The sequence below is a fragment of the Haliotis asinina genome, chromosome 3 (genome assembly GCF_037392515.1).
Source record: "Haliotis asinina isolate JCU_RB_2024 chromosome 3, JCU_Hal_asi_v2, whole genome shotgun sequence".
Classification (NCBI taxonomy): domain Eukaryota; kingdom Metazoa; phylum Mollusca; class Gastropoda; order Lepetellida; family Haliotidae; genus Haliotis; species Haliotis asinina.
In genome coordinates this window covers 46,700,075-46,985,532 of record NC_090282.1, presented here as the reverse complement: position 1 = coordinate 46,985,532, position 285,458 = coordinate 46,700,075, and the positions used below count along the sequence as shown (strand labels likewise).

Genomic DNA, 285,458 nt, shown 5'->3' with positions numbered 1-285,458 from the left:
GCAATGAATGTCAACCTCTTCTTAATGAAGAACATGTTTCAGAGTATGTCCTTTGTCAGGTGAATTGCTTGTCTCACTGTCCCTGAACCACATTATTTTCCCAACTGCTAAGTCGTCTCTGCAATGCTAAAGTCCTAATGAGGCAAGTCTAGAAATCTGTAGGATCTCAGATTTCCATGGGAACTCTGATCTCCCAAGACCCCTTTTCAGTTTATATATGTTTGTTTGTTACTATCAAAATTATTTATTTTCAGAGCCTAAGCGTTGGTCTTGTGAATTTACTACTTCTAAAAATAGCACTGCATCTCACTCATCAAATTCACTCTCTCTCTCTCTCTCTCTCTGAGTCGATTGAAAACTTCCAACCAATTTGTCTTAGCTTTATTTTAAGAAAACAAAATGATGCACATTCAAGAGATGATGTCAATAATAAATGTTTTGAAACCTGGATGTTGATATTGTAAAACTTTCTCAAATAGGACAATCAATATTTGCAGTCGTCTTTGCATAGTGAATATTGAATTGAAAAATCATCATCTGGGTCCAGGCCACAGATTTGAGTACACTTAAAGAAGAAAGTTTCATTTCATTTATAACTAAGGTGGGATATCTGGCAATAGGGAGTCCATATAAATGGGGTTCGACTGTATATCCTTTTGACTCCTGAAACAGTCAGCAAAGGTGTAGCTGTACAAAACGCCTTGCCAGTGATATGTCATCTCTTAGTGATATGTCATCTCTTATCTTGTTATTACAATAACATTTCCATTTATGTTTATATGACCGACTTGATTCTGTGTGAAACTGTCAGTATCTCTTGAATCAAACTATTATTTTATTGTCTCAGAGAGCAAAACAGTCAACCAGCATACATGGTTTCTGTACCTTGAAAATGAACTTAGAGACAAAATTTGTTTGAATGATGTACCACTGTGGGTGGATACACACCACGAATACACACCACGAATACACACCATCAGATGATGGCCACTTGTATAGTGTTGAACTCCATGCCACTGGGACCATAAAACATGATGGACATTTTTATCCAGGATAACCCAGTGCTAACAGGTTTGTAATCATACGACTTATCCCACTAAATACCTGTTTTCTGCTGGATGAACAGAAGAAGTCTTTAGCAACCTCACTTGTCTAAGGTGTGACCACATAGGTGCTTTGTTGTGGGGCAGGGCACAAGTCCTAGAAACTCTCCCTGGTCAAGCTGCCAAACACAGTCACCCATCCAATGACTCTCCGTGACCAATGTTGCTTAACTTCCCCTGATCTGTGACCTGTGCTCTACACATAAAACCACACATCACCATACAGACAAATGTATACTTCACAGTTGAATACACAGGTTTAGATGAATGCTTCATAGTTAAATGTACACACTTTCGGATGGATGCTTCACAGACAACTCCACTGGTCAGATAGATATTCCACTGATGCTCACTAGTGTCATCTATCTAGCAGATACATAACTATAGTAGGCACATAAAGAAACTGTGCATACAAAAATTTAAAATCTAAATATATCTAACCTGTGTAAAGACATATGGATTTGTATTTGGAGATCAGTGACCTGTATCCAACATGCATGCACGTGCCATGTCCCGGGACGTCAATTGGTTTTGTCCTTGAGACATGTAATACGTTGTTGCATGTGCATGCAGGGAAAGAGAAACTGAGCAAATGAATGCCACACAATACTGTCACTTTGGAAAACTCAACCTGTTATTTGCGATCTTTCAAAACAGCTATTGTAACGCATAGCATGCCAAGGCTAACATCTGCACAATGCCTGCACAACGCCTGTACAACGCCTGCACAACGTCATGAGACCACCAGGATGGTCCGTGGGGTAATGTCTCAATGACAAGTGGCTGCACATTTCCACTGCCACCGGAACACCATTTCTGCACTGTTGAGACACTACCAGATCACAAACGATGTCATCGAGCGGCCACATTGTGGACGTCCACATGTGACAACGCCAAGACAGGACAGATGGATAAGAGTGACCCATCCTCACCACAGCTTTCAGACTGCAGTGATGACTGCCTGGACCATCCCAGGAATTTGCCATATTCACCCCAACACAGTTCGACGTTTCAGTCATCATGGGATCAGACCACAACGTCACTCTATATGACCTATCCTGACACAACGTCAGCGACAAGCTCCCTGAAGGTGGTGCGGAAATCATGTCTGCAGAGCCTTGTTTTGGTGGAGAAATGTTCTTTTTACAGATGAGTCAAGGTTTAACATTTCCCATAGTGATGGACGACAACATGCCTACGCACAGACCTATGTCTTGGAGAGGAATCACTTTGATGGTGGTGGCTCCGTGATGATTTGGGATGGAAAAGCACGCCATGAACTCCTTTGGTGATTGTTCAGGGCAACTGAACTGGTGTCGTCTACATGGATCAGATTCTTCGACCTGTGGCAATTCCTGGGTTAACATGGCCCTGGGTTAACATTCCAACAGGACATTGCCCTCCCTCACACAGCAAGGGTTGCTAAGGATTTTTTGCAATACCACAACATTGACTTACTGCGTTCATCAGATCTCTCCCCAATAAAGCATGTTTGGGACGAAATGGATCAACGTCTACGATGTCTTCCTCATCCACCAGATAATGTCCTTGATCTTGCAACAGAACTGAAGAGAATCTGGCACGACGTCCCACAAGCCTTTCTTGCACATTTGATAAGCTCTATGCGTCGTCGAGGCACTGCTGTTCTCAATGCCGATGGCAGACATACCCGTTACTGAGCTTGTGACAAGGTCATTTGACCCCTGTCACGCTTGTGGACTCATAACGCTATTGTAATTGACTTTTCAGTTGTAATTCTCCCAGCTTGTTATGGTCTCATGAATCCACCACTAAAGTTTATGTGTACCTTTGACATTGTTATCATACTTATCAACTGGGATAACATTTTGACAATACACAGTTTTTTTATGTGGCTAGTATATTTCTTCTTCATAACCATTTCTTCATCAGATGTAGTTTTTATGACCATAGCAATCTACATAAAGACTTCCCAGGGTTTCATCTATTTATTCTTTGAATACAACATGTCAGGGCTTGTTCTGGCCCCATCATCAGGTAAAACAAAAGATGGGGCCAGAACAAGCCAGGAAACATTATATTCTAAGAATAAACAGAAGATGAAATCTAGGAAATTCTCTATCTTCATCAAACAGCATCTTCTAAACTGCCAATCAAGCATCTAATATAGCAGTGTACATAATAGCAGAAAAAAACAAATGGTGTTCCTTCTAAACTGTGGAACAAGAGGAAGAATGTTTCACATCCATTCCTGTAAAAGTAAACGTTAGACTAGTGATATGCAGTTGAACTTGATCAAGCATCCATCTTTCATCGTTGATATCACAGCCTGTTTTGGGAGTTCATCTGATAGTGTGTAAAGGCTTATGCAGCACCTTGCCAAGTGAATCACTCTTTGAACTTCCACTCCTGTCTACACATGGGACATAGCTGATGCACTTGTTGGGAGTTGAGCCACTTGACTATACAATGTATGTGGAAGCAATGAGAACATTGTCCCCATACTGAAACAGAAAACAATCTCTAATGTACAGCAGACCATCTGCTAGTTGTGGTGCAGAATATTCATATTTGGTAGTAGAAGTTCTCATATCAACAATGAATGAAGAATTCAGGTACACCAGGTCTTATTTTTTGTTGTTAAACAAAAAACATATAACCTATAATGGAATCAGGGAGCATCAAATGATTATTACTTGCACATTCATTTTCCTTCAGATATGTATGTGACATTCATGGCTGCATGTGATCGCTTACCCAGTGGACAGTCATCTCCAGGGAGCTTGCAGTCCGGGCAGCAGCCATCAAAGGCCATCCTACAGATGCCACAGTTTTCATCATTTGCAACCCAGCGCCATGTTGCCACTGCAGTCCAGCTGAAAACAGCATAGGCAGCATCACGTATTTAGCAATGTACAAGAAACAGAAATATCTCTCAGTACATGATTAATCAATAATAAAAGACCAAGGCCACAGTAAAACTCTCTAACAATCTGCTATTGGGTGAGTGAGGTCAAATTTAATGCCACATAGGCATTATCTCAGCCATAGAGTGACAGAGATGGGTTCTATGCTGCTTTTAGCAAAATTACAGCAATATCACCGAAAGGAACACCAAAAATGGGCTTCACACATTGTGCTCATGAATGGAAATGAACCTAGGCCTTTGACATGAGAACAAACCCATTCTGTTAAATGAAATACCAGGAAGTAAATGCAGTTAGATCACTGAAGACAGTTTAAGGGAAATATTGTATTGCGGTTATACTTACAATCAATACCTTAAAGTTTCAACACAGTTTCAACTTATGCACCCTTCCAAGATGATGGGAAATCACACATAAGGACAGCGATTGGTTCCGAGACCAATAAAACTGGGTGAACCACTGAGTCATCTCTAAGCACACTAGCGGATGTTAATGCACTTGCACACAACAACTTAAGCAGTGTAAAGTTAGTAAGATGGTCATGTGCCAGAAGGTGACAGACCAGACTAACTGCATCTGTTATGCAAGAAGCAGTTGCATGGGAGTAAAGGTGCGTTCTCAAAATGCAACTCTGTGTAACAACTTGTAGCATATGACTTGTAGTAACAATGCCTTTGCAGTTACAGCTCCCTTGAGTTCCTGTACAGGGTGCCAAGGAATACCATCTGTAACTTTGTTCCTTGTGTCTGTAAAGTCACCTGTGATGTACTTTAAAAAGTCTACTTGCAGGTATCATATTCTTCACAAATAAATAAAACACACAAACATCAATTTTAAATAAATTACTTTAAAACTTCTTGAACAATTTTATTTATCATTAAATCTACATACCTTGAAAATCAGTGCTTAAGAATTTGTCAGGGATGACTATAAGTTTGAAACTGGTTTTAGCTACATCAAAATAAGCTTCGACATAATGTCAAAGTGGACGTGAAAGCAATTTGACTGGTCGAGAGCTTGCGGCTCATAGTAGAAATTAGGACAAATCCTATGTCTTACAACTTGGTTGCAACTAGTCGTATGCGATTTCAAGTCGTTACAAGTCACTCGGTGAGAGTGGGCCTGAAGACTCTGCCTTCCTATGGTAGCATACAACACATGATTGTGTATACTTCACCAGATTATCATCCAGACTCTCTTTCCTCTCAGATACAACAAAAGCCTCATCTGACAAAGCCTCAGAAACAGGAGACTCAAAATTAACCACCAAGAATCACAACTGTACACATAATCAGATAATACACTATGACTGATGACCAGAAATTTTATGCAGTTTGATAAAAACATAATCAAACTGCATAAAAATTTTTAATTCAAAACAAAATTTGTACATAGGCCCCTACCAAGAGAGTATTCTCAAAGCATTTTCTGTGTCTGATGTAAAGAGACTTGAAATAAGCTCTGCAAACACATGATGTTGAGAGGAACTGAAGGAAGGCAAACCTGATTTGTAACCTGATAAAGATGCATGTTTGGATTCCATGATATAGAAGCAAAGAAAAAGGAACTTGAAGTGGGTTGTTTCTGAAAAGCTATACTTATATACTAAATATTCCAACTTTAGGAAAATGTTAATACAACAGTAATAAATCAACCACATGGTGTACAGAGCTGAAACTTGGTAATGGTATCATGGAAACTTTTTATGTGATGGTTAAATGTTATAGTAGGATTTGCTAATCATCATATAATTCTCATGTTTTCTTGAATAAAAATTACCACCTCCATTATCTTGAATTTTTTCAGGGATATAAAATGCATGAGGTTACTAATGGACACACAAACAGGCAACAAATGATACGTAACTTCTACTTGATTTCAGGTGAAGCTAGGGCCACTCTCATTATTCAAGGAAAAGTGAATAGCATTAAGGCAAGTTTAAACAACACAAAATATTCCCATGCTTTGAACAGTAAATGAGTGAGTGAGTTAGTTTTACACCACAATATTCTAAGCAATATTCCAGCATTATCATGACGGTGACACAAGAAATGGACTTCACCCATGCAGGGAACTGAAACCAGGTCTTGGGCATGGCAATCTAACACTTTAACCACCCATTTGCAGAATGAATAATTGCTAAAAAAACAAATGATTTATGTTTGTGATTTGTCGACATCTTTGCATTTTTTTAAATTGATAGGTTTCAACAAGAAAAATCAAACATAAACACAATAAACATTACATTTTGAGCAGAAACTTGATGTTATTCCCGACCACAGCCATACACTCCAATCTACCAATTATCTGACAGTGATATCAGGTCAAACTTATTAAGAACCATAATTTACACTGAGTTATCAACATAATCCTTCATTTGATTTCAATGTTCAGGCTCAATTTCAGGAAACTAAACCTACTTGTACCTGGTACAACCATCAGCAACAACCAAACACACACAGGTTGCCCATACTATACAATATAAAATACTCATAAAGGTGGAGTTTTGATGTGGATGATATGTAACATCATTACAACAAAATTATTCTACTTCTCTTAGGGTCTTTCTATCTTATAAAGTAAATTTTCTATAGACTGACAGCCTAATATTTGATTGTTTTATCATGGTACAGAAAACTTCTTTGTGTGGCATTTTAGAATTTGGGAAGTGCAATACATGGATAACAAGAAAATAAAGAAGTTGTTTCATTATGGTAAGTTTAAATATAGTTAATTTACAGATGCAAGACAAACTCCTGCAACATAAATGACGACACTAAACGACAAACTTATCTCAGAATGATTTTGCCTAACCTTCATCATGCCCTTTCCATTAACTGCCTTGACTCGATATGTCAGTGAGGTATGTCTTCTCACAACACAAAATTGCTAATACCCAATGTGAATGAGAGGGTAGATAATCACTGACTCAAAGTAACATCTAAAGACCGATATATTGTCTGAAAAAATGTGTCCAGTTTACAGACAAACAACATACACTCACTTCCCATGAGCTATGCTAGAAATCATGGCCTATAATTTAAGAGAGGAGTTGAACAGTACTTACCCTGTTTATAACACCAAATTGGAAGAGACCATTGAGGAGGGGCATATGAAAGAAAAGGACATAATTAGACAAACCATATAGGCAGCAGTTCAGCAGGTTCAATCACTCTTCTCACTTGTATATATGAAATATTTCCATTGTCATTTGCAGTGTTAATGAATGGTGTTTCACAGTAACAGGACATTGGGTCCTGTAAGTTCAGATGTCTCTCTGACCCACTGAAAATTCACAGGACCCACAGAATAAAATTAAACACACATTCCAGATTTAACATTTCTCATTATTGGCTTTGAAATTATTAACATTATATGATGACAAACATTATAAACATAAATTTAGAAACAGTGAACAAGTGTCACATGCTACAAATAACAACTTCAGACAAGGTTATTTTGACATACTCAGTCAGACACTGGGGCCAGCAGGTTGGGGACATCTGTCTGACCATTGGCAAATCTACCGGATTTGTCAGAGGGTCAGACACTATTCGTGAACACTGTGTCAATACTCACAACAGAATCAACCTGAAACAAGCCTAAATCCATCCTGGCCATATTTTTTTTAGCATAATGAATATACAGAGTGAAAAAGTACAAATTAATATGCTTGTAATGACTTAACTGAACATGAAATGACTACTGAGTGATTGATTGATCATGTACCTGACTGTTAATAATAACCATAACAGTTTCACATTTCATCTCTAAAGCAGATAACAAAAGTGTAACCACAACATCTAAATTTTAATTGAAGCCATATTAAAAAGCAACTGTCATGGTCAGACCCAGCTTCTGTTAAAGAAAAATGTGAGTGGTCTTTGCTTGCAAAAGGTAAAATTCACACTTCTCAAAATCGACTGCTGACAACAGAATTTCAACATTAAGTATTTTGTGAAGTAAACCAAACACACTGCATCCCTTGAAGTGAATAAACAGATGATACCAGACTTGGAAAAAGCAAATGTGACATTTGCACAACAAGTTTACAAAAGATATCATCATTTCCCTCTGCTCATGTTTGTTTCACAGTATGACTACGGGAATTTTCTGAAAACAAGCCCTCTCGTTTAGAAAAATGGTAGCTTCCCCATTCTACAATACAAACTGTCCATGTTATTTCCTCCTATATTTGACAGGACAAACATATCTGTTTACACTGTTGAGTGGTGTCGACTGTGATGATCCTTTGTGCAATGGATTGTCTCAGTTGAACCCCATTGTTCTCATGACCGATTTTTAAAACTTTCAAAGTTTTCAAGAGCTACAGTAGAGTTTGTATGCGTTCCATATGGTTGCATAGTCATCGTAATATTTGTGAAAGTAATATTAAGAACATTTCCTCAAATTACTGCTTTAAGACTTTTTATTTCATATGATTGTCACTTCCCGAATAAAAGCCCATGTTTCTGAATATAAGCCCAGGCTTCTATCTGGTGTCCAAGTTCATCCTCTTTTATAGAAGCCCTGGGCCTGCTTTTGGAAAACTCTGGTATAACTGTCTTGTCAAAAGTGACACTCTTTACAGGCATGGTTACCAGTTTCAGTTGTTGTTCAACTGTTTGTCTTGTATCACATTCTGAGTCATGTGTATTTCACACCTGATTAAAATGTTAGTCTTGTTTAGATTACTCACAACAGTAATTATCCCCAGTGACTGCTAAAACCTCTTGTAATCATTAAAACATTATATTAACAGCTGTATGACTGACCACAGTCATAAAATGAACACTTAACCACTTGGAGATATTTATCATTAGAACTACCTCAACATGTAATGAGTTTCTTCCAGTCTTACTACTTTCTAACAGTTTGACCCTTTTGACTTCCGAGTTTTGGCCCTTTGTTCCCGACATTTATATAACTTTGGGACTTGATGCTATTTGAAACAGAACCAAATTAACTTGAACCCTGAATGTTGTACATCTCGGCTACAGTGTGTACAGATAACGTTAGAATATACTATTTTTAAAACAAGTGTTGTTCTGTCAGCAGGCGTTCAGCTTACAGACAGGCCCGATCGGGTAACACCACCATATTCTTATGTGTCTTCCTTAGTCAAAAGCACAATCCTATAAAGTTGGTATCGATCCAAAATACTTTATTATCCACAGAAAAAAATAATTTGTAACTATACATACTCTTAATTTTCACTTTCATCTTCGAACGCTTGCTTTGCCGTAACACTCTTTAGGGGTGTTCCAATTTTAATAAAGTTATGCTAAAAAATACTTTGATGAGGTGTTCCCATTTGACAAATTGTATTGTAAATGGGGATAAAAAGTAAGTTTTATGATGTGTAAATATTTATTAATGCAAAAGAGACCTGAATGGGAATTCTGTAGTGACGTCTTATTCTTGTCCATATATTACAAATGTATTCTCCCCGCATTATGGGGAGAAATCCATGTTGTACGAGGCACAATCAATAACAAAGCATATTTCGGAACCACAATATTACATCATTGATGAAATTAGTTTTAGAAATGAACAAGTTTTAAAATATAAATTTTACTGAAGCATTTTGAGGGGGCTAAGATAAGCGAAAATCGTAATGAAAATAGCAATAATTAGCCACTCTCAAAATGTCTGGAAATCGGTAGAAATGTTGCAGACGTAATGACCCTGTGCAAATGGTACTCGTTACCTACCTCTCCAACAAAACATCGCTTAGAATATTGAGAACAGGTAAAGAAATGTCGGCGTGCACGTCGTTTTCATTTTCAAGGCAAATGAAATTAAACGTGATGATAGTGTTACATTAGCTTAATAAGAATCAGGGGATCAGTAACCGTCAGCTGATCAAACTCTAGAAAGTATAGAACTTTAGTGACAGAGTAGTGACAAGAACACAAAAATCATGACGCCAGTTCTTAAGAATTTTGTTTGGAAAACTGCGACAGGGTTCTCAAAGAGTTCACTGAAAAAACAGCTAGATATCAATAGCGATCAGTTACATTTAAAAATAGTTCGCAGGATAGGGAGATCCAGCCGTGGAGATGATCACCCCGCAGACCCGGCGCCCTCATAGCGAAGTTCTTGTATACACAAGAGAGAAATCTCGTCAAATCGGCAGGGAAAATGTTAAGGAACACACCATATTTCCTTTTATGAACAATTCCCGGACGAAATAAGCCAATACAATTGCGATGTCTTGACTCCTGCCCTGAAGGAGGCGAAGAGACAAGACTAAAGTGTGTTTATAAATATTGACAAACTGTACATTGACAACGAACTTCAAATGTCAGTGCCCCCACACCCCTTATCGCCCCACCACTGACATACTGGGTGCTTGCTATGGGTGTGGTGGTGGTCAATAGAATGATGCATGTGACGATGCCAAAGGATATCCTGAATCTTACAGTACTTACTCCCTAAACATCCCTGAAATTAACAGTGACCATGTTCCTAAGAATGCTGTTTGTGACCCTAACAACCAGACTGTAATGACATCTCAATCTTTGATAACTCCACCTGATATATCTAAAAGTGATTATGTCAGTAGAGATAATGGTGGATCTTTGAGCACTAAATCTATACCTAGTAATACAAAATATGAATATAATGCCTGCAACAATACTGATACAAGTAATATAGGTGATTCTGCAAGTTACCTGAACAATTCAATATGCGCTAGTGCTACTAGTGGCGACTGCTTAACAAATACTGCTTATGTTAATGACAGATCTGGAAGAGTCAATGCCCATGGTGTTGTAAGAAGCAGCAGCACTATTAATAACTGTGTTGTTACTGTCACTGTCATTCTTGCTGACGGTGTTGTGAGTAACACAACACTGCAGATAATAGTGATGTTACTATTAGTGATATAGATGTTGAAAGTGTTATAAGCAACACTAACGCTACTGATACCGGTGATACTACTGTCACTAACAGAAATGTTAATGGTGTTGTAACTAACACTACCACTGTTGATAACAGTGATGTCAGTGATGTACATGTCATTGGTGTCGCTAACAATGTTGAAGGAAATGAAAGGATGTTGATAATGTTAAAGACAATTATGGTGACAAAGAAGTTGTGAATGCTGATGTTGGTACAACTGTTCTAAATTGTCTCTCTGTAAATGTATGTTAATGCCACAATTCCTGAGACAGATATCCAGATAAATACAATACAGACAGGATTCCATTTGAAAGTAGAAAACCGAAAAAGTATGACACTGATTTATCCTCCACATTCAATAACAATATCAATCAAGGCAAGGTGTGTGACCTGATTGTGCACGCACATGCAGCATGTGAATCACAGGTAAATGAACAGGTGATAAACAGCGTGACTTGTGCTATCGAGAATGTTCTTATTGACGCTGCCTGTGCAACATTTGGAGAAAAGAAATATATAAAATTAAACACCACTCATTCAAGAAATACAGATAAGATCTGGTTTGACAAAGATTGCCAGAACAGTAGAAAATTATCCCCAAAAGCTAAATTTAGAGTTAAAAATCAAATTCAGCTATCGATAGAGCACATTTTCAACAAATGTCCAAGAACTATCAAAAATGTTTAGATAAACATATATGAAACTATCAATATCAAATCAATAATCTATTCCGGAAGCATAAGAAAAGCTCATCTAGAGAATATTGGAAAATGCTGAACAAAGCGCATGGTAAACAAATTGAAAATAACCCTGATGTTGACACTTTTTATAATTATTTTGTTGGAATATGTGAGGAAATCGAAGCAAACGAGGCTGATTTGGACGAGAAATTGACTGAGACATATACTTTCAATACTGAAACCCTTAACAGCGATATTTCACAAGAAGAAATAAAATTTGCAGTAGAACAATTAAAAAGGAATAAAGCAACAGGCATTGATTTAATCGAATATGATTTTCTGATTGACTTAATCGATCTACTTCTGCCTCTATTTATAGAATATTTCAACCTTGTATTATCATTGGGTATTCTACCAGACTTGTGGCTTACCAGTGTTGTTAAGCCAATCTATAAAGGTAAAGGATGTAAACTTGATCCCAACTCATAATAACAATCTTAAGTTGTCTTGGTAAGAGTGTTATATAACAGACTGAATACATTCTTAGATACCAACAATATACTAAAGCCAACACAGGCAGGCTTCAGACAAGGGTTTTCCACATAAGATAACATTTTTGTTATGCAAATGATGATCAAAATACTAAAACTCCCTAACAAGAAAAATATATACAGTATAACTGTATTTGTACATTTCACTAAAGCATTTGGTAAAGTCTGGAGAATTGGGTTGTGGCATAAACTAACAAAAACTGGGATGGATATTAGATTTTTCACACTCAAAAAAAATATGTATCATAACATAAAATCTCGAGTAATGATTGGAAATGCTATATCAGATGAAATCCTGTGTTACGAGGGTGTGTGACAAGGTGAAAACCTGTCGCCCCTTTTGTTTTCTTTATACCTGAACAATCTTGAGCAACATCTCTTTGACAGTAGTTGTAATGGTTTTGAATATGAAATGCAAGCAAGCAGTATTGACCTCTTATACCATTTTGTTATACTGTTATACGCAGATGATGCCATTATGTGCAGTGAAAATCCAAATGAGTTAAAAAAATCCCTGAATGTCTCCTTTCATTACTGTAAGAAATGGAAACGTAAAGTAAACCTATGCAAAACGAAAGTTATTATCTTTGGAAGGGGTCCTGCGAAATCTTCGAAATTTCACTTTACCTTTGGAACTGAAGTTGTAAGTATTGTAGAATAAATTTCTGAAATTAGCGTCTGGTTTGAGAAACAGCAGCCCAAATTATATGCTTTACGGTGAATTTAAAAGAGAGCTCTTGAGTATAAAAATCTGTAAGAGATATATTTCATTCTGGCATAAACTAGCCTCCAAGAACATACATTGGAAACCATCCCAGATTATATATAACTGTGTTAACCACATTTGTGATAATGCAAGTAAAATTCCTTGGTTTCAATTTGTGAAACATATCCTCGATAACTGCGGTCTATCCTACGTGTTCCTAAATCCGTCTGTATGCAGACTGTCTGGCTTGTCTCAGTGGTCGAAATCACCTACAGAGCGCAAGTCTTTTAAGATTGGAAGTTGATTCAAGTTCTAACGAGGACTACAATAAATATTTTAAAACCCAGCCAATCTTAGAAAAATATCTTCTTCTGCCAAAAACTATATACTACCCTGTTTTGAAGTTTAGAACATCTAACTATAAATTACCAATTGAGACTGGCTGATGGTTAGGTATGCCACATGAAGACAAACAATGTCCGCTTTGTGTATCAAACTCTGTTGGAGATGAGTTTCACTATTCACTATTTCAATATTCAGTCTCTGAACACGAAATACCTAGCATTCCCATTTTTGTTAATCCTTAAAAAGCTCTTGTCTACTACCAGCATAAGCGACCTTAAGGGTGTTTCTCAATTACCGAATAACATATTTAACGCATTTAAAAAAATGAAACATTATCGCTATCTTACATCTTACAACTATGTAAGCTGCTGTCTTGTATGTTATGTAAATATATGTACGTTTATCTCATGTACCGCCGTTGGCGGTTTCTGGAGAATAAAGAGTTCTTAGTTCGGAGACTTTCCACTGACGTGAGAATCAGCTTTAAAATTCTATGTGCGGTGTACAAATGTCAAAATATGGCACCACCATATCTTTCTAATGTGCTAGTAGACTACACCCCTTTATACAGACTCTTCGATCTCAAAATATCAATCTTCAGTAGACACTAAAGTATAATCTTACCAGTATGCACAGAAGTCCTTCAGTCATGCAGCTCCTCAACTATGGAACAAACTGTCTTTGGACATCAAACTTCCATCATCATCATTTATTGCTTTCAAATCAAAACTCAGGACATTGCTGTTTTCAGTCTATTATTCGTAGACTCTATATCACCCTATTACTCATCAACTATAATTCACAGACATTTCCTCCTGCTATTATTCATAGGTTTTATTTCAGACTATCATCCATAGGTTTTATTTCATACTATTACTTCACTAGGTGTATCTTTTTCTCTCATTTTATTTGCTTTTAGAATGCACCTTGTGGATGGATACAACACTTTATAAATACTCATAATCATTATGTTTTACAGATTAAAGTTGAAAACAGCAGAGAGGGTTTGGGTGATCCTGGCACAGTCAGGCTGGTAAGGCTCATCATCAGCTCAGGGCCCTCACCCCCTCTACACGCAGCCCAGACAGTGAATGGGACTTCTCCCAGGAAACACTGCCTAGTCGAACCCATCAAAAACTTTCCGAAGAATATGAAGGCTCCCCAACACTGCAGCCTTCTGCATTACCCAGATTGTCAGAAGAGCTGTGCTCCCAGTGGAGAACCCGGGCACTCTCCTGATCTGCGCCAAGAGATCAGGAGGTACCAAACCAAGGACACCAAGAACAATGGGGAGTCTGACGACTGTGTACTTGGGATGCAAGCTGGGATGTAAAATTCATCATCAGCTCAGGACCCTTGCCACCTCTACATGCAGCCAAGACAGCGAATGGGACTTCTCACAGGAAACACTGCCTAGTCACCAAGAACTTTCCAGGGAATATGAAGGCTCCCCAACACTACAGTCTTCTGCATTACCCACATTGTCAGAAGGGCCATGCTCCCAGTCGTACTCTCCTGATCAGTCTACTGTCAAAACTTTATCTCCAAGAAGTTGTCTCACAAGCGCCAACTCCTGTAGAGCACAATTGTGGATGATGACAAGTAGTGACTGCCTCAGTCAGATATGGGTGTCTCAGGATGATAACTGGCACGATATGAAAATTGAAGTCTAATAATCTTTTATCAATTGATACCTGCCTAAATTAAGATTAATTTCAGTCACATGGTTTTTTGTTGTTTATTTTGTTTTTCTTTGTACAAATACACGTTTATAAAAAAATAACTTATTCAAACAACAAGGACTAGTATTCCTCCATTCTGTGAATTTAATAAAACTCTGAAAACATACAAATACACAGGGTAAACATGTTTTGATATGTACAACTATCAGAAGTATGCTTTTGTTAGTTCATATCAGTTCATCTCCGGAGTCACATTCCATATTTGGACGCCTTATGCATTTCTATTTCCTGTTGCAGCCATGAACTACATAAGCATGTAACGGAGCATGAAAACTAGTGCTGATGAAGAAGTCCCAGGGTGTTGTCTGTTGCACAGACATACCTGATTGAATTATACAATACCTTTGTCATCAACAGAGATCAATAAATCCACTTCAGAAGGAACAGTAACAGAAACACCAGCAGGAGCAGACTTAGCATCGGTCAGCTGATAGTCCGCAGTGTTGTGAAGTCATTTCTTTGACATCATTCTATTCATTAACATTTTGTGACATCGTGTACAAAATTGACAGGGAAGATATCAATATCTTCCCTCCTCTTAGCAGCCAAGATATCAGTATCCTGCTCGGGGCCAGATATGACCATGCCAAACCTGCCCATATCAGGATGGCAAATAAAGTCCATACTAGAGACAATATCCCTATACTAAGTGAGAAGTCATCATATTGGGTTTAATTTCACACTGATGGAAACAATTTATGTACATGTTGAAAATGAAGTAAACTTTACTCATAATGAAAAATCTAGCATTGAGGATGAACATTTATGAATGTCAGCTTCTGTAATATGAGGGACACAACATTTTTTAATCAAGAACCTGATTAGGAGTAAAAATACTCTCTGAAACATCTTGTCCTCAAAATTACAGAAATTTATATCCCTAAATTTTCACCCTTTTTGTTGATCATTTCTAAATACCATTCAAAGACCCTTTGGACAGTATTTGTTAGGTACACATACAGAACCCAGAATACCTACCAGCCATATTGTTTAGTGTCACATGCACTTCAGTTATAGGGAAGAACAAATTCGAAAAAAATAAGAGAGCAGCAATGTAAGAAATAACCAATAAAAGATTATTTGGGATGACTTCTGGTTAGTAAAATAAACTGTCAATTTTGAAAATGACAGGATAGTTATCACTAATAGAAAAATTTTCTGCCTTTGGAAAAAGGAAGGCTTGGAATTCTGGGTGTTGGAACAAGGGGAACATTACCTAACTTAAACTTAATCATATTTATTAAACTTACCCTAAAGAAGATAGCAACGGATATCCAAGGGCTGAAAAAGTAAGTCCACTAAGATAGTGAAGTACGAGAGCTAAAAACTTGAGTTGCGCACATTTTTTGTGCAGTTCTAAAGTTTCCAAAAATGGTGGAAGGTATCCTGTATTCTGTAGTCTTTCCTGTTTTCAGAAAACAGTGTTCACTCATGCCATGTTAAGAGGTATGGGAAAACACAATCATTGGAGCTACTCAGATGATGGCATGTATTTAGGATAAAGATATCTTAAATGCACAATTGTGGTGGATGAAAGTGGCTTGAGTGAAACTCCCAGTATAGTTTCCAGTAGCTAAAATGTTTGACAATAAGCCATATGATCCTGTTCCACACAATTTTCTGAGAAAAATCTAATAGATGCAACTTAAAAATAAAAGACAATACCTGAAAAAGGCTTGGGCTCCATCCATGAGGCCCCTTAAATCCCCAGCATGTTGTTCCGGTCATTGTCATCACAAACACTAGAGCCTAAAACTTTAATTCATTCAGAGCAAAAGAGGTGTTTTTGGATGTGTCCAGCTCCAATATATTATTATAACCCCTAGCATGTAATGCATGGGGGATATAGTCGTCTTGTCTGTCTGTCCATCCATTCACAGTCATTTTGTTTCCGCAGCATAACTCAAAAAACGTTCAATATTTTTAGACTAGAATTCATAGATATAATAACCTGAACCTATTGCTATTTACAGATTTTTGGCATTTTTATTATTTTTTTTGGTTTTATTTTTGTTTATCCATAAAACATTTTGGTCTTAGTCTAATGGTGGGGTGGGCTTTGTTTCCGGAGCATAACTCAAAAATTGTTCAATATTTTTCTGCAAAACTTGGTAGATATGTGTGACAGACTTAAAGTGGTGCCTCTTATTATTTACTGGTTTTTGTGATTTCTTATTTTCGCGGTTTCCATGGAAACAATTCAGATTTAGTCTCAATAGTGAGAGGTGTGTTTTGTTGCTGGAGCACAACTCGAAATCTTTTTAATATCTGTCAGTAAAACTTGGTAGATATGTGTTGCAGACCCCAGAGTGGTGCCTTTTGCTATTTACAGATTTTGGTGACTTAACCTTTTCCCATTTTCCAAGGCAACAATTCTGTCTTCGTCTCAAAATGGAAGAATAGGCTTCGTCTCAGGAGCAGAACTAAAAACTTTCTTAATATCTTTCAGCAAAACTTGCCAGGTATGTGCGACAGACCTTAATGTCATGCCTTTTGCTATTTACAGATTTTTGTGTTTTATCATTTTCCCATTTTCCATGGCGACGATGCTGTCCAGTCTCAAAATGGAGGGATGGACTTCATTTCCTGAGCACAACTTAAAAACTGTTTAATATCTTTCAGCAAAACTTGGCAAATATTTGAGGCAGACCCCAAAGTGGTGCCTATTGCCATTTACAAAATTTGGTGTTTTTGTTTTTCGCGATTTTGATGGAAACAATTTGGACTTAGTCTCAAAAGGGAGTAATGGACTTCACGTCAAGACCCCAACTCAAAAACCGTTTGATATCTTTCAACAGATCTTGGCATATGTATGAGACAGATCTTGAAGTGTTGCCTTTAGCTATTTACAGATATATGGCATTTATATTTTTCATGATTTCCATGGAAACGATTCAAACTTAGTCTAAAAAAAGTCAAGTAACTGTCAGATGATTTGTCTTTGAATTGCATTTAGAAGTGATACACTTAAAGTCTATTCCAGGCCTAATTAGTGTTATAAATCAGTGATTATGGGACTTGTCAATTTAGTCATAACTTACAAGTCACTTCAGGTTCTATCTGATCAAGAAATCAACCCTGTGCAAGAACCAAGACTGGCAATAGATTATGGAGATTGATAATTATTAACTATATATTGACCAGTTGTCAGTAAAACTTAATGAGGTAACTTTGAGCAAAAACTGCAAATGAACATATTTCATATCACTGGAGAGTGGTGACATGTCTCAGTGGATTTCTATGAAAATGGTGCCCCTCAACATAATTTAGAAGCAGCTCATGAATAAATGCCTAAATTTGGTTGTTGTGAGAGTAAAATAAAACTTTATTCTGTCATAAAATTACTTATTTATTACGAATTAATAATTATCAATGATATTATTGAGCACACAATTTTTAATATCACCAAACAGTAATGTTATTTGCTATTGACGACATATTATAGTCAGCCCTGCATGAACATGATCTATGCATTAGAGAGACTGGAGATGCATTGTACATCATACCGCAGTTACTTACAAGCGGATACTTGTCTTGGTTAGGTTACATAGTGGCCTATATTGAGCGAAAGATACTTTTCAAAATTTTCCACTAGACCTCAGGACCAGTGAATGGACAGTAATTAATAGTTCTATCTGTACTTCATTGGTCCAAAATAACATTCAAAGGTGAACTATAAATACAAAATATACTGGCCACCAGGACCACTCCAAACATCATTTTTATGATTACACGATGCCATTTAGAAAGTGGTCAAATGCAACATATGTCATAAGAAAGTGAAATCCCAAATATGACATATGTTGCAAACATCATTTTGTGGTCCCGATGACTGTTTACTAGCCAAGGAACACAGGACCAACGTAAATTTTGCAAACTTTTTGCTCACTTTGATTAGGTTACTTAGTGGCTTATACTCATGTTGGTTAGGTTACATAGGCTTTGTAATTGAATAAATGTGTTTTTGTTATAGAATAAATTGTTTATTGATTAACATACCTACTAAGAATAATTACATCTTACAACTAATCTATAGGTGCATTCACCCTATACTTGTTAGTGTTTTGATGTATAGTGAGTCCAAGTCCCAGCTGTAACTGCCACCAAGAGGTATAGAAGTATTGACTTGAACATTATAAATAGGAATAACATCTGGTACAGCAGACTTCAAGTTGCTTCATGAAAGTATCATTGATTGAACAGACACAAAGAGTGACACATGGACAAATGTTACGATATAGTGATATAGTCTCTTAATATGTTGTAAGTCCCCGTAGCGCAGGGGATAGCGCGCTGGACTTCTAATCCAGAGGCCGCGGGTTCGAATCCCGTCGGGGATGTATGTTTTCTTTTTGTGAACTTGCATTATCTCATATCTTTTAACTGTCCATTAAACCTTTTTATACTACTCATCCAGGGAGCTATCTGATATGTTGGTTCATTTTTGGATTATTAGCTTGACATTTGCTTAAACATATTAAACAATTAACTAAAGGACCTGTTAAGGATTAATTTTTGACGGCAGAATTTGCATGTTTTTAAGATACCAGTAAACATTGTGATTCAGTATCATAGTATTTGAATGTGTTTGTATCGATGAGACTTCTTCTTTTCAACAATCACATATTCTAGATTTATAACAATGTATGAGTTTAAATGCACTGATAAATAACCTTTGACCCCAAGGTCCATCCATGGTACGACCCTAAACATGTCCAGGACGTCCTGGAAAATTATACTTTCAAACTTCTCTGGAATAGGCCAATATACAGACTGAGACGAATTCCAGCCAACAAACCTGATCTTGTCCTTTTTGATAAAGCCAATGAAATTATTTATATCATTGAATTTTCTGTGCCTTTTGACAGCAATGTGATTGGCAAGATTCAGGAAAAGCATGATAAATATGCGGACCATGCCTTTGAAATGTCTGGCTTGCATCCCAAGTACACTGTTGTCAGGCTCCCCATTGTTCTCGGTGCCCTTGGTTTGGTACTTCCTGATCTCTTGGCGCAGATCAGGAGAATGCCTGGGTTCTCCTCTGGGAGCACAGCTCTTCTGACAATCTGGGTAATGCAGAAGGCTGCAATGTTGGGGAGCCTTCATATTCTTCAGAAAGTTCTTGGTGGGTTCGACTAGGCAGTGTTTCCTGGGAGAAGTCCCATTCACTGTCTGGGCTGCGTGTAGAGGGGGCGAGGGCCCTGAGCTGATGATAAGGCTTACCAGGCAGACTGTGCCAGGATCACCCGAACCCTCTCTGCTGCATATCTATCTTAATCTGTAAAACATAACAAATATGTTTTTGTTGTTGAGTATTGTCATGCAGGGCCCCTCCATGGATCCTCTTCTTCCTTTCCTTCAGCATTTTTACAATAGTTGTCCATTCATTATTTCTGTTTTTCATGACTTCTTTCAAGTTGCTGATGGAGCCAAAATTGTGTATGGTTGAAAGTTCTTGGCAGTCAAAGAGGATGTGTTCTATAGTTTCTGGGTCTTGATTGCATAATGGACACATATCACTGTCTGTCAAATGAAGTTTGAACAGATGGCTTTGACAAGGGTAGTGGCCAAATTTGATTCTGGATATGAGAACTTCATCTTGCCTGGAGAGAGATTTGTAGCACAGTGGATTTCGGTGGTCTTGTAACTTCTAGTATGAACGACCTTTCACTTCATTTGCCCAGTAATTCTTCCACAGGTGTTTGGTGCTGTGGTTAAGTTTGTTTTTTAGGGAAGAAACCGTGGGTATGTGCTTGTTGACTAGACAACTCATTGATGCAGTTTGGGCTATTTCATCTGCTATTTCATTTCCTTGAATGGCTGTATGCCCGGGGATCCACTGAAGAGTGATGCTGTCCTGTATATCAGAGATGAGGTCAGTAATTGCCTAGGTCTGATGATAATACTCTGATGGTCAGTAATTGCCTAGGTTTGATGATAATACTCTGATGGAGTGTAAGAGGACAGGATGAACTGATGATTTGGAGTCTGACAGGATGACATATTTTTTTCTAGGTGAATCATTTCTTGATTGAACAAACTGGATCTTGTGTAGCGCTCTTTCAATTGCAGAAAGTTCAGCAGAGAGTATGGAGCATGGTGGAAGTGGAATGTTGATTTTGCTTGAAGTGTACTGTAGATAGACTCCAGCCCCTGCATTTCCAGTTGATGGATCTAGTGAACCGTCGGTGAAAATCTTGAAATGGTCTTCATAGCGTTCATGTATGGCTTCCAGCAAGAGCTGAGTAAGTAAGCTGGAATTTCAGCCTTTGTGGCATTACCAGGCAGACAGTCAGTGATGGAGGGTGGACTCCAATCCAAGGGAGGTGTTTTGTTGATGACTGCAGTTTTGATTGGTCTTATATGAGATTTCTTTGGAAGTTTGATCTATCTCCATTTGTAGGAGTGTAGATGACCTCTAGTAGAAGCTTTTTGGTCCTTTATATCCACCTTGACATGACATGGTGAACCAGCTGACATGAAATGTTGCTTAATTCGTTTGATCCCAATTATTGTTTCTGCATAAAGATCGAGAGGAAAAATGTCAGCCTCAATCTCCATTCCAGGAACTGATGTTGATTTCATGGCTCCTGTTATCAATCTCAGAGCCACATTCTGTATTTTGCAGAGCCTATTCAGTTGGGTTTTTTAGCAAGAGGACCAAATCTCCATGGATTATGCCATTTTGCTCGGGATGTAAGCGAGGTAAAAAGTTCTTAATGTTGTGAAATAAGCTCCCCATTCCATCGCCACTATTATTTTCAATAGGTTGATCCCCTTGGTGCAGGATTCAACAAGATTGTCAATATGGGGCTTCCAGCACAGTGTCTAATCCAGTGTAAGACCCCAAAGTGATAACAGAGTACTCTGTTTCCTCTTTGGATAGCTTGAGTTTCCACTTGATAGCCCATTGATGAATTTGTTCAAGGCTTTTGTTGAGTCTGTTGGCATCACATTTAGGTCCTTATGGGTTAATAATATTGAACCATCATCAGCATATGTCACTTGAAGGCATGGATCATGGACTATGGATGGCAGACCATACATCATTATATTGAAAATTGTTGGGCATAACAAATATAATGCATGCTTGAAACACCCTTACATTCTGATTATTATTACTCCAGATAACCCCAGATACCTCTTAGGTGATAGAGGGTTATAGTCACATCACTTTATCCCACTAGGTACCTATTTACTGCTGGTTGAACAGAGGCAAACTCTCTTGCCTAAGGTGATACTACATGTATCACACATGCTTTGTTGTGTGGCAGAACTGAAGTCCTGGAAACTTTAAGGGGTCAAGCTGCCAAACACGGTCACCCATCCTTCTCCGCACCCAGTACTGCTTAAATCCACCTGATTTGTGACCTGAGCTCTGTACACAGGACCAGGAGCCACCAATATAGGGTTCAGATATTTCATCGAGGTATAACCTTTGTCTTGGCTACTGGTGATGTCACATAGATATCAAGTAACAATCTATTATCATGTTTTCATATGACTTAAGAATGGTGTCCATCAGATAAGTAGACAATACATTTTAATTGTTTCCCAAGCCAACAACATGTTGAAACTGATAATTATTATCATGATCATCTTTTGTCATTTAGCATTTGTTTTCACATTTTTTTTCCAGAAATAATTATTTCAGGTTCATCCAACAGATGAGTTACATTAAATTATGTACTTTTACACAATATTTGAAAGAGCAGTTGTCCTGGAAAATAGAGTTTGGGCAGTTATACTCAAATGCTCATTATACTCTTGAAAATGTGTTAAAGTCAATATTATTGTTTCAGTTTGGGCCTGATGAATGACTGTGTTTTCGAGTTATGGATATCCCCTTCACCTTTTTCCCATCCGTCTATCAACACCACAGCAGTCAACACACACACAGGGATTACTTCCTGGACTATGGGAATCACATGAACATAGACATAGAAGCACACCAGCTACTGACCAAGGGGACACTTGAAACCATCTGTCAGAAAAGTCACCAGGGCCAGGAGGAGAACCTGAACTTGTCACCCATTTTCCCTGCACTGCCACTAGCACCACATCCAGCTGATGGCAAGACCACATCTTATTCAACATCAATAAATATGTGATCCTAATGTTAACAGTATACTTCATCATCAACCTTCTTTTTCATGTACCCTTGAAGATCCAGGTTAGAATATTGATCTTCAGTAACCCATGTTTGTCGTAAGAATCAACTTACGAGATCGAGTGGTCTGGCTCACTGACATGGTTCACACATGTCACCGATTCTCAGTTGCTCAGGTCGATGCTCATGCTGTTGATCACTGGATTGTTTGGGCTAGACTCGATTATTTACAGACTGACGCCATATAGCTGGAATATTACTGACTGTGGCATACAACTGAAGTCACTCACACTATTTTCATGCTTTATGTATCATTTAAAAATCGTCCAGCAGTCTCCAAAGTTTCATAAGCCCATCATGCATGTATTATATAGTAATATAGATGTATGTAGTACAGATATTTGTTGTGTTGAAAATCAAGTGCTAACCTTTCTTTGCCCAATTTTAATCTTTGTATTTCTGTAGGATCTAATGCAATATTCATTTTGATTTTATTATTTAATGTATTGTTTTATGATTGATTTTATGAGCCTTTAAATCATATTACTATGTTATAATTGTATATTGGGTGATTCTGATGAGCTGTAAGGCCTGGGACTGCACACCCACAGGACTCATGTCATGGTCTTTTAGTCCACTGTCTTTTGCTGTCACTTCTATTGTAAGTCAGCAGGTATTGATTTGAAACTGCAGAACTCATGAGGTTGAAATTTTATTGGTCTACATCAGCATCTATATATACCTGACCCGTAAAGGTCCCAGGGTAGAATAGGCCTTCAGCAACCCAGGCTTGCCATAAAAGGCCACTATCCTAGTTGTAAGAGGCAACTAACAGGATCGGTGGGTCAGCCTCACTGACTTGGTTGAGACATTTCATAGGTTCCCGAATGCGCAGATTGATGCTTATGTTGTTGATCACTGAATTGTCTGGTCTAGACTCAGTTATTTACAGACCGCCTCCATATAGCTGGAATTTTGCTGAGTGTGGCGTAAAACTAAATTCACTCACTCACTCACTAAATCCGCCTACCACTTACACTGAACTCTGTGCTACCCTCACTCATGAGTGGAGCGATGAGACATTTTTGACTCATCAAAAGCATGACTCAAAGAATTGTGAATATCAAGTCCAAAGAAGTGTTTTAAGAGAGTATTGTAAACTTGACCCAATTCTTTTAAACATCTAGTGAGCCAGTATTTCGTCATACCTTCCATTAGAACCCATTTAATGCATTACATCTGATTGTTTGAACTTTTGCTCTTAGTTAGGAATGTATATGTTGTGTAATCTTTAGTTGTACTGTTATCTTTTCAGAAATGGAATCTCAGTGAGCACATACTCTGTTTATAAACTATATTAACATTTACATTACATCATAGATTTGAATTAAAAAGGAAACTGCCTTCCTTGAAATTTGATAGGAATTTAAATTGTTGGAGAGTATCATGATGATTGAACTCATTGTGTATGTAATTCTTGTAGTCTCCACCACCTGCATTCAGCCTTATGACAACCAGCTGATGTGTGGAAATTTTTAACGAGAATACTGTGACTAGATTATAGTTTGTAGATGACTTTGTGCTGAGATGATCTTTCTCTTACACCAAGGGAAAAACACTTTCTGTTAACAGCAACATACTCATTGCTTCATGATAACCAAAGATTTCACCACTGATCACAGTCATTTCACTTTAAAAGTATCTAATGAGATTTTTGGTCTATGCTTGAGATATCTGAAAATCTGACTAAATGTTTTGATAAACATCTTCCTTACACTCCAGTGACCTTTCCATTTCCTGATGGAATCACAGATCCAGTTCGAGACTATCAAGAGAAGACACATTTCTTTATTGCCAAGGTCAGACACAATCAAGGACGTCTTCGCCTCAATTCAGTAAGGAGACACAGTATATTTCCAAAATCCTTACTGGTTTTGATGAATTTGTCATGAACATGGCAAGAGAAATTGTATTGTAACCTCACTTTATGCAAATATTTATGCTTTAATGATATATTCTTATGTAGTGAAATATAACTTCATTTTTGTATTTATTCCTACACAACATTCAAGACCTGTCAGATCCCATTTAGATTTGAACACCGTAAGACAGTGTAGATCATTGCCACCAACACATGCCAATTACATTGTACCCACCATGCTATTTTTTTCAGTCACTGGCCCATCTGCATGCATAAATCTGTCACTGAGAAAATTGTTGTTGTCTTTTACGTGGCACAGTTAAGTGTTGTTTTCTGTCAGTGCCTACAACTTAATGCTTTTTTCATGTCTGTTTTACTCTTTATGTCTTGTAAGTGTCATGGAACATGCAACAGTTTCATGATTGACTAAATATCTGATTATTTTTGCTTAGCTCTGGGGTGACACTGTGATGAAAGTCTGTTTTGCCACTTATCTTAGTGTACTGGTACATATCTGTCCATGAGTAGTATACACAATGATGGAACAGGACCAAATCCTTCCAAGGGGCCCATATCCCATTCCATCATTGTGTACACTACTTAATGAGGTTCATGCAAAATTTGATGAAAATATGTGGAATAGTTTCCAGGATATGTGCTTTGAAGTGAGCATAGGGTCGCTCATGTTAAAAAAAGGTCTCTGGCTGCCTTGGAGGAGGTTGCTCCTCCGAGCGCTGTGTGTTAACAAGTCACAGTGTCTTTGTGTCTGTCGGCTCGGTGTATGGGTGGCTGGCTGGCTACTTTAAGCAGATGAAAATCATGACGTGAAACTATCCTCACATGGTGGATGATGTGTAAGGAACCATGTTGTAAGGTACGATCATCAACTCCTCTTTCAAGTAGTACAAGTTGGGTTCGCTGTCTTTGCTGCTGACCAGGTCGATGTTGTACATTTTCATGGACCATATCAGATCGATGGCACATTTTCTCCTTCATATTTGCTCGGCTGGTATAAGTACCTAACGCTGACCTGGTCTGGTAATGGTTTCTCTTCTGTTTCATCGCGTCATGCCGCTGCCAGTGATGATTCATTTTGGTGGCTTTGATAGGTCTCTTGCCCAGGAGTCTGGTGACTTCATGGTTGATGGCATCCACCACTCGTGACAAGCATATGACCCATTCCGTGTTTCCGGGATCGATTAAATCCCATGAGTACTGATGCGAGAACATCTGATCTACGAGGGTGCGATTGAGTCTCTTGACAATTGTCAAGCTACTGTGAGCTCCCGCTATGCCTCATCTCATCTGGACGTCAGGCTTGGCTAGCAGTGAGGCGCCAGCAGGTAGACTTGCCAGATGGTTTGGTTTGTGGAGCCATATTTTGGCTTTCTTTTCCAAGACTCGTACGGCTTTGGGATGGCGACCGAGCTTTTCCAGTACCCATGCGAGCTGTAATAAATTTTCTCTATTGATGTATGTATGCATGCACATGAGCGTTCAATTAATTATTGAGATGTGTCCGTATGCGTGGTGACCCCATTGATGGCAATCCAACGTTTCATGTTCTTGGGAGACAGCGAGGTCCTGTTGATCATGTTTATTTGGTGTATGAACGTTTTGTTCTTGAACAGGGCTTCCTAGAATTTTGCATGCTTGAAGTGCTTTTTCAGCACATGTTTTTTCACGCCTTTTGCTTTCCTGATTTCGTTGTCGGCTTTGTAGATGAAGTACATCTTGGGTCTCGAGACGATATACTCTGCAATCAGCGTGCCAGGGCATTCATCCTTCATCTTGTCGAGCACTTTCTTGTCGACAGTGTCCTCGCACATATCCTCGGTGCGAATTTCTATGAGCAGGGAATCCGTGTCCATGTACAGCACTTTGCATCTGTTGCCGTACTGCTTCTTGAGTTCATTGTAGTAGAAATCATACAACAAGTGATTGGATAAGTTAAGGATGCTCATCCACATGTAAATGGGCCTGTTGAATTTGATGTGTCCTTTATTCATGTACAATGCAGCCAAGCCATCGTTGAATAGCTTGCTCCGGTTGAACGTTGAGCTAACAACTAGTTTCCTGAGTTTCTCCTCCTAGGTGTATCTGACAAGCTTGACGTTTACGTGTTTTGTCAAATTCTCCATGGTTTTGCCAAACACAGTGTTGTTCATGAGCTTGTAAACGTTTTCTCAAAATTGTCGGAGGTCAGCTTTTGCAAGTCCATCAAAGGACTTTGATCAAACTCGAGCACCCTGTGTATTTTCATGAGTTTCATGGCCAGCAACAGGTACAGCTGCCGGTTGTGATTTTGAATGACATATTTCATTTTGTTCCTCAGGTTCAGCACCAGTTTTTCGAGTCTATAGCCTGTTGTTCAAATCCGGCGGGGCGCTATTCATATCGATCATCTCAGACAAGGAGACCCATTCAAATCCTCCACTGGGGAGTGCTCCCAGCTCCCAGCTCATGGTCAAACCATACAGGCTGTTGGCATTGAGGTAGAGGGAGTGTTTGGTCAGTTTGGTCGTCACCATTCACATACACGTTGGCCAATAGCAGCATGTCTGTTTTCAAGTACAGGTCATGGTAATCACCCAGGGTCTTGCAGCCCAGTTTATTCCACACATTAATCAAGTAATCATAAGTAAGTGCGAGTAATCATCCAACATGATGGTCGAGTCAGTGAAGTTCCTGTAAAAGCGATCAATGGGAGGCAGTTGGGTTTCGTCAAACTTGGACCAGTCGTTCATGTATTCGTAAGGGTAGACGCCCTTTCAAGTCGAGTCTTGACATTGATGTGTCAACTGGTAATGTTGAAATCATCAGAGTTGTTGCCTTTCACCAGACTGTATTTTTTTATCTGAACCATCGTTATGGCCTGCATAATCAAGTGGCAATTGTATCTGGGAATGTTGTGAAACGCGAAGGGGATTTTTTATGGTGTTGGGATCAATTCTGAGCTTCAGATTGCAAGCATTGTGAGTGTCGCCTCTGTGCTTTCCGGTGATACGGTATGGTTACATACATGGCAATTCTTAGTGAGTTTATCCTTCGGTGTCATGTGCATGGAAGCAGGGTCTGACAACTCTTCCCTGATTTTTCTCTCTTCACTTTGTAAGGACGTTAGAAATATTTCAGCTGCATCAGGACCTCAGTAGATGAAAGGAGCCTTTGTTCGTTCGTTGCATCGGACAACCACGTAACCAAACTTGTAATCTTTGTGTTCCAGCATTTTCTGCATGAAACTTTAGTTCGAGGAAGGAACGGCAGTATCAGTGTTTTTGGTTAGGGCTTCAAAGTCTGCGTAGATGATGTGAGGCATGTACGTTTGATACTTGTGGTTGATGAATATCAAGACGTCATTTTCAGTTGGCATGTCGATGCGGACAGTCAGTCAGCTCACGCCTCAGCAGGTCGGCTCACGTGATGCCGTGCAGGCACCTTTCACAAAAGTGTTTCTTACACTCATGCTTCGATTTGTTCATACAACAGTCTTCTGAAATCTTTTATAGTGATACTTGTCGACTCACTGGATCATGAATATATTGATCATCTTGTGTCCATGCTCATTCATGAGGAAGCTGAGCCTGTGCATGATCGTTTTGTTCCATTGGTGTCCGAAGACGTTGATGGCTATCGTTGTTTTTCCATTTTGGGTATTCAATTATCGTCAATATCGTCCCAGTCATCTTCGATGTAGCTGGAAAGTCTGTCCGATTGCGAGTTGGTCAGAAACATTGCACATCAAATCGCTAACCTCAGGCTGTCATCGCCTCTTTTTTTTAAGTTGACCATGGTTCGCTTTTTTCTTGTAGTACGGTGACAGGTCCCGGTACTATCCTCCTTTGAAAGGTTCATACTAGGCTATCTGCAGATCGACATAATCGACCGTGTCCATGGTGAAACCTGAACCCTTGAGCATCCAGCATTCCAGGGTTTGTTGTATTTATGCAAACAAGGTGTCAATGGACATTTTGATGGTTTTGGGGTGAGTCACAACTTCTTGTTTGCCTCAGAATTGAGACTGGACGTACTCGGTGATACTGTCCATCTGCTGCTTTTGCAGCAACATATTCACCATCATTCAGTTCCTTGCCGACTTTGGCAGCCATCAGGGGTTTGAAGTCATCCATGTTTTTGTTAATGACCATCTTCCAGCTTTTCAGATATTTGGGCTTCTTCGTCTGCACAAACCAAAGTTTGACGGGTTTGTGTTCCTCTAGCGGTTCAAGGAGCTCAGCTTCCCTCGCGAATGAATAACCTCTGAGCCCACACTCCTTGTCTAGGAGCTTGCGTTGTTTCACCTTGGGAGGTGGTTCTCAATGGGGAATGTCGAGCAACTTCAACAGCTGAGGTTTTCTCAAAAGGGAGTGACCGATCACTCAGCGTTCCTTGGCAAGCTTTTTCAGTTCTTGGACAGTGGGCATTGTTGCTATGTTCAGATGCAAAGTCAAATTTCTAATAGGGTTTTGAGTTTCGCTATGTTCAGAAGTGAAATCAAACCTCAAATAGGGTTTTTCACAAATTTCTAGTTGATTGTTGGAGTGCAAAGTATGTCTCACTGTTAAGTGTTAGCAAACCCACCAATACATTGGATAGTTAAACTCTGTTCTCAGCAGTCTGTTGCGTTCATTGAGGTAGTCTCTTTCGTCAAGTAGATGAGAGGACCTCAGACCATGTCTGCCCTGTGGACCTTGGGAGGGCGATAATGGCATTTCATGCCTTTGCCGAACACTTCGCACGTGTAGTTGACCTTTTCGAATGGACATCATGTACATGCTGCAGTATTCGGTGGTGCCTTTTTTGTTACAGGTCTCGGTTTTGCCAAGAAACACTTACTTGCAGTTAAAAGGTGCTCATCGTCCTATGATTATATGTGCACTTAAATATGTTCTAGTGTAATTGTTTGGCAGTGAGCACTGTCACGGCATGTGCTGTGCCTTGGAATGCGCGTAATACTAAGATAGCGTGGGTGCATATGGTCGTTTGCAGGTAGTATTCTCGCCTGGCATCATCGACATTCACGTTTTCACGATGAAATCGATTCTCTGCACATCTTTTTCGGCATATTCAGGTTGTTTTCCGTTCAGCTTCCACTTCAGCTGCGTTTGGTGTGTGATCGCCACTGCCCAAGTACTGTTTGGCTTTGCCGCCAACCAAGAGTGCCACCAGTCTCTCTCACTTGGTGTCATTGCTGCTTTTAGCAGTATTATCTTCCATCTTCTGCAGCATGCAAAACACAGCAAGATGAAATCACTTTTTAACATTTTGCTGGAATTTTCCTGAAGGTTTCTTAGGATTTTGCTTAAGCTAGCAGGCTTGTATGCTATGAGTTGGTCAGTTTCGTTTCAGGGAGCTGGCTCTCACACTCATGTCTTGGATTGCTTGGAATCTTGCTGTTTTCTCACAAGCATTCTCATAGTCAGGCAGAGAATGACAATGTGGTCGAACACATATTGATAGTAACCTTCCAGTAGGTCCAGCGTGAAGGCCATTGTCTGTGTTCAATTGCACGTCCATAATCACGTACAAGTATAAATTCAGTTGACTCTCAGCTTTAGCCTTCTTTGTGATTTGGGCATTGATCTCCCTCGCTGCCAGGTAACACAGTGATGAGATCAAGATCCTTGACCACCGCGTTGGTTTCGCCAGCAGTTTTTGAATCTCGTCCCACTCCTGGTGAGCCCTCATGCCTTGGCTGAACAGTTGGTTGGGCATACGCTCGATGGTCACTTCATGATCTCAGGGTTGAAAAACTCTTTGCTGTCTCTTTCAAATGGTTTGTTATCGTCCACAGGAATGATCAAGATGCCTCATTGATTGTGGCTTCACTTTCAGATTGATAATACAGTGTCATAGTTGTTGAGATGAGTTTGCATTCTAGCCTGTTGCCCAGCACAGCCTGGTAAAATGGTGCATGTCCCACGAGCTCAAAGTTGAGCAGCATGCAAAATCGGTTACCGTACGTCTCGGTGATGGCCCGTTTGGCCACCATGATCTTGGGAAGTTGATCCAGCAAGAAATCATACACCACAGTTATTTTGGTACTGTTGTTGATGCCCTGGTACACATTGTCCACGTGTTCTTTCTCCATTCTCCAAACATCTGTGTGGCAGTAAAACTCATCATTGTTGTAGGTGCTCAGCACCTCGTTTCTGGTGGTTTTGATGGGGGTTTTCTTGATAATGATGTGACCAAGGTTCCGCACGACTTTTGGGCTTGCTACTCTAGGAAATCAAAGCAATGTTGAACCCCAGGGCCAGGGATGATAATGTCACAATAGTAACAACAGCAGGGGAATTGCATGAGCAGCATATGGTTTTCATCGAACGTGCTCAGATTATTGGTGACGGTCACTGACTGATGCACAGCCTCACACTGAGGTACTCTCAGTTTTCGGAATGGATTGAGCTGTCGTCCATACATTGTTCATTTTTCCCACATACAACTTGAACAAACTGAAATGCTGAAATGTAAGTGTAACTTTACTGTTTCCTCCTAGATGAGCCAATTTCATCAAAACATAATCCAAGTTGGACATAGTGTGTCCACAATGGACCCCACAGACTCCCGCCGAATTGACAAGATTTGCAGCTCTGTTCCTCGCCTTGCTGTTATGTTGAGGGACTACCAGCACCTCATCAAATACAACAAGTACTTGGTGAGTACAACCATCTTGTTGCATATTATACAGGTATGCACTTGTGTAAGTTGATCAAGTAGTCTACATGTCTCAACAGCTGATGACAATTTTGTTGCACAGTGTTTTGATCTATATTCCTGTAACTTTACTGTTGATCCACAATCAGAATTTCTTGAATTTAGAGGGATTTTCCATTTTTAGCTCACTTGATAGTCACATAGGTTGAAGTATGTGCTAGCCTGATTGTTGGGATCACCTCTAGTGAACAGTGGATAGAGTGTTAACCCTGAAAACCACACCTGTTAAGTGCCAAAAGATGTTGTGACTTATGGCCCTGCTTGGTGCATGGCATTAAGGAAATAGAATAAGGTAAGAGTTAGTATACTGTGTGTTGGTAATCTTTAATCAGAGTTTAACCCGTCTTGACCTCACCTCACCTGCTTTTGTGGCATCTGGCATAATCAGTGGTGGTGATGACATCTGAGGACACTATATGCTGAACATTACATGCTTCATAAAACAATGATACAGAGAGCTTTATTGGCAACATGGCAAAACATCTTGCTGGCTAGTTCACATTGACAAACAACTCTGCACATCACGTCTGTCATCTATGTAGGTGTTCATGCATCAGTGTCATGCTCTTGTACAGCATGTGTCCAGTATGCCTCAGTGCTAATTTTGAACTGTTTGAAGCATGGGTATCGGATCGCACACTTCAGCCAAACTGTACATGTGTGAATCAAATGAATTGAATCTTGCATCTTGCTGTTGTTTACTGTAGGTATTGTCTTAGTAAAGTCGCCGTGTTTGAAATTCCCTTCTTAATATTCACAGGGACTATATTTGAATGTTTTGTCAAGATTTATTTATTAGACAGAGAGTTAAATCTTTTCGTAGCTGTTGCTAGATTTTGCAAATGACACAAGAAAACTATATTTAGAGTTATCTCGCTTTTATCGATTTCCATTCACAAAACACCAGTAATTTCCCTGTATCATGCGTCTTGTAATGTTATTCGAGATAAAGAAAGAAACCACCACGAAGTACCGAATGAGTTGCTATTGGCAGCAGGGTTTATTGCAATTTACCATGCTTGTAAGCGGGGTTCATTGAAAATAACACAAGAGCCCCAAGCCAATCAGAGAGTTTGTGTGTGAGATAAGATAATATAAAATGTTCACTGGTCACAAGGAGGGCATGGATTGATGACCCTCGATGTTTATGTTCCCTGAGCCCGAAAGGCGAGGGGAACATTAACAAACATCAAGTGTACATCAACCCATGGGCCCTGAAAAACCGATGAACAAGATATTTATCTTACCAAACACCTCAATATTAATTTTGAACAGTTTGAAGCGTGGGTATCAAAACGTACACTTCAACCAACTTGTGTGAATCAAACAATTCAAATTTAGCATCTTGCTGTTTTCCCTGCAGGTTTTAGTCACTGTGGTTTAATTCCCCTTCTTAATATTCACAGGGACCACATTTGAATGTTTTGTCAAAATGTATTTATTTGAATGTGAGGCAGATCATTTCATAGCCTTGCTAGATTTTGCAGACAACACAAGAAAAACAGATTTAGAGTTATCTCCCTTCCATTGATTTGCATTTGCAAAACATTGGTAATTTCCGTGCATCATGTGTGATTCACTGTTATTGAAGATAAAGAAGTACTACCACGAAGTACCAGATGAGTCTCCATTTTCATCAGAGTATATTGAAATGTACTTCACATGCAATTGAGGTTCATTGAAAATAATAGGAGAGCACTTAGCCAATCAGAAAACAACATTTACGTGTGAGGTAAGACAATTAGTGTTATTTATCATCCCCCCAGAAACACCACGCATCTCTGAAATTGAAAGATGATTAATCTCACCAATGATGACATCTTGTTTTGTTTTTGGAGAGCCTCAGATCTGATTTTCTGTATTGCCACCCTTAGGAGACCCTATGAAAAACAAATGTTAATTTTTCAGTTTCAGTGGAAATGTAATTAAATATGGTAAAATGTGCTAATGTGTGATATTATGACTTTGAATTATGCTTACATTTTCACTATGCACGTTAATTTTCCCAATGTACTCTGCGAATAAGCAGCTTTTCCTCAGAAATGACAGCATTGATTTCTGTTGGACAAATGTGATTTGTTGAAGAAGTCTGAGGCAGTGTTTGTAAACATGCAACAGCATACTCTGCTTCCTTATTTTGAGAGAGAAGTTTTGATTTGAATTACCACAAATGAAAAGGACATAAATAGACTAAATGAGATGTGACAATGTCATTGGTAATCTTAGCTTTGATTGAAAAAAGACTAGCTTATAATCTCGGCAAGTTGGAATTACTGTTTTGGAACCATCCATTCAAAAACACAAATTGTCTCTGTTCAATTTGCCTTCAAGAAAATATGTCATTGAAACTGCTTCTGTTCAGCACTTTCATTAGCAGCTTTGCTGTGAGGAACCCTGTTCTTTAGGTTTGAGTTTGGTTTGAGAACCGACTCAAACTAAGCTAAAGGTTTGATATCACACTGAGAAATGTTTTATGCATGAAAGTACACATGACCATCGACACGCTGTGCCTTTGAATCAGATTTGCAATATGGCAAACACAACAACTATTTCGAAAAACTCCAGCTATATATGACATATTTCATATCTTACTTTCCTATGTCTCTCAAAATGATTTTATGTTCTTTCAAACCATATCCTCCTCTGTAAGTGCCACACAGAAGAAGCTGAACTTTGTATGTATGTTTCCTCTAAACTTCTTATGTTTACTTCAAATCATTTGAATTATAGTCTGTATTTTGTGAAAATGACCTCAAAAGGCTCAGAGTTGACACTTTATCAAGGACAAGGTCAAACAAAAATGTACTTCCCAGATTTCATTTCACTAGACTGAAAGTCCCTTGTATTCTGGTAGATGTCACTGTACATGTCCCTTTTGTTGCGGTAGATGTCACTGTACATGTCCCTTTTGTTGCGGTAGATGTCACTGTACATGTCCCTGGCGTTGTGGTAGATGTCACTGTACATGTCCGAGTTGTTGTGATAGATGTCAGTGTATATGTCCGAGTTGTTGTCGTAGATGTCAGTGTACATGTCCCTGGCCTTGTGGTAGATGTCACTGTACATGTCCCTGGCCTTGTGATAGGTGTTACTGTATATGTCACTGGCCTTATGGTAGATGTCACTGTACATGTCCGAGTTGTTGTGGTAGATGTCACTGTACATGTCCCAGTTGTTGAGGTAGATGTCACTGTACGTGTCCCTGGCCTTGTGGTAGATGTCACTGTCCATGTGGCAGTTCTTGCGGTAGATGTCGGTGTACATGTCCCTGGCCTTATGGTGTCACTGTCCATGTCCCAGTTGTCGTAGATGTCAGTGTACATGTCCCTGGTGTTGTGATAGATGTCAGTGTACATGTCCCTGGCCTTGTGGTAGATGTCACTGTACATGTCCCTGACCTTGTGGTAGATGTCACTGTACATGTCCGAGTTGTTGTGGTTGATGTCACTGTACATGTCCCTGGCCTTGTGGTAGGTGTCACTGTACATGTCCCAGTTGTTGTGGTAGATGTGAGTGTACATGTGCCAGTTCTTGTGATAGATGTCACGGTACGTGTCTCAGTTGTTGAGGTAGATGTCAATGTATGGGTTCCTCTGTTTCAGCGAGTCAACTCCACCTACACAGGGGGCTCCTTGTGCCTCATGCCGCTGTCCGACAACACATACCTGCTGCACCCTACAGGGGAACACTTCGACAGGATCAGTATCCTACATCCGCCAGGGCTTGACAAAACTAGACTTCAGTGTCAGAGTTGCCAGGAGCATCAGAAAATCATTTGAAATATCCCTCATCTGAAGCTCGTTGGTTGTAATATGGCAGGATGGTGCCAACAACCCTGCATATGATCACTTAATATATCTTGGCATCTTTTCTCAAGTCACTGTACACAGCTGGTGCAAGTAAATTGGTCTGGGAGTTGTACATAGAGGGCAACATAATGTGTGGATGCAAGGACGCAAAACCAATACTCACATTAGCATTGCATACTATGTAGGGACTTTTGGCATTACGGTTAATACAGTTACTTTGTTCTGATGAGGAATTGATATAGATTTGACAAGTTGAGGTTTTGGCTTGTGAGCCTTGACGTTGTAGAAATGCACTAAGAATATAATATTTTCAAATATCTACTAAGTAAACATTTCAAGGAATTGAAGTCTTTTCCATGACTTGATAGCACAGAAGTACAAAGTCAAGCAGTACAGTGGATGTGTCAGAATAAGTGTAAACTCAATAACTTGAATATTTTTAATTAGAAATTGATGATCTCTCGGGTGAGGTGACTTCCAAGCTGTTCACAATTAGATCATAAATTTGACTGAAACTTTATGAGATTTATGAGATAACTTTGTGATTTTTTCACTGTAAGTCCTTACAAATTTCCAGTCATCCTAATATGACTTTCACTGTGTGAAAACAGATACCCAGTGCAGTACAACTTTACAAAATAGTGCCATGGGATTTGTAATGCCACTGAAGTGTTATGAACCAAATCTAATATATAATATACCAAACTTCAGCTTCCTCAATTGGTCAGTTTCAGAGTGGTTTGCAGAGTGTTTAAGAACATTTAAGGTTATGGTCAGAAAAAAAGACAAAATAACTGCCAAAGGAACCATACTGAAAATCAGATATATCACCCATATTAAACTTATGCTGTCATCGATGGTGGAACAGGTATGTGTTGCTGCAGCTTGTACTGGTTGAGTCATTTATGTGGAAAAGATGTGGAACTTGTATTTCCATCAAAGAAAATAAAGGCAAAAAGCCAAGATGACCTGATGGATAGTCTGGATGTACATTGTTAGAAAAAAAACATTTCCTCATGAAATGCATCAAGTTATTTTAGTGCCTTGATAAAAAACATGGAAAGATTTAGAAAACACCTGTCTGGCTTTTAAAAGAAGACATCTTCTAGTTGCTAAGATGATGTCATGGAGAAGAAGGAAGAAGAATAAGTGTGGTTTGTTATTATGTTACCTTGAGACATTTCTATTAGGATATAGATTGTTCACAAGAAGTGTATTACAATATCAATATTCCAACCACTGATTGAGTTGATTATATATGATGTAGTTCACAATATTGTTTTCTATTATGGAGAGATCCAGGCATGTCATAGCACACTTGCTGAAAAAGTATACAGGTGTAACAATGTTGGCCAAATATTCAATATAACTCTATAACAATGTACTTCCAGCTGTTACATAACAATATATGAGGTGACAAAGGTAGACATGTACAACATCCAAGTTGAAAGAGTGATATATGTATGCACTATATGAACTTAAAATAATCTTTATTTGAACATTGGTATGAATGAATTTTGAAGGATACATTGTACCAATTCCGTAATGGTTTCTTTTCTGCCAGTGTACATTTTCTTTTAAATGCCTTGACAATTATGAAGATGTGTCCGAGGTTTTGGATGCTGGTCATCAAGGATTCAAGCTGGGAAACACAGTATTGTATGAAGAACAAACTGCTTCCAAGGTGCTGGAAATGAGAACTTCTTATGTGAATAACATAGGTAAAATGTGCATGCAGTAAAAGCGTGTGAGTGAATGTTGTTTTACACTGTGATCAACTGTATTCCAGATTTAGTCAAGTCTGAACTAGGCACTTTTTTTACATTGCAGTTAGCTGTATTCCAGATTTACTCAAGTTTGGACCAGGCAGTGTTTTACGTTGCAGTCAACAGTATTCCGGATTTAGTCAAGTTTGGACCAGGCAGTGTTTTACATTGCAGTTTACTGTATTCGAGATTTAGTCAAGTCTTGACCAAGCAGTGTTTTGTGCCATAAAAGGCGACTATGCCTGTCGTGAGAGGCCACTAACGGGATCGGGTGGTCAGGCTCGCCGACTTGCTTGACACATGTCATCGGTTCCCAATTGCGCAGATTGATGCTCATATTGTTGATCACTGGATTGTTTTCCAGATTCAATTATTTACAGACCGCCGCCATATAGCTAGAATATTGCTGAGTGCAGCATAAAACTAAACTCACTCTCACTCACTCACTCACTCACTCACTCACTCACTCTCATGACAAAAATAGGGTTCTGGCTCTGTGCCGTTATTTTTCATGTACATCTGGAAATATCTAAAATCAATAAAACCTTCTACATGAAATGACTTTGTGTTTACCATGTGTAATGTCTGACTGTTACAGGTTTGTGCTGCATGCGTGGAGACACTGACTACACTGTGTACCGTGTGGCAGAGGCTGAGACTATTGTGGAACCTGTGCTGTTGGAAAATAGACATCTGTTTGGTCAAACACCAACATCTGTCTGTCTCAGGTAGTGTGTAGGAGTTGACTATGAAGACTGATAAACTAGGGTACATGTCATGGAGGCTCAACATCGGCCTGACTCAGATACTGTACAGAAGTAGACTGTGGAACAAAGGCACATGTCAGGGAGGCACAACATATGCCTGACTCAGATACTGTACAGAAGTAGACTGTGGAACTAGGGCACATGTCAGGGAGGCACAACATCTGCCTGTTTCAGATACTGTACAGAAGTAGACTGTGGAACTAGGGCACATGTCAGGGAGGCCCAACATCTGCCAGACTCAGATACTGTACAGAAGTAGACTGTGGAACTAGGGCACATGTCAGGGAGGCACAACATCTGCCTGACTCAGATACTGTACAGAAGCAGACTGTGGAACTAGGGCACATGTCAGGGAGGCACAACATCTGCCTGTTTCAGATACTGTACAGAAGTAGACTGTGGAACTAGGGCACATGTCAGGGAGGCCCAACATCTGCCAGACTCAGATACTGTACAGAAGTAGACTGTGGAACTAGGGCACATGTCAGGGAGGCACAACATCTGCCTGACTCAGATACTGTACAGAAGTAGACTGTGGAACTAGGGCACATGTCAGGGAGGCACAACATCTGCCTGTTTCAGATACTGTACAGGAGTAGACTGTGGAACTAGGGCACATGTCAATGGAGGCCCAACATCTGCCTGTTCTAGGTAGTGTGCAGTAGGAGACTAGGGATCATGCTGCTCACTGTGTTGGGGTCGAATCTGTACACATGAAGTTGATTATTCATTTGTTGTTAGTCACAGCATGACATCTGACCTTTGTCCTATGTCATTATTCAGCGATTGAGTAGTTCAAATCAAAAGGTATTCTGAAAACATTATTGTACCATGATTATAACCCCCCAATGTGCTATTATTTTATTGTGTTGTTTTCTATCATACAATTTGCTGTATCACTAAGTGGTATATTTGACAGTGCCATTTACACTTACAATATGTCCTTTTAAGGCTTCTTTCAGAGTGATTATGAGTTGACAGAAGCTACCGTGAAGCAGTACTGCCATACTTATGTCAAGTTTAATTCATAATAAAAACATGATGAAAACATAGAATTTAAAATGTTCATAGTATGATCCCAAAGTTGATGTAAAACCTAACTTGTGTGTTATAGCCCTTTCATCTGTGGTGAGGTTCTTGTTTCAACTGACAGTGGCTGTGTTTATCTCTCAGTTCCTGGATGCAGGTAAACGTTCCTATATACAGGTACCTCACTTTAACTCGGCATATGCTTGACTCCACGAACTTGAACTTAGTGTGTCTTATCCCAGCAGTGATGTCTCTAAACTGATTGAGTGATCTCTGTGTTTCTGTGTAAAATGTTTCTGCCCTTGCATCCCTCTATGACATGAGAAGGAAACATGACAGAACGGCTCAAATATGAGCACAGTACATATCGGGGTAGAGTAGGGTACATCTGGGGTAGAATTGGTCTTTGGCAACCCATGCATGCCACAAGAGGTGACTATGCTTGTCATAAGAAGTGACAATCAGGAGCGGATAGTCAGACTTAGTTGATACATGACATCGGTTCCCAATTTCACAGATCATAGCTCCTGTTGTTGATCACTGGATTTTCTGGTCCAGACTTGATTCTTTGACCGCTGCCATATAGCTTAAATATTGCTCAGTGTGGCATAAAACTGAACTCATACTCTTACCAGATATTGTTTTTATTGTTCATGCTTGAAAGCCTCTCATGATGAAAACCTTTACCTTTGGCTAGCAGTTCAGACTATGCTGATAGTATTCAACAAATTCCAGATGGCACACAGTAAAGTACAGTATAGGATTTCCATATAGTTGTGTTTAAATTTTGGGGAGGCTGTAGTAATTTAGGTATTTCTTGTGAAAATACTGATACCTGTCTTTGGGAATATAGTTTGCAGGTTCTAGTATCCAAGCAACCCCTCCGATTCCAATCCACTGACCAATGGCGTCAGTGTCACTGGGGGGCACATCCACGTCAGGTCATATTAGCAGACCGGACAAGTGTGCAGCTGTTTGACAGCAGGGTAAGGAACTTGAAGATGTTTTGTCACTTATTGGTAAATTGTGGTTTGAAGCCACAGGGTTAATATTACACAGGATAAATGAAACATAGACATATGAGGGAGTAATATATGAGTCGGTATGTTCAGCTTAAGAATTAAGTAAGGCATTAATTTTTCCTTATCCTGATTCAATCTTAGTATGCTTGTCTTCTTCTTCTGTATAAATGATAGCAGAACACTTGAATCCCTTGTAGTACCCGATGAAAAGGATGTAAAAGTACACACACCCATGAGTTGCCTCTCTTGCATATTTTCCCACCAAAATCAGTCACATGAGTTAGTCACTCTCCCCATCATCACCCTGGTGGATGGTTGTGGGAGTCCCTTTGATTTTGATCCCTATATCAATATCTTTGGTGTGTATGGTTTTGGTCTGTATTTCCACTGATTTTATATTGAAATTTTGTGATGTTTTTCATCCTCCAAATTTGTGCCTGAAGTTACAGTCACCAGCAAAGCGTTGCAGTGCCCCTCGAGGGTGAGATCGACATCTCAAGGGACTTTATCAGTGTCTTAGCTGAATGGAGACTTTATTGCAAAAAATCTGTTACCTTGTCATCCAGACAGACAGTTCCTAGTTCCAGGGCTATCAGTGATCCTCGACCCGCAGAATTTGCAAGATTTATCTTTGTGTCCACTTAGAGCATGAAAGATTTACTTTACTAAAACAAGGAGACAAAAATCCAATCCTATTCATCCGCTCTACAGAGGAACCTTCAGAAGTCTCAAGTCTCATCGATTTGAATGAGAGGCATCATACTAAGGGCCTAACAAGCAGAAGGACTAGATCCTCCATGTGCATCCAACCCACACAATGTTAGAGATCTGTCCTCTACACTCACTCTGCATGGAAACTGCTGGATTAAAGTGATAATGCAGGGCTTCTTTTGGAAATCAGATACAGTGTTTGGCACTTCAGAGACATCACCACTGAAGACATCTCCGGCATTCACCAGTTTGGGCCACTTGTTGTAGCAGAGCAACTAACAGTTCCTCAAAGACACCAGTCTTTGTAAACTTAGTCTCTTTATTATTTGTTACTCTCTTCTACCGAGTCTTACAAACCTTAGGAGGAAGTCATGTCAGGTAACCTTTCAGATTGACCAATCAGAACACATCTTATCAAATATTGCTAATGTGGACATTTGCACATACCTTTTGAACACATCCTCAACATTATGCAGAAGTTCAGCCTGCCATCTAAAGCTTTACCTGCTGTGGTAGTCAGTGAGATCAAATGTTTGCGACAGAACCTGTTTGAGAGAGCAAGTTTACAACCTTTATTTCTACATAGGGGCATCTCCCCAAGAATGAGGGGCGCATTTCAACGATGAAGTCAGTGCAGGCACATGGCCGACAGAAGAGAGGAGCCTCCATATCAACCAGTTAAAACTGAAAGCAGTATTAGAACCAGTAATAGAAGCATTTCTACACTGGAAAGTGCAACTAAAGAATCAATCCCTGATGATACACATGGACAACTTGATGGTGACCTGCAAGGGTCCACCAGATCAGCGCCCCTACCAATGTTCTAGGTATTTGACATCATGGAAAATATCAACTTGAGGGCCGGGGCTTGCCACATACATTTGGCAAAGAACGTCCCAGCCGATGCCTTATCTGGACAGGTGTGTCCGTCACCCACAGAGCAGATGAAGAAGCCTTCCAGTTGATAATAGAAACAGTCAGCTGTCCTCTCATCGATCTGTTTGCAACCCAGTTCAACAACAGCAGGTGATGATGTTCATCTCACTAGTGCCCAATCCACTAGCATAGGCTGTTGACACCCTAGCCATACCTTGGGAGGGTCTGAACTCTTATGTGTTCCCTCCACCGATCATGTTACCAGAAGTACTATGCAAGATCAACCAGATGAAGATCCTGCAACTGATTTTGGTTGCACCTTACTGGCCGGTGAGATCCTGGTGTCCAGACTGCTTAGAGATACACAACAAATACATGTTGCGTCTCCTAGATTGGCCGAAACTCATCCATCCGCACACCAGGCATTGGAACTCCCATCCTGATGTCTCTTCAATGGTTGCCTATTGACGCTCACATTGACTATAAGATCCTTAACCTTACTTATCAGTCTATTCATGGTATTGCACCTGTGTATATTCACGAACTCCTCACTCCTTACATGCCTTCAAAAACTCTCCGTTCATCTTTAGCTAATCTGCTCTGTGTACCAAAGTGGAACCTTAAATCGTTTGGCTACAAGTCCCACCAGAACATGGCATCTGTTGAACGGAATTACCTTCCTAATGAGCTTAAGCAGTCTTCATCCCTTGAAAACTTCAAGCATCATCTCAAAACTTTTCTCTTCAAAAAATTCTACATAAATGGACTTCAATAATGCATTATTATTATTGGCAATATCAGCATACCTGGTGTGGTTTGGCGCTATATACATGGACACATTATTATTGCTGTTGTTATAACCCAGAAGTGTTCCGCTTACACATATTGAACATTTTAAGTCCTGTTTACAGAGTAGATAAACACTGTCAACTTATCGAGCAGCAATCAGCTCAGTCATCACTATGTAAACAGGAGTGAAATTGACGATGGTTCCAGAATTAGTTGCTTTATTGAGATCCTTTGTGAGCCTCTGACGCAGACACCTTTGAGTTGCTCACCCAGAAAATGATATTTCTGCTTGCCTTAGCAACTGCAGCCAGAATGTCTGGAATCCACGCCTTTTAGCCGTAAAAGATTTGAAGCTGGCAGCCACACTGCTGTCCACCAATCAACTGTCGGGACAACCAGATCTTCAGTTTATGTTCTGGCTCTGTGGAATATCCACACAAGACGTGTCCTTGAATCCAGTAAGAGCTTTGAAGATCTACTTACAGAGAATTGCTGCAAGAAGAATTGCTCACAGACGACTGTCTCCTTTTCGATCAGAGCAGTGATCCTAAGAGCATATAAAGCAGACGGGTTAGAGCCTCCAAGAGCTTCGAACCCCCATGAAGTAAGAGCATTGACCTCGACACTCGCCCTCCATGGAAACTGCTCAATCTTAAACATTATGGAAGGCTGCTTTTCAGTCTTCACTAACCACTACCTACGAGGTAAGGCCATGGAAGACGTATCCGGTAGACACTAGTCACGCAGACTCGTTGACGCCAGGCAACTGATCCATTGCCACCATCAGAGAGTCCATGTTCCCCTGTCTTATATTGAACTAAGACTCAGTTTTGGTGAAGTCCTTACCTTAACATATTGTTCGCGACACCAGTTTTGGTAATAGTCCTTACCTCAACAAATGGGTCGTTCCAGGTATCTAGACAATGAGGCATCTAGTGTATCTAAATCCACATAATCTATAAAGATTACCTCTCATACCTAGTGTGAGAAGGTGGTGCCCCGTCAGATGTCAGGCAGAAATACAGTATGCAGCTGTGAGAAGAATTCTCAGGGGTTGTTTAAAAGCAAACACAGATGTGAGTACAATCTAACAGGTAATCCTGGAGGTGGAATCCCGGACCTGCCACCTTTTCCGTTGGATTCGGTAAGCAAGAAAGCATGAGTCAGGATCAGGAAAAACATGTAATTTTTATGAGAAAATTAATATTTTATGCTTATCCTGACTCGTGAGATGAAGCCCTCCCAACCATTCACTCTCACCTCACCACTCTGGCTTCCCTGTAAGCCTGTGTGGAGGCATTTTGTTGGAGAGAGTGAGGTTGGACATATGTGCAGTCACGTGGGCACTATTGGAGGGAAAAGGGAGGTGGCTCAAGCAATAAAGCATAAGTCAAGTTAAGTATAAAATATCATAAAAATTACATTTTTATACTTATCCTGACTGATGATGGCAAGCCCTGCCAACCTCATCACTAGAAGGCACTTTGGATTTCACAGCAGGTTTAAGTTCGGGCATATCACGGAGAGAGGAATTGAGGCAGGAATTGTGGGTCAGTGTACTTTTGCATCCCCTTCAAAAGGTCTACAAGGGATTCAAGTGTTCCAATATTATTCGCATATAGGAGGAATAATAAGCATAATAAGTCAGCATATATATAAAATATCAATTTTATCTAGCAAATGACATTAATCTGAATTTTGCATACCTCTCAAGAATAAGGTTAGTCAATAAAACCAGCTTCAAAGATTAAGTAAGGCAGTATATGAAACTACTGCATACCACTAAATTAAGTTAATATGTCCAACTTGAAGAATATGGAGAGTGAATATATCCATCTTCTTCATGCCACTCAAAAACAATATGAATCCATGCTTCAAGTTCATATACAGTCATATTCCTACATGGTGAATGTTTTGCAGACCCAGTACAGTGAGGGACTTGACCTGCTAGCTCAGCCCACCAAGCTGCTGCACCAACAGGAGAGGGTCATGGTGACCCAACCCCATCCACACTGCCCATACTACCACTTCATAGCCACAGATTTCTCCTTGCTGATGATAGACCAGCGTCTTCCCAACTTCCCTGTAAGACTTTCTACACACTTTCATTGCAGTCAGTTGTACATTCACTCCATTGTAGGTTAGTATCATTGCTGACGATAGACCAGCATCTTCCCAACTTCTCTTTACACTCTTTAATTTCAGTCAATTGGTATAACTGTTGAAGTTACCAATATACTATATAGTGTGATGCATGTTATTATCCAAGATTTTCGGCAGTGATGTACTGAGGGTAATATCATGTTATGTCAGAAAAGGAGGCCAGTCATCGTGTCTTTCTGATTCTCTTTTGTTCTTCCAACATTATCTCAGTATTCAGAGGGTGAAGTTCTGTATTGAGTTAGGCGATATATTTTACACAATATTACATGGTATATCATATATTATGCAATATGTCGTTTGATATGTGTGGTCTGGATAAACCTCACTCCTGCCATGGATGTGAGTGTGTGTATTGGTTTCCTTATGCTCCTATGTTGCAGGTGATGGTTTGGCCTCACACTCTACCCAGTGCCCCCCAGTATGTAGCTGTAGCCAACATAACTTCCAGTGACTCATTGGTGCTGGCAGCGAGCCAGTCCCCACCAGAAACTCACTGCTTCCATATGAATTACGGTGAATCCAAACCAGTCCGCTCCCAGTCCCAGCCATGGAGGCTATCTACCATCAGGTCACCTTCCTTATCAAAACTTTTGTCATGCATTCTTCCTCACAAATCTGCTGTGTAACTGATGTAAGCATTTGACAAAATCAAATAAGCACCTTCATTTGATGCTGTAGATATTGCGTTGAAGCTGGTAATAATGAGGTTTTCAGACTGTCTCCATCACCACAAGCACTGTAATGCGAGTCCCTAGTCACACATTGAAACGAAAGTCTGTAGGTGATGGAGGCTCTGTTTTATTTCAGTGCTGTGATGACAAGAGAGTGTAAGAGAAGCCTGATGGGACAAGTGATTCAACGCCGACTTGATGCCTCACTAGCTGGAATAGCTGCCACACATACTGGGAGCAGTGTACACATGTACCAGGTAAACCTCACTAAATACTCTGTGTGCACTTCCTGTCCTTTCAACCTTCATTACAGTTAGTGGCACCAAAGTGAAATTGCTGTCATAGGCAATGAAAATGAAAGTAAATACTAAACATATTATAATGCCTTATCTGTTGACCTCATAGGCTGTTAAATCCAAGCTGGTTACTTATAAAACCTGTAGCCCAGAAGCCTTTTGGAGATGTGATAAAAGGTGTATGGAATGTAATTTCTCAAGATAGGAAAGACGTCCATGATTGTCTTCCTCCTCAAAGAGTGCGAGGTTGGCGTCAAAGACCACACCAGCTGCCACTGCACAGACAACACAGTCCATGTGGATCACGTGGTCTGTAGGAGGCCAGCTGATCCTACTGGAGGACATAGTAGAGACAATGGGATCGAACATAACCATAGGGGTACACAAATTATGCATTCTAGACTACCAGTTGTTCGATTTCCATTTTTGTGGAAGTTGTGATGGGTGAGTGGGCTAGGGGACTGACTTTGTGTGTTGGCGATTAGGTGCCTGATTCTGAGGGTTCAGGTTCGAATCCCGGATGAGACTCAACCAAAGAAATACTAGAAATTGTAGTTTACTACGAAAGTGTAATCCCAAATATGACATGTGATACATTTGACCACTTTCTAAATGCCATTGTGTAATGATAACAGTGCAGGGAGCTGAGGCCATATTGACTGCAGATACAGTTTTCATAACAATACAGTCATCGGCACCATGGACTGCACATGCGGTACATTCCAGATACGACAAGATCTACATTTGTTACATTCTATAGGCTTCTCGTAGTTATTAGGAACATTTTACAGGTTTGGAGGATCCAGAATTTGCATATATTGAATCAAAAACCGAATCCTAAGACCACATTTCAGCCAGATACACATTTGTGGACAAGCTGGCTGCACTATATGTCCTGTTACCAGAATCAGTAAATCACATCTACCTGATCAAGAGAGCTTAGAAAACCAGGGGCCAGAGCCTCCGTTCTTCCACACATGAGCTAAGCAGATGTTACCCAAGTCATCCTTCCAGTGTAAGATCATCAAGGACTTTAATGAGGGATTGCCTTCACTTTTTCTCTTCAGGGAAACAATTCTTATCTGACTGATAACAGTGTGTTACCAGTCAAATCACATTCATTTTAGATGGATTTGCACTTAAAATACCTGAAGATTTATCCATCAAGGAAGGGAAAATCAGGGATTTTGATGAAAGAGTCTGGCTCATAAGCAATATTCAAAGACTAAACTGTCGGTGTATCAAGAATTTGGAAGATGCTGCATTCGAATGTTATGATCCATCATAACCATGGTGACTGCATGAAACAATATTCAGATAATCCACAGCCATCTATAGTTTGGCATGAAATGCATGTGGAGCTGGGTTTTTTGTAAATAACTCTTCATCCAATGATGTCCACAAAATAAACAGCAGAATGCTAACTGCTTGCCGAGGGAGGGGTCAGTGACCTGTAACTGCGGCAGTGTTGGGTCAGGAAGGTCAGCGTTTGTCAAAGTAGGTCAGCTGTGCACATGACAGGTATGTAGGGGTGTCACAGGTCGCGAATAGGGTAAGGTTTGTTTCTCTGAAACCCACTAGTGAAAATTGTCTCTCAGGTTAATATCTTTAAATTTGTAATGTTAATGTCATATTTTGTTTATGCAGTACCTAAGTGGAAATGCATTTAAAGAACACAGAAAGTATATTTACACTAAATCATTAATTGGACCACCTATGGTTTGAACTGGATACTATTATTATCTGTAATTATTAAATTAAGAATTAAACTTCATCAAGCTCACTCCAGTCTTCCACAGAGAAGTCATCAGTGTCCAGACAAATGACAAGTGGATAAACTGTTTTCTCCTTCAAGCCATCTTTGAGCCAGTACTCTTTCTCCACCTTCTTGACATGTTCAACACATGCATGCCAGCGGGCAATGTCATTGTCACATATAGCATTGTTGACGATGTGCTTGACATCATTCAACTTGAAAGATTGATTTTTGCAGGCCACTGTACTTTTCAGGTCTCCCCAGATAAGTTCAGTTGGGTTGAGATGACAGTGGTATGGTGGTAATCTCAAGACCTTATGGCCGTGTTGGTGTAGCATGTTGTCAATGATATATGTGGGTGGATTTTTGTTAGTTTTAATCAAAGAGTACAACTGTGGTTTAGTGGCCTTAACTGAAAATTGTATATTGTTATTTGTTAGCCATTGCTGCATATCTGATTCCTTTATTGGAAGTTGGGCACCTATTGTTTGGATCTGGAACACTGTGATAGGTAGCATTGTCCATGAAAACAAGACTTTTGTCAGGTAGAGCTGGCCACAATTGTTCCTCAACATACTGAGTGAAAACCGTACTTTTGTACTTGTATCCAGAATTGAGCAGTAGTTTGCTTAGCATAAACGTAGAAACATTAATGTCGTTATCCTCTGCAATCATTTGCTTGTGTTTTCAATTGCTTGTGGACAGGTGTACAGTTCTAGCAAATAGCCAGCAAATGACATCTCTGATGATCCAAATGTCAAAAGAATCTAACTTTGCATGCCTACGTTTTTGTACAAGGTTTTATTTATTGGTTGTCAGTTTATTTCTCACAATTTTTAGCACGATGTTCTTTTTCATGCAAAGAGTAAAAGTTGTATGTTTCATGTAATCTGACACCTTATAAATCGGTTGGCTACGTTTGCTCTCTTTTTTAAAAAACTTAAACACCTTTCTGATTAAATGTTTAGGGTGATTTGAATAAGCTTTCATGATGCCAGCTAGAAGTTATCAATGTGAATGATCCAAACAGTCTATCACTGTGTAGTGAACAGGTAACTATCAAGAACTGTACATGCATTTACCTTCCTGACCCAACACTGCCACTGTTACAGGTCATTGGCTCCCTCCCTCTGCAAGCAGCCTTCATTCTGCTGTTTATTTTGTTGACAGTTACATAGACAGATTACTTAGTACAAATGCATATAATCGTTGATTTACAAGGTGATTAGGTTGTCTGACTAAACATTCACTTGCAAAGTTTGAGATCAATTGGATCATTGGATGAAGAGTTATTTACAAAAAACAGCCCAAAATGCATTTCATGCCAAACCATAGACATTGTGGCAAAGGGCCAAAATTGACATGACTCACCTCACACTTCTCAGACGAAAAAAGTAGCATAAACCTTGACCTTGGCTATACACAGCAATCATGCAAGGACGATGCCTATATTTCCTAAGAAAGAATTTCTGGATCCAGGGGCAGACATTTGTCACTTTTTACTGAAACTGGAAGATTATAACGACAGATCAGTGAATTACTTAAGGTCGACATCGCCTGCAATTCTCCAAGAGGCTTCCTTGATGACACACAGTAGGATATTGGTATCAGTTCTGGGAACCAACCCATGTTTTCAGTGACAGCCATGGACAAGTTCTAGAACAAGACGAATTTCATCAAGTTGGATTTGTTATAGCCCAGAACAGGAATTCTTGTCCCATGTATTTCCATAGACCTGCAGGATGCATATCTATATGTTCACTCAATCCATCCATACTCACAGAGATACCAACACTTTGCTGTCAACAGAAGACCCTTCCAGTTCAGGGTTCTACGTGTTCGCAATATTAGTCACCTCGAGGCTTTTTCACTATCATCACAATGCAAGCTCAAGTGTATCTACATTTTCAGTGTCTGTCAGTGTGATTGCCTATTTAGAGGACTGACAGTATGTGCTGCCTTTCATCAGGAATATGGAGTTCTTTGTTCATTTCTTCAAAAGTCAGAGCTTCAACCCAAGAAACTGCATTATGCTCTACGAACACTTAGCAGGCTTGCACTGGGCTCGACCAATGCAGGACCAATACAACAATTTATAATCTGCATAACAGCGCACACAGTATATTTTGTTAATGCCCAAAACTGTCATGCATACTTGGCTATACTGTGCGCATACGTGCTTACATATATACTCTTCAAAACAAGTAGTCGATCTTCATTTTTTACAATTGAAAATATTTAGGAGATTTGTCGAAGTCAATCAATGTTGATATGATATTATTGAATGTTTTGAGAGTGCATCGCCATTTGCACTTCCTTACAACAATAGTTATTTGGAATGTAGTTGCTTTTGAATGATGATTGGTGTATGGCATGTAATTTGCATGTATACAATTTTCATTTTAAAACAAACAACTAGAAACAAACCCTAACAAATGTATGATGCAAGATAAGTGTCAAAATTGAAGTGATTTCTCGACCTTCTTGAAAAAAGTCAAAATCAAAATGGGACCCCATGCACATGTATGGGGCTACTGCGTTGTGCATGCATATCATGCATTGTGTTTAGGGGTGGTAAGAGAGGGAAATGGTGGTGCGTTCATAAGATGTCTGTCCTTGAAACATTTGTTAACGTTTACATGTCCTATCCAAATTGAAAGTTCATTATCCCCTACTTTTTGGGAAGAGTATATAACTTTCACAAACCAACTGAGGTGCATATTGTGCCTACGACTGCGTATGAAAGACATTTCAATGCTCAATTCCTAAGCAATTAGGATAGGCTGAAGTTTGACAGGGCCCTAAGTTTCATTAGGAAAAAATTGATGAGGTTTCCTAGTCTTCTGTTAGGGGAGATAACTCCTGTCAAGGACCACTAGGAAGGAAAACATCTCAAAAGCAAGGTAATGGTTTCAGAAACAAGTTTCAGGAAATCAGCATTCAAGTGTTAGAGGTAGTATTCTGAGAATTATTATCATATTGATTATGTTCCAATTTTTACAAAGGTTAGACCTTAAGCTTGTTCTGAAGAACTGCCTTCACACCAGGCTCAAACATTTTGTTACAGTAATGACCATAAAAAGATTACAGAAAATTCCTCAATTCACCACAAATATTTGTATGAAAATAAAGTGTCATCAAATTATGTCTTCATGTCAAGTAAGCTTTGGAGCCTTATGACTCAATTTTTAGGCTAGCACCAGTTAATATGAAAATATTAGGGAAATGGAGAAACTTGCCTGTCAGAATTTGAGCAATCTTTCTTGTAGTGGGCTTATGTTACATTAAAAGTCAGAGTCAATATTTGGTTGTGTTAGTAGCTTTAGAAAGACATCATTTACCGGGGGATGAAGTCTTATTGTGAATTGTTGTATACAATAGATACTATAAACAGCCAAATTTTCACGACCGTTTAATTTTCGCGAACTTCGCGTCAGACTTCATGATGCGAGAATAAAAACACGCGATAATATAGATATATTATACATTCTATTCAGGTAAGTGAACAACACAAAAACAATACAGGTGTCATTGCTCAATCACATGTCACCGTTGGGCTAACCTGGATTAACACCGCTCAATCAGGTTCTACTTTCATTGGTCTAACACCTAATTAAAAAGGATTAATTCTGATTAATTACATTAATTTGTTGTTAGATCACTTCACAAATCTGTTTATTTTATAACAGCTGAATGGTCATGCACCTGCGTGTCGTGTAAAAACATTCAGAGATGCCCCTGTAACAAGATCACCTCACAAAAATAAGAAGGCGCGAAAAGATTTAGTGACCATCACTCGCGAAAATTTAAAGGCACGGAAATAAGACAGTTTACAGTATTGTATACAGTTAGTTGTGTTAATATCTTTAGAAAGGCATCATATAGTTGGGGATGAAATCGTATTGTTAATTGTTGTATACAATATTTATTCTATACAGTTAGTTGTGTTAATATCTTTAGAAAGGCATCATATAGTTGGGGATGAAATCGTATTGTTAATTGTTGTATACAATATATATTCTATACAGTTAGTTGTGTTAATATCTTTAGAAAGGCATCATATACCGGGGGATGAAGTCGTATTGTTAATTGTTGTATACAATATTTATTCTATACAGTTAGTTGTGTTAATATCTTTAGAAAGGCATCATATAGTTGGGGATGAAATCGTATTGTTAATTGTTGTATACAGTATATATTCTATACAGTTAGTTGTGTTAATATCTTTAGAAAGGCATCATATACCGGGGGATGAAGTCGTATTGTTAATTGTTGTATACAATATTTATTCTATACAGTTAGTTGTGTTAATTTCTTTAGAAAGGCATCATATAGTTGGGGATGAAATCGTATTGTTAATTGTTGTATACAAGTGATTTTCTATACAGTTAGTTGTGTTAGTAGCGTTAGAAAGGCATCATATAGCTGGGGATGAAGTCTAATTGTGAATTGTTGTATACAATAGATATTCTATACAGTTAGTTGTGTAGGTAGCTTTAGAAAGGCATCATATAGCTGGGGATGAAGTCTTATTGTGAATTGTTGTATACAATATTTATTTTATACAGTTAGTTGTGTTGGTATCTTTAAATACACAACGTAAAGCTAGGGGAGAAATTTGATTGCTAACTGCTGTCTTGTGAGCAGCTTGTGATATTTCATCTGCCAACTGATGAGGTAGAATTTTGATACATGTGTTTCTAAATTCAGCTAACCATCCATGGGGAGGTGTTCTATCAGGTATACAGTGAGAGAGGACACTCCTCAGACAAAACCTGCAGTTATGCTCACAGGAGCCAAGAGGTCTCAGCAGTAGTGAAGGAGGTAACTGGGAAGTGGCTTGCTGGCTTGCAGACTCAGCTGGACAGAGTGAAAACACCGGAGGACCAGTACTTTACTTCAGATGTCTCCCATTTTCTCACTGGTAAGTTGAAAAAGAATCGAAGATGAATTGTCTGTTTCCAAGCTTACTTGCCAGAAGATACAGCTGGACTTTACTGACACTCTAGATGTTGTTTCATCATTTTTGTCAAAAAGTCAAAAAGTACTGCTCAGCTGCACAATTGTCACATGTTGGTTCGGCTTGCAGCATAGATTTTGAACTATCTATTTGTCTTCCTGTGCCATCATCAACTGGACTCGCTGCTGTTTTAACAACTTTTGAAATTGATTGGCGTTCATATCTTGCTCAGGGTGCAGTTATACAAAACAATCTTAGCACTAAGGTGACTGTAGCTTTCTTATCATATAGACTTAAGGCAGTCTCTGTGCTATGGTACCCTGAGGCAGCAGCAGCCACCACTGTCCCACCTTGTTTTTGAGGCATCAGCATCCAACCACTCTCCCCACCTTGTGTTTGAGGCAGCACGCCAGCACCACCATCCCCACCTTGTTTTTGAGGCAGCAACACCACTATCCCCACCTTTTCTGTGAGGCAGTAGCACCCAACCACTATCTCCACCTAGTCTGCAGCCACCATCATCCCCACCTGTTTCTGAGGCAGCAGCAGCCACCACCATCATCACCTTGTTTTTGAGACAGCAGCCAACACCACCATCCCCATCTTGTCTTTGAGGCAGCAGCCAACACCATCCCCACCTTGTTTTTGAGGTAGCAGCCAATACCACCATCCCCACCTTGTTTTGAGGCAGCAGCAGCCACCACTATCCCCACCTAGTTTCTGAGTCACCTGTCACCTCTATCCCTACCTAGTTTGTGAGGAAGCAGCCATCACCACCATCCCCACCTTGTTTTTCAGGCAGGAGCTACCATCATCCTCACCTTGTTTCTGAGACAGCAGCCAACACCACCATCCCCACCTTGTTCCTGAGGCAGCAGCCAACACCACCATCCCCACCTTGTTTTTGAGGCAGCAGCTACCATCATCCCTACCTTGTTTCTGAGGCAGCAGCCAACACCATCATCCCCATCTTGTTTTTGAGGCAGCAGCAGCCACCACTATCCCCACGTAGTTTCTGAGACACCTGTCACCACTATCCCTATCTAGTTTGTGAGGAACTTTGTTTTTGAGGCAGCAGCTGCCACCACTATCCCACTTAGTTTCTGAGTCATCAGTAGCAATCACCATCCCCACCTTGTTCCTGAGGCAGCAGCCAACACCATCATTCCCATCTTGTTTTTGAGGCAGTAGGCAACACCACCATCCCCACCTTGTTTCTGAGGCAGCAGCCAACACCACCATCCCCACCTTGTTATGAGGCAGCAGCCAACACCACCATCCCCACCTTGTTATGAGGCAGCAGCCAACACCACCATCCCCACCTTGTTTCTGAGGCAGCAGCCAATACCACCATCCCCACCTTGTTTTGAGGCAGCAGCAGCCACCACTATCCCTACCTAGTTTCTGAGACACCTGTCACCTCTATCCCTACCTAGTTTGTGAGGCAGCAGCCACCACCACCATCCCCACCTTGTTTCTGAAGCAGCAGCCAATACCACCATCCCCACCTTGTTTTGAGGAAGCAGCTGCCACCACTATCCCTACTTAGTTTCTGAGACACCTGTCACCTCTATCCCTACCTAGTTTGTGAGGCAGCAGCCAACACCACCATCCCCACCTTGTTTTTGAGGCAGCAGCTACCATCATCCCTAACTTGTTTCTGAGGCAGCAGCCAACACCATCATCCCCAAATTGTTTTTGAGGCAGCAGCCAACACCATCATCCCCATCTTGTTTTTGAGGCAGCAGCAGCCACCACTATCCCCACGTAGTTTCTGAGACACCTGTCACCTCTATCCCTACCTAGTTTGTGAGGAAGCAGCCACCACCACCATCCCCACCTTGTTTTTCAGGCAGGAGCTGCCATCATCCCTACCTTGTTTCTGAGGCAGCAGCCAACACCACCATCCCCACCTTGTTCCTGAGGCAGCAGCCAACACCACCATCCCCACCTTGTTTTTGAGGCAGCAGCTACCATCATCCCTACCTTGTTTCTTAGGCAGCAGCCAACACCATCATCCCCACCTTGTTTTTGAGGCAAAAGCCAACACCACCATCTGCACCTTGTTTTTGAGACAGCAGCCAACACCATCATCCCCACTTTCTTTTTGAGGCAACAGCTACCATCGTCCCTACCTAGTTTTTGAGGCAGTAGCCAACACCACCATACCCACCTTGTTTCTGAGGCAGCAGCCAATACCATCATCCATACCTTGTTTTTGAGGCAGCAGCAGCCACCACTATCCCCACCTAGTTTCTGAGACAGCTGCTACCTCTGTCACTACCTAGTTTGTGAGGAAGCAGCCACCATCACCATCCCCACCTTGTTTGTGAGGCAGCAGCAACCACCACTATCCCTACCTAGTCTGTGTAGCTGCCACCACCACTATCCCCACCCTGTTTTTGAGGCAGCAGCAGCAACCACCACTCCATGCCTAGTTTCTGAGGCATCATCAGCAACCACTATCCCCACCTAGTCTGTGAGGCAGCAGCAGTCACCACTATCCCTATGTAGTTTTTGATTTGAAGTCTTCCTATGTTCCAGAAGGGCCTGCTGTGATGCCTCATGTCCTGTGTCCTCTGTGTATGCCGACCACAAGCTCCCTGGTATGCTCCAGTGTGGACAGTGACAGCACCAACAAGGCTAGCGCCTGCAGCAGCTGTGGTCATGACCTGGAAAATGCTCACAGTATAATACAGGTCTTAGGAAAGGTGGGTATGCTGTAGTGACTAAACACTGTTCTTGCTGCTGCTGATCAATTATCCCCTACTTTCTTTTAGCAGAATAATACACATCTTAAAGTTCCCTGATATGTTTATCTTGTTTTCTAAATACTGATGCCACAGTAATTCTGTGTATTTGCTGCCCACACATTGTCAAAAGTTAAGAACAGAGAAGACTGTTGTTAAGTCACGAAGCAAAGAATCTACGTAACCATTACTGGTAGTCTAAATTTTTGTGTCAACAAGATAGCAAGCAAAAGGAATCAGGATTTTCCAACACAACAAGTGTTGGATCACAAAAGAGACCTTGTGTCTTTATTAAATGAAAAGAAACAAGCTTACATGACGAAAGATAGACTAAAACTCAAATGCATACAGAAGGACATTAGTCTGAAAAATTTGAAAGAAATTTCAGCAAAGCAGTCTGCAACAAGCCTGGCAAGGCGTGAACACGATGACTGGCAAAGCAAGCGATGACAAACATTCAACGAAGAGGACCATAACACCTTCGTTGAGGACCTCAACACTTTCTACAGCCACTTTGTCAGATTTTACCAATGAGAGAGCTCAAGTTAGTGAAGCTGTACAGGTTAGTGAAAGTCCTATCCATATATCAGAAGGTGAGGTCATTCAAAGCTTCTGCAGAATTAACATCTGAAAAGCAAAAGGACCTGACAACGTAGATGGCATTGTGGTGAAGGAGTTCCTAAAAATACACAACCTGAAGAACATTACAACTGCACATCTATTGCAGTGAAGTTGCTGGAACACAGCTTGCTTGGACAGCTCTGACTGGAAGTTGCTGGCAATAAGCCCACCCCTAGGCTAAATGCGCCCAGGACAAAAAGCCCATGCAAATTTCCACACATAGGATAATAGTCTCTGTGTTTATTTTGAGTTGACAGGTTATAGCATGGTGTTTTCTGAGCAATTCCTCCCACTGGTGACAGTTGTTACTGGCTTCTCAGTTATGATGTTATTTTAACTTCCCAAGCCTGGGAAGGTACTTGCACATGCTCTACATTCAGCATCAGAAAAGATAAAGTAAAAGCAGAAGTTGATCAACTTGGCAGTCTGAAGAGAAATATCCATCACAAGTCTGCGTCTTATCCTCCAGGGCTCACTTGCACAAAGCGATCATAGTGCTGCAATGATTGTAACTTCCATTCTCCAACATAGGCTAAGATAGTCATAGTGCTAAGATTGCTTTGTGCAAGTGGGCCCATAACCCCAATCGCTGTCAGACCTGAAGTTTGAAGAGCCTTGGAATACCACAGGTAGCAATGCTCCCAGACCCTTCATGATCCACCATTGCTGAATCTGGACACCAGAGAATCACTGTCTTCACTACCCCAAAAACACTAAGAGCTCTTGCTGCAACATCAACATGTCATGTGGATGGTTACTTCTGCTTATCGCTCATGTTTTACAGTCAGATTTACGTCATACAAGCTGAAGTGTCCAACACACCTGTCACCTGTACCTATGCCCTCCTCTTTAACAAGACACAAAACGTGTATGAACAGTTGTTCCAGATGATAGGGAGCAAGTGTGAGGAATTTGGATATAGTGAAGATCCCATGAAAGTGCTCATGGATTTTGAAATAGGTCCTATGAAAGCACTGAGATCTGTGTTTGGTGCCCATGTGCCTATCTAAGGATGTTTTTTTTTTCCCATTCAACTTGGTGGAAGATTCAGGAACCTGGCTTTATGACAGAATACAAGAACAACCCAACAGTGAAGCACTTCTGTGATATACTCAGTTGACTGGCCTCCTTACCTGTATAGGAGGTGACTCATGGCATGTCATTCCTGAAGGAGTGTATTCCGGATGGTGTAGATGAACTTGTGAGTTACTTTGATGCCAACTACATGTCAGGAAGCTTCAGAAGAAGCCAGATGCCAGCTACCGGTGACAGCGTTGCCAGCATTTTATTTCGACACACACACAAGCAAGAAAAACTGGTCAAGGAGATAAGTTGTTGATGCTATAATGTCACTCCTTAATAATGTCTATAAACATCTAGAGACACCCAAGTCATACAGCATGATCATTTTCATTGACTTTTCATCTGCTTTGAACACCATCCTGCCACATATGATACAGAAACTGTTAGATATGAACCTCCAAAAGCCCATTTCCCTCAGTTGTCCCACATCAAAGTTACCTACAAGTTCTACCTGGCATTGAGTGCACTCTTTTAGCTCTAGTACACATAGATGATCAGGACCTTCAAGCGCTACCTGAAAACAAAGATCTTAATCAGTCTACCAGATATCAGGGTGTGATTTTTAGTGGCATTGTACATTAAACTGCAATCAGCTGCATACTATAAGACTCTTTCTTCTCAGGTAACAGATTAGATCATTAATATTGACAAGAAAGAGACGCAATGAGAGCACTTGTTTTTGTCTGACACATGTACCATGCTCCAAGGGTAAACTGTTTTTTCACCTAGTATCAAGAGATTTACAGTGGGGGATACAGCTTTTTGAGAAAAGGGGTTGAACACTCTTGTGAAAGGAGCTTTGCACACTTGCACACTTCACTCGTTTCACCATTGTAGGTGACTTATGCTCTATACGCACATTGATAATGGCACAGTGGTCGGTTTAGTCAGAATTGTAGAAGAATAGGGTGGACTTTAATCTTGCGCCATTCTTTTTATCTCTATATAATTACTTTATCCATCAGTTAAATTGCAATTTGTAAGACTAAATCTATGAAAAAAAAGAAAATTTGAAATTCATGATTTTCACAGTTTGGAAAGAGTTCTGCCCCCTCGTTTTACACAGAAAATTTCCTCTAGGGGGCAGTGTAATTTTCCAACACATTCACTGATTTCTTTCTATAGCTGTTCTAGTTTACTGAATGTATATATAGGGAGAAGTATGCATGTCAAATCTGTTTTTCTATGGGTGTGGAAGTATGGGGCATTTCTTACCGACATTTTTATCATTTTCTCTGTAGTGAAGTAACCTCAAACAATTTCAGAGCAACATGTTATGGGAAAGTAACCTTAAAGAAAATGTCTTCAATGCCAGTGTCCCTCAGTTGGAGGATATGCCACAAGCCAGCAGCAACACACAGCTCCTTATGAAGATGTGGCTAGGAGTGGAATTAGGCATAGAGGAATGTGTTCAGAGGCGGGTAAGGCAAAACATATTACACACTGTAAATGGAATTACACATAGCAACACATATTATACATTGTTGATGGAATTACACATGGCAATAAATACTATAAACTGTCAATGGAATTACACATGGCACCAAACACATATTATACATTGTAAACGGAATTTCACATGACAACACATATTATACATCCTTAGTCTAATAACACATGGCAACACATGCTATACATTGTCAGAGGAATTACGCATGGCACCAAACACAAATTATACATTGTAAATAGAATTTCAAATGACAAGACATATTATACATTGTCAGTGGAATTACACGACACCAAACACATATTATACATCTTTAATGGAATTACATATGGCAACACATACTATACATTGTCAATGGAATTACACATGACAACACATACAATATATTATCAATGGAATTACACATGACAACACATACAATACATTGTCAATGGAATTACACATGACAGCACATACAATACATTGTCAATGGAATTACACATGACAACACATACAATACATTGTCAATGGAATTACACATGACAACACATACAATACATTGTCAATGGAATTACACATGACAACACATACAATACATTGTCAATGGAATTACACATGACAACACATACAATACATTGTCAGACATACATACATACAGACAAGAGAGGTAGCACACATGACAAGAGAGTGTTACATATAGACAAGAGAGGTAAACGAGATGTTATTCATACATGGTAAGAAGCTTACTGTAACACACAGTGTCTGTACATTGCAGGAGCAGGAAAGACAAGAACTTGAACAGAAGCAACGGGAGATGAGAGTCGCCTTGCGAGCATCTTCAAAACCTAAGAAGATGGAAACAAGCATTGTGGATCAAATTCTGTCAGCAAGTCAGCCAAAGATACGAAGTGAGGAGTACTATGGGCTTGGTGACTTGTCATCAGAAATAACCTCAGATATGGAAACAGAGAGTGATGAGAACTTGCATATTGAGACTAGCATGGAGAATGTGAAAATATCTCAGGGATTGGAAACACATGTTGGTGAGTCAAAGGATAAAGATGAATCAGTTGTTCGTAATGTGAAACATGAGAAAAATAGCAGCCAAACTCTGATATCATCATTCTCAGTGACAGACAGATTATCACCATCTACAAGGGACAGAAGCAGTAGCTCTAAGCTCACTCATGTCACTTCCCTCCCAGGTTTCTCAAGCACCCCTTCCAACTTCCGTTCAGCTGACCCAAACACAAAACTATGTACCCCAACAACCAGCACTAATGGTACTCTTAACAAAGGTCATCATCTTGATGATGATGATAATGCTGCTGATGAGGATGATGGAGATGAATTTTTCTCTCAAGAGATACAACAAAGTCTGGAGATGTTTGCCCCAAGCACCTCTTCTTACTGTCCCACCACAGAGAGACAGACACATCCTGATGCTCCCAGGCCTGTGCCAAACACCACCAAGGTACTCTCCAGAACAAGAGGTAACTCACATAGCCCTTCACCCACCAAGAAACAGAAGAATGTTCCAGGATTTTAAGCTCTTTTTGATAATAACAATGCAAGTGAACTGGTCGGATGATTCTGCTAAAGCATGTTTACAATTGTTGCACTGTTGTCACCACTGTATGGCATGTACATGTTCTGTGTTACACATGACATTACAATAGATATATCTCAACAAACCATTCATCAGTAGCTGCTAAATGTCAAGAAATACTGTGAAACTGTGAGTGTTCTAGATCCAAATACATGTATTCATATGTATCCAAAGACTTTTTTAATTAAATTTCAGTCATTTGGTCCCTACAATAGGGACTTTGATGCTGTCTCAAATGAACATCCATTTCTACTGTGACTAACTTGGTAAATGTTCTTAGACTTGGAGCATTTTATTATTATTTGTTAATACATATTAAAACAATCACACACCCTGTTTCCACTTTCACAAATACTGCCAGAAATTTGGATGGCTCTATCACAGTCTTGTTGGTCACACATGGGAGGCAGGCAGGTTATTGGAGGCCTGGATTGCTGTATCACAGACAGTCCTTCCTGGTCGCACAGTGTCCTCTCATTCTACATACAGCTATAAACAAAACAAGTCACAGTCAGTTGGTCACAACATTATAGGCAGAATGAGAATGTGCCAGATAATAGTAGACCCTACATCCCACAACAAAAATATGGTAGAACTTGATTTTTTTTGTTTGGGGCTTGTTCTAGCCCCATCATCAGGTTGAACTGAACAGAAAGGCTTAACTGTTAACTCTGCCCATGACATCACAATGCTTAATGACAATATAATATAATCGGAAGTGAATGGTTATAGCCAACAGGGGTAATAGAATTACACTTTCTATGTATTTATTTGTGAAAAGGGTACATGTAGGCCATCGGAGATTACTGTAAGCACTGCATACAAGAAGAAAATGAAATTCATTTTTGACATTACCATTATTACAGAGTTTACAAACCCTTTGATTTCTTGGGATATTATTATACCTTCCAGTTTGGGTGTTTAAGGAGTGAGAACAACATTGGAAACAACACTTTCTAAGTAAAGTACAAATTCTAGTACCATCCGGGACTCGAACCCACATCCTCAGAGTCAGGCACCTAATCACCAGCACCCACAGTCAGTACCCCTCTAATAAGTGTAAACTGGCAATGTTATGATTACACAATGCCAATTTACACTTATCAGAGGGGTATACAAAGAACACATTCTGACTACCAGTTATCCGATTTCCATTTTTGTGGAAGTCGTGGTAGGTGCATGGGCAATGCAGCTGACTTAATGCTGGCAATTAGGAGCCTGACTTAGGGTGAGGGTTCAAATCCCGAATGGGACTCACCTTAAAGGAACTAGAGTCTGTAATTTACTTAGAAAATGTAATCCCAAATATGACATAACTTACACTTGACCACTTTCTACATGGCATTGTGTAACCAGGGCTAATAGAATGAGTATGTTATTATGAATATATAAAATATGGTTGGATTTACATAGAAATGTACTCATCCTTATTATACTAACTTTATGACTGATTTAGATGTTTACCGAGACTTTTTTATAAATGTATAGAATGTTGTTTATACATGAGTGTCCTTGTCAGTTTTTAGAGTGAGTTTTTACAAAGAAGACAAGGGTATGTTATATAGCATAGTGGTTGAGAGTCTATAATTTTTTGGTGATGCACCAGGTGCTAAGGATTTAAACCCCTTGATCTCTGTTAATATTGGGCACTAATCTTCTTATGTTGATTTACTTGAGAGGTTTTCTTTTATGCCAATTACTGATGCTGGAAGCAAGGATTTGACTGAGTGTGCTGCCAGTTGATGGAGTGATTTGGAATTTTGACAATGTGTTCTGAGTGCAGATTTGAAATCAGATTTTTCAACTAAAATTTTATGCTCATTTAGTTTTATGTTGAAGGGCTGGCAACTTTCTCCCACATAACCGCTTTCACAATCACAACTAATTTTGTAGACACATCCTCTGGGTTTGGGTTCAGTATGGAGCCTGCCATCTCTTCCATTCAGTCTGAGAATGTTTTTCAAAGTTTTATCAGAATGAAATGTCACATCAACACTGGCAGTTCTTCTGAGACTGATGGCTAAGCTTGATCAGGAATGTGAATCCGGATGGGAGCTGGTTCAGGTTTAGGTGAATGGTCATTTCATTAATGGAGGATGGTGGCTATGGTCTGCTCTACAAGTTGTTTGGGATATCCGTTGAGGGTGATGAAAGTTGCCCTTCCTTGATGTGCCCCTCAGCAATTCATCCAACAAGATCACTCCCTCTGTCTATAGAAAACACACACTGACCAGTATATTCATTATATATCCAACCATCATCCACAAATAAAACAAGCCATTGTTTGAACCCTAACCAGACATGCCTAGGCTATCTGCAACCCAGCCCAACTCCAAGATGAAATCGACCACCTCAAAACAACTTTCATCACCCTCAACCAGGGATACTCTACAACAGGGATAGGTCACTCGCTTGCTTTCTTTACCATTTGTACTAACTAACCTGTGCCTCGTCATGCTCCAACACACACACAGTGACTTGGCTCGTTCCCAGTGCAACTTCAGTTGTGTTTAACCAGGGAGACTATATAGAGTATATACGTTTTAGATTATCCCTGGTTAAACAGAACTTCAGCTAGTTTATTGTATCAGTCGGAATTTTACAATGAATGAATGAATTATAGTAAGAATTAAGAGCAAGAATTATGTGAATGAATGAACGAAATAAAGAAAAAGAATAAAAGAAAGAAGTACATATGTGAATGAATGCAAGAATACATGATACACCGCGGTCTTCCCTCCCAGAATATGTTAAAGAACGCAAAAGTATCGCGAGAACACGTGTTAACATCAACTGTCCTTTTAAAAAATATACTTTGAAACATTTCTGTTTACATTAATAATTAATTCAGGTATTGCATGTGGGGAATGGAATGGACATGAACAAAATGTTAACTGACACTGTCACACTGCCCTCAAAAATAAAGTGTAAAACTCTCACAAAAGGTTCTAAAACACCTTTCCAGTTTTGTCAAATAATAAGATCAACAAGAAAGAAAGAAGTTATGGAACTATAACCCTCAAGCATCAATGGCGAATCAGATCAGATAGGCAATATGTCATATTTTTCACACACCTCAAATACACCCTAACATTTTATTTTAGATCATGGAACTATCACTATTACTTGCAAACATATTTCACCTGATAGTGTCTACCTCTCGTATGAATTAAAGGTGTATGTGAAAGATACTTTTGAGGAAATAACTAGGAATTCTCAAGCAACGGTGTATAGCATTTCAATGGCGAAATGTCGTATTTTTCACACACTTCAATTACACCCTAACAATTTTTTAAGTCGTACAACTGTCACTATTACTTGCAAATACCATTCAACTAAAGGTATGTTCTCCTTCTAAAAATTAAACGAATGTGTGAAAGAAGTTTTTATCGGCACAGTTTAGTCTATCTTCGCGGTGAATCGAGAATGGAAGCCAGTGAGCTATAACTTATCGACTTGAAACTTTACTACAAATCTGTCCTAATACGGACACTAATAACAATTATTTGACTTAAACTGAAGTGACAGAATAGTTAACCTATCTTCTACATGTTGGATTTCACTTGTTACAACACTCAGCGAACTTAATCAGCTGTTGAAAATAAACCGGTCTCAATCTTAAAGGTCACATGCAACCAAAAAATCAAACATAATTAAAACACATTTATCACTTATTCATGACATATAATATACATTGCTGCTTTTTAAAAAACAAATAAAGACAATTATGAGCGTACAATCGCGATTCAAAAGTGCAATATTTTGTACCTGGGCTTACTTCCCCCGAAACGAAGCCCTCGGGAGACCGAACCCAGTCATAGCGGGTGGATATGCACTCAAGTGGAACGACGGGTTCCGATTGGCTGTTTCATTTGCTGATATGCTGAGGGTTCATTGTGTGTACAGAAAGATGATCTGTTTGATGGGCATTTCAGAAGTATAGCCAGTCACAAGAAAGTAAGATTCTTTATGGATAACAACTTCTTTTTGTGAACTTAATGCGTCGTTTCAGTATGGATTCATATACCGTTGTCAAACAAAATCATATACACTAAAAGAAGTCGTTATCCATGAAGAATGTATATAGAGATGTTGGGTTTTAAAAATGCATGTTCTCTGAATTTGCGCTCGATCCAATCAAAAATCATGTCAGTAGAGATGGTAAACTACTGCGTGGCTGGATTCTGTCATTCGTCCAAGTACAAAGCAGGACTTAAAACTGACAAGAGTTTCCACCAGTGTCCGTCAGATCCAGTCATCCGAAAAAAATGAATGTAGTTTGTTTGCAACCCACAGACATAAAAACATGTCGTGTGTATCACACGTGCCTAATTACATAATGTGGCAGAGACGGGACTCGGGTGCACGAGTCAGAAATCAACTTATTTTCTTTATGTCGTATAGTCTGATAGGTGTTAAGTTCAAATTGGTCAATGACTGAAGCTGTGTATTGCATGTTGTCTTTAGCAGACGGGCAGGCAGACATATAGGTGTGAATAAACCAGACACTGAGCTTTCTCTGTGACAGAGACTGCTTACTACAATCAACAAGTTTTTTTGACGTAACGAGTACATTATTTACTTGTTTGTGTACACAACCAACATTAGACTACTGCTCACAACCTCAGACGCTGGGCATGCATACTGTTTCAAGCTCCGCGAACCTATTGGACGCAGCGCAGCACAGCTGTTGAAACCAATTTAGTGAAACGTTTGAACTCCGATTTCGCGGGCTTTTTTTTCATCGCGATTTTTCAACTTTATAGGTTGAATTGGCATTTTTTATGATTTGTTTCGGTAAGTGCATACCGAAAGGTACTAGAATCTGCAAAGTTGTGTTTTACGTTGCATGTGACCTTTAAATACTACGCTGCCACCATATTGGCTACGCTGGTTACGTAACGACCCGAGACATACGTTCAGCGACTTTTCGAGGAGTTTCTTCTACCCCTCTACATAGGCTCCCTGCCCTCAACAGAAATCCCAACAACTTGTAGAGAAGACCTAAAAGGTCACATGCAACCAAAAATCAAACATAATTAAAATAAAATTATCAGTTATTCATGACATATAATATACACTGCTGTTTCTAAAAAAAAATAAATAAATAAAATTATCAACGTACAATCGCGAGCGTACTTGGGTTTACTTCCCTCGAAACGAAGCCTTCTGGAGACCGAACCCAGTCATAGCGGGTGGGGGTGCACTCGAGTGTAACGACGGCTTCCGATTGGCTGGTTCATTTGCTGATACCCTGAGGGCTCATTGTGTGTACAGAAAGATGATCTGTTTGATGGGCATTTCAGAAATATAGTGAATCACAAGAAAGTAAGATTCTTTAACAACAAAATAACAACATCTTTTATTGTACTTGATGCTTCGTTTCAGTTCAAAAGGTATGTGCGAATGTCCACTTTCGCGATTTGATAAGCTGTGTTCTGATCTGTCAATCTCAAAGGTTACCTGACGCGACCTCCGATAAGGTTTTGTCAGACTCAGTAGTGGAGTATAACGAAAAGTACTGAAGATATGTTTATTTAGACTGCTTTGCCCCCAGCGGTGGGGGAAATTTAGTGATTCGCTTGAACTCCGATTTCGCGGGGTTTTTTTTCATCGAGGCTCTTTTTCAACGTTATAGGTTGAATTGGCATTTTTGATGATCTGTTTCGGTAAGGTGTCAGAATCTGCAAAGTTGTATTTTACGTTGCATGTGACCGGTAAATTGATGCCAAACAGGTGCGCGTTTTAGCCACTGTAAGATACGCAGTTAAACCACCCAATTGTTGTTATATTCAGGACACTATTTCAGTAGTAAAACCATTAATTTCATGTTTTGTTAAAAGAGTGTTGAAATCTGTCATAGCAGCTAGGATCTTTTATATAATTAGTGGAAATTAGGTGAGATATATACTGCTCAGCAAAACAATGTCATCCTTTTTTTTCTTTTGCACATAACATACCATGTAAAACAATCTGCTTAAACACCCACTTCTCACTGAAAACTATGTACTGAGGACCAGGGTGGCTTTACGCCAAATCAACTTTAGACCATGTTTTACATTTGGAACAAGACGTTAAAGTTCCGTAGTACAAAGGCAGTACACCATGACTTGTGACAATGATAACTGACTTTAGTAAAAGGTCACATGCAACCCAAAAATTAAACATAATTGAAACACAATGCTGCTTGTAAAATAGGAAATAAACAAAATTATAAGCGTACAATCGCTATTCAAGTACATGTACTTGGGCTGACTTCCCACGGGAGACCGAACCCAGTCATAGCGAGTGGGTGTGCACTCAAATATAACGACGGCTTCCAATTGGCTGGTTCATTTGCAGATACGATGAGGGCTCAATATGTGCACAGAAAGATGATCTGTTTGATGGGTATTTTAGAAGTATAGCGAGTCACAAGAAAGTAAGATTCTTTATTTAAGATACTACAGAAGAAATTGTTATCCATATAGAATGTATATAGAGATGTTGGGTTTTGTAAATACATGTTCTCTGAATTTGCGTACGATCCAATCATAAATTATCTCAGCAGAGATGGTGAACTACTGTGTGGCTGGAAACTGTCATTCGTCCAAGTGCTAAGCAGGACTTCAAACTGACATGAGTTTGCACCAGTTTCCATCCGATCCAGTCATCCGAGAAAAATGGATGAAGTTTGTGTGCAACCCACAGACATTAAAACATGTTATGTGTACAAGTATCACACCAGCCTAATTACATGTGGCAGATACAGGGCTACAGTACACGAGTCGTAAATCAATTTGTTTTGTTTAAGGCGTATAGCCTGATATGTGGTCAATGATTGAAGCTGTGTATTGCATATCGTGTTCAGCAGACAGGCAGGCAGACATATAGGTGTCAATAAACCAGACATTGAGCTTCCTCTGTGACAGAGGCTGCTTACTAGCTGGTTACGGCATTGCTACATAAATTCGAAATATATGTAGAAATGTTAATGTATGCAGATTGTTGTATGGAAGTCAAACTATTCCAAGAATTATCATCAAATAGTCAAAGCATTTTTTAATTGAACCTTCAAAGGTTCAGTACAATTCATCAAAATGAAATCAAAAGTTAACTGAGAATAGTGTGAAATTCCTTATTGGAACTCTCTTGAAAGAGTTTTTGGTAAAACATTGAGGCAAGGAACATGTATCCACATAGCCAATGATTCTGCTTCCCTACTCTATGTTTCTCTCTGCATGTAAAACTGTTTCTGCTCCAGATGGAAAAATCCAAGCACTTGCATCATACCGAGGAGCTTAGCTTAAACCTTTGTATTATAATATCTTTCTATCTTTCTGTGAAATGACTGATTCCTCAGTAATCAAGAAACAATAGCAACAAGCGATTCTGCAGCTTTAGTTTCATGTTTGGGTCCATCCATAAGGGTACAGAGTGCAAAAAACACTCCATAGCACTTGAGCCCAAGAGGGTAAACTTCCAAATAGCTGACCTTCCCTTTATGTCAAGCATTATTCCAGAAATTTCAGCCTTTGATTTTAGTCTGTCATACAGATCCTGAAACAAATATATCCAAAAAAGCCATGAAGGTTTCGGGACCACTTTTCATTATATATAGCTTTTGTTATGAAATATGTCTTCCTTAATTCAGTCACAGACGCACTCTTCACAAAATACAGAACACTGAACCAATCAAAAACAATAACAGGAATGGTATATCAAAACTGTTTTAAGTACAGTAGATGTTGACGGTTTTGGTGTAATCCCTGTCTACTTACTTACATTATAGACATGAAATCATTTTCAGTTTTGGCTGGGACACATCACAATATGTCCTCAAAAACTCTCACAACAATTTGAATGTCTTACATATCATAACTATTGTGTTATTTGTAGAAATATCGCATACTTATAGGTAAGTAAAAATAATGCAGGAGGTAAATGTTTATATGTGTATTTGGGGAAATGTGAATTTGAATAGCCAGGTATGAGTTCATCTCTGTACCCAGTGTTAAAGGTCACATGCAACGTAAAACACAACTTTGCAGATTCTGGTACCTTTCGGTGTGCACTTACCGAAACAAATCATAAAAAATGCCAATTCAACCTATAAAGTTGAAAAAAACGCAATGAGAAAAAAGCCCGCGAAATCGGAGTTCAAACGTTTCACTAAATTCCCCCCAGCGCTGGGGGGAAAACTGGTTTCAACAGCTGTGCTGCGCTGCGTCCATAACGCATGCGCAGTGAATAGTTTCGCGGAGCTTGGAACAGTATGCATGCCCAGGGTCTAAGGTCGTGAGCAGTAGTCTAATCTTGGTTGTGTACACAAACAAGTAAATAATCTACTCGTTACGCAAAACAGCTTGTTGATTGTGGTAAGCAGTCTCTGTCACAGAGAAAGCTCAGTGTCTGGTTTATTTACACCTATATGTCTATCTGCCTGTCTGCTAAAGACAACATGCAATACACAGCTTCAATCATTGACCACGTGCAATTTGAACTTAACACCTATCAGACTATACGACATAAAGAAAATGAGTTGATTTATGACTCGTGCACCCGAGTCCCGTGTCTGCCACATTATGTAATTAGGCACGTGTGATACACACGACATGTTTTTATGTCTGTGGGTTGCAAACAAACTACATGTACATTCATTTTTTTCGGATGACTGGATCTGACGGAAACTGGTGCAAACTCTTGTCAGTTTCAAGTCCTGCTTTGTACTTGACGAATGACAGATTCCAGCCATGCAGTAGTTTACCATTTCTACTGACATGTTTTTTTATTGGATCGAGCGCAAATTCAGAGAACATGTATTTTCCAAACCCAACATCTCTATATACATTCTTCATGGATAACGACTTCTTTTCGTGTATATGATTTTGTTTGACAACAGTATATGAATCCATACTGAAACGACGCATCAAGTACACAAAAAGAAGTTGTTATCTGCAAAGGTTCTTACTTTCTTGTGACTGGCTATACTTCTAAAATGCCCATCAAACAGATCATCTTTCTGTACACACAATGAACCCTCAGCATATCAGCAAATGAAACAGCCAATCGGAACCCGTCGTTACACTTGAGTGCATATCCACCCGCTATGACTGGGTTCGGTCTCCCGAGGGCTTCGTTTCGGGGGAAGTAAGCCCAAGTACAAGATATTGCACTTTTGAATCGCGATTGTACGCTTATAATTTTGTTTATTTGTTTTTTAAAAAGCAGCAATGTATATTATATGTCATGAATAAGTGATAATTGTGTTTTAATTATGTTTGATTTTTTGGTTGCATGTGACCTTTAACGAATGGGGTTTAATAGTAACAGGACGGCATCATCCCGCTAGTCCGCTCCCGCTAGACCGCGATTGATTATGTGTGCCGGTAGTCCGCGATGTGGCTGTTCCAGTCTCATTACTCCCTCCCTACTCTAATCTCATTACTCTGCAATGCTTTGATAGACGGTAAGTAGAGTGTGTTTTCTTAGGTAAGATCAGTCTCAGCAATGTTATAATAGATACCCTATCATGGAATTTACGGCGGGTGGTATGTTATTTTTATGATTTCCGGTAAAGATGAGTATGTTTTGTTACGTACATTTCATTTTCATTACTCTGCAATGTTTTGTTAGAAATCATGGAGAGGGTTTAAAAAGCTGCAATGTTCGGATATTGTCGCCTTGAAAGATTAGGACTTGAGTACATGCTATGTGAGCGTAGCCTGGCTTCGTACTTGGGTGCTATTGGACACATGATGGACAGTGTGTACCGAAGATGAGATTGAAACGTCAATAAAAGCTTATGTAAAAGGAGTTAAGTGGTCATGTGAAAATGTGAAATAAATGGTGATATAATACAGACTAGTTTTTTTTGTTTTTTTTTGTTCCTTTTAATTTAGTTTTCCTTATCCGAGGTGTTGTCTGCATTAATCAGTTGTAGCGGTAACAGAGGGAGTAAATTATTAGAACAGCACAGCAGCTTAGCGGGCTAGCGGTACTGAATTACGTCATTTACCCGTCGCGGACTAGCGGGTAGCGGCCTAGCGGGGTGGAGTCAACAGGACTTTGGGTCCTGTAAGTTTCAGATGTCTGTCTGACCCACTGAAAATTCACAGGACCCACAGAATAAAATTAAACACATTTCAGATTTAACATTTCTCATTAATGGCATTGAAATTATTAACATTATATAATGACAGCATTATAAACATAAATTTATAAACAGTAAACAAGTATCACATGCCACAAATAACAACTTCAGACAAAGTTTTTGTGATATATTCAGTCGGACACTGGGGTCAGCAGGTTGGGGACTTCTGTCTGACCGTTGGCAAATCTGCTGGATTTGTCAGAGGGTAAGACACTATTTGTGAACACTGTTTACTCTGGACTATTTTGAATGTATAGTGGTAAAATACTGGTATCTTCTAGGCCAGAATCATAACTGATCTCACACAGACATGTATGTACGGCTGAACACCCTTGTGTCGACCTCTGATAAGTCGTTATCTCAGTTGTCTCGATATAATTTCCCGGTCCCGGCAAAATTCCTCATTATTTAAACCCGCTAACTCGACACGGCTGTCTCGATATTTCGGATATCTCTATGATAGTCATCTCTATGATACCCTGATTACCCTTTTGACTCAATATTTGCATTAAAGTCGATATACACCTACACTTCTTGGACATGGACATCCACCTGAACTGTGCCTGTCTCCAGCTGCAGGTGTGGACATCCACCTGAACTGTGCCTGTCTCCAGCTGCAGGTGTGGACATCCACCTGAACTGTGCCTGTCTCCAGCTGCAGGTGTGGACATCCACCTGAACTGTGCCTGTCTCCAGCTGCAGGTGTGGACATCCACCTGAACTGTGCCTGTCTCCAGCTGCAGGTGTGGACATCCACCTGAACTGTGCCTGTCTCCAGCTGCAGGTGTGGACATCCACCTGAACTGTGCCTGTCTCCAGCTGCAGGTGTGGACATCCACCTGAACTCTGCCTGTCTCCAGCTGCAGGTGTGGACATCCACCTGAACTGTGCCTGTCTCCAGCTGCAGGTGTGGACATCCACCTGAACTGTGCCTGTCTCCAGCTGCAGGTGTGGACATCCACCTGAACTGTGCCTGTCTCCAGCTGCAGGTGTGGACATCCACCTGAACTCTGCCTGTCTCCAGCTGCAGGTGTGGACATCCACCTGAACTGTGCCTGTCTCCAGCTGCAGGTGTGGACATCCACCTGAACTGTGCCTGTCTCCAGCTGCAGGTGTGGACATCCACCTGAACTGTGCCTGTCTCCAGCTGCAGGTGTGGACATCCACCTGAACTGTGCCTGTCTCCAGCTGCAGGTGTGGACATCCACCTGAACTGTGCCTGTCTCCAGCTGCAGGTGTGGACATCCACCTGAACTGTGCCTGTCTCCAGCTGCAGGTGTGGACATCCACCTGAACTGTGCCTGTCTCCAGCTGCAGGTGTGGACATCCACCTGAACTGTGCCTGTCTCCAGCTGCAGGTGTGGACATCCACCTGAACTGTGCCTGTCTCCAGCTGCAGGTGTGGACATCCACCTGAACTCTGCCTGTCTCCAGCTGCAGGTGTGGACATCCACCTGAACTGTGCCTGTCTCCAGCTGCAGGTGTGGACATCCACCTGAACTGTGCCTGTCTCCAGCTGCAGGTGTGGACATCCACCTGAACTGTGCCTGTCTCCAGCTGCAGGTGTGGACATCCACCTGAACTGTGCCTGTCTCCAGCTGCAGGTGTGGACATCCACCTGAACTGTGCCTGTCTCCAGCTGCAGGTGTGGACATCCACCTGAACTGTGCCTGTCTCCAGCTGCAGGTGTTTACACATTAACTGCTGCAGCATGAATCCAAGGTAGCGGTAGTGTAAGCTAATTGAGGCTAAATTAGTTGTAGGTGTCACTTGTTTATCTAGTTAGGATGTACTCCCAATTTCAACTTAACACTCCTGATAACGGATTATAGCATCGAATAAAAAAATGAGAATCTAATCAGGGACTTGTATCATCACGCCATGATATCCTTATCTTAGATGTGTCGATATTCGGATAAGTCAAATTTTTTTCCCGGTCCCGTAAATATCGAGACAACGGTGTTGGAATGTGTGCATTACAAACTCAGGCCTCATAAGAACTGTGTGCTATATAGCAGTAGCTGTAAAGGTTATAGCTTTTGTAAATCATTGTGACCCACATGAGATCTCATCAAGATCACATATTTTGAAATATGATCATTGAAGATGAATTCAGCTTTGATCAGTTGCCTACACTTACTCCATAGTTATCTCATATGGGCTCAGATAGGAACAAACAGGTTATATCTCATACGAGAAATATTTTTGTAGGATGGTTAACCACACTCTAGGGTTTCTGCCATTTCTTAAGAAAATGGCTTGCAATATATTTCTGCTGTCATTTCACTGATTATTTATCCATTTGCCAATTGTTTGGCTATATTTGTTTTAATCCTGTTTTACCAGCCTTATTAAGACGTTTACCATTTGTTTGTCGTCATATCCCAGGTTAAACAAACTTATTAGCAATGAAACAACACATCTATTACTCTTGACCCTGGACACTCGAGTGTCTAGTGAAGCCATCACTCCATTAGTCTTGACCCTGGATAACTAATTCCAGTGTCTAGCGAAGCCATCACTCTATTAGGCTTCACCCTGTATAAGTAACTGCAGTACCAGTGAAGCCATCACTCTATTAGTGGTCCAGTGCCAGTGAAGCCTTTACTCCATCAGGTCGGACCCCGGACATCTAATTGTAGTTTCTAGTGAAGTGAACATTGTGGTCCTCGGCAAAGTAAGTACTTATCGAAGGGACACCTATCCCGATAGGGTTTTCAGTGTTTCTTACAGGCTTGGGTTTCTAGTCAAGAATGAAAGATTTATAAACTTTCGTCATACGGAAGGGACGTTGGTCAGGATACTGTGACACGGATCCGTTCTACCGTGGTTCTAGGGAAATGACATGAGGGGAGTCCGACGTGTTCCTTATATATGGTTCTAGGGAAATGGCATGAGGGGAGTCCGATGTGTTCCACATATACGGTTTTAGGTAAATGACTTGGAGGGAGTCCGATGTGTTCCTTATATATGAATTTATGGAAATGGCATGAGGGGAGTCCGTTGTGTTCCCTATGTATGGTTCTAGGGAAATGGCATGAGGGGAGTCCGATGTGTTCCCTATGTATGGTTCTAGGGAAATGGCAATTCATGCTGTCGTGTTGTTATAGGATGTTGCACATGGCTCCTTCCCAACTTCAGCTGTGTTTACCACAGTAACAGCACTGTAGCCTGTTTGTTGTATCAGTCGGAATTTTACAATGAATCAATGAATTATAGTAAGAATCGAGAGCAAGAATTATAAGTGAATGAATGAAAGAAAGAAACAAACGAAATACATGTGTGAATAAATGAAAGAATAAATTACACACCACGGCCATCCCTCCTAAAACATGTTTAAGAACGCAAAAGTATCTCTAGAACACATGTGTTAACATCATTTCACCTGATAGTATATTCCCCTCATAAGAATTAAAGGTGTATGTGAAAGATGTTTTTGAAGTAATAACTAGAAACACTCAAACAACGTCGTGTAGTATTTCAATGGCGGATCAGAGCAGATCGGCGATATGTCACATTTTTCACACACCTTAAATACACCGTAACCATTCTTTTAAGTCGCAAAACTATCACTATTACTTGCAAATACCTTGCAGCTAAAGGTATGTTTCCCTTCTAAAAATTAAATGAATGTGTGAAAGAAGTTTTTATCGACTTAATTTAGTCTATCTTCGCGGTGAATCGAGAATGGAAGCCCGTGAGCTATAACATACCGACTTGAAACTTAAAGGTCACATGCAACGTAAAACTTTCCAGATTCTGGTACCTTTAGGTATGCACTTACCGAAACAAATCATAAAAAATGCCAATTCAACCCATAAAGTTGAAAAAAAAAAACGCGATGAAAAAAAGCCCGCGAAATCGGAGTTCAAACGTTTCACTAAATTCCCCCCAGCGCTGGGGGAAAACTGGTTTCAACAGCTGTGCTGCGCTGCGTCCATAACGCATGCGCAGTGAATGGGTTCACGGAGCTTGAAACGGTATGCATGCCCAGCGTCTGAGGTCGTGAGCAGTAGTCTAATCTTGGTTGTGTACACAAACAAGTAAATAATCTACTCGTTACGTAAAACAACTTGTTGATTGTAGTAAGCAGTTTCTGTCACAGAGAAAGCTCAGTGTCTGGTTTATTCTCACCTATATGTCTGTCTGCTAAAGACAACATGCAATACACAGCTTCAACCATTGACCATGTGCAATTTGAACTTAACACTTATCAGACTATACGACGTAAAGAAAATAAGTTGATTTATGACTCGTGCATCCGAGTCCTGTCTCTGCCACATTATGTAATTAGGCACGTGTGATACACACGACATGTTTTTATGTCTGTGGGTTGCAAACAAACTACAGTCATTTTTTTCGGATGACTGGATCTGACGGAAACTGATGCAAACTCTTGTCACTTTCAAGTCCTGCTTTGTACTTGGACGAATGACAGATTCCAGTCACGCAGTAGTTTACTATCTCTACTGACATGATTTTATTGGATCGAGCGCAAATTAAGAGAACATGTATTTTCCAAAACCAGCATCTCTATATACATTCTTCATGGATAACGACTTCTTTTAGTGTATATGATTTTGTTTGACAACAGTATATGAATCCATACTGAAACGACGCATCAAGTACACAAAAAGAAGTTGTTATCCATAAAGAATCTTACTTTCTTGTGACTGGCTATACTTCTAAAATGCCCACCAAACAGATCATCTTTCTGTACACACAATGAACTCTCAGCATGTCAGCAAATGAAACAGCCAATTGGAAGCCGTCGTTACACTTGAGTGCATATCCACCCGCGATGACTGGGTTCGGTCTCCCGAGTGCGTCGTTTCGGGGGAAGTAAGCCCAAGTACAAAATATTGCACTTTTGAATCGCGATTGTACGCTTATAATTGTGTTTATTTGGGTTTTTTTAAGCATCAATGTATATTAAATGTCATGAATAAGTGATAAATGTGTTTTAATTATGTTTGATTTTTTGGTTACATGTGACCTTTAACTACAAATCCACTGTCCCAATTCTGACAGTAATAACAATTATTTGACCTAATCTGAAGTGACAAAATAGTTAACTTATCTTCTACATATAGGTGTTCAGTTGTCACAGCACTCAGCGATTGTAATCAGCTTTTGAAAATAAACTGGACTCAATCTTAAATACTAAGCTGCCGCCACATTGTCTACACTGGTCACGTGACGAGGCGAGACATACGTTCAGCGGCATTTCGAGGAGTTTCTTCTTTAGGCTCCCTGCTCCACCACAGCTACTCTTGTGTAGGCGGGACGGTTACTGACCGGAGATTTGGTGATCTCAGCCATGTACTTTGTACCTGCCAGGATTCCTCCTTTAACACTACCAGGAAACTGTGTTAAACATTCTGAAAGTTGATGGACAGAGATTCCATATACTGACAGAGAGAAAGGACGGAACGGTTACTAAATGAAGCATGCTACACATGCTGTATACCAGCTGCATTGTCCGTGTTCAGCGTCATGTACCCATTTCTCGGGAAATCAGTCTGGTTTCCTCAGCTCCTTTGCAGCGATGTGTGTCTGGTTTAGTCTAACTATATATTCATACCTGTTAGAAAGGGCATTGAAGTTGGTTTACCTCTTGCATACCAAGATACAGGCCACGTGTTACATCTGAGGTGAATATGGCGATATATCTGTCTAATAAATGAATAGAAGAGTGCCAAGTATCTTATGTAACTTGAAATTAGGAACCCTGCTGCAGCGTCTAAGTATACAACCGAGGCCAAATCTTGAATCGATCTTTTTCAGGTCGCGATGTACTCTAGTCGCGATCCTGTCGCGCTCACGTTTCAGTGTTTCTGAGTCAGTGGCGATCGTGAGGCAATGAACTGCCACACAACAGAACATTGCATGTAGGTGATATCCTGCCACGTAACAGAGCACTGCATGTCAGTGATATCTTGCCTCACAACAGAACAGTGCATGTAGGTGATATCTTGCCACAACAGAACAATGCATGTCAGTGATATCTTGCCACACAACAGTACAATGCATGTAGCGGATATCCTGCCACACAGCTGAACAATGCATGTAGCTGATATCCTATTCCACAACAGAACAATACATGTAGCTGATATCCTATTCCACAACAGTACGATGCATGTAGCTGATGTCCTATTCCACAACAGAACAATGCACGTAGGTGACATCCTGTCACACTTCAGGAAACAATGCAGGTACTTCAAAACTACCACGCAAATTGAAGAAAGCTTATGTAAACTCCTATGTGTAACGACACAGTGAATGGAACCGAAATTATGATAACCTTCTCACGATGTGCTGGCTTGTCATTCAATATGTTAGATACACCTTATCATGATATGCTAGCTTGTCCCCCAGTATGTTAGATGCGCCTTATGGTGTGCCTGCTTGCCCAGTAATATAGTTTATTAACCTTCTCACGATGTGCTGGCTTCTCCTTCAATGTGTTACATCCACCTTATCATGATGTCTTGGTTGTTCTTCAATATTTTAGATACACCTCACCATGATGTGCTTGCTTGTTCGTCAATATGTCACATACACCTTATCACGATGTGCTTGCTTGTTCGTCACTTTGTTAGATGCGCCTTATCACAATGTGCTGGCTTGTCCCTCAACATATTTTCCCGAAAGGATTTATTTGACTACTATACGAAGAGAGCCAGGTTTGTAACAAAAGGCTACACTCCAATCTGAAGCACCGTAGACACACGGGCATGTGCTTGTTGTCATTATTATTCGACCGTTGAAGATACTCCAGTGTAATACCGCTTGACGTATGACGTCAAAATCTATCAAAGTTGTGACGTCATAATGCCAATGTCACTGTCGCAATTTTACTAGACCTTGCTTGACTCGCAGAAAGCTGAGAGTCCTCACACTGTAAGCAATTTCGCCGCGGTTTCTGTCAATTTATGCTGGCGAGTAATAAACAGAATACTAAACTCGCTTCCGCGAAACTGAACCTTACCATTGATAACGCTGTTATTTATCTAAATCCATGTCGCCCTTGTGAGTGTCACACGGAATCATACAGTGCTGTCACATTAGCTGCATGCATGCAGTGCCTGTTGGAGACCCCGTACTTTATGCAACAGACACTTGTAATACTTGTTGTTACCATCATCCAATAATATCTTATCACTATTGTTAACTTCGTTCCAAAATATTCTTATCTCCCTTGTTTACCCCAAGCAGTATGTAGCCACTGATATGAACTACAAAGAACATGCAATCTGCGATGTCGGCTTCTTACAAGATCATACGGTATCTGTGGTCAACGCCTTACAAGATCATACGATATCTGTTAACGCCATACGAGATCATACGATGTCTGTTGTCAACGTCTTACAAAATCATACAATATCTGTTGTCAACGTTTTAAAAGAACACACGATATCTGTTGTCAGCCTCCTACAAGATCATACGATATCTGTTTACATGAACATACGATATCTGTTGCCATCCTCTTATAGGGCAAACCTTATATACTGTTAACGTCTTACAAGAAAATGCGATATCTGTTGTCAACCCCACTCAGTTCCTGCTGTCAAACTCAAACAACACGAATGCTGTGTTGTTAACCGTATTCAAAAACATGCAATCACTGGTGTAACCCTCATGCAGTTCATGTTATCACAGACACCTTACCTTATTTCAGTACCACATAATCGTAACCTTGACGTCTTATCATCTGTAAATGCAGTCACCCCCGAGTACCCATTCAACAACTGTTGATCAGTCTACGTAGGTAGATACCTGTAGTTAGAGGTAATCTGGCACACTTGGCAAATACGTTAACGGAAAATATATTGCAGTTGCATTTTGTGCGACCTGGGTGAGTAATGGGAAACAATGCTGTACAGTTACCTCCCTTACAACTGCTCCCCAGCAACGTTATCGTGATTCGCATGAAGCACCAGTAAACCAATTAAAGACAATCACCCGCCATCTCTCGACTCAACAGACTGGCCAGGCTAGAGGATCTTGGGAATCTGCCGACACAAATTGTTTATTTGAGATTCAAGAATAGAGAACGGATATGGACATACTCTCTCCCTGTGTTTGATGTATCTGGGAGGAAGAGGCAAGTGTAGAGATGGATGCCCGCCAGACACCCCCGAATGATGGTGAGTATGTAGCAACTGAGTATTAACCAGTATCTATGTTTTCACTTCTATCCATTTAAACAGTGCTCGCTGATTCAGATAGGCAGTCGGTATGAGACGATCAATGAAAGCATTGGAGAGAGGTTCTGGCAATGCTCTGGCTTATCCCTCACTTAGCATCTGGGCAGACTTGTTCAAGGCGGCCATCCGACCAGTTATGTTATGATCCATACTCATGAGATCGGTTGATTTCAATAAAAGTTCAACATTAATTTTGGTTATACTTACACCATTAGGCTGTGATGCTACTAGTGCCCACCCTGTCTCACAAACAGGTATGGGTTGAACGTTTAGCATAAATGTACACAGTATATTACAGACTTCACACATAAATGTGGACAATCAGTTCATGGTGGCACATGCGAAAAATCTGCTTGTACGAGGGATTAGGGCAAGACAGCAAATTAACACACCACAGCACATTTTGATTCTTTCGGATTTTGTCATGCGCCTCAAACAAAATATAAACCGCTGAACAAGAATGGGCACAGATATAGTCAGGTCAATTATTCATAAGCAGCTGTGAGTGTCAGTGCGATCTCCTCATTGTGTTGGACGGTCTTCCGACATGATGATAACGTAATCGACAGTTCCCTCTCAGCGTTCACGATGTTACATGGCCTTCGATAGCATTACCGATAACTAACAAACACGCCCGTCCTATATATTAAACATCCAACCGTCCTGTATCCTACACACCTCACAATTCTGTATCCTACACACCTCACAATCCTGTATCCTACACACCTCACAATCCTGTATCCTACACACCTCACACCTCACAATCCTGTATCCTTCAATCCCACCGTCCGTCCTGTATCCTACACACCTCATACTCCTGTATCCTACACACCTCACAATCCTGTATCCTACACACCTCACAATCCTGTATCCTACACACCTCACACTCCTGTATCCTACACACCTCACAATCCTGTATCCTACACACCTCACAATCCTGTATCCTACACACCTCACAATCCCGTATCCTACACACCTCACAGTCCTGTGTCCTACACACATCACAATCCTGTATCCTACACACCTCACAATCCTGTATCCTTCAATCCCACCGTCCATCCTGTATCCTACACACCTCACAATCCTATATCCCACACACCCCACCGTCCTATATCCCAAATATCTCACAATCCTGTACCCTTCAACCCCACCGTCCTGTATCCTACACATCTCACAGTCCTGTGTCCTACACACATCACAATCCTGTATCCTACACACCTCACAATCCTGTATTCTACACACCCCACCGTACTGTACCCTTCAACCCCACCGTCCTGTATCCTACGCATCTCACAATCCTGTATCCTACACACCTCACAATCCTGTATCCTACACACCTCACAATCCTGTACCCTTCAAGCCCACCGCCCTGAATGCTACACACCTCACAATCCTGTACCCTTTACACCCCACCGTCCCGTACCCTACACACCCCACCGTCCTGTATCCTACACACCCCACCGTCTTGTACACTACACACCTCACCGTCCTGTATCCTACACACCTCACAAACCCGTATGCTACACACCTCACAATCCTGTATCCTACACACCTCACAATCCTGTACCCTACACACCCCACCGTCTTGTACCCTACAACCCCCTCCGTCCTGAACCCTACACACCCCTCCGTCCTGTATCCTACACACCCCGCCGCCCAGTCACACTCATATGATGCAGGATGGATGGATGGATTGTGTAGGCACAATCACATGACGCAAGACAGATACCTGTGTGGGTAGGCACAATCACATGACGCAAGACAGATACCTATGTGGGTAGGCACACTTGCACGATGCAGGGCAAATATGTGTAGTCACATATACATGACGCTGTAAACATGCCCAAATGTGAGTAGTCACATTTTCACATCTCTTTGTGAATTGCGAGTTTTCGCATGTATGGCTAAACTAAGGCGTTGGCGATGTACAGTTATTTATTCTAACCTTCGAACAACGCATCAAAGATATAGCCTACCAGACTTGGCATAATGATGTTTGCAGCTCAACATTTCTAAAACACTATTCACAATTCAAATATAACCTTCACTTGGAACCGTATATCACTGAATTGAAAAACATTAGCCTTAGAATCAATCCTCAACTCAAGGAACAGTCAGGTAATTTATTGTACTGCCGTATTTTTGCATAATATATTCCAAGCAAGATCTGCACCCAGTTGACCACTGTACATCGGTTAAATAACTGCATAACTGTATTATAGGCCACAAGGCCGACATTACGCAAATAAACTATCTATGTCTATGGAATATTGGACACAATATTTACATTAAAAGACTCACATGAACTGGAAATTCCCGACAACGCGTGAGTAAGTTTGGATCCTGAAAGCTTCGAAGGTTTTGGTCTGGTTTTGAAATTGATTGTACTGAAATTGTTTACTTAACTAACATTTAATATGTTAAATGTGTTTAGTGTGTGAAACATAAATTATGACTCATTAATAACTATCAATACATAACAAAAGCCAACCTTTCGTAATACATATACAATTTATTCTGGTTTTCAGTTACCATTGTCATTTTTAATATGGACTAAGACCTCCCGGTGCTGCATCCCACTGTTAACTGGTTCCATACTCTCATTCCAACCTATCACTGGTCTGAGTTCTTTCTTTTGCCTGTGAAAGTTCTATGTTACTAGACACGACTTGACAACTTCATCAGAGCGATGTTCGTGCTTCGATTTTGATCAGCCAGAATCCACCATCGGCAAACATTCACATGAGTTGTCCAGTTTTTGATTGTTTGTATCCCTCACTAAGTGTGACGTCAGCTCTGTAATCGTGTACAGGGGAGTGAGGTCTGTACATTGAGTGAGGACGAATCTCATGTATCACGATACTGTGGAAACCCACCCTGTGTACAAAGTCAATGACTAGGCAGAACTAGGTAGCAGTCAAACACAATATGACGAGGTTATAACCCTTCCACGTACGGGACAATATCAAATGAATGTATGACTGTCGTCACACATATTGTATGGCAATAACAACCAATACCACGACTGAACATTCCTAAGTCAGTGATCGTAAACAGACACATATCTCTTTCAGTCAGCCTTTGTCCTAGACCTGCCAGGGATTATCTGCTTATATACATAGAGAGCTAGGCCTGTGCCATGTGTAATGAACGCCAACACAGCAACGGTGGTCATTTCCCACAACCTACATATATCTACATGCCCTGGAATAATGTTCAATACACTGTAACACTCAACTACTCATTTCATAATGTCGGTGCTATTGTTGAGAACAGTTTGTTACTTTTGATACGATGCATGTTGCCTTGGAGTTGCCAGTGTGAAACAAACCGGGACATAATAGCCCCACCGTTATGCGAATACTGTAGTGTATAGTTGTCGTCAACGGTGACAACACACATCATCCTAATGCATTGGACGACACCGACTTCACGTGCAATTTAAGCATTCAGACAAGTGACGTACACCTTAGATCGGCGGACGTTAATATCAGTATATTAAAGGGTGAATCGGGAGGAGGCCAGAAGGTCGCCCTCTACGCACTCACAATGAAGCGTTAGTCGTGGGGTAGCGGCGGGCAGAAATTGTCTCTCCGTGTCTAAGCTTCAGGAATCCCGTGCGCACTTGATTGTGACGAAAGGTAGTTGATATAACGGTGTATATATGAAACCAGTGGCCTGTAGGACCATGGAACAAAGGACTTGTCAATTTTGGGGCCTATGCTTACATATCGCTACACCTTATACTCCGAACGGAATGCAATGAGAGTAGTGTTATTGAGATGTAAGAATATATGAAGTGTGCTCCGATCAGTCACTGCATAAACCAGACTTTCATGTAAGGTAAGGATTCCCCGATCATATCGATACACTTTTTACAATAACTTCCTAGCTATTGTATACTCACACGTTGGCTTTACAGAGACTGCCAGTTGGACTGTATTAGCCACCATAATGCTTAAACGGGGTTTAAGGTTTCGGTCAACACTATTGTCAAGTGCGTGCGTATGTTTGTGGGCGCGAACTAATCCGGACTACTGTTTTACTGTGTTAGCCATGAGATCATTCAGTCTGGAAAGCCTGTCATACACATTATACCGCCTTCTACTAGTCTTATCCCCTAATTCCAAACACCAGTGAATGAAACAAATGTCATCTTTCACCGTGTTTGGGCAGACGGGACGGAAGCATTGACATTCCTCTCCACCAGACAGATGCACAACCCACTAGACCAGGGAGATTGGGTAGTTTTATGTACAACTTCAAGGCTCTCATGTGAAACTGTATCAACCCAGTTTCTTTAGAGTGCGTTTGTATCATGAACTTGTCCTGTTGCGTTGACATTAATGTGGATGTATCATATTGCAGTTCACTAAAGTGCTTGGGAAATACGTCTTCATAGACTTTGACGAGTCATTCCTAAGAATATTGCATACTTATACCGCATTAACGACGACAATATTTACTTACTTATATGTATAACTTGAGCTCCTCTACGTTCAGTAGTAAGGTGTAGCCGTGCTTTGTTCGACATGATGGAAATGCTTGTTACTGCAAACAGCAATATGATATTTTGCTATTCTACTGATCAATTTTTTATCATTGCAAATTGTTTGACTTTGAGTTTGTTTTCGTCCCGCTAGCATATTTAAGCAATAGGCTATATGCTGTTTGTTTACATCGCGTATAACAATCAAGTTTGAAATCAACTAAACTACAGTGATGACATAGTGCCATTTAGAAAGTAGCCAACTGTAACATGGCATATTTGGGATTACACTTTCTTAGTAAAGTACAGATTCATCCGAGATTCGAACCGACACCCTCAGAGTCAGGCCAGCACACAAAGTCAGCCGTCTAGCCCACTCAGCTATCGCGTACTAAGGAGGAGTAATCCCCGTTATAATATATGGCCGATTCAAACGCAAAGTGTACACAGCATGTTTGGGCTCATAACATTTTATCATTACTATCTTCACTTATTTCGGGGTGCCCACCACATCGGCACAAGTGAGACGATTCGGGCCATATATACTACAAACAAAAATATGGGAACACCCTAAATTTTATAGTCATATATAAACTTAATCATGTTGCGGTCATTCATTCTCTAAGGTAAATGTAACTTTGTGTGTGTTTACTGGACACTTTAAACGACAAGCTAGAACATGCAGTGAAGCAAGTGATTCTGTATTCGTTGAGTTTAATGAAACATTGGCAAGAACAGCGAAAAACAAGGATATTCAAACTCCCAAACACAACAGCCTAGTGCATGTGAAATGATTTTGTCTAGGGCTTAGTTCGTAAATGAGGTAATTTGTTTTAAGCGGTATTGATCGGCAGTACCTACGAATACAGTTTTCAATGACTGTGTAACCGAAACACAAGGTTATGTTTTGCATTGCATTTTACAGCACTAATACGTAAAGTAGTCAAATAGAATAATGTTATATAATATTTCTTACAAGTAATAATCAGAAAAGAAATGTTAGAAATTCAAAGTCTGAATTGGTAAATACATTCACGTTACCTGCAACTATCATTACAGACGTCGTCGTTTCTACAGACGAACACATTACTGAATGATATCCTAAGCTCACGTACAAAAGGGCCACACGATATACGTGTGCCACACTGGACATTTTCTTTGCTGTTTTCGCAGGTAAATTTTGACTCCCAAATGTTATTTTCAAGTACCAACAACTGATGACATTCATATAGATTGGTGGATGACAACACGTGCTACAACTACAGATTGGCATGAAATGCATGTGGACCTGGTTTTATTTGTAAATTTGTAAATAACTGTTCATCCAATGATCCAATCGATCTCAAACTTTGCAAGTGGATCTTTTGTCAGACAACCTAATCGCACTGTAAATCACCGATTTACTGTCTATGTAACTGCCAATAACATAAACAACAGAACGCTGACTGCTTGCAGAGGGAGGGATCCAAAGACCTGTAACTGCGGCAGTGTTGCTGACAGGTACATAGACAGGTTCTTTCATACAAATGCGTAAATTCGATGACGAAAATGTACGAGATTTGCACATGCTTTTCAACAAACTGAAACATGCCCCTCCTGCAATTCATCTGCATAAGCTTTGCAGTTGGTTCCCCCAAGTTAGTGGAGAAATTAATCTTCGATGTGACTACACACAGACACACACACACAGAGAGACACACAGACACACAGACACACACACAGACACACACACACACACACACACACACACACACACATGTACATTCATAGATATACATGTATGTGTGTGTATATATATGCGCGCGTGTGTGTGTTTAGTGAATGTTCTATATATAGTGAGTGTTCTAATGTGATTCTAAACTTTTTATGAGAAGTACATGTTTATTTTCATCAGTTAAAATGACATTGCTACTTTGCGCCATACACCGAGACAAAACAAGAAGAAAGCCTGAAACTGGTTGTAAACAATCTATATTCACATGTCCAATGCATTTAGATAAAAAAATTCCAACCTGTTCGAAGTTTTAATAAACCAGCTACGATTTAGTTTAACTTTTATAAACATTTATGAAATACCAGGAATTATGTGATATTTGTTACATACTAGTACATTTTTATTTATCTTCCTCCCAAAGTTAAGTTATTGATGTATTTTCAAATTTGTTGTACTTAGCGAAAGTTCCACCCGTTGTCACTCAGATGAATAAGATAGATATGTAATAATGATTTGTTTGTGTGAAAATAGTAAGTGGATCTATCTCACATACATCAAACAAAGGTACTAAAGTGGTAGTATTTTCGTAAACCTTGAGGTTAAAAACATGAAAGAAACCATGCTATGTCTATATCTCTTTGTAGAGTTTCTATAGTCATGAACATATTGTGCATGCAGAACAACAGTGGTTTTGCACTGATTATATGTTAGGCAACATATAATCCATCTAGTCACAGAATACACAAGGTATGATGTTGGTATTCAGCTTCACTAATCCACTACCTTGTCATCTTAGAGGTTAGTGATGTCAACTATGTTGACTTTACATTGGTAAAAAGAATTAGAAGGTGCAAGCAATTCTATGTTGACGCCCTGTACCGAGCTGTGCACACTTTCGTTGGAATCGACCATATGTTAAATACATACAGTGACTGGGGGATCACTGTAGGATCTCCAGGATTATCAGACAGAGGCATGCAGTCATGGGCATTGTGTGCATATGACGCATATATGATATTGTACAACACTGTGCAGAGGAGGGTGGTGGGATGTGATATTATATAACAGTGTGTTGAACAGGGTGGTGTGGTGTGATATGATACAACGACTGAATGACTGAGTTTGGTTTTGCGTCTCTTTTAGCCACATCACGGCGGGGGACACCAGATATGATATGATGCACAGTGTTGAGGAATATGGCATGGCAGCATAGGATGGTGTGATATCATACAACGTGTTGAGCAGGGTGATATGACTGCATATGATGGTGTGATATGATGCTACAGTGTGTTGAGGAGGGTGGTATGACTGCATTTGGTGATGTGATATGATACAACAGTGTGTTGAGGAGAGTGGTATGACTGCATGTGATAGTGTGATACAATACAACACTGTGTTGAGGAGAGTGGTATGACTGCGTGTGATAGTGTGATACAATACAACACTGTGTTGAGGAGGGTGGTATGACTGCATGTGATAGTGTGATATGATACAACAGTGTGTTGAGGAGGGTGGTATGACTGCGTGTGATAGTGTGATACAATACAACACTGTGTTGAGGAGGGTGGTATGACTGCATGTGATAGTGTGATATGATACAACATAGTGTTGAGGAGGGTGGTATGACTGCGTGTGATAGTGTGATATGATACAACAGTGTGTTGAGGAGGGTGGTATGACTGCATGTGATAGTGTGATATGATACAACACTGTGTTGAGGAGGGTGGTATGACTGCATGTGATAGTGTGGTATGATACAACATTGTGATGAGGAGGGTGGTATGACTGTATGTGATAGTGTGATATGATAAAACATAGTGTTGAGGAGGGTGGTATGACTGCATGTGATAGTGTGGTATGATACAACATAGTGTTGAGGAGGGTGGTATGACTGCATGTGATAGTGTGATATGATACAACATTGTGATGAGGAGGGTGGTATGACTGCATGTGATAGTGTGATATGATACAACATTGTGTTGAGGAGGGTGGTATGACTGCATGTGATAGTGTGATATGATACAACATTGTGTTGAGGAGGGTGGTATGACTGCATGTGATAGTGTGATATGATACAACATTGTGTTGAGGAGGGTGGTATGACTGCATGTGATAGTGTGATATGATACAACATTGTGATGAGGAGGGTGGTATGACTGCATGTGATAGTGTGATATGATACAACATTGTGTTGAGGAGGGTGGTATGACTGCATGTGATAGTGTGATATGATACAACATTGTGATGAGGAGGGTGGTATGACTGCATGTGATAGTGTGATATGATACAACATTGTGTTGAGGAGGGTGGTATGACTGCGTGTGATAGTGTGATATGATACAACATTGTGTTGAGGAGGGTGGTATGACTGCATGTGATAGTGTGATATGATACAACATTGTGATGAGGAGGGTGGAATGACTGTATGTGATAGTGTGATATGATTCAACAGTGTGTTTAGGGCCGTAGGACTGCATATGGCACGTACGGAGCAGGGAGTAGTGTGATGAAGAGGATAGTTACGGTGTAATGTGTTTAAAGCATACACAAGAGATAAAACCTCTCTTATACCTTAGTATGTAGTGACCGTGCCGCTAAACTGAGAGACTCTGTGATAGTGTTCTTGACACTGTCCGCTGATGGAGTGCCACGGAGCTGTACTTCCTCTTGTCATTTCCCCTCAATTGTGAGCTTGCTGACATTACTATATTCGTTGACACAGTGTGAATTTATTGCAGCACGCAAGTACTACACGTGAGAGCAACTGGCTGACTCGTGTTGTAAATACAGCTATGTAAAGCCCTGATGCCATCAAAGTATGCATTAGTATATCTTTGTCTACCTTCGTGTATTCCTCTGTAAATCATCATTGAATGTTGACATGGATAAGGAATGCAGGGACAAAGGACCATCGCAACAAGAGGTGGCAAAGAGGCATGAGGAACACTGAGGCTGAGGGATAATTGGTAGCAAACAAACGTATAGCGACATTGCAACACACTGGTAACGTGTAAGGTCACAGAGCATAACAACATGGCAACATACTGGTAACGTGTATGGTCACAGAGCATAGCAACATGGCAACACACTGGTAACGTGTAAGGTCACAGAGCATAGCAACATGGCAACACACTGGTAACGTGTAAGGTCACAGAGCATAACAACATGGCAACATACTGGTAACGTGTAAGGTCACAGAGCATAGCAGCATGGCAACACACTGGTAACGTGTAAGGTCACAGAGCATAACAACATGGCAACACACTGGTAACGTGTAAGGTCACAGAGCATAGCAACATGGCAACACACTGGTAACGTGTAAGGTCACAGAGCATAACAACATGGCAACATACTGGTAACGTGTAAGGTCACAGAGCATAGCAGCATGGCAACACACTGGTAACGTGTAAGGTCACAGAGCATAACAACATGGCAACACACTGGTAACGTGTAAGGTCACAGAGCATAGCAACATGGCAACACACTGGTAACGTGTAAGGTCACAGAGCATAGCAACATGGCAACACACTGGTAACGTGTAAGGTCACAGAGCATAACAACATGGCAACATACTGGTAACGTGTAAGGTCACAGAGCATAGCAGCATGGCAACACACTGGTAACGTGTAAGGTCACAGAGCATAACAACATGGCAACACACTGGTAACGTGTAAGGTCACAGAGCATAGCAACATGGCAACACACTGGTAACGTGTAAGGTCACAGAGCATAACAACATGGCAACATACTGGTAACGTGTAAGGTCACAGAGCATAGCAGCATGGCAACACACTGGTAACGTGTAAGGTCACAGAGCATAACAACATGGCAACACACTGGTAACGTGTAAGGTCACAGAGCATAGCAACATGGCAACACACTGGTAACGTGTAAGGTCACAGAGCATAGCAACATGGCAACACACTGGTAACGTGTAAGGTCACAGAGCATAGCAACATGGCAACACACTGGTAACGTGTAAGGTCACAGAGCATAGCAACATGGCAACACACTGGTAACGTGTAAGGTCACAGAGCATAGCAACATGGCAACACACTGGTAACGTGTTAGGTCACAGAGCATAGCAACATGGCAACACACTGGTAACGTGTTAGGTCACAGAGCATAGCAACATGGCAACACACTGGTAACGTGTAAGGTCACAGAGCATAGCAACATGGCAACACACTGGTAACGTGTAAGGTCACAGAGCATAGCAACATGGCAACATACTGGTAACGTGTAAGGTCACAGAGCATAACAACATGGCAACACACTGGTAACGTGTTAGGTCACAGAGCATAGCAACATGGCAACTCACAGGTAACCTGTAAGGTCACAGAGCATAGCACACACACACACGCACGCAGGCACACACCTTCGATATTGATTTTGCTGTGGCAACATAACAGATTCTGATTGTAAGTCTTAATTCTCATCTGAGAGTTGCATTTGATGTGTGCTGGTGTGTAGTCGAGTGTTATCGTCTTTCATTCTCAACATTCACAAGTCGTGGGTTCACCCGGGCAACCGCAGATCGGTTTTAAAGTGAATAGTTACCTGAGTCTCGTTAAGGTCATGGTTTTGGACTCATTAATGTCGGACATTCACAGAACAGCAACAGACCGTATATAACGTGATGTTGTGAGAACGATAGTAATATGATGGCGGCCATCGTGACGTGAAGTTGTGTAGTTTGGACAGACTTTAACAGATTAAGCAGTCACTGACATGTACGTGACGATATTTTGTTTGACACATAATCACACATACTTTAGCTGAGAACAGGTGACGTCACGCATAAACAGAAAAAATGTAGGAAATTGTTACCTACAGTTCTACGTGGTAAATTAAAGGACGTCCCAAGGTGAGAATGAGGGTGCCTATATAGCCTAACTTCCCTCTGCCTCTAACATTACTGAAAACCTGAATTAAATTTGAATGACGAAAAGGCCACGCTATCACTACGGGAATGCATGAATATCCCTGTGACCGGATGTCGGGTCACCAATCTGAATAGAGGACACAATGTCATCTCTTCACTCCTACATTGTGTAAAAGACGCTCAATGGGAAAGTACTTGGGAAGTTTCAGTTCTTAGATGTGAATCAGTCTGGCAGAGAGCGAGCCGATTGCGATTCAAGGTAGGCTTATCAATAAGTTATACCTACATTTGTCGGCGAAAACGCACAGTGTGTAGAAAACACAGGTTAGCAATGAACATGCTCTTAGGCATCGTAGTTGTAAGGGGTGCCTGGGTAAAATGTCACCCCTATGTTTACCAGACACCACATTACAGACTTTCATGGTCTGGTCATCCGATATGCATCAACCAGCCCTAGTGCTACACAGGTCTACAGATACGGTCACGTCATGCTGTCGGAAATGTTTGTATGCCGATCGTTTATCATCTTTTAAAAGAATCAGCACCTGCACAACAGGAAGGGAAAATGTGGGGGTGCACAGTATATCTCCACTCGTCTTAACGAGTTTCAATGGTCATTTAATAAAATATCAGGACAAAAATTCCCCTGGAACCGCCTATGACAAATAACGTAAACACCGCTCAGTGAGTTTACTGAAATTGATATGCCATTATAACCTTTTTCATCATTAAATCTAAAATACCTCAACAAAGGAAATATATTCCGTTAAATATATGGAATAACGATTGTCGAAAACTGACGGCACCTCAATCGTGTTCTTGTTAAAGGTAGAGCAGGTGGTATCTGGAGTTAGGGAAAAACAGCGATGGGAAATGCAGACCCATGCCTCTGTTCTCCACACAGGCCCATCCTGTATCGCGTGTGCAATTCCGTTGTTTCTGGACTTGGCCCCTAGGGGCAGATTTTTGGGTAAACTATATCTTGAAGTGCATCGCAGAAACGGGTAATTATTGTTGGGAAGCGTCTTTATACGGAACTAATTAGACAGCTGTATGTAGGTTCTAGCACACTGGCTCAAGACTCATTTCACTAATAGTAAAGTCGTTATAATAATATGTTTGTCTTTCTACAAACTGACTTTTGAAGAATGACAAGGTTTGCAGTAAAGTTCAGCTGGCAAGTTAAACAACACGTTTGCGCGAAGTCCAGCTGAGATTACAGTAAACCTGAGGAGATGTGGTCAGTGGCTGGGGAGGTGGGATATAATTATGTGGAATAGGATGGGCTTTCATTACCTTATGTTTAATCACGTTGCTCCTGCTTGCTAATGTCATTTGATTAAATCTAGAAGGTACAAGGTACGTCAGTCTAGTGCCGCATTAATATTTACTCATACAATTAGAACAATTCAGCAGATGTGACGTTTATAAATGTCTTCAGGTTCTTGAAGGTTCACCGTGTAGTGTGACTGTACATATCTTAGGTAACGTTCTCAAGTAGTGACGTCATATTAACGCCCAATGGAATATATAGCCTTGTTTTTGTGGTCAAGGATGCATATAAGTGTATGGGATTGTAAGAAATCATATGTTGCTTTCAAAGGTGAGGCATTTTGACGGTCTGGTCAGATTATGGTAAGTGGGGTCTAGGGAGGTGATGCATTGATTACAGGTGGGTTTGTATATTGACCTGGAATTATGGCGTTGGACGTATTGGTAGATCGTGGTCACTTCTCGTACAAAACGTTTCAAGCGAATATGTGGTGCTTTGGTTAATGTGGTGTGGCGCTCAGTTGATACTTTTTGATATCATGGTATATTATTATGAGGTTATATGTTACAAACCAACCATCCGTGAATATGCAAGTGAGTCATATGTGAATACATTAAAATACATAGGCCCTGTTCTGGTGTGTATTGTTCTCTTGCTCTATACAAGGCCAGTCACCTCCCTCAAAACACTTTTGCGTATGTTATGACACGACTTGGACCGTGGGTCCATTCCGCGAGCGGCTATTTTGCCATACAGACGATATTGGTTCTATTCAAAACAGACCGGCGTGTAGATTGCCCCAAACCCAAATGCTCTGATTGTCTTCAACCTACAATGCCATGCTAATTAATGGTGCCACTGTGGCAAAGGGCTCGCCTGTGTTTCAGGTCAGGTTATGCACTGAGTAAATTCCCTAATCTCTTTACAATAGGCAAATGCTTTGGTGACCCTGTGTGACTAACATAGATAGATAGAATTCCAATCTGAACTTCCAAGAGACCCGCTCATCAGAACAGCTGGGTGACAAACCTCTTGACATAGCAAACGCTTACCAAGCTACATAATTTGTAGACTAGCACAATCGCTCATAGCGTCCACATGCGGTCTAGCTTCATGAAAAGGGTTCCCAGAGATGAAGTTCAATTTCGACTGTATGGAGCTATAGAGGCATCCAGTGAAACCGTTTCACCTTCCCTACAGCCTCCCCTAAAACACTGTAGAGGAAATATGGGTACTTTTAGCAAGGCTTTTTTGTATATCTGAAATAATTTTCAGGCTTTGTGTGGTTGATATTGTGGTTTGACGTAAATTAGCTATGAGCTATCGACAATGTCTGTTACAATGGCTGCATGGCGTGGAAGCCTATCAATATAACAGGGTGGTCTTGCGCTGTCGCCAACACATAGAGCGTATCGTCGCTTGTGCAGTTATCCTAATATTTTCAGGTCCGAAATCAATTACTAGTATGTTTTCCTTTAATGTCGGGTGTCACTAAACTCCAATGCCTTACTTAAATATTGTGTTCACGCTGAATGTTACATAATCTCATGTTCCTCTGCCATTTCTCAATGTAACACTTAATATACACTTTGATTTTTCAAAATGAACTTTTAGTCTTGTGAACGCGTTTAGTATTTTGGCAATTCCACATAACCAGTGAACATGGCTGTATCAAGTTAGGAGCCACGTGACCAGGTATGTAATCCGAAATAATTGTATTGCTTTACTTCATGGTTGATGTAGAAATCGAGTTTTCTATAAATCTCTAACTTGCACTAGTTTAGTGCATATTTTCGAAAAGCGGAATCAGAAATCCATTCCATTTTAGTAGCGTCTATTATGTTTTCCTGGAATTTAGCGAAAGGAAGAAGGGTTTCCTAGAATCGGTTCAGTACAATCCCTGTGAGAACCCACACGCTCTTGTGAACGCTGACTAGGCAGGGGCACTTCTGAACAAGTCTGGCACTCACGCCGATTGAACCCACGTCCATCCTTCTGTCCGTCTGTGTATAAAAAAACTGTTTCCGGAACATTACTCAAAAGCCGTTCTGTTTGAAACTCTGCATGTGTAGTACCCAAGTACTGAAGTGGTGCCTTTTGATATTTTCAGACTTCTGAATACAATGCTTTTCTGCTTCGATGGAAATGAGTTGGATTTGCATTCAGTACAGAAATGGGCGAATTTCTAGATCCTGCCCTCATATTCCTAAGCCTGATTTCACTTATACCTTTATCAAAACCAATGTATGGATGTGGGCACATAACACAATCACTTTCATCCCATAAGGTAAATCCAACAAGACAACAGCTATGAAGATGATTGTGCATACTTAGATATATTTCAGCATTTTATACATGAAGCAACAATACTAGTAGATTATACTGCATGCGTTGATCTAGATGAGTTTGTATACTTTGATATATCATATTTTAACGCTTGAAAATCATTGCAGTTTACGTAAATAGCCAAAGGCATCCAGATACTATATCACAGATCTTCTGCCAGTGGGAAGCAGCAGCTTCAGAATCTCAATACAGGCATCACGGTTTCTGTCCCCACGAGCACGATGCTTGTGGCACAGTCAAGACCTTTTGGGTCGTGTGTCAGCTGTCTCGATCTTCTTCAGTTCTTCCACAAACTGATAGATGTTAAGGTGAGCCCTAGGCATTGTCTTGATACCGCTGTGGACGCTTTCAATATAGTTGTTATAGTGTGGACTTGTGTTCTCATACTGACTCAATACGACTCGTGGGAAGCTGACATCAAATCTGCACATGTCCTGGTGACGTAGTCATGGAAGCCGACTGTCTGCTACATGTGTGGTCCATGCTCCATTACCTCTGTCCAGGCATGTTGGTGGTCAGTGTAGAGTAGAGTCTACACTGCTGGCATGGGTTTTTGGTGGTGCCGCTGACATGACCCGTCAACAACTTACCTCCACAAAGCCAGGGGGAGTGAAAAAAAAAACGTGCGAGAAGACGTCGCCAATGGCGCTGATGGAACTTATAGAAAGAATGGGTGATGATTTAGGCGATGTGAGGAAAGGCTAGTGAATCACATCGTTAATGGGTTAGTGGACACTTCCATTCTACATAACAGTATTTTTGGGTAATTAGTGTAAGCCAAATGGGGTTTAGGCGAAATGAGGTGTAGGCGGTATATTGGCAAATCCTTTGAAGGGGTAGGATTCACATGACTTTTGCAAAAAATAAGCGAGGCCCGGGGTGATTTGACATGTTTTGATGACTATTTACCATCCACCATAAATAAATACGACCATGTTTCCTCATCCGTCATAAGTACTAGTCACATTTCCTGACAAGGTTAGACATGACACAGATCTCTGATATGAAATGTCATGTACTGGAGATGAGATTATGGTATTTGCAATGCAAGTACCGATCTCTAATAGAAACACGTCCCTTACAGACGGAAGTATGGTCATCATGTTGCTCTTGAAATCAGCTTCACACCCCAAATCATCGCATGTCCTTCTAACTAAATTTCTTCATTTACTCCGCAGCATCCAGCGTTGGTTTTTGAAGGATTTTCTTGTTGAACTACTTGCGTTGATAATAGTCACACGTGAAATTCATTATACTTCATAGGATATGTTGATAGTATTTGCATGTGAAATGTCATTATACCTCATGGGCTTATGTTGATAATATTTGCACGTGAAATGTCATTATACCTCATGGGCTTATGTTGATAATATTTGCACGTGAAATGTCATTATACCTCATGGGCTTATGTTGATAATATTTGCACGTGAAATGTCATTATACCTCATGGGCTTATGTTGATAGTATTCGCACGTGAAATGTCATTATACCTCATGGGCTTATGTTGATAATATTTGCATGTGAAATGTCATTATACCTCATGGGCTTATGTTGATAGTATTCGCACGTGAAATGTCATCATACTTCAAGTTGATAATTTTCACAGAATAGGTAGAACGATAGGTAGTTTTGCTGAATATGTCTTGACCTATACTTGTTACGTGGCAGATAGGTAGAAGATAATTTTACTGAATGTGATTTGATCTATACTTGTTAGCTGATAAGCAGTTATTAAAAAGACTATATTTGTGTACTATCTGAAACACGTTCTGCAGTAGTTATAGAGAGGACTATGGTTCAGAATGTGTCTTGCCCTGTACATTTCTATAGTAGATATGTAGAAGGGGTCATATTGTCTGATTGGACTGTTTAAGATGCCAAATGTTTCTTTTAGCACGTACCTTATGAGAACGGCTGATTAGGTGTAAGGACGGCCGGGTGTGTGTAACAATAACCACCTCAAACAATCCAGGGGTAAACAGGCATATGTGTGTGTGTGTCTAGTGTTGACACGCAAAGATAAACAAGAATAGACTATGATAGGCATCAGTACATGCCGTGTGATCAAGATAAAAATAACCACAAGAAAACACACCCCAACATACAGGTAAACCACAGTGTAACTAATACAGGTAAACCACAGTGCAACTAATACAGGTAAACATCAGTGCAACTAATACAGGTAAACCGCAGTTCAACTAAAATACAGGTAAACCGCAGCACTACATTAAAACCAAAGCACCACTATATATATATATATATATATATGTATGTATATATGTGTGTGTGTGTGTGTGTGTGTGTGTGTGTGTGTGTGTGTGTGTACACACACACACACCACAACACATGCAGGTAATTTATGGCAAATGTTATACTGAAATATTTTTCAGCAACTGAATATGAAATTGATATATTTGGTTGATTGTGATCAATTTTAGCTTGATATAGGTGGTGTACTCACTGACCAGACCTTGTGAATTAAATAAGGCGTGTGATGAAAGATAACTCGTACGTCCGGAATAGGTATCTATTTAATATTTAGTAACATGATCTAGTGTTGGAGAGTATCCGTTAATCAATGTCGCGTGTCCGGGCCTGTGGTTATCATCAGTCGGTACAGAATATCAGCCTTCTACACAAGGAGCGCTGACGTGTACATTGACATGGGTATATTTTTGTCTGGATGCCCGGTATCAGTATCATATATCAGTACCTACGTCAGTAATCAAACATAAGTGAGTGAAAGCTACTCCCATCTGACAAGGCAACACACCCGTATTAGCACCGTAAGTATTCATCCATTTCATGCGATTGTAATTTCATAATTGTTCTCCCATTCATCTGAACGTTTTTTTTCTTGCGTGCGTTTTACTTTCGCCTTTGGCTCACGTGTATGCAGTCACATTAATGCTCTGATATGCGTTTACCATACACCAACACGCAACCCAGATGTACTGACACGTCTCCCCCGTTATACTACGTTATGTATCCTCCAGTGAGATATTGTATCACATATTGTATCAGTATACACCATAAGAAAAGGATTTATTTCATTTTCATCCTATTGTAAGGCATGGTATATGATAGATATTTACATGCTGTCACAATAAATGAATACTTCAAATACAATCTCATCCAGATATAAGACGTACATACGTAGATGACATCTAGTTTATCCGCACGACGGGTACTGTCGCTACAGGGACTGACACGGATGTACTGTAACGCGTACTGTCGCTACAGGGACTGACACGGATGTACTGTAACGGGTACTGTCGCTACAAGTACTAACACGGATGTACTGTACCGGGTACTGAACTCCGCCCCTGATTGTTCATTGCCATCATGTCCACCTGTCGTCATAGCCTCCTAACGTTTCAGTTGAATTATTGCTACCGTCATGTTAGACATGATCCTTGTATCAGATATTAAACAAACAGTTGGAACGTTTCCTACCACCATGCTACTTTGCCCTTACACCAAGGTGACTCAAGCTTAAAAGCTGTGCAAAGTGGCCTTATCATTGACGTTTTATAGATTTGGTCAACACTTATCTGTCGTTTCCAGTGAGTGAGATTTGTTTTGTTTCAAACTTTTTAGACTGGACTACTTGAGTAGATTTAGTGCAACCTATTTATCCACTGAGAGTGATGCGTCAATCTGACACACTTTCCGACTTCCACTATCTCTACCTGTTAACTAGTTTCTGTTTCCGGGAGGAGCGATGTCACCCACTCGCGTCGTGATACATATTTCACCTACCACAGCATCAGTGACGGTTTTATCCCTCGACTGTTTAATGGTGATTAGCACAAGTATTATGAGAGCAGAGGTATATTCATTGATAACGGGTATTTTTTGCAGGCCAAAGGCAATATTTATACGAATTTATCTCGATAGAATTAACGTTATGACAACAAGGTGGCTTCAGCTCATTGTTTACCCGAAGCTGGGTACAGCAAGCACATGTAGCAGATACGATATAAGTAGTTGGATGTATTACAGTCGTGAGGACTTTAGCAGCCCCTAATGTCTACATTACGACGACATGGAGTTGCTTCACGTATTGCTATGGCCAGGGCAGTCAAGAATAGGGGGTCATAAATGGAGGTAAGTCAAACCACATCGCTGTGGAGATTATCTGTTAAGTAGGTGTTAACCTTGTAAAATGTACACAATGGTTAAAAAATAAAATATAGACGGCAGTGCAAGTTCAACATACTCACGCAGCAAATTGTTAGACATGTTTAGATGAACAGTCCTTCGTATCGTCCACGGTGCCTTCAAAAAGGGAAAAACATGTTGCATTACGTATATGAAACAAAGTAAGGAAATAGCGCTAATATGGCAAGTCGTTTTCACATGTTTTGTGCCATTACGGATATCTTCAACCCTTATGAATATATCAGTATTATTTTCAAAGATATCAATAATATTTTAAGTCACCAATATTTAATTGAAGTTATCTTTAACTGAATGTCTTATTTTAAAAAACAAACATCAAAAACAATAACTGACACTTCACAATTATCGTGGCATCAAAAATATTTCAGGATGTCTAAACGCCATTTGATTGTCTAAAATATCATCAAAACAATGACCTCAATAGAACATAATCAGATTAGAAATAAACTGAAGATATCTAAATTCATCTTAGGATATCTGGGAAAACTGTTGGTAATTCTCAGCACTCCACAAAACATTTCACAGACGGACGTAGCGGAAGTTTTGAATAATTTCTCTAATTCAAGATAACGGTCATTGATTAATGAAATATGTATTTTATTGCAGGAAATCAGAAATTAAATTACTGATGCATTTAACACATACTGGCCCTAGTTCTAACACTCAGGTCCGTGCCTCTGAAACATTGGCCCGTTTATTAAACGCGACCTTCTGTGTCCCAATACACAGTCTCATGTATCTGACACCCAACCCTGTGTCTGTAACACTCAGTCTCGTATCTCTAACACCCAACCCCATGTCCAAGTACACATTATCATGTCTGTAACGCCCAGTCCTGTGTCTGTAACACAGTCTCGTGTCTGTAACACCCAGCCCTGTGTCCTAATACACACTATCATGTCTGTAACACCCAGCCCCCTGTCTTAACACCCTGTCATGTGCCTATAATACACCGTGTATCCTACACTCAGCTCTGTGTTTGTAATACCCAGTCACATGTCAGTAACACACACGCCCGTGTCCCTGGCAGGTCCGTTATCATGTACTACACAGATGGGCCTACACAGCACTGGGCAGACACTGTTATCTTGAACTACATAGATGGGCCATCACAACACTGGGGAGACATTGTTATCTTGTACTACACAGATGGGCCTACACAACACTGGGCGGACACAGTTATCTTGTACTACACAGATGGGCCTACACAACACGTGGTAGACATTGTTATCCTGTACTACATAGATGAGACTACACAACACTGGAGAGGATCTCTTATCTTGTACTACACATGGAGATTGTCCAGTACAACACTGAAGAGGGTCTCTTATCTTGTACTACACATGCCGATTGGCCAATACAACACTCGAGAGGGTCTCCTATCTTGTACTATACATGCCGATTGGCCAATACAACACTGGGGAGGGTCTCTTATCTTGTACTACACATGCAGATTGGCCAGTACAACACTGGGGAGGGTCTCTTTTCTTGTACTACACATGCCGATTGGCCAATACAACACTCGAGAGGGTCTCCTATCTTGTACTATACATGCAGATTGGCCAATACAACACTGGGGAGGGTCTCGTATCTTGTACTACACATGCAGATTGTCCAGTACAACACTGGGGAGGGTCTCTTATCTTGTACTACACATGCCGATTGGCCAATACAACACTCGAGAGGGTCTCCTATCTTGTACTATACATGCAGATTGGCCAGTACAACACTGGGGAGGGTCTCGTATCTTGTACTACACATGCCGATTGGCCAATACAACACTCTAGAGGGTCTCCTATTTTGTACTATACATGCAGATTGGCCAGTACAACACTGGGAGGGTCTCTTATCTTGTACTACACATGCCGATTGGCCAATACAACACTGGAGAGGGTCTCTTATCTTGTACTACACGTGCAGATTGGCCAGTACAACAGTGGAGAGGGTCTCTTATCGTGTACTACACATGCAGATTGGCCAGTACAACACTCGAGAGAGTCTATTATTTTGTACTAGACAGATTGGCCAATACAACACTCGAGAGGGTCTCCTACCTTGTACTATACATGCAGATTGGCCAATACAACACTCGAGAGGGTCTCGTATCTTGTACTACACATGCAGATTGGCCAGTACAACACTGGGGAGGGTCTCGTATCTTGTACTACACATGCCGATTGGCCAATACAACACTCGAGAGGGTCTCCTATCTTGTACTATACATGCAGATTGGCGGGTACAACACTGGGGAGGGTCTCTTGTCTTGTACTACACATGCAGATTGGCCAGTACAACACTGGGGAGGGTCTCTTATCTTGTACTACACATGCCGATTGGCCAATACAACACTCGAGAGGGTCTCCTATCTTGTACTATACATGCAGATTGGCCAGTACAACACTGGGGAGGGTCTCTTATCTTGTACTACACATGCAGATTGGCGGGTACAACACTGGGGAGGGTCTCGTATCTTGTACTACACATGCAGATTGTCCAGTACAACACTGGGGAGGGTCTCTTATCTTGTACTACACATGCCGATTGGCCAATACAACACTCGAGAGGGTCTCCTATCTTGTACTATACATGCAGATTGGCCAGTACAACACTGGGGAGGGTCTCGTATCTTGTACTACACATGCCGATTGGCCAATACAACACTCTAGAGGGTCTCCTATTTTGTACTATACATGCAGATTGGCCAGTACAACACTGGGAGGGTCTCTTATCTTGTACTACACATGCCGATTGGCCAATACAACACTGGAGAGGGTCTCTTATCTTGTACTACACGTGCAGATTGGCCAGTACAACAGTGGAGAGGGTCTCTTATCGTGTACTACACATGCAGATTGGCCAGTACAACACTCGAGAGAGTCTATTATTTTGTACTAGACAGATTGGCCAATACAACACTCGAGAGGGTCTCCTACCTTGTACTATACATGCAGATTGGCCAATACAACACTCGAGAGGGTCTCGTATCTTGTACTACACATGCAGATTGGCCAGTACAACACTGGGGAGGGTCTCGTATCTTGTACTACACATGCCGATTGGCCAATACAACACTCGAGAGGGTCTCCTATCTTGTACTATACATGCAGATTGGCGGGTACAACACTGGGGAGGGTCTCTTGTCTTGTACTACACATGCAGATTGGCCAGTACAACACTGGGGAGGGTCTCTTATCTTGTACTACACATGCCGATTGGCCAATACAACACTCGAGAGGGTCTCCTATCTTGTACTATACATGCAGATTGGCCAGTACAACACTGGGGAGGGTCTCTTATCTTGTACTACACATGCAGATTGGCGGGTACAACACTGGAGAGGGTCTCTTATCTTGTACTACACGTGCAGATTGGCCAGTACAACAGTGGAGGGGGTCTCTTATCGTGTACTACACATGCAGATTGGCCAGTACAACACTCGAGAGAGTCTATTATTTTGTACTAGACAGATGGGCCTACACAACACTGGAGAGAGTCCGTTATCTTGTCTTGTACTACACAGATCGCCTACACAACACTAGAGAGTCTGTTATCGTGTACTACACATGCAGATGGGTCTGTACAACACTGGAGTGAGAGAGAGAGAAAGAGAGAGGGAGAGAGAGAGAGAAAGAGAGAGAGAGAGGGAGAGGGACATACTGAGAGATGTTTACACTTCACTAACGCTTAGGCTTAACGGATGGGTCGGCCTATGTTTTCCGTGCTTGACACTTTCTACTATCAGCAAACATTATGTCTATTGTACTGACCTATCTACGTATAGGATGCCCCTGTATCTTGCCTAGCTCATACGTCGGCTGCCAAGACAGGGCCATGTGCCACACCTTGGTTTCGTCGTGCACGCTGACCAGTCCCCATAACAAACAACGCAGCCTCAGACACGAGCTATCCCTCGGCTACTTAGATAGCTGGGTTATGGTGCTTCAGTGAGTGTGAAATTAGTTATCTACATCTAAAATCCTCCACAATTACAGATTCACTAAGTGACCTTTACCGTAACACGACATGCAGTGCAATATTGAACACATCCTCCATATGCCGCCCCAGTAGTTAAAATATAGACTAGATAATATCAGGGTGAATCTAAGTCTTCTATTCTCACTGATAATATTAAATATGCACAAGCAAAAGCATACAAACGTTTCGCGAGGCAGTTAGCAATCTGATTTGGTGGCTATGGTGAAATAAGCGATAAAGGTTGATATAAAAAAATATATATACTGCAATATACTCTGTCTGTGTGTGTGTGTGTGTGCGCGCGCGCACATGCATATATAATCATCTGCAAAGCACGTATAGTGGTAACAAGATGGGCTGCCGCCTGAACGCCCACCTCATTTCGGAGAGGCACCGGCTGAACTCCTTTTCTTAAAAATACATAAATCTTGGTTCCATCAGACACCATATCGTATGGTATATGGCCTCTGGTTCCATCCGCCTCTATTAACGTCAGATATTTGTAGTTTCATAAAAGCTGATTTACGAAAACAGAATGTTGAATTACTACCTATGTACACGTATGTCCAGATCTCTTTCCAGCTTGAATCTACACGTACGTTGCCCTGTGGTCAGAATAAAACTTTGTGAGCAGACGGTACCTCAGTAGGTCATTATAAACACGGGCTAGGAACCTACTCCTTCGTCTTTGAGCTTCATTGAGTCCATGCTGAAAGAAAGCGAGACGAATCTGTGCTAGAGATACTAATATGAAATCTTGTCTCGTTGTTACAAAAGTATAAACACGAAATCGCACAAAAAGCGCAACGTTCAGGGAAAATCGAACCATGACACTGCCTCGCGATCGATTGACGTCATCGGCAGTGCCAAAGAATTGTACGGAAACCTGTTTGCGGCAGTATTTTTGAAATTGAATGAAGGCTACGTAGAACGGACATTGCCATGAAATAACGCATATTATGTATTTATTTCCAAGCTATTTCCAATTAAGTCTTACAATTATCATAAACACAGACATGCAGTCAATTTCCGTAAAATAAACATTCAGGGATACCGAACGTGTTTGGATGTGTGTAACAATCTCAGGAACGTCATCACAAAATATCTGATAGAAATTGGAATCCACCTAAAGAAATGTCGCATCTCGGTGATCAGCCGTGTGCACAGACTGACCGGAATCTATGCTATGCCTATAACACCTATGAAAACATTAAGACAGATATTTTTCTTGACATAAGTTACGTAAAATGCTTTCAGATTAGCCATAGGAAAAATAACAGTCATGTTTATAGCAGAGAAAATACGACACGTAGTTTCAAGTACAAATTACTGTGACATATTTTCAAACGGTTTTGCCATAGAAGGCGACTCAGCTTGTCGTAAGAGGCGACTAACGGGATCGGGTGGTCAGGCGATGGTTGACACATGTCATCGGTTCCCAATTGCGCAGATCGATGCTCATGTTGTTGATTACTGGATTGTCTGGTCCAGACTCGATTATTTACAGACCGCCGCCATATAGCTGGAATATTGCTGAGTGCGGCGTTAAACTCAACTCACTCACTCACTCACTCAAACGGTTTTGATTTGATAACCCATTGCTTAACGTCGAGAATTATATCCCGAGCGGAACACCATACAAGGGCTTGAGAGAACGAGGGACAGAGGTGGAAACCGCGCGGCGTAAGTTAGCCTTTTGACTTCGTAGGCCAGGCGGAGCCAGTCAATGGGAAATAATTATTAAGCTTATACAGTCGAGTAGTTTCTAGTTGCCATGCACCTAAGACGGACTATGTATTCTGTTTATGGGTTACTGGAAACGATTTCTCGAGTGTGATGGTGCTTATTCGACGGCTGCCAGCAGACGAAAAGTTTCTTGAATCATGAATGTTGTTGAATGTTCATGTTACAGGCAGCATCATGGCGAGGCTCGGTGTTTTGTCTTAATTCATAAGTTTATACAGGTAAGAATTGAAATAGTATATGAAGTGCCCTAAGGCGTTTAAAACGATTGATGCATGTAGCCGCAATATATGCGCCTTTTAGGCGAGATAGGCCTGACTGTTTACGGAAATTTGCCAAGATACTGGCGATGCGCTTGTCTAGCGAAGCATCTTCATATTGAGCTGACAGTTCGGAGTCAGCAGAACTGACTGCCTCTCTGGCATATCAGTTTCATTGTGACTACCAACCCACTTCGGTTTTTTCAGGGTCAGGGTTTATGTGCTTCAAGTAACAATATGATTTGTCAGTTCAAACTTTGTGAACATTATTGAATCATTTCCATCATTTGGTCGTGCCAAAATGCTTGACTGCCATGGAAATTCCGTCAAGTGTCCGATTACTTTTTGCACGGGTCTGAACTAAACTTGAAGCTTCCTGGTGACTAACCTGTTGATTCAGCAAAGTCCATTTGGCATTATTTCGATATGGTATTTCTGCGTTTGTTTATTTTCAATTTACATATAAATTTTGGATAATGTGCCCAATATTTGTTTCAGTAGTATCTATCAGTGTCATTAAACAACTCAGTGTTGCACACTTTCGCATGTACACACTTATTATTTGTTACTGGTACAACCCAAGCAAATGTACAAATGTTTGGGGCAGATGTCTTACTCTGTAGAAAACAGAATGGGACAATCAGTCATAATATATTTGCACATTGGAAGCCTTTTAGGAAGAGAATATCTCTCGAGATGTTTGTAAACTATAGTTAGATACAACTTTTTGCCACTGTTGCGTTAGTGTAATAAAGAATCCAGTTTTGGGACATTAGGCTAAATTTATTGCAGTTATTGAACAACAACCACACACAAATGCACCCACACACACGCATGCATGCACACAGGCATGCACACACACACACACACACACACACGCACACAGATATGTAAGCAAGTCAGGAATGAGAAAATTAGTGGCCAGTTATTGTCAGTTCACAATGCATCACATGATGAACTATGGGTCCAGATAGTAATACATAGGATCCACCCATTCTTAATATTCATCTTACCCATCTCAGAACCATAACAGATAAATAGGCAAACATAATGAAATTACAGCTACAACATTCCCAATAGTTTTACTGTATTATTCATTTTTACTTATGATCCTAGAACTTATTATAGTAGAAGGTTATGTCTTTCCCCATTCTACTAGCCTTAATGTCTTTGGGTACGAATATTACATGACTCAATGAGCATTAGGTGTTGTGTGTGCATGTGTGTGTGCGTGTGTGTGTTTAATATATCTACAACATTTTCAGTTCTTTCCTAACTCTGTTGTAAAACTCTGTATTGAACCTACTTTTTTTGTGATCAAGATAATCATATTAATTACATATTATGTTTTTTTTCCAGTTTGTCAATTTCAGTCAATGATTATTTTACATTGTTTTCCTTGAGGGGAATTGATCATGAAATCTGCAATTGATTGTTCTCCAGTGATTTCATATTAATGACTATTGGGGGAATAATGAATGTCTCAAGGATGGAAGGCTTGATAGCCAATTGAGAAATTATACCAATCCTTGCATGAAATAGTGTTTCCAAACACCTGACATTCAGTGATATTTTTTATGTTGCAGGATATTTACTTTAGGGGGAATGTCATGTAATATGTAAGAGTTAGAAATGGAATTTGTAAGAATTCAAATACATGTATAACAATTTTCCAGAATCTTTATTGATTAGTCTTTACTAATTTAATATTTTCAATATTGATATTATTGTGCCAGTATTTTCTGTGGTCTTTGTCTGTTGTTTAATATTTTTCTTTTATCACGTTTGTCATCCGCACCAACCCCCCAACACACACACATTGTGTAGAGGGTATTAAAATGCATAATACTGCATAACTTTAAAACCATTCAATGTTTCTCCACCAATGTTCATCAAACTTGGCACATAGAATGACCTAGCGGTGTACTGGTGCCATTTGGTAGTTCTGGATTTGTGAATAAAATATTTTTTTTGCGTTTCCATGGCAACAAGTATGACTTTGCTTTGCGGGGGATATTGATGACTTTGTGTTCTTGTTTATTTTGGACCCAGTTGCAGCCCTAAGACTATCAATGATCTGACACTCACTTACACATGCCAAGTTTAAACTGTTTTCACACTCGCAGTGATAGGGACAATACTTTTATTACCAAGTTATCTGCTTACAAAATCATAGTCAGAGTGTCACATATAGATTTGTGAATGGATGTTTTGTTCACTACAGTCGAGTAAAATACTTAAAGCTGCTTACCTATTAATAGTAGAGGATTGGGTGAGGAGATTTTGATAATCCCCCAAATGATGTATATAATACAGCTAGCTGGAATTTACACTGTGCTGAGAATGTTATATAGACTGTATAAGTCTTACTATATTATACATGGATGGTTTGTCAAAAGAGGTTACCTAGGATGCTGGAGAGTCTGACACCACTGGAAATACTGGTGTGTTGATGATCAGGTGTTCTGGAATTATTCAAGTACATTTTCCAATTCTTGCATGAGACCTAACCAGCATGCTGGATGTAATATGGTAGAGTTTGTTTTTTTGTGAGACAAGAAAGGGATGGGGTTTTTTATGAAGCATAGATATTTTTCTCTCTTGGATGTTTCTATGAACTGCCAGATGTAAGTGACCGGCCATGTATATCATTGTTACTTTCTCTGCTGTATCTCACTGGCTTTTGATAAGGGGCAAAATATTTTTGAGGGGCTTCCCATGTTGAAAAATTGGCTGCTGGTTTGTAGCTAATGACCATGATGCCATTTTCCTTAAAGATGTCCTTGATATCACAGGGCTCCTTTCTTGAGTAAGATAAGTGCCATTCGTTATTAACTGCTCGCTATCTTGGCCTCATTGTATGTCGTTTTTGACTTCAAAACCTATCTTCAAGTGCTCAACCAGGTGCTTTGGTGCCAGTGATGCTGAGCAAAACAGAGGCCAGATCCACCTCTTTAAGTTTAACTATCTGTATTTATGTACACAGATTTTACCCATGTTGGACAACATATCATCTGTGACAGAAGAATTGGATTAGGTAACCATATGACCAGATTACACTAAGACCAATGCAACCCAATCGTTTTAAAACACAATGCACACCATGTTTCATCATGATGATCCCTTTGTAGTGTGCTTCTGAAGAATCTCATATCTAAGAATTGTCTTGTATAAGTGTGCCCTGGCCAATGCGACCATGGTCATTTCAGTAACCTACATGTAAATAGACTTGTAATGAAAGTAAGTGATGCATGCTGCATGTTAATCAACATACATTTCGGAAATAAGAGCCAAATGTGATTAGAGCTGTAATGATGTATCTAACTGTCGGTGGGTGGAAGTTGTTGAGTCCCTAAAAGCAACTGATCAATGGTAGAAATGAAAATTGTTGATGCATTGATAGTATGTGTGACTATCAATAGTTAAGCAATTAACTTCCATTTATTAATGTACAGCTCAAGATACAGGATGTTTAGGTGCAGACTTAAAGATACAGCTTTATTTAGTTTGTTTTGATAGTTTACTTGAGCTGGGTTTCAAGTTTCTTATCAGTTATTAAAAGAGTTTGAAACTACTTCAACTTGGTATTTTTTGTCATGTAAACCATATGTTCATTTGATAAATGATTTGTAAATGAGACTATTCAAGGAGACAAAAATCTATTGCTGTAGTATTGCAATAGCTGTTCACAAAAGACTACCGTTGCAGTATTTTTTTCAGTAGGTTACAATGATCCCCACAATAGTCACCCCAATAATTGATTTCTCATCTAGTTTTTAGTCTTTAAATTTTTGTTTCTTTGCAATTGTTTGTATATTTCTTCATGCATTCATTCTGTAATATGTTTTAGACAGATACAGATATTATACATGTCAAGGGTTGTTATTCAGGCCTACCATAAAAACGGTGAACAAATCTTCTAAATTGAACTCATGTAAATGTCGAGATTTTCGGGGTTACTTCTCCTTTTTATCCTGGAGTACATTGTTTCAGGGCTTGTCCTAGGTCCATTATCAGGTGGAACAGAAGAGTAACTAGTAATCTCCTGGATGCTGAGATTTTTTCAGACACACATTTGGAAAAGTGAACGTTGTAGGAGAATTTCGCACGGGAGGTCCTGCGTATGGCTATAAAATTACACAGAAATGTAGAATATTAAATTTCCTGTCCATTGGTTTAAATGTAAGTGCACCTATAGTGGTGGTTGGTATGAAAAACGGGATGAATTTCAACCAACAATTTTATCAAGGGCTTAAGTTTTTATGGATGACAACTTCTTTATTGTGAAGAGTCATGACGTTTCGAAGTATATTCTTACTTCTTCATCAGGTGAATGAAGCAATGGAGTACAAGAAGCTATTTATGTACATGTAGAAACAACAACAGTATGACAAAGGAAGCCAGTAGTTAATTTGTGGATGGACAGGAGTGGAAGCCAGGGGGTTGTTAACCCAGGCATGATTTGTAAGTTAAACAATAGGAAGCCAGATGGGGTGGGGCATAATGGACAAGGGAAGCCAGGGAGTGTTGTTATGTACAGTGATTGAAATAATTTTTCAACTCAACAGCCGGGCTGGTGGCCATAAATATTGCCTGCCCATCTTGAAAGTTGGCTGCCCACCTTTTTAACTTACTTTTTTGCAATAACTTACAAAAAATGCCGCCATTTTGTAACAAGTACAGACAAGTAAGTAACCCTCTCTTTGATTTGTTCTTATTGAACCATGTGACTACAGATATGCAATCATAGCGTAGCTTCCTAAGCCAGCCAGTGTTAGTGTCCTATTGCTATCTTCACTGGCTGAAGAGTTGTCCATGTATAATTAAGGAATATACCCGTAGCTTTCATTCATCTTTCTGAAATCAAAATATGACATGACAATTAAAATGGAATGATCTTCCTGAGAGCGAACTGAAAGCAGGTCAACCTTAGAAATTTCAGCCAGACAATCAGGCTGGTGGAGAGAATTTCCAGGCAGCCCGACTCAAAATTTTGTCGGGCAGGCCGTTATTTCGATCACTGGTTATGTAACAAGTGGGAGTGGGCCTTGTTGGTAGTATGTATAAGGATGAAGTGGGCAGCAATGATAGTGAATTATTTCAATATTAATAAGTCCCAAGCACTAGGGAGATGTGTTCCTTGGTCATGGTTGATAGCTGGATGGCTTCTTCTGATGCCTATGGCCTCTTGCAATTTCCTTTGCCGCCAATTGCTGTTGTTGACAGATAGGGCCTTAGTGGCTTCCCATATGATGGTGTGGTCCTGATTCTTGCTGATGTGTTCAGAAACAGCCGATTTGAGGTCAAGTTTGTTAACGGATGCCTGATGTTCATTCAGTCTGGTGTTGAGGGGCCTAAGGGTTTGCCGATGTACGTGTTTGGAGCTACTGGTGCCTGCCATTGCCATGTAGGAGGGTCTTGATGGTTTTGTTGCTGGAGAAGGTGACATTTATGTTTGCTTTGTTTTTCACGGATCAGGAGATCTGATGGATGACAGGGTCTAGGTAGGGAATGGTGATCCTGATGGGTGATGAAGCAGCTTTGGGTTTAGGTTTTTAGGGTTTGATAGACTTGTTGATGATTCTGGAGACCAGGTGTGCAGGGCAACCATTGATAGAGGTGAAGGTGTCCTTTAGGTGGTCCAGTTCTTTGTTGAGAGCATCGGGGTGGCAGATGGCTTTGGCACGTCTCGTGAGCGTTACAATGATGGCTTGAAAAACAAAGCCAGCATAGATGTCACTTTCTCCAAACAAACGCTACCTTTTCGTTATGTTTTGTTCTCAGTGAACCAAACTGTTCCAGTTCAAAGTTTCTCAATGTGATTGGATACGTTTTGTTATTTTCAAAATTTATTAGAAAAGAAGACAATGCACTACATGTAATAACTATTTGTATGACCCTATCTGATATAGAAGTTAGTCTTTAGATTCCAACATTCTCATGTGTGTGTACATGTATTTTGACTAATTTTGCATCACTATGAACAGAGTACTATATAGCTATTCGTATCTTCAAATGTAGTGACCTACTGAAAATAATACAGCATTTTAGTTCAAGTAATTGCTTGTTTTATGCATTTTGCGACATCGGAAATAGACGTTGGTGTGCTGATTACTGATTTGTAAATTCCTGTAATTGTGTGTATCACTCTTTGGACAAAACATAAAATGACTCATTTCACCCTTTCAATAGTGTCCTAAACGTATCCACGTTTAGACTGTTTGACTGCATAATTTATTGTTTTGCAAAAATGGACTATTTTATTGAATTTATCTTCCTTTCACTAATCTGCAAAGTGCGCTGGTCTAACCTTAAACTGACAGCACATGTTCTATGTGTGATGTGGGTTGTACATATTACTATTACACTGAGAGACAATCAACCCGTATAGCCTTCATCACCTTCAACGGTATCATTCATGCCGGTGCATGGACAGTATGTCTTTTCCCGTTTATGATGATATATCAAGTGTTATTTCCTAAAATATTTATTCCGTGATTCAGTGATACACCCGGCATAGTCATGACTGCTTATATTGCATGAATGAATCACGAAATGGCAGTTCGAAGCAACACAGTGAAATCAGCAAATCGTTTTCAGGTCATGTTTCGTCATTTTAATCCCCCCCGGCATGTAATGAGGGGGGATATAGTCGATGCCTCGTCTGTCCGTCCCTCCATCCATCCATCATTATTTTGTTTCTGGAGCATAATTTTTTACCAAGCTTGATAGATATAAAAATCTCAACCTATAGTTGTGCCTTTTGCTATTTACAGAGTTTTGGCATTTTTATTTTGTTTGTTTTTCCATGGAACATTTTGGTGTTAGTCTAATGGTGGGGTGGGCTTCGTTTCCGGAGCATAACTCAAAAACCGTTCAATATTTGGTTGATATGTGTGGCACACCAAAGTAGTGCCTATTGCTATTTACAGGTTTTCATGATTTATTATTTTCTCGGTTTCCATGTAAATGTTTCGGACTTAGTCTCAAATTTGAGAGATGGGCTTTGTTTCCGGAGCAGAACTCCAAAACCGTTCAATATTTTTCTGCAAAACTTGGTAGATATATCAATCAGAACCTAAAGTGGTGCCTTTTGCTAGTTACATGTTTTTATGATTTCCTAGTTTCTCGGTTTCCATGGAAACGATTCAGACTTTGTCTCAAAAGTGAGAGGTGTGTTTCGTTTCCAGAGCAGAACTCAAGAACTTAGTGATTTATTATTTTCTTGGTTTCCATGGAAATGTTTTGGACTGAGTCTGAAAATGGAGGGATGGACTTCGTTTCAGGAGCAGAACTCAAAAACTGTTCAATATTTTTCTGTAAAACTTGTCACATACATCAGTCAGAGCCTATCGTGGTGCCTTGTTTTAGTTTTGTATGAAACATTTTTGTCTTGTGTAATGATGGGAGGGACTTTGTTTCTGGAGCAAAACTCGTAAACCGTTCAATATTTTCTGGCAAAATTTGGTAGATATATCAGTCAGAACCTATAGTGGTGCGTTTTGCTATTTACAGGTTTTTGTGATTTATTTTTTTCTCGGTTTCAGATTTAATTTCAAAATGGAGGGATGGGCTTTGTTTCCAGAGCAGAACTCAAAAACCCTGTTCAATATTTTTCTGCAAATCTTGGTAGATATGTGTGGCAGACCTTCTAGTGGTGCCTTTTTTCTATTTACAGGTTTTTGTGATTTCTTGTTCTTTGTTTTCCATGGAGATATTTTGGACTATGTCTCAAAAGTGAGAGATGTGTTTTGTTTCCGGAGCACAACTCAAAAACGGTTTAATATCTTTCTGCAAAACTTAGATGATATTTGAGGCAGACCACAAATTTGTGCCTTTTGCTATTTACAAAGTTTTGGCATTTTTATTTTTCCCAGGTTCCATGGAAACAATTTGGACTTTATTTCAAAATGGAGGGATGGGCTTCTTTTCTGGAGCAGAACTCAAAAACTTCTTAATATCTTTCAGCAAAACTTGGCAGATATTTGAGGCAGACCATAAAGTGGTGCCTTTTGCTATATATCCAAAGTTTTGGCATTTTTGTATTTCCCTGGGTTTCCATGGAAAGAATTCAGACTCAAAATGGAGGGATGAGCTTCGTTTCTGGAGCACAATTCGAATACCATTTGCTATCTTTCAACAGATCTTGGCAAATATATGAGACAGATCTTGAAGTGGTGCCTTTTTCTGTTTACAGATGTATGGCATTTATATTTTTCATGATTTCCATGGAAGCTATTCACACTGAGTCTGAAAAAACATCGAGTAAGTATCAGATGATTTGTTCTTTCAAATGTGCTGGGGCTGTCATCTGATGACTCTTGTTAAGTGTTGTAAACATCAAATGGTTTACATTTTACTGCAGTGTCTATTAGAGTTGTGACGATACGCCCATGCCACGATAAGAATACGTATCACGATACTGGTAGTCCAATACATACGATACATATCACGATATTTTGTTCTTGCATACAGAAAAATAAAAGTACTGGAAATAATGCGCTGTTATGTTATCATTTCTGGGAAGGTATTCTTCTCCCAAGATAAATAAAACACATCATCATGAAAGACATTTTATTAAAAATGTTTAGCATGTGTCAGTAAAGTAGTGTTTTCCCAAAAAATGGAACAGTAGGGATCAACATTGTAACAACTGGCTTTTTTGCACAGATAACAAAATAAATTTGTGAAAATTATCTCAGTCAGAGCATGTCCATGGCAATATTTTCCACGAAAATCTAAATAGAAGGGGAGAGGGTGTTTTTGTAGACTGCTAAGTATGTAAGTATCCTGTTGAATCGATACACGACAATCGTACCGATGTCTCATGTTGTGCAGCTCTTGAATCGCGATAACTTGCGTATCGATTAATCGTCACAACTCTAGTGTCTATATACTGTTTGCTTTCACAATAATCAGGTTATTATTGTCCAAAAGACATCAAGTAACTTTCAGATGATTTGTCCTTTGAAGTACATGTATGTGGAGCCAGGGAGATGTGTGGGGTCATCTTCTGATGACTCTTGTTATAATAGTCATGAAGAAGCCATGCTGTATCTTTAGACCTATCTCTTTATGTTTCGTTGGATTTTTCAAATTTTAATGCAAATATTATTATAAAGTCAATTTTGTTTCTCACTTTACATCAATAGATATGTGCACTGTACAATATTGTAATTTTCTCTGATTTTTTGTGTGATGGTGCATGTGTACTTAAGTATATTATACATGCATGACTTTATTTAGTCATTGTACATATTATCTGTTAGATTTGTAAAATTAAAAATAAATGCAGAAACATATCTTCATAGAATAATTGTGGTGTTAAATTCAAATTTATGTCATCAAAAACATATACATGTAATTGATTTTATACACATTTTCTGTGTGAATACCAAACAGACATAGCCTAAAGTTTGCTATTAGAATGAATGAATGCTGAATGAAAATCGGAATATGAAATTAAAGTTAGATAGTATATGGTCTGTCATAGGAAATATTTTTGTCTACATAATGTTACCAAAACAAGAAACACATATGTCTTGTAATATTTTATCATACACATCCTCTTGGGTGGTTAGAATTATCTGTTGTTTGTTGAGATAAATGAGTATTTATTTGAAAAGCTTTAAGTTCTGTTAAGCTTTTCTTGGAAATGAATCCATGAATTCACCTATATATATATATGAAATGTATCGTAACACTGACTGATGGAAATATTTTATAAGGGGTAAACCTTTTATTTCAAGCTATGATGACTGGTATTTCTGCTGTAACTGACTGCTTGGATAATAGGTGATCTTTTGCTAATAGTGTGAAGTGAAGGTCTGCTAATCTGGATTAATGTCTGATCAGCAGGGTATTGCTGGTGATTAGTAGCCCAGTCTGACACTGAGAGAATTGTAATTGGCAAATCAAAACGACCATGCTCTCTCTTGGAAGTGATTTTTACCCAGAAATTTATGCTCGCTACCATTTCAACAACAGAGCCAGAATGACAGATATCCAGACATTCAGTTATCCAGATGATTTACACAAAAATGAATGTATCTGGATATCCGGGGTCTCACTGTATCAGGAAAATGTTATCATTCTGCAATTTTATCATGTCCATGTGCTTAAAACTGTTCCATACCTGCGATATTTTTACATCATTTGCTAACATATAAAGCCTAAATTGAGGTCCAAACATGCGTCGGAAGAAGTCACCCCTTGTTGACTTGAAACAGAAATCTCTGCCCTAATCAACATATTGAATTCACTCTATATGAGCATATATGGAAAATATAGTGTCAGTATTTAAAACTGAAATGGATTCAGATAAGTGAGGAACTGCTGCCCAAAAAGTAATTTATATAGTCATAACTAAATGTTACATTCTACATGGGATTTCTTCAATTGTCAGGAATGTGTAATAATAACAAATTGGCGATAAAGACCTTGCAAGCGTCGACCAATTGGAGGGCTTGTTTTGACCACACACCCTTATGCAGCCTATCGTCCTTGCTATCGTCCGCCATTTGTGTCAAGATCATTCAGTTGAGGGTTAAAATCGGCTTTCAGTTGACTTGTTGAAATAACAATAAAGAAGTGATATGTGTCATGAGTGGTAATTGATAGGCCCATCACCCATGATTATGTTTAGGAGTTTTAATCGATTGCATGCGATGGTAGTGTAGCGTTCGACAAAGCAGGCGGGTGGGGTACAATGAAGTATCCGGTCTTGTCTGGATATGTTGTATTGTTGTACTGTGAGATGTTTCAATTCGGAGGTCATCTCAATCCTTGCAGTGACACGAGGGCCTGTGATGTGTAGCTACTAGTCTGCCTATCTCCCCTCTCCACAGTCACACTTCAGTTTATACACACAGTCTTTTGGGTTGGATAAGGCATGTGTGACAGTTACTGTTCAGTTCTACTTGATGATGGAACTTGAAGAAGCCCTGAAACGTTGTACTCCTAAATATAAAGAAAATTGCAGAAAAATCTCTATGTTCATCAAATAGCATCTTCTTAAATCAGGCATCTAATTGAACTCGTAGACACCAAAACAGAACAAAAATCACCAAAATAACAAAACACAGTCAAAGTCAAAATGACCACTTTAACATGAAATTCACAGAGCATGATCAACGCTTTAAATCACTAAAATATATTAACATTGATTGTGACACTGTAAATACTTTATTTACAAAATTGAAGAGAAACAGTAGCGCGATACATTGTTGACAACAAAGTACAAAACCTATTCGGTCGAACGAGGAAATGCAAGCCTGACACTGAGAAGCATGGACAAAGGTTTGAAGCTAACCGCAATAGGGGGCTGATATGCTACATCCAGATATGATATTTTCAAGGTTAACTCACAGTGATGAAAAACAGTATTGACCAAAGCCTGTTCGTCACCCCTTGCCACCATCTTTGACTAGTCGAAGTAAACTTATCGTCAGTACTTTTCGTTCCACTCCATTAATGAGTCAAACAAAACCTTATGGGAGGTTGCATCAGGTAACCTTTGAGATTGACCAGTCAGAACACAGCTTACCAGATCGCGAAAGTGGACATTCGCATATACCTTTTGAACTTTTTATCTTGAAAAGGTTCGTACCTGAACGATTCAGAATGATATTTAGCGTACGCTCGCTTCCGGGTGATGCACATGGCATACATACAACCATGACAACGGTGAGTAAACAGTCTCTGAAAATGGTGTTTTAGGCAGTATTCAAGGATGTCATATTGCAAAAATCTTAGCTAATGGTAACCATTTCAACAGAAACCCCAAAGCGTATATACTGCAGGTCGAATAATTGTGTTATATGCTGATTTTTGTTTGTGGAGAGATCTGTGTCAGTGACCTGAATATTTTGAAAGTCCCTCTGATCCCTAAATAGTAGCCGTTGTCTGATTGGTTAAATGTATTTAACCGTCTCGCGTTTGGTTGGACGGTCATGGGTCGCTCAAAGGTTACCTGATGTGACCTTCTACTAGGTTTTGTTAGACTCAGTGGTTGAGTGTAACAAATTACACTGAGACTAAGTTTACTTAGACTGCATCTTTGACAATATTTATGCTGTTTTGGATTGCTATGACTGCCGTTTTTGGATGGTATGACTGCTGTTTTGTACACTGAGCGACTGTTCTCGGGCCCTCTTCTAGCTGATACACGAGTTTTGTTGCCATATCAAACAATAAGTTTTCCATTACAGAGCGTTTGTTTTAGTTTTAGAGGATATTGTTGCAGGTTTGGAAGTTTATTTTCATATTTTAGTGATTTTTGTTATGTTAAGTTATGTTATGGTGTTACCATGTGTATGAGTTCAGTTTTGATGATCTGTTCACCTTTTTGTAGGTAGGCCTGTTATTGCACACTATGAGTTTATATTACAGGTGACTTCAGTCAGTTTGCTGTTTATCACGTATTAACAGCTCATGTCTGGATTGTTTGTAGTAACTGTATTATGTCATTTGTGAAGATTAATGACGATTTGTTGTGTGGATTACATTCTGAGGATAATCTACTTTTCAGCACTGCAGTTTTGTGACAGACTTATATAATTATTCAACCGCTGAGCTGGTCTCAGTTTTAATCTCTCTTTTTTTTAACTGTACAGTGCTGCATATAGGTACCTATTATATAATAAATACAGTGGTTAATTGTTGTGATTATCACTTAAACAAATGGAAAGTGTCCGGGGTCATTTTCATTAAGACAAGATCTTTGTATGACATTGATTTGAGTAATGAAATGAGAGGATTCTGTACAATAACACAAAAGTGAATTTCCATAATTTACTAAGAAAATCAGCTCAAAGCGTTCTACCTGAAAAACAATTGTCTTGTGACAGGTGTGACCCAAACAACTGACTGCAAATGGTAGACGTGAGGTAGACTGGGAAATGATGGCTGTTTTGTCCGTGGTGTTACACTATGTTTACACATATGGCAATGTGTATTTAGCATTAATACTTTCTGAACGTATGTTTAAAAGGACGAAGTATTGGTTTTTTTTTAGTTAATTAAGGTATGAAGCAATAAGTAACATACAAACTCTTGAAACAATATACCAGGGTATCCGGTGTAGAATAGGCCTTCAGCAACCATGCCTGCCTTAAAAAGCAAACATGCTTGTCATAAGAGCAGACTTACAGGATCAGGTGGTCAGGTTAACTGACTTGGTTGACACATGTCATCAATTCCCAGTTGCGCAGACTGATGCTCATGGTGTTGATCACTGGATTGTCTGGTCCAGGCTCGATTATTGACAGACTTACGCCATATACCTAGACTATTGCTGAGTGCAGTGTAAAACTAAACTTTCTCACTCAGAATATTTGATCATGCTATTAAAATTGAACTTTTTAACTTTCATTTTAAGCTACATGGTATACAGTAAGTGTATTCTTTCTTTGCATGGTTATACCTTTTGGATGATAACTAAGGAGTTCCATCAAAGTCATTTGTTCTGTCAAAATCATATTAATCAGTGGGTTTTTTTCAAGCCAAGTGTTCAGTGTTGATATGCAGTATGACTTGTTAGGGACCGTTCATAATTAATGGAACAGTGAAACCCCTTCCAGAACATGTAGACACACACAAACCAGAACAAAATTGGTGAACAAAACTCCTACTGAAATCATCACCACCACCCTCTAGCTGTAAATTATGAACGGTCCCTTCGTGGAATCAGTAAATGACCAAGTGTCTATTTGGAAAGATGTCTGCTTTTGTGTCAGGTGGAAGTCAATACCTATGTAGTCAATACCTTTGAACTTCTGTGCCAGCGTTGCTGGTGAACAAGGTAACCATTACAGGCAAGGCTGAATACCACTCAAGTTCAAAATAATATTGGTGACTTCTGTGGAATTTTATGAAGCAATGTACAAAGCTGCTCATATGAATTCAGTCCAAATAGTTGTAAGGACATATCACAATCAGAAGTGATTGGTTCAGATCAGGGACAGGCTTTGAGCAGAGGAAGAACATTGTTGTTAATCTCAAATCTGAGGCTTTCTTATGCTGGGCAGGGAGCAGATCAGAGGCTTTGTGTCATCCAGTTTACAGCCATCAGCATTGTGGTTAAAATTAGCTCCCGGTTTTTGGCAAGTGGGCAGATTGGTATGGGGTGTATGATCTCATGTATTCTATGGCTTACAGGAGTACCTTCACAACAGCAACAACAGCATTGATCAAGACATTTACCATAAGACTTGAAATCGCTTCTTAGAAAAGCACTGGTGTTATGTGAGCATACATGCTCATATGTCTCTTCAGTTAACACACTCTAGTAAGAATGTTTCTCCATACTTTGTAATCACCTTTTCACGTTACAACTGTAAACTTTAGGGTTGTTTCAGTACTTATTTGTGTGTTGTAAATGTGAACAGTGGAAACAGATTCTTTCATTTTATCCACCAGTCTTTGAGAGGTACCCCTTGAGAGTACATATGTCTTATGTTTTTAGCAATATTGATGAAGCAGAAGAGGTTACTCAAGGCTTTTGTTTATGTTTCCAAAATCTTTTAATTGTGCATTGTTGATAGACGAAGGCTGTTGCAGACGTAAGTAAGTGTTGATATGAGATCAGATAATCTGCACATTAGAGTATCTGCAGTTTCTGTAACACTGAGCTACTTCGGGTCTTTGAAATTGACTCGCTCATATGAATGACAATATTTTAGGTAAGTTTTTACTGTTTGTTTTGTGTTTTAGATCTAAACATGTGGGTATTTTAGGTGCTATTGCTAAATGTGATAAATACATGATATACAAATGGAAATTTACAAATTTGATCACAGAATGAGTCTATGTTTGCTGTAACTTCAGTCCAACCATGCAAACTGGAATGTTATCAGTAGGGTAGCTGTTGATGGGAGCAGCTAGTATATGTTTACTGTTCACTCCTTCAACTAGCCCCTATTTTTGTCCTCACCAGGAGCAGCATTCTATACTGATCTGCCCTTCAGCATGCAGTGTTGTGACCAACAACAGCACAAGTGACTTCAGCTAGCATGGACAGCTACAGGGTGAAGGTGATGTCCTCACATGTCCTTCCTTAAACTGCATGGCTTCTGTCATTAGACAGATGATAATAGATGTTGTGCCCTGTTTGAGGGGATCCTTTCTAGAAATGGCATGGCATTTCAGTGATCAAACCTGACTGTTTGACCCCATTCGTTTGTTTGTATTAAGAATGGAAACATTTGACATAAAGAGAAAAGTTAGACTTTTCAATATTTGTTAGGTTTTGTGGTTATCATTATGACAATGTTTGGTATGGGAAAATTGCTGTAATGTTTGGCTAGACTCCTGAAATGATGGTTTGCTTCTAAACAAGATGTATGATGCAATACAAAAGAGAGGGATTCAGTTACACAGTTTGATACAACTGGTATATGTAACATTTGTTATATTTGGGATTACACTTTCTTAGTATCATATACATTCTAATACTTTCATTAGGTTGAGTGCAAGTATAACATGTTACATATGAACACTTTCTAATTGGCTTTATTTATTCATAGTGAATGTGATCACCACAAGGGTTTTAAGCTTCCAGATGTCTTCTGACTGAATGCTTTTTGTTTGTCATGACATAAAAATCTTTAGATTTCCCTATCAACATCCATGATAAGCTGAGATGCTAATAATGTCTCTTTTATTACACAGCTGTACATGCTTAGCAAGTCTGTCCTGACTTGTCTTGTGTGAGTGCTGGTATTATACTTGTAATAATGTAAGGACTTCTTTCTTGTGAGTACTGGTATTGTACTAGTAATAATGTCCAGGCTTCTCTCTTGTGAGTGCTGGTATTGTACTAGTAATTATGTCCTGACTTCTCTCTGGTGAGTGCTAGTATTGTACTAGTAATAATGTCCTGACTTCTTTCTCGTGAGTGCTAGTTTTGTACCAGTAATAATGTCCTGACTTCTTTCTTGTGAGGGCTAGTATTGTACTAGTAATAATGTCCTGACTTCTTTCTTGTGAGTGCTAGTATTGTACTAGTAATAATGTCCTGACTTCTTTCTCGTGAGGGCTAGTATTGTACTAGTAATAATGTCCTGACTTCTTTCTTGTGAGTGCTAGTATTGTACTAGTAATAATGTCCTGACTTCTTTCTTGTGAGTGCTAGTATTGTACTAGTAATAATGTCCTGACTTCTTTCTTGTGAGTGCTAGTATTGTACTAGTAATAATGTCCTGACTTCTTTCTCGTGAGTGCTAGTATTGTACTAGTAATAATGTCCTGACTTCTTTCTTGTGAGTACTAGTATTGTACTAGTAATAATGTCCTGACTTCTCTCTGGTGAGTGCTAGTATTGTACTAGTAATAATGTCCTGACTTCTTTCTTGTGAGTGCTAGTATTGTACTAGTAATAATGTCTTGACTTCTTTCTTTGGAGTGCTAGTATTGTACCAGTAATAATGTCCTGGCTTCTTTCCTGTGTGTCTGCTAAAGGAATCTGGGCTAGAATTAACCTTGTGTGTCCGAGTTTTGTCCAAAGAGGCGACTAATAGGATCGAATGGTCAGACTCACTGTCTTGGTTGACACGTTATGGTATCCCAGGGCCTATATTTTCGAAGCTCTCTTAGCGCTAAGATATTTGTAAGTTAATGTTAATGTATGGCACTTGCGACTATCTTAGTGCTAAGAGAGCTTCGAAAAGTAGTTGTGTAGATCATTGCTCATGCTGTTCATCACAGAATATGGCTGAGTGAAGCTTAAAACTAAACTCTCACTTACTCCTGTGTGTGCCACTGTCAGCAAATCTCAGTATTTGGTACTTATCACTCTGGTATGACTTTCTATCTCTAGTTTTCATAGTTTTATAGTATAGTATGTTGTGATTTTCTCCTGGATGACCTCGTCCCAGTGGTAAATGCTTTTGTGGGACTCTTCTTTCAGCTTGCAAGAACTTTAGGTATTTTGCAATGTTTTCATGGATTGCAAATCCTGGAAAGCATTAAACAGAAACATTTCAGTCAGGAAGACAGAAGCTTGTCTTACTACAATGAATTCAATCAGTGAGAAGTGCCTTCTCAGGCTGAAGGTGTACAAGACCAGCCTTTCCCACTGTCAGATATTCCATTTCAGACTGATGCCTCAAATGTCTCTGTCTGTTCAAAGTCCTGTTAAAGCAGGAACTGGACAGCATACAGGTTATGCTGGACAAGCATTGTTCAGCGATATCAACAGATACAGCGACCATCAGGAAGGGACCAACAGGTCTTTTTCCTTGACTTTGAAGTCCTTGTCAATAAATGTTAGGGGTCCATGCTTGTAAATATGAGGGTCCTGTAAAGTGTTGAAATGGTTTAGTGTAGTGAATGTTGAGATAATTACATCAGAACCTGGAATGAATGAGTGGTCATGTGAACAGTGGTTTTCATGGTACCTTGTATTATCGCGGTAGTTAATGTTGTGCAGTTGATTGATGTTTATTCTTCATTTCTGTCACAAACAGGCTTACTCAACTCATTCTTGTTTCACCCAGAAATTGAAGAAACTCATTATTATCTGATCAGGGTATTGCTGTTTTCTTACTATGGCAAGCGATACAAGCAAATGACACTCTCAGATATCTACTAAGACAAGTAACAAATATAGATAGTTTTGTTATTAAAAATTATCTTGGAATTTCATTCACATTAGTAATAATACCACGTTTTTCACCAAAACATCTGAAACTTCTATTCATTTAGATACAAGTTAACAAAAACGCAACAAAATATTGATTTGTTACCTTAAAACTTACCACAAAATTTGCTGTCGTGTACAGAGTGAAGTTGCATAATACGTTACTTCCTGTTATATTTTTTACCAAATGATCTTCGTGTTCTGGCAGGATTTCTCTTGATGGAGTAAGTTTTGATTCAAGCTAGATGTAATGGCAGTAAGGGTCATACTGGTTTCAAGCTATTCCAGAAGTTACTGACATGATGAATACTTCAATATTTCTACGATTAGACATGAAATTCCAATGATTTCCAGTAATTTGCATGTGTAAACAGCCAATGATTTCACTTGCCATAAAAATAGAGAGCCTGCGATAATACAGTCGCAATATATGACTGATGAGTGAAACAGATATAGAGATAACTGCTTTTGATGCACTGTAGATATTTTTGTGCATCTCTTCGGACCCAGTATTTTGTTTAGGTCTGCATCCTTTCTCCACATTCCTGTTTTATGTAAAACCCTAGATCAACAGAACATGATGAGAACAGTCACCCTTATGTAAATCTTCAGGTGGTGGTGGAACAAGTACAATGCCTGAGTTGATGCATACCATGGGAGATTTTGTCACAGTGGGTTTTTGTCAAAGATGTCTATTCAATGTCAGTCCCACAGAAGAGAATCTGGGATAGACCATGGAACTCAATGTTCACGAGCAATGTACCATGTTGGCCAGCTCGAGCAAGGAAGACTGTAGTAAGGAAAAACACCTTATCCATGGAATCCCTAAAGGTCATTGACAGTGCCACAGTACTGAGCATTAAGTGATGCCTTTGTAAATAATTAATACAGTAAGCTTCATCGTCTTCAAGAGCTTGACATTCCTTGTTACCTTCCAGTGTTTGTGTAATTAATGCAACAAATCTTTTTAAATAGTCAACTTGTGCAACTATTACTAAAGTGGTGAATTGTATAAGAATCCTCAGCAATCATTTTCTGCGTGTAATTAATGTGTATATTTCTGTGAATTTTGTAGACTTCTGTAGCTAGTTCTTGCGAAGTACCAGGGGACAACCCACTCTGAATGGAATTATTTCAGTCTCCCTTTAATGGCCACTGGTTATTAATGTAAAAATGTACATTGGGTATTTAAAAGTGATGAGAAACTACCATATCTCCCATTAAAATACCAAATGCACACAACAAATGATTGTTCATAACAGATCCACTCTACTACAGACAAGCATTTTTAACAAACTGCTCAAGCTTTTCTGAGAATATTGATTCCATTGTGTAAACACTGGAGATATGGAAACCAACAACATGCTATGGACATTTGGGTCAGATCAGTTGATATTTAGCTGGAGCATACCATGTTATCCAATGCAGGGCTACCGAAGGAGGGCAAGTTACTCACAGGTTGGTACAGATCCATGGACCACATTCCTGGATGCAGAGCCAGCATCTTCTCGCAACATGTTCACACATAAGCTATGAACCAGCAGAAGTGACATGAACCAAACTGCCTTTGCTATGTTTAATTTCAAACTTTTGAGAGTGTACCAGAACACCTTAGCCTGGGCCTATTATTCATCTAGTAACTTGGCATCATTACACCAGACTATCTGCCAAGTCAATAGACCTTGTCTCAAATTGTCAATTATGTGGCAGATTGGCATTCTTCATTTGTGGATTTCATTACTTGGGAATCCCTACAAGACCTACCTTTCTCTCCAACTTTCTCTCACTAAAATTATATCCTGGGAGAACCAGCACACAAACAACACCTATTTGCAGGTGTTTTTAACTCAAGCAGGGAAGCTGATATTGACATTGACAATACAATGTCTATGGCAAACATATAAAAGGGACCTTCACATCAAGTACCTTGTGATGCGAACATGTGATCTGCTGTGCACATATTGAAGAAACTTTTAACCCCATGCCTATCCTCGATCCTTGTGGCCAGAGTCACATCCAGAAGTGTTTCTATTGATAATGTCAGTTAGGGACAAACCTCATTTGAAACTTGTTAACCAAATGCCTTAGTAACAGGCTCCAAGTGTTTGTCCTGCTGATGCCATATCTCAAGCTACTCAAGTGGTCATGTTGTCATTGGATTAGAGTTGGCCTCTTATTTACAGACTGCAAATGAGCTGCAGTCATTTTCATAATACAGTATTTCCAGATAGACAGTAGTTCCTCAGACAGTGTACATTAATACTTCATGAACCCTACCGCTATGCAGAGATCTCGTCTTCCAGCCCAAATCAACCATCAGGTATTCCTATCTGCCTTCCGCTTTCATGCTTACATGTTGCAGTGAAAAAGAATTAGGCTACCAGTTACACCAAAGTTGCTACATTCTTGAGAGCATCTGTAAGGCTATGAGAAAAGGAGGGACAAGTTAAGCTGATGGCACAGTTTAACAGCAATAGCCTTGGATAGTACATTAACCTTTTAACACATCATACTGGATGTGGGACAGACTACAGATTAATGTCTTGTCATCAGAAGTCATGGGAATGATGACACATTGATAAAGCCATAAAATTATATGTCGGTAGAACTTCAAGTGATGACATAAGTGTCATTCTATTACGTTAAAGGTGTTACTCTATTAAGTAATCATGACTAATCCCACACAACTCCCCAGACATCTGACTCTAGATTACTGATAGAAAGAAGGGATGGTTTTGCTTCATACTAATCATAGCTTCATGGTGGGGTAGCCCAGTGGTTAAAGCGTTCACTCATCACTGTGATGATCTTAGTTCAATTTCCCATATGGGCACAACGTTGGAAGCCCATTTCTGGTGTCCCCAGCTGTGATATTGCTGAAATATTGCTAAACGCAGAGTAAAACCATTTTTACTCACTCACTCAAGAAAAGTACATTATATATGTTTGAAAATATCAATATGTTTTGGGACCGTAATGTTCATTTTCTAAGTCTCTAGTACGAAAGTCCAGCATATTGATTCAGTTGTCACATATTTAATGATACCCCAACAGTATGAAATAACCTACCTTTTTAGCAGAACCTTATACTGAAATTAGTTCAGCAGGCTACAGGTAATCATGGGGCAAAATAAAAACATGTACCGGTACAATTTATTGTATTAGTTCAGCAGAAAACACAAATGGGTTAGACTTGGTAGAGATTTTTTTCCCAAACTGAGACAAAGTTTTTTGTAAGACCACAGCTAGATATTTCTCAAACATGGGTAAGAAGGTGGCCTGTTTGGCCTAATTGCTTACACCTTTATGATAAAAGAAAAAAGTGAGTTACAACAATCACTAAAGTGGGTATTTTAAGCTTAATTTATTTACATTTTCTATTTTTGTATACAGCACCTGATTAAACAATATATTGTGCAGCAATGAGGGATATGGATATCATTTTCTAGGGCTGTGTATTGGCAAATAAATTGTATTGGAATATATTGTGATTCAGGTTTTCCTATTGCGATGTAGTGGGAATTTTTGTGTTTGACAGTAAATGAGACTAATTGTTACATGTTGATCCTATTTTCTACATACATGTTGTTGTTCTGATAACAGCAGTCTCAAAACTTGGCTGCATAATCATGGATTCTATTTCTTTATTAGACAGTTTTATACAGAAAACATATTGTAATGCGTATGGTTTGTGATATACTAGCATGCCGGTAGTACCATGCAGTCCCTAGTATTTTCATATAAACCTCAACATTTAACATTACACAAGTCTTTGTGGTAATGCGCTAACCGTTGTGCTGGTAGTGATTGTTTATATTTCAGCAGCTAATGTCAGGAGGCTGCTTACTGCAGAGTGTTACACTGTAGCATTCAATTCGTGCCAGTTGCACCTGACATGAATTGACTGCTTTGGGGATATGTTACTTGTTGTGAAATAGCATTGCCACAGGATGAACATGCTAGAGAAAGAGCAGCACCAATTCTGTGTTCTGTTGTAATATGTTGTTAGATGCCCAAGGCAAAGTAACAAAGTAATGGTTATTTTCCTTGTAAATGATTGCTCTTTCTATCTACAGAGACATATATTGTTCCAAGGAGGCCGAAGCCTACCTTGGAAAACTTAGTTAGGTTTGTGCCTCAGCTGAGGCAAGGTTTGTGTATGTTTGGGGTTACCCTGCATAGGGGGAAATAGTAGGCATCATCTTCTTGAGACTGTTGTCAACCGTTGCTGCTGTGAATACAAACATATAAACTTCAGATTCAAAGGGAAACAGAGAGAGAGAGCGTTGTTTGTATGATTTTGTCTGAGAAGATACATTGGCCACATTAACAATAATATTCATACAAACAGTTTATATTGATTTTTACTGATTTTAACAGATTATGTTAGTTCTGTACTTTTTCCAAAATAACATTGCATACATGGTTGGATGTTTGTAATGAACTTTGATCTTGATAATTTGAAAAATACATGTATGTAAATAATGGTGGAGTGATTGATCATATACATGTAGTTGGTCAAATGGATTGTATGCAGTTTGGTTTCATCTTCGCATTAATACAGATCATGATGTGACAAGGTGTTCAAAAGTACCAGTTTCTCGGTTTATTTACGGAATGGGTCATAAATAGATTAACACACAAGGTATGAGTGATTACAAAAAATATGTCCCTCAAGATCACTTGTACCTCGTGGGTTATTCTCTAATTATTACCCATATGGTGAAATGTAACCAGTGTCATATTACATATGTGCACATATCACTTTTGCCATGCAACCAGTGTTTCTGTATTTCATCACCTGCGACATCATTAAACAATAGAACATGACGTCAGTGAAGATCTGAGCCGTCACTCATGCGTACAATGTTTTATTGCCCAAATGCAATAAAGAATGAAATGGAAAATAAAGAAATTCTTCCACTCACACATGTACCATATGATTTATATGAAACTTGTGCAAAAGCATGTATTGCTTTTGTTCTCACAAGGGCACTGTGAAATTTCACACATTTTGTGTAAGTCATATGACATGCTTGTGTAAATAGTCTCTATTTATGACCTCTCAAAAAGTTGTAATGAAGGCTCTGGTCAACCTCACAGTATATGTGCGTAATTCGCAGAGTCTGATGGGTCAGAAAAGATAAATAATTTTAAAATGATTTGGAGCTATCCAGTTACTTCTTTTGTGTAAATGTGTTTTTGTACTTTTTGGTAAGTTAGTCATTGAATGATTATTTAAAGATTTGCAAGAACAGACTGGATGCCATGAGGGCCAGCTGCAATTGTCCAACTGGAATGAATTCTACATTTCCTCGGTAGGGTAGATGTACAGTAGAGGTCAGTATTACTGCAATGAACATGATCATGATGCATATATCTATCTTTCATTGTAGCTGAGTTTTAAAATTCAATCTGTATACTTACAAACATTTCTATTTTCCCTTAATCTATATGCACATGCACATGTATATGTTGACCATGAGTAAGTAGATATTATGTGGATGAGCCTGAAACGTTACACAGATGTCAAGTGGAATGCTAAAATCACAAAGAATCACAAAGTCATTGAATCTGACATATTGATACCATAATTGTATTAGTGTGATGGGAAATAGATTGATTACATGGCAGTGATGTGTAAGTGATTAAAATATATATTTGTGTTAGAATCCCAAGACCAGATTCCTGAAACTTTATGAAGTTGTGAAGAAATGAAATATTTATTGGCATCATTTGTTGTCTTTTAGATTATGGAGTTACAAATGTTAAAGTACAGATGATTTAATGTTATAATTCACGGTCTAACCATCATCAATTTCACAATACATCGTCATATTCTATTTTTACCAGTTTAAATGGAATGGTATGACATACAAACAGGGCTGTTCAGCTGAATAAGATACTTCCTTAAATACATAAGTCCATAAAGATTTATTCATTGTAATTCTGAGACAAACAAAGTATAAAGAGTACAAGAATACATATAGGTATACAATACATGTTTTAGAATATTTACTTTGTTGAATTGTGTGATCTTCACCTTGACATCAAATTCAAAAGTAACTTCTTCCCAGTCATGATACATTCGGCTTAAATGTTTTTATGGTATGATTGGAAATCGGATGTTTGTGAGAATGGAATTATCATTGGAACCATAAGGTTGAGTGACTAGCTTTTTGTTTTGAAGAGGTTATTTCCTACATGTAAAAGACATGCTCATTTCGATGTGGAAGTCCCTTAAGATTTTTTCATTGGCTTATGTCAGCCCCCGTATAGTGACCTTGGTGATATTCCAGTTAACTCCAATACAACTTTCTATGGCTTAACTTAGTAGAAGACAGTTGAAAGGTGTGACTGGTAGACTGACTTGCTGCTTTGTTTTGACGCAATATTTAGGAGTGTTCATAGAATTACACGATGCCATTTAGAAAGTGGTCAGATGCAACATATGTCATATTTGGGATTTCACTTTCTCAGTAAAGTATAAATTCTTGTGGAAGTCGTGGTGGCTGAGCAGGCAAGGCGGCTGACTTTGTGTGCGATTGGGTGCCTGACTCTGACGGTGTGGGTTCGAATCCTGGATGGGACTCAACCAAAAAAGTACTAGAATTTGTACTTTACTGAGAAAGTGAAATCCCAAATATGACGTATGTTGTAGTATTCATAGATGTTTGTTGTTAGTGGGATTAGGGACATTGGAGTTTGTTGTTGACTGGCTGGTTGGACTCTTCTTTCTCAAACTTACTTTTGCATAAATCTACCGTTTACCAATACTACCATGAAATCTAAATTCTTTGCTTGGTGATTTTTATTGTGTTGTGGGACAAATTATGTAGAATCCCAGTGTCAGTCTCAGACTACATTCTGGTAAACCATTGTCGTCACAGGAAAAAATGTTCCTTATTATCCAATATTTGACAATATTCAGAACAAATTGTTTGCAAATTATGCAAATGCAATTAAGATGAAAGGTTAGCTTGGTCACATTGTTACTCTGGTATCTGAATACCATGGTGCTTGTCACTTTTGTGAATATCGAGACTCTCGGTTTATGGTTCCAGTGACCATGTACATAATGTGCATTTTATTCAGTTCAGTAGTAGATATTTCAAGATAAGACATTTCCCAGTACCGTGGGTGTAATATTTGGATGCAGTATTTTATCTCCAGTGCAAGTAATCACATAGATAATTTATTTATAGATTTCAATTCAAAGATCCAATCCTGCACATTATATGACTGAAACTAATGGGCCAACCTTAACCAGCCGCCATATGGCTGGAATATTGCTGAGTGCGGCGTAAAACTAAACTCACTCACTCACTCCCAACCTTAACCAGCTTCCAACTGTTTGATGTGTTACTTAATTTCTATGACTGGAGCACTTTTATGTCACATTTTCTTATTTTGTTAAGCCTTTGTCTGTCTGCTCATTGGTTTTATCGCCTTGTAAGTATGACCAAGAGCAGCATGTGATTTATGGAACCTACACAGGATGTTTGGAATAAATAGCTGCTCCCTATATTTTATAGTTGTTAGACTTTTCAGTATTAGAAGGTCAACGCTCACTTTCAACAATGCATTTTATCTTATGTAATTTTTGTTTGTTTCATAATAACATTACAGTCTAAGATACTTAGACTCAGTATCATTTGTTACACTGAGTCTAACAAACCTTAGTAGGAAGTCATGTCAGCTAACCTTTGAGTAACCTATATCCATTCCAAGCAACTGCAAGACGGTTGAACGGATTCAACCAACCAGACAATGGCTACTATTTGGGTTTGGCGTGACTTACAAAATGGATTTTGAAGTTTTTCTTCCCAACATTGATCTCTCAACAAATGAAAATCTGTATGAAACACAGACATTTGACTTGCAATGTATAAACTAAGGGGTTTCTGATATGGTTACAATTAGCTTATATTTCTGGAAGATGACATCCTAGAATATTAACCAAAATGATTCTTTCAGTGACTGTTTATTTACAGTTGTGGATAATGATGCCCTACTTGTGTATCACTTGGAAGTGATTGTGCGGAAAATGGCATTCAGAATCATTAGTTTTATGAAGGTTAAAGTTGAAACGGTATGTGCAAATGTTAACTTTCACAAGTTGGTTAATTGTGGTCTGATTGGCCATTGCAAAAGTTTAGCTGACCTGACCTACTATGGTTTGCTAGATCCAATGTAGCAGTGTAACGAATAATATTGAGCTTAAGTTTACTTAAAATTGAATACTGTTTATGCATGCATTTTTGTAGAGCAGAAATTCACAGAGAGTTCCATCCTGGAAGTTTTACAGGGATGAGAATTTTCCACAAATCCATGGAATTCCTCCTACTTGATCTTGCTGATGTCATTCATGATGTATGTTACATTGTTTTAATTAACGCGACCCCAAAGAGGCCCAGCCCATTTTCTTCCTATTTTGTCACTCATACCCTTTCTCATTCCTTCTTACAGGAATGATTGAGCAAATGACTCTTTAACTGTGATTTGGATTCAGGAACAAGAGGCTGTGGTAGCATTTCTGATGGTTTTTGGAAGATATTTCCATTTAGATGCAGTTGTGGAATAAAACAGTTTTTTCCAAAAGTAAAAAATATAAATCTGTGAACAGATAAGAAATGTTAATCCTGTACACAGAAGTTTCTAAGAGGACACAACTTGTAGGAGTTCTCTGAAGCATGATGGTACAAGATGGTTATAGCATTTGTAAGCCATGAACAGGTTCTTGAAATCTACACGGATCATCTAAATATAATCAGCGCAGCTGTATTTTGAATTGCTTGAAGTCTGTTAATTTGTTCTTTCATTACATAAGCAAGAAGGCTGTTACAATTGTCAATTCCGAGATAATGACAGATAGTATCAATCTCACTCAGTTATCAGCTGGCTGTAGCTTTCCAATATCGCAAAGGTGGTAACTGGCTGTTTGGCACACTCTGGTCTCATAGTTTGTCTTGCTCAGCTGCTGATCAGATATCACTCCCATGGGGATACAGTCGATGCCTCGTCTGTCTGTCCGTAATCATTTTGTTTCTGGAGCATAACTCAGCAACCATTCAATATTTTTAGACCAAACTTGATAGATATAGTAATCTCAGCCTATGGTTGTGCCTTTTGCTATTTACAGAGTTTTGGCATTTATATTTAGGGCTCCTTGCTGCTGAGCAGGAGACCTATTGTAATCGTTCGTGTTTTTATTATTATTATCATTTATTATTCCGCCGGATTTTGTACCAGAGCTACAAAGAGCACCTGTGGACAGAATCGCTTGAAAAAAATTAGGCAGATGCCCATCGAGGTGTAGATATTCCCCATTAAAATCTCAAAGCTGTGGGCCCAATAGCAAAGGGGAGATAAATCAAAATCAATTTATTTTTTTCAATTTCAACTTCAAATATCTCCAAAACTACTGATCCTACGACTTCCAGATTTCTTGAGCAGACGCGCAATCAAAATGGCTAGAATTTCGCCTGGACGGGTCGAGTCGCTAAAATGCACCGTTTGGCCGCTATTTTGGATTCCAGTTTTTGGTGCTGTTTTTCAAGCAGAATCCCGACTGCTTTGCTCTCAAAATCTGCTGCACTCAAACTGCAAGAGCTACGGCTTTCAAACTTTCCACACTTTGTGGCTATCTTGTCAAGCTGAGTGACTGAAATACACCCTCTGTCGGCCCGTGCATTTACTAAAAGATCAAATGACATTTGAGACGTGCCCCAAATGAAAGAAAAAGAGTGCGAAACAAAGTCGGTCACAGCTTCAGACAGCCAACAGAATTAATCATGCAAAATTGTTTGAAGGAATGTACCAGTTATGGTAAGCAATATTGGCCCTCAAAACCCACAAGTTTCGACAGATTAAGAAAATAAGCACTTCTTTATATCACCGACGGCCCAGGGATACGCGGGGGAATGTTTGTGAAGTTCCAGGAGATTACCCTCACTAAGCATATGACGATTATAGCCGCTTCTTCAATCACTCTACCGAGCTGTTTCATGGGGACAAGTTAGAGGACTACACACCACCACTCACCATAGTCTGCATGTTCAAAGTTGAGTAATATACGTATAAATATATGTACGTAGTAGCAAATCCGGTAATTAATGTGTGAATGGGCTGATATGCCATCAGTTTAATGAGTGGGCCCATTCCGAGGCGCAGTTGGTGTAATCAGGCAGCCTATATAGAGAGTTATTGTAGTGTGTCCCTGGTGTAATCGCTAATACACTCGGAAAAGAATTGAAATAAACTACTTACCCCTCATTTTGAAAAAAAGAGATAATGGTCATGTTTGTAACTGATTTTTGCAATTTAAATTGTTTTCAAACCTTTACTGGTACCAATCCCTCAAGCTGCCAGAATGCAGTCTCGGTAGTTGTACATTTCATGTCTATTCTTATCCGACGCATGATTTTGCATGTATTCCTCGTGCAGGCACGTGCTTTTCTCCTCTCGTAGTGTGGTGGTATCGCCGAATTGGTGATATGTTTGAGTACTTTATGCACATAAAATTTGCTGGATAAAGTTTAAAATGGTACAAACATTGTGATTACTGACAGTTATATGTGATTCACAACTTGTCAAGTACGTTTTGGCATGCAATACAGATGAAGAGTATAACAATGTAATGTTTGGAAAAGAGCTAGTAATTATAAGTTTTGAATGCTTTAAAAACAAACTAATCAGCAGATATTAGTAACCAAGCAGATTCATACATCAATCAGTTTTATCAAATAAACAGGAGCAGTTCAATTGACACATTATATGAAAAGGTGTACGAATCTTTTATAGACTCGAAGGTTAGCACTTGTGTTGTTTGTGCTCACTTCTTAGTTTGGGCCACGATCCATGCTTCATCATTATTTTGGACACGTTGGAGTATGGTCAAATGTACCTGGGTACCAAATGAGCTATTTCCATAGTCAAGTCCTGCTTCTTTGGGTAATAACTGTCGCTGCTTGAACGGGCTAATAGAATTACCTCTGATAACAATATTCCACTGACATCCTAAACTGTATATAAAGGATAAACTGTCGTTACATTTTCTTAGAAAGTGAACAAATGTATATTTGGTCATGGATATTATAAACCAAACTTTCTTAGTAACACATCTATCTTGAAGCTGACCGCAGCTGTTACAGATGCAGAGGAGCTACACGGTGAAGAGCTTTAAACATCAGTTTCTGGAAGCCTTATAAAATGGGCGTAATATGCTTATGTGTGCATGTTCCTTTTATCAATCTTGCTGCTCAGTTCTGTACCTTCTGAAAACAGGCACAGTGAATTGATCCAGACAGCAATGAGTTACAATAATCAAGCCATAATTTCACAAAAGCATGGACAAGTGTCTTAGCTTCCACAATGGATACATACCACTTGATTTCAATGATAATTCGCAGGAGGTAGTAAGCAACTGTGCTTCATGTACTGTATACACGATGGCATCCAATAAAAGGCGTTCGTCACTAAAGCTTATATCATTGGCCTGAACCTGAGAGGCAACTCTGTATCATCTGCTTATTAGGGAAACTTGTTCTGTTATAAATGTTCTAGTTTTGCGATTGTTTGAACAAAGATTCCCTTTCTTTTCAGATTCATGACACTTAAGTGATATTTTTCAATCAAAGAAAAAACATTTTGAGAACAGCTTCTAGAAACTTCCAGTAGTTCCAGTAGAAGATCATTCGACTATTAGTGATATCATTCATATTAACTAACCATTACTACTTTCATCGTTAACATGTGAGTTACAAACAGATGACTTGTATTAAACGCAAGGAGCCCTCATCGTTGCTTGCAACTATATATATTTTTTTTTTTTCCATGGAACATTTTGATGTTAGTCTTATGGTTGGGTGGGTTTTGTTTCCGGAGCAGAACTCAAAAAACGTTCAATATTTTTCTGAAAAACTTGGTAGATATCAATCAGAACCTAAAGTGGTGCCTTTTGCTATGAACAGGTTTTTGTGATTTATTATTTTCTTGGTTTCCATGGAAACGTTTTGGACATAGTCTCAAAAGTGAGAGAGGTGTTTCATTTCCGGAGCAGAACTCAAAAGGCGTTCAATATTTTTCTGCAAAACTTGGTAGATATATATATATATATCAGTCAGAACCTGATGTGGTGCCTTTTGCTATATACAGGATCTTGTGATGTATTATTTTCTGGGTTTCCATGGAAATGTTTCAGACATAGTCTCAGAAGTGAGAGGTGTGTTTCGTTTCTGGAGCAGAACTCAGAAACTTCTTAATATCTGTCTGTAAATCTTTCTAGATATGTGTGGCAGACCCCAAAGTGGTGCCTTTTGCTCTCTACAGGTTTGTTTTATTTATTATTTGCTCGGTTTCCATGGAAATGTGTCAGCAATTTTGGACCTAGTCTGAAAAGTGAGAGGTGTATTGCATTCAGATATATGGCATTTATAATTTTCATGAATTCCATGGAAACAATTCAAACTTAGTCTAAAAAAACAATGAGTAACTCTCAGATTATTTGTTCTTTCAAACGTGGGGGCAGGGGGGGGATATGTCATCTTCTGATGACTCTTGTTTTGCTTTCTGATAGTTTGTCATGCTCACCTGCTGATCAGATATCACTCCCATGGGTTTTTTTTGCTTTCTGATAGTTTGTCATGCTCAGCTGCTGATCATATATCACTTCCATGTGTTTTTTGCTTTGTCATATGCAACAACTGTTGAACTGGAATTTTGAAACCTGTGTAGTGCTGAATACATCTTTCTTAAGAGAGAAGTATGCATTGAAGTTTCTCTTTGACTCCTCTCTTAAGCATTTTCACAAGATCAGATGCAAGCAATGGCAGGGAGTTGATGGCAGAATGACATCCTTCAAAGTGACTGTCCTGTGGCCATCACTTGTGAAGTGATTCCACAGTATTTTCTCCCAAAAGTTTTCGTCTATTGGTTGTAAGTACGATGGTCTTAGGTTTCTATGTGAGTTATCTGAAGTTGCCTTTGTTATAGTGTAGTTAGTAGTGTGATGCAAGCCCACGATGCTGAATCCTTTTCCAAAGAGCTAAGCATTGTGGAAGTAGCAACCGCAGATTTTGACTTCATCAAACAGTTCTTTTAAAGTCCATATGAAGAATATTCAGCTGGTGAATTCTCTTGGTCTCTGTCTTTAGCAACAAGAGTGCTATGGTGAAGGTTGCCTGTGACTTGGTAGGAAGTAGCATGTATTCAGATGGATACAAAGTTAGTTGGACTTCTACATGGATGGTGTTTGTATGTAGGAACAGTTGGGTTGAGGTGCAAACTGTTCCATGTGTATACAGAGTATCTGCATCACAATGACATTCTAGGTTCTGTCATGTGAAAAATAGAATCTTGTCATTGTCTCCATCATCAACTCTCAGGAATGGCATGTCTGCAGCAGTCATAATGTACTTGTCTTCCTGCTGTACTTAAGATCTAAACTTGGGCTCCATTTTCTGTCCATAAGTATGAAATATAGCATAAGTATTAGAATATGTTAAGAACCATTGATTAGAGTTTTTGCATATATGGCTCCTAGGTTCATATCAGTATATGAAAGGTCCTGGGTTTGGTGACCATGACTTTCAATTCATTGACCTTGACTTTCATAACATTTTGCCCTTGTCAGCAAGATATCCCAAAAACTGTTAACTGGATTTTCTTCATATTAGACACCAGTCGATTTTGGTGACCTTCATGAAATTTTCAGTCAGCGACATTTTGAAGATTACAGCATGTTAACTTGCATGTTAAGATTGTCAGCAAGATATGACCAAGAACGATTCACAGAATTTTCTTTATGGATTTTTAAGATTTCTCTTGAATGTTTTTCGTTAAGTGATTTCTTTACTACTATTTTTACATATTTCATACACCCTGACATTCATGTCAAGGTCACAGGGACTCTTGCAAATATTTGTATGTTTGAACAACTTCAGAGCAAGACTGGTTGACTGGTCATGTTTTTGTTCACATTTAACGTCATGGTAATCTGCAACCTTCACTTTCATATCTTTTCGTGTTTGATTTGTTAATTTGCAACGGGGGATTATGGGTATGTCACTTTAGTGACAACTGCATGTTTTCATTTACTTGATCCTCAGTTAATGAATTGATTACATTTCAGATTATCTCTGATACATACTCAATTGAATATTAGTTTATTTATGTTAGTCTGATATGGTAGTTGTATTTTATGTTACATGCCCATGGAGTGAGAGAGTGAGTTTAGTTTTACGCTGCACTCAGCAATATTCCAGCCATATGGCGGCAGTGTGTAAATAATCGAGTCTGGACCAGACAATCCAGTGATCAGCAACATGAGCATCGATCAATTGGAAACCGATGACATGTGTCAACAAAGTCAGTGAGCTTGACCGATCCCGTTAGTCGCCTTTTATGACAAGTATAGTCGCATATGCCCATGGAAGTACAGAAAGAGGAATTATAAGTTGAATAACAATGAAAAACATTTATCAATGATTAACCGATATTGGTTTTTTATTCACAGCTATCTGGCAAAGTGAAATTTTGAAACTTATCATATCTCACGTTATGCAGCTTTCCTTTTCCTCTAAATCCGACCTCTGCCCCCACACCGACATCGGCACCTGTCAATCATCTCTATAACAGTGCAGCATGCTCAGATAAACAGGTGACATGAGGATCTGTGCCTGTCATTCTCTTTCTTGTCGCTACACTGTTTGGAAGTGTGTATGCTCTGTTTCCCACTTGTCACTATATTTCATCGTGGGGAAACATCTTCCCCTATTATATCATGGAATGGACACGCCATGAGTAGCTGACAGGAGGTTTCCGAGGATCCTTCATCATCTCTACATTTGAAGCGAGATCGTCCTACTAGCTTGCCATCATAACCATTACCGGATGCAGAGGCTACTGCAGATAACTCAGGCACAATGCGGGTTGTCGTTTCTTCACATACAGGTGTTGACATTTATCTACCTCCACTTCTTTGTCCACACTGCACATGCGCATGCATATTCAAATTTGGTGCAATGCAAATTATGAAATGGGATGTGAATTTACATTATGCAGTATGAAGCAGAATGTGATTGTACTTTACAAGCAGTGCTTATGGGCCATAGGCTCACTTCAGTGCATTGCTATCCCACAGGCCAGAGTGCTGCTTCGGTTAGAACTGGCACTTTGAGCCAGTGCTTCGTTTACCCCCAGTTGGGTGCTTACTCTTGAAGTGCCTGACTTGGCACTTACTCACAATGATCCCGGGAATGGAACGTACAACTTAAAGATGACAACTCCTTATTTATTGCATAGAGCGATGTTGCAATGTAGGTTCTTACATCGTTATTGAGCTAAGAACAAATACATCCAGATGAGGAAAGGTATATATACAGTGGAAGCTGTCTAATCTGGCACTCATTGGGACTGAGGAAGTAATCCGCTTTAGGCAATGTGCCGGATTGCAGAGCTGATGATAAATGTACAAGCCATGGAAGGGGCTCGGATTTAAGGCTGGTGTTGACAACTTGCTGGATTAGACAGATGCAAGTGTGAATACAACCAGATGATGGGAAGTATATATACATGGATTGTTTTGACAAACAGCAGATTAACATTAACAACAACACAGAGTGCCCGGATCAGTGCTTACTCATAGATCCAATTCGCCTCTCCAGGCTGTGTTTTTGTCTCATCTGTCTGGATAATCGATGCTCGCTTCTGAACTGTTCCTTCACTCTCCTATTCCGGACACCAGATGTTGATGTTCACGAATAGTCTCCGATGCTTCACTGAGTTCTGTTATGATAGATTACTTGTAGCAGCGTTATAGTATCTCACTGGAGTATACTCATGACCTGTTTCAACATTAGCGGTAAGTTTCTGGACAGTGTTGTCTAGTTTTGCGCATGGTACCAGAAGTGATTCCTTGTCTAGTAACAGGCATTGTTTAGTCTATTTTAGGAGTTGGGACTCATCTGATTAACTGATTAGCATTTGCATATGACAGACAACTGTATGTTTACCAGAGAATTTTGCTTTTTGGAGGCACTATGAAGTACACTGACAGTAATGTCTTGGTCCTATGAGCGGATAGCACTCCCAGCTTTTTAATGCTAATGACAACAAACAGTGCCATCCCCGGCAAGAGTGGTAATGTTGGGAATTGTCTCGTGACAGATGCACCCCAGAATGGTTTTAATATGGCAGACTGCTTTCTTTTGATGGTTAAAGTGATTGTGAAGTGACATGATATGCTTGTTGGTCCAGCAAAATGGATTACTGTCCCAACCTTCATTTGCTAACTTCATCTTCGGTGCTGTTCCCAGTAAGAGTGACTACTGTCGAGATCCGCTTGTCAGCTGGGAGATACTCATTTCTGTACATTAGTGTAAGCCCTCAGTTCAGAGGTCTTTGCAGTTATGTCCGGACTGTCCATAGATGTCAATATTCCTGCCATTTCATCAACTTTATGAATGTTACAAATGTTACGGCAGATTACTGTCCTAGTGTGTCAAATCTACTAATTTTTTCATTCCATCTGGTGGACAAGACTTCATTTGGCAAACTTCATTTTTGACGTTCTGTCCAAGTGATTTCAACTTCTGGTTCATTGCAAGTTCCTTCAGTTCGTCTTCAGGGGAACCCACTATCAGTGTTGTGTCCTCCCATTTGGAATTTCTTTCACCTGGAACTGTTTACACAGGTAATGAAGCTTACATTGATGACTGCATTCAGGCTCAGACCAATTGTATCCTTCTCCATCATCACATGGAGTTCTTGATGCAGTCACATCACCAGTAAGGCTGGTTAGTCAGTCGACAGAATCGGAACTGACCTGTACTCACCCTCAATTCATTGGAGCGATGGTCAGCACAGAGGTCAGGGTTTGCTTTCTCTTGTGTTGGCCAGGACGTTTCATCAGTGGCAGAGCTCTTGGGTCTTCTGTCATCAGCTCAGGCATTCTGTGAGACGACTTTAACACTTACGCTTTTCTGCTAGTGGCCCTTCTTCCTCACAGCCTACTAAACTGTGTGTAACTCAGCAGATAACACTGCTTTTGGTCATGCCTATTGGCCAGTCAGGAGTTGGTTGTAGATCTTCAAACATGCTGAACCAGATCCAGTACCACTTTCCAATATACTCGAACTCCTGGTTCATCTACACTCAGATCAGCTGCATGGATCTCCACTCAAGCTCCATCTTCACGTTTGGCACATTTACATCGGTCGCTAACAGCTAAGAGCTATTCAAGCATGTTGCTACAGCGAACTGCGGCTCCACTAGTGAAAAAATTTGGAGTGTATTGCAGGATGAAGGGCACATCTGCAACTACGGCATCACCGCAGATGGTGGAAGAATCTCCCAAAAGCTTAAAGGTTCAACATGGTCTACTTACCTGGCTGCCCATAACACAGTTATTGCCACAGCATCAGATGTGAAGGTGTCCACTGTCCCTGATCTCCAGTTTCTCCTCAGATTATATAAGCTAGCTAAGCAATTCTGGAAATTCAGGCCTTCAGCTTGGTATCTTTCTGTTGTACTTAATCATCTCACCTCAGCAGATTACGAATCCTTGGAGGAGAAAGATTTCTAGCATGTCACATTTAAGACCCTGGTTACAGCTGACGGTCTTTCTGAGTTGCACGTTTTCAAAGATTCTTGGGTACATTTTGAGAGGTGTAGACATGCCAAAGTGTTCCATTGTTTGTGGTGGTTTTTTTTTCATGCCAAGAATCAATTACCAGGACGAGAATTGGTTGTTTGCTTCCAACATAGTGCATCACAGGAATTGTTCCCTCCAGGCCAACATGGAGGGATGCTTTTGGCAATGAGATACCATGTTCACCTCACACTACCTTCAGGATCTGTCGGTAATAGATGTGGAACGTCTCCATTTTTGGTCTTTTGGTCCAAGCACAGCAATTGTCATCGACCAGCATTCACAGATGAAGCAATCCTTCCTTTCCGTCGCTTTTGCTCTGTACCTATTAAAGATATTGATAGTGACTGCATGGTGATTTACTTTTACCTGTTTTTTTGTTTTTTTCATGATAATATTTGCTATTTTTCTTCATGAATTTGTTATGGTAATAAACAGAATCAACAGTATGTCATTGACTACACAAGCGTTTTCTTTGTAGATGTGTATGTCTAGAGCTGTCTGTTGGCAAAGAACAGGGTTTTAAAGTAAGTTGTGATTTGTATTGCTATGTAAAGATCTAAAATGTGAATAACTGGAAATTACTGATCAAGAAAACTGTAGAGACAAGTTGAAAAACATGTTATGGGGTAGGTAGGGTAGGGCATAGCACTGAAAGTTGATCAGTTCTATGAATTGAGATCAACTTTCAGTGCTATGTATTGAATCGCTGGATTAAGCTTGTCATTATGCAACTTTGTAGTTCTTTCTATTGAGTATATATTGAATGTAGTACAGCCTGAGTATATACTTAGAGGCTTTTGCTTTCGTCAATAGTGACTAAGTCCAAAACTGATTCACCAGTAACTAGGTGATGTGCTTAACAAACAAACAGTTTTTGTTTACTTCAATTCATCTTCACAGGACAATCTCATTTGTCAGCCCATGAGAATCATGTTGAAAACATATTGAAAGCTGTTGTTAACATGATGAAGTGATCACACAATATAATGGTTTATAATGCTACATGATAATAGATGTTTGCTGCCAGTAGTGTTGAAACATGACCTTGCTTAGTGCTTACAGGACAATGATAGAGGCATGTAATATGTTCTACACTGTTCTGTTAATCATGTTACTACAGCATGTAATGTAGCATGGTAGCTTGTAATATACGCTGTATCTGGAATACTTTGGAAAGTTATGTGATACAACCAACATTCTGACATGAAATTGGAAAATACTCCATCGAGGTAAGTCAGTAAGAAGTTTCAAAGTCCATAACCGCCTCTGAAACAGCTGATGGGAGCTTCACATCATTATTAAAACTTACATTGATAAAAAAGTACTTTTTTTTCTCATTCTAGGGAGGCAGTTTAAAATAGCAATATATTCATTTGAAGGTGACAAAGTACAAAGTTGCAGTTACTTGTACTGTTCTAGGTAACCGAAGCAGCACATTTTGAAAAATGATAGAATCAAAGTGTATTTTGATTCAAAAATAACATGTTGCATAAAAACATATGTTCAAGCATATTTCAAGCCTACTGGCACAGAGCACTGTACTTCATTTAAAACAATTTTCAGTGCTTCCTTATTTTGACCTGTTAGACTGAATATGCAAGTAACAGTTCTACATTTTAAGACAGTATACATGTCACTTACTCTACCATGAATTTGGATAATGATAAAGTCTGAGAAGAATCTGTTACAAGTTTCAAACCAGTGAGAATTATTGTATATTGTTTCAAGTCGCCATCAATATTACAAACATATTTATTTCTCCTCCTGTCATAAAGACAACTGGATGGAGTAGACAGGTTTGGTATTTTGTTTGATAGGAGAGCATATCCCAGTTGGTAGGATTGGGAACGAATAAGGGAACACATGAAAGTACAAGTGATCCTTTATTCTTTTCCAGTTTTTTTCACGAGGTACATATTGCTTGTATGTGAAATTCTGAAAAAAATAATGGATCATTTGTACTTTTGTGTGTTCCCTTATTCGTTTCCGTTAGTATAATGAACAGCTGTCACATAGTTGAAATATTATAAATGTTATATATATTATAATATTATAAATACTTCTGTTCACTTACTAATAGATTATAGATTGTAACAGATTGTACATTTTGCTAAGGCATGTTTATTAACAAATACATTAAAATAACAGTCAGTGTAGAACATTTATATATGTATAAGTCACTCTTCCTACTGAGATCAAAATTTCCCTCTGTCTGTCAGACATCAACTTGTATTTTTAATGAAACACAACCTATCTGTCTCCACTTTAATTAAAAATATGTTTAGACATAGACTTTCTCAAAATGTGACCTAAGACGTAATGATTTTTGTAGTTTTTTCTTAAACACTATTTTAATTCAAACACATTCACAATCGTTGTCTTTTCACATTACCTCTTAGCACCTATGGTGTTTTTATATGTACTTCTAAAGAGAATTAGTGTCAAATAGGCCCACACTGGCTGGATTATAGTTTACCTGATATTTTTATACTGTGTCTAACAATTATATCACTTGACACTTAAATATAATATTCTTCTTCTTCTTCTTCTATTTTGACATGTGGAAGTTTTGGGATTGAACCATCAATCATTTGTTAGTGTTTTTTTTTTTCGGATGTACCTTGTGTTTTAAATTTACATGCTTCACAGCTCTGTCCTATGGGTGCTCCATTTGTACACATCTGTCTGTGCCAAACACTTTTGAGTCAAGTAACCCAGATGTGGTTCCAGGCATTATTGTCAGCAAATTTATGCTGCTACATGGACTATAATTAGTTGAACAAGTGAGAACCTTACTGGACATCAGCTTCAGACAAGTGGTTAGTAGCAAACATTTTCAGTGGGGATTCAAGGGTGGAATTGATACTCAAGTAACCGAAAAGGCAGCTAAAGTGGTTTGGATTGTTAGGATTGTTTGAGTGTCACTTTGACTGATTTGGAAAATGCTGTGGGTTGCTGGAATTTGGCAGACTGTAGTGGTGCCAATATGCAGTAGCTCAGTTTAAATCCAGTGTAAGTATGAGAATGAAGAATGATAATAGTGGACTTGAATATTTTTATACTAGTGTTAACAGATACAAGGGGTACACAGTTGGGGAAATTTGTATTTTGTGTGAGTTTTCTATTTTGTCAACAGGTTTCTATTAGTAGGATGACATCAGATTTGTTCAAAGGGGCAGTCATAGTATGCACAGAAATCACCTGAAATGAAGGGCTAGACTGATCAAAATGGATAGAACTTTAAAGGGGCACAGGTGCAGAGCAATTTCCATGGACAAGTTGTTCCTTTTGTAATTGTTCTTCTTCCATGAGTACCCGGATGATATACCAGATCTAGAATTTGTGACTGGTTCGTGACCTTTGCTGTGTCACCCATATGTGCAGTTGACAGCTAAGTATAGACTGATCAACAAAGATGAAGTCATTTTTACTTCATTTATGATTATTATGAAAACAGATTGAAACGCTTTGAAGTTTAGTCATCTGCCAGTGGTAAAAAAGTGTTAGTACTGAAATATAACATAGTCAGTGGGCGTCTTTATATTTTGCCTTTCAAGACTAATTAGTTTATTTTCATATTTGTATGCATTCTGAAAATAAAAAAAAAAACCACATGGTCTTCCGATACTTAAGGTGAATTTGTAATATGACTGTAATATCTAGTCTCATCGGTTGCCCAAGATAGCACACCTGGCAACTAACTGTGTGATGTCCACCATTCTAAGTAATTTAGTCAGCGAATAATGAGCAATCAATCAATCAACCCTTTGGTGGTTAATTCTTTGATGGAAGGGTGTTGTATTTGCACTGCACTTCACGACAGGGTGTAGCCAGTATAGGTCATTAAATCTACACACATAAACACTGACTTTAGACAAATCCTTTGTGGAAGATAAAAGTGATTAATCAATCAGTGTGCTAGCGATTAATCCTATGATCAAAGTTGTTTTTGTAACTCAGCTGATAAACCCTCTTGCATCACTTACATGCACATATTACATGACATGTAATACATTTGTTACATAAGACCTGAATTTAGTAATGTTGAGTATTTACTCCAGAGAGGAGAAATGCCAAATGGGAACTTTTGTTGAGTAATTAGTGTTACCACTAATTATACCTGTTAAATTCATTAACTGACCATCAAGTGAATGATGACAAATAATGTATAGGTTTATGCCACCAAACGTGGGTTACAGCAAGGCATGAAGGGCGAAGTAATCGCTGTATTGCATCCAACCTGAAGGCACTAATGGGCTGAAATTGTTTTGGGGATTCCAATGGAACTTCGTTGTTACGTAAAACGTACATATAAGCATTTCCTTTGTGCTTGGGTAAATAGGTATAATTGGTTTTTTTCTTTAGAAAATTTCAGATTTTTTTGCCTATGGCAAAGTTGTTGTTATTAGTCTAAGGATTCAAATAAATCCAATGTGTGTTTTATTATCATAGATAATAGAACAGGTGTGTAGCTACCATAAATTTTCAACCAACTTACACATGGTTTTTGCTATGAAAGCTGGGCCAACCCTCAATGCTATCTAAACATATAGTTTTGCAATCTATCAGACTTAAATGAAACAAATGGCTAGCTATGTGCCTGTAGACATCATATTTTTACATGATATATTTTCAAATAACAGTATGTGATGGGCATGCACCCTTCTCACTGTTTAGGGTGATGAGATTTTGCCAATGTGGACAGTAGCCCAGTCCCTGTGTCTGTCATGGACTAGGGAGCTGGTGCTGACCAACTTGCAGCTTGGTTTCGTAATTAGACAGTTGGTGAGAAACATTGATTGCTCCGCACCAGTGCCCGACAAAGTAACACACATGATTTTATTGAAAGTCTTATTTTTGTCAGTTTTGAAGAAACTTAGTCAAGTGGTTAATGCATTTGATAAACAAAAAGGTACCATTCAGACTAATATGTTTTGAATGCTGAACTGGTGATGTTACAGTTTGTTATGGAACTTTATATAAGAAGGCAACTTATTTGTTCTAATTACTTGTTTTACCTATTTTTAACTATGGATGTGAAGTCGGGGGTTTTATGGATCCACCTGCTGTTAAAACAGAAAATATTTTAAAATACATGTGTTGCTGAAAGTTAAATTATGCACACCATCAAGTTTTAGGCATGGTGAGTTTGGTGTTCTACTATAACCAGGAAGTAGAATATTACATATCTTATGTTATTGGTGAAAAATGATCAACTGTGAAAAGCAAAGGTGCATACTTGTTGTATATGATGCCGTGTTAGAAATTTCTTCAGTCAATCCATTTTGTAAAACATGGGTTACTGTACTGAGAGATGTACTGTGTCAATATGGGTTATGACTGGTTGTTGCAAACTGTATCTTGTACGACAATTTTTTTAAATGAATTGACACAGTGTAAATGCTGTTCATAATCGGATGTGGAAAAATCTGTCTCTTAGCAACACTTGACTGCATCTACATATCAAGGAAACGTTTTGATTTGAATGTTACCTTTGTAGGATAGAAATGCCTAAATGTAGAATAGGCTTAACAAGATTTCGATTAAGCTCTCATTTGTTGTTTGTGGAAAAAGAGTGGTGGAGTAAGTTAGATATATTGAATGGAGAATGTACCTTTTGTACCAGGTACCTTGAAGATGAGTATTGTGTTGTAATGGTTTGCCCTAGGTATGTTAAAAATAGTTGTATTTTGATAAGGGTTTGTTACCAAAAACTGAGTATGTACAGTTTGTGAAAAGTAAATCTGAAAATTATATTCCTATATTAGCCAAGTTTGTGTATCATATTCTTAAAGAAAGATTTAATTATAAACTGTCTGGTAACACAAACTAGACATTTCTGTTTTCAATATACTGTCACCAAGAAACAACTTAGTGAGAATTGTGCTTATAATATTATGTTATTTTCAATGTACCCCATGTACAAATGATGTGCATTGCATTACGCCCCGCAACTCATTTGGTAGTTCATGGTGGTTACTTTTTTATCTTGAATAACATTAAATGACGCATGATGCAAGGAAATTGCCGATGTTTTGCAAATTCGTTGGTTTCACATTAATTTCAGACTCTCTGGCCAATTCCGCTTTGGACGTACGTTTACCAATAGTGTAAACACACGCTAATGAAAACGAAAAATCAAACCAAATACATGGTTTTATGTCTATTACAACTTATTTTCATACCTGTATGTACAAAAGACCGGGAGTAGAGAAATAAATAGCTTGATTTTTTTCAATAAGTTCTTGTATAAACACATCTCGCCACCACCGTTCTTCCCGCACATCCCCTTCTCACAACTATCAAAATACACAATACCTGAAAAGCATATGTAAATTGATATATTTAGTCAGCTATGAACAGTTGTCACTAGTAAATAATTATTATTTAATCACTTTGTTTTGAGTGTATTTACACTATCGGTATGCCTACGTCCAAAGTGGAATTCACCAGTAGATATTTTTACACGCTCTGCGCATGCACACAGCAAGTCTGAAATTAATGTGAAACCGACGAATGGAAATCGATGGAAGGGAGACTACTCTAAATCTGTTTTTCTTATGTCTGCAAAATCTAGCGAGGGCTACAAAACCATTTGATTCTCTTTTTATTAAATAAAGTTTGTCAAAATGTTCCCTGTGAATATTAAGAAGGGAATTACATCATGGCAACTTTACTAAGACAATACCTATGGGAAAAACCAGAAGGATGCAAGATTTGAATCGTTTGATTGACACAGGTTGGTTGAAGTGTACAATCTGATACCCATGTTTCAAAGAGTTCAGAATTAACATTGAGGTGTTCAGGAAGATAAATACATAGTTCATGGGTCCCTTGGGGAGCATGGGTTGAGGTACCCTCAATGTTTATCTATGTTCCTTCTGGCTCAGGGAACTTAAACAAACAATGAGGGTACCTCAGGGAACATAAACAAACATCGACTTGATTATTTACAGACCACCGCTATATAGCTGGAATGTTGCTGAGTGCGGCGTAAAACTAAACTCACTCACTAAACAAACCTTGATGGTACCTCAACCCATGGTTCCCTCATGACCAGTGAACAACTTAAAATATCCTTGTTTACCATATATTATGCATTCAACATACTGTCATCAGACAATATCTTCATATTATGTCTCATTTCCCCCTACCCTTTATGATGTGCCTGTTGCATTAGCATTATTGCAATTTGTATTGCAATCTGTAATTGGCCTCTGTCCCATTTAGAAATAAAGACAAGAAAAATTACCTGCATTTAAGGAAGTAACTCAAGACATAATAAAATCTTGTTTGCCTAATAATGAATTTGTTTTTGTGTAGTCTTTAGACCTCTGCTCTTCTTTTCAGGTAATGTACTCAAGCTGACCAAAGGTGCAGAGGGACAAAATTAAGTATGGGAACTTTCTTCACCAACTTTAGCAATGGATATGTGTTTGAGGTAGTTCCAGAAGGCCAGTCGCGATGTGAGTCATGGCTACTCCTTCCAGCAGAGAACCTCTGGTCAAAAGAACTTCGTGGATTTCTCTACATTATGGCCATGATATATTTTTTCATGGGCATTGCTATATCCTCAGATGCTTTCATGTGCAGTATTGAGGTCATCACAAGCAAGAAGAGAACCATCGTACGTTGGGATGAAGAGAAACAAGAGAAAGTGGAGAGAGAAATTCTTATATGGAACGAAACAGTTGCAAATTTAACATTGATGGCCCTTGGAAGCAGTGCACCTGAAATTTTATTAGCTACTATTGAAGCTGCTCTCAGACTCGGTGTGGAAGACAGTGGGGACTCATTAGGTACATTCACAATCATTGGTAGTGCTGCATTTAATTTGTTAATTATTACAGCAATATGTATTGTGAGTGTTCCTACACCATTGGTAAAAAGCATAAAAGAATTGGGTGTTTTTGTCTTGACATCAATTTGGTCAATCTGGGCGTATGTGTGGATGTTACTGGTGGTGGCCTATATTTCTCCTAATGTGGTAGACCCATGGGAGGCCTGGCTGACATTGTGTTTCTTCCCCATGTTTGTACTCATGGCCTATTGTCAAGACAGTGGTTGGTGGTGCAAGAAGAAGAGAGTGGAGGGCATTGAAAGTGGAGAGGAAGATGATGATGAAATGGTAGGCATGAGAACAGTCAGGAAATTTTGTTGCAGTTAAGAATGTGACCATGTTATTTACTTGTTAGCATTGAGTTTGGGGTACCTAACCTCATAATTGGATAAAATTGTATTATTCTGACTACATAGAGAGTCATCAGTTCAAGCCTTATAGTTTATGTACATGACATTAAACATGTAGCTACTAAATTCTTGGTAAATGAGGCTGAAATCATTTGAAATGTAGAGCAGTGTTAAAAACTTGGGTATGAAAGCCCAGAGGGGTCCTTGGGGGATACTCAAGTCCTTGATATTGTTTGTTGTAACATTTCAGTGTGGCTCGGACTCCTTTTAATCATAATACTTTAATCTTAGATTTGTTACATCTTTCCTACACAAGGTGAATGATCCTGAAACTCTGTAAAAGGTGCTCAGGTAATGAATGATAAGTTATTTGCTTCCAGAATGTTCGAGTGGTGATGAGCAACCAGCAGAGCTCTTTAACCGGCCATGTGCCAAAGGAACTTCATGTACTGGAAGCACAAAAGGCACACAGAATGAGGTGAGAATGTCAGTGGTGGTAGATTGAGGAAGCTTCGTCTTTGAAACATCATTACATATCAGATATTAGACAATGCTATCTAATATCAAGTCAAAATGAACCAATTAAATGCTTTCTTGAGTTGGTGGAGACAATCACACTGTCTGTGCTACGCTGCTTTGTATCTTCTTGTCCCTTATGCTATAGTCTAGGAATTATTCTCAGTAATAATAGTGATTGATATGGACAGTCTTTACAGGACCGTAAGATATTTTATTGAGCAAAGGGTCCAAACCATTAGCTATTGTTGCAGACTGAGCAGCATGACTGTATTTCTTGAAAGTTTTGTATTTGATGCTTATTTTATATATTTGTAAACATTTATGATCCTATGTGATGGAAATTATAAATGAGACCTGACCTTATGGGATATCCTTCATCACTGGCTAAGCAAATTATATAACCACAAGCTTTATATTTGGTAAAGTCAAATTCAGACAATCATTCACAGCCTACATCGGTTTGTCTTTTGAAGCTCATGGCCCATAAGACCTTGATTAGTCCTTGGACAGAATGGGAGTATGTTGTGTTGATCCTTCAGCTAACTGCCCTATATTCTGTTGATTAATCACCACTTCTTGAATATGTCTTTCAACAATTATGACTGTCATCAATTTAGTGATCTTTAAGAATGAAGAGTTTAAATATGCTATTTGATATAGGTGTTAAGAAGTAAAGTCAGTGGTGGAATGCTAATGATGGTCATTTTTCTATGCTTGCTGTCTTTTCTAAAGTAAGTCCATCTGCACATTATAGAAACAAAACTTCAGAAGCAAATGCATTCCAAAAGTGTTTCTTGTAATTCGTTCTGTGATGTTTCGTTCCATAGATCAGATGAAAATATTGACAGGACGCAATGTCTTTGTGAGAGTTGAAGGGTTCTTTCTTCAGAATCTGTATATGATGACAGGACCTAGTTTACTAGTCTTTTTGTCAGATGTGGTTTGTATTTCATGATAAGGTCCTGATGGGCTGTACTCATTCACAACTTGCACTCTATCAGAAGTGGTGCCAATCTTTGTCATACTAATTCACATATTTATTATGGGCTTGAAGTAATGACTTAGCACAATCACAGTCACAAAGAGAGTTTGCTCGACAGTTTTACCTCCTACAATTGAGCTGTCACCAGAAGTAAGACTTTTTTGGTGAGAAATGGGATAGGGAAAGGGTATCCCTAACGATATCAGCGGTTTTGTTTGTATTTCAAGCTACATCAACTACTACTCATACTGCCACTTGTTCAATCATCCAAGAACAGTACAATTTGATTGGATGGCTGTTTCAGTGTTTATGTGATTTGGACCCAGTCGTTAAAGTGTCTGTTCCTCAAAGACCTGGATTCAATTCCCCACGTGGGTACAATGTGTTAAGTCCATTTCTGGGTACACTACCGTGATATATTGCCGGAATATTGCCAAAAGTGGAGGTAAAACTTTTTGAAGAAAAAACTTGTGATTTAAACCAGATATGAAACAAAGCTGTAGAAGTGAATGGGTCCAAAATACATGCCACAACAGAATGAATAGAACATTGAATAACTGGGATCAGACTAGCTTAGTTACATAATTTAGTTCAGATGATAATGTTACTTTTAGCAAAATAGAACGCATTCATTCATTCACTTGTGTAACTCAGTTATCAACACAAGGACATAACATTTCCCAAATCCCATTTGTGAAGATGGAAAAAAAGCTGTTAGAAAAGCATGCTGTTAATGGTAACGTGATTGAGCAAAAAGAAACTGCAACAGTTTTCAGTATACATTCGAATTATTGATTTTTTGACTGGCTGTATTTACATGGTAGTGGTTGATGTTAAGTTCTTAGTTTGCTTTTACTTAGTCTCTTACAGGTCAGAGACCAGATCAATTATACCCCATCTGTACAGATGTCTTCTTCTTGCGCATTGTAGTTAGTGGATGAGAAAATATGTGTTAATAATTGGATTCATGTCTGTGAGTGTTGCTGCTCAGTTCCTTATGGTGTGCCAAGAACTACATAAACATAAATTGGTGTATCTACTAGAATAAACATTGACTGGACATTTGCTATTTTAGCTGACTGTACCATGAAAATTCATGTGACTTTTTAAAGTCTAAAAATCTTGTTTGTAAGCTACATTTTGTTTCCAAAATGCCCATTTGCTCATCTGGTCCCAATAGAAGCTTGCTGCCTACCAGTAATTAGACTTGCAAATTGCCATTGTTTTGACTTTGACATCGTGCCCAGTTAAGATAGACATATTTGCAATTCTGATATGATACAGCAGTTTTTGGTGCCCTTCAGCATTATGTTACTTCAAATCCGCTGTGTATTTGTGTAAAATACATTTAAATTATGAAAAAATTCTTATTGCTGAACTATATTAGAGTTGCACAGGTGGTATTTAATATATTTGATCATATAAGAAGTAATTAACCAATATAACCATGTCCATTTGTTTACCTTTGTAGATCCCCATTCACTGCAGTGAATAATGTATAATAGAGATTTTAAAGCTAGTTTCTTGTTTATCATCCCGAGTTTGTGTGACACGAGCAGGTCAGTACACAGACAGACACAACTTTGATTAAGAGTCACCTGAAACACAATTTTGAGCTAATGTGTATTTGAAAAACCATTGGTGTATAAATACTGAATGGGGTGACCTAAAGGCAAAAGATACTTCATGTATTTCATAATTTAGGAGTGAATATGCAAATGGTTCAAAGCATTATCTGGAACATGATGAGATGATTATCATTTAGGCAGTGAGTGTATGAGTGAGCGAGGTAAATTAGTGAGTGTTGCCATGTGTTGAGTCTGCAGGCTTACTGTGATGTTCTAACTTATGTGTAGAAGATCAACTCTGACTGAATCAGAAAGTGGTCATCATAACATGGGATGGGTATTTTGTTAGTATACACGCCTTTTGAATGTAGTTAAATCCAGACCCATGAGGGTCCCAGGGTAGAATAGGCCTTCAGCCACCCATGCTTACCACAAAAGGCGACTATGCTTGTCATAAGAGGCTACTAACGGGATCGGATGGTCAGACTCGCTGACTTGGTTGAAACATGTGATCAATTCCCAATTGCACATATCGATGCTCGTGTTGTTGCTCACTGGATTGTCTGGTCCAGACTCGATTATTTACAGACTGCCGCCATATAGCTGGAATATTGTTGAGTGTGGCGTAAAACAAAACTCACTCACTCACTCAGTTAAATCCAGCATTCAACTATAGTTTACCACACCATTGTCGTGAAACTAATTTCTTTGTTCTATATTGAATATGGTGTTCTTTCAGATCTTCTTAATATTTTTTCATTTTCTGCTAGATCATATTCTCTGCCTCAGACTTGTTTAGACACAATTTAAGTTATCAAAAGTATGTTCCTTGATGTAGTTAGATGCAAACTCTGTGTCTGTTGGTGGAGGGTAAGAGTGTAGTAATTGGAGCTTCTGTTATAGTAACAAAAGGTTATGCTCAGTGTATCTTAGATGTGTTTCTGTATATGAGTTTTTTATTTAATGTCGCTCAATCAGCATAAAATGTTATGTTAAGTCATTCTTATCCATGTTTCATTTGTCTGTACTGGTAAAAATAGTCGAAAGCTGTGTTTCTTTCAGTATTGTCAGCATAAATTCAGTGTCTAAAGGAAGGTAAGTGCAACTGATAAAGCTGAAGTGCATAATGTGTGCTGCTCATTTCATCTTTGTTTCTTTAATTCATAGACATGATAGATGTCTGCTTTATTTGCACATTAAAACATAGTTGATCCTCTAATGACATTAGTAAAACGTCTGTTGAATAGAGGTTTGAAAAGAATACATTTCATGAAAAAAATCATTTTTTTCCCGACAAAATAATTATGATCACGTTGATGATTTATATAATAGCTTGCTGGCCTTTATGCCATGTTATTTTGTCAGTACACCACAAAGGGACTATTTGACTAAGTTAAAGGAGGGTTTGTGGTAATGAAATTCCTGAGGCATGATAATAAATATCTGTTATTTTTATAGAGAGAAATATCTTGTAATTATTCAGTATGGAGGCATTGTGCATTTGATGTTTACTTGTTGGTATTGTGCTGATGTGTTCAAGTGTGTCAAGAGAGTATAATAGAACATAGATGTAATAAAATTCATTCACATTTTTTACATTTTGAATGCATGAACTTTTAATTCAAACTGTGTACACATTTTCTTATATCCTTAGTCCATAGTATTATATTAAAAGAGTCTTTATTAGATCTTATTCTTTTTTAGTTTCTAACACTAGTGGATTGGAGAAGATAATAGGATAATTTTTAACCCACTAAGAACTCTTCCCCAAAATAACATGTAACAAGTCCTTTGAAAGGTTTTAAACCATATCTTTAGGCTGTTCATGAAAGACTTACTCAGTATGCTTTGTTAGATTCGGGGAATTCTTTATTTCATTTCATTTCATTTCATTTCATTTCATTTCATTTCATTTCATTTGTGGGGTGTATGTGTATAATAAAAACCTGAAGACCTCTAGTAATAGGGGTCCAAGTTGAAAAAATGTTCAATATTTTTAGACCCAAATTGATGGATATAATAATCTAAACCTATGGTTGTGCCTTTTGCTATTTACAGAATTTTGGCATTTTTATTGTTTTGGTTTTTCCATGGAACGTTTTGGTCTTAGTCTAATGGTGGGGTGGGCTTCATTTCTGGAGCAGAACTCAAACAATGGTTAACATTTTTCTTCAAAACTTGGGATATATATCTGTCAGAACCTAAAGTGGTGCCATTTGCTATTTACAGGTTTTCGCGGTATATTATTTTCTTGGTTTCCATGGAAATGCTTCAGACTTTGTCTCAAAATGGAGGGAAGGGCTTCATTGCTGCAGCATAACTAAAAAAACGTACAATATTTTTCATCAAAGCTTAGATGTACCAGTCAGAACCTAAAGTGATGCCTTTTGCTATTTAAAGATTTTGGTGAGTTATCATTTTCTGGGTTTCAATGGAAACGATTCTGATGTCATCTCAAAATGAAGGGCTGGGCTTCATTTCCGGAGCACAACTCAAAAACTGTTTAATATCTTTCAGCAAACCTGGCAGATATGTTAGGCAGACCACAAACTGGTGCCTTTTGCTATTTACAAAGTTTTGGCATTTATCATTTTCCCAGTTTCCATGGAAATGATTCTGACTTAATCTCAAAATGGAGGGATGGACTTCGTTTCTGGAGTGCAACTCAAAAACCATTTAATTTCTTTCAACAGATCTTGGCAGATGTATGAGACAGATCTTGAAGTGGTGCCTTTTTCTGTTTACAGATATATGGCATTTATATTTTTCATGATTTCTATGGAAACAAATCAAACTTAGTCTAAAAAAGCATCAAGTAACTGTCAAATGATTTGTCATTCCGAATATGTTGGGCAATATGTCATCTTCTGATGACCCTTGTCTTCAAACCTAAAAGACTTTACAAGTATGAAGCAAAACAACTTAACAGACTCTTCAGCATGCATTTTTTTTATCAGTCTACAACTTTTGAGCATCATGTATTCTTTTTTTCTAACGTTACTTTCTCTCCTGATACTACAAGGCTTATGGATCGAAAAACTGAAGTGTTCAAAGAATTCTTGACCCATTTTTTATCAGGGTTGCCATAGTTTTTACACAGTCAAATCCCTGAACTTAAATATTCTGATAATAATGAATTACTCTGTTCAAAAATTACAACAATTCATAATTCAAACTTTGAAACGTTTGTAAAACCAATAACCTGAAAACTATTGGTTGAATTCTCTTAAAATTTGGGGACCTCCTTCATTGTCTGTGGGAGAGGTGCAGAGCATATTCTGATAATGATAATTCATATATTTTTACAAGTACATCAATTTGAAAGAGTGAACTTTTAAATGTTTGAAATACAGTTTTCAAATTGGGTACCAAGTACAGTCAGATTTATTAGAGAGCTTGCTCACATTTTGGCTTCTAGTGGGCTTCAGAGGTCCCGTTTCAGTGGCTGATGGCTCCGCTTTGATATTATCATTTAGTACCATGGTCATGTCTTTTGTCTTTAAACGTTGTGATGAGACCCAAATATGTGAATTCACTGAACATTACATTATTCTTGTTGTTTCTTCTGACTTACCTGTCTCAGGTATGAATTAATGATATTCTGCTATTTCTGCTGTAGTGACTAAATGCTTTTCTCAGATAAGAAATGTTTTGGACTAAGACATTAATTTAAAGTTGATTGAAAATTTAAATTGATGCTCTTTTCTCACGACTTTAAGTGTGCAAATGAAAGCAATCCAAGTCACTTCTAATCGAAGGTTTCTGTTAGTCTGTTACGCTTCCCTGTTGACTCATAACATGTGTCAGTGCATGCAGGATATTTCTGTGGGTTTTTTTCATAGAACTCATTTTCAGGTGAAACATTACTTTTTTCTTTATCATAGTCTATAATTAGAACTTTCACATTTTGAAAACTTAGAATTCGCTATAATATTTTTGCTTTGGTTGAATTGCAAACCTTCAATCCTTCTCTTTTTCATCTGCATGTAGCTTCGGCACTTTCACAGTTAGTGACAAATTTGAATTGGCCTCTGTCATTTGTTGATTGTTATAGTATTCCATCAATTACTTATCCAGCATCAGGGGATATAGCTGGATTGAATTAGTGAACATACCTGACAAGTATGCGTGTGATTTGTGTTATGATCCTGTTTTAGCAGTCACGTTAACCACTTTCCGTCATAGCTCCCTGCCATCATGAAGGCTATGGCTGCTCAATTATGGCAGTAGAGAGCCAAACATCTCACAGCATGACGTAAGGAGCCTCAGCTGCTGCAGTGTAATTGTTTTGTACACTTACTTGCATGATTTCCTTTTCATTTTTATTGAAATTGCCCTCAAAGACCCGCTGCAACATCTGCAGCAACTGATGATTCAAGTCGTATAGGGGTTCAAAAATCCCATCGCCCGCAGTATCTTACTTGTCCGTGGACTGGTAGATAATTTCCACTTACGGTTTCAAACTGAAAATAATCTTAAATTCAATTTCATATCTGCTCATAATGAAGCAGTAACAATAATAAAGTAGAACTTGTAGAGAGTGAAATTATCACTTTTCGATAAATAGTCCAGCAAACATTAACATCATGCATTGTGTCATATAATCAGTGGAATGTTAGTCAGGGGAAGTTACTTTCTAGAAGTAACTTGCCCTGTGGCAAGTGGCTTTTCAACGTATTTTTGAACCCCTGTCACATAGATATCTTGGACCAAATTTGTTGAATCTTTGGCAGTATGACTCCATGAAAGTAGTAGGCTGGTTTTCTGTGTTCATAGTGTGTTGTACATAGTCAGTCTACAATCACATGCTCTTGTGTTTTAATATGATACATTATTATTATGAAATGGCCAATGTTGTATTTCCATTGGGATATCTTGAATGATCATTTTCTGTTGTATTAAGTTAATCATATCGATGTTCATACTTTGTGAATTATGTGTGTACGTGGATGTTTGTTGATCAAATATGGAAAGTGCTGACTTCTTGTGTCCTGCTTAGGAGAGTATCTCAAATTGAAGATGCCAGGCGATTGTCACGAGCTACAATTAATGGGGATAAGACAACAATCCTCCCTCCGATCAGGTAACATGTAGCAGTAGATATAGTTCCACACCCTTGTAGATAGTTGTTCTGCCTGCACCACAGATAGCCTGCTACACAATGTTTGATAACACTTTTTGCAGTTGCATAGTGTTCCTGCACTTCTTACTACCTAGTGTGTACATCAGATATCATGCAATATTAGCTTATAGTTCACCTTCAGCTTTTAACCATAAGGAAACAGTTGAATTGGTTTCTACACAGTAGGTAGTACAACCATTTTATCCGTCAGACACTGCATGTTTGAGAGGGTTGGTACATGTCCCATACAGTAATGAATATAATGCTGCATGGATTGTGTAGAACATGTCTTGCTTCGGCACGGGTACCTGCATGAAGACTTTCGTAGGAATCTTCATTGTTTAAAGCTTGACTTCATAAATGCATGTACACGTACCATTATATTGATGTGTGTTTGCATTTGATAAGAACATGCTCTTTCTTTTTGTGGTGCCAACATAATTGAACAATTGAAGTGGAATGTGGACTAAAGTATAGAAATTAGTAGTTGCATGAGTACAAAAATTTGGTATGGTCTGTTGATAATGTACAAGTTACACTTTCCATTGATCCTCCCTGTCAGCATAGCAGCAGTGATGTATCAGGCAAGGAGATCTAGCTGGGTCACGTTTAACAAGACAGTGATAAAAATGGTTTGCATTCACTCATTCAGTGTGACATTTATGAAGTTTTTTTATTGGTTGAGCCTCAAGATTAGTAGTGAGTGAGTTAGTTTTATGCCGCACTCAGCAATATTCCAGCTATGTGGCAGCGGTCTGTAAATAATTGAGTCTGGACCAGACAATCCTGTGATCAACAACATGAGCTTCGATCTGCGCAATTGGGAACCGATAACATGTGGGTCAACCAAGTCAGCAAGCCTGACCACCCGATCCCATTAGTTGCCTCCTACGTAGGGCTCTCACGAGTACTCGGGTCCGAGCCGGATAAAGGGAGACTCGAGTCCAATTGAATGGACTTGAGGACTCGCAAAGGAGATAATTTTAAATGTCTCACGCAATCAAGATGGATGATCGTGAGAAAAAGTCCAAAGTCTGGATGCTATTTTGATCGCTGCAATTCCACCGCGATCTGTTACTTTTTACCCGCAAATAAGCACTGTAGGCAGAAACAAACAGCTCAGTAAGCAACGCTAGGCACTGTGGTAATTTTATTAGCAAAACTCGGAAGCCTGTTGACAGAAAATGGTATGGAGCTGCTACGCAACAGAAATGCATATGTGCAATAAGATATGCGAGCATTAAACTTTGTTAAAGGAGAGGGTTTCTGGGATTTCTTTGAAGCATTGAACCCTGATTACCAGGTTTCATGTACCACGGCAATTCAGAACAACATCATGACGTGATATGAAGATTGCAAGGAGAATATAATATCAAAACTCAAAACAGTATGTGGTGTTGCCCCAACTACAGACGTGCGAACAAGCGTAGCCACTCACGCCTATATCACTGTTACTAGTGAGTGAGTTTAGTTTTACGCCAAACTCAGCAATATTCCAGCTATATGGCGTATCACTGTCACTACCCACTGTGGGCTATATGTGAGTGCATACGGGTTTACATTGATATTTTTGTTTCATAATGGTTATGTCACTTTTAACGGCAAATTCTAAATGCAAAAATGAAAGAAATTGGTAAAATATGTCGTGTTTCTGTTCTCTAAAACTTCACTTTGTGTTCTTGCCTTCTTGGATTAATTGTATTAAACAAACAGTTTGATACAATTAGTCTTCATTCTCCTTTTCTACGTAGATAATCAGTCATTCCTATCATTCGTATTTCTCGTAGTGTAACTTACTACTTCAGCAGTCACTACATACATACGCATTCCAAATAACATTCACACTTGGCGACCTAGATCCTGAAATTGCCATAGTTTTAGTCACAGTACATACCATTGATGTTTTCTCCGTTCAGTGGAGTTTTCGGAGAAGAAATTCAGTGTAGTGTTACTCAAAATATGCTTAGTCTTTAGTTTAAAACCAAAACGTATTCACTGTTAGAAGTCTTAAAAAACATCAATCCTGTTTAATATATTTTATTCTTGAAGTTCCATCACTGCAAGGTATCTAAAGCAGCACCAATCAATGGAAGATCTGTCTAAATATCTTCCAGTTTGTGCACCTGTTTTCGCGCAATGTAACTATGATCAAGGTTCATTGACTATGTGACGTATCGTCTATAGTATGCAGTTAAACAAAAGTTACCGAAGAATTTCACTTTAAACAAAAAAGTAAATCGAACAAATTCAAATTCAGATTGCGAATTCTCATAATTTAACTTGCCAATTGCACATTATATTTCAGTATCTGTTTCACACCCAGACAAAAGTACATGTAGTCTTTTGTAATGAATGATCATGGTTTCAGATCGCAATTATTGGTCTGTATTACTAGGGGGTTGCGAACATTAAATGACACACCGAAAACAAGTTGGGTTGGTCAAAGCTAACACTCTTCACGTACCGCACGGATATTTGTTTCACAGTTCTAACAACTGTGCTTACCCCCTTGTTTATTATACAAACCAATAACAGTGATTTGAGTCTATGATCATTTGTTAAACAACTTTTATACGTTAATAAAATTCTGAGATTTAAATGTCACAATGACACTTACACTCCCATCACATGCTTTTTGCAATAGTAAAGAGGTAATGGAAGCTTCCATTGACGTTGAATATCAATTGCTTATTCAGTAATCTTTAGATTCACGTATACAGGTTGCTTTATTTGTAGACTGGAAGTTGGAACAGCCATGTGTATGTTTGAATGTTGGCGTTAAATAATCAACCAGATTGCTGGGTACACGGGTCTGAGTCGGGTCTGACCCCTTGAGTACTCGAGTCCTAAATTTTGGACCCTTGAGAGCCCTACTCTTGCCACAAGCATAGTCGCCTTTTATGGCAAGCATGGATTGCTGAAGGCCTATTCTACCCTGGGACCTTCACGGGTCTCAGGATTAGCAAGTCTTGTTTTGAAGACCTGATTTGGCAAAATGATCATGCCCTGAATCAATCCTTTTTGATGAGTTGAAGGAGCAGACCCATTTAGTCAGCCTATTTCTTGCTCAAAATGTATGTTCACCAGTGTCATGGGCTATCCAGTTATAAGCTGTCATAATCATCACTATGTGATCCACTTTGTTTATCACTGCAGTTTGGGATAAGTTACTTGTTTTATGGTCTATAGTCAATATTTATGGGTTGAAGGGTCAGAAATCTGCTAATGAAAGAATCCAAAGATGTAAAGAAGGAGTGATTGCTTACTTGTTACTTTTTAGCATATAAAAATGACAGTTTGTGCCCTGAATTACCTTAGGGTTTTACAAAAGTGGTCAGTTTGTTCAAATGAAAGTGCATTGATAATGGACAAAGGAAAGAGGCTATCAAAACCATACAAGTTGGATTTGTTATCAGAAATCATATTAGATGTGAACAACTTAATTCAAAGGTTGAACATTAAATATTTTTCATGATATTTACTACATAACTTATAAGATCATACTTCTGTGTGCTGCAGGTTTCTGTGAAAACTTTCGTAATATATTGGGTACCCTTAGTAAGGACATTTGCATAAATGCTTTCTCTTAACTGGGACATGTATAAGGATCACTTACAGAGACACAGAGACATTGTCCAAGGGACTGCTTTTGGAGCAGGGTGCATGTTTTAACAATTGCATGTTTGGGACATATTCATGTTGACTCACAAAACTATTACCACTTCCTACTATATTTCCTAATGTACCTATTCAGTGGGTAAAACATGTCCTGGTTCTTTGCCATCCTTGATAGACATATACAGTGATGGGTAAATGCAGAATTTAATCATTTATGAATCACAAGAATCAAATAAAAAAACGGAATCTAAAAATAAATGAGGAAAGTTTTGTTGTAGTGTTACATGTAATGAAAGGCTCATAGCATTTGGTGGTAGGCTTGTACAGGTAGATATATGTAGTTGTTCGGTTAGGATGTTCCACTCTTTCACATCTAGAAGCTTTGAAAATTATGCCATCTGAAAGCATTAATGTATAGTTACATGACACACAGGAACGTTACTACCTGGTGTTGTATTATCAAGCACATATGTGCAATGTGACAATTGTTTCTTGTCCTGCTTCAAGGGGATCTGGTGTGTCAGGCTCCCTGAATGATCTCCAAGAGTCCACAAGATGGGAAGCAGCGAATCGTACTAGTGTTCGCCCCGAGTGGCTCTCGGACACAGAGAGGTATACCGCTGTAGCCACCTGACTATTCTGACAAACACTGCAGATGTTGGTAAAATGCATCCCTGCTTATGTCATTGTGGTGACTTATCATCATGATAGATTCTCCCTGTGTCAAAGAAAGTGTAAAATGTTTGTTGAAAAGAATTTTTTTTATAAGGAATATTATTTAATTGCTGACTAGCAATAAGGGCAAGACAACTTATATGTGTTAACGCTGCATGCGTGGAACACTGCAGTGTCTGTCAGCTGGTGACAAATGGCAATGATATTCCTTCAAAATATACTGCATCATCAGGGACATCAGCAAGAGCTGATTTACACCATTGCCTATTGTCTATGCTCACATTGATGTGATAGTGATGTTCTTCAGGCTACTATTCCTGTAAGTGTCTGTGTGTATTTCCATTAGCATTAGATCTAGTAGAATGGGCCTATGTTCTTTGCTCCTGTGGAGCAGTGGTCACAGGCCTGTGTTGCCTGTACTTCTGTTGACCAGTCTACACATTAGATGTATGTCTGCATGGTTAATCAAGCTATTAAGTTGTAACTAAAGTGCATGGATGTTGAAAGCTGTGCACAAGACACAACAAACAAAGACTAAACATGAATTCTTTAGTGGCTAGTTCACTGATTTGTCTCTGGTTGTTATTCAAGTGGTTCGGGCTCTGGCCTCACTTACTCCCTGGATGATCTACAAGATATGTCTCATTGGGAGGCAGCAAGTCGTGCAGGTGTACGGCCGGAGTGGCCATCTGATACCGAGTCAAGGCATTCCAGGTATACAATGCCTTGCTGTGGTCAGCATGAACAGTTCTGTTGTGAAACACAGATACACCTAGAAACATGGGCTTTCTCTTCAGTTCACTTAGTGGAGAATCAGCTACTTCATTTGATAGGGATGAGAACCTCTGGTTGTCTCATCAGCAAAACCACCTTAAGGAGAGATATTTTCAGATTTGCAAAAAATGTTTTGAAATCTTGTTCTTTAAAGTTGTATAGAAGTCATATGTTTGACATTAAGGTGTTCTCATCCCTTACAGGTATTTGAGTTTTTCTACAGTCTTCATATTTGAAATAGCAAATGCTATATCATACTTTATATTGATAACTGAATACAAAATGTTTCAGAAGTTAAGCAGAATGCCTCAAGGCAAGGCTGAAATTATTTAAATGAAGATAGTTGAATTCATGTGTCTTAGAGAGTGTGTTCTGTTTGATGTGACCTCTTCCATTGCGGGTGTTTTGTTCAAGTTGTGTGTCATTCCCCACTCACCGTGTGTGCCTAACACTGGAAAGGAAAATTCAGCTCTCATCCATTTCACCTGAAATGCCAACATTCAGAAGACAGTTATTGTCAAATATATTGTTACAAAGGAGGTCATTAAAGATACCAATCCTCTTTCTGTGATATTGATTGTTATTACATTAATCATGAGAACATAATCAGATTTTGTATTCAGTGGATGTTTGAGGAAAAGAATGTCATTTAGGTGGATCCTTATACCTTGAACAAAGACAGTATGTCCAGTTGAATCCTGTAATTGAAATCCATAGGTTTTCAAGCGGTACTCGCTGAAATTGAATATTCACATAGTACAGGTGATCCAGTTAAGAGATCTAACTTTTTGAGAGATGTAGTTTGTCTCCCTGTCCTTTTTTTTTTCTCTCTCTCTTTCTATCTTCATTTTCTCACTGGGGTAGTAGGGCAGCCCAGTGGATAAGGCTATGATGCTGAAGACACGGGTCAATTAGCCACATGGCTAAAATGTGTGAAACTCTGTTGTCCCATGATATTGCTGAAGTACTGCTAAGAGCGATGTGAAACTTAATTAACTCATGCACTCACTTCTCTCTCTCTCTCTCTCTCTGTCTCTCTCAATTTCAGTTTCGAAGGATATAGATAGAAATATTAAAAGCTATTTCTTGATACTGAAGTACTTAAGTCGCAGAGATGGCGTTTAAACATGAGAAACGCTTTTGCCGGTGGATTTTTAAAAAACTTTATTCATATTGTTTGCATGTGGCTGATACTTTGATATATATGTTATAAATACCAGTTAGGTAGATATATATTGTGTCATATTATAGATGTGGCTACCTTTTTTCAGAGAGCACATCATAATTTATTGAAGCAAGTTGTGGGGCTGTTTTGGTTTTTGCATGTTACTCCAACACAGGGCATGTACTACTTGCATGAACACCAACTTCCTGTCTTAGATATAGGGACATTGTTGTCAGTTACTGCACTTTACACGAATCTGTTCATGTCAAAAGGAATTGTATTGTGACTCAAGTTTGGATGATTCATGAATTATTTATTTCATAAACTTCCTTGTAAACTTGTATGGCCAGATTGACCACACAACTTTTAATAGTTTTATACTGAATATTTGGCAGTAACAAGCATCATGCCACAAAGGTGTATGCCACTAACTATACTACAGTTCTTCTGCATGTGGTTACCAATTCCTCACACACAAGGAAGTAGTGTGGGCAGAAGCCTCAACACATTGTACCTATCACAAACATTGTACGTTTCATACACTTGCTAGGACAGGTGCTTTGATGCTTCCAACAGTGAAGATGTCAGAAATAGTACATCCTCATGTGTTCGCTATGCACTGCCATTGCTCTGTACTGGAGCACATCGCAATTTGTGTCTATTGATTTTCTTTCATGAACCATATTCTGTAAATTCTGTGCAGGTTCATGTTACACTTATCATCAAAATAGGAATGTGTGCAACTTATTTTCAGGAGTGAGAATAGAATTAAGTTCATTAGTATTTAACGATGATCGTTTGTTTCAGGAAAAGACTATTCTGTTTAATTTTGTCTAGAATAATCAGTCTAATAGGTGAAAAGTGTCTAGTGCTTGGCAAATTGCACAACTCAACATTATTTACTGCAGTCACATTCTGATTACTGCTTAAGATGAACTTCAGATCCCAGAGAATAGATACATACAAAAGTGTCATCCATGAAGCTATAAAAGTCTTGTTGTTTTGACTTTTTGCGTAAAAATGTTGGACTAGGTCCTGATCAGTTTGTAGGCTCTCTGACCAGTAAATTGATCTAGTCGAGACAGGTCAGGGATTCCCATCCTGTTGAGGTATAGCTGATACATGTTCCAGATTCTTGTCCATCTTCCATTGTTTCCGGTTCTGTTTGTAGCAGTCCAGTGTGAGGACTACAAGAATATCACCTGGAATCATGAGTCTGACTGATATTTGAGATTTTAGTAGTAGGACAAGCATTGTTCGATAAATGCTGCTTTTTCAGTATTGGTAGGTATGTTTCTTCCTGGGTTTAACATTTATGTACAGGTACTATTTAGAGTTACCTCTAGTCCTCTGAATCTGAACCATTTACTGGATTTTCTTCAGATTCAACTCCAAGCTTATTCTAGAGAAGGCAAAGGGCCCAGTTGATTCTGGTGACCTTCACATAATTTTCAAGGTCATGGTGATACTTTGAAGATTTCAGCATGCTAAGCTGCATGTTAAGCTTGACAGTGAGATACCTCAAGAACTGTTCTCTGGATTTTCTTCACAGTTGACATCAAACTTCATCTAAGGAAGGTGCAGTGCCCAGTAGATTTTGGTGGCCATCACTTAATGTTCAAGGTCATAGAGACACTTTGATGATTTCAGCATGTTCACCTGTATGTTAAGCTTGTCAACACAATATCTCAAGAACTGGTCACTGGATTTTCTTATTCATCACCAAGCTTCATCTTGGGAAGGCACTTTTAACTTCATCTTAAACTATTACCTTCATTTTGCTTACTTTATAAGTTGATAATTTGCGGCTGGGGATTATGTCATTTTAGTGACAATGCTTGTTCAGTTAAAAAACTGATTGGACATCCAAGTTATCCAAGTTAGATAAGCCCATCATGATAATCATTATCATTACCTAGCACTCTGTATGTCAGAGGCTCACTGGACAGTCAAAGGTCTAGAGGCTGGGCAGTCCAGTTGATAGGCAAATAAAGCCGACACTCAGAATCATACAAGGAAAGTTTAAGAACTTGAGATGAATTTTAAGGTAGAAAATGTGTTGTCTTCTTTGTGTACTGACAGCTACATATGATTTTATCAATTAATTAATATTGCCTTAAATGTATGTACACATACACACATTACATCAAGAATATTATCCAAGTGATGTAACCCAACTGTCTTTCTGCATTTTGGATTTATTTTTGTCTCATGGATTCTAGTCTTTCAGCTGTAAAACAGGGTAAAGTCAAGAAGGGATTTATTTCCAATGTTTTTGTCCAAATATCATTGTATGGACATGAAGGTATGATGGAGCCTGCAGTCTTCTAGAGATGCTTGCCAAGTGAAGTGCAGACCGGGTGCTAGTAATAGCTCCTGGCTGGGCTCATCTAACTGCCCATACTGTCTTAGGGCCTCAAGTTGCATCCTGGTATTACTGGTGTGACCTATATATGGTGTGAAGGTAGATCCAGTGCCAGACCAGATGATACTAGTCAGCCACCTATATATATAGCTCAGAAAGGGCTATTAGATGACATGGAATGGAAGATAAAATACTTCTTGACCATGTCCTGTTTGTCTGGTAATTGTTAATATGCTACACACCTTTCAAATGTTCTAGATAATGAACTTGGCAAGATTTGATTTCATGTTTGATACAGTTCTTAAACTTCAGGTGTATAGTTTGATCAAATTACCATTAAGTGTATTGCATGGCTTAAATGCCATTTGGACTCATCGGTAAAGAAGTTTGTATTGTGGAGTCATTTTACAATTCAAAAATGTTCTGTAACACTTGAATGATTAGAATTGCCATTTGTTGAAGACATACCCAGGGATAAATCTACCCCTGAGACCTGCATTTTTTGATGCAATAAATTCTGACAGGACTCATATTTTTTTGACATGTGGGTCCTCTTGGATGCAAGGTTTTGATGAATCACTGATGCTTGTCTTTGTGGAGAGGAAATATCAAAGTACATTGTATACACAGCTAAATTTTCTTAGATTTACTTCCATTCTCAAATAGTTCACTTCAGGTAATAACTACATCATATTTTTCAAATAATTAGATTGCAGCTTTTATTTGTCATTATACTCAGTTCATTTTTCTTGCTTCCAAAAATAGACATCTAGGTCTCAAAAAGGGAGGTAAGCAGTATGCAAATGAGATCCCAAGATTCATTGCTTGAGCATGTGCAAAACAACTTACCTAGTTTTTACACGCTTTAAATGACTCTTCTACCCTGAGTTCATTGCGGTGAGCCATCATAGTATCTCTTCCACAGGCCGGAAAGATGTGCCACTGTCACTTCAATACAATGTACATATTTCATAACTGTTACATTTTTTATGAGTCTACACATCTAATTAAAACATCTTTGTTAAAATAGTTCAGTTTCACTGAGAAATTATTCTAAAACATGTAACACTATTTCGATTTGCGCAGTGATTCTTTTGTTTACGTGTTTTGTGCGGCTCATTGTGCTGTCATCGAAGCATAATGGATAGCAAACAATGCAGCCAGTTTGAAATAGAAATATGTATTGTCATAGACCTTACTGGCGCAGTTGTAGAAGAATATTTAATGGTGTAAAACAATATGATTACGTTGCTGAGTCGCTTGCGTTATGCCAGTCTCAGCTTATTTATGAATATGCGCATTTATTTATAAAGAAGATAAAAGTGTGTTCAGGTGATATGAAAATTAGCTTGTGGCAGTCATGTTATGCTAAGTCATCGCTATGTCCGAGTGTGTCTATAAATAGACAAAAACACGCCAAGTGAGGTAAGTGATATGCAAATGAGGTTTCTCAAGACAAAGTGATTGGTCAGTGTGCATTGTGGCTGTGATTCCACAGTGTGAAGACAAAATCTGAGCTCCCAGGACCAGTTAGAGAAGAGCAGGAAGCTTTAGTCAGTAGCTGAACAACTGCTAAATCTGCATTTAATTTGTAATTAAAAGTGACAGGGTTAATGTTCTGCTGAAATAGAATGTCATTCTCTATCATTATGATGACATTTATGATATAATATGTTCAATGTTAATTGATAAGGTAAGATTGTTACTATTTGTATTCATACTTGTTAAAGTGGCTTGCAGTTTGCATCTTTCTTTTGATGTATTTTGTTTTTGAATCGCAGAACAGAGCGAAGAAATACAACAAAACTTAGGTTGGAATTTTAGAACTCTATTTACAAAATATTAGGCTGAAATTACATGGATCTGGCAAGTTACTTTTTTATTTTTCTCATACAAGAAAAGATATGCTTGTCAAAGTTCACTTAAATAAAAACAATGTCCGTAGAGCCCTGCTGTTTTAATATACAGCAGTCGACATGCCGCCCAGGTAGATACTAAAGCTGTTAAGTTCACAAAACTGAGATAAGGGTATATTGAATGCTCTGCCCAGGAAGCAGGCAATGCTGTCTGAAGACACAAAGCGAGGACATTTCAGTCAGGTTGGCCAAATTGATTTAATGTTTTGTAAACTATGTACTGAAAATGGTAGAGAAAACTCATAAGATGCTGAATGCAGAAATTTTAAAAATATAACTTTGACATCTCAATCATAGTGATAATAAACTGTTCATTCAGGCTCCAAAAATTCTCAATTAAGTTTCAATTGCATGTATGTATGAAAAACAAGGCAAAGCAGCTGTTGCCTTCATGATATCTGTTCATTGGTTAGCTTGTGAAAACATCCCACTGACAAAGTTTTAAGAGTTTTGTTGACTTTCTTATGAACTACAAGTTAAAATGGAAGAGTCTTCATTTGTTACGATTTAGATCCTGTGCAATTTTTTTCTGTGACAAAAGGTGTAAGAAATACCTTGTAAACCAGCAAGATAGAGCAAAGACAAGTCTAAAACATTCAAATATAGTATCATTTATTAAGTAAAGAGAGCAAGTTATACAAAGTCTCAAGTCAATTTCACCATACCAATTTCAAATACAATACAAATGAGACAAAATCTAAGGCAATGGGTCACAAAATGTATAGCACCAAAGTCTTAGTGCAAGAGAGAGACAATCCTGCAGAATTTAACACAGTGATCGGTCAGACGACAGTTACATAGATCAAGCGTTGTCAAAGGCAGGAAGAAACATCTACTTCAATAGTCAATGTGTCCGCATCCGTGTACATTCATTCAGTCATTTCCTGAAAGTTCAAGCACATATGACCATCACCACTAACATGGACTGCTCTAGAATAGTCTCCCAGAAGTCAACAAATAGAAAGCCAAGGACAGATAACTTAAAAGTACTGCCTTAGAGGCGTGCCACAGAAATAATTTTCTGTACGAAATGTGACCCTTTATAACTGACACTGAAAGCTTAGACATTGTGACCCAATTTCAACTACCGCAATAATAATTAATAACAACTCAAATCAAGGAAAATACACTCTCATAACAGCAATAATCTAGTTTGAATAATATATGTGGCATTAATTTTTGGTAGGGACTCATAAAAGTTGTGAGGGACTCATAGATTTTCAGCTCAGTGAGTCCCAGGATTCAGGCAGTTGAATTTGTAGATTTATCACTTCATACACTGAAACAATGCTATTAAGACAGATGTCCATTTTTAAAATTTCTGTATTAATATTAAGAGTTAGCCTCATTGGTGTGAGCTGTGTACTGTTAACACCTACAGCTATTTATATTACAACACATATGCCAAATAGAAATGTACCAATCACTATAGTGTGTCAGTGCTATGCTATATTCTAACCTTAACACTCATTTTTCTTTGTCATAATACTTTCTTTTGTGTACTCATTAATGTGATAAATCCTGTATGATATAAGATTAAAAACAGTCATTTAATTTATTGCATAATACATGTTGGTAGTGATACTCATGAACGATGTCTATCATTATGTGCACTCTTGAAATAGAATACTTTTCAGAATATTAGTATTCTGCATGGATAGTATTTCTTCCTGTTGCTGACCATGTGGACTCCTGTAGATGTAGCATTGTTGAAAGCTGTTGGGTAGTTGCTACTGTTACCTTGGCCAATCTATTTCTCAACTTCTGTGTTTTCCAGCGACAACAGGGATGATGAACGTCCCCCATCCAGAGAGAGGATGATTGTTCGCAAGTCTTCACGGGAGCCTCAAGCCTTTGCACGTGCTCGGTACGTGTAATTTGATTGTCTAATCCTTATAAATAGTTAGTCACTCTTTTATCATGTCATATTTGTCAGTTATAAGGACTTACTGAAATAATTCACACTTTCCTAGATTTGACTTTATGTATAAAGATTATATTCACATTGAATGCTAGGGACATAACAGAAGTAAGCTAATAGTTTGGTTGTAAAGAAACCTTAACATGACAAGCTGATGATGAAGGTTTCTGTCCATGTGTTTTACAGCGTGTTGTATCCCGGACCAAAGATATCACCTATCTTTGAATCATGCGATTTGGAAATGGACAAGTAAATTGCTTCTTGATTTACAATTCTGACACTACGTTTATAATTTTTATGATGACCCTATTAATCATAACATTAATGTCCTTGTCTAACACTGGTAAATTCAAAGCAATATACTACTGTGCATGTTTGGAATGCCCTGATAATACCAGTACCTTTCTGGACCTGTGGAAGCACTGCAGCTGTCCTGTACATGGACAAATCCCTTACTCAAACACTCACTGGCATGCAAACTAATACACATAAAGAATGAAGTTACATTTAAGCTTGATGAAGAGTGGCATTTCTAACACCACATGTTCATGCTCACATGTATAGGTCGATGACAAATGATTGCCTGTAAGTCATATCAGGATAGAATGTGCAAAGTTTCCAGTGCTTTTAAATTTATTTGCAATGATGACTATTTTGATCGTCAAACAAAAATGTGAAAAAATATCCATTTTTGTGTATTTACTTGTTATCTTCATACCATTATACACTATATATTGAGTTAATATGAAGGAGAGCATTGCTGTTTTCACATACTCACTAACATGCCTTACCCTTTGCAATATTATGATTGTATATGAATTGCCACTTTAACCTCTTTGTTGACTTGATGGACATGTGTTGGTAAGTGAATCTCCATTCTCCCCTACATACATAAACATAGCCAAATCAGCACAGAAGCATGACACTTAATTTGTTAAATGTCAGAAAATTTGATGTATAGTATCATATTTCAGTGGTGAATGCTGAATTCATTCTGGATCTTTTGTTCTGCTTCCAAAACTTTGTTTACTTAGGGTTTCTATTTTTTGCACAGATAACCATTATTTAAGTTCGCTTGGTACCAAGATATATGTTTGTATATAGCCATCTGAATACAGATGCTCACTTCTTTAAGTGATAGCTAATATCTGCCCTCAACATGTAGATAGTTTCTTGCTTACTGTCCAACCTTTATGACAGTGAAATCCGGTCTGGGACAAGCTCTTGACAACATGGCAGGGACCACTACTTTAAACACATCAAAACCATGTCTCTTACATCCATATTTTCCAGTCATGAAAGATTCACTGTTACTTATTTTTTGTGTTCATTGTACTAATGATATATGAACACATGCCAGACTGTTGTACTATCAGCTACAGTCTATATTTGTGTATAATGGACTATTAAGTATACTTGCTTGACATGTGTACATTATTTTTAGGACATTTTCAATGTATGTGCTCATGGTCACATATAGGTTTATTTCCTTTTTCTTTTCCTTTTCTTTCTTTTTTTGTGCCACAATGTACTTCACCTTTGTGCTATATAATACTTTTCTCTCAGTAATTCAACCTGGTTTCACTATAACTGAAATCATGTTTGACCACTCAACCAATCTCAGCAAGGCCTCAGTCAACCATCTGCCCAATTCACTCAGATGAACTGATGAACAATTTGAAGCAGCTGAATTTTTAACTCAACTCAACTCAGATTGCCTAGTAAGTTTGAGTTTGATACTGATTTCCGTTCATTCAAAATTGAGCAAAAACTTGAACTTAAGTAAAAACTCAGACTTAAGTTTCAAGAAATTGGGGCCAGGAGTTCTTAAGTGTTGCAGTGTCTATTGAGACTTCTTTTATTACATTAATATTTCTTGGGCAATTACTAACATATTGTGAAATATGGACAGTTAAAAAATTTAATCATTTTACCATGGTCTTGTAAAATTCATTTTGTTCTAGGAAGCGAATAAAAGTGCATCTGATCACTCAAGAACCTCAACTGAAAATGATACTTAGGACCATGTTTAGTCTTGTATATTCATGAGTTTTGTTGATCTATTTTTCAAACAGATTTGTTCAGTAATTTAGTCTGGTGGTTTTACATTAATGATGTGATACTTGTTTCATCGGTGTTCCGGAAATTATTAAGGAAATAATTAAGCAATAGGTATAACTGTTTACCTTTGGAATCTGTGTGAAAATCTACATCACAACTTTGCTCTATGCTATAAACAAGAAGATGTTATGCATAAGTTTGTATGCTTTGTTAATGATTTGATAATCATTTTAATAACAGGTTCTACCAAGTTCTAATCAGGTTAGCAATAAGGTAGATTTAGTTTGGGATTGGTTTCCAAATGACACTGCTTACAAGTATTGCTCTATTCAGGTCAGTTTCATCGGCTTCAAAGAATGTCATGTGTAAATGCATGACAGATGTGATTGAATGGATTCAAACTGGTTTAAGATTAAAGGTGTGGTTTCTGATAGTCACCTTCAGAATTAAAATGTTAACATCATCATATATCTAAATACTAAATATCACCCTCTCTCTCCTCTCCCTGCTTCTCTCTCTTCCTTCCCCCTCTCCCTCTTTCCCCCTTTCTCCCTTTTCTTCCCTATCCTCCTCTCCTCCCTCACTCTGTCTTTCTGTCTCTCTCTCTCTTCCTTTCCTCTTTTGCATATATACGAATTGGAATATCTAAAGAACCATAGACTAGATTCTTTTTCTTATTTTGTACCGTTGTCAGCAAGATACCTCCAGAACCATTCACTTGACATCAAGCTTCGTCCAGGGAAGGTTCAGGACCTAGTGGATTTTGGTGACTTTCACATAATTTTTTAGGTCACAGCAACACTTTGAAGATATCAACATGTGTAACTAGATTGTCAGCAAGATATCTCAAGAACAGTTCATTGAATTTCTTCATAGATTTTCAACACTCCCTTTGAATATTTTTCAATAAGCACTGTCTTTATTACTGTTTTTGCATATTTCATACACTATGACAGTTATGTCAAGGTCAGAGTGAGTATTTGTGTGTGTAACTACAGAGCAAGATATAAAGAGAGTTTGACTGGTCATGTTTTTGTTGACGTTTAACTTCATCTTAAATTATGACCTTCACTTTCATTCTTTTTAAGTTTGATTTGATAATTATGTCACTTAGTGACGATGCTTGTTGTAAAAGTACAATGAGGTTTGAAAATGTGTGATGCAAGCGAAAACCATTGCTGCAACATCAGGTCTGCTCTTTTCATTTTTCCTTATGCACCACAGATATATGAAAATTGTCGATAAATACTAATATTTAACTGCTGCAATCAACTAGTTATTCACTGACTGCACCTTCATATAGAGGTGATTATTTCGTAATGAAAGTAGTAATACTTCTACACTAAGGTTTGTGTATGGGCTTGTGATAAAAACATGGTCACCTTTCTTAAAAATGCTCTCAAAATCAAAATTGTTAGAAATGTCAGCAATTTTTTTATAGCTTTCTGACAGGTACCTTTTTTGATGTAAAACTAACTTATGCAAATCATTTTGAGACTAAATGTGTAATCTTGATAATATATTTTGAACCAGTCAATTTATGTAAGTGAAGTGGAGGGGAGAATGAAACAATAATTTGTTGCCGAGAGCACCCTTTCTGGATCTTTCATTTGATAAAACCTGTTGTGAATTTCAGGCATAGATGAAGTACATTAACATTGTTTACATATGGCTCTGAAACAATGTGTGTGTTTTAGATAATGTATATGTGGGCAGTCTATTCCTACAAGGACTGGCCTCCATCTGGCGGCATCTGCATATACCTGATGTAAACTAAAATAGACATACACCATCAAAGTGTGTGATACATCCCTTAGCTTCCCTCAACAACATCTACCATCTGTTCCCAGAAACTGAGAAAATGTTATGAAGGTTGACTGAAGCCAACACTAAATACGCCCATATAAAGCCAATGCATGATATATATGACCGCAATTCCAAACAGTCCTATCATTTGAAGAAGAGGCAGTCAACCTCTGAGTCTAATATATCACTGAAACTTGGTGATATAATTACATATGACTTCATATAATCAATGGGTATTACAGTAATGTAAATGCAGTCATGTAACATACCATCTTTGATTTCTGATTTTTGACATGATCTTGCAGTTTGGAAAGGTTTCAGAAGCAACAGAGGTATATTTGTTGGAAAAAGCACTTATGAAGAACATTATGAGGTACTATATGTCAGAAACATTCAGTCCCAAAGATACTCATCAAGCCATGACAAAAGCATCTCCTCTTTGCTACCCTAGATGTTACATGTGAGGAGAATATGACTGTTTTCCTTGCCAGTCAGGACAATTAACTGATGCTGTTTCACAACATGTTATTTATATCATGCCTTTTCTCTTTCTTCCTTCCACAATGGATGTCCAGATTCAGGTATACATGGTTAAAGAAAAGTAGAGTTCTCATGACATGATATATTCCTCTCCTTAGTTCCTCCATGCACCCACCTTGTTGCATGTTACGCAGCTAACTGCCTGTGTCCATGTGTGTGTATGTGTCCGTGTGCTGGCCTACTCTCTGCCTCTGCTACTACAGTGCTCTTGGAATGAAATTCTATGGACCAAAGTTGCATGATATAGATCACCTGTCAGCATGATGTTTGAAATAATCAGAAAAAAGGTCATAATTTTTAAATACAATGACCATTGACCACCTTGCTGACAAATAATATGTTAGTGCTGACTAATTTGCTTCTTGCATTGATATATTACATTTTTGGTTATGAACATTCGATTCTGGTGAATGATACATAATTAAATTATAAAGGGATACAGTTTGATTCAATGAATATGTCATTGAAGCATAATAGTCCTAGCATCCAGAAATGTTGAATATGAAAATATTGAATATTCTTGTTCCTCTGGCCCCTGAAAGATGTGGAAAAATCTATTTCAAAACTTTGACAAAGCCTGTTGAGCTACAATGTTTACTTGTTTTATTTGTTGTTTATACAATTACATCATGTGACATGTGAAAGCCATGTGTCTGCTCTTTACTGCATCAGTTGTTGTGCAACGTTGATGAGAATTAGTGTGTTAGTTCACAATGCTACAGGTAATTTTGTAGGTGTTGAGGTAAGTTCTCTGCCTGACTGTCCACATCCTGCCACCAGCCTGCTGGCCTACCATGCCAAAGCTACTACCTTCCCAAAGCTGCTACCTTCAGTTGCAATATACACCCCTACACCACTTTAGTTAAGAGAAATTACATAATAAGACTATCCATCTCAGTTACATTTATAATTTTTTAAAAATCATTATTTTAAAACTTCTTATTTTATAAAAAAAACAAAACAAAGTGAATTTCATTTCTTTTGTGTGTGATGTATTGTTTCCATGTTGTCTGTGTGCTGGACATCTCAGCCATCTCATAAATTTGACGTATACATTTGACCCATTGTTGTACATTCATTCACTGAACATTTGTTCTGTTGCAAGATTGATGCAGTGGGAATCCATTTTGTACATGCAAGAATTTGCAGATTTGCAGTGAGACCAGTGTGTAGGGTGGTAGTTTTATGGCTGAGATGTTAGGCACATTTTTGGTTTGAATCTGCAGAAAGTGTGAAACATGTTTCGACATTGAGGAGCAACAGCCTCTTACAGGGCTTGAGAGGTATTTAAATATATATCTATGTGATTATAGTATTTATTGTTATCTAAATAATGGCGTTATATCTGAAGTGTGTTACTGTTTTGTATGATAACTATCTCTTGCAAGTATCATAAAGTATTTCTTGTGTTAAACTTGAATATCAGATTTTGATTGGCTGAGACATTCATTTTCATTGTACCAGCTATCATGTTAGGTATACTTTAGTGTTTTCTGATCTAATTCTCCAACTGTTTACAATTGGCATTTTATCAAATTATTTTTAACCAATTAATCAGTGTAAGTATAAAAAATAGCATTAAATGTTTCTCAAGCATATTTCTTGAAAATGTAAGGAGGGAGGTAGAACTTTACTTTTTGTTCTTGTTAAAAACAAAGACTATTGTTATTTATATTTCACTGACCGAGACTGTATCAAAATGAATTTTGTCCAGCGTAGGTTAGAAATATTGATCAGGTAGGTCTACCTAAAAGCACATTGGTTGGAAATGCTACAAGAGTCCCGGTCATCACAAAAACTGACAGTTAGGCAGTTGATGCTTTGAAGGCATATCACCTGCCAAAGATGACAATGACATCTTAGTCTTTGAATGTATCTGTCTTTCATTTTGAAACAAGGCAAGCAGTGTTAACAACTGTCAGTGTCTGTGACACATTGTATTGGACACAACATAAGATAGTTTGTTCAAAACAATATTAATGAATGCACAAGTACATCAGTAGTCCAAGGATGAATGATTGTTATTCCATCAATAGTCTTCATTGACAAGTAGCATTTTTAGGTGTTTGTAAAGTTCCATGCATTGACTTTGAGATGCTACTAACTGTTCTTAACAAAAGCACTTTCACAATTCTAGAAAGGTGAGGTGTAGAGCTCAACCAGACTAAAACTGGAGTGTAGTCAAATGAATAAGAGAGTTGCTTGATATGACTGAAAACATATTTTTTTAAATTGCTTTAAAAATCTCTATGTTTACAGTTTTGTACAAACTACAGAAGACACAATTTGAAATGGACAAAACAAAAGAAATTGATTGTGAAATTGACAAAACAAATAGACATGTATTTGTTGAATGGCAAAGAACAAAGTATACTGGGAATAAGAAACTTATTAATTTGGCATGTGCCTGTGGCAACTGGGAACTGCTAACTAATGGTACTTATGTCTGTCTGAATCTTGTGCACAAAATTGCTGTGTGTGTTGTGTGAGGCATCAGCCCTGATCTGTGATACTATGTTGTCTGTCGTACATCTGCCCTGATCAGTGATACTGTGTTGTGTGTCATACATCAGCCTTGATCTGTGATACTATATCATATGTTGTGCATCAGCCCTGATCTGTGATACTTTATTTTGTGTCGGGCATCAGCCGTTATCTATGATACTGTGTTGTGTGTCGTACATGAGCCTTGATCTGTGATACTCTGTTGTGTGCCATACATCAGCCCTAATCTGTGATACTATGTTGTGTGTCATACATAAGCCCTGATCTGTGATACTTGGTTGTGTGTATACTGTGCTGTATTCGAGGCATCAACACTAATCTGTGAGCTGTGATACCGTGCTGTATGCGAGGCATCAATACCAATCTGTGATCTGTGATACTGTGTTGTATGAGGAAGCATCAGCCATGATCTGTGATACTGTGATGTGTGAGGGGGCATTAACCATGATCTGTGATACTGTATTTTGTGAAGGGGGCATTAGCCATGATCTGTGATACTGTGTTGTGTACGACGTATCCAGCCTGAACTGTGATACTGTATGGTGTACAAGTAGCAGTGCTGCGTGGATGTTGCTCCAGAAGTTTTAGTCTGTCCTCGGTCTAGATTTTTTAAACTATCCTAGTTATGATTGACCATGGAAATTTACATTCAAACAGGATATGTTAGGTTTGAATTAGTATAATTGTTCGAAACTATCTGAAATTTGCATATTATACAATGATACAATGATACAATAATTATCTTATCTCTGCCGTACAAATCATTTGTGTTTGACATGGAAAAACAAAGAATTTCCAAAAGACATGATGGGGACATCCAAACAACAGACAATAACAGTATTGTGATGATGGTTATCAGGTTTACATGGATACATTTTGAGTCAAGTTTATGTATATCTGTCATGGCAACATTTTGTTCTTTGATGAAGACAAGCAGAAAACAATGTGAAAAGATTATTTAGTTTTATGTCTTAGATCACTATATTATTCATTGAAATTACTCACATTCTAGAGGACATTCTAGATGATCGTAACTTTCATCATACTGCAAGCATTCAAAATAGATGTTGAAGTACTGTGCTGATATACTTTCATTATTATAAAAATATGGATCTTTGAATGAAAAAATTAACTGTTGTTTGAAACATACATTATAAATTTTGCACAATTGTGGTACTCTCAAGGACAGTTTATTCATAGGTGCAGAAACACCCTACCCATGTGTTTCCTTTAAATATTGCATGTACATGTGCAGAAATATTTACTGATTCTCATTTCTGTTGAGGATCTGTCTATTTATTTTGCTTACAAAATTTAAATAAATTGCTGTATAACATGAAACTGATCTATGGATCCAGTCTTGTTTAAAATGTGTAGTTTTTATCCCCCAGGCATGTAGTATTGTTGATATGGGGGATATAGTCGACACCTTGTCTGTCCATCTGTCCGTCCCTCTGTGTGTCCAGAATCATTTGGTTTCCCAAGCAGAACTAAAAAATCATTCAGTATTTTTAGACCCAAATTGGTGGATATAATAGTCTGAATCTATTGTTGTGCCTTTCACTATTTATAGATTTTTGGCATTTTTATTTTTTTGTTTTTCAATGAAACATTTTGATCTGTGGCTATTGGCAGGGTGGGCTTCGTTTACAGAGCATAACTCTGTTTTCTGCAAAACTTGGTTGATATATCAGTCAGAACCTAAGTTGGTGCCTTTTACTGTTTACAGGTTCTTGTGATTTAATATTTTGGGGGGTTTCCATGGAAACGTTTCGGACTTAGTCTCAAAATGGAGGGATGGGCTTTGTTTCCGGAGCATAATTACAAAAAAAATTTCAATATTTTTCTGCAAAACTTGGTAGATATATTAGTCAGAACTTAAAGTGATGCCCTATGCTATTGACAGGTTCTTGTGATTTATTATTTTTGGGGGTTTCCATGGAAACATTTTGGACAGTCTAAATATTCAGATGTGTGTTTCGTTTCCAGAGCACAAATCGGAAACTGCTTTATATCAGTCAGCAAATGTGTGTGGCAGACCCCAAAGTGGTGCCTTTTGCTATGTACAGATTTAGGTGATCATTTTCTGGGTTTCCGTGGAAACAATCCGGACCTAGTCTCAAAGGGATGGATGAGCTTCATTTCCAAAAAAAAACTTCTTAATATTTGTCAGCAAAACTTGGTAGATATGTGAGGCAGACCCCAGAGTGGTGCCTTTTGCTGTTTACAGTTTTGATGATTCATCATTTTCCTAGTTTCCATGGAAACAATTCTGACTTTCTCTCAATAGGGAGAGATAGGCTTCGTTTCCAGAGCAAAACTCGAAAACCATTTGATATCTTTCAGTAGATCTTGGTATATATCTGAGACATGTTGAAGTGGGGCATTTTGCTATTTACAGATTTTTGTCATTTGTATTTTTCTTGTTTTCCATTAAAGGGAGGGATGGGCCCTGTGTCTGGAGCACAACTGGAAGTTTCTAATTATGTTTGTGCAAAGCTTGGCAGATATGTGAGCTAGACCCCCCAAAGTGGTGCCTTTTGCTTTTTGTCCTTTCTAATATGTAGCGAATGGAAGGATATGCCATCTTCTGATGACTTTTGTTTATGAATTGTGATAATATTCTCTGTTTAAGAAACGAAACAATGTACAATTACAAAGTTATTAAATTCATTCAACACAATTATCAAAATTTTATCATGGACTCCTCAATTTTCAAATCCGGGTTTGAAATCCCCAAATCCCCACATGAGTACAATGTTTGAAGTCCATTTCTGATGTTCCTCGTGCGGATATTGCTGGAATATTGCTAAAAGCGGTGTAAAACTAAACTCACTCACTCACTCACTATGATAGCATAACAATATTTTATAATATCTTAGCGCTAATAACATTTTGAATGTCTAGACCCAGAAGTGTTGTCAAATCTGTTAACAAAGGCCCAAATTTGACTTACAGTTTGTGCTGACCATGTGTCAATTTGTACCGTATGAGTGTTGAAAAGTATGTATGTTGACAATGAGATGTTAGTAATTCTAATGATGTGGCATACTTGTATCAACCAACACTGGCAGTGTAGTTTCCAGCTTTGCCAGATTACATGCATGTAGTCAGCTTTAGATCACATTTCACATGCTTGTGTCTGTGATGTCAGTATTCCACATATGCCTGGTAGATTAACAATATTGCTTTCTTCTGGGTAAAATGGTAAGACTACAACTACAAATCTGGGATAAGTACTAGTTATGTACTCAAGGGTTCTAATTCCTCCAAGACACCAGAAATTATATTGTGTAGCTTTAAACGTTTCTCTTACACAATATCTAACCTTAAAAATGAATGAAACTGTTGAATAGTTACTGTGGTTTAATATTTGTTTATAACGTTTATTCATCAGATTCCGCCATGCTGCAGTCAGTGCCATGATGGGTGGGAGGAAAATGCGCCCAATAACAACTCCACGCCATCCCAAACTGGCAGATGTTGTAACAAAAGTGAAAACTCTAAATGATGCAGTCAAACAAGGCAAGGCCCCAGAAGGTGATTGTTGTGTGTACCATTTTGCATGGTTACCATCTTATGTGTGAAGCCCATTTTCTGGTGTCCCCCGCCGTGATATTGCTGGAATATTGCTAAAAGCGGCGTAAAACTAAACTAACTCACTCACTCACTCACTCACTCACTCACTCACTCATCTTATGATATATGACATTTGGATATGTTGTTACCAAATTTGAATAATACATTTACAACATTTGGAATATGTAATGACTCACTGTCCCAGAAAATGAACCCATCTGAAGTCTTCAAGAGGTCAGAACATATGATTGTATTTGTATGATTGGGAAACATTTGAAAAGGCAATATTATTAGTGTTATATTGTTATATATATTTCCTGTTGCATATTTCCTCTTTGATAATAACCAGACCATGTTTACATTTGTTGCAGGAGAACTTGCAGGGAAGTTCACATTTGCATCAGATAGATATGCTGTCCTGGAAAGTGCTGGCAATCTGGAAATTGACGTTTTGTTCCACAGGCAGATTCCGTATGTACATACAAAATACTTCTTTGAATGCATGTCACTGATATAGAGTTTGAATAATATTGTTTTGCAATATTGAAAATAATCTCAAGAAAGGCTATAAATTCAAATGCTATTGCAGCCGATCTCGAAAACTTCCCAAAGATTTTGTCACTGTTGATACCCTTTGGTAAGTGATCTCAACTAAATTTGAAACTTCACACATATCTCATTGTTATGAAAATGTCATTATTATGAAAATATCACTGAGGTAAACGATAGAGATGATATAAAGTTGATTGCAAAAGTATTATATTGGAATATGAATGCATAATGTTCCATGAACCTAATGTTGTTAGAAACTGTTGGAACAAAATGAAGTCAATAGATAATGTGATCTCCTAGGATGGCATCTCAACGTGCATTTATGGACACGAGAAGGTCTCTAACACACAGTAACTGAAAGTTGTTGCCTTTGGCCCACAAGTGCTTCAACTTCTTGAAAAGTCTAGGCATAATTCATCTGTTGTCACATAGTCTTCATAGCTCATCCAAAATGTGTTTGATCAGGTTCAAATAAGGAGAATAGGAAGACCAGCTCATGACACCAAACTTTCTTTAGCGTAAGAAGTTGAGTATCATAGCCGTATAATGGGGCATAACATTGTTAGGTTGAAATATCATGGAAAAGGAGCTGCATGAATAGTAGAAAGACCAAGGTGAAAATAATCCCATTACTGTATGAGAGTGTTTTCTGTAATTTGTATTATTATTGATTAAGTGATAGTTATTATTTGGTCACAATGTTTACAGTTTTGAGAGACAGTTATTATGGGTCACATTTTAGCGGCACACCTTTTAAGGTAGCACTTTAGAGTTGCCTCCCTTTAGGCGCTCTTCTGTATGTGAGTATGTGTTTTGACTATTGGTAAACACAAGGCCGAACAAGAAAGTTCTAAGTTGATGGAGATGTGTTGGCGCAGTACTCAAATGTTCAAGAATCTGTGACAGTTTAATATAAAGGCTCGGACTCGGAGGTATACTGAAGTTGTCATCATTTGGCCTACCTACATCTGTCAGCATTAGACCTACATTCAAGACCGCTTGCTGCATAACATTTAATATAACTGTTTCACTAAAAACCAAGACTTTGGTGAGTTAATATACTTGAGAACCATTACTTTAGATTTGACTCTGCATTGTACTAGAAACCTCTATTGTGAAATATTGTATCTTGCTGTTTGGTCAAGACATATTATTGAATATTTTAGACTTGTCAGTGTTATATTTTGCTGGTTCATAGGGGATTTCTTATACGTTTTGTCATGGCAAATTATTAACCATAACAAAATTATGGGCTCAATCATTTGACATTTGAGACCTATTGTGTAATTTATTTCAGTTTTTGCCCTTTAGCAACAAGTTAATTGTGGACCCAGCAAAATGGTGTTTGAACTTAAGAAGTTTGTATTGTCCCCTGACTTTGAGACAGTCAGTTAATTGCGCAAATCAGATTTGTTGCAAATTTCTTCACATCTCAAACTTGATGCCAAACCTGCAATGAGAAAATTTCAGATTTTGAAAATTGTATTGAATCACTATTTCATTAGGTATTTTTTTAACATAATGTTTTGGAAATGGTTAAAGAGGAATGTTCAGATCAACTGGAATTAAAGAAACCTGAAAATCAGTTACAAATTTAAAAGGTGGAAAACAGGAAGAACTGAACAGGATGGAAATGGAAAAAGAAATTGAAATGAAAAAGTTTGAGATGGAGAAGGAAAGAGAAAAAGAAGAAAGGGAAATGAAAAAGTTTGAAAACCCTTCTCTACCCTAAGATTCTTCCTCTTTTCACATTGCAAGGCATGCTAGACTTGTACCCCCTTCTAATAAGAAAGAGGTAGACATATATTTTATACATTTCAGAAAAATTTCAAGTGGCCTAGGGAGTTATGGACTATGCTAATGCAAAGCAGTTGCTCTGATCCTGTGTATGCATATTTTCATTTGATTTTTGCGTGTTCCAAACTCCAGTCTAAAAATCAGACTGCAGGTTTCCCAAGTGCTTTTGTGTCCATTGCACCGAAGCCTTTCTTTCCAGGTGGTTCTGAGGAGTTTTATTTGTGAGAGTATGTCCCCAGATTCTGTAGTTCGGAAGGAGTTTTTGCCCTTTCAAATATGTGGGGGCCTGGGGGATATGTCATCTTCTGATGACTCTTATTGTGATTTATTATTTTCCCGGTTTCAATGGAAACGTTTCAGACTTAGTCTCAAAATGGAGGGATGGGCTTCGTTCGCGGAGCACAAGTCAAAAATCAGATATATGAGACACATTTTGAAATGGTGACTTTGCTGATTACAGATATATGGCATTTTATATTTTTCATGATTTCAAAGGAAAGAATTCAAACTTAGTCTTAAAAAACAATAAGTAACTGTCAGATGATTTGTCCTTTCAAACGTTGGGGCTGGGGGGATATGTCATCTTCTGATGACTCTTGTTCTGATGAGCCTTCAGCAAACTCAGATGTTTTGCTTCAGGGTATAGGTAGCAATTCTTCGTCTTGTTTCTTGTGTCGATTTGTTGATCGGTAATGACAGTGATGATGGTAATGATACTTTATCAGGTGGGGATCACATTATTTCCAGGGAGCAGCTTATTATAGCTCAGGGTGAGGATCTTGAATTGCAGAAGTTGCTTAATAAGGCTGTTTCTTTTGAGGTCCAACAAAACTTGAAAGTTTCACAAGCAAGAATGAAACAAAACTATGACCAAAATTCAAAAGAGAGAAAATTTATTTGTGATTAGAAAGTGTTAGTTTTACTACCTATTCCTGGTCAACCACTGAGAGAAGATATCAAGGTCCATATGTTGTTGACAAAAAGGTTAGCAACACAGACTACGTTGTCCTGACGCCCAGCCGTCATAAACGAAAAGAGGTTGTGTGTCATGTAAATATGATTAAAAAATATCATGACAGTTTACAAACAGGTCAACTGCATTGCCACACTCTCCCCACTTACTGATTGTACTTAAGACACTGGTGAACATGTTGACAACATTGATGATGGTGTGAGCGATGTGAAATTTGATGACCTTAGTGATAATGTTCCCCCAAAGTTCTGATGTGTTAGCTGATCTTGATGAGAAACTATCACATTTATCACCTGAGCAGAAAGTTCAAATGTCAGATTTTATTCTTGAGTTCTCACTTGTTTCCTGATGTGCCTGGTTGATGTGATGTTGTTAGCCATGACATAGATTTAGGTGATGCTGTGCCTGTTAAACAACACCCATATCGCATGAATAGTGAAACTTGAAATTCTGTGGAAAGAAGTGAAATACATGCTGGACAATGCCATTATTGAACCCAGTGACAGTTCATGGTGTTCTTGTGCCAAAGAGTGATGGAGGTGGTTGTCGCTGCTGTGCTGACGTGAAAAGCTGTCAATGCACTCGCCCAAACTGATTCATATCCAATTCTGAGAGTGGACGATGGCGTTGATCACATTGGTCAAGCTGCATATGTAAGTAAGTTTGACTTATTGAAGAACTTCTAGCAGATTCCACTACAGACAATGCATAGAAAATATTGGCATTCACTGCATCAGATGGACTGTATCAATTCAAAGTGATGCCGTTCAGTCTGAAGAACGCACCAGCAACGTTCCAGAGACTTGTCAACAATGTCACATCTGGTCTTGATATAGTGTCAATGCTTACATGGATGATGTCTCCAATTATGACATGTAGTGGGAAGAGCATCTGAAGTTAACTCAAGCTTTCTTTGAAAGGCTGTCTGAAGCAAAATGGTCTGTGAATCTCACCAAGTGTGAATTTGGGAAGGCACGTATTGAATTTTTAGGGCATGTTGTAAGGCACAGCGAGGTACATACTAAAGTTGAAGCAATTGTCCAGTACCTCAGTCTAAGAGAAACCTCATGAGATTCTTGTTTATTGCAGGTTATTATAGAATGTTTTGTCAAAATTTCTCAGATGTTGTATCACCGCATTTTTTTGGGAAAAGGTAAAATTCCAGTGGGATAGCATTTGTCAGACTGAATTTGAAAAAGTCAGAGCCATACTCATGAATTTTCCAGCATTGCAGGCACCAGATTTTTTTAAAGCATTTAAGTTACAAATTGATGCAAGTGATGTAGGTCTAGTTGCTCTCTGGATTCAAGAAGTTGATTTAGGAATTGAATACCCTATTTGTTATTTATTCAAGATGTTTGACAATCATCAAAGAAATTATTCTACCATTGAGAAAGAGACATCAGGTCTTTTCCAAGCTTTACAGCATTTTGAGATGTACCTAGGAACTACTTTCCCAGTTGAAGTGTTTACTGATAACAATCCCTTGACTTTTCATCATAAAATGAAGAACAAGAATCAGAGACTTATGAGGTGTAGTTTGACTTTGCAATTGTTCAATCTTGTGATTAGACATATTAAGGGAAAGACAATGTTTGTGCTGATGCACGTTTCAGGTTGTAAATGTATTATGACTTGATGATACTGTATGTGTGTATCTGCATTATATCATAGTAATTCTGCAAGATATTTCTCATGTTATTCATATTATTACATGTCATCTTATTATGTTAGTTTTTTCGCAATAATCATAACAGAAAGTTTCTGCGAAACTTGCTTTTCCATAAGGGGGAGAGAGTGTTATGAGAGAGTGTTTTCTTGTATTGCCATTGATTAAGTGATAGTTACTATTGAGTCACAATGTTTAGAGTTTTGAGTGATGGTTATCATTGAGTCACAATGTTTAGAGTTTTGAGTGATAGTTATTATCACAGGCCCTCATGTCATTGCCAGGATTAAAGATTTTTTTAAAAACACAATATAAAACTTTATAGATGACCTCCCAACTCGAAATGCTTCACAGTACAAGTGTCGACCAATGAGAGGGCTTGCTTTGACCACACCCCTTTCATGGGGCCTTCTTGTCCTTGCTATCGTCCACCATTTGTGTCAAGATCGTTTAGGTTGAGGGTCAAAATCGGCTTTCAATCGAATTGTAGAAATAACAATATAGCTGCGAGCAGCGATGAGGGCTTCTTGGATTTTATGCAATACAGCCATTTGCATCTGTGACGTACTTCCAATAGTAGTCATGGCTACAGATAATATAGATACATGCTATTGTCAGTAATGGGAAATGTGTCATTCTTTTACTCTGAATTCATATTGGCTTTAAATACAGATGCTACCCGTGTTAGGATATCAATCAAACAAACATAATGATTGTCGCTTTCACTTTTTATAGTCTTTGAAACAGATGCTACTTGTAAAATAGCATGAAAAGAGAAAAAAACTTAGTGGTTGTCCATTCAGTGATCAAAGCATGCACACTTCACAACAATCTTTTCAAAATGTCTAAAAGATAAAAGCCTAAGCTGAATGTGATTCACGGTATGTCACTTAAATATATATATATATAATATATGTTGTATTAAGTAAGTCTATATCAATGAACAAAACAAACATGTCCAGTGATCTAACTTCAATAACATACAGGAAAAAACACCATTGATCTTGTTGACTAATCAACAAATTAATCTTGGAAATTTCACACTACCAGCACAAACGTAGTACTAGTCTAGATGGATAGACAACGCCATTCAGTGTGTTCACTTTCGTGGTTCAATTGATGTAAATTTGACTTATAATATTCATAACATCATACCAGTACCAGCTGAATGCTCAATACCATAGGACGATAGCACGTTACTATAGTCCAAATGATACTGGTTGTGATTGTGTATGAATTTAAAAACAAGTTAACAGCAGCTATACCTGCTTCAGTGACAATATTTCGCTAGATCATGAGCACAAGATACATCAGGTTGTAGATATGCTAAATCACACAGAATATTTTAAATGACTAATAAAACCTGAACAAAATGGCTATTTAATCTTTCTATGGTTGATGTGGCGTAAGTTATGGTTGTGTATGTTTGGAATGTAGCTGTGCTGTTAAAACCTGCTTTGTGCTTTAAACAGGAAACCATAACTATCAAAACAAGACAGGTATATGGAACAGAAGGCAAAATACCGCTGTTCCACTTATATCTCGGTTTATTGTTTCACAGATGAGAAATTTCGAGAATGAACGCATATATGCTACTCCATGTTACACTAAAAAGTCTATGCATTAAGAGGTAACAACATCAGTCCAAACAAGGTAAGATTTGGTTGGAGAAGTACTGCCACACCTAGTTAATTTGCATATTTCAGCGCCTTCTAGCACGTCGACCTGGCGCAACATTTTATTTTTGCCATTTTCAAAAGGATGAATGAAAAATCTATGGGACCTGTAAAAAATATTATTTTACTTCTGTTACGATTCATACAATTAAACAATCACAGTACATAGATAACATGCATATATGTTATGCACCTTTAATACATTTTTAGACCAGCCACTGAGTTGTACAAATTGAGGGATTTTCAAAAATATATAATCTTTTGCGAGACGCATGGAATTGTTCCCTACATCTGTTGTTCTTTAAAGTGGAAAATAATTGTAGTTTAGGTTCGCAAGCTTGGGAGCGCCATCTTCGTAAGTTAACTTGTCAGAAGTTTAATGAACGCTTATATATCATAAATTTCATAGTGTGACACGCTACACAGTGTAAATTTGCTAACATCTGTGAACTCGTTAATTAAAGCATGGGCTGGAACTCAGTGTGAAAACAATGCCATTTGTGATTAATTACTTTAAATGACACCAGCAAGTCAGTCTATCGCATCGGTGCTTGGCGAGACGCTCCCAATTTGTCACCTCCCGGCTTGGAATGAATTTAACGTGCATTTCATGCTGATGCAGAGACAATGAGGGTGAAAAGGAGAGAGATGGAAGTAAACTGATTTTCAATAAGTCTTGATCTTGAAATCCAATCAAATGCATGTAAAATTATTTATAATATTAATAGAATACGGAAGCTCGACCGAAAATATAGTATAAGTAATCATAAGTTACATTCATGGTTTCCTCGCTGCATCGGTAAATATCCACACTGTTTTAAGCAAGGAGACTCATCGGAGGCCCCACGCCAAGAACAGAAGCGATATTGACCGATACACTTCGGCCTTTGCTTGTTGATGAACGTAATTCTATAAATCCACGTATCCACTACAGAACACACAAAAACCTTTAACTTTTTCGCATTTTCAGTTTGTTGTCAGATAGATTCATAGGCCTATAAAAGGCATTTCAACAAATAACTCTACTTAATTTTAATTGAAGCTCAGATCAAATGTATTTGGTAAGCGCTAGCACTTTTGACATACACAAAGACACGTTATATTTATATCAACAGAACTCATACATATCGCCAACTTTGAACGGAACGACTGAACTGACAGGCAAGAGTGAGTGCTGGTGTGCGGTCTTGTGAGACAGATGTTTGAAGGCGCGGCCGTCATTGTCCTCCCGCTTTCCTTCAGATTTTCGTGCTCTTTCCAATGGTTAAACGTTAAATGTTGCACCAACTTTTGACACATTCCGCCGCGTATTCATGGGCCGTCGGTGATAAAAAGAAGTCCCTATTTCCTTAATAAGCAGAAACTTGGGGATTTTGATGGCTAGTATTGTTTATGGTGACGTGTGCATAGAAGCAAGCACTTTCGATAGATATTTAAAGCGGTCTAAGCAGAAACATTAGTAAATTTGCTGCGCACTCTTTCCTTTCATTAGGGGGCACGTCTCAAATGTTTTCTCTTCTTTTTTAGCTAATGCAGTGTGTATCGATGTCAAAACAGTGCATTTTAGCAAAGATGTGACTGTGTGTGGGAGGTGCCTAGAGACAAAGTATGGCAAGTTTGAAAGCGGTAGCTGTTGTAGTTGTAGTGCAGCAGATTTTGGGAGCAAAGTAGTCAGAATTGGGCTGAAAAACAGCAGCAAAAACTTCAATCGCAAATAGCGGCCAAACGGTGCATTTTAGCGACTCGACCCGTCCAGGCGAAATTGTAGACATTTTGATTGCGCATCTGCTCAAGAAGTTTGGTAGTCATTGCAGCAGTAGTTTCGGAGATATTTGCATTTCAAATTGAAAATTTTGAATTAATTTTGATTTATCTGCCCTTTGCTATTGGGCCTACAGCCTAGAGATTTTAATGGGGTATATCTACACCTCGGTGCGCATCTGCCTGATTTTTTTCAAGCGATTCTGTCCACTGGTGCTCTTTGTAGGGCTGGAACAAAATCCGGCGGAAAAATAAATAATAATAATAATAATAATAATAAAAACATCAGTAATTACAATAGGTCTTTTGCCTTATGGCAAGAAGCCCTAATAAGAAAATCGTTATTTTTTAGTTTTTCTGGGTTTTGACACTTGCATATGATAGCATGCCAAACAAACAATTTTTTTAGTCAAGGTCACCAAGGTCACGTGTCAAGGTCATTTAACTGGTTAGACCTAAGAAAAAGCACTTTTTTTTGCGAGCTAAGACGACATAGTTATAGCATTTAGACTGAAAGGAATTAGTGTTTCTGCTTTGCCCGGGTCCGCTGTATCATATGCGCTGGTTAGATTTGCTGACAAAGTTGTCCGTTGTCTGTTCGTACGTCTGTCCGTCAAAACACTGTATATCCATTATCTCAGAAACTATTCAACGTACGGAGTTGAGATTTTGCACACCGCATTCCCTTGACTGTGCGTAACAATGCTGTAAAAATCAAGTCATTCGGATTTCAACTTTTGTTGCTATGGCAACCCCGATAAACGAAAAACTTCAATCCAAGATGGCGGCCAAACGGTTAGAGATATCGAATTTTGACCCCCGCCCAAAAATGTTCGCCTTCGCATGACCAAGCCACATGCAAAATATGGAAGCGATTGGATCAATAGTAAGGGAGTTATATGCTGTTTTATGCCGTTTTAGACGCATATTAGATTTCTCCAATTTTCAAAGCCACATGGCCGCCAAACGATGCAACTTTTGATATACATGTAAGAACACGAAATGTTAAGCATCTCATGCTGATGCTTTATGCCGATTTTCACATCATTCTGGGTAAAACTCTAGTAGCTACAGCGTTTCAAATGTAGTGTCATAAGAGTCTGAGGAAATCCAATATGGCGGCCAAACAATTCACATTTTGACATGCATCAAAGAACAAAAAATGTTCAACACATCAAGTTACAGGACACTGCAAGATTTTAGCTGCGTAGCTGTAATAGTCATGGTGCTGCGATTTTTTGAAAATACATCTGAGTTGAAAATAAACAACAAAAGTAAACATCTGAATATGCGTAACTAAGCAAGATATCGCAACAAACTTTCACTTGCTACATATTTTAGGTAGGTATTCTATATCTGCAAAATTTCAATGTTCTGCTGGCAAAACGTTAAGAGTTATGGATTGCGGAAAATGCGTACTTCACAAAATCTGCAAATTTCCTTTCAACAGCTTCAATCCAATATGGCGGCCGCATCACGTGACTTTTGATATATGACTAAGAACAAAAATTGTTCACCAGCCAAAAGCAACTTCAGAACATGTATTTCAAGTGCTGTATCTGCTACGTATGGCTTGCAAAAAAATTCAGAGAGAAGCCTGTTTACGTTTTTGTAGACAACTTTTGAGCCGAAGTAGCATCCAATATGGCGGCCATCGAATCCACATCGTCGCATTTGACGATGTCGTTGCGTAGGGAGGTGCCTAGAGACAAAGTATAGCAAGTTTGAAAGCGGTAGCTGTTGTAGTTGTAGTGCAGCAGATTTTGGGAGCAAAGTAGTCAGAATTGGGCTGAAAAACAGCAGCAAAAACTTCAATCGCAAATAGCGACCAAACGGTGCATTTTAGCGACTCGACCCGTCCAGGCGAAATTGTAGACATTTTGATTGCGCATCTGCTCAAGAAGTTTGGTAGTCATTGCAGCAGTAGTTTCGGAGATATTTGCATTTCAAATTGAAAATTTTGAATTAATTTTGATTTATCTGCCCTTTGCTATTGGGCCTACAGCCTAGAGATTTTAATGGGGTATATCTACACCTCGGTGCGCATCTGCCTGATTTTTTTCAAGCGATTCTGTCCACTGGTGCTCTTTGTAGGGCTGGAACAAAATCCGGCGGAAAAATAAGTAATAATAATAATAATAATAAAAACATCAGTAATTACAATAGGTCTTTTGCCTTATGGCAAGAAGCCCTAAATATAGAACTGGTATGTCAATAGTGGTGATTGATAGGCCAGTCACCCATGATTCTGTTTAGATGAAGTTTTAAACGATTGCATGCGATAATAGGGTAATGATTCGCAAAGCGGGCAGGTAGGGTACACCAAAGTGTCTGGCTTTGTCTAGATACTAGTATATTGTACTGTGAAGCGTTTTCAAGTCAGGGGGTCATCTCAAAATGTTTGTTTTTTTTAAAAAATCTTAAATCCTCGCAATGACATCAGGACCTATGGTTATTATGGGTCACATTTCGTATCACGGTAGTAGTATTTTAGTGGCACACTTTTTAAGGTAGCACTTTAGAGTTGCCTCCCTTTATGCGTTTTGACTGTTAGTAAACATGAGGTCGTACGAGAAAGGTCTAAGTTAATGGCAGTGTGGTGGCACAGTGCTCAAACATTCAAGAATCTGGGACAGTTATAAAGGCTTTGCCAAGACTTTGTTCTACTTTTTTATGTTCAATGCAACAAGAAAGTAAAATGAAGCTCCTTCCTTCCAGTTCTTTGTTTTCACAGATCAGTGTTTACTTTTTTATTGTGGAGTTTTGTAACACCACAGGAAAGAGTATGTCAGTGACAAGGTGAAATTTGAAGTTTGCTCTTTTATTCTGGGAATACACTGTTCTAATAATGCAATAGTTTAACCATATCCAAGCCCAGAGCTAATGCACATTATTTTGAGAAAATGAAAAGAATTTTAGAAAACTCTTTAATCTGGAAACTGGTCTGTTAATTTAAATTGAAAATGATGAAGATGTTTACTTGAGTGAGGAGATGTGTACGTGAATGATAAAGTTGACAGTTTGTTAATGCACAACACCAACTCCTGTGAGACGACTGACTGACATCTAAGACAATGACTAGTCTCTAGAGAGAGTATCTAGGGTGTCAAAGTGTCTACATTGGGATGTCACTCTGAACGCCCAAGATATAAATCCAAATTTAAGCCTATGGTCCTAACAAGTCCTGTATTTTAGCCCTTGGGCTAAATTTTGCATGGGTCTAAATACAAGAATTCCTTGTACCATGTATATCTGATTGATGTATTAGTTCAAGCTAGGACATGACAACAGTCACTTTACCGATAAATCTTAGACATACTTATTTTCTGCAGGTACATGTGAAATTAGGATGAGATTGAACTGGACCATGGTTTATTCAAGACTCCAGATAGGGGCTGTATCAGCGTATATATGGATAAAAAATATGCACAATACAGTAGGTAAACGTATCAGATACGCAACACAGCAATGGTGTACAGTCTTTACCTACATATTTATCTGAAAAGGTATTTCTTTATTGTTTACTGACCTGTATACAGAACAGTAGCCATGTTGTGCATATATGTAAGAAATAAAACACACATGCTATTAAATTCCATTCAGCACTCTAAATATACTTTTAAGTTTTTCCACTACTCTTATAATGAAAAAATAATGCTTATGTACTAGTGTAGAAAAATTATCTGGAGCTCTGATTATTAAATGCCACAGTCAGCAATACTCCAGATTAATCATGGCAACAGTGACAGGAAAATATTTGCTTCTGACCGTACCAGTTCAGTCATTGATACTGTGAATAATGATCTATTCAGGGAGGATGACATACTGCCATTAACAAAGTCCCTGATCTTATCCAATCAGTCTGGAATCCCATGATAATCATGATAGTAACGGTAGTTTTGTAGATTTAGATATAACCAGAAGTTTTATACACTTTAACTCATTAAGCCCTGGAGCCGCTCCACTGCCCAACACCTGGTACCCCTCGCTGACTGCCTGATTGCTGCGACGAGGCTAATTAGTGCTAATCATGCCTGATTTCCCTGGCAGGTCTCGGATATGACAGGAAACTGTCTAGTCTCACATACAAGTACTGATTATTTAATTGTGTCGTAAAGATGGAAAAGAGGCTGATGTGAAGACATATATTACAGCATTTCATGTAATTTATTACATGTGTCTCTTATACCCCTTTACCAGTGTGTGCTGTATTTTTATCAACACCTACGCGGTCTTTGTAAGTACGAGATGAACAAATATACAAATTCCTCCTGTCTCTCTCATGGTATTGACTGAATTATAATATATTATTTATAATAGAGTTTGAAAAGAGGGGGGAACTTGCATTATAATCGTCTACATTTTTTGCCAATATATTGCTCGTGCTTACTGACTATTTCGAGGAAAGTATCAATAGGTGTGTAAGTAACATGGAGCCTATAGAAATTTATAGTTTGTCACTTTGTTCATCTTAACTTAACGCTGTAAACATACATCACCATTCATACACATACATACTGCATGATACATTTATCCTTACTTGATGCTAAACAAAGCTTCCTGTCATGTGATTTGATAAAATATCCCGAATGTAATGCATTATATCTCACTTACTCATTATATTGGCTGATACTTTGACCAATCGTATCGTGAGAACCTGTCACATAGGAAGGGCAAGGTGATGGGGCGTGGCCTAAATTTCTGAAGGCCACGATTGGTCACTCAGATTGGATACATTGATTTTTTATTGTATTGTTGACCAGTGGATATGTTGTGTTTTGGTTGTATATTCTCACTATCATGTAACAATTTGTGTATTGTCTGATATCGTATCGCTATCAAGGTTCACCAGACTGCACCCATTTGTGCATATACAGTACAGAGAATGAAGCGTAGCACCATCAAGTGGGTTGTCCAACAAAATAACAACACATGTTTATTTTACGCTTGTCCCGGGACAGTCCGTTCAATAAGGGAGTAGGGGCGTGGCTACATATAGATTCTACTGGAGACTGTTGTTTCAAGACCAAAAGTAGCGCTAAATAATCTTATTACTGTAGTCTGAATGATGATACGCAAGGGTATCAATACCATGACTAATATGCTATCCTGCTTTTACTGATGATGGATCAACAGAATTAGTTGCTACATGTGATAATTACAGAGAGGTGTCAAGAAACTTTCAATAGCACATAAAGTAAGGGATTATGTAAGTGTGCCTTTCTTCACACATGTTTGGAATCTTTGTATGTAAGACATACTTAAACCAAATGATGTCCCTCTCATATCATTCTGTGAGATTAAATTGTTCAAAACATCTATGTCAATGGCAGTAAAGACGAATTTACGCACATGCATAATAATCTATCAAAGAAGCGTTTTCGCTGATACATTGCTAGTGTTTACTGAATATTTTAAGGAAAGTACTAATAAGCTAGTCTGTGACTTACATATAACAGATTCACAGTTTGTCGTTTTGGTTCATCTAGATTTAACGCAGAAAATATACGTTATCACACGAACATACATGCATGCATATTGTAGAATGCTATTCCTTGCACATACATAAGACAAAGGGTCATGGGGTGGGCGTCATCAAAGTTCCCGAATAGGTCGTTTTGTATCTTAACTGTTCAATATACTCCATGATTTGTTATATATGACCAATCGTATCATGAGATACCTGTCACATTGGAAATGACAAGTGATGGGGCGTGGGCTAAATTTCTGAAGAGTACGTTCGGTCACTAGACAGCTTGGATACAGATTGACTATTGGTTAGATCGTTGACCAATCGATATGCTAGATTTTGGCTTTATCAAATCTAGCTATCATGAAACGTTTGTGTATGGTGAACATACATAATCGTAAGGATGCCTGAAATGTACACGTAGAACTAGCAAGCACTTTGACGAGTTTATTTTTCTTTGAAGCGCTCAAAGCGCTACAATCCGATTATTTTTACTCCGAATAACCCAGTCCAACTATTGTCTAGAGATGGTATTTATTTGCATATACTTTTTGCGCACACTACTTGTACATCAAACATAATGGTTCGCTGGACATTTCAGTTTAATCTGCACATTGTTATGAATAAATACCATAATTCAAGTACATATATTATAGAATTTTAAAAAGTAACACGATACTGATTTATTGTGATGTATACACTTGAAGTTGAATCTCCCCAAATATTTATGAAGATGGACATACTTATATTTGTTTTGAAAGCAAACGAGGTTCAGAAGATTGACAATGGGCGTGACTCCACAAAACAGGTTGTCCAATAGCGCATTAGTTTGTTTTACACTTGTCACGGGACAAAAGTTTACCTGGACATGCATTCGGCCAGAGGCTGTTATTTGGAGGCTGAAAGAGGTGTTCACATATCTCATTTAGTGTTGTCTGATTGAATGATTATACGCATCAGTTCCGTAACTGATATATTATCCTCCTTTTATTGACGATGGATCTGATCATTACACAGGATAAGATAATTACAGAGATCAAATACAAACGTTTCTTACACAATGCTTATGTAAAGTGCATTGAAAAATCACATTTCAAACAAACATGAAACAGCTTGAACAAAATACCCCAGTTACCTTTGTATGGTTTATGTGTACTATATATGTATATTATGAGTAGATGCAAGAGTTATCACTTCATATTCGATTATGTATTATTGTCAGCTTTAAAAATCAGTAGTCGCAAATGAGTTAGGTCTAAATTAGTAACTTGGTTTATTTCAAATCTACACGAACATGAATGTAACACAGTATTGCTATTTATGTCTACGATTCATTATATGGACTATTACAACGAATGAATGAATGATTTAATTTAGAAGAAGGTTTTGTAACCTTGTCACCGTTAATTCAATCAATGTGCAAACATAGTATCTTAGTATTCACTCCCAATGACAAGGAACAAACACGTACCTCCTGTAACAACATCTCATGATCCCTTTTCTCACAGACATGTGTGCATTTGCCTGTATAAGCCCGCGACATTGCAAGCAATTATTATCAAAACATATTAATAGTTCTTCTGATTAACACAGAAAGTAACCTCTCTCGTAAGAAAAGCTAATCTTATATCATTACTGCTAAATTGATTGAAATTATAGGTACAGTACGAATTTAAAATGTAAAACCCCCAATACGCGGCTCTCGCTGAATGAGAGGTGCTTTTCATAACCCCCAATATGCGGTTCTCGCTGAATAAGAGGTGCTTTTTATTACCCCCAATAAGCGACTCTCGCTGTGAGAAGCTAATTAATTTGCCGCATATTCGGCCTTAATGAGTTAAACAAACACAGTTGACGTTGTAGTTGTCTGCCAATATACATGTCAGCAATATTAATATGTATGAGTACATAGTGACAAGTGGTAAAGATAGAGTTATTTCATGTATATTCATAACATGAATGTGCATTTTACTGTTATAAACTTTTAGATTATGATTGAGTAAATTGTTAAAAAGCCTTAGGCTGAAACATTCTTAATTCTAACATTATAACCCAAAACATGTACTTGGTCATACATTCTCAATGAACATGTATTTTCCTTTCTTGTTCCACAGAATGGACAGGTACTTATTTCTGTTTCAACTGTTGTCTTTTAATATAGATAGTTGAGTGTATCTACTGGAATTTGAATTCTAGATCTAATGGTTTGCTATTCTTAGTACATATCTGTCTTACCTAAAAATGTGTTTCCTGTCCTTTTTTTTCATATCTTTTCTCACACACTGCTTGTAGATTTTCTGAAGAAATGGAATAATCTGTTGTAGAATCTTCATGAGCATTTTGTTCGGTTTGAGTAAATCATAACAGAGTTATATGATAATCTACTCTTGTCCCTAAATATTTTACAGTGTTATAAGATTGGTTAGTAGAACAGTTAATGAACCTATAGCAGTACCAGAATTTCTACTACCCGGGTAAATCTGAAGAGGATATTGTTCTGCATTGGCAAAAAGTCAAACAAGGGATTCATATTTTTAAGTACTGGGTTCCAAAACGCTAAATCGCTTTGCGTTAGAGAAAATGTATTTCTATGAAAAGAGATTTATCAAATGCCAGGCTTACCAGCGCGGATATATATTACATCATCTTTTTTTTACCCACCGAGAAAGCATCTTTATCACACCTATCATGAAAAACTGCCTACTTATGGCATTAGTTATTGCTTCAAGGATTTCAAACCTTGCTTTTGGACCTACACTTGGTAGCATTAAGACCCACTTAGGGTTGTAATTAGAGCACTGCAGAAGTTGTATGTCAAGACTCAAAAGACGTCAATGGGACCCAAGGACAATGCCCAGTAAGAGCTCTGAAATGGTATTTACAAAGCTTAATTGGCAATAATATGTTTCAAAGCCCTATTCACGTCTGACAATTATTTTTTTTTCCTTTGAAAATTGAATATATCATCAGCTTATAGAAGAAACTATATTTTCCTAGTTTTTTTTCTTCTGTTTTTCATTTTTCCTGCAGTACCTGTGCTTCATCAGTAACAAAACATATCTTGTAGTGTATTCCTATTTCTTATGTTCCTACTAAGTTCACAAAGGTAAATTGTAGAGGATCATACTACTTAAGAAATTATTCTTTTCCAGACTAGACTACGTTTCACTTGAAATATGTATACTGAACTGTCAATAATAACAACAGATAGTGGTAAAAGTTAGAGAGTTTTTAGAGGAAAGAGACTGATGTGTGCATGTGGTGAGCCTGAGGCAATGCCTTCAGATATATATTGTGGCTAAGCAATGCCATTGAAGAAATGTCTGGATGTTAATGATTATACACCTGTCTCTGTTTCAGCCCAAGGAATCCGATTGACATTGTTGTAAGTAATTCATTATTTCTGATAATTTCCATATATTTTTGATAATTTCCATAAAGTGATTGTTATATGATTGTAGTAGCAATGAAGTTTGACAAACAACGAGTAAATTGGGATATTAATATTCAGATCTTTTTCATGTTAAAACAACTAGGCCAAGACTGTGCTTAGTCTCTGTATATACATAATTTGGATTGTAACAAATAAACTCATTTAAATTGAAAAGGAGCCACAGGGAGAACAGAGATTCAGAACCTGAATCTGGGAAAATGTAGACGTGCTCTATTTAGGGCTTTAGCATTGCAGATAGGGCTAGGCTGTAGGGAAAATATTGTGGTTCAGGGACTGTAAGACAGACTAGTACAGGTGCACTGGTCCAGTTAGGAGTTGCAGGTTGCAGTGACCCTTGTTTGAGTCCCACACTGACCTTATATCTTGTCATCACTTGGGACAAAACAAAATGATACTGTTCAAAGGAACTCAAAATCCTGATGTACGTAAGTGGACTGAATGTTGTTAACGATGTATATTTCACAAACTAAGGATCCCCCTGAAATACGAGGGGATGTCAAAAAAGGTGAGCCTAACTATATTCTCAATGTAAAGTTTCCATTTTATTATGAAGGGATCATTAGCAAAGCCATATCCAAAGTTTTATGTATGTTGGTAATGTGCTTCATGAGATTTGAGTCATCAGAACACATTGGGGTATAGTATTTGTTAAATAATTACAGAACATGAAAACGATATGTCAGTTGGTACCTCTTGGATGGTGGTATGTCCTCAGATAGTATGATATGAAATATGTTCAGAATGGTATTGAATGTATTCCTGTCAAAATCAACAGTGTCAGTTGTGTCCATATATCCAAGCTGGCGTTGTTTACAATATATTGGGAGCTGACACTTGTGTGACTATTCAGTATTGAGCTTAAACCCTTGGTATCTTGTGTAAATAGTGAAAACATTAGAACCTGTTATATGTTCTTACGATTACTTCATCTGGAAGGGGGTGGGTAATGTTTCCAAAACAAGCTCTTTCAGTAAACCTCTTTCAGTAAACATGAAGAGGAGAGTCACTTTAACTAGTGATTGTAGTTTCAAATTGCATTTTTATGCACTTTAACATGTAAGTTTGATTTTAGCGGATTTCTACCTACCTCAAACACACAAAATGTTTCTTGCATATGTTGTTTCCTGAAGTTTGTGAAGCACTTATTTCAGATTCAGATTTCAGGTTTTGGGGGGCTACCAAGATAAAAAGTCAAACAACAAGGCTGGAACATAGCAAACCAATTTGCTTGAGGTTGACATATATTACATTGTATGCAGACAAATAAAACATAAAAACAGCTGCATTTATATCATTGTCCTGGTGAGGCTCACAATTGTTTTTTGACATCCCCTTGTATCACAGATTTTTTTCTTGGAGGATATGAATATGATTGCCAAATCAGCTGTCTTAGTGCTGTAACAAAACATAACCAATCAACCTTTACATTTGAAGATAACAAATTTTGCACATGCTAGATGTGATAAACTTCTAAAGAATATTTCAATATTTACCTGACTTGGAGAATCACTATCACACATTTCTCACACATCATAGGAAAAAAACATGCTTCTTATTTAGCTAACATTTGTTCATATACCTGTTTGTGAAGAGTTATAATTCTATGTGTATTTGTGCATTTAGTTTTAGACAAAACTCGAAATTTAATTTCTTCAAAATGAGTCAACTTGCTCTCAGCATTTCTGTTTATATCATGTAACCACGAGTAAGACAGGAATAAAATTATCTGTCTGTCTGTCAGCTGTTTGTGCTTCTAAGCATAATGACATATGAGGGTTAAAAAAAACACAAGAAACTAACTCTCAGGAGTAAGACAAAGTATCATTCATGTCCTCTTCTTCTGAGTGAGGGACTATGTATTCAGCACCGTCCATCCCAATTCTTATTAACGTGTAATACATGTGCGCATCATCTTTAAATTTGGTGACAGCCATCAGGGGATTTCACAGACAACAGTTGATTTTGGTGAACTTGACCTTATTTTCAAGGTCACCATGACACTTTGACCTCTTTTCAAACTTATGTTAATGCAGTATCTCATGGACTCTTCTCCCCAATGCCTTTGAATTGGTGCTAGCCTGCATTAGGGGATTATGCAGACAGCAGTTGATTTGGGTGACCTTGACCTTATTTTCATGGACACTGCAAAGCTTTGACCACTTTTCACATGTATGTTTTAATAGCACGATATCTGATGGACTTCAAATTTAGTGACAGCCTACGTTGGGGGATTATGCAGACATCAATTGATTTGGGTTACCTTGACCTTATTTTCAATTTCACCATGACACTTTGACCACTTTTCAAACTTTGTTAACACAATATCTTATGGACAGTTGTACCAAATGTCCTCACATTTGGTGACAGCCAGCATTGTGGGATTATGCAGACACCAGCTGGTTTGGGTGACCTTGACTTTATCTTTAAGATCACCATAACACTTTGAAACATTTCAAACTGATGTAAACTGGATGTCTCATAAAACATTGCACCCAATGTCTTCAGCATTTTGACAGCCTACATTGGGTGATTATACAGACACCAGTCATTTCAGGCATCTTGTATGTGACCAAAACGTAAAAAGTAGTAAATGTGTAAGAAATGTTTCATTCTTCTTTAGCGATGGGGGGACATAGCCATATTAATAGCAAACACTTGTTGTATACACATCATTTCTGGACTACTCCTCTCTCTTTCATCATTCACGTGACGAAGGGGCAAGGAATAGTCCAGTAGCATAGTGTACAATATAAGGAGGAAGTTTCCATCCATAATATTTTGTCTTTTTCTTGTATACCAACTTCTATATGTCTCTCAAGAACTTAACGCTCAGTAGAATAAAAGGATCAGCCATTCAACCAGAACAATTTAGTTAATGCAAACAATTGGGCTGGTAGGGTAGTGACTGATCCAAGCTCAACTAACTGAAAAAGTTGGCGGTGTAGACAAATGAACCATTCATTAAAATCCTTAAAACCGTTGCTGCAAAGTAATACTAGGAACTAGAAGTAACTATGAACGCTTAATGGCTACACTGTATTGGTATACTATGTCCACTGTATTTTAATTGCTAAATGCTAGTGTTAATACTTGTACTTGGTTGACACATGTCATCAAATGCCAGTGACATAGTTTATGGTGCTTGTGATGTTGACCACTTGATTGTAAGGTCCAAACTCAATTATTTACCAATTACTGTCATACAGCTTGAATATAACACAACAAACAAAGTATTTGTTTTCCCTTTCAAATTTCAGCATTTTGGAACAGTGTCTGGTATATGCTTCTTTCTTGTGCAGAATCAAGAAAAGGTTGTTTTCAAGAATGGTAGTGCTACAAGCCAGGGCGTGCCTTCATCAAAGGACATGGAGTCCTCTATTCATATTGGAGTTGTGTCAGTTGACTATGAAACCAGAGAAGGATCAGCAAAGCCTGGCAAAGACTTCACATACACTCAAGGCAAATTGGTACATACAATTTATAGTTAATAGAAAGTGAAAGTGAGCTACATCTTGTGACACTTTAAATCTGTTACATGACATGTGGCTCTTTATGAGCATGACACTTATCATGAAAGGAATACATACATTTTAGGAACAGGACTTATATATGACATGTTGAGGATGTCAAAATGTTTGTACTTGAATTCAGATTACATCTCTTTATCTGGTCCAACAACTTCCAACTTTACAAGTGTCCTGGTTTTATGTGCTGTAGGACACATGTCATATTTTGGCCAACTAGATACTATCAGATTTATTCAAATGTGAGGTCTTGTTGCAGTCTGTATATTGTTTCATGCAGTATCATTACGTATTAAGCATTGATTCTTGGACTGCAGCGGAGAATATGCTACATGAATATATACCTAGTAATAAGTACAAATATGTATGTATTCATGAATACTCTAGTTGTAGTTGCTTATGCTGAAACATTTCATTGGAAATTTCTATAAAGTTGAAAAGTAATACATCATGAACAATGCCACTTACAGCCTGATGGTGCAGTTGGGGCACTGACAGAGTGATAAAATTTTTGCTACTTCGTGGCTTAGAATTATTCTAACTTACCTATCTCAGTTAACTAGTTCCATGTAGAAAGCACACTCTTTTAAATATTTGTTAATATTTGATTCTAGTGACCATGAATAATGAATCAAGTTAATGAAGGGATATATACTAGCCACATAAAGAAACTGTGCATTGTCAAAACATTATCCCAGTTGATAAGTACGATAACAGTGTCAAAGGTATAAACTTTAATGGAGGGATCATGAGACCATAACAAGTTGGGAAATTTTCAGTTGAAAAGTCAGTCACAATGACGTCACACAAGGGGGCAGTCACAATGATGACCACAGGTGTAGATCCATCTTGTCCCAAACATGCTCTATTGGGAAGAGATCTGGTGAATTTGCAGGCCAGGGCAGTAAGTCAACCATTGTGGTGTTGCAAGAAATCTATAGAAATCCTTGCCATATGAGGGTAGGCATTGTCCTGTTGGAATGTTACCCAGGGCCATGACATTGCAGAAAAGGAATTTCCACAGGTCGAAGAATCTGATCCAAGTTGCCCTGACCAATCATCAAAGGAGTTCTTTGGTGTGCTGTTATTCCACCCCCATATAATCACTGAACCACCAACACCAAAGAGATTCGTCTTCAAGACACAGCCCTGTGCATAACGTTCTCCCACGTGTCTATAGGCATGTTGACATCCAACACTATGGGAAATGTTAAACCTGGACTCATCTGTAAAAACAATATTTCTCCACCAAAACATTGGTCTGCGGACATAATTTCGGCACCACATTCGGCAAGCTTATTGATGATGTTGTGTCAGGATAGGTCGTATGGCAGGACGTGGTCTGATCCTCTGATGACTTAAATGTTGTTGAACTGTGTTGGGGTGAATACAGTGAAGTCATGGGATGGTCCAGGCAGTCATCATTGCAGTCTGAAACCTGTGGTGAAGATGGGTCACCGTTATCCATCTGTTCTGTCTTGACTTTGGTACACATGGATGTCCAGAATGTGGCCAATGGATGACGTCATTTGCGTTCTGATAGCATCTTCCCAGTGCAGAAATGGTGTTCTGGTGGCAGTGTAAATGTGCATCTACTTGTCATTGAGACATTACCCCACGGACCATCCCAGTGGCCTCATGACGTGGTGCAGATGTTAGCCTGGGCATGCTATGCATTTCAAAAGTTGTTAAAATTTTTTAGCGATCGCAAAGGCAGAGGTTGAGCTTTTGAAAGTGAGAGTATTGTGTGGCATTCATTTGCTCTGTCTCTCTTTCCTGGAATGCATGTGCAACAACATATTGCACGTCTCAGGGACGAAACCACCGACATTACGGAACATGCTATGTGCATGCATGTTGGATACATGCCATTAATCTCTGAGTTTAAATCCTTATGTGTCTACACAGGTTTGATGAATTTAGATTTTTAATTTTTGTATGCACAGTTTCTTTGTGTGTCTACAGTCCCTTTGAGTCAGAAACGAACTGATGAATTGCAAATTTTATAATGGTACAAAATTGCCACATAAACATAAATAGTACAAATGTTTATCATTTATTGATACCCAGCAGCTTTCTTATATTTTCCAGACTCCACCAAACAAGTTGTTTAAGAAGCTGTCATCATTGAAAATGCAAAAGTTGTTGTCTGTTGTGGCGAGGTGAAACCGCAGAAACGGAACAGCCAGTCATGGCGGGGGACATCTCAAAGTCTATTCCTGTCGGTTCCTTGTCTGTCATAGTGTCATAGTCACGACTTAAGGTGATGACAAGTGGTGCCACAGTTGCCTGTTGTAAGCCATCCCGAGACCAGTAGCCTTGTTCAATGTTGTTCGCTACCTTGTTGACACAGTTTTGTCAAGTTTCAGTCGTGATTTTGATAAGGGATTCCTTCTCCTTTTGACAATACCCCATATTTCAATGGGGTTAAGTTCACAGTGATAGGGTGGAAGTCACAGAATATCATGACTTACTTTTCATGTAACTGTCAGCTTTGTAGAAAGGTTCACCTTTGTGGGTTTTTATGATTTCATATAGCTGAGGCTTTGTTGCCTTTGAAGGCCGCGTGATCTGAAATTTGTCAAGCCATGATATCATATCACCTTTTCGACTGTTCAGTGTTGGGGTTTTACTGTTGGGTTACTGCACGCGGTGGTATGGGGCATTGTCCATTACAATAAACGACTTCTCTAGTAGAGCTGGTACCAACTTGTTTTCAACCCAATCGAGGAAAACCACCCCATTTATCTTTGAATGGTAGTCTCTGTTATCTTTCACAGAATACCAAGTCGCAGCCTGGGAGAAAGCCTTTGCTTGGAGCATGGAGAATGATTAGTCTCTCTCCTTTCACTAGAGGCAGCTTTCTACATGACCCCTTATGACCCCCTTTGGGGACCCACTGACTTCTGGCAGTGTGCGAAGTATTGACCCAGGTCTTGTCCAAGTACACTGGCTCGAACTGTTCCTTGCGCTTCTTCTTTATTTCCCTGAGAAAATTATTTATATATATCAGGGCGTTCACACAGTACTGAACTATTCTCCCCCTAAATTTTCTTATAACAATACCCGAAGGAGTGTAAGAGTTGCCAGAGTGTGTACTTTGATAGTCTTAGGTTGTGTTTGATTCAAATACTGCTTTAAAATTTTCAGTGGCATGTATTTGGTTACAGAATAGAGCTTGTTGATAGACTGCCTTACAAGGTTCTTTCGAAAGTTGTCCAAATGTTTTAATTTGTATGATTTTGACAAGACCCCTACTTGCTTCGCATCACCCTCTCAATGTTTGTGTTCCAGAACATTTGTCAGTACCCTTTATGATACTCCTAAAGCTTTTGATGCTTGCTTAAGAAATTTGTTAATGGCATAAAATGGTTTGACTCTTTCGACTTCAGCACAGAAAAATCGTACACTTTAATCATCAGCTTTTTAACGTCAGCATTCAACTTCATTTTTCATCAGGCATGTGTATCCCATGAACAATGAGATAGTGGCTGTTCCATTCCTGTGGTTTCACCCCACCATGACAGATAACAACTTTTGCGTTTTCAGTGATGATAGTTTCTTAAACTTTTTAGGTGGAGCCCAGAAGATGCTCAAATATAAGAAAGGCTGTTGGGTATTAGTAAATGAGAAACATGTGTACTATTTATATTTATGTGGCAGTTTTACATCAATCATCATACATCAATCTGTTTCTGACTCAAACGGACTGTATTATAGTTCAGTTTACCACATAAACAAGTGAATCGTAACAGGACTTTCTCAGTGATTGACATTTTTCATTTGAACTTATTTTTGCCACAGGATCTGTTTACTTTTGTTAAATGTACTCTAGTTTTGCTGAAAGTACTATTGTTGTTTAGTAAGTTGTCAATAAAGGTATTCTTCTTTTCAAACAGACATTCAAAGAAAATGAATACCGGAAGACATTTTCTATCCCAATAGTGAACGACAACCAGTATGAAGCCGATGTTGATTTCTACTTGATACTGAAGAATCCTCAAGGTCAGAGCGGACTGGGTGATCCGAGTGTGGCCAGGGTTACAATTGTTGATGATGACGGTAAGCACATGTAGGACGATATAATGGTATATGGAAAAGGGTAAATGAGTTGAAGCTGCTTCAGTATATGTCTGTATATTGTTGTGTGACATCTGCAAAACCAAAGGTCAAAACTTTTGACTCATAAACTTGTAAACCAATGTCAAAGCCAGTATCAGAACCTGTGCGACTGACCAACAAAGAACAAGAACTACAGAGCTAAAACTCCTTTGGTCCTCTGGATATGGAGGTCACTTCATCTCCACCTGACACTAATAGGAGTATTCAAAATGCTTCCTCATGCTCTTGTGATATATCACCAGTAGAAGCATCATGAATCCACAAAACATGATTCATTTGAATTGCAGAGGATACTTTTAATGAACTACAGTTATTGATGCAAGATTTAAAACCGTCCAAATTGGGTCTCCAAGAAACCTCCCTGAAAAGAACTGATCAATCCGATATCTGTTGGTACAGTTCCTACATTTCTTCTCTCGATGTTAAAGCTACAAGAGACACTTCTATCCTGGTGAGGCAGGGCATCTTCTATAGCCCTGTTCCACTTAAAGCCAACCTACAAATGGTTGCTGTCCGAATGTCCCTCTGAACATATGGTTTATGCTATGTTCACTCTGTCTTCCTACTTCCTCAACTGTCTCCCTATCAGATTATCAGAGCTTTTATGATCAACTCCTGAAGACATGTATAATCATGTGTGACGTTAGTGGCCATAATCCTCTATGGGGGAGTACTGATACAAACACTAAGGGAAAGGTCATGGAAGACTTTCTCTCAAATAATTATCTATGCACTTATCTCCATCCTGTCACTAGAACAAATTCAGCTCTTGATCTATCACTTACAGATTCTAGTCTTTTAAAAGAGTTTGAATGTTTGTTCCACAATGACGTTTATGGAAGTGACCACTTCCCAACAATTTTACTCTTATCAGCCCCACAGATAAACCACCTTCAATAAGGTGGAATTTTACTAAGGCCAGTTGGCCTTTATTCCAAACCCCATATTCTGAAAACCTTAAACTGACAATTTCAGGAATGTTCCTGACATCATGAACTCTTTTTAGACATCATAAATGACATTGTCCATTCCAAAGTCCTGCACATATGCAAACCATGCTTTGATACAAACTGCAAGCAAGTTAGAAAAAAACACTGACTCAGACTGACCTTATATCTTCATGGGTAGACAAGGATAAGACACACGTGACCTACTCTGTCCATTAGGAGACAAGCATAAATTAATAAAGGTATAAGAAATCACCTTTGAACCAGCAACACTGACATGTATTGAGCAGACAAGAGCAAGATTCAAGGCAAGGCACAACTTCTGTATAGCTACAAGCCTAAGTCTTTAAATACACAGTCACTGATTCTTGAGCATTCCAGCAAAGTATGGAACCATTGTGATCTACCTTGTGTTTGCCAAAAGTCAAAACATAAACAGAAGCGTTGCTTAAGGTAGGCAACTCTAAAATGCTACCTTAAAAGGCGTGCTAGTATTTTAGATACTAATACCGATGATATGAAATGTGACCCATGATAAATATCATATCACTCAAAACCCTAAACACTGTGACCCAATAATTCACTATCACTTGATCAGTGACAATGCAAATTGAACGAAATACACACTCGAAACACAAGGGACTTATTCTTGCATTGATATCTCCATGTGTAGATGAGCATAAAATATGTGACCTCTGGCCTTAATATCTTCTTGGGAGACAAGCAAAAGGTCCAAGGGCCCCACACTGGAGTTCTATCTTTGTGGGGAGATGACCATAAGGTGCAAGTGACCTCTAGCCATGTCATCTTGACAGGTGACACGCATGAGATACATGGGACCCGGTATGCTTTGTAACTCTGGCAGGCAAACATGGCACTCTGAGGATCAGCTTCGCCTTGATTCTCCAATGGATATCGCTTGAGGAATGAGCAAGTTTGCAAATACTTCAGAACATATTTATAAAGAACTTCAAGTGATTTGAATGACTTTTCCTTTATATGATTTTTATCCCCCCGGGATGTAATGCGGGGGTATTTAGTCGATGCCTCATCTGTCCGTAATCATTTTGTTTCTGGAGCATAAACCGTTCTATATTTTTAGACCAAAATTGATAGATACAGTAATCTAAACCTATGGTTGTGCCTTTTGCTAAATACAGATTTTGGGCATTTTTTTTTTTTTTTTTTTTTTTTTTCATGGAATGTTTTAGACTTAGTCAAATAGTGGGGTGGGTTCATCTCTGGAGCAGAACTCAAAAACCGTTTTCTGCAAAAGATATATCAATCAGAACCTAAAGTGGTGCCTTTTACTATTTACAGATTTTTGTTATTTATTATTTTCTTGGTTTCCATGGAAACATTTGGACTTAGTCTCAAAAGTGAGAGGTGTGTTTCGTTTCCGGAGCACACCCAGAAAACTTAATATCTTTCGGCACAACTTGGTAGATATGTGTGACAGACCCCAAAGTGGTACCTTTTGTTCCTTTTGTTATTTACAGGGTTTTTTTGTGATTTATTATGTTCTTGGTTTCCATGGAACGTTTCGGACTTAGTCTTAGAATGGAGGGATAGGCTTTTCCAGAGCAGAACTCAAAAACCGTTCAATATATTTCTGCAAAATTTGGTAGATATATCAATCAGAACCTAAAGTGGTGCCTTTTGCTATGTACAGGTTTTTTTTTATTTCTTATTTTCTTGGTTTCCATGGAAACATTTCTTACTTCATCTCAAAAGTGAGAGGTGTGTTTCGTTTCCAGAGCACAACTCAAAAACTTCTTAATATCTGTCATCTTGGCATATCTTGCCAGATGTGTGTAGCAGACCCCAAACAGGATCAAAATAGCCAGGATAATGTGCAGTGCTCAAAGAGTTCTCAGTCACCTGGACAATTAATGATTGTGAGAAGCAGACATAATATCCCTTGACTGATCATTACAACGGCAGATGTTTTGCTTATTCAGACTCTTTTTAGACTCAGCACGTGCCATCATGAACCATACCTTTTCAGTTCTATGGATGGTACACCTTACTTTGGACTGGGTTTTGATTTGTGAGTATTCGTTTCAAAACTGGGGGCTCATTTCCTGATTTAATCTTCAGATGTCATGCCTCAAGCAAGATAAGGAGTACCTCAGATCCTACCCATGAAGATGTAGGTTAGAATTAATCTTCAGCATCCCATGTTTGTTGTAGGAGGTGGCTAATGGGATTGGGTGGTCAGGTTTGCTGACATGTTTGACATGTCATTGTATCCTAATCGCTTAATCTATACTTATGCTGTTAAAGCAGGATTGTTCGGCCCAAACTCAGTTATTTACAGACTGCCGCCAAATTACTAAAATAGTGCTGAGTGCAGCGGTAAATAACAAACAAACAAATGAAACCTTAGATGCTGGAATGTATGGTTGTAATGATTCCACTGTCCTTTTATGGAAAGTCTTTTTGTTAAACCAAGTTAATTACTGAATTGGAAAGCTTGAGGGGAAACAACAGATGACCACTTACCTCATGAAAGTGCAAAGCTTACTGTAGACAATTTTCCATTAGATGATCTACGAGCTCCAGATGAAGACTTTTATAAACTGATTGTATCAATTTCAGTGATTATACCAGTTCCTTGGAATAAACTGAAACTGAAACTTTCAACAGCTATTCCAACTCTAGTGGGCAAATGTGCCATGGGAAGTGTACTGTGGCACCTTTTCTCTAGTTTTTTGTACTGTACCCAACAAGAACAAGATATGGTAAGGTTAATATGTCCTTGACAAAGGGTGCCTTCAACACACCTCTTTCCCAGTACTCAAGGATTACCAGCACATGGATGCTTCCAGCTTTAGCTAGGGAACTCATCTGAACATGCTAATGATTTACTTCAATTGCTGGAAGGTCAGGTGTGCCCAAAGCAGCCTAGGTTTGGATAGATGATGCCATGGATTGGGGAATTAGACTGAGCGACTAGACCAAACAGCTGTAAGAATATTGTTTGTAACTTTTACAAACCCCCCAAAGAGCCAAAGTTTGAAAGAAATTGGGTGTACATCACAGAGGTTCTTAGGGGTAAATTTCCCTTTAAAACAACCCTTTTCCCTTTTCAGGGTTGTCTTAGATTTCAGCAGCTGATAATGCATGAGGTATATTCTGACAGATGTGAATCGGAGGTTTCGTAGAGGTCACAATTATCAAGCAATAGCTGACTGTGGAACAGACATGTGATGATTTTGATACTGTGATGACAGCCAGAATGCAGAATACCTATTTTAAGGTTGATTACATCAGTTCCATTAATCATAAGAACCTCATGCTTTTATGAATTGGTTTATTATAATACTGGTAATTGTAAGTGACAATCATGTTTTCAACTGTTACAAAATAGACATCTAGTTTTCATGTGTGGCATGTTATTTTTATTTAGTTCAGTTATATATATGTCAATCTACTGAGCTCATACATGCATTTTTGACAAGGTCAATTTGAAGAATTCTGTGAAGTATGAACAAAATGAAGTAGATGTCATGACAATGTGAATGAGTTCTATGTTCTTTCTGTTCCTCTAACATATAGCTGTCATTGCTGGATCCCAGATTAACGGGGTTCCGCTGCTGTATTACACGCCTTGCCCTTGTTTACAGAGCCAGGAGAGTTCCTGTTTGAGGAAGCCCATTACCATGCTGACTTGAAGGAAGGCAAGGTGACAGCTAGGATCATCCGGGAACATGGTTGTGATGGGAAAGTCATGCTGGAATACTCCACCATGTATGTCTTCTAAAAGTTATTATTATGTCTAAGTGATTGTTGTCCAAAATATGTTGCTAAATCTGCAACCAAGTACCATATTTTACCTTTTGTGAAGAAATATCAAGATAACGCTACTAGAGTCTGCAATATGGAAGTGTATATGTATGCTGTTGGGTGAATGTTGCAGAGATGGTACAGGCACAGGGGGCAAGATTCTAGGACCAGATGTTGACTACATCACTTCCAGTGGCACTATTGAGTTCAGCCATGCAGAGACTTCCAAAACAATATCAGTTGATGTTAACAAGGACACGAAGGTACTACTGATCAGTTTTCTCGTACTCAGTGATTTATTTTACACTTCATGACCATGAGTCAAAATGACTCGTCACAACTTGAAACACTGAGTCAAATTTCAACAAAGTGAGTCAATATAGTTTGCTTTGCTTTAGGATAAAAACCATTTTCAAGTTTTACATGTGTCATGAATTAATATTTCTAGATGTCTGTTAGGGACCGTTCAGATTTTATGGTTAGAGGTGTATGATTATATGTGTTTTTATGGAGTTTCATGTACAATGTGAATGACACCCCTTAAATTAATGTACAAAGTAAATTACTCCCCACTTGTCAAGTACAAAATCAATGACACCCCCCAAAACGTGTACAGAATTGATGACTCCAACTACCTCCACAGAACAAAATGGTGACCCCCAACACCCACTAAAAACGAAAAAAAGAAAAAATATCACTCCCCTAGCCATAGATCATGAACATTCCCTAAATAAAAAATTTCAAACTAACTTGAAGGGTCTAATCCTTGCATTTGCACAAAAGGTTATTTTCCCGAAGATTGAGTATAATCGAAAATTGATTGGTTACCTTTTCTCAATGCGACAATGGATCGCAATTGTAGCTATTTGTTGTTATGAAAACAGTAATAAATTGTGAATTCGCTAGTCAGACCACAAGACAACTAGCAGTTATTAACAATAATAACTTCTATCTGCATTATTCACTGAAATCACAATTATTTTGCATCTAATCACGACTCAAAAGGAAGTGTAATTGATAGAAAATGGATATGTATACATATTTTGTTTTGCTAAATGTCATATTTGTTGGAGCTGGCAGTTACAACAAACTTGCATGTGTATTTCACCTCATTCAATTTGAGTACAAATTGCGCTTACCATGTTCATGAGGGTACACTTTTCACTAGAACTGCAATAGCAAATTTCACATTATTCTCAAGAGACAAGATTATCACCTCATCATCTATAGTGTAGGCCATAGTTTACCGTAAAGTCGGTGAAAGAGTATGTGAAATTGCAATGTTTATTTCACCTCATTCCATGCGCATACAACTTCCACTTACCGCGTTCATAAAGGACCGTATATCCTCACTGTAGTGTTGATTATACATATTTCACATTTATGGGGCAAAAACTCTGAGTAAAATTACTTAAAGTATTGTCACTTGAATATGCTCGTGTGATTCTCTGGTGGCCATGCTTTACAGCGTCTGTCTACAAGTATGAGATTTGCAGTTCCAATTTCATAAGGGAAAACATATGTACTTTGAAACGAAACACACCTCTCACTTTGGAGACTATGTCTGAAACATTTTAAACCATGGAAATGTTTCAGACATAGTCTCCAAAGTGAGAGGTGTGTTTCGTTTCCTGAGCAGAACTCAAAAAAACGTTCAATATTTTTCTGCAAAACTTGGTAGATACATCAGTCAGAACCTATAGTGGTGCCTTTTGCTATGTACAAGTTTTTGTGATTTATTATTTTCTCGGTTTCCATGGAAACATTTTGGACCTAGTCTCAAAAGTGAGAGGTGTGTTTCGCTTCCGGAGCAGAACTCAAAAACTTCGTAATATCTGTCCGTAAAACTTGACAGATGTGTGTTGCAGACCCCAAAGTGGTGCCTTTTGGTTTTTACAGGTTTTTGTGTTTTATTATTTTCTTGGTTTCCATGGAAAGTTTCAAACTTAATCACAAAATGGGCTTCCTTCTCAGAGTACAACTCAAAAACCATTTCATATCTTTCAACAGATCTTGGCAGATATATGAGACAGATCTTGAAATTGTGACTTTGCTGGTTACAGATATATGGCATTTATAATTTTCATGAATTCCATGGAAACAATTGAAACTTAGTCTAAAAAAACAGTGAGTAACTCTCACATTATTTGTCCTTTCAAACATGTGGGGGCTAGGGGGGATATGTCACCTTCTGATGACTCTTGTTCATAACAAGAAAAACAAAAGGCTTTGTGCCGGGATCTTTTGGGATCATGCATGCAGGAATAGTAATATTCAGAATCATACAAGGTAAGGATTAAGTGTAAAAAATATGCTCTTTGGCCGCTATTGCTTAAAGAGGTAGAAGTACAATTCTTGTTTCAAATTATTGGCTATATATTTGTCAGTCCAAAATAGGAAAAGAAATAGCCTTTAGTGGATTATTTGTATGTATGGTGAAAAGAGGAAAGATTTCCTTTTTACTGTTTTATATGTCATTTTTGTCTTTTCTGTGTATTGACACAGTAATGAGTATGGAGATATACATATCATTATGATTTTAGTAAAGCCAAATGTGTTGGCTGCCATGTGATATATAATATGTTATCCTTTCTTTAAAAAAAAATCAACATTTCTAGTAGTGGATAATGGGTGAAAAAAAATGCTGTCATGGTTTCAGTGCCCTCTAGCAAAAAAAATGGTCACGTTTTGACTAGTAAGACTGACATATTCTGAAAATTCAGACATAGTTTCCATGGGAACCAGTGTTCGAACCTTTTGGACCTCTGAGGTAAATATCATGCCTTATCTCTTGGACTACATGAAAGATCATCCTCAATAATCCCCAGTGTATATGCTCCGATAAATCTCCACTAGTACACTAGAAGCATCTATGGTAATTGTATTACCTCCCTTTGCTGGCTTTTAACTAATCAGATGTCTATGCTAGGAAGTTGAGCATACCAGTCACAAGGCTACTATCATAACTCACTTCTGCTTCCTTTATCTAACTGATTAAACTTGGCAACACAATTGTTGCAAAGGCAGAGTGAAAGAGGTAGGAAAAGATCTTGAAAATGTTGCCAGCCCAATCAGGCCAGACACCAAGAATTCACTGTGATGTTTGGAACATCTTGCACCAGACTGTCGGGCTCGCTAGCTGAAAAATTTCAGCCATCTGTCAGAAGTATATGGATATTATCGAGGATGATGAAAGATTTGAAGCGTTCACATTGTCACACTTACTGGTTTCAAGACGTTACTGATGACTTCTTTCACATTCTTCAGTTGGAATAGCTTGATGGACTGGATGGAGTGGTTCATTATGGTCCTAACAAACAGTCAAATGATGACAATAATTTGTGACATAGAAATGGTAAAATTATTATTGCTGTCATATGGGTCTTGTATTTCTATGCTTGAGTTTTGCACTGTATGAATTAACTTAATGTAGAGCAAACTAATGTTTTTAATGGAGCACAAGAAGATTACAGTTGTATGATGCCATGTCCATGTTTTATGCCCTGATGTTCTCGGCAAAACATGCACAAAATATTGTGATCAATATATCAGATTAGTTTGTCATTGCTTCATATTTTTTTTCCTTTACAGCGTGCTGTCAACTTCATCATCACTCTTCGAAACCCCAGTCTTGGAGCTCGTATTGGCATGAGGAGTGCAACAGTGTGCCACATCAATAAGGGTATGTGTCTAATACACATGATGACAAAAACAGGAGGCAGGGGACTCTACTCTTGTGTGTTTGTCAGCATGTGTAATACTGAATACATCCTACTAGCGAGGCAGTCCTGTTTCTGTACTCAAGACTGTTAACACTGTAACCCTGTTTTATCATTAACATTTAAGTGCTACACATTGTCGTGTGGAGATAACTCCAGTCACAAAGAGTGGTTGCATTTAATTCTCATAATTTCTAATGAAATTAACATGTGAATTGAGGGCTTTTACAGACATTTCAAATGCTCTGCTTTTGTTGTAAGTATTCTTTAAGTACTGTGTAACCATGACATTGTCTTAAACTGAGGGAATTGATTTCTTAGATCTAAACATACTGTTAAGATACTGTGAAAAGCCCTCTTGAAGACCTTAGTGAGCATCTGTTATCAGATAGACAGGATTTGAGTTTGCTTGGTTTACAGATATTAATGATTTTTGTAATTTGATCAGGTAAAGAAATGCATTTGGATAGGAATTTTGTGAAGGTGATGAAAGAGGCAATTTGTCTTTTGGAAAAAAACTGTTCGTATAAAAATTCGTTAGATTATTTTTATTGTCAAAACAGTATTTACATTCAGTATCAAGGAAAAAAATAAATAATTCAAAAGTACCCACGAGAAAAACAAAAAACAAAACATTTTTTCGCAGGCTTTCTCTACCTATGAATTTGGTTGGATCTGTAAACCTGGAAAAAAAAAAGAATGTGATGCCCTACACATTCACATAGTTATCAGCTGTCTGTGGTTGAGTAGTTTTTCTGATTTACCTAATCCAAAGTTTTATGTGAGCATACATCATTCATCTGACCTGTATATGTGCTGTAAACTATTATTTGTATGATTCTAGAACATCAGTAATTCAAGTAATGTCTATAATGTTATTTTTTAGAATGTACAATGTTTTCTTGTCAAAAAGGGTTAGGGTCACGGTCTTTTATAGTATGTCACATCTTTAGAATAGGTATTGTTCACAACAACAAGGGATTCTGAAAAATTAGTGAATTTCCATTTACCTGACATTATTTTCGGCATGATTTATGCAAGACCTCAGTGTTTCAGCTACATTATTACTTCTACCTATTTGCTCTTGAAATCAGTTGGCACCTGAGACAAAATAGTATCCTTAAACCTATGTTTTATTAGTCCATGTATCTCCAAGTTACCAAACACAGTTCATTAATTGTTGGAGTAAATCAGACATTGTTATATTGTTTTAAACATGATTTATAGGTGTCAGTATACAGTGAAACTAATGGAAGTGTCAACATGTGCTAAAGTGTTATTGTCTTTCTTTCATTTCAGATGGTAAGACATTTCGTTTTCTTAGAAGTTTTTGATAGTTTCTAATTATTGTTTTGTAGTTCATAGTAACCTGTTCATAACACTTTCAAGTGTTCTTGCAGCACTATATTAATGTAACTGCTGGCGTAATAGTTTTGCTTTCACATTAAAGCAAGTACCAACTTCACATGTAGGCCCTGTGTGCTGACAGCAATCTTTGTGACAAGTTGTACTGTAGTACAAGTCAGTAGTCATGATTCAGTTACAGCTACACCATTCTGTGTTTAGTGCTTCACTTAGCTTACACAGTTTGTGTATATTGGTGTTATGTTGTGTAGAAGTATCACTATGTGGCAGTGTGTTTAGTGTGTGGTTGTAAGGCAGGTGCAATTTTTCTGTACATGCAGAGTTACTCAAGCCCAGCCCAAATTATTAAAATGCCTGTCAGAACTGCATTTTCAGAGACTACAACTGTTCAGGGTGTCTACAATATTTTATTTTGTTTATTTGAATGCCATATCAGCTAATAAAATGATCATACTCCCAAATGTCCTAGACATAAATTAACTAAATCAAATCTGATTTGTAGGTATTCAGGATACAAACACAATTACATTGGAATACTTGGAATGATAGGCTTTTATAAGTGTAATGTAACAAACATTCATAGACTATGCAAGAGAGAGAAAGGTGAATGTTCTGAGACACCAGAGAAATGACCGATTTGCATGACAGTGAGATCCTTGACAGTGAGATTATAACAATAATTAACGAGGGCATATTTCAAGTTAGAAAATGTAATGTGTTGTTTGTTCACCACTAAAGGTTAGAGGGAGCTCATGGCTTGACAGGTTGTCCTTCATTGACTTGCAATTCATTTTCTTTTCTCTTTTATCCCCCGGGCATGTAATGCAGGGGGATATAGTCGACGCCTTGTCTGTCCGTCTGCCTGTAATAATTTTGTTTCCAGAGCATAACTCAGAAATGTTCAATATTTTTAGACCAATCTTGATAGATGTAGTAATCTCAGCCTATGGTTGTGCCTTTTGCTATTTACAGAATTTGGGCATTTATAATTTTTTTTTTGTTTTTCCATGGAACATTTTGGTGTTAGTCTTATGGTTGGGTGGGTTTTGTTTCCAGAGCAGAACTCAAAAACCATTCAATATTTTTCTGCAAAACTTGGTAGATATATCAATCGGAACCTATAGTGGTGCCTTTTGCTATGTACAAGTTTTTGTGATTTATTATTTTCTCGGTTTCCATGGAAAAGTTTCGGACATAACCCTCAAAAGTGGGAGGTGTTTTCCATTTCCGGAGCAGAAGTCAAAAACTTCTTAATATCTGTCAGTGTTACTTGGTAGATACGTGTTGCAGACCCCAAAGTGGTGCCTTTTGCTATTTACAGGTTTTTATGATGAATTATTTTCTCTTTTCCATGAACACGTTGCTGACTTCGTTTCCGGAGCACAACTCGAAAACCATTTCATATCTTTCAAAAGATCTTGGCAGATATACGAGACAGATCTTAAAATTATGACTTTTTCTGATTACAGATATATTGCATGTGTATTTTTCATGAATTCCATGGAAACAATTCTGACTTGGTCTGAAAACACAATAAATAATTGTCAGGTGATTTGTCCTTTCAAATATGTGGGGGCTGGGGGGATATGTCATCTTCTGATGACTCTTGTTTTCAATCCTTACCAGACCTGCTGATGATGATAACTGAAGACTTCAGGATTTCTTTATGATGTTAATATTTATCCCCCTGGCATGTAATGGGTGGGGGTGGGGGGATATAGCCAACGCCTCATCTGTACGTCTCTCTGTAATCATCTGTTTCCGGAGCATAACTCAATATTTCAATATTTTTAGACCAAACTTGATAGAAATAATAATCTCAACCTATAGTTGTGCCTTTTGCTAGTTACAGAGTTTTGGCATTTTTATCCCCCCGGCATTAAAATGACACTAAGGCCAACTTGACCATATTCCTCAGTCACCTAACTACTTGCCCATACTGAAGGGCGTACCATGATCAAACATATTGTCATTTGCCGAATTGTGCAGAACTATCCAGTCCAGTTAGTAAGTGCTTTGTGAGAGACAAAAAAATTCATGGGTTTAAAAGCACTCACTATTTTTACCTAGGAAAAATTCTCAGACTGAAAACTAAAGTAAAATTATTATTTGAAATAGCTCACAATAAACTTCGTTTCAGTGAAACACATATTACATTTTGTTTACTTTAATATGAATTATTGTAATCTGGCCTGACAAATTATCAATTACAATATGGACTACAATTATCTGTATTAATTAACTTTCCCTGAAAATATTCTCTTAAAGACATACAATTGGATATCAGGCACATGTGTGAAGTGTATGTTACTTTTTCTCCATTTTGTCTCTACTGACCTGCTTTGAATCTGGTGCATGGCAGAGTGGATGGTTGTTTTTAGAACTACTTTACTGTTATACTCACTCTCTGACATTATGTTAAGACATTGTCAGTTGGTTCTTAAATGACATTTTATTCATTATGTATCAGTCCATAGTCAGATCGCCTATGAAGAATAATTGCCTCAGTTGTCATAATGTGTCAGTTTGATGTCATTATATCATTCTAAATATCTGCAAATATTTTCTTGACTGATACATGTTGGGTGTTCCTTATTATCATATTCTTTCTAAATAATAATAAGTTATGTAATAACTGATGTTTTCCTGAAATTTTACATGGATAATGTTTCTGATAAGTTTAGTTACTGTATGATCTGTATGTTTGACAAAATACAATGTGTTTGTAGATGAACTTGTGGAGAGGATAGCAGATGTCATGGAAGATGAATTTGATGAGCCACAAACCTGGGGAGGACAGTTTAGAAAGTAAGATATGCAACATGCATTTCTTTTCCTTGTATTATAAGCTGAAAATGAAAGACTGGATTCTTTCAGCACCACCTTTGTACGTATCATATTTTAAATGTGTCTTCCTGACTATGCATTTGGTAGATATATCAGTTAGTACCTAAAGTGGTGCCTTTTGCTGTTTACAGGTTTTTGTGATTTATTATTGTCTTGGTTTCCATGGAAATGTTTTGCACTTAGTCCCAAAAGTGAGAGGTGTATATTGTTTCCAGAGCTAGAAAACTTCTTAATATCTTTCAGCACAACTTGGTAGATATATGAGGCAGACCCCAAAGTGGTGCTTTTTGCTATTTACAGATTTTTGTCATTTTTATCCCCCTGGCATGTAATGCAGGTGGATATAGTCAACGCCTTGTGTGTCTGTCTGTCTGTCCGTCCCTCTGTCTGTAATCATGTTTTTTCCAGAGCATAGCTCAAAAACCGTTAAATATTTTTAGACCAAAATTGATAGATATAATAATCTGAACCTGTGGTTGTGGATTTGCTATTTACAGATTTTTGGCATTTTTAATGTTTTTTTGTTTTTCCATGGAACATTTTGGTGTTAGTCTAATGGTGGGGTGGGCTTCGTTTCCGGAGCAGAGCTCAAAAACCGTTCAATATTTTTCTGCTAAACTTGGTAGATATCTCAGTATGAACCTATAGTGGTGCCTTTTGCTGTGTAGAGGTTTTTTTGGGGTGTTATTTTCTCGGTTTCCATGGAAACGGTTCAGACATAGTCTCAATAGATAGTCTCATAGATATATCAATCAGAACCTAAAGTGGTGCCTTTTGTTATTTACAGGTTTTTGTGATTTATTATTTTCTCGGGTTCCATGGAAACATTTCGGTCTCATGATGGAGTGATGGGCTTCATTTCTGGAGCACAACTCAAAAACCATATCATATCTTTCCACATATCTTGGCAGATATATGAGACAGATCTTGAAATGGTGACTTTTTCTGATTACACATATATGGCATGTATATTTTATATGATTTCCATGGAAACAATTCAAACTTAGTCTAAAAACACTAGAAAGTAACTGTCAGATGATTTGTCCTTTCAAACGTGGGGTCCAGGGGGATATGTCATCTTCTAATGACTCATGTTAGATTTCCCATTTTCCATGGAAGCGATTCGGATTTAGTCTCAAAGGCGCACAACTCGAAAATGATTTGATGTCTTTCAACAGATCTTGGAGGATATATGTGACAGATCTTGACGTCATGCCTATACAGATATATGACATTTATAGTTTTCATGATTTCCATGGAAATGATTCAAACTTAGTTTTAAAACTAAAGTAGAAAAATGTAGCCTGTTAGCTGGAATTTTAGCATTTTGAATTTGTTTATTTCAGTGCCATGACTGTGGGAGGAAGTACAGATGATGATGGCAATGAGGTACCTCCCAAATGGTTTGATTACTTCATGCATTTCTTCACCTTCTTTTGGAAGGTCTTCTGTGCATTAATTCCACCCACGTAAGTGAATCATCTTTTTGTTGGATCACCTTTACCTGTCCAACATCTAATGAGATGCCACTTCTAGTTTAAAGTGTACCAAGCAGTTCAATCTAGTAGTGTTATGTACATCTTGATTACATGACTTGAAAACAATATCTGAAACATTTTCTTTATCTTGCTGGTTTATAAATTTGTATGTTACTCATGAATGTATTTGACTTATGTCATCACCTCTTCAGTTGGCTGTTTTCTTCAACTTTGCCTTAAGCATGTTTTATGAATATGAGTAAGTTGTTAGTTTTGTAACTTTTGTACAATGTATGATAAAATTTGTATGTTAATAAAGGAACTTATCGTGTGTTTTTGCTTTATCTATATAACTTGTGTTTTGATCATGAAATTTGAATGGGACTCTCATTTGTTTTTGCATTATCTCTATAAGTTGTGCTTTGATCATGAAATTTGATTAAGTAGCTCTCTAAGCTAATTCTAGTTTGAACTGCAAAACTCATTCCATTTGAATGCGATTTCCTTTATTTGATTTTACTTTAGTATTTTCTCTATTTTTTTCCCAGACAATATTAGTTTTGAGGGCTGGCTATCATCATAGAGTTTGATAACCATTAACTGAAGATCAGTTGATAAATATCAAGGAAGTAACCTTGAACAAAACTGAAAAGGAAATTACCTGAAAGAAATCAATATATGTACATCATTAGTGAGAGGTGACATGTTCATGCATACATTATTAACAAAACACTGTCTTGAACCTATTTTAGAAGATCAAAACATATAACTAATTTTTTTCTGAGCAAATTAAAACTTTATTTTACCATAGTAGGTTATGTACAATTTTATTGATTAAGCAATTTTCCTATTGATCATAATTTAAAAAAGGTCCCATGAATGAATTTCTGATTCAAAATCTTTTTTAACCACCCATGTTGAATATGAATGCTGACAGCAACTTTCAATTCTTTGACTCCATAAGCTGTTGACTACTCACTCTTGATATATTATTGTGTTGTAGGTCTTATCTTGGAGCTTGGCCTGCGTTTGTGATTTCCCTGCTTTTCATTGCTGGTATGACAGCTGTGGTGGAACAGGTGAGTGATGCCCTCGTGACAGAAAACAGTTCTGGTACTCCATGACATGGACATTGCTACTCCTGCATCAGTTCAACTGTTTCCATGGACATATTCCTTATTTGATCTAGAGGAATGCCTTTGGCACATTTCAAAGGTCAGTGTCACTGCATAGAAAACACACTAGAGAGTTCATGTATAGTTTATCAAAAGGTATGTTTTATGACGTAACTTGGTATGCGTTCTTAATGCCCCTGCCATTTATGGCTGGGGATGTATAAGGGTTACCCTCTGTGTCCGTCCGTATGAAAGAGGGAATGTATTCTGTCCACTTCTCCATGAAAAAACGCTCTTTGGAACCAGGAACTGACACCTGATCAAAGAAATCTAATTGTTGAGTTGGATCAACAAGGCCAATCAAGCTACAAAATTGCTGATTTGACAGGTATAAACCCTAGAACAATTCAGAAAACTTTAGAGCGTATTCGGGAGCACGTTTCAGTGAAATCGTTGCTGAGAAGTGGGCGGCCTCGCAGATCATCACCAAGAAGTGAACAATGACTTTTTCGTCTTGTGAAAAGGAATCGCCATCAAACTCTTGGGGACCTGACAGCAAAATTCAACAATCAGGTACAGACTACAGTGTCTTCTCGCACAGTCAGAAGAAGACTGTTCACTGAGGGGTACCATAGACGTATGGTGAGCAAGAAAATCACCATTTCTCATGTTAATAGAGAGAAGAGACGCCGATTTTGTCAGACAGAATTGCACTGGAGAAGACATCAGTGGGAAAATGTCATTTTTAGTGATGAGACACAAGTCCAGATCGGGGAAGACAGAAAAGTTTATGTGTGGAGAAAGTCGGATGAGTGGTTGCGACCTGATTGGGGATTCGTGCCAATCATGAATGAAATTCTAAGTTTTCAGTGATGTTTTGGGATGTGTGTCAGCGTATGGTGTGGAAACTTTAACTGTCATTGATGGCAACATGAACACAGATAAGTACATTGCCATTCTTGATAACCATTTATGGGCTGTAGTTGCCAGGCATTTTGCCAACAGCAACTGGATTTTCCAAGAAGACAATGCTCCTTGTCATGTGTCCGTTCGGGCTAACTGCTGGAAACAGGTAAATCATATTCCAACTTTGCTGTGGCCCCCACAAAACCCAGATCTCAATATTATTGAAAATGTGTGAAAAACTGTTAAATATCAACTCAAAGCAAGATTAGGTGACATTAACTCAAGAGAAAATCTCATCTGTGTGGTGAATCACATTTGGACTGGGCTTAGTCCCATTTACATTTGACATCTATATGACAGTTTGCAAAGACAACTGTGAGATGTCCTAAGACAACAGGGTCATATCTCTAAGTTCTGAAAATATGAGGTGAGTACCTTTATTACTTCCATAGATATGTGAATTTAAAGAAGGGACCAGACTTTGCTATAAATAGCCGTGACGTCGCCGGTGCGAACAGACTTATGGCCACTGACTGTAGATATATCAGTCAGAGCCTAAAGTTCAAAATTCATTTTTAAGTTTCCCAGATTCCAGACTTAGTTGCAAAATGGAGGAGTGGGCTTCGTTTCCGATGCTGAATTCAAAAACTTTTAATATCTTTCTGTAAAACTTGGCAGATATCTTAGGCAGACCCTATATTGGTGCCTTTTGGTATTTGCAGATTTTGGTGATTTATCATTTTCTGTGTTTCCATAGAAATGATTTGAACTTAGTTTCAAAATGGAGGGATGGGCTTCGTTTCCAGAGCTCAACTCAAAAACTTCATAACATCTTTCAGTAGATGTTGACAGATATATGAGGCATGTCTTGAAGTGGTGCCTTTTGTTATTTACAGATTTTTATCATTTTTATTTTTCCCATTTTCCATGGAAATGATTGGCATTGGTATTAAAAGGGAGGGATGGGCTTCATTTTTGGAGCACAACTTCTTAAAATCTTTATACAGAACTTGGCAGATATGCGAGCTGGACTCCAATGTCGTGCCTTTTGCTATTTACAAATTTTCAGCTGTTTCATTTTTCCCGGTTTCCATTTGATGTCTTTCAAGAGTTCTTACCTGATATGTGAGACCGATCTCGAAGTGGTGGCTGTTGCTGTTGACAGATATATGGCATTTATCCACTTTATCCATTTATCCTCTCTCTCTCTCTCCTTGTCTCTCTCTCTCTCTCTCTCTCTCTCTCTCTCCTCCCTTCCCCCCCCTCGTCTGTCCATCCATAATCATTTTGCTTCTGGTGCATAACTCAAAAACCATTCAATATTTTTAGACCAAACTTGATAGATATAGTAGTCTAGGCCTATGGTTGTGCCTTTTGCTATTTACAGATTTTGGGCAATTATATTTTTTTTGTTTTTCCATGGTTCATTTTGATGTTAGTCTTATGGTTGGGTGGGCTTCGTTTCCGAAGCAGAGCTCAAAAACCGTTCAATATTTTTCTGAAAAACTTGGTAGATATCTCAGTATGAACCTATAGTGGTGCCTTTTGCTGTGTAGAGGTTTTTTTGGGTTATTATTTTCTCGGTTTCCATGGAAATGGTTCAGACATAGTCTCAAAAGTGAGAGGTGTGTTTCGTTTCCGAGACTCACTGCTCCAGTGTATCCATGCTTGTGCCAGGCTGAAGCCACACAACATATTGTGTTATTCCATGGGTTCACCCATTTGTGACCCTCTGTACTAAGGCTGATTCAGAACATTACTAATTATCCTATGTCAAGCTTTGACTGATTTCTATTCATATTTGGTATCTAGGTTTGTCACAGTAAAGGAAAGGTTTCTGTCTGGTTTGGTGACCTTGACCTTTATCTCAAGGTCACAAAGGGAAGTAAGCACTTTGCCTAGCATTGAGATTTTCTTCATATTCAACATCAAGCTTTATCTAGGGAAGATACAGGGTCCAGTCGATTTTGCTGACCTTCAGTTAATTGTTAAGGTCACAGCAACACTTTGAAGATTTCGGCATGTAAGCTGCATGTTAAAGGTCACATGCAACCAAAAGATCAAACATACTTAAAACATAGTTTTACAGTGCTTGTGATGTAAAATTCATTGGTGATTGTGAAAAAACAAATAACCAAAATTATAAACTTATAATCGCAAAATAATGGCAAATCAAAAGTAATAATATTTTGTACTTGGGTTTACCTCCCACAAAACGAAGCAGCTGCGATACCAAACCCAGTCATAGCCAGTGGATGTGCACTCATGTGTATTGACGCTTTGTCATTGGCCACTGGTTCATTGGCTCTTTGTTTATAGCTTATAAGCCCCATAGTTTCAAATTGCATGTGGTCAGTGATTGAAGTTGTGCATTGCATATTGTCATTAGCAGACAGGCAGGCAGTCATATAAGTGTCAAAACCAGTCATTGAGATTTCTCTGTAACAGAGTCTGCTTATCACAATCAACATGTTTTTGGGGTTTTTTTATGCAACGAGTAGACTATTTACTTGTTTATGTGCACAACCAAGCAGGCATCCATGCTGTGTGACAACACTTTGAAGTTTTCAGCATGTTAAGCTTGCTACATACAGTTCAGAATATTTTTGTGTTTGAACAACTACAGTGCAAGATGTCAAGAGAGTTTGAGAGTAATGTTTTTGTTGACATTTTACTTCATCTTAAACTACTGCCTTCACTTTCATTTCTTTTTAAGTTTGATTTGATAATATGCGGGGTGTGGGGGGTGTGTGGATTATGTCACCTTAGTGACAATGCTTGTTTAAAGTCTGAAAATTGTTGCATGTTTACCATGTCATTTAAATCAATTACATTTTACCTAAAGCTCTTGTCCACTTGTCTTTTTCAGCTGGGCCATCTGTTGGGATGTGTGGTTGGATTAGAGACAAGTGTGACTGGCATCACAATTATAGCACTTGGGACCAGTGTGCCAGACACATTTGCCAGTCGAACAGCAGCTAAGCAAGATGAGCACGCAGATGCCGCCATAGGCAATGTTACGGGTATGCAACAAGAAATAGTCAACATTACTCTTCTGTCTGTTGTTAATCTGATGTGCATGCACAGTCATGCGCTTTTAATACATTAATATCTGTTTTGTTTGTGAAAAAAGTTGTTGTTGAACTGAATGTTCTACCAATTACTGGATTGATTTAATGGGGGTTTTCTTTGTATGTTTCTACATGAACTGATTTGAACGTCATGAACTTGTTCTTTTATGTGTTCAGGCAGTAACAGTGTCAACGTGTTCCTGGGCCTTGGGCTGCCTTGGGTGCTCAGCACTATGTATGCACTATACCATAAGAAATCATATCAGGTGAAGAGCACCAACCTTACTCAGAGTGTCATTATCTTTGGCGCATGTGGCACACTTTGTATACTACTGCTTCTACTCCGGAGAAAGGTAAGTTGATTAGTGTCAATGTAAAACTCTTTCAGTTATCATCAGTAGTACTAGTTATCAAGTTGAGAGTATACTATAGAGTAAAGATATCTGCTGTACAAGCATGCAAGTATTGACATGTTTAATGTAACCACACTATTACATTTAACACTAACAGGATTGGATCGTCAGAGTCACTTACTTTGTTGGCACATGATGTCTCACAATTGTGTAGATTGATGCTCATGAAGGTGATCTCTGGATGGTCCAGTCCAGACTCGATTATTTACAGACTTGTTGCTATATAGTTGGAATATGGCTGAGTGTGGCATTAAGTAACAAACAACACAAACTAAAACGACAATCAAAAGCAGTCTGTACCCAAATAAGAGCATATTGTACAATATGCTTTTAAAAAGGGTTTAAAGCATTTGTTTTCCCTCTGGCATGTAATGATATTTACAGAGGGTTGGGCTTCGTTTCTGCATTTCTTTCAGCAAAATCTGGCAGATTTATGAAGCTGATCTTGAAGTGGTGCCTTATGCTGTTTGTCATAGTTAGTTTTCTCTGTTTCCGTGGAGTCAATTCAGACTTGGTTTGAAAAAAAAATATCAAGTATCTGTCAGATGATTTGTTCTTTCAAATATGTGGGGGCTGGGGGATATGTTATCTTCTGATGACTCTTCTTTGATTAGCCATCTAAGAGATATAATGCCAAATGCTGGTGATAAAGTGAATGTAACCATGCCTCACCCTTCGCTTCCATATTCCATATTCACACACAGGCCAATTGTCCATCTCAGAAATCACATGGACAAATAGTGCAAGACAAAATTGTGAATTGCATTAGACATTTTTCACCCTGAAAAATAGAATTTTGGAATGTTCTCTTCATGTCTGCCATATAACATTTTGAAAGCTTTGTTGAGGACATTGATTTTGTAACCCTGATCAAACAACTTTTTATCAAATGGGAACTTACCAACCCCATCAGTGTACCATTTCCCCACACAAACAAGTCAAATGATGCAACATGTTTTGGGGGTATTAAAATGCACTCCATCCGTCTGTGAACATTCATCTTTTCGTTTTGACTGAATTAGGTGGTAGTGCTCTTTTCAGGAGCAGAACTTTATCAACATTTCTAAACCAAACTTGGCACATGGATGGGTTTGGTGGAGTTCCTGTGCCATTTTGTACTTCTGGAAATATGAATAAACTATTTTTTGTGTTTCTACAGCAAGAAGTTTGGCTTTGACTTAATTTGGTGGTAGAGCTCCTTTCTGGTGCAAAACATACTGTGCCATTTACACACCAAAACATTTGACATAATCATAAGTAGTATACATATACTTGACAAGTATTTTGCCATTGGGAGAATGTTCATGACTTTGTCTTCTTGTTCTAGTTAGCTTGCCAATTATCAGTCATCAGAAGCCTCACAGTGTAACTGTTTTCTGCTAAAACATCCTTTATATGTTTGTAAGCAATAATAACAATTACTACTATGAAGATAAACAGGTGATGAAATTTGACATTTGTCTATCACTAACTTAAGTGCTTTGTATTTTAATTATATAAGCCAGCCTATTCCAAACTGACTTTTTCATGAATAACAGACATGTATTAACTCATTGTGAAGTTTTCCAAATATTTTTTTATGTATTTACAGTTGTTCGGTGGAGAATTGGGTGGCCGCAGTTCTGTGGTGAAGTGGATGACAAGTATCTTCCTGTTTGCCCTTTGGATCCTTTACATCATACTGTCCAGCTTACAGGCATATGGTAAGATCAATCTAAAGTTCTAGGCTGTTGGATGAAGAAGAACTACATGCTGGGGCAACATAGCACACAAGATCACACTCCATCTATAACAAATGGATTACTTTCTAGAAGATAGCTGTTGTCCAAGATGTTTTGAGTGTTTTGCCACAGAACGGATTAGCATCAACCATAGAACCTTAGCATTGGAGTGTGTCTTACATGTAGAGGATGATAGACATTCCATAACTGACATATTCCTCTCTGCTGGCTGTTGAAATTGGCAGAGGTGTGGGTGGACATAGGTATGTGTGATGAGCAAATTCATTCTTACCTTGCATGGCAACAGACACAGCCAGGATTGTATTTTATCAGAAGCTATCCATTGTTCTTGATATTGGCTAGGACAGATGTGAGGTGAAGGCATGTCATGCTGAAGGTACTACAAAACGATGTGTGTACAAACACAAAAATCCCCATGTGTAAACAATTTGGGTTTGTAACCCACAGATAGGTGTACTGTAGATACACTGACACATGGGTGTTCCAGTCAGTCTTGCTACAGGTTTGTAACTATTCACACGTCTTGCCATTTTACAGTATTTGATCAATGTTGACATTTGTTTTAGTTATTGTCAGTTGTACTTTGTTTTGTTTGATGTTACTTGTTTCATTGAGATGATAACATTTAGTGAGTTAAACCTACAGATACAAAGATGACTCCAGCTTGGTATAAATGGACCAGAGAGTATTTTGTCATGTATATAGGCATTGCCCTCTCCTGTCATCATGATCATGTTGAAAGTATTCATTAATTGACTGTACATTTGTGCTAGGTATGCAGGCATTAATATTGGCTATATACAACAGAACTAAGTTAAAATTGCTGACTTATGTGTACATATATGTATAAATATTTATTTTCTATTCCTATTTTGCCAAAGACATACTTCTTATGAATTATAAATATAGAATTGTTAATTCATTTTTCATTGTTTCCATGATCTCATGAATGTGGCATGCTGTATTTGTAGTGTCTGGTATTTTTTTTATTTTAACTCGAAACAAATCAAGAAATCTTAATTCATTAATTCCAGTACAAAGTTGGGTTGGGTGTGTTCAGTGATAAGAACTACCAGATTTATATTGAAAACAGAGTATATCCTTCTTTCTCAAATATAAGTGAGTGGCTTGGGAGATGTCAGCGAGCAGATCTTTCTATTTATGCTTCTATTCATAATTCATTTCCCTCATCAACATGTATTTTTGAGGAATGAACGTTTCATACCAGTCAGCACAGCATCCAATGTGATTTTGGGACTCATAATGTCATGACATACCCTGTTGTTTTTTATGTAATCCATACTGTCCCCACACTTAGCAATCATCCTTGAAATCCTCTCCAAGGTTGCTACTGAACGAAGGTCAACTTTCCCCATGCTCCAGGTACAGACAGGTGTCTGGCATGGTCCAGCAGGCCGTTGCCTCAGTCCAAGCATTTCCTATCTGTGATAACTACATTGCCTGTTGAATGTATACACCCATTATTTCCAAGGTTGTGTTCAGGTTTGTGTACCTACAGCTTCTGATTTCATTTCTCAGTAGCAAAGCATGTACAGATGTTATCAAACTGCAATTTTATTCAGGATTTCAAACTAAGTGTCTGTGGCAGTCAATTTGGTAAAAGTGTTTCTTTGCCCAGAATTTAGATTGTTTGAAAAGCTTTTATTTCCTTTTTCTCTGAGTTTTTTTAATATTGCATTCAGTGGAACAAAGTGAAAGTATGTATTCAAGTATCTTTCAGTGCGCATAAAAGTCAAGATTGAACATTTTAAGAATGGGGAATTCATATGTTTCTGTTTTGACCTAACTACTAATATTATCATTTACAGTAGATAAAATTCCTGTACTGTCATCAAGTGTCTGTAGCTACAAGATATGAGGAAAGTACATTTTGAGCATTAGTGCTTCATTTTATTAAGATTTGATTTGATTTCTCTGTGTTAATATTAGCCAGTATTTGCATGCTTGTGATGCAATGTATTTATTCTGTGTGAAATACTCAAGTTTGCATAGATAGCTTAGTTTACACTTTTATGTATTGTACAGCATGTCATTATCATATTTGTTACTGCTCTCAAGAGTATGTGAGTATTCAGTTGTTGCTGCATAGTAGGATTGTGTTGTGTATACTTTCATGGGTGTAAATACCTGACCCATTACGTCTACACGTTTTGATATTCCTTATTGTTGGTGAATAGTTTAGCACCCTTTGACCATATTCAGTCTCATAGTTAGGTAATATTTGTTTTGATCTTGTTAGGGCAATTCTTGCTTGGAAATTCCATCAAAGTAAAACGTTCAGTGCTGTATACCATATGTTTTTCTTCCTTTTTTCACATAGAGCTCTATATACATTGATGACTTAGTTACAGACTTAGGCCAGTCCTTGTGTGTTACTTGGGTCAGAGACCACATAGATGGAGGTAAACATTTTGCAAAAGGCACCAGAACAAAAGGGAATACACACTGTTCTGATTTTCATGCAGAAACTACCCTAAGTAATAATGGGATCCAGTTAATAGACAAGTTGGCCTTAAAGAGAATAGATATGTTTGTCACTTGTAAGATACATTTTAGCTTTTTCTCATCCTGTTTGTTTTTGAAATTTTGTTTGTTTGTTTGTTTTTTATTCTTTTTTTTAACATTTTATGTTGCCAGTTGAGGAAAAAATGAAAACATAATAAATATTTGGTTCATATGAAATGTAGAATGTAATAGAGGACCTACTGCATGTGATATGTCTGTAATAGAGGACATTCGTGTTGGATTGATTTTTTTGCATTGTTTGCACCCTACCTGAAGGAAAAAATCCTCCTTGTCCTCTGTACAAGTGTCAATCTATAGACAGTTGGCCAGACTGACACCATGTGCCATCCAGTGTACATATTGTTGAATGTTATCATTTTCATTGACAGTTTATAGTCCGTTTGGCTCAAAAGCGGACTGATAAATTGAAGTCTAGCTCGAAAACTATTAAACATACATACCGAATGAAACGCTGATCATAATCAGAACATCATACCAACTCTGTGAGGTTTTTGCAGAATGTTTTTCTTTAAAAAAAAAAGGCTGTTTAACACATTAAAATCATTAAAATACTGACACAGTTCACCATTTTTTTACAAGGGAGGAGTGCAGAGAAAGGGACAGCCAGGTGTTAGAGAAAGCATGAACACAGCACAGGTTAATAAATAAATAACCTTCTCAGCACTTGTGCATGTGCTTCTAAAACATGTGACTGTGCCTTTCTCTGCACACCTCACTCGTAATAAACAGTGAACTGTGTCAGTATTTTAATGATAGCTTGTTAACCAACTTTTTTATTGTTCGGACAAAAATTTTACCCAAACCTCAGAGTCAGTATGATGTTTTGATAATTAGCAGCGTTTTATTGAGTATATTATGCTTATTAGTTTTCCAGTTACATTGCAGTTCATCAGTCTGCTTTTGAGCCAAACGGACTATAGTATCTGCAAAAAATGTGTGCTATTTTCTTACTGTTAGATGGTCTTCTATCATTCCTAGCTCGAAGTTGATCTGACAAGTAGAGAAGACAACTTGCCTTTCACTTAGCAATAAGATGTGAAGACTGTTTGTTTCCTTAACAGATACACTGTTTTTACTATTTTCAAGAGACTGCTCAACCTTTGAATAAATATTTAATAATGTAAAATTGCAGATATACCTCAGCTTATCCGGATTTCATTAATCAAAATATTTATGATAAACAAATTCCAGGTAATTGTTTTCGTAATAATTGAATTGATTCCTATGTCTGCTTGAATACTTTTGGAAGTCTATCAGTACTTTTCGTGTCTCTATATATTAACAATACATGTTTGTGACATTTCCTTGTTATACCTGTCATTGACTTTGATCAAGGTTGTATGATACATGTAAAAGTAAAGCAATATCAAGTGACCACTATAGCAGCTGTAGAAGAATGTTTTTGTTCCGATTCAGACATCTTAACTTTGTCCAGATGAGCTACCTGATGATTTTGATTTACATTTGTAGCTCCTTCATGGAGTCTGTTTTTCTCTGTCTCAATATTTGACGACCCAGAAATGAAATTTGCTTGTGATGTTAATCAAAAGGTTGAGCAAAAGTGTCCATGAATGTTTGGTCAAACAAGAAGGGCACCAGTCATCACACCATCTTCTACATCTGTCCAGTCATCCCAATTTACATCGTCATTCCAGCTGTGGGACATTCAGCGGGTGGAAAGATAATTTGATATCAGTGTTAAATATGATACCTTTCCAATAAGCTAAGTATCTGAAAAAAGCTATTCAAATAATTGCAATGATGGTAGACAGGCTTGGTGAATGACCATCCAATCATGGAATTGAAGGGACTCGCAATTTATCTGCCTTTATGGCAGAATCTTTGTTCTCATGTTAATTACATTTGTGCCACACATTCTCAAATGGGAAATAAAGTTTGAAGTTTTACCAACCATTGTGTTTGTTGAAATATCTTAGTAAAGCCTGAAATTGTTATAATGTTTCAGCTGAATCAAGAGTAATCCTGGGACATCTCTGTAATGCCATGTCATATCAAGAGTTTCAAAACTACATGTTACTAACATATGGCAGCAGGATTGTTTTGGTTGTATTCTGGTGTGATAAAGCTTTACTTCAAATTGAAGTCAAAGTCAAAGGAGTTAATTTGAAACGAGGCCAAGGGCCCATATACAAGATACACCATATATGTAGTTGACAAGAGTATACAGGTGAAGACTAGAGTGTTTCTAAATACATATTTCTTTTTATATATGCATGGTAAATATAATACTGTACACGTTTGATTATATTCTCCTGAGATGTACATAAGAGACTCACAAACGTATGGATAGAAGGAAATTTCCAAAAGTGTTCCGGAAGAAAGGTTTTTCGGATTTCATTGTACAAGTGGCATATGAGTGTGAAATGATACTCGTCCTCTACAGCGGTATCACAAAGGTGTCAGCCCCATCTGTCGACAAATGAAAATTATGACGTTGCTAATTGTCGACTGAGTGAAAAACCCGAGTTGTCCTTCTTTCTCAAATATAAGTGAGTGGCTTGGGAGATGTCAGCGAGCAGATCTTTCTATTTATGCTTCTATTCATAATTCATTTCCCTCATCAACATGTATTTTTGAGGAATGAACGTTTCATACCAGTCAGCACAGCATCCAATGTGATTTTGGGACTCATAATGTCATGACATACCCTGTTGTTTTTTATGTAATCCATACTGTCCCCACACTTAGCAATCATCCTTGAAATCCTCTCCAAGGTTGCTACTGAACGAAGGTCAACTTTCCCCATGCTCCAGGTACAGACAGGTGTCTGGCATGGTCCAGCAGGCCGTTGCCTCAGTCCAAGCATTTCCTATCTGTGATAACTACATTGCCTGTTGAATGTATACACATTCCGGAAGAAAGGTTTTTCGGATTTCATTGTACAAGTGGCATATGAGTGTGAAATGATACTCGTCCTCTACAGCGGTGTCACAAAGGTGTCAGCCCCATCTGTCGACAAATGAAAATTATGACGTTGCTAATTGTCGACTGAGTGAAAAACCCGATCGCGAGTTGTCGACATAGCGTAGTCAACAAACCAGAACGGTGTTAAAGAGAATGTTTGCTTAGTGACTTAGTCAATAATGAGTACTGGAATTAAGAAAACCTTTTTAAAAATTTGTAAGAGAAATAAGGTTGCAAACAGACTATTATTTTATGTTATGCGTATCATGAGGAAATGAATTAACTTTGTCTTTTTAACAATTTGTAAGAGAATTAAGGTTGCAAACAAACTACATGTATTATTTTAAGTTATTCAAGTGGGAGGATTACCATTTTGGAGTTTCACATGCCACAAAACAAAAAAATCCCCTGAAATTATGTTGTGAAATTGGGAGTAGCAGAATTATTGAAATCCTGTTGAAAACATGTATCATTTGGGTGCATATAATAGATCAGGAAAATGTTATCACTGTCAAAATGGGAAATGGGATGGTGATACAATGAATGTTAATACCTTTTTCACTTACATAATATATATCTATATCAAAATATATTGTGCGAATATATACGGTCAGAATGAACACTGCATGCCCCCGTCACTTAGGGGATATAATAAACATGTAGTGCATTGTTGATATCACACTGAGTTTTTAATTAGGCGTCAAGTCACTCCTGCGGGACATGATCTCCCTTTCCCCGGACTGTCGACAAGTAATTTGGACGGATTGTTCGTTGTTGTCGACAGTACGGGTATAAACCGTTACAAATGGGACGTAAACCCAGTTCGATTGATTGCCACCTACCTTCGTTATAACGTAATGGCAAGACATTGCATCTGAATTTGATGTCAGTAATTTGATATCTGATATGATATGGTATCTTTCTGGTTCAAATATGAATTTATATTCTCTGTACATCACATATCTAGAGCTGTTATTCAAAGTGGAAGTCCAGCTTTGAGAAAATACATTTATCAGCTCATTTTTAAACAACTGTACAAATGAAAAATCATCACCAACAGTTTGGCTAAAACATATATACCCAAAGCCATGAGAAAACAGAATATATTTTTAAAAAGATACCCAACTCTTTTTACCAATGTCATCAAAATATCTTAACATACACGCTCTCCTGGGCAGTCTACAGTCGCTCATTCTGACCAATTTTAGGCAATAGCGTAAAAGCCGTATGTAAGCATTTTTATATATTGGATCGCGACCACATTCGCCATATACAATACCATTTGGAGTTGTTGTCCTACCCTTAAAAATCCTTTGCAGGCTGGGTGTACCCTTTCCAATAATTGGTATTGCTTTACTCCCCAAACCTCACAGCCATATAAGGATATTGGCATTACCTGAGAATTTAAAAATTAAACGAGACTTACATGTAAGGTGAAGTTTAATTACAATTCCACCGACCTATGAAATACAAGTAAAAGCATCGATATTTTTTATTTTCATGATGAGCTACATGATGATAGTCATATACCGTCTAAACTACAATTCTAGTACAGCCGTACTAAATTCGCTGTTTTGGCACATTGGTTTGTTGTAATACTGTATGAAAACACAGTCTCTAGTCCAAAACCTGCTGTACAGAGAAAATTCTTTAAAGGCACATTTTTTGAGGCAGCCTTGCTTGTTGATGCTGCTCTAATGCTGTGTGGTTTGAATATGTCCATATTCACATCAGCTTCTTTCAACAAAGTTCTCACCCATCGTGCTATGGTTTCTTTTGAGGCCCTGTTGTGGGGTTCTTGTGTTGTTATGAACAGGACTGTTTCACTTCCACGACACGAGTGTGTACGTTCCAAGTACTGCCGTAGCAAATAAACTACACACAAATCCTTGTCGGGGTACCCATTCAGAGTGAGCTCTCCTTGGTGGTACCCAGGTCTAGATTGTTTGAGCAGGTCTCCAAAACGAATTTTTACACAGTTTTCTAAAATATCCACATATGATCTATGAGGTTAAGGGACTGTATTCTCTGCCCCGACAGCAATAACAATAATGTTGCTAGTTTCATGGACAAACTCAGTGATGCACCTCCGTGTACATTTTTCAGGTATTTTAAGACCATAGAGACATCCCATGTGACACTGTATCGAGAAAGAGCTGGTCTCAAATTAAATATGCCTCTCATAAATCTAACTACAGTGGGATGTTGTCCAAACTGGTAACTTTGAATTTTTATGAATGGTGAGAGAGCTGATGTAGCAGCATTAATGGCAGAGTAACCTTTCCCTTCCTTGAATAATCTCACAAGGAAATCTAACCCCTCTCTTAAAGATGGCGAAAAGGGATTACAGTTCCGCACTTCACAAAACAACAACCAGTTTTGTAGATACGACCCATACTGTTTTCGACTGGCATCTCTCCATGACTGCATGATGATGTCCTCAGCTGATTTCGATATTCCTTGCTGCTGGAGACTTTCCCTGATAGCTTGACAGCCACTAACCTGAGTTTTTGATGTAGTGGGTGTGTTATCTGAGGCCTGTTGACAAGTGTTAACAGTCGGTGTGATCTTGGAAGCAGCCTTGGACAGTCTATCAACAATGAGAGTAGCTTGCTGAACCAAGGTTGGGCTGTCCAAAGAGGTACGATCATTAGCACATCTGCTTTCTCCAGCTGTATCTTCCTCAGCACTGGTCCGATGACACTGAAAGGACTGAAAATATAATTGTATGTATCTCCCCAAAACGCAGAAAAAGCATCAGCATCAGGGTCTGGTTGCCAGGCAACGTAACGGTCAATTTGCTTATTCAAGCGCGAGGCAAATAGGTCTCTACACGGGCATCCAAAGAAAGTAGTTATTCTATCAAACACCCGTTCATCTAATTTCCATTCCTTGTCGTCCAACATATTTGTAGAACACCAATCTGCCTCAATGTTACTTACTCCTTGTAAATGAGCAGCTGAGATATGTATATTTTAGATATACACCATTCCCACATTTGTCTGGTAATTTTGTTACACTGCAACTTTGTACCTCCCATGTGGTTGATATGCTACTGCAGTAGTGTTGTCAAGCAGGAGTCTAACATGAGTGTGTGAAAGAGTTCCATAGAGAGATGTAAGGCAGCAAGGAGTTGCAAGTAGTTTACGTGTTTTTCACTTTCGAGCTGGGACCATAGACCCCCTGTGCTAACTGTGCCAAACACTCCACCCCACCCAGATTCTGATGCGTCTGACTTCACAATGTAGTTTGGTGTGTCAGTTTCTAATGCTTGAGGGACACAACCAACATGATCCATCCACCACTTCAAGTCATGTACACATGTCTCATCCAGGGACACTGTTCCATCATAATTCCCTTGTGCAGATTGTAAACCCTTGTTTTTTACAATCTCCAAATGCTTAAAATGAATAGGAGCATACTGAACACCCGGAGAGCTGACAATCAACTGCCCTATCACACATGCTAGATCTCTAACAGTTAGAGATTCAGCTGGTAACAATTCTACACAAAGTCTTTTGATTTTTTCAGCTTTTTCCTGTGTTATATTGACGGTCATTGCTACACTGTCTATGACAAAACCTAAATATGTACTGGTCTGGGATGGAGTAAGCACAAACTTTTCAGGATGTATAGTGAACCCTAATTGGTCTAACGTACTCACAGTGCACTCCACATTTTTCCTACATTCATCCTCATTGGGAGAATTAACAGGGAGTCATCGATGTAAGGAGTATTGGCAAATCCTTGTTTTCTCAGAGTAGAATACACTGGTTTTAGCATTTTTTGTGAAGAGTCTAGGAGCAGACGCTAACCCATTAGGTAAGCAAGTGTACTGATACAGCACACGGTCCCAATAAAATCATAGGTATTTTCTGTCTGATTTCTTATTAGACACAGAGTAGTAGGCATCCTTCAGATCTACTGAGGCAAAGTAGCAATCTTTCTCAATCAAATACAACACAGATTTGAAGGTATCCATTTTGAAATGTGAGGAATCCACCTCCTCATTCATTTTTTTTCAGATTTAATATCATCCTTTTTAATCCTACAAAAAATGTTTGAAACAAACTCTCCATTCTCATGGTCACATTTTTCTATGATGCCTTTTTTGCCATGATATTGATTTCACTGTCAATTCTTCTTTTTCAACCTCACTGCAGGCAAAGTCAGAAATTCAATAACTGTACCTTCCACCTGGGACAAAGTCCATGGGTCCGAGGTGATATCTATCCAGTTATCATAATATGCACTAACTTTACCAGCGAGAAAGTTTTCTGGTGTGCTTTCAAGTTCATTGCTCACCTGGACTTTGGCTTCATTTCTCCTTAGTAACGTTGTTTGGGTCCCATCTTTGGTTCCCTGGGGTGTTGTCCTAAAAAAGGCACTGATCGCTCGGAGTTGCTGTAGCCCCTGTTTTGTTGACTTGCCTTGCTATATCCCCCTTTCTTTGAAGTTTGGTTCTGGTGTGGGTAGTTCTGGTGTGGGTAGTGCTGTCGAGATGGTGCATATGGTTTTTGTCTGGATTTCCCACCATGCCAATTGGTACTAGATATTTTCGTAACGAGATCTTTAGTATCTCGAAGTGCCTTTAGCTCTTTCACGCAGTCGTTTCCTTGGAGGGATTCTATCGTCACAATCTTCCCTGAACATATCCGTTTGTATTCACCAAACAGATCTGCTTTCAGTGACTCTCTTCTCTTATCGTTGATGTCTGTATGTGCCCCATCAAGCATTTTTGTGGCATACATAGCTAGTCCCAATAGCTGCCCTGCATCTGGCGATTTCTTATGGGTCACTGCATCCATAAGTTGTTCCTATAGTACGGAATAGGGAGGTGGAATCAAAGATTTTACAATATGTCTTCGGGTCAGTCACTCCAATCCTGTTTAGTTTGACAATGATTTCTACCAATGTTCTCTTTCCCCGGCTTGCTAGGTTTGAGATGCATTTAGTCATATTTAAGTTACTTGAAAACCAGACACCTAAATATTTATAACTATTTACATTGGCAGTTTGGTTTCCTTTATAAAACCATTTATGCCTATTCGAAAGAATGCCCCCTTTTCTGAACACAATAATTTGTGTTTTTCAAGATTAACAGTTAAGCCCCGATAGTCTGAAAAAGTTTCAAGAATATTTCATTGATTTTGAAGGCCGATAATTGATTCGGATACAACGATGACATCACCTGCAAATAAAAGTAGAAACAGTTCATATAATTCAGGGAATAATTGCACGCCGTGTCTGCCAATTTCGTTTACGGCGTTTAACAATGAATAAAGAAAATAATAAAGGAGTTAGGATGCATCCTTGGCGCACTCCAGTTGGGCAATTAAATGAGTCGGTAGTAACTGAAGAATGGCATTTGACGCAAACGTGTACAGACCTGTAGACTGCTCTGAGTGCTGACAGCATTTCTAAGGATACGCCAAAATGCCTTTGGGTTATTGGTTGCTTGCTTTAATGCATCAGCTTTATTATGTTCATTCGAGAGCTTTGTGCGCCTACAGACACCCTTATATAAATTCCTCTGTCTGCAATATTTACGTCGGTTTTCCTCAGATTTATTTCTTTGGAATCGACGCAAGGCTTTGCGAGTGTAGTACGTGTTACTTTTACAATACCTATCAAAAATCCCATTAAAAGTACACTGTGTGTTACGTTTTGTCATGCAGACCGCTGCACCAAGTAATGTTTTTGCAAACAAATCAAGACCTTGGTCAACATCTGTAACGACTAATCTTGTTTCTTGTCGGTGTGCACAGCTGACTTAGTATGGTTCCACACAATTCTGTCGCAGCAGTTTATGTCTGTGTTATAATTATTTTTTGTAATTATTTACTAGCAGGTGGCTTTGCTCGTGTGTTTTGCCGTTAATGGCATGTGATCTGAAACTACTTGGGACTCTACATGGAACGATTCAGTCTGTCTTTTGGGAAGTCTGTCTTTAGGGAGTGAACACTTCTATGTACCCAGCTGGGAATGTCGAACGCATTTGATATCTTCGATTAGTAATTATTTATCTCGAATGACACTGAATGACGCATGGTGTACAGATATCACCAGTGTTTGGCGAATGCGACTCGATGGAAAGGAGAAAACTCTAAATCTGTTTCTTGTCTGCAAATCTAACGATGGCTTCAAAAAGTTGTTCACTGGACCCTCGGGGCCCATGGGTTGATTTTTGTTGATGTTCCCCTCTGCCGGAAATATATTGTCATTCGTGAATATCGATACGACTTGAGTGTCCATGCCTGTAATGGGATCCAACTTGCAGTCGAACTAACGACTATCTAGGGGCAAGGGACTTTGCGTGTGACGGCTTCCCAGCCAAGCAACCCACTGGCGCCTGATGGTGCTGTTAGAGAGTTGGACTTACAATCTCCATTGACCGGAAGGGGGCTTAGTTTTCAATAATGCCCACGGGTCATATTATATCCAACTTACAAACCGACCGAAGATATATACTTTAGATATAACTTCAGTATTTGGTATTCACTGATGAAATCAACTGGGATGAGCCTTCCACATATTATACACGTATTTTTCACATACTATCTGTGTTTTGCACGTGCTACTGCGCCCTGCCTGTGCGGTGCTCGCACTACCCGTTCTGCGAGAAATGATCTTATTCTTCAATGCGACCTTCCGTTGTTCAGTTGATAAATCCACCAAGCCAATAAGCGAAGGGTTACGGGTTCGAATTTGGGTGTGGGCACTATCCATGTTGAAGATTGTCATAAATGTAATGTTTTTCGATAATATTCAAATTTGTATCAGTTTTCAAATAATTCAAAGTTCCGGAGCAGAGGGACGTTATTACGATGTTACCCAGGGCAGAGGGATATTATGTAGGTTGCTGAGTAAACTGCGGTTATAGTCCTTCGTAAGGATTGTATCTACGCATCATTAGCTTTTACGTTTATTGTTTCAGAGGTATGTAAAAGACAAAAACATAATTAACTCCCTTTATTTTTAACGGGGTGACCGTGCATGTGTTTTCCATGCGTCAGTTCGAGGGTAACCGTCAACCGGTGTGGAGGATCTTAATAAAACTTTTAAACTCAACGTGCATGCCTCAGTCATTCATGAATAACAAGCAAGATGTCAACATAGTTAATTGCCGAGGAAGCGAGGTTGTATCAACCTTGAGGGATATTACGACAAAGCGTGTCCACCGAGAACAATAGGGTGGAAGTTTATAAAACATGGTGAATACATAAGAGTGTTGCTCACCATCTTCATGTGTCTCCTTCATCTGTCCTTAACAGAGTGAGGGGCAGGTACCAGGCCACTGGTAGAGTACGGGCCAGACTTCGCTGTGGGAGACCCAGAACGACAGATGTCTGTGGTAAGCCTGGTTTGTTAAGGCGTTGGAATCAAACATGGTGCTGGTGTGTTTTAGCACCCTTGTGTTTCACTGTTTTTGACAATATTTCATTTCACTCAAACTCAACGAATATTGAATCAGTTACTTCACTGCATGTTCTACTTCACTGCATGTTGTTTTGAGAGCCCATTAAGCAGAGAACAATTTCCATTTACCTTAGAGAACAAATAACCTCACCACGTGAGTTTATACATGTCTATAAAATTTTAGAGATAGATAACAGGACGAAACCTTGCGTCTGTTATACCCTTAGATGATAGTAATGTTTTCATTTATTCCAACAAGAGTAAAACTCAAAGAAGTTTGATCGACTACGTTTTCATACACTGTGGTCTGAGAAATGAGTCCTGGGTTATACTATCGACAATAACATAAGTTACGCTGTATCAAACCGTTTTCCCATCCTCACAGTGTTTCGTAATGAAACTCCTACATACAACTACACTGATGGTATACATCTCAACGGGTGAAAAGCCAATCAAGTAGATCTATCATTGTATCGCTATGAAACTGAAAACTATTTTAGAAATGTTGAATTCGAATGCTCCCAGTATACTTCTTCAGGTGAATATACAGAAGCTCATCAGCAGCAAATATAAGCATCCCTTCCTCTATATACCAGGCAAACGTAAAACTATACTGGAAAAATGACAATTTGAATGTCCTACATACTGCAATGAGAAAGTGTCGTACCGAATGGATCCGTAATGGTAAAATCCATGACGAAAAGAATAGTTACTACATTGCATATAAAGAAGCAAAACGTACTTTCAGAAAACGACATCGTTAGTCAAAGAAAAATGAGGATGATCTTAAATTCAAAAGAATTTATGAGGCTTCTGAACTAGGTATACAAGAGTACTTTAAAGGTTCCATAATATACAGACGTAAAAAAGACCACTCAATTTCTCACTTATGAAAACACATCTTGTAATACTCAAGAAGGTATATGTGACCTATTTGCTAAATACTTCAGAGACTTCTCTCTACCATGTGTAGATGTTAATTTTGATTCAGATTTTACTGACTATCTAACTAACTTTGTATCTCAACTTGAGAATACTCATGATGTTTGTGACGATGCTTTTACACTGCTTCAACGTCATTTTACATTTAATGAACTGTTATGCACTATTCGGTGACTTGAGAACGGCAAATCACCTGGACCTGATGGTATAGTTAATGAACACTTAAAGTACGCTGGTAGATATGTTATAAATCACCTAGTGGCATTTTATAATACTATTGTTCACTATGAATATCTACCTTTCTGGTTTTAATGTCGGTACCGTATTCCCCATTCACAAGGGTAAAGGTAAAAGCACACAAGATCAATCAAATTGCCGGGAAATAACTTTAAATGCTATTCTAAGCAAATCAATCGAACGGGTCATCTTGGAAAGAACTGGAATTTGGTGCTGTAGCATAAAGTCATTCCCGCACAAGTATCAATTTGGATTCCGTAAAGGTGCCGGCGTTGAAACAGCTGCATTAACACTGTTAGAAAGTATAGCTTACTACAAGGAAAGAAATTCACTAGTGTATTGCGTCTTTCTAGACAACGGAAAAGTATTTGATAGAATATGGCTCAATGGATTATTCTATAAACTATATCGGTTTGGTGTCAATGGTAAACTGTGGCGTATCTTACGCATTTAAAATACTTCAATGCAATCTTGTGTTAAAATCGGGGGAGTTACATCTCTATTTCCTGTACAACACAGTGTTGGCCAGGGTTGTGTTCTGTTAGCTCGGTTATCATGCGCACTGGAAACATTACAAAACAGTTTAAGTCTTCCATGGGATAATGTGCCAGGTGTCTTACTAGCAGATAACACAACTATTGTAAGTGGATCCATAGATGGCCGACAGTGTACATTAAATGCGTGCTTTGAGCACTCTTGTAAATGGTATCTTAAAGGTCACATGCAACGTAAAACACAACTTTGCAGATTCTGGTACCTTTCGGTGTGCACTTACCGAAACAAATCATAAAAAATGCCAATTCAACCTATAAAGTTGAAAAAAACGCAATGAGAAAAAAGCCCGCGAAATCGGAGTTCAAACGTTTCACTAAATTCCCCCCAGCGCTGGGGGGAAAACTGGTTTCAACAGCTGTGCTGCGCTGCGTCCATAACGCATGCGCAGTGAATAGTTTCGCGGAGCTTGGAACAGTATGCATGCCCAGGGTCTAAGGTCGTGAGCAGTAGTCTAATCTTGGTTGTGTACACAAACAAGTAAATAATCTACTCGTTACGCAAAACAGCTTGTTGATTGTGGTAAGCAGTCTCTGTCACAGAGAAAGCTCAGTGTCTGGTTTATTTACACCTATATGTCTATCTGCCTGTCTGCTAAAGACAACATGCAATACACAGCTTCAATCATTGACCACGTGCAATTTGAACTTAACACCTATCAGACTATACGACATAAAGAAAATGAGTTGATTTATGACTCGTGCACCCGAGTCCCGTGTCTGCCACATTATGTAATTAGGCACGTGTGATACACGTGACAGGTTTTTATGTCTGTGGGTTGCAAACAAACTACATGTACATTCATTTTTTTCGGATGACTGGATCTGACGGAAACTGGTGCAAACTCTTGTCAGTTTCAAGTCCTGCTTTGTACTTGACGAATGACAGATTCCAGCCATGCAGTAGTTTACCATTTCTACTACTGACATGTTTTTTTATTGGATCGAGCGCAAATTCAGAGAACATGTATTTTCCAAACCCAACATCTCTATATACATTCTTCATGGATAACGACTTCTTTTCGTGTATATGATTTTGTTTGACAACAGTATATGAATCCATACTGAAACGACGCATCAAGTACACAAAAAGAAGTTGTTATCTGCAAAGGTTCTTACTTTCTTGTGACTGGCTATACTTCTAAAATGCCCATCAAACAGATCATCTTTCTGTACACACAATGAACCCTCAGCATATCAGCAAATGAAACAGCCAATCGGAACCCGTCGTTACACTTGAGTGCATATCCACCCGCTATGACTGGGTTCGGTCTCCCGAGGGCTTCGTTTCGGGGGAAGTAAGCCCAAGTACAAGATATTGCACTTTTGAATCGCGATTGTACGCTTATAATTTTGTTTATTTGTTTTTTTAAAAGCAGCAATGTATATTATATGTCATGAATAAGTGATAATTGTGTTTTAATTATGTTTGATTTTTTGGTTGCATGTGACCTTTAATTAAATATAATGCCGACAAAAGAGTATTCTTATTGTTTAGTAATACCCAAAAACATACATGTCCACCATTTCACATTTCGGAGAAAACTGTAATACAAAAAGATCTGGTTGTGTATGCTGGCCTGTATACAACCACTGCATCTTCAGACTTTGTGCGTACTCAAAAATCATGTGGTAAACTCATAATGTTTAGTCAACACAAACCGCAGCGACGTTTTGTTCTTTGGTGGTCTAAACCCCATATCTCCCTGTGGAGTCTGGAACAGAGTTACGTTGCCATGTGCACTGTTTGTTTGTGAACTGTGCTGTGAACTGACGTCTAAAGAGAATGAAATACTCGAAAGAGAACGATCGTTCTTTTGTAAAAACATCCAGGGACTTTCTAAATATTTTTCGACAGTTGTCGCACGAGACTGTTTAAACTTACTGTCAGTCCAAACATACATAGAAAACCGTTGTCTTATGTTCCTTGGAAAACTATGCAGAAGCAATGTAAACTTTGCATTCAAGAATGTATTAATCTATAACCTTAGTCAATTCCTACTTGACTCATGTTGTGAAAGAGAAGCTAAAAGTACCAAATCTACCATTTGCTGCTATTAACATGTAAATACGACCTAACCGATTATGTAAGTACATTGTGTCCACCAGCTCTCCAAACAAATCACAATGGAATGTCCATGTTACGAAAAGAATTCATGATGCGTAAAATATGTGCATATGTAAAGAGTTATCGTCAAGGGAGAATCAACATAGATACTATTCAGTGAGAGACCAGACCATACACAGACTATGACAGATGTCCATCCTACGACCTGATCTGTTTCACTGTATTGCAAGATAGTGCAAGTTAATACTCTGCGTATCCAGTCAAAAGAGTGTATATGTGGCACATTGACATACGATATTGTCAAACATGTTTTGTATGTACTGCGAAGTGTCAAACCGCCAGAGAGATCCTATCGACTCGATTATTGACAAAGTAGATGTAACTACGTTTTCCAGCGTTTGGAACAATGATGAAGAATTGACTCTATGTTTCCTACTCGTAGGACTTCCAACGGAATATTTTGTATCCCTAGATAATAATGTATGGCTCGAATGTATGACGAATGCGTGTACAACTGTCAACCACTGGAAACATTTCTTTGTAAACTGTTCATACCTATCTGTATTTCCGTTCCTCATCTGCACGTAAATATATCATACCGCATTGTTTCTTAATTCACTGGAGGAAATAAAGAATATCTATCTTTACCTTTAACTGGCAGTGAAAATGACCCATGGCGTTACATGGGATACCACCTAATTACGTGCTAGTACCCATTTGAATGTAGGCGTGCCAGTAGAGCAATGCTTATTCTGTGAAGTCCATTCTCGATCATGCCACGTTTTCATCCAAACGTAAATGACTGAAGGCGTTAAGATAAGAACATATCTTCGGAAATTCAAATCGTAGAGTTAATACGTTCATGAAATTGAAGTGTACGTATTGTAAACTTTACAGATTGTTCTTCAACTCAATATAGATAAGTACGAATCAAATGGTAAAAGTGTTTAACTCCAAGTCTTATTGTGTGATTGTTGCTTGTATAAATATCTAAATATTGCACGAATATGTTGACCATGTTTTCAGAATTCGTTTCGCTCGTTTTGATTACATATCTGATGCAATTTTTTACTGCTTTGTCGTCCTTTGGCTTTTAATAAAGATTCAGTCTTTGGATTTAACACAAGCGCTAATTTACAACGTATTATTCGTCATACTGTGGAACTGCAAGATGGTGAAGGTGTTTAACAGTGCAAGTTAAATTATATTCATCCCCATGTATTGCGATTCCATGGCGTTTTCGTGAAAGGAAACGTTTTATGTTAGGTTTGATTTCAATTTTTGATATACCATACATGTAGTATGGCCGGTTCCGTTATTTCTGGATATGGAATTGGTATCATATGGCATTAAGCGAAAAAGCATTACTGAGTAAACATTCTTTTTTGTTTTCAGATGAATGAATTGTTTTCTTACTTGATGTATGAATCAAACAAGAACACGAGAGTTTATTAGGAGTTTGATACTGCTAGTTACTCAAAAACCTAAGTTACTCTGGTGTTTATGGGTACTCTAAACCAGTGATGCAAGTTTAATCCTTTCAACTGTTCACTTACATACTGCAGGGGGTTTTTTTGCAAACAAATAAGGGAACACACGAAAGTAACGTCTTTGGTTACTCATTTCCAGGTTTCTTCACATGGTATGCGATTGAACCTCGGGAAATAAATAAAGGAACACTTGTACTTCCATGATTTCCCCTATTCGTTCCTTTGAGTATATACATTTTTTTCCTGGGCTGATGAGAGTTTATTTTATTGTTCTGCACTGTACTTGAATAGTGCAGTTTCTTTGAGAATGACTAAATGAAGATGACATATCCCCCGGCCCCCACATATTTTAAAGGACAAATCATCTGACAGTTACTTATCGTGTTCTAAAACAATGTCTGAATTGTTTCCATGAAATTCATGAAAAATATAAAGGCTACATCTGTAATCAGAAAAAGTCACCATTTCATGATCTGTCTCGTATATCTGCCAAGATCATTTGAAAGATATGAAATATTTTTGGACTTGTGCCCCGGAAACGAAGTCCGCGACGCGTTCATGGAACAGAGAAACTAATAAATCACAAAAACCTGTAAATACCGAAAGGCACCACTTTGGGGTCTGCCACACACATCTACCAAGTTTTACTGACAGATATTATTAAGTTTTCGAATTCTGCTCCGGAAACGAAACACACCTCTCACTTTTGAGACTAAGTCTGAAACATTTCCATAGAAACCCAGAAAATAATAAATCACAAATGCCTGTAAGTAGCAAAAGGCATCACTTTAGATTCAGACTGATATATCAACCAAAGTTTTTCAGAAAACTATTAAACGGTTTTTGAGTTGTTCCGGAAACGAAACACACCTCTCACTTTAGAGACAAAGTCTGAATCGTTTCCATGGAAACCGAGAAAATAATAAATCACAAATACCACAAGGCACCACTTTGGGGTATGCCACACATATCTACCAACTTTGGTAGAAAAATATTGAACGGTTTTTGAGTTATGCTCCGGAAACGACGCCCACCCCACCCCATGCCAAAACTCTGTAAATAGCAAAAGGTACAACTATAGGTCGAGATTATTATATCTATCAAGCTTGGTCTAAAAACATAAAACGGTTTCTGAGGTATGCTCTGGAAAAAAATGATTACGGGCGGACGAGGCTTTGACTACATCCCCCCATCACTACATGTAGGGTGGGGATAAAAAGGAATGATGTCAACTGTGTTTAGGCATAAAGCACTTAACCTCTAATGCGAACGAATGCCTATAAACTGTTTGCAGTGACAACGTACCTATGTATTTCACTTTAAACTAAAAGGTAAATGAAATAAAGTGAAATTTAGATTGTGAATCCTCATAACTTTACCTTGACATTTGAGCATTTAAATCTCAGGATTTTATTCAACTAAGGATAAAAGTTGTTTAACAAACGATCAGAGTTTCAAATTACTATTATCGGTTTATATTTCATAGGGGTAAGCACATAAAATGAAACACCAAGGACAAGAGTGGCTGGCGTAAGCAGAGATAATCTACGTGTTCGAAATCTCCCCAGTCCAAGTTAATGCTCATCAAGTACAGTATGTGCTTTGGTTTCACTGTTGCATCTGCAGCGCTTACCCCCTTGTAATACACACCAATGAGAGCAATGTGAATCTGTTTAAAAACTATTATCTTAAGATGAATAAAATTCTGAGATTTGATGTTCAATTGGCAAGGTAAAATTACGCGGATTCGCAATCTTAATTTCATTACACTTAATTTACTTTTAGTTCGAAGTGAAATTCATCGGTATGTTTTCTCTGCCAACAGACTATATCCGTGTTGTAATTTAATTGGAGAGAGCCTTTAGCATCTAGCTCTCTTAAGTAGGAACGCATCCTCTATCAGAAATGTACCCCTCACCAACCACATTTAAATGAACTCGGGTAGTAATGGGCTTGGTATAATTATGGTACCACATTTATTCACATGCAACATGACACTGGAGCTGGGGTAGGGGCCAAGACTGAAATTGCGACTTTATCTTTGGATGCATGAACCTCAATTTCAAATGATATAACCTGTTGCCACCATTCACAGATTTGGTATTATTTACCAATTGTACTTGAACATCAACTACCCCTTGAACACGACAGTTGCAAAGTCATAGATACTACATCCCTTTTTTTATTCAGGAGAGGAACTATATTCTGCTTCAAAGTCACATCAGCCAGAGACCTTAAATTCAATACTGATGGTATAACAAAGAAAGAATCACTGACACATGGTGGGAAGTAGATGATTTTTTTATTGTTAAAAAACAATGGCAATACCCAGGAAATGCAGCAAGCCATGGCTAGGGTTCTATGTGTAACTTGATACAATTGTCTTATGTGTTATGTGGAAGTCCACTACAAGCAAAGTACAAAATTGTCTTTTGTTTTCAGGATAGTTCAATATACATTATGACAAGTCAATAAGTACACATTTCTTGGATTAAATGCACAATTTCACTTTGTACGAAATAAAGTTACAAGACAGCATGGAAAATTATTTGCATTATCAGCAGATCTGGATCTCAGTAGATAGCTGAGACATTAGCCGTGGAAAGAAGAGCATTTGCGGGAAATACAGAAGAAAATTATAATAAATTTATCTGGGTCAAAATAAATACATATACAAAATTTTCGTGATCTTTGATCGCATGCAAATTTACTACTCTAATGTGTCTATCAAACATGGTGGATTTGGTTGTTTCTTAAATGTACAAGACAAAATTTGACAAGTTTGTGTCGCAGCCCTCGGTGGCCAGTGGTCGAACAAGACATGGTCATGAGATAGCACACGCCACATTCTTCTCACCTTTGGACTTGGTGACCTAGCTTGCTATCACGTGACCTCAGAGCCTAACCAGCGGCGAAATATCAAGTCCATATTGTCCCACTTCTACTTACACAAGTCTCGCCAAAAATACATAGGGACACTATAGCAGGCGAACATGCAGTGCAGACATATCCAGACATCGGCAGTTCTGAGTTACCTTCCCTTCTGCTAAGATGATTACCACTAGCCGTGTATACATGGCAGCTCAAGCAGTCACCCTGATGACATGGTGTAGAAGAGGAGGATGATTCGAAAAAGGAATCAAAGTACCAAGACAACTGCAAATCTCCCATAATGTCACCCCAATACCTTTGGCGGGGCCCCAACATGTATGCTAGTAACTCTGTACAATTCATGATAGGTGTAAGTGAAAGCAAGAAATATGTATACACGTCTTACGTTGGTCATCATTTTTTCGCTTCACGCACTCAAAATAACAGGCAGAAGAGAAGAGGCACCGAGAGATAACTTTACAACATGATTCCAAAAATTGATAAATTTTTGAATAGCCTACAAAATCCATATGGCCGGTTGATAGAGGGAAGAAAACACTTTTAATAACCAGCCAATTCTGCGAAAGTCTGGTCGAGCTCGTCACTAATGGCCTTGTATTTCTCCTTCTCGGCAAGCAGTTCATCTGAAAACAATGGGCAATAATATTTCAGGTGATGTTGTGGCAGCCAGCATAAATCTCCATGTTACTTTGTTAGTCAATTTGTCCTTAAACAATTACTGAACTTCTCACCAGTCTAACATGAAGTTTTCATACCGATCACTAGTCACATACTTAATCTCTGCAACATCACTGGAGATACATGGCCTCTAAATACAATTCCACCTCCCCATTCCGTACTATCGGAATCCCGTGAGATGTGCGCATGCGCTGAAACATCAGTTCGTGTGAGTTGCTTCATCAGTCGACAGCCTCCATATAAGTTCCAAGAACTTTTATTTACATAGTTAATAGACAGGATAAATCATCGATCAGAAATCGCCAGACACTTTCTGGTTGTGTCAGGAACAGTTGGGAATTTTGGACTGACCGTCTTGTGAGTGTGTGGCTAGAACACTCAGGTTTTGTCTCAGAGACCGATACGGCCACGGGTCGTGGTCTGCCAAAATGGCGCAGCCAGAGGGGCAAGGGGCCAAGGGCCAACGTGCACCCGATTCTGACAATTTCTTTGAATTTGTGGAAAACCTCACGGAGGTTACCACCATTCCTTTGGAGAGTACGTCCACGGGAGGAAAGTCAAACTCTATGCAAGGTTTCCGGAGTGAAACTGAGGGGGTCAAGAGGAAAGCCGCATCTCATAGAGAACTTGACCCCGCGGGGGAGAAACAGTCCCCCCTTGATGCCATTTTGCGCTCGCTACTTGCAAGCCAGCAGGCCCAGTCACACACCATGGCTCAGATCAGCACAGCGTTGGCTAAAATTAGCAACAGCGCGGAGAAGGCCGAACAAGACCGAGAATCGGCGAGTGGCGGTCAAAACAAAAACAAACATGGCGGCGCCCAGGAAATGGAGGAGGGTGAAACGTCCGACGAGGATGAAATGGACATGTTGATACACAGGTGCCTTGATCAAGGGGAGGAGACGCAGACCGATGATGAGACCGACGATTTTAATAGTCTCATGAAAGACATGACGGAGTTTTTCGGGGAAGAAGATAAAACAGGGCCTGTGATTAACAGCGACTTAGCTAGGTCTATCAATGATGGGCTCACTAAAACCCCGAACTTGGAAAAACTCAAAGCCATTATGGAAGCTTACAAACGCCCTAAAAACCTGGAATACTTGATGTCACCCCGCGTTAATGCCGTGATTTGGCATGAGGCGAGAGCTATGACCAGGTCCAAAGACATTAACCTGCAACGGATTCAAAATCTGCTGGACAAGGCCACTACTCCGGTTATTCAAATGATGGACTCCCTTATGTCGGCAGTTGTTCACAAGAAGGACATTAACCCTAAAGAACTCCTGGGGAAAACCAAGGATGCTGTTAGAATGTTGGTGGGCCTACATAGTGATATCAACAACACAAGGCGAGAGAATTTTAAGCCAGACCTTCGTGGGCCTTATAAACGGTTGTGCTCAGTGGATACAGTGGCAACTACAAACTTGTTTGGAGATGACCTCCCAAAGAACATAAAGGACATAACAGAGTGCAAAGAACTGAGTAACAAATTACATAGCTCTGAGAAGCAAAATAGGAGTTTTACTGCTCCATCACCCTCTCCACGTGGACATGGCGGAGCCCACCATGGAAACAGATTCAGGCCTTATGACTCACCTTATAGAGGACATAAGAAAGGTGGTTTTACTAAAGGTAAAGGTCAGTCCTCTCACTCAGGCACATATGGACCTACAGGCCGGCACAACCAAGGACCTTTTTTAGGCAAGCGACCGACAGGGTCACCATGGAAAAAAGGGGACCAGCGGAAACAGTAGAACAGTCCTGTAACCAGGGTGATGTGGAAACCGCTCAGGTGAGCTGGCTACTTGACGGTATTGGCAATACACCCCAAAATTTTATGGCAGGGAAAGTTGGCTTGTGTCATGACAATTGGAGGGTGATCACGTCAGACACGTGGACACTAAAATGCATTCAGGGAGCGCGAATAGAGTTTAAGCATCAAATATACCAGCCCGTCATACCTACACCCTTTAGGATACACAGTGACGAGTGGGAGCGGGTAGACAACGAAATCTCCCGTTTGCTTCGCATTAGTGTGATTGAAAAATGTACCCATGTTCCAGGGGAATATATATCTAACATTTTCTGCAGGGAGAAAAAAGACAGTTCACTAAGAATAATTCTGAACTTAAAAAGCTTAAACAAAGAGGTTGACTCATCACATTTCAAAATGGACACTTTCAAAACAGCGATCTATCTGGTACAAAGAGACTGTTACTTTGCATCAGTAGATTTGAAAGATGCATATTACTCTGTTCCGATACATGCTCAAGATAGAAAATTTCTAAGGTTTTACTGGAACAATGAGCTATATGAATTCACTTGTTTACCAAATGGATTAGCATCTGCTCCAAGACTTTTCACTAAAGTTATGAAACCTGTCTTTTCAAGCCTAAGGAAACAGGGATTTGATAACACTGCCTACATTGATGACTCCCTGTTGGTAGGGGAGACGGAAGAGTTTTTGCATGGAGAATGTGAAATGTACAGTGAACACTTTAGACACATTAGGATTTACAGTTCACCCTGAAAAATCGGTGCTAAGGCCTACAAAATCCATTACATACCTGGGGTTTGTAATTGACAGTGAAACCATGACTGTAAATTTAACACAAGAAAGAGTAAAGAAAATTCAAAAAGTGTGTCGTGACCTACTGAAGTCCAACATGACTAAAACTACCTCAATCAGGACTCTTGCTGCAGCAATCGGACAACTAAATGCTAGTGGACATGGGATGATGTTTGCACCCTTGTACTATAAACATTTGGAAATAGTTAAGAACAAGGCTCTCAAGAGGGAAAAAGGGAACTATGATGGGAAAGTTTTGCTTGATCATACTTGTATCCATGATTTAAAATGGTGGATTGACAATGTGGGGAAAAGGCCACAGTTTCTTGACCAACGTCAGCCAGATGTACTGGTAACCTCAGATGCCTCTAAGACAGGTTGGGGCGGAGTTATGAATGGAGTTAGTGCACAGGGACTCTGGTCTAGTGAGGAAAGTGAAATGCATATAAACTCCTTAGAGCTGTATGCAGCCTGGTTAGTGCTAAAATCACTCTGCGCAGATGGCAGTCACCTTCACATAAGAATAATGATAGACAATACCACTGCAGTTGCCTACATTAATCACATGGGTGGTACAAAAATAGGATGCAATAGCATAACAAGGAAAATTTGGCAGTGGTGCATCGAACGAGACATTTGGATCTCAGCAGCTTACTTGCCAGGGACACAAAACACAGAAGCAGACTGGCACTCTAGGAATATGTGTGATGATAAGGAATGGCAATTAGATTGCAGCGTTTTCCAAACCTTAACATCCATCTATGGTACCCCATCTAGAGACTTGTTCGCCTCACGGCTGAACACACAATTGGATAGATATGTGTCCTGGCACCCTGATCCTTGTGCAGAAGCAGTGGATGCCTTTTCTGTTTTTTGGGGAAATTCTTATGACTATATTTTCTGTCCTTTTAGTGTGATCGGACCAGTCTTGCAGAAGATACACAGAGAAGCGGCCGACGTGTTAATGGTGGTTCCCATATGGACAACCCAGCCATGGTTCACCAAGCTGCTGCAATTGTTAGTAGATTGTCCAAGGCTGCTGCCAAGATCACCAAACCTACTGACACTGAAAAACCGACCACAAGCTTTACACCCGCTTCACCAGAAATTGCGACTGGCAGCTGTAAAATTATCAGGGGATCTATTCAAACGGAGGGATTTTCAACAGCAGTTGAGGACATCATACTGCACTCATGGAGAGAAACCACGCACAAACAATATGGGACATATCTCTCAAAGTGGAGGTTGTTTTGCAACAAATGGAGTATCAATCCCTTTTCACCCACTTTGAGGCAAGGTTTAGACTTCCTAGCTCAGCTGTTTAAGTTAGGTCTCAGTTACTCGGCAATTAACACCGCCAGATCAGCCCTGTCTGCTATTGTGAAGACGCCAGAACTGACCCATCCACACTTTGGACAGCACCCTACAGTCACAAGATTTATGAAAGGTGTCTTTAATTTGAGGCCCTCCTTGCCTCGTTATAATGTGACATGGGACGCAAGCACAGTGATAAAATATCTAAAAGGTGTTAATGAAGATGAATCCTTGCTGTTGCTATCAATGAAGTTAGCAACTTTGATACTACTGCTGTCAGGACAGAGAATTCAGTCTCTCCATTTGATTGACAACAGGAATGTAGACATTTCTAACGGACAAGTCAAGATCAGATTTGGTGACCTGTTAAAACAGACACGACCAGGATACCAACAAAAAGAACTAACTTTTCAGAGATACCCAGACAAAGCACTGTGTGTAGTGTCTTTGCTAACCCAATACTGTGAACACACCAAGGATCTGAGAGGAGAAGAGACAGCTTTATTCATAGCCACACAGAAACCACACAGAAGGGTCTCCAAGGACACCATTACTAGATGGGTGAAGACTATGCTAAAGAATGCTGGCATCAATATGAAAATATTTAAGCCTCATAGCATAAGGGCAGCCTCCACTAGCAAGGCCTGTAACCTTAAAGTACCTTTAAAAACAATACTGAATACAGCAGGCTGGAGCAAGGACTGTGTGTTTGGACGTTTCTACAACAAACCAGTAGAAAATGACAGTGTTTTCAGTGATGCTATTCTATCACCTGAAAATTTGAGTAGTTCTTAGCAATACATTTGCTCTGGAAGAGCTTGATCCTGTTTCGCCGACCTAGTTAATGTGTAGAGGTTTTAGGCATAGTGACATAAAATTTTCGCAATAATGTTTCATTGTACTTTTGGAATACATATTGAAAGAGAACGAGTATTGTGTGTGTTCTTTAACATGTGGTTGAGGGGAAAACACTTTTCTGGAAATATGCCTCCTACTCTAAAATCTCACGGGATTCCGATAGTACGGAATGGGGAGGTGGAATTTAAATATTAAACGAGACTTACCTGTAAGGTGAAGTTTGATATTAATTCCACCGACCCATGAAGTACTGAGGGATTACGTGCCCTCCACTCCCACCCTTGCTAGCCAGGAACCATATTTCTACGCTAAAGACTGATGTTTCAGCGCATGCGCACATCTCACGTAATCCCTCAGTACTTCATGGGTCGGTGGAATTAATATCAAACTTCACCTTACAGGTAAGTCTCGTTTAATATTTAAATCACTCAACACTACTATGACAATCAGTAGACATACTTGAGGTAATTCCTACTCTCCATGAGGAGAACCACCATACCACACATATTACTTGTAAACAAATGACTCTACAACAAACATTCAATTCATGATACAGCTGTCCATGTGGATGTCACTACTGGCCAATGTTGCATTTTGATTCAAGGGATTTCAAGAAATCTGAACTGATACCTTAAAAATTATCCAGAGATGAAAACTACCATTTCAGCCATTCCCATACCACTATCAAAATAATGCTGGTCATGCCCAACGTGAATTAATACTAGGTTTCGGTCTATTTAACAACAGTTCAGATCACGGATCAAGGATCAAGGATAGAACCCTATTTGCACCCAGTCCAAAATTCAGTAAGAAGTTAGTTGCATACGACAAGACCATGTTGCACCTCCTGCTCAATCTATCATATCTTTAGAGCCATTAAATCAGTTCTTGTAGACATCCAAGTCACTGCTCTAAGCTAATTCCTTCTCATCTGGTTGGAAGTCCACTTCTTTGTTCAACAAATATCCACATAAATGTGGTGCGAACTGGTATAGATACGACGTTCATTTTGGAGTTTCAGATTTCATAAGTGCAAGTTCTAAATGCTTAAACTGAGGACTTGAGACTCAAACTGGACTTAATCAACCATAGCTTGTCATGTAACCTATCACTATCCTATAACCAGATACCTGTGATTGCAACTCTGACCAGACATCAAGTTTTCGTAACATCAGATCCATTACTTCTACAACATCACTAGACATATGACCTCTACAACAGTCTCCACTTCAAAACAATCACCTCCATACAACAAGAACATTTATAAGATAATTGGGCACATGGCCTCTGTAAAATCACTTGACTAGGTAACCAAACGATTCTCACTGTTAAGAGTATCAGATATAGCATTAATACAAGGATGGATACATGGATACTTTACTGATATTTAATAACAGCAACAAAATGGTGGCTAAATGTACTTGCAATTGACATCATTATTTTGTGCCCTATGACATTTTGATGGTTAGTTTTTAATCTATATGTTAACCACATCAAATTCATGCAATGCATTTAACTGTTGCTTCATTCGTCATGGCTTAAAACAAATTTTCAATCACATAATAGAACTTGGTTAGACTATGTGCACCTCAAACCCATGAACAATTACCAAAGTTACTAAATGTACACACACACACACACATATAATTAAACAGTAACTGACAGGCCATATTTCATGTCATCTTGTAGCATTTTCATAAGGTAAATGAACAAACACGTTTTACATCCATATCTAAAACAGAACAAAGTCAGAAATCCTTTATAATATACTACGTAGTGGGTGGTCTGATTAATTGTAATAATCAATGACTGCCAAGCAATCAATTATGTTTTCACTTACTTGCATCAACAATATTTGTAACGGGGTTGGTTCTGTCTCTTACTTTTTGTAAGCACAAGCTTGTTCCAAGTAATGACTGAATTTATCTTACAGACTCCAGGAAATTTATATTCCTAACATACCAGTCATCCTTAAAAGATGTGAAATTTGAAAATGCATTTTGTAAAGTTTGTTTTTCTTCATTTTTTGATAAAAATTTGATAAAACACTTACCAATTATTTTCGATGACTGACTGGTTGTAATGAAACAATTATCAACAATGAGGTTCTAGATAATTCCAAACACTTAGGACAACTACAGATGTCATATCTTTGTCTACTCTGCCAATGTTACTTTCACAGCAAAGTCGTCTCCTGACAATTCGTAAGTTTCCACATGAATGATATAGTTACAAGCAAAAGATCATATTGTTTAATCAATAAAGATATAAGAAAGATGAAACAGTGTTTTTGTCAGTGGGTTTGAGGCACATGGCAATACTTAAAGAAAAAATGGAGGGGGTCAGTACATGTCCTGCAGGTCGGCGAGTGTCTGCTGCATCTCCAGCTTCAGAGCCTGGTATTTTTCCGTCTGCTGATTTAGCTCGTCTGTAACACACACACAGACACATGCACATCATGCACAAACAGCCAACAGTTGCATGGCCGGCTGGTATCTAACAGGGTTAGCAAGAACTGGAGGATTCAGTTAACTGACATGCCAGACATTTCAGAGATGTGCACACTCAAATTACAAAACAATAGCTTATTCTAAACTTGACACTTTTCTGACACTTTCATGTGTTGATTTCTGAAAAAATTCTTGGTGTTTTTTGACGATTTCAAATCAACGAAATATAGTTTTTGTTGTTGTAACAATCCATTCAATTATGTTCTAATCCCCCAGTTCTACATTCAAAAGTAATCACTTCAAACTTTGCTGAATAGTGCTGATGATTTTCAGATTTGTTTCTAAATCGCCTATAAGGAGAGGAAATAGGAAAACATAACTTCACACTCAAAATCATCAGCACCTTTCACAAAAAACACAAACATTTCATGTACTATTAGTAAAACTCATGAAATTAGAAATTCCACTAGACATTGAAACTTGATCTTCAGCTGATACAACTCTTAGTATGAGTATGAATATCAAAAGTCTAGTGGAAATCTAATGTGCTTCACACCAGTTACAATCAAACTTCAAGGCATACACTCTGGTAGTAAATCAATTAATCAGACTAAACTGACGTCACAAAAAATGTAAATATTACAGCATTTCAAGGAGCATGTTCTTAGTTTTTTTCACGACGTCATAGCTATTAAACAACCATGCAGTCTTGTCATCTACACTACAAAATAGCTGAAAGTAGTAACCAGTATCTCTGAAACAAGTTCTTCTCAAGACCTTGCAAGCATCCATGCTTCATTTAGACAAAAATAAAAATAAAAATGGGAATGATGATATGTATATGGTGTGTAAATGGATTACTCTGATGTGAATACAAAGGATTACTGGAACTGAACTGTCATGATTTGCATATTTATTCATTGAGTTATGAGAGTTCCAATCATGGGTGGGGTGTTAGGTGTAGGAAAGAAAGGCATACCTGGTAACAGGGCGGACAGCAATAGGTGGAAAACAGGGTTAGCTACCATTAGCAACTAATGATTAAGAGCAAAGTAGAATATAAGGATGAAGAAGAAGTATCAAGAAAAGTTAAGTGGTTGATCAGTCCTTCACAGACCTCTCTTGGGTACAAGCTCTGGTTCAGAATCTTTCAATTTAAGCTAACTTGATGTGCTCTTTTCATATGACACAATCGAAATCAGAACTTCACTAACCTTTGAATGAATACAAGAATTCAGTCCTGTAATCTTGTGGTACATTTGGATAACTGCTCAAGACAAACTAACCCATCAAGAAGAGAAAGTCAGATATTTTGACACGGCACTACATCCTCTACTTACTTTGAATAAAAGCCAATGAAGTGCTTTCAAAGTTTGTTTTTAAAGATGATCTTAGGGCTGGTTTAAAGTATCCTGATTACAACTATGGCAGTGACCAATGCCTTCATATTAGAATGCGGAGTGAGCAGGTACGACAGTGGAAGAGGCGGTCACTGAGGAGACATACCTTCCATTGCATCTACCGTATGTTGTAGAGATTGATTCTCACGCACAGTCAACTCCAAGGTTGCTTCAGCCTGTCACGTCAAACCATCCAAAAACAAGAATATCAACACATGCAAATAAGATATGGTAATAAAGAAAAAAAAAATGGAAGAACTAGGCAGTGCCGTGAGTGGTTGGTGAGCCAGGTGTGTAGCTACTAAGATAGCCTAAAGTGGGGCTTGTAGGAAGATGGGGTTGGGAAGTAGGGGGAGGGATAGATGTCAGGTATGTCTCTCTGCTGTCACATGCTGCCAGCAAGGGCTCATCAGGCGCCACCACCCATTCCTTGCCAACGCTGGTCCACTCTCCACTGCCTATGAGGGGCATGATGAAAATGATACTATGATGGTATACAGACCAGCATGCTGAAACCAATAAATTAGTAGAGGGACAAACATTGGTTCTTATTAGTCTTGGGGCAAGATGCAAGGCTGCAGCCATACCTTCAAGTCTGTCGACTTCCTTTTGCAATTTGGATACAGTTCTTTCAGCCTCAGTTGCCCGGTTCTCAGCCTAGCAGAAGAGAATGGGGAGTGCTTGCTTCATTACTATGCTTACACACTACCCAACAGGTTCTTGCCCATACCAAATGGTTTCCACACCTGGTGACAAATGCTGCTAAGCATGTGGCTCAATCTACTGCATTCCTTTCCAAGGGCATACTCATCCCAGCTCCATCAGTATTCATATGGGAAGGTTAGGGGGTTTGTTTAATCACAAAATGATATAAGATATCCCAGCACCATGGGCAGGAACAAAGTAATAGGGTACAAAAGTAAACATTTATCAATCACCTGTTCATGTTACTTACATAACAGTAGAATGTTTCTTTAGAAATTATGGAGAATGAAAAGTTTACAATCATCTTTGGATGTGATTTTAAACATATTAGTTGATTCTCTTGAGAAAATTTAATGCTTTCTATTTTGTATAAAAGTTGTTGGTGTGCAGTGAGGGAACTACTCACGTCCTTGAGTCTCTGTGTGAGGTCACGGATAGTCTCCTCATAGCTGTCCTCTCTCTGAGATGCCTGAAACACACCCACACATGGTCTCAGCACAACCTCCCTCCCATGGGTTGGCAGCCCACAAACAGACTATACAAACTACACACTACACATACATTCACACCTCTACATCACAACAATAATGTCAGTGAATAGTAGATTAGACACATAAATAGACATATATGCTGTAGTTACAGGTAAATATAGATAAGTGGCCAGCAGGAATCACTTAAAATGAAGATCATCAGATTCTGTAAATGGTGAGCATGTTAAACATTCTCCAGGAACACCGGACATGATGATGAGTTAGGAGGCGCAGCACACTCCTCCTGTTCATCTACCACACGGTTTGGGAGGGGTGACTGTGAAACAAGGAGGTTGATCAGGGCACTTTTGGTGTCAGAAAGACAACAGTAACATTTCAATCCACATTGAACACACAGCGTTTAGAAATGCGCACTCATCTGATCAGGACACATCTTCCACTGTTCAGTTCAACCATGACATGATTGAAAGATTAACAAAGTGTTGAAAAATAACAGGATACAACAAACTGAGGAAATCCATACATTTAGTTTATTGAACACTCAGAAGGTGATAGTGAAAATAATTTCCTTTGGTATTGTTAAACTTGCTGCAACTCTTAGTCTGAAATATGTGAAGATAATAATAGCGAAGCTGCAGTGAGTGGTATGAAGTGGGCCAGGTTAATACATGAAACATTTGTGAGAGATGGTCACCTAGAAGTGGTGCTTTGGCCTGCTCTCACTTGTCACAGAAGGCAAAATAACAGCATTGCAGCTGTAGCTTGGGCACGGTGCCAAACACCATTGCCCTCTATTCTGCTGCATGCTTGCGAGGCAGATGGGATGGGAAACTGTACCATTACAGATTCATTAACTTTACACTTAACAATATTAGTAATTCACTTCCATGCATGTTAGGACAATATCCACAAAATCCACACGGTTAGATCTACATTGGGAAGTGGCCATAATATACTGACAAATAACTTAAAGTATTGTTGAAATGTCTTTCATATGAAATTACTTTGAATGCACATGCAATTAAAAACACCTTTCCTGAGAAGTGAAGGGGGACATTGTTGGATGGACAGTTTTTAGTGTTCGTCTGGCAGGTTATCATCTTCACATATTTCAGTCTAATATCAAAATAGTTGACTCAGCTAGCATGCAGTTTGAGAGAAGATCTAAATGCTTGCTTACTCGCAGTCAGCGGGCACCTACAGCAACCAAACAGCCTTTAGGGCAATTTCTGTCTAGATTTCCTCAGTTCGTCCTAGTGTCTGTGTGACTTCCATGTGGCACACAAGCCAACATGGAATCTCCACATCTACAGTTACTGGTGGTAGGCACTGAATGGTACGGAAGAGGTATTCCTTACCAATGATCCTTAGCATGATACCAGAGTGATTTCAGGGTAAAACAGAATTTCTTATTGTCATTAAGGTACATTATTATGTACTATGGAGAGATACTAAAACCAAGTTAGTAGGACAGCAATGTCTATTCAGCTATTCTTAAGCAAATGGGTGATAAGGGCAAGAGCCTGATATTATTCATCTGGGAAACATTTCTATACATGCAATACAGTAATTCCACACCAGTGGGTTGGTCATTGAGCACCCGTTCACACCAGACACTAGGCGATCAAGAGCAAATTTTTTAACTACCGGTCACTTGGTCATAAAAATAGCAAGTCGAAAACTCTTGCAGACAAAATCTCCGTCCTTGACATAAATCAATAAATTACTGGGTATGAATGGGGTGCGGCAAAGTTGCATGATTGACTGCGGTCAGCAGATATCTAGCACTCTGCTGGTATGTAAACACATGCGTTGATGCCTGTAAGCAGGCGGACGGTTGGACACCATGCAACTATGGTGATACCTCTTGTTCACTGATTTCCAGTGATTTCATATTGTTGCCCACAACCTTCAACTCCTCCTCAAGCTCGAGAATCTTCCTGAAATACAGAGCTTAACATTAGATTGTGAGTACAAACTGCCTCCCTGGCACCAGCCCTAGCTCCAGCTTACCTGATCAAGTTGGACCTGGATGGTTTTGAGATTGTTACCCACTATGTGAAGCTCCTCGTCAAGCTCATAAATTTGGCTGGAATGGGATAAAAAAGGGGTTGTTACTGGGTGTGTTAGATGAAGGTGAGTGTGTACGTACGGCAGACGTCATTCGGACGCACGAACACATTGGGAACAGGGACGCACGTATGGATGTACGGGGCGCAGACCAGAAACATGCGACCAACTGATCACCAAGTCATGAGTCACACAGCGGGCAACACTCAAACCCAGCCTTGTCCAACAAACACGGTGAGCTAGGGTGGTTTGCAGTTTGTTACGATAACCACCCACATAGCAGTCAGTCCCTATACTGACGATTCCTATACCTATGATGCGGCTGCTGACGGCAGTGTCAAAGTATCCAGCATGGTGCGAGGCAAACTAATCCTTCCCAACTTGAGTATCTCCAACACAGCTGCTGCAAATTCTCCAAAATTAGTACTTTCTTGACAAACGGACAGAAAAAAAAAAAAAGAAAAAAAAAAAAAAAGAGCAAAGTACAAACGCAGATAAAGTGGCACAAAGTTGACTGAAAACAATGTTGAAATCACTACTGCATGTTCCTGGCCAAACAGACATGCCAAATTTGAGGACATCCATATTGTAACAAATTTAACGCCAACAAAAAACGCAGTGCACTTCTTTCGCAGATCATGGTAGACGGATGAACAGCAATATAGGGACTGATGCATGGAAAGAAACTAATGCATCATGATGTAACCAATGTGCAAGCCATCTAGCTGGAGAAGGCTAATCTTACCTGCTCTTCATTAATTTCAAACGATCTAATGTTTGTGGTTAGAGAGGAAACTTCAGCTTCATAATGCTTGTACTTCCTGCAAAAGCAAACAGCAAACACACACACAAAATTAGTCATGCAACCTAAATGCTAACAAAACATGTTAAATTCCCTCTTGAACTAAACTGAAGATATCCATCAATCCATGAACACAGGTGATATTGAAAAACAAGTCAGAGACAATATCATTTATGATGAAATCTAGGAAAAGTAGTAAATTTTGTGTTTCATACATATCATTTATTCTGGATTCCATATCACCAGCAACTAAAATTAGGTCTGAGAAGACATCCTGGAATGTGTACTTTTGGATCTTTCTAATATCAGAAAGACTGAACACAGTAATAACCTGACAATAAGGAAAAGGGTTAACTGTTCAAGAACAGTGATCATAATATCCCAGTTTTCATCATCTCTTTGACCTGTAATGGGGCAAGACAAGCAAATTTGGACATCATTTAATATCCTATAGATGCATTCATGGAGCTTTTTGAAACTTCCTTACTGTCAACTTGACTTCTTAATCACTACATGACAATTACAAATGTTATATGAACTGGACAGAATCTTGTATGAGTTGAGTATTAAGGAACGACCACTGGTAATTCTTAAAAAGTCAACCAGTTTCAAAGTGCTCATTAATTCAAAGATGCCATTTGAAGTGAAAAAAAACCAAAACAACACATGGGTGTTTAACAAAGGTGCATGAAACTACACGTTTGAAGCTGTTTTTTTCTTCAAAATTCACTGTGCTTTACAGATAGATGCACCAAACAAGACTGAATCCATCACAAACTACAAAACACCACATGCACTTGCAGATTCATAGGGGAGATCAAAGGACAGGTGTTTATGCAGCAGAAAGAGGAACAGTAAGAATGATTAAGCAGACAGACAAACATTCTACACTTTCAACAGGTCTGTTTTTGCCAAAGACTAACAGAAACATCAATACAAGTTCTCAGCTTAGTTAGTTGGAAAACTACTACGATAGATTTCACTCTTCTTATTCTTACCTATGGTAAGTTTCATGCAGAAGTGTCATGCATCTTTATGTAAACGTTCTCACTGAACATGGTCAAGAAAAGCAGACTGAATACCTCTACCAGTCTACACAAGCTTGAAATTTATGACTTTACACCTGGTGAACAGCAAAATTTCTACTAATAAACAATATATCATAGTAGAGAAAGTAAATGAAAAATTCCACCAATCCACCCTTAGAAAAGACAAAATATCAATTCAAGACCTTTTATCACATTTAGAACAGAGAAGTGAAGCAGAGACAGCAGATGAAACACAAAGAATCTGATAATGCAACCAAGTGGTGGGCATCTAACCATCTGGCTAGATTGTGTCTATATTGAAATAAAAAGCTAAGTGAGGAGCGTGAGAGTGAGAAGATATGAAGAAAAGCAGCACCAATGGTTCAGGAGCTCACCTCCATAATCTACATTTTGCTTTGTTAAATATATTATAAGCGTATTATTTTTTGAATGAGCGAGTGAGTTTAAGTTACACCCTCCTTATAGCAATATTCCATAAATACCACAGTAAAGGGCTTCATACACTGTACCATGTGGTATGTGGTGGATCAAACCCAGATCTTGATCTTTAATTTTTGGCTGTTGAAAGGTTTGCTAACCGGAAATTGACACATTTAGTGTTGTGCAAAATATTTTTAGCCTTAGATAAGAGTAGTATGTAGTTCCTATGATTCCATGATGTAATTTCATACAAAAATCTTAGACTAAACCAATTTCACTGAATTTCATAAGTAAAAGTGACCATATTACATCAAAGACATTCATTTTTTTATGCATGTTCGTAAGAAACTGTTTTGGTTGCAGAATATTTTAAAATGTTTATAAGCACAAATCAGTAATGGCTAATAATTCACCAGGTGAGTGTCACAAACACAAACAGTTTATGTTATATTTTCTGTAATATCAATTTAAGTCTTCATAAATAGTGTATTGAGGTGACAGAATATCAAAATGGTAACTATATTTTACAAGAAAGCATGCCATGTGAAATCCTGCAACATTGTTCTTATAGTTCCACACAAAAGGAGCAGGGTGTTTTTATTTTTCAATGTGTACTCTATAATTTATTATGAACAAGGAAAAGTACTATCCTGACAATATATCTGCATGTATTAAAATAATCTTTAAGTTAAACTGATGCCAAACACGAGTACATGTTAAGATACATGACAAAACAATCAACTTGTTTATCTAGTACATACCAATGTTATCTTGCCAAATACTTGAAACAAACCATAACAGCAACTAAAATGATGTCTTTTTTCCCCAGTAACTTCAAAAGTTCAATATTTGATTACATTTAATTTTATGGCTAGCACTCAGTTAATAATGGTGCAACGCAAGTCCAAATACTTGTACACAAGCAAGAGAAATGATAATCTCTTATGTTGTGCAATCTCATTTCTCAAAAAATTGTGATACTACCGGATTTTATCATTGTATCTGGTTACAATGTGGCTCTTTGTATTGGAATATTTCACAATGAAAAAAATCTGAAAATATAGTATCCCTTATCAACAGGACATTACCTATAAGTTAAATGACATAGGACTAAACAGAGCCGAGTTATGCCCCTTATCTTTATGGATCTTACCTCTCTTAGATACTTTGTACACAGAATGTACAAAGTTATCGATAAGCATACAAATCCATCTGATATATTGTTATGACGTTCAGTGATCAGGGCCTTTATTCTCAAAAGGATCCTAGCCCTAGGATATCCTAACTTTGATCTTAGGGTCTTGGATAGGTGTCCTACGCTATTCTCGAAAAGTATCCTATCACTAGGATATTCTAACTTAGGACAACTACTGGGACAGTTTCTGACTTGTCCTAATAATTGTACTACTGGGACAGTTTCTGACTTGTCCTAATAATTGTCCGCATAATGAAAGTTCAGGTCCTGATAATCATTAAAAAAATCAAATGAAACTACTTTTTGCACGTCTTAATTCTCTTTTTGGCAGACTTTCAAAACCTAACGACAAATGTTATGTTCTTGTCTAATCAATGAATTTGATGTGATGAAAATATTGAATATGTTAACAATACATAGATCTGATAAAATAGTTTAAATCTATTAGAGTACAAGTTCACTCTATTTTTCTGGATACCAGGTATGAATTTTTATTATAAATATAATTAATTACCATTTCTTCTAGATCAAGTAAGTCCACCAAAAGCTGAACTTCACCACTTTAAAACCTTTTACTTCTATTTCTGGTCTCACCATTTGTCTTGTAAAAGAGATCATAGCTGCCCTTACATATGTGTTTTTCATGCAAGGAATTATAGATAATATTTAGGTGAACTTGATGAAGGTTTTTTTTTCTATCTCACCTACTGAAGAGCCCGCTATCCTACCTAGGATCTGTTACTCAACTTAGGACAAGGATAATACTGTTTCGAGAATGGGTCTTATCTTAACAGTAGGATGTCCTAACTAGTTAGGGTCTTATATTAACAGTAGGGTGTCCTAACTAGTTAGGATCTGTCTTAACTGGGATACTTTCGAGAATAGGCACCTAGGCATTCTTGTTCACTCAGTTTCCCTTAACACGCCAAACACAAAAAAGAGTCACTGTGCATTTTCCAGTGTATGATCACAGTGGTGAAAAATACTTTTTTGGGGGGTAACACGTAACAAAATTTCTGACCACATTTTGACAGTGTCTACTTTTGTAAGATTTGCACCTGAAACTACACCATTTAGTAGTCTTATATTTATTTATTTATTTATTTAACCTTTACAGCTGGAGGTAGATCCAGTGCTGTTAAATTCTAAATCAACATTCCATTTTCATATGTTAGGAAAAGGGCCAAAAGCCTTGGTATCCAGGGGATAAAACTACTTGCAAAAGAAAAATGTCATAATTAGTCATACCAATTCACAGTAGACAACACATCATACAGAGTCAACCAGGCCCTCTGAGCCGATTGAGCTGATAAGCATATAGTCTCTGCCACCAACGATCTCACCAACCTCCCGTAGTCCTCGCTCATCTCCTCCAAGCGTTCGATTTGTTCCTCAGACAATTTCAACTTGCGAGCAGTCTGAGAATAAAGGACATGTTCACTAATCAGAGCTGGAGTTTTATGAAACGCTGATAAATACTCACGCTTCTGCAGCTTCAAGACGAGCCTCTGCACGCTCAAGGTCAACCTCTGTGATCGCGAGTTTACGGGCAGCCTGTATTGAGATCAATGCCACTGGTCAATTCCATAAATGTCCAGAAAACAACAGGTCTTGGGACATACTTAGTTGTATTCATCAATCACACATATTTAGTTACATTTAATTCATTCAAGTTCTCTCCAATTAAAAAATGAAATTAAAACAGTTCTTTTGTACATTGTAAATGAAGCAGATTATAAAAACAATTCTGTATTTCGGTAATCACCATGTCCCAAGACCTATACACGTAAGTTAATTGAACACTGACGGAACATGCACCATGCTTTTTTTTTTTGTATTCAAAAACCAAACTTCCTTTCGGATGAAAATTCCAAGGTTGCAAAACAAGCATGCTTCTATGGAGTATCTGTTAGTTGCACTCAAAATGCAGGCTCCTGACCACAGGGTTCCTTGGCTCCTCCTTGTACAAGGAAGGTTGAGCAAAGGCTCTGTTGAGGACAGTTACTTGACATGCCAGGTGTTCCTCCACACAGAATCAGCAGGCACTGGCACAGATACTGCACTGGCCGATGTGGGTGGGGCAACACTGTACTAGAACTAACATTGTCTAACATGGAACTTGTCATACCAAATATAACCTACAAGAAGACAAGTCACATGAATGGTTAAGCTGTAAGACTTCACAAAACTTGCAGTTGATAAACTGAACTCCTGGAAGTGACTAAATCATCAGAATTTCAAAATTCACAAATGAAAATCAATGTGAAACTTTTGCAATGTAAAATTGACATCACTGTTAATTTGGAAATTGGCTAAGCAAGGCAACATAATCTTGGAGGTTATGAATGTGAAGTATTTCCACTTTACACACTACCCTCTGGCCTGGAAGTGTGAAGGTCAGTTAGGAGGAAGGTGTTCTCCTTCACCGACAGGAAACAGCTGATGTAGTCACTTGCAGAAAGACACTAACAGCTCATGTCACTAACACTATCAAACTGTAACATTGCAAATAGTAAATTCAAACTTTAATTTAAAAATAGCAAATTCTGTGTTTGTGATCCAAACAACCCATCAATGACAGTTTTCAAAACAACTTTTAAGTCCACAAAAAACATTCACATAAAACGCTAGTATTGTTACTGTTCATGACATTCATCAAACAGCAATTTCCAACTGTGCATCCAGCATGCATCTGAAAGAAACACAAACATCAAAGCAGTCATTTGCAAAGCAGTGGAACGCTACTCGACACAAGACTATGTCAGCAGAGCCTGTATTCATAGGAGCAGGTTCCTTAGAGTTAGTAGGCCATCAACTGTCTATAAGCATGAACAAACACACGCACACGCACAAATACTTTCTAATGTATTGTTTCTTAGCAATGTTTTTATGTTTGAAAGTGAAGATAATACTGTTACTCTAATTGGAAATGTCTATATAGAGTTTTGTCACTGTTTCCGCACTACAAATATGAAACAAAGAGCATTTTTCATTTCCTTGTAAAATAAGGAAGAACAGAAATTATCACTTATTCAAAGTTCATAGCAAATTAAAGCTTGGAGCTTCATGGCAAACTGTATTAGCATATTTGCATAAGTGTAGACAGAAACTGACCACAAGAAAACAAAACAAAAAAAACAACAAAAAATAAAAAGATTCATGATAACAGCGATAAAGAGATGAAACAATAATGGAAATACATAATACTAACAACAGTTACTATGAGTTTGCTTTCGAGTGATGTTAGTAAATGAAAACATAACTGATGTCACTTGCAATCTTTCACTGCGTTAAATGATCCTGTAAGGTTCACCAAATGTCAGACAAATTGAGCTGGTGAGTAAAAAGTGATTATAATTCGTTTCACAATGTTAGAAGAACCAAACAGTTATACAGGGAAAGTTGCCAGTGACAGACTGGGAGCACAGCAAAAAACACAACCAGACTGATGAGAATCCCAAACTAGAGCAGTGCAGGGGACGGACTGCTGACTGAATTGTTGGTCATGGATGGCAAGATGCCCATGTGCCCATGCCTACTGTGACAATGCTAATTCAAACACTCAGTTGGATGGGTGTACTTTGAGACTGTCACCTCATCATATTTACGATCTGCATCTTCAGCAATCCATTTGGCTTCATCTAACTGTTTCTCAAGGAACTCGATTCGCTCCTCATCTGACTGGCTCCTGTTTTCCAGTACCTTACGTGCTCTAGTGGTGTAATAGACAGATCGTCAGGTCAGTGGGTTAGATACCACAACAAGCACCAACGCGCAGTTTAGGTTTAGTATAACTTCTCAACTTGCTGTTATCAAAGATGAAAAAACAAAAATATTAATACTGTATTAATACTACAGTCTGATCTCTCTATCAAACCAGTATACAAACAATATTTTTTCATTTTACACCAAATGATGGATTTACCAAATACTAAGTAAGATATCTGGTTGAAGAAGAGATCATTTGACTCTTGTAAGACATTGTTAAGCGCTTTTGTACAATGAGGGATGTTAGCACGAGTCATGCCATAGAATTTCATGTAGTGACATCTGTTGGCAGACACGAGAATCACCTCATCGTATTTGCGCTCAGCATCTTCTGCAATGTATTTAGCCTCTTTAAGTTGAGCTTCCAACTGATCTATCCTTTCATCATCAGCAAGACTCCTGCTCTCAAGCACCTTGCGCCCTCTGTGGGAAGACAGGGTTACTACATGGTCATAACCAGGTGAAAAAATTCCTAAAACTCCTCTTTCTCTGCATTAACTATGAACAGCTGGAAAAAAGACAATCAGTATTAAATACATCAACCAATAAAGCGACCACTGTGCTAATACTGTATTCCTGCCATTGTCGACTCACAATAACTTTTTCAAAATGATTGTTGCTACAGTAAGATACGTTCCGTTGTACCAGCACTTCGTTTTTCTTTTTGTGACCATAAATCCCAACTTGTCTAAATGACCCCATCTGTGAGTACAACAGCAAGACAAATATTGAACACATGGTTTAGCAAACCAGACATGCACTGCCTGCATCAACCTGCAACCTGAAAAGCTTAAGAAATGAGGACTTAGTTATACATAGACAACCTACCTCATCATATTTCATTTCAGCCTCCTGGGCCACTATCTGAGCAGTCTTCAACTGTTCCTCAAATGATTCAGCTCTTTCTTCGGTTGCAATGAGTTTACTTTCTAAACTCTTCCTAGCCCTGTAGAAGACATTACAACACACCATGCAGATCTCATGCTCTATCAACTTCAGCCCTTACACGCATGTTTTTTTATAATACAACATACATACTAATTAGCCAGCTGGCGAGTATTACTAATCTGAACGATCAATACTGCTTCACAACCATTGATTTCTTGTCTTTTTGGAATCATAAGCAACAGAACTCACAATATTTCAAACAAATTCTGGCCGAAAACTTACACTTGGTATATGTGGTATGCTACTATTTTAATGATAACTTGTTGCCTTACGTAAAATTTACTGAAGAAATAATTAATTCACTTTTTCCACATAAGTGGCAGTCAAGCATAAGCAAGACGTATGATCTTAAAAAGTACAAAACGGTCACTTACAATATGACACTACATAAATGAATACATATATAAAATTTTTTTTCTCCAGAAAAACTTATTTCTGATTACAGAGGATCTACAAAACAATAAATTTATATAGAGATGGTTAATGCCAAGAAATATGCATGATATGAAATGTATAAATTTGTGTATAAATTCTTTGATAAAGACAGTATGTAGTATTTAAAATGAACAACAAAAAGTATGTTGAAAATGTCTGCAACATGTTTCATTTAATTTGTCATGGACACAAGGGCATCACATGTGCCCTAATAACATGGATGAAACATGTCTTTTGTGTGTATGTAAACACAAACACACATAAAAACAACATGAACAAATAACAGCAGCAATGAAATGCATAACCTTTATGTTGTGGTTACAAACTGTCTCAACATGCGAACAGCTACATGCCAATAAAAAAAGATCATTAAAACGGTTAACTTGACATCCAGGAGTCGGTACAAAATTTGTTTGAACAGGCTTAATACTGCACCACATCATAATCCCACCAAATCCATGAAAATGATTCATAAACAGTTGTTGCTTGAACGTGTTGCTATCAACAGTATGTTGAACGATGTAGTAGACAGGAGCACTTCATTGTTACACACAAACCTTGGTTATTGGGTGTCTGCACTTTAACAAGCTTGCTACAGGGGTGTTTCAGACAATAAATGCGAATAGGGACAAAAGTCAAAATAAGGAATTCTTTCAAGTTTTTTGTTTGACTTGTGATAAGGTGACAAATTGCTATTGATACCATAAAGAGTCTAAGAAAAAGCACAGCATCTACCTTTGTTTCTACCAACACCATTCACAAATTGAAAATTCCAATTAATCTGTACATTATTTTTTTTCATGAGACTCGTGGATGTCAGTCATTTCATAAATGCTTATGGTTTTGCTCAAAGATATACATAAAAACAAGGAACACACTGAAATGAAAAAAAGACAAATTTTATATATAATAAATTCCTGTCAAACAAAGGCTTACTCAGCAGGGTCATGTTCCAGATCAAACAGATTTGTGATCAGCAAAATAGGGACTCATAGAAATGTCCTTTAAAAGGTAAAGATTTGCAACATTAATCAGTTGACATCCAGTTGATTAAGAGGGTTGCATTCTACATGAAGCTCCTGATATTCATAAAAACTAAGACAAACAGAAATAAATGAATGTTATCGAACTGATACTGATGTTGTGTTTATGTATTAGTGAATGTAACTTTTGTATGGCAACTTTCACTTATTTTTCAATTGCCATCTGGATATTTGATCATTTTTCTTATAGTCTGCACATGCTTGATTATCCGGGATGTTTTGGGGTGAAAAAACATCAACATATATTCACAATGACTTAATAACCCACCTTTTCATTCCAATTTTTTAGGCGGACTGTGTTGTCTTACTGTTATATCAAAACACACTTTTGAAACATTATTTTTTTCTAAAAACTGGTATACTGGGTAGGGTAAGGAACATAAATGAAGTTTTGTGATTATTCTTATGGTTTAAATTAAAATCTACACATATCTTACATTCACAACATATTTCCCTTTACTATTCAATGACAAAACAACATACTGTGACACTAATAAATTGTCTAAAAATGTAAATTGAGTTAACAAACTAGCAACCTTGAAATATATACCAGGCGGTGTGTGCAATACCCATTGCTGTCAACCAATATCTCACCCAATAAAACCTCTCATTCTCATCTGTAGCTTTGGATGCAGCCTTGAGTCTCCAAACAGCCACCCATACTCAACCTTAGCACACCAACCACACTGCTGTTGACTGACCTCTCACTCTCATCTGCAGCTTTGGATGCCTCCTCGAGTCTCTCTGTTGCAGTTTGAAGCCTCTCCTCATTCCTCTCCAGGTCTTCCTCCAGCAGTGTGATCTTTCGGGTGGTGCCGCTCACCTCTTGTTCCATCTACAACATAACCAGTCATTTAGTCACATGCTGCACTCATGAAGCCAGCAGAAACAACTAAAGTACTGTTGGATATGAAGAAAACTGTTTTCAGGCTGTTTCTCTGTATCCCTAAAATTCACCTATCTGCATACAGCATGTGTCAAAATAACTCACTTCAGCCTAACTGGGTATTCAGAGGGATACGTAACAGGATATGCAGAAAAGCATGTTTCACTACTACTGAGGCTGTAGTTAGGAGGAACTTAGTTTATCAAATTTCACACTTTCACATTTCGACTACACAAATTGTAAATAAATGTGAAAAAAGGTTTCTTATTCTATTTCTGACAGTACTTTCGTCAGTCTGACAAAGTATGAATTTGTCTGTATTTGTTGTATTTTGATCTGTTAAATCCATACAATAACATTCAAAGAATATGGCAGTAACACTAACAAGTATTGTATCTGACTTCCAGCTTACATTTAAAACCCTAATGTGCGAGACTGACACCCCCAGCATTAACCACAGCACATCTGAGCAAGCATGCATGTGAAGAAATATCATCAGGTTCTTCCTTGAACTGCTAACACATATGTGATGTTGAGCTTGACACTCCTGACCCCTCAAGAGCAGAAGGTTAAGTCTCATTATCTTAAGCTTAGAGAAATCTACAGATACAAAGGAACCAATGACACCCAGCATGTAACTTGTCTGGTAATAATCAACCCAATGGTGTAGTTAGTTTGAAAGTATACAAGAGGAAGGACACCAGTGACTGTGTGCTACCTAGCTCAAAACGCTTGCTGAAACAAGTTGCATGAGCAACCTATGACTCATCTGCACTACTTCATTTTAAGATCAAGGTAATAGAACATGGCAAGTATAACAAAGAAGGTGGTAAGCAGCATTAAATATGAACTCAAACTGAAGGGCAGCCTACCACATTTATTTATCAGCAGGATGTGATCACTTGTCAGCGTAGTTTGACTTTCCTTTTACTTAATCATGCGAACGCCACAGTGTACACAACCTTCCTGGTCTCACTAGAATGCAAGGCCCTCAACACGCTCAACGGGCTGCACTTTATTTTCTTAACTACACTATGCTGCTATGATGACTAAATAGAAACTCCATTTGGTTCTGGCTATACTTCAGATGATTTACCAACGCCAAATCTAGTAAGCCTAAGAAAACATATCTGCCAAGTACTCTAATGCAAGAATAAGAGATGATGCTACTGCTATGACATAATGCATGATAAAATTCATGCCTGGCCTACAAAACTGCATTTCGCTTGGTTGGTTTAACAGCCTACGATAAGTCTGAATCAACAGCAGTACAAAAAGTGCATGAGCAATGCATGAGCAGACATCACCTGGATGCTGTAATGATGTATATTCACACACACACACACACACACACACACACACACACACACACTGGGTTATAACTCTGACAGCTGTTGTTGTACAGTCAGTTCCAGGTCATTATTGTCAACATTACAAACTGTAAAAGTCATTCATCTTTTCAAAGGTTTATGCACATATCTGTACAAAATGAATAGATTAGTTCATAAGTAACTACAATAAATTCAACACAAATAACTATAATTAATTCAACACAAATCACTAATTCAGCCAAGTTTTGTTGTGAACAGGACATTTATATCTTATCTACTGAATAAATGCTGTCTCAAAGGAATCTGATAAGGATCCAAGTCCTATCAATGCAGGGCCATGACTAAGTGTTGCGCACAGTGCAAGTCGTATCATGAACTGGTCCTATCTACTTTTTATACATTCAACACAGCATATACTTGTACATACAAATGCATGTTTTAAAGATAGCTGTACTAGGAGGCATTTTCTAATTCCTTGCTTAAATATTTAAATTGTCAAAAACAATTCTGGTCCGAAAGCCTCCTAAGTTCCTAACTAAATCATTCAATATTTGATTTGATGCATCTTGCACTTATGAAGGAACCACCCTGAAATGTTAGATTTTTCCAAGGCTTCATTATTCATCCAGGGTTTGTCAACAGCAGTGTACCAAAGAGGGAGTCTGAACGTTCAATTTCTTTATTCATTTAATTTATTTATTAGGGGTAGGGAGTGAGTGAGAGTACCTTTATATAAGCAAGCACTGGCAAAGTCATGAAACCAAGCTACATATGTAAGCTGTCAAATAAACTTGAAATTATCCTGAAAATGCATGTATTGTTCATTTGGTTTAAATGCAGAACTGCATATTACCCAGTACATGCAAACTATTAAGGGTTTACCATACATTCTGTGACTACGACATTTCGGCCACCCCTGGCAATTATTCATTTCACTATGATGGTGTTCAAACAAATCCTCTTACTGCATTCACTGTCACATGCTTTTGTAAATTCTTTCATTACACTTTTGACCACCATGTAAATGCACATCTTCATATGAAATCATAAAATAAAATAGTATATCTTCAGTCATTTGGGATAATGCAGTGTCAATTGGTGCAGACATGCTGTACCCTACAGGTAACCAGGTCAGCACTGTAATCTTGCTGCTGCCTGCCAGATTTATGTCGATCTTTCTTACTGCAAACAAATTCGGAACTTGATCTTTTCAACAGAAATTTAATCACTAAATCTGGCTGAGCAAACACCATTGTGTTTTGCTGTGCTTGAGAGACCAGGAACTCTACCTTTACATTCCACACAATTCAAGGGCCGTTCTTATATATGGCCTCGTAGAGCACAAGGAGAAAGCACTGCTTGTTGCAACAGAAGATATTACTCATTTTACTGATATTTTACACCAAAGAACTTGCATAGGCGAAATTAAGCATGCTTTGTGATCATATGAGGATACTTTTGAATTATGTTAATACTTGCCAAAGGTCTTTAACATACAAGGTAGAAGTAACACAGTAAAACAAACTCCATTTTATTCATCTACCTCCTAATTTCATCATTAAGTATTGTACTTGGGAAAAATCATACTCTCACAACAGTTATCACAACTATGTCTAAAATTATTCACTTGTGTCATTTCATTAATGGTTTCTGCAATCATTAACAACGTAACTGTTTCAGAACAGAAGAGTATGTTTAAAAATAAAACTGCGCCAAAACTGATTCTGAAAGAATGAATAATTTACTTGATTATGCAAACAGTATTGACAATACTTGCAAATGTCTTAGATTATCTAATCTTGTACTTAGTTTGATACAGGCATAAGCATGACGTATAAATTCTTTTGTCTGAAAAACCTTCCTGTCATAAAGTCTGGATATAAGGCAACACATACGTGAATGAGACACCTGATGGAATTTTTTAGTGGCATTTAGACTGCAGCTCCAAATGATGAGCATTATAATGTCATGAGATGATGCTATTTATTGGAAATTTATGGTCACCACTTAAGTCTTTCTACTCTCACTCAGTATTCCAAACTTTCACTGAAAATCACAAGACCAACAAGAACACTGCCTAACAAAAGGTTAGCAGACACTCTTATGAATGCAACAAGATACAAACCAAAAAGGAAATTGTTATCAGTATGACAAGTATGACCACATTGTTAGTCAGAGAGCATATTTTAATTAACCTAATAATCCTGAAATTGACAAATCTTTTGTTGTCGAGGTAGTTCTGAACAGAACAGAACCCAAATGGAGAGAGGCAGGCTTCATTCTTTCTTTGACCGACATCGATGTGATCTTTATGAGGTTATGTTTATCTTTACGGCTCTCAGATTTTCATTTACAGGCGCATATCAACGGAACAGCATTGTGCCCATCCTCAACCCACCAATGCAAATAAAGAATTCATTAAGGGGTCATAAATATTAAAAGTTACCAGTATCAATAAATTTTGGGCGTACAGGCTTGAAAGTTGTGAATCCTTTAAGAAGTTCCTGTTGTGAGTCAACAGTTGTGGTGATGGGTGTGACATTACAAAAGAATCACTCAGTGGTCAACAATACAGCAGGATACCAACACTTAGCCTATCCTTGCGCATACCCTCCTTCATGCTTAACAGTACTGACCTTATATGGTAGGGATAGCTGAAGTTACATTACCTTGTTAATATTATTATCCTCTTAGCAAGGAGAAGTATATGTATTCTTGTTCATAACCCAAATCCCGTAAAGTTAAATGCACGTTCAGCAGTGCTGAATAACACCAAAAGATCTATACAAGTTCAAATTGGACTTGGTTCATTTGTGCCATGCCCATGCCTCACTTCTTGGTCAGGCCTTTCATTTTTAAAGCTCTCTTAGCGCTAAGATAGTCGTAAATTCCATACTTTAAATTTACCTTACGGCTACCTTAAAGCTATGACAGCCTCGAAAATCTAGGCCATAGATGATGAAAATAATGGTTTTGTGTCAAATGGAGATATTGACCGCAGACATTTTCAATACTTAACAGACTCTGAAAGATTCTTTTCAGAATCAAACTTGTAAGGTATCCCCAATGATCAAAGCAATAAATCATGTTTAGGAGCGAAGTAGTCTGCCAGAAAGACCCTCAAAACTATATATTCAAGAAAGCCCACACAAACCTAGATCTAATAGTAATAACAATAATTCATTTGTGTGACCCCTTGTATCAATTTGTCTAATAGGTCCTCTGTAGGTGTCAGTAGAGTAATAAGGTAATAATAAGGTGAACTTGTGTAAAGCAATTCTGAAAGTGGATGCAGTTTCTAAAAATTAGGAAAGTATCTTGACTTCTTTTAATTATGTTTTATGACTATTACATTGGGTGTTTTTTCTGTAAAATGGAGCACCTTTAGAATACAGCACCACAACTTCTTGTGAAGATGTTAGGTTTAGGTTAAGCTACCCTAACTTAACGCTAATCACCTACAATTACATAAAAGAGTGTCAGAACGTTTTTTTAAAGCTTCTTATGCAGTATTCTAAAGGTAGGCCATGGAGAGATACAGGTTTTTATTTAATACCAGAATCTTAGAATCATAGAGTACAGATTGGAACAGCACATGCCTGTCAACTACACCCCAAAAGTAAGAGCAACTATGTTTCCGCCTTATTTCTTTAACACATCACCCTGAAAGCCAGATAAAATACTTAGTTGTCCTTTCCCTCCCTCCTTCTCAGACCAAATGGAACAGAAGTTAATAGTTACACGACTGACACTTAAAATAACGGACCTAACTGAATTTGTCTACATAAAAGAACTAAATCAAAGCTAATCGACGATGACAGCGAGTGAAAGGAACTGATCTCTCATTTAGACCGTTCTCTGAAGCTGAAACTCTGTACAGCCTATAACGACAGTATATCCTGTCCGTGAGGCCCATTTTGGGTTTGCCGGCACAAGGTCATGTTGCCCCATTGCAACTTATATGCAGAACTTAAACATTCACGCCTGATTAGACATCCCTACAGATGAATATGTTCATGTTATACAATGGTGTCATGAAGTTGTACTTGGAAAAACTTCACGAGAAATGTGCTGTTTCCGGAAACATCCCCAGGTCCGCCATCTTACCTAAATTTCTATGTATCGGTTTGAGGTTAGAGAGACGTACATAAAGATCGGGTTTCATGCTTATCTTGACAATATGCGAAGTCGCAGCTGCCCCATGTACCTTGACGCAAGCCATCGAGGGTGCAAACGTCAGAAAATTGCAGACAACGGTTTCATTTCACCCCAAATCGCTAAAATAGCAGACAATTTTCCACCTACCTTGGTAATTTCCGAGTCCTTTTCGACCAATTGACGTTTTAACATATCCCGTTCGTCCCTCAAACAGTCACATTCTTCCCGTAATGTGTTCATTTTGCTCTTTAGAGCTGCCAAAATACCCCCCGAGTTTTGGTGCATTTGGAATTGACTCATTTTGCCTGATGTCCAACTTCTTCTATGCTTCCGAATAGACAATCAACTCCTAGCCGGGCAGACCGAACCACCACTATGGCTGTAACCCTGCACTACAAATGTAGTCCCTTCTGGTGAAGTGGTTCCGAAATGTTGGGTCAATATGTCGGTCTCGTATAAGTATGGATCGTATAGTCTTCCACTTGCTCAAACGTCCAAGCAGAATGTCAACGACAAATATTTCATCCAATTTCAATCGTGTCACAATCGCTCCGGAAAAGCGATATGGTCTGCGTTAGGTGTATGCTGTCACGTGACAGGGGACACCTGGCTGTTCCATTAAATCTTGTCACTCCCTTTACAAACTTTACTTCCATTTAAGGCAATAGCAAAGTTCAATAGGAATCCCACCATACAAGAGACGTGCATGTAAATGTCACAGACAGTAATGTCAGTAAGACATCTTGGAATGAATAATAACTTGTTGGAAACTGCTGACATTCAATCGAGATGGCGTGAATTCAGCGACCAAAATTATACCTATAAATGTAAGTACTACAACTTATATCGCCATTCATAACAACACGTTATACTGGGTTGTTAGCAATAACAATTCAATATCGGTTTTGAAAATAATGCAGAAGGATGTCGACTTCCTGACTTTTCTTATGATGATCATGTAGGTGTTGCTATCTTTGGCAGTAGCGTTATTTCCAACAACAACCAAACAGATCATTCACAAGGGGTTACCGACCTAAATGAGTAGAGGGTTAAAGCTATGTGCATTGCAATTTCATCTTGTCGCATCATTTTCATGTAAATAAATTGTTGCCAAATTAAGTAAAGGAAGTGAAAGTCTTATCAACATTCAGAAGTGAGTCTGCGTCAGTGCATTCAGTTGCGATATATTACTTCAAGACAATGCGAAAATGTACTTTTATAGACTTTTATTGCCAAATGAATTGTATTGCGAGAATCATGCGGTTTTAGAGAAAACTATTAATAAACTCACAAATGAGGACTGTCATTTTAAGTAGAGAAGCGTATAAGTACACGCAGGCCCCGCTATTGAATTTGTAAACATCATACATGGGCATTTGTTCGAGTTATCTCCCGTACTCTAAACCCTGTCCTCTGATGTTCCTTTTCTTCATGCAGAGGGAAATGAAGACTGTGAATTTAAGTCGTTTCATATAATGCAACCGGTGATGCGACATGAAGTAGCTCCGTACCAGCACTGAAGAGGTCATCTTATAATTAAGAGTCAAATCGGATATCAATCAAACTCGTTTTACTGTTGTCAGCAATACAACGTTCTATATAACGCTTATCCTGAAAGACTACGTCATAATTTACTGAGCGCATGTGTATGGATTTTGGGTGAACAGCTGTCAAAAAGGGGTACTGTGGTTGCCTGGCCGCATGAACTCCTTCCCGCCACATGAGGACACATATTCTTCCGTCCCTCTACATTCATTATTTATGCTTGAGATATCGAAAAAAATAGTATTTCAAATTACAGCAATACTCATTTCGTATAGTTTCGATGTTTATACGCAGCGCAAAGAAAACTTGAAGCTAAGATTAAAAAAGGTGCTAGCAATAACATGATATTTTGAGAACAGTACTGTAGGATGGCCAGTAACATGTGCGCGTTTTTCGTTACAAAACACTACTAAATAGTTGATACAATTAACAATCATATATATTAGGAAGAATTATATCGTAGACAGGGGTTTCACTTTCTGCACTGAAACTGGTTTGACCACCTAACACCCTGGTTTGCAGGGACGTCGCCGCAGGGTTGCTGCAAGTACTCCTATTAGATTAAGTAATCCACCTCGCCGATACCAAACCACTCATGTGATACTGATTACTTGACAATAAAATGCGAGCAAACAAAAAGCTATGTCACATGGACGCAGAACTATTATTGCACCAAATAGAAGTGCGTCTAGCTACAGGTTTTCACTAATCTACTAACTCACCTCACAGGCGCCTAGCATGTCAGCTCTATTCTTGCAAGTCCCATTGGCTGCAAAGGTTTACGTTCAGAAAGTACAGAGGGCTTGTCCAACTTTCATTTTATATGAAACCCTAAAGTGTTATTGTTTGGCATTTGATGATTTCAGTAACTTCAAAATGCTGTTATCTTTTAAGTATTTGGAAATCAGAAGGAGGAGAACTTAGAGTATTCTACCATTAACTGTAGACAATATGATTCATGGAGGGATTACCATTTCATAAATTAACCTGATAACGTGCTTGTTGGTATATTTGGCAACAATGAGAAAAGTATATTTTGTTATAGCAAACATCATGTGTACGTCCGGGCCTTCTACAATGGTAGCTGCGCCCTGCTTCATCTTCCCTAATACATTAAGTTAAGTCATTCAAGATGTGTACTTTCAACGCCCGATTTAAACACTGAAAACCTGCACAGGTGCAACCTGAAACTGCAAAACAAAACCTGATATTTATACAAACGTAGATTCAAAGCAAGGTAATAATCTGCCGTTCAGAGAACACAAACTTCAGCCACAAACCAGAGGAAAACAGACTGCGCGAGGAACTCGCTTAGAGTATTGGTCATGATGGCTACACAGACAGTGATTGAATAACTGTTTCTGTTCATGTCCCGATATTTTAGTAAGTAATATAAAATGTTCGTATCAGACCCTGACAAAAAGTAGTTGTTTATATGATGTTCCGAATCATACATGCCAAAACAGAAGCATTATTCACAACTGAGCTGCTGCTCCAACCTGTTTTGGTCCGGTCAAGAGCAGTTTTTGTTTTTTCACATATAGTCACGTCAGCATGTGTGTGTGTGTGTGTGAGTGAGTGTGACGAGGCGTGGGGTGGAGATGGGATATGCACACTTTTGGGAAGGTGTGTGGGTGCGCATTACTTCATTTTTAGCCAAATGTCAGGACAAAGGGGGAGGGGGGTTGTGTGTGTGTGTGTGTGTGTGTGTGTGTGTGTGTGTGTGTGTGTGCGTTCCTGTATCTCCTCTCTGCATCTGCCTAAGGTATGACAGTTTATATTAGCTATTTCAACAAACAAAACAAAGCACTCTCCCACACACACGCACACACATACACACACTCAGACACAGACACATACAAACAATACAATAACAACATTGCTCAAGAAAGATCATCCTGAGTTGACCACTCTTGCCAGTTATAAGGAATCCGTTTTCATCACGTTCGTAATGTGTTTGTCTCATATGTATACTTTCTCTTGCAGCGCGTTCAATTTAGAGTATATTATAACTAAAACTTAGGCCCTGCTTCTACTGTCTTTGATAAACCAAAGCATAACTTCTGGTGAATTCCACAGGCACATTAGCGTCTCTGTTCTAAATAAGATGCACACAATACAAATACATAATACTAGTACATGTGGACAGCTGAGTGATACTACTACTCCTGCATTTTCTCAACAGAAATGTAATTATACGTTCTATCAAAGGCACCATACAATGCAAAATATTCCAGGTCAAAAGTTTTCTTTTCTAAAGAATAAAAATGACATACCGGATTGCGGACGCTCACGTCGACACCCTCAAGGTATACTAGTATGTCAGAAAGAATGTCAGTACATGAGTACACTCAAGCTTGTCACCCTCGGTCGCACAAGTAGTTGACCTAAAGGAACCTACTTTGCACCCGCTGGCCACAAGATGCGTCAAGTAAGGCGTGGTATATTATTGCTCGAAAAGGTACAAGCCGACAAAAGGGTAGTGACTACAGAGATAATATAGCTGTCAGAAACCGCTTATCTGTTTGCATGTTCATGTTCAATACCAACAAAAACACGAAATGGCAACTCTTAACAGTGCTGCAAAAGCTGCTGAGGTGTCATTGATCTGTTGTCTTAAACTACTGTTCAAATAGGAACAAGTGACGAAAGTTCCCTTCACTTTCCCAAGACAAACCTCAAGCCTGATCAATATTCACGACGTAAATACGAGACACGAATAGAGTGGAATTCCCGACGACCAAAACAGCTACGCTCTACAAGCAACTGTAATGTTTATCACATATACCATACGTTGAAAACGGTTTACTCTTCTCTCATTTTGAAAGTTTGAAAGGTCAACGTAATGACTTCCGGTACGGCCAAGGACTCGGAGACCGTTGTAATTGATAAATTCTCGACAGAGTTGTGAAAGTTTAAACTTACCTAAATAATGCGATTTACAAGACAAATAAATACAGTAACAAACTCCTATAAGCATCTCATGGCTTCGTGTTAAGTGCACATCAATATCTGCAATGCCTACCCTTTTAAGGGATACTTGTATCACATTCTGCAATTCTGTTCCAATTATTGCAAACTTTATCATTGTGTTGGAATTGATCCCGAGTTGTGTGCACGGTATAAGTATTGCACCGTCTCTTCCCTGCCTGTTGGCTCTATGAGGCTTTCGACAGTCTTTATTGAAGTTGGCATAGTCCTCATCAGTGATCTCCACGTCTGAGAACAGAGCATCGTTACTATAAATAATCCTCTCATAGTCATCCACATACGAGGCGGGCGCGTTCCCTCCCTCCGGCTCAGGTCGTCTGCTTGACGAACGTCCGGACTTCGATTTGGAACTTTTCTCACTTTTGTCCTTAGCTGATTTGTCTTTGTCTTTATCTTTCTTCTTTTTAACCTTCTTGCTAGACTTCTTCTTTTTTGGTTTAGCACCGTCTGTTGTCAGTGGAATATCTGTAGATCCTTGTGAGAGATCCTGTGTGGAAATCTGAGACTCCTGCGAGAGCTCCACACAGCCACTATACTCCGGTTCGACTGAGAGTAAACTTTCTCCCATACTGACTGAACTTTGTGCGGAGTTTTCTGAAGTTTCGAGACGATCAACTGTCTCTTCATTTGGATCCTAAAGTCAGATGTAGACACGTGTTGAGTTTACATAAGCAGTAGGAATAGGGCACAACTTGTATAAGTTAGTCTACAACACAAGAGATGGTAACCACACGCTAAAAATAGCTACTCCGTCCAGAGGGGTGAAGCGCGGCTGCCTGCACAGCCGCTATTTCCCACTTCAATCTTGCCGCTTGGGCTTTACAAACATTCCTCGCGTTGCTTTCCATTTATGGATTCATGACGTCACGGTCAGGAATGAATCACCAGGCTCGTATCACAACGAGCTGCTTCGAAGGAGGGTGTATCCCCGAACTATTGATATCACTGTTTCAACGAGCAGGAGGCGTGGCCACGCTGACATTAATATTAATACACAGTCTTCTTTCAATGGCAGACCATCCCGTATGACCTTTCCTGCCGGCGGTAAATATTTGACAAGTTTCCCACAAGGAAAACAAGAGTTGTTGTTCCACGGTACACTACTAAACTGACTGACTTGATGAAAAAGACAGCAACAGCTCGAGTTAAACACCGGATTCACAATAGGGCCATAAGTCGTGTGACCATCAGACGCCAACTGCAAACAGGTTCTCAACAGCCTAACCTAGCTGGACACATGGTCATAGACAAGAGACAAAGGTCACTGAGACGAATTAGTGGCGATAAGCCTACCCAAATTAGGACTTAAGATTATCTTATTTCGACACAAGGTTAATGTGTGTAACCTGATACTAAGCGGACAATTAGTAAGCCATTCGCATTTCACGTAATGCAAACACTGGTGATTATGTCAGACAGCGAACCAATTACACAAGGCAGAAGCCAAGAAAGAGCCATGTGTAGAAACGTTATTAATCACAATGGTACAATGTTACGTACAACATTCCGATACACAACATATAGTCAATGGCCTTTACCAGATCTACGTCCAGTTACTAGTCAGAGACACATGGGACCCATTCTCAAAATAACGCTATGAACTGAGCCAGAATTTGAGCGAGAGGCGTTTCAGACAGGTGAATTTGTGCAGGGGTATTTTACTTGGTGCTTATTCCATTAACATACCTGTATGCTTTTAATTCATTTTACGGTATAATCGAGTAGCAATCTCTGATATATTTAGGGCAACCACTGATAAGGTGTTAAAGGCGTGCAACTGCAGCAACTTTGCCTTTCCGTAGCAGGGCGTACGTGTCACTGATGTGGCCGTGCAAGGTGACGTGAAGACCACTCGGGCACCTACCTCTGTAACTCTCTTCTCGGAAGTTTCCAACTTGGCCATGGCTTCCTGCAGTTGCTCGTTTACATTGTCGAAGTCGTTTTCCAAGTTTGCGCATTTCTTTTGCAGGTTGTTCAGATCTTCTTCAATCTGCAAAGACAGGTAATATGTGAGTATACGTATCCCAGGTGCACTTTGTAAACTTGTATGAAGACCTTTAAGGTTATAGTCGTATTAGTTTTTATTAGCACAGCATAATTGTGTGTGACAAGTTTATTTCAGCAAAACAATGACACAGTGTAAATGTCCATCAGATCAATAAATATGAGTATGCATGAGAATTTATCACAAGTCGATGTAAATCTTAAAGAGACATGCTGTCCTGCCGTTTTGTTACTTCCGTATGTTCGTGTTAGCTACAATACATGCAGTTTTTGTTTTCGTATTTTTGTATTGCTTTTGATGAACAAACATTTACATAGATAATGTACTGAAGCACGCTAAATTAGTATATACGTCTCTACTAATTTGTCTAATTCGTGCTGTTTGAAGGGGTAAGTTGAGGATTATTATGACATGAGCTGCACCCAAATAAAGCATTAGCCGACAACAGGATCAGTGCTGGTACAGCGAAAATAGAAACCAGACAAGGATGCCCGGGTGGTGGATCAGGTTTCAAGATGGCCGACTCTATATGAAGCGGATGTCTTCAGGGAAAGAAAGTAAAAGTTTGAGATTATACAGTAAACTTTCTAGAAGAAAGGTTGGTGTGAGTGAGGGTTTTCTGGTACTGTATATCAGGGTAAGACGAAACACACTTTGAAAGTTTGGGAAACTCTTATATTGTTACTTGTTCGAACGTGCCGAATATGCATATTTTGCGATGGCTAAAAATCTAAATTGTACAGAAACGCTGAGTGAGAACGATAACTCTAGATGGCTCCACACCATGCCGTTGAGAATGTGTCGAATCAGTTCATGCCAGAGAGGCGCCTTACCTTGGCCTTCTGCTCTTCGGTATCCCTTAGTTTCTGCTCGTTCTGTTCGGCCCTGTCAACAGCATTCTCCTTTTCCATCTTCATGGCCAACATCTTCTTCTTGATGGCATCCATGGCTGTAGTTTGTGGTGTGGAGCGCTAACAAATACAAAAGTATAAAAGAAAGGGAATTCCAAGCAGAAGGGAATGATCGCAACTGCAGACGAGAGTGCCTCACCAACTGAACTGAGAGCGTCTGTGCTTGGACTTAGACTCCGAAAGAGAGATCTCAGAACTGTAGCGAGGTTTCTGGCGAATGGTTTGACAGTGGGCCAAAACAGGAGGAATGCACAAGATAGCCTATCAGAGGCTGTAGGGGCAATTATAGTACAAGCAGGGCCCTCCTGACGGCATCCACGGCGATAGGGTTACTGCCTTGTTTGGCAAGACCTCGAACGGTGGATGTGTAGGCGATTCCATGTGGCATGGAAGGGGTGAGGGACAATCCTGCAACTTAGCAACTTTCACCTAACTCTTTACTGCTTACACGAGAAACTTTCCTGGCCAAATAATTCCCAATGAAAGACCGAGAGAAACCTGATTCCATGTTCTAAACATATTAGAGTTATTTTTACCAATGGATTAATAACACTTTATTACAAAAGAAACATGTTATGGAACATCTGAGGCCGATATCCGCCATGTCTCGTAAACTGAAACCAGTAGGTAAGAGTATGCATGTGCGGTTAATCTCAACCAAAGGTGTTGCCATGGTGACGGAAGTATGGCGCTGACATAGAAGGGTCGGTGTTATCTTTCGGCATGACGCTTCAGTGTCACTGCATGGTTCTGCATGTGACGGCGGGAGACATCTACACTACCATCACTTCCGGCGAGGTGCTGGGCAAGCAGCTGTGTTAGGAGGTGGGGAAGGCGAAACATGACACCTGTCACCTACAGTGTGTATGGAATAAGGCGTTACCATCATCACCTGGATTTGGTACCTTGCTGCTGGCCTTGCACGTGCATGAGCTGTATTTATCTCGATGTGCTGATATCGTGATTTGTAAAGCTCAACGAGTTATTTGACGATTTACACTTACAAGAAGCAACCACTATATTCTTATTGTTTCATGACTTACAATGTGGTGTGAAAATGACTTTTGTGCGAAATGTGTACATACCCAGTCTATGCTATGGAGTAATACGGTCTTGGGCAACAGAATATGGAAAATACCACAGCGAAATATCAATTTTACAGAAAACTGAAAAATTAACAGGTCAGAAAAAGTATTTCAGTAAGTGGAATTTTTTTGTGTGACTGGTTGAAATTTCCCTGGCTCCGGATCTTAATCTGTCAGATAAATTCTGACACCTCGCCAAGAACCACGGTGTCCGGACCAACATACTGAGACATCTCACTATGGCATTAGGACTGATATTCTGAGACACTTCACAAACAACCCGGGCAGTCGGGTAGCGTCGTGGTTAAGGTGTTCGCTCTTCACACTGAAGGTTCGATTTCTCACATGAATAAAAAATATTTTCTGGTGTCCCCGCCGTGATATGGCTGGAATATTGCTAAAGGTGTCGTAAAACCTAACTAACTCACTCATTCACAAACAACCATGTCATCAGAACTGCTATATGCAGACTCCTCCCGATCCAGCATGGCATCAGAACTGGTATATTCAGGCACCTCCCAGTCAAGCATGGCATCAGAATAGGTATATTCACGCACCTACCAATCCAGCAAGGCACTAGGGCCCACTTGCACAAAGCGGTCTTAACGCTACGACTATCTTAAGCCTCTGTTAGAGAATGGGAGTTACAATTATAGTAGCGCTAAGACAGTTTTGTGCAAGTGATTCCAGAACTGTTATATTGACACCTCACAATCTAGCATGTCATCAGAACTGGTATATTGACACCTCACAATCTAACATGTCATCAGAACTGGTATATTGACACCTCACAATCCAACATGTCATCAAAACTGATATACTGGCACCTCACAATCTAGCATGTCATCAGAACTGGTATATTGACACCTCACAATCAAAATCTTCGCTTAATATTGGTCTCAGACATCTGTGGTATCTAGGTGGTATCGCTGACTGGTGATCGTAACACTGGTCTCAGACATCTGTGATATCTAGGTGGTATAGCTGGCTGGTGATCGCAATATTGGTCTCAGACATCTGTGATATCTAGGTGGTATCGCTGACTGGTGATCGTAATATTGGTCTCAGACATCTGTGATATCTAGGTGGTATAGTTGACTGGTGATCGTAATATTGGTCTCAGACATCTGTGATATCTAGGTGGTATAGCTGACTGGTGATCGCAATATTGGTCTCAGACATCTGTGATATCTAGGTGGTATCGCTGACTGGTGATCGCAATATTGGTCTCAGACATCTGTGATATCTAGGTGGTATCGCTGACTGGTGATCGCAATATTGGTCTCAGACATCTGTGATATCTAGGTGGTATCGCTGACTGGTGATCGTAATATTGGTCTCAGACATCTGTGATATCTAGGTGGTATCGCTGACTGGTGATCGTAATATTGGTCTCAGACATCTGTGATATCTAGGTGGTATAGCTGACTGGTGATCGTAATATTGGTCTCAGACATCTGTGATATCTAGGTGGTATCGCTGACTGGTGATCGTAATATTGGTCTCAGACATCTGTGATATCTAGGTGGTATAGCTGACTGGTGATCGCAATATTGGTCTCAGACATTTGTGATATCTAGGTGGTATCGCTGACAGGTGATCGTAATATTGGTCTCAGACATCTGTGATATCTAGGTGGTATCGCTGACTGGTGATCGCAATATTGGTCTCAGACATTTGTGATATCTAGGTGGTATCGCTGACTGGTGATCGTAATATTGGTCTCAGACATCTGTGATATCTAGGTGGTATCGCTGACTGGTGATCGCAATATTGGTCTCAGACATCTGTGATATCTAGGTGGTATCGCTGACTGGTGATCGCAATATTGGTCTCAGACATCTGTGATATCTAGGTGGTATCGCTGACTGGTGATCGTAATATTGGTCTCAGACATCTGTGATATCTAGGTGGTATAGCTGACTGGTGATCGTAATATTGGTCTCAGACATCTGTGATATCTAGGTGGTATAGCTGACTGGTGATCGTAATATTGGTCTCAGACATCTGTGATATCTAGGTGGTATCGCTGACTGGTGATCGTAATACTGGTCTCAGACATCTGTGATATCTAGGTGGTATAGCTGACTGGTGATCGTAATATTGGTCTCAGACATCTGTGATATCTAGGTGGTATCGCTGACTGGTGATCGCAATATTGGTCTCAGACATCTGTGATATCTAGGTGGTATAGCTGACTGGTGATCGTAATATTGGTCTCAGACATCTGTGATATCTAGGTGGTATCGCTGACTGGTGATCGTAATATTGGTCTCAGACATCTGTGGTATCTAGGTGGTATAGCTGACTGGTGATCGTAATATTGGTCTCAGACATCTGTGATATCTAGGTGGTATCGCTGACTGGTGATCGCAATATTGGTCTCAGACATCTGTGATATCTAGGTGGTATCGCTGACTGGTGATCGTAATATTGGTCTCAGACATCTGTGATATCTAGGTGGTATAGCTGACTGGTGATCGTAATATTGGTCTCAGACATCTGTGATATCTAGGTGGTATCGCTGACTGGTGATCGTAATATTGGTCTCAGACATCTGTGATATCTAGGTGGTATCGCTGACTGGTGATCGTAATATTGGTCTCAGACATCTGTGATATCTAGGTGGTATAGCTGACTGGTGATCGTAATATTGGTCTCAGACATCTGTGATATCTAGGTGGTATCGCTGACTGGTGATCGTAATATTGGTCTCAGACATCTGTGATATCTAGGTGGTATCGCTGACTGGTGATCGTAATATTGGTCTCAGACATCTGTGATATCTAGGTGGTATCGCTGACTGGTGATCGTAATACTGGTCTCAGACATCTGTGATATCTAGGTGGTATAGCTGACTGGTGATCGTAATACTGGTCTCAGACATCTGTGATATCTAGGTGGTATCGCTGACTGGTGATCGTAATATTGGTCTCAGACATCTGTGATATCTAGGTGGTATCGCTGACTGGTGATCGTAATATTGGTCTCAGACATCTGTGATATCTAGGTGGTATAGCTGACTGGTGATCGTAATACTGGTCTCAGACATCTGTGATATCTAGGTGGTATCGCTGACTGGTGATCGTAACACTGGTCTCAGACATCTGTGATATCTAGGTGGTATAGTTGACTGGTGATCGTAATATTGGTCTCAGACATCTGTGATATCTAGGTGGTATAGCTGACTGGTGATCGTAATATTGGTCTCAGACATCTGTGATATCTAGGTGGTATCGCTGACTGGTGATCGTAATATTGGTCTCAGACATCTGTGATATCTAGGT

At 38.6% G+C, this 285,458-nt stretch overlaps 4 protein-coding genes across 22 annotated transcripts; 3 read left to right on the top strand and 1 right to left on the bottom strand.

The window, feature by feature from the left end:
* Window positions 1-9,637: 9,637 nt before the first annotated feature.
* On the top strand, window positions 9,638-60,031 carry LOC137278129 (uncharacterized). 2 transcript variants are annotated; one of them, XM_067810279.1, is made up of 17 exons: window positions 9,670-9,760; window positions 21,568-21,644; window positions 22,742-23,012; window positions 24,832-24,944; window positions 31,470-31,628; window positions 35,290-35,389; window positions 37,098-37,217; window positions 37,861-37,990; window positions 39,144-39,215; window positions 39,912-40,044; window positions 44,377-44,541; window positions 45,000-45,187; window positions 45,427-45,547; window positions 52,053-52,266; window positions 54,847-55,013; window positions 58,022-58,177; window positions 58,958-60,031. In XM_067810279.1, the coding sequence occupies exons 3-17, from the start codon at window positions 22,775-22,777 to the stop codon at window positions 59,729-59,731; spliced, it is 2,850 nt and encodes a 949-aa protein (XP_067666380.1). In that variant the 5' UTR covers window positions 9,670-9,760; window positions 21,568-21,644; window positions 22,742-22,774; the 3' UTR covers window positions 59,732-60,031. The 2 variants fall into 2 exon arrangements, with proteins under 2 accessions (XP_067666379.1, XP_067666380.1); XM_067810278.1 differs by lacking the exon at window positions 21,568-21,644 and having other exon boundaries at window positions 9,638-9,760.
* Window positions 60,032-102,698: 42,667 nt separating this feature from the next.
* Window positions 102,699-228,448, top strand: LOC137278128 (sodium/calcium exchanger 2-like). Of its 2 annotated transcripts, XM_067810276.1 has the most exons (24): window positions 102,699-102,964; window positions 145,645-146,422; window positions 146,865-146,962; window positions 150,616-150,648; window positions 154,553-154,636; window positions 158,801-158,905; window positions 159,560-159,682; window positions 166,966-167,055; window positions 167,296-167,358; window positions 172,743-172,799; window positions 177,419-177,561; window positions 177,972-178,071; window positions 194,859-194,883; window positions 198,252-198,419; window positions 202,376-202,538; window positions 207,175-207,298; window positions 207,468-207,597; window positions 210,926-211,016; window positions 215,148-215,226; window positions 216,612-216,734; window positions 217,747-217,822; window positions 221,634-221,787; window positions 222,013-222,188; window positions 223,840-228,448. In XM_067810276.1, the coding sequence occupies exons 2-24, from the start codon at window positions 145,691-145,693 to the stop codon at window positions 223,972-223,974; spliced, it is 3,072 nt and encodes a 1,023-aa protein (XP_067666377.1). In that variant the 5' UTR covers window positions 102,699-102,964; window positions 145,645-145,690; the 3' UTR covers window positions 223,975-228,448. The 2 variants fall into 2 exon arrangements, with proteins under 2 accessions (XP_067666377.1, XP_067666378.1); XM_067810277.1 differs by lacking the exon at window positions 172,743-172,799.
* Window positions 228,449-244,452: 16,004 nt separating this feature from the next.
* On the bottom strand, window positions 244,453-281,429 carry LOC137278132 (tropomyosin). 17 transcript variants are annotated; one of them, XM_067810290.1, is made up of 10 exons: window positions 281,009-281,418; window positions 280,035-280,160; window positions 267,961-268,094; window positions 265,662-265,779; window positions 262,413-262,483; window positions 258,345-258,420; window positions 255,445-255,507; window positions 254,921-254,990; window positions 252,833-252,911; window positions 244,453-245,684 (listed from the first exon to the last, which is right to left on the bottom strand). In XM_067810290.1, exons 1-10 carry the CDS (start codon window positions 281,120-281,122, stop codon window positions 245,681-245,683), a joined length of 855 nt encoding a protein of 284 aa, XP_067666391.1. In that variant the 5' UTR covers window positions 281,123-281,418; the 3' UTR covers window positions 244,453-245,680. The 17 variants fall into 17 exon arrangements, with proteins under 17 accessions (XP_067666391.1, XP_067666394.1, XP_067666392.1 ...); XM_067810293.1 differs by lacking the exons at window positions 258,345-258,420; window positions 262,413-262,483; window positions 265,662-265,779 and adding exons at window positions 257,543-257,618; window positions 262,549-262,619; window positions 265,139-265,256 and having other exon boundaries at window positions 281,009-281,332; XM_067810291.1 differs by lacking the exons at window positions 258,345-258,420; window positions 262,413-262,483; window positions 265,662-265,779 and adding exons at window positions 257,394-257,469; window positions 262,549-262,619; window positions 265,139-265,256 and having other exon boundaries at window positions 281,009-281,332.
* Window positions 246,297-250,552, top strand: LOC137278131 (uncharacterized). The gene is made up of 2 exons (XM_067810282.1): window positions 246,297-247,534; window positions 249,224-250,552. The coding sequence occupies exon 1, from the start codon at window positions 246,306-246,308 to the stop codon at window positions 247,494-247,496; it is 1,191 nt and encodes a 396-aa protein (XP_067666383.1). The 5' UTR covers window positions 246,297-246,305; the 3' UTR covers window positions 247,497-247,534; window positions 249,224-250,552.
* Window positions 281,430-285,458: the final 4,029 nt, after the last annotated feature.

Coding starts and splice junctions, on each gene's coding strand:
- LOC137278132 (XM_067810289.1), bottom strand. CDS start 278,738: ATGGGAGAAAGTTTACTCTCAGTCGAACCGGAGTATAGTGGCTGTGTG. Junction 268,095..278,204: donor TACAAGTATCCCTTAAAAGG/GTAGGCATTGCA, acceptor GTTATGTTGTAG/ATGGAACAAGAGGTGAGCGG. Junction 265,257..267,960: donor GCTGCAGATGAGAGTGAGAG/GTCAGTCAACAG, acceptor GTCTTCCCACAG/AGGGCGCAAGGTGCTTGAGA.
- LOC137278131 (XM_067810282.1), top strand. CDS start 246,306: ATGCAAGGTTTCCGGAGTGAAACTGAGGGGGTCAAGAGGAAAGCCGCA.
- LOC137278128 (XM_067810276.1), top strand. CDS start 145,691: ATGGGAACTTTCTTCACCAACTTTAGCAATGGATATGTGTTTGAGGTA. Junction 172,800..177,418: donor CCTCTTACAGGGCTTGAGAG/GTATTTAAATAT, acceptor TTTATTCATCAG/ATTCCGCCATGCTGCAGTCA. Junction 177,562..177,971: donor ACAAGGCAAGGCCCCAGAAG/GTGATTGTTGTG, acceptor CATTTGTTGCAG/GAGAACTTGCAGGGAAGTTC.
- LOC137278129 (XM_067810278.1), top strand. CDS start 22,775: ATGGATATCCCCTTCACCTTTTTCCCATCCGTCTATCAACACCACAGC. Junction 37,218..37,860: donor TTCTTATGTGAATAACATAG/GTAAAATGTGCA, acceptor TGACTGTTACAG/GTTTGTGCTGCATGCGTGGA. Junction 58,178..58,957: donor AGGAATGTGTTCAGAGGCGG/GTAAGGCAAAAC, acceptor TGTACATTGCAG/GAGCAGGAAAGACAAGAACT.